This window comes from Aotus nancymaae, unplaced genomic scaffold (genome assembly GCF_030222135.1).
Source record: "Aotus nancymaae isolate 86718 unplaced genomic scaffold, 86718_ANA_hifiasm-v0.15.2.pri h1tg000030l, whole genome shotgun sequence".
Lineage (NCBI taxonomy): Eukaryota > Metazoa > Chordata > Mammalia > Primates > Aotidae > Aotus > Aotus nancymaae.
Genome location: NW_026988443.1, coordinates 19,546,425 through 19,834,782, shown reverse-complemented (window position 1 = coordinate 19,834,782; position 288,358 = coordinate 19,546,425). Strand labels below are relative to the sequence as shown.

General features: G+C 39.6%; 2 protein-coding genes across 3 annotated transcripts; both read left to right on the top strand.

The window, feature by feature from the left end:
• Window positions 1-69,214: 69,214 nt before the first annotated feature.
• LOC105728043 (uncharacterized) lies at window positions 69,215-181,592 on the top strand (the record flags this gene model as incomplete). Its single annotated transcript, XM_064382968.1, has 3 exons — window positions 69,215-69,314; window positions 133,882-134,006; window positions 181,428-181,592. Coding segments are annotated over 3 exons (306 nt in total), but the record flags the coding sequence as incomplete, so codon positions are not given.
• CDH11 (cadherin 11) lies at window positions 181,506-235,459 on the top strand. Of its 2 annotated transcripts, XM_064383152.1 has the most exons (12): window positions 181,506-181,826; window positions 187,035-187,329; window positions 193,124-193,243; window positions 194,220-194,387; window positions 198,044-198,231; window positions 204,623-204,876; window positions 211,988-212,124; window positions 212,965-213,098; window positions 213,333-213,450; window positions 229,812-230,063; window positions 230,365-230,366; window positions 231,901-232,573. In XM_064383152.1, exons 1-12 carry the CDS (start codon window positions 181,599-181,601, stop codon window positions 232,099-232,101), a joined length of 2,097 nt encoding a protein of 698 aa, XP_064239222.1. In that variant the 5' UTR covers window positions 181,506-181,598; the 3' UTR covers window positions 232,102-232,573. The 2 variants fall into 2 exon arrangements, with proteins under 2 accessions (XP_064239222.1, XP_012323736.2); XM_012468313.3 differs by lacking the exons at window positions 230,365-230,366; window positions 231,901-232,573 and adding an exon at window positions 232,583-235,459.
• Window positions 235,460-288,358: the final 52,899 nt, after the last annotated feature.

Here is a 288,358-nt window from a genome sequence, read left to right as displayed (position 1 = left end):
GGATAGACACAGAATGAAGCCAAACATCAGTCCATATCACTATTCACTCTCCTCTCTACAGGCCTTCCTGAGGCTCCCAAGTCTTCTCCAATCTGCCAGCTTCTATCAGCCTTAGTGATCATCTCATGATGCTGACTCCACACCATGTTGACTCCACCCAGACACACTGGACCTTGTTCTCTGCCATGACCCTCCAACATCGGCACCAGGATCTCTTAGAGAACTTGCTTGTAAAGATCAGATTGCTGGGCTTCTCTAGCAGAAGATTTGATTCAGTGGGTCTGGGGTAGGGCCTGGGAAGATAATATATCTCCAGACTTACAGGAAAATCCATGTTCTGGTTTCCACCATCTTCTTTAGGCTCGATAGTAGCATTCACTCTGTAGCCTCCAAGTTCTTACTACACTGTCCTTTATCCAGTTCCTCTATGAGCCATACTCTGTTCTGCTACCAGCCCTTTGCCAAATTGCAGTTCCCTCTCACCATGAAACATGTGACATACAACCCCTGTCCCATCATTTCCAACGCCCTATTTGTCCAGTTAAATCATGTGCCATTTCCACAGGGAAGCCCTTACTTTAAATCAGGGCTCTTAGATTTAACCTGGACTATATTCCTTTCCTTTATAGTGCTTATTTCAATAGGTTATTATACATTCATGAGTGTAATGTGTGAGTTACTGTTTCTCCTTCCCTAGACTCCAAGCGCCATGAAAGTGGGAGCTATATTTGTGTTTGTGCATTGATTTTCTTAGGTCCTAGAACATGACTTGGGACAGAGGGAGCTCATTTACTTTTGATGGAATAAGGTCACGTATATTTGATAAGGTTAGATTTCATGCTTAGCTATAAGTTTCCAGTCACAATTTTAAAAGGCAGCCAGACAGGCTGAGAAAGAAAAAGAAAGAAAAGAAAGGAAGGAAGAAAGGGAAAGGAAAGAAAGGAAAAGGAAAGGAAGAAGGAAGGAAGGAAGGAAGAAAGGATCAAATATGTGATTCAGTCTTCCTATTACCCATAAATTGCAAGAAAATTAATTTTTCAGAATTTTTACAACTATCTCTGAGTTTTAATGGGGTGAGAGTTGCATGTGTCTCAAACATGCTGGTCAGCGAAAAGTAACAAAACATGCATTGATGTCATCCCAACTGAAAACCCAGTAATCAGGTTCTTGACGAGGCTCTTGACCTTGTCTCAGCTCCCAGTAAAGGCCAGGAGCAGACTTCCAGAGCACAGTGTGGTGGGTATGGGTGGACAGAATGTGATCATCTGCAGGTACAGTACTGATGGTGTTCTGGCTTAATCCAGAGTTGACTTGGAGTCTTCAGAGGAATAGATGGACTCAATATACTCCAGGCCATATTCCAAGAATGTTGTCTCTCTCAGCCAAAACCTTCAAAAGATATTGGACATCACCACTGTGTTTAAGATTTTACTCTCTGGCGAGTCACTGAAGGGCATTTCAGGTGGGTTCCATTAAAGAGTGAAACTATGTGCTTTATAGCTAGCCTAGATGAGATAGTTGAACCTCAGACAAGCTGCCTAGGGCCTCCTGGCTTACCCGGGGTTTCATCTATTATAATATTAATACTCATATTCTAGCCTCTCTGCTCTCCTAGCGTAAATCTGTCAGGTTCCAAATTTGTTATAGAAAGCTTCGGAGGAGGCACAAAGACTAACGTAGTGGGGAGAAGGTGGGCTGAGCATGGATCACAGTAACCTGGGTTCAAATCCTGCCTCTGTAAACCCTGGAGTAAATTATATAAACGGACAAGCTGTATACTCTTGAGAAAATGATGTAAACCCTCTGACCACTCATTTCCTTAACTGGAAATGTTACACATGTTTTTTAAAAATTAGGAATGAGTAACACAACCTATATAATGTTCTCAGTTTACGAAGTATAATAAATGCTATTCTTTGTTGTCATTCATCACTCAAGGTTTTAATCAGCTTTTATTCTGAGAAAGCCAAAGCTTGACATACTACTACAAAAGGATGGAACAGGAATTTTTATTTGTGAAACAAAGTAGATTTGAGGCCAAGCTAAGCCTGGCTGCTGGCCTTTGCTCTTGTTCCCTTGTATGCCTTTGGAAAGACCCAGTGGATGCTTTTTAAAAATTAAAATAGGAAAAAAAAAGTGATTCCCCAGAGCCTGGAGGATGATGGGTCTAAAAGAGCCAGGCTGCCTATTGCTCACAGTCAGGTGGTGGCAGGGCAGGCACCCGAAGCTCACCTCAGAGACTTTTGTTCACAGCTGAGTCCTGCAACTGAGGATGTTCACAAACTCCGTGTAATTCAGGTATTAACCTGGCTTGCTAAGCTGCCAGATCCTCTCCCCAGTGGTTTCTGCAGAGTTTTAAGTTTGTCAGCTCATTTTTCACTTGCAGCATCTAACTCTGGAAATGGCAAATGGTCTTGGGCTGCCCCCAACTCTGATGAGCATTCAGAGCATTTTTTAACAGAATCTTCCATTTTTAATTTTGCTTGGAGCGCCATAGTGCAACAGCAGTTACTGGGCATGGGGAGACCTAGATTTGACCTGATTTTGCCCCTCTAAGGGCATTCATTCAAGAGAGGGAATGGCCTGTGCAAAGTGAAAGAGGCAACCACAGGGTCTGGGCTGTGTAGAAAGTGCTAGGAAACTCAGTGTAGCTGGAGGCTTTGTAGTATAAGAGGTGGTGATGGGGAATAAGGTCAGGTGAGGATGTGGAGAATGACATTAAAAGGCTCTTGTTGCTCCAGAATTTTTCTTACTCTTCCAAGACATGAGAAATCAGAATGTGTGAAATGGACATGGAGGTGCTGGAACAATTAGATGATATTTATGAAATCATTCTCACTCTGGCAGGCTTTGTGAAGGATGAAGAGAAGATATAGACGGGAGTGAACAAAACACCAGTTAGAAGTTGTTATAGTAGTCCAGATTGTAAAATTATATATATGTATATAAAATACATACATAATTTAAAAATATATTATTAAAAATATAAACATAAAATATAATGTGTATTTGTGTGTATATATACACAATATGCGTACGTATGTATATATGTGCATATGCATATACACATGCAAAAACCTGTGTGTGTGTGTGTATACAAGGCATACATGAAGTTTTAAACAGAGAAATCAGAGTGAGGATGGAGAGTAATCATTAAACTGAGAATGGAGTCCCATAGGAAGACAATCCTATGGAAAAATCAACTGATTGTGAGAAAAAAAAAAGAAGATCAGGTTTTAATTTTCTGACTTATATGTTTGGGAAGGTGAAGAAATGGTCATGAAGGAACTTTTAACAAATGCCTTTTCCTCCAGGATCTTGGTTTTACTGTTTGTAAGATTAGAATATTGGAAGACAGAACTTTACAGGGATAGAGGGAGAATGTGTGACCTCTTGCAACTGCAGTTATTGCCAAGGTGTCCTTGTAGACACCAAGCAGCAGCTATATTTTTAGCTGAAAACTGGTGATTTGAATCTGCAGCATGAAGCTCTACATAGAAATATTTTCAAACCCCGGTTAATCTCTCAGGGCATGTTGCATCTTTGAATGCTATAATGAAAATGATGCTAAATTAAATAGCTCCTAGCTTGGCTTCTCAGTGTGCTTGAGCTATTTAACAGAACTTAAACAAAGACCCCCATTTCCCAAAATGGAGAGTTCTCTGCAACATGGATCCATAAGCTAGTCCTATGTCCTTAGGCAATTTGCATAAATTAGGTCAGTCTTCATTTCCTTAGATCTAAAATGGGGTTACTAATACCGACCTATTCAGACCTTAGTGAGATACAACAGGAGAAAATAAATAAAATGACAACTATGGAGTTTGACACACAGAAGTATTTACTTGAAGTTATTCCTTTTCTTCTTATTAGAGGATGCAGTCTCAAGCGTTGGAGTATTTGATGATTTGAAGTCAAATACTAGAGTCTGTCTGGTGAATCTGAGTAATTCCTGCTCTAGGAACCTCAATTTTTTCATCTGTAAAATGGAGTTAGGGGTAGCATTATACATGGTTGAAAAGCATCTTTCTTCATTTACTAGTGTTCATTACATGGATCATGATACATTTTCATTGTTGTTGTTATTGTTTATTCTTTGAAATGGAGTCTCGCTCTGTCTCCCGGGCTGGAGTGCAGTGGCATGATCTTGGCTCACTGCAGCCTCCATCTCCCAGGTTCAAGCAGTTCTCCTGCCTCAGCCTCCCAAGTAGCTGGGACTACAGGTGCCTGCAACCATGCCCAGTTAATTTTTTATATTTCTAGAGGAGATGGGGTTTTGCCATGTTGCCTAGGCTTGTCTCAAACTCCTGACCTCAAGTGATCTGCCCACCTTGGCTTCCCAAAGTGCTGGGATTAAGGCATAAGCCACCACACCCAGGCGATTATGATAAGTTGCATCACTTTTTATAAAATGAGCTCCAATAAAAAGCAAGGCATGGTTATAAGAGGTTTTCTCAGATTACAACCACCAATCCAGGGAAGGAAGAACTAGAATGGTCTCTTCTTGACTAAGTTAATTGGTAATGAATACATGGGAGAGATGGCATCCTAAACTCTTGAGAGTTGAGAAAGAAGCTAAGTCTAAATATTTTCTTTTTTGAATAATTTATTGTATAACAAGATTATACCAATTCAATTAACAGCAAACAATATATTTGAAAATCGATTGAATTCTATGTTGCAGGCACAGTATGAGGTTTTAAAAGAAATAGAAGAAGACAAGAGAAGAAAACACAATCTCTCATCTGATGGTTTCCAGGGTAAGCAACCCCCAGGCAATTAAGAGTAGGGAGTTAAATCTGTCATTCGAGTCACAGTAAACGTACTGATGCCGATAAACAAGAAGCTGTTTCTCAGCTTTACTTCTTTTCCTTAGGTGGTCAAGACCTGCCTTTTGCAAGGAGTTAATTCTTCAGTTAGGAATGTACCCAACAATTTTGACTGTTTGAAAAATAATTAAATCACAGAGGTAAGAGAAGACTGTGCTTCCCAAGAGAGGCTCACACAGGGACACAGAAAGACCTTGAACATCTCTAAAACATGGGCCCCCATTGAGGAAGGCAGAATGCATTTTCTATTTCTAAACAAATTTTAATATTTTTCATCTGGAGTTATTTCTATACTGTGAGCAGAAAAAAAAAAACAACCTTTGCATGTAGTTGTGTGTTTATGAGTGAGTTTTATCTCTAAACAGATTTGTAACTAAAAACAGAAATATCTTTTTATGGGAGACAGCTGGCTGAGAGATTAAAGATACACGGGGAGAGAGAGGGGCTCAAATTAACAAACATTTCCTAGACCTAGAATGTTTGTATTAGGAATCTTCTAACTTGTGACCTAAAAAACATCTAATCCCCACTAGTTTTTCAGCATAGGTTTCAGCCTACTTGGCATTTAGAAAAGAAAACAACAATAATAAACAAAGTTGGAAACTAGCACGAGCTATTACTCTTCAAAATCTCAGGGAATCATAAATAACTATAAACACTATGTGAGCAAAAAATGTCCTATATACGTAGTTTTGTTTGTGGGATTCAGAAAAAAATAATTAGTGAAATTAGGCGAATTCTGGGTTCACTTTCTCCCTGTAGAGTACAATAAGATGTGTGTCTGAAATTTGGATTTGATTTCTGAGTTTCTAGCATCTGCCACGTGTTTGCATTGAGCATGTGCTATAGTTGAAATAAAACTATTCTTAGGTTTATTTTTCAAAGGACGATAGCAAGCATGACTTTACAAAACTTTTTACTGAGGTTGGGCATGACCCTTTGAATCTGGTAAACCAATCCCCAAATTGGATTTGGTACACCAATAATCAAAACATACTTAGGTGTTTTCTTTCTACGCCAGAAATGGCTTTTTAAATAAAAGGCCAGAACTCAGGCTGACTTCTTCTTGGGTTGTGGTCACTGTCATGTGAACTTTGATGGAAGAGGGTTTGAGGACAATCACTTTCACGTGGTGAGCTCCATGCTCCAACTAAAGTCATATGTGCTTTAAGCTGATTTAATTTCTGGAATCATCTGAACAAGACCAAGGTCTGGGGTTGGTTCTACTCAATGATTTTGGTGGTAAAACCAAAGTTGCAATGGTTAGGATTGGCTAATCCTGGAGAAATTAGGCAAGGTTCATTTCCTGCATTTTCCCTCTTATGCTAGCTGGGTATTTCCCAAAATTCCATCATTAAAATTAATTTACATTTTAAATTTTTTTGTAAGGGAGATGGATACATGTCTCATGAATGAAAAAATCATTATCAATCACCACAAGTAAAATGTCATACAACAAACATTTTAAATACAATATGTAATATAATGTAAAATACATTTTAAAATACATACAATGAACACAAAACAAAGCAAGAAATTACTGCTTCTGGAAGACTCTAAGCCTGATGCCTACTCTTTTGTGGCTGTTGTTTAAATGGAGGTTGGAAGGTTTTAGATAGGCGTTAAAGACAAATTGCCAATAAATTCATAAACTGGACTGGTTACTAAAAACATTACATGCTTACATCATCTATTATTTAACGTCATGTGCTCATACTACCATGAACACTCATCTTTAACACTGTCAGTGTTTTGTATTCCAGGCTTCGAGAAATCCTTCTTTAGTTGACAGCTGCTACTATTTACATTGATGCTGTATCACTTGATAAGGCCCATCCTTTTAAGAGCTTATCAGTCATCAGCACCTAGGAGTGGGTACAGCTTAGATTCTTTCTTTTTTAAAAATTATTTATTTATTTATTTATTTATTTATTTATTTATTTATTTATTTTTGAGATGGAGTTTTGCTCTTGTTGCTTAGGCTGAGTGTAATGGCGCAAACTCAGCTTACTGCAGCCTCAACCTCCTGGGTTCAAGCGATTCTTCTGCCTCAGCCTCCTGAGTAGCTGGGATTACAGGCACCTGCCACTATGCCTGGCTAATTTTTTGTATTTTTAGCAGGAAGGTGTTTCGTCATGTTGACCAGGCTGGTCTCAAACTCCTGGACTCAGGTGATCCACCTGTCTCAGTCTCCCAAAGTGCTGGGATTACAGGCATGAGCCACTGCGCCCGGCCAGCTTAGCCACTGCATCCGGTCAGTTTAGATTCTTTTTTTGCTCCCTTTTCTGCCCATCAACCTGCCTTGCCTCATCTTTCTCATTCTAGGACTCAGACATAGGGTGACACCTGTACTCTCTTATACCACCACACTTTTATACACATTGTTTCTACAGTCTATAAAATTATCCCCTCAAGAGAGTTCTTCCTCTCACAAACATGTCTTGGTCCATCTAGATAACAACCATTCACCCACCAAGACTCAAAGAATATTTAGAGGACCACTTAATGATAGGTATTTAATGTGCTACACTTTGAAGAATTTATTAATCAAAAATATTTACATAAAGGTATAAAGATATGGGTGCAAGAGTGATTATTTCAGCATTGTTTGAAAGGACAAAATTGGAAGTTGTGATAATACACTTACATGTGGGATTGGCTAAATAACCAAGTTCATCCATAATATATAATATTCTAGAGTGGTTAAAAGTAATGGTCTCATCTATATTCTTAGGTGGGAAGATAGCCATTGTGTCTATACAATTTACTGAGTTCCTCCTCTTTCTTTACTTGGACTGATTAACACATTTATTAAATCTTCATAAAATTGCTGAAGAGTAGCAGAGCAGTATCACCCCCTATTACACATGAGGAAATCAGGACATAGAGGAAAATGAAGTTATTTGACCAAAGTCATCCTGCTAGTGGCAGAGCCAAGATTGAAACCTAGGAATACTGGTGCCTTAGATCATGTTTTTAAATTTCAGACTGCATTGTACATCCTATGGATTGGTGCCCCCACCCAAATCTCACCTTGAATTGTAATAATCCTCACATATCATGGGAGGGACCCAGTGGGAGGTGATTGAATCGTGGGGGTGGGTTTTTTCTGTGCTGTTCTCGTGATAGTGAATAAGTCTCATGAGATCTCTTCCCCTGCACATACTGTCTCTTTCCTGCTGCCAAGTAAGATGTCCCTTTGCTCTTCTTTCATCTTCCACCATGATTGTGAGGCCTCCCCAGCCATGTGGAACTATGAGTCCATTAAACCTCTTTCCCTTAAAAATTTCCCAGTCTTGGGTATGTCTTCATTAACAGCATAAAACAGACAAATACAGTAGGTCTTGAGAAACATACATCAAATTGTTAACTCTGTTTATCTTGGAAGGAAGTAGCAAGTCCTATAAGGCATATATCTCTGTCCCTGTCAGGGCATATGGTGCTTGATTCCCTGATGACCTGCACTCATTACCTAATCGATTCCATTAAGCACTAATTAGGGACTGGAGGCATGCAAGGGGATGTTTCTATATATGATCTGGGTCCAATACCAGGTTGCTAGTGTTACTCTATGAGTCACAACGTCAGGCATAAAGACCTTTCGAAAGAACTCATCCCTGCAGGACTGGATCTTCACAGCCACATTCCTGCTGATCTCATTTTGGGTCACTGGCTCCCAGTCGTGATTCCTCATCATTTCCTGCCTTCTTGACCTTCTCAGCTGGGCAGTTCTTGTGCCTAACTCACCCCAGTTCTGTTTGATTTTTGCCTCTTCTAAGATTTAGAGTCCTTCCTAAGGCTTCCTGTGTGTCAAAGCTCAACTTACCCTCCCATTTGTGGTAGGGGGATTTTTATTTCCGTGAAAATGCTGAGCCTGAACGATCATCCACAAGTTAGGATGGGTAAGGCTGAAGGTGATTTTGTCCTATGGTTTTAATCTTTGGGTCACACCTGTCTTTTCAAGGTGAAGCACAGAAATATATTCTAAGGAGCTGTTGATAAAATCACTGAGGCAGGAGCTAGCTAATTTTTAAGTAAATTGTAATAACTATTGGCAATTATTCTGATAACCTCTCTTTGAAAACAAAAGCTCTGGGTGGCATGACAAGTATCTTGGAGTACCGTCCTACTGACAACAACATAATTATTATTATAGCTGTTATTATTCCACAGAAGTTTATTTGCAAATTGTAAATGGCAGGTAGTTTTAATCTGGTTTGCTGCCAGAAACCAGGTGTCCCTCCCTCTGTCTTGGTTAACAATGCCTATAAGCAGCAGCTGGAAATAAGTCTGCCTTGCTGGGACCACTTCTGTGATTCAAAGTGGTAAAAGATGACAGAACATCAGGGGAATGAACTATGTCAACATGATTATCATTGCTGCTGCTGCTATTATTACCACGAATAGAGGGTCTTATATGGAACAGACACTATTAGCTCATCACAATAAGACAAGACTTCTTTTCTTCCCAAGGAAACAACAAGGTTAACATTATGACACCATTTCAGAGGTTAGGACATTGAGGACCTGAGAGGTCATGTGATTTGGTAAAGGTCATCAGTAAGTGGTGGAACTATGATTTTTTTTTTTTTTTTTTTTTTTTTGAGACAGGGTCTTACTCTGTCACCCAGGCTGGAGTGGAGTGGCATGGTCACAGCTCACTGCAAACTCTGACTACTGAGCTCAAGTCAGCCCCCTCCTCAGCCTCCTGAGAAGCTATGACTACATGACATGCACCACCATACTTGGCTAAGAGTTTTATTTTGTGTAGAGATGGAGTTGCAGTATGTTGCCCAAGCTGGTGGAGCCGTGATTCTGTTGTGCACTTTCCTGACCAAACTCTATCCAATTCAGGCTTCCATGGAGTAACCACAAACTTGCTGTTGGTGTCATCCCACCTTTGAAAAGAATTCACTCAAATCTGAATTACTAAGGACATTTGGCCTTTGACAAATCCGAGTGCTAAGGAAAGGTCCCTCTAATTTCTAGTTTGGAGCCACCATGAAGCTGTGGGGACATATGAACTGGCATCTTCTCTTCTTTCCAACCACAACTATGCATTTTGGAAGCTCCAAAACCTACTCACTGTGCTGCCTCAGCACACAGCTGTGGAATGTCTTCCAGAGAAGACGTTTATTTTCACTGACCCATCCTCTCCCACGCTTTAGTTTTATTTTCTTTATGGGTTGAAGTGTGAACAATCATCATCCACATGAAATCTTCCAGCTGCTTCTGGAGCTCTTTGGAGACCAACGTCTGAAAGCCAACTCTTCAATCATTTCTCAGAGGAAAGAGCCCTGGGGACAAGCAGGGAGCTGAGAGGGAAGAGAGAGCAGGGAAAGTCCAGGCCAAAGGTGCCTCTCGAACCTCGTGGCTGAGGGGAGCAGGCTGTTGGGATGATCAGTGGACATGGAGAGTTCTTCCAGCTCTACTCCTATTTATTTCCCAACGAGTCCTCTCTGATTTTAGGACTTACCTCCTAAAAATTTCACTTGGTCTAAGGCAAAAGGCCCCAGGCTTCTTGTCAGGAGCTGCAACTTCTCATCTGATGAGGAGGTACTGAGATTTGCTGAATATATTCCAGCTATGTGGTTCTGTGTTAAACAGTTTTTTTAAAGCTTTTTTTTGTGGAAACAAACTTCATATGACACAAAATCCACCATTTTAATCATTTGAAAAATACAATTTGGTTGTTTCTAGACCACAATATGCAACCATCATCACTATCCATGTTAAGAATATTTCCAGCACATCATCTTACAGAATCCCATCAACACTACTAGGAGGTAAGAGTTCTTGTTTATATTTTACAGATGAAGAGATGGAGCATCAGAGAAAAGTGACAAAGTTTGCAAAGGTGTGGAGTGGTGCAACTGGCATTTCCATTCCAGTGTGCCTCACTTCAAAACTTATATTCCTGAGGCTGTTCGCCAAAGGCTACTCACAGCAAGCTTTCTTGATATGTGAAGAGGCTTAGGGCAACAAGAAGCTATGCTTTACTTCTCCAAAGAAACACAGAAAAGCAGATGGAGGAGAAACAGTTTGTGGCATCAGACTTTTAAACCTACCAAGGAAAAATGAGAGAGCTAGCAAGAGATTGCAATCTATAAATTAGGAAGTATTGTGGGGAGTGCGGGGTGGTAGCAAGTGGAGGTTTATGGCTTTGATGCAAATGGAGAAGTGGGTATAAAAAAAAAAAAAAAAAAAAAAAAAAAAAAACAGAAAACAGTGTGAGTTTCCACCAGAAAGCCTACATTTATGTCCATATGTGGATCAGTATTTTGCCAGTCCTATTTCAGGCATTTCTCTGCAGAAGTCTTCAGTCATTTCTCTGATGAATGAAGGTATACTATGCTCTTAGCCAAGTATCAGCAGGTGATCTAAGCAGCTTGTGTAATGTAGGGACAGGGTTAGTATAGATGGGGACTATTAGTGAGGAAGAATGGCTATGAGAGTGAGGAGAGTCCTTCCAGACAGGTGATCACACAGCATTAGGGGACATGAACTCAGGGGGATTTTTATTTCCGTGAAAATGCTGAGCCTGAACGATCATCCACAAGTTAGGATGGGTAAGGCTGAAGGTGATTTTGTCCTATGGTTTTAATCTTTGGGTCACACCTGTCTTTTCAAGGTGAAGCACAGAAATATATTCTAAGGAGCTGAATTGTGGGTCAGTTAAACTTCTTTCCCTTATAAATTACTCAGTCTTGGGTATGTCTTTATTAGCAGCATGAGAACAAATCAATGCATCAATGTTTTAGAAAGTGCTACTCATGGCCGGGTGTGGTGGCTCACATCTGTAATCCCAGCACTTTTGGAGGCCAAGGTGGGCAGATCACAAGGTCAGGAGTTTGAGACCAGCCTGGCCAATATGATGAAACCCCATCTCTACTAATAATACAAAAATTAGTCTGGCATGGTGGCGGGCACTTGTAATCCCAGCTACTCCTGAGGCTGAGGCAGGAAAATTGCTTGAACCTGGGAGGCGGAAGTTGCAGTGATCAAGATCATGCCATTGTACTCCAGCCTGGGCAACAGAGCAAGATTCCGTCTAAAAAAAAAAAAAATAGAAAGTGCTACTCATTTTCCTACTCAAACATGAACTCAGGGACATGAACGCAGGTGCCTTTGGTCAAAACTCAAAGATGGAGAGTTCTGATCTCTTTCATTAGAGATGGATTCAGACAGAATACTGGAAGGGAAGGGAGACTGGGAAGCCCCTGAGGCCACACCTACAGCTTTTATTCTTGGAGCAGCAAGCACCAGACTTTCCTAATTCTCATTCTCATTCTCTCTCTCTCTCTCTGGCAGTTTAAACTGCTGCTCATTTATTGCAGAGCCTTGTTCACATGGGTTCTCAGAGAAATTTTCATTTCTGTCTTCTCACCACGCTAGAGATGAAAACTAGATGTGGTTTTCCAGATAGAGTCTACATTTCCCTTTGAATCTGGAAGACTGGCTTCAAGGTCGAGTTGCTTCTTTCTTCTTACTGTTGGTCAGTGAGTTCCCTGGGATTCTCTTTCTCTCAGCTTATGTTGGTTTCAGTGTTTGCAGTTTGCAGTTGAGTCCCTTCACCTGATCCCTCAAGCCTCCACTGTCTGTTTCCTCAGTGACTCACTTCAATGACACATATCCCCTTTCAATGCCCCACTTTCTAAAACTGCTGCAGTCTCTTCATTAAAACAAAATATTTGAAAACATTTCCTTAAAGAATCAACAGAATACAAAATTGATTATCCCCCAAATTAATCTGTAGGTTTAATAAAATTCCTATTAAGATCTCAGCAAGGCTTTTTGTAGACATAGACAAGCTTATTCTAAAATCCATATGGAAAGGCAAAAGACATATAACAGGTAACGAAATTGTGAGGGGATAAAAAGGGTAAAGAAGTCACCCTGTCTAGTGTTAAGGCTTATTCTACGGCAGACGTAATCAAGGTAGCCTGGTATTGGCTGAGGGAAAGGCACAGGCCAGTGAAACAGAATGGAGAGCCCAGATATAAACCTGTGTAAATACAGCCAACTGATTTTTGACAGAAGCATGAAAGGGTAGCCCTTCCTAAAAATGGTCCAAATGTGGCATTTGGAGACCCACAGGCAAGACAACAGCAACATGAAGTAAACCTGGACTTTAAACTCACAACTTGTGCAGTCATCAGTTTAAAATAGATCACAAACTTAAATTAATGAATGTAAAACTATAAAACGTTTAGAAAAAAAGGAAAAACAAGATAAAATCATCAAAACACAGAGTTAGACAAAAAGGTTTTAGACTTGAAACTAAAAGCAAAAGCCATAAAGGGAAAATAGATAAATTTGACCTTGTCAAAATTTTAAAAATCTGCTCTGTGAAATACCCTAACAAGAGGAGGTAAAGGCAAGCTACACACTGGAAGAAAATACCGGCAAACCACGTATCTGGAAAAGGATTAGTATCTAGAATTTATAAAAATCTCTTGAAACTCAAGAGAACAAAAAAATTAATACAACAATTCGAAGATGGACAAAATACATTAAGAGCCATTTAACCAAAGATATCAGCAAATAATGGCAGATAAACATACGAAAGGATGTTCCTCATTAGCTGTTATAGAAACTCAAATTAAAACCACAATGAGATATCATTACGTACCTATTAGAGTGGATGTAATAAAAATAGAAGACACACCAAACCCTGAAAATGTAGAGGAGCAACTGAATCACTCCATAGTTGCTAGTGGGCATGTGAGATGGTGCCACCACTCTGGGTAACAGTTTGGTAGTTTCCTATAAAACTAGACATGCAACTTCTTTACAACTCAGGATTCACAGATGGCAATTATCCTAGTAAAATGAAAACTTCAGTTTATATAAAAACCTGTACATAAATGTTCATGTAGCTTTATTCATAGTAGGGAAAACCTATAAACAACCTAAATGCTTTTCAACAGGTGAATAATTCAACAAGCTGTGGTACATCTATACCATTAATTACTATGCAGCAGTAAAAACAGAGTGACTTACTGTGACACACTGAAACTTGGGTGGGCCTCAGGGGAATTATGCTGAATGGAAAAAAAAAGCCATCTCAAAATATTACATGCTGTATGATTCCATTTATACAACATTTTTGAAATAAAAAACATTATAGAGATGGAGATTAGTAATTGCCAGAACTTTGGGTTAGTGTAGGGGATTGGTGGGATAATATAAAGGATTAAAAGAATGGGACAAAGAAGGAGTCTGTGGCAAGGAAATAAAATCACCACAGACTACGTTCATTTTATTTCATGGAATACAATTCGTGTCACCACCACCACATTAAAATCTTGATTTTAATGTGGTGGTGGTTGTTACACAATTCCACGCATGTGATAAAATTGTATATAACTACACACACACACAGATAAGTTCATATATAACTAGTGAAACCTGAATAAGTGTTGTGATTTATATCAATGTCAATTTTCTGATGTTGATATTGTATCATGTTCGTTCAAGATGTCATCATTGGGGGAAAACTTGGAGAAGGATATTTAGGACCTCTTGGTACAACTTTTGGCAACTTTTTGTGAGTCTATGATTATTTCAAAAGAAAAAGACAAAAATAATAAAAATCCCTTGAGCATAGTACTCCTACAAAAGATCCCCATTATTTTATTCCATGAAATAAAGTCTACACTTGCCTCCCATGCTTCTCTCATTAATTAATTCTATTATTCCAATTAATTCTATTTCTTACAATCTCATTTCCCTTTTACCAATTCATTTCAATTTTTTTTTTTTTTTGAGGTATGTGACTCTTTGGTCCCTTCTAAAGGGATTTGATTATATAGTGAATATTCACTGCCTTCTGTCCTGAATAGCTCTCACTTGATGAAAGATGTTTGAGTAGGAAAATGAGTAGCACTTTCTATTTTTTTTTTTTTTAGACGGAATCTTGCTCTGTTGCCCAGGCTGGAGTACAATGGCATGATCTTGATCACTGCAACTTCCGCCTCCCAGGTTCAAGCAATTTTCCTGCCTCAGCCTCCGGAGTAGCTGGGATTACAAGTGCCCGACACCATGCCAGACTAATTTTTGTATTATTAGTAGAGATGGGGTTTCATCATGTTGGCCAGGCTGGTCTCAAACTCCTGACCTTGTGATCTGCCCACCTTGGCCTCCAAAAGTGCTGGGATTACAGATGTGAGCCACCACACCCGGCCATGAGTAGCACTTTCTAAAACATTGATGCATTGATTTGTTCTCATGCTGCCAATAAAGACATACCCAAGACTGAGTAATTTATAAGGGAAAGAAGTTTAATTGACCCACAATTCAGCATCGCTGGGGAGGCCTCCAGAAACTTGCAATCATGACAGAAGGGAGAGCAAATACATCCTTCTTCACATGGTGGCAGGCAGGAGAAGTGCAGAGTGAAGGTGGGGAAAAGTTCCATATAAAATGATCAGATCTCATGAGAACTCACTATCACAAGAACAGTATGAAGATAACTGCCCCATAATTCAATTACCTCCCATCGGGTTCCTCCCACAACACATGGGGATTATGAGAACTACAATTCAAGATGAGATTTGGGTGGACACAGTCAAATAGTATCAATTGATTTAAGCAACTTGCTTTCCTGCTAAACTTCTGAAAGCCTTTCATAAGGTGATTTATTCCAGGAATCTCTAAAATGGTCAGAGCTTAAAGCAACACCCAAAGTTTCCTTCTACTTTCTTTCATGGAGCTAATTCATGGGACTGGTGTTCTGTAAAGACCAGTTTTAGATATTTTGTTATGGACTATACAGTGACTATACCCCATGCATCCACACATGCTTACATATCATTCTGTTTTGGCATTCTCTCCTTCACCTCTGTGTTTCTTCATAATCCATGTTGTTGGTTCTATTAGTTGTGTGTGTGTCTGTGTCTGTGTCTGTGTTTATATATAAACTTCCATCCCATTTTCCAAACCGTAATCCTTATTGTTTCACAAGATTTAGACTTCAGAACTCACATTTTTTATTCTCCGAGTCACTTCTTGGTGTCCATTTTTATTTACCTCTTTGAGTCATTCCCCAAATCTGTCTCTTCAGCCAGATGACGCTTCTCTAATTTACAGTCACATATCCAATCAATACCTAGGCGTCTCTAATTGGTGTTGTGAAAGTTACTCCAAACCAACTGCTCCACAATTGAATTGAAACCTCCCCGGTCCTTCTTCCCAGTTTATTATTATTATTTCAGGAAAATTCATCTTCACAAATCCATTCATCTAACTGAGATATCTGGGGGTCATTCTAGATCCCCTACTTGCCCCCTCTCGAAATCATAGTATTAGAACTAGCATTTGTGGAGTACCAATACTTTCCATGTGAATTAAGTTTTATACACCTACTTTATTAGAGAAAATGAGGCTTAGATGTTTATACCAAAATAAATGGAGTGGACCTATGTTGTAAACCCATGCCTTTGTAACATTGAAGTCCAGAGTCTTTTCACTTAACCACTCTACCTCTTTCAGATTCAATCTTTCAAACACATCTAACATTCATTCTCTCCTTCTAATTTTCTCTGCAAATCCCCGTAACTTCTTTCCTAAACACTTGCAACAGTTTCCCTAGCTCACTTTCCACATCCAAACTTTCTCTTCTCCAAAAACCAACAGATTCTTATGATCTTCAGAAACACTTATTGTCTCCTGTTGAACATTAGATTAAGTTTCCAAATGTTAGCCTTGCACTAAAAATAATTTACAATATGTCCCACCCTTTATACCTGTATATGTAACACTGCACTATTTTCTTTTTCTAATCAAACCCTCCCCTTTATAACTTCTTATTTTTATCTGTTCCTTTGGTTTATACATCTATTTACTGGAACCAAAATTCCAGGACTGGAAGTCCTGGGTCTTAGTTGCAGACAAGTTTTTCTTGCTAAATATCTTTTAACAAATATTAAATAATACAAATAACTGTCAATAACACATGCAGTGAGGAAAGCAGGTGGAAAAGCGTGTAGTAACAAGAAAATATTGATGTGAATTCAAATGATTGCCCACAATCATATCTAGAAAGAGTTGTGAAAGGAATGGATGGAAAGACAGATGTGTTGATACAAGCCTACATGGAGGAATAGTTACCAGATTACAGTGTGTCTTACAAAATAAGATTTGAAAAACTTAGCTAACTTCCTACATGGCCTGGCCTGAGATACTAAACAGTTTCCTTTGGTGAGCTCCTACTCATGATAACGTGAAGACTCAAGTGATAGTCAAGCCCTAATTATTATACTCCTGCTTGTTCCTGACATCCTAAGAGTAACAGTTGCCTAGCTAGTCCACATAAAACAGGAAGATGTATTGAAGGATCATAAAACTAATGGCAGAATACATTGTTCTGCCTCATCAGTGATTTCCTATGGACTCTCATTTCCTCATCAGTAAATTAAATACATTGGATTAATTAATGTGGTATGATCACCCTTGTCTTGGTGTGCTGATTCTCTGAGCCTCCTGCTTATGAGCCAGTTCTGAATGAAGTCGTTTTGTTAGTGTGCCTGTCACTAGGCTGGTCTCAGAGAACTATGAATTATTTTCTGCACAAGCTGGATGTGACTACAGGATCTCCATAGATCATCTGCATCTGTCTGAGCTTCCCTTGGAAAATTCCCCTCTACGTCTTCATTTCTATTGCAGGTTTGATTCCCTGAGATGTAGTGAATGCTGCAGTTAACTTTATTATAGAGTACCCTTGGAATCAACACCTACAAAAGGATAGGCAAGGAAAAATTGGGTAGATGGCACGATGAAGCTACAAGGCAGTCTCAACAAAGGATTTGAGTGATGTAATGAGGACATCTGAAGCTGGGATGGCCTTTTAGAGTTGGAGTGAAGAAATAGGTCCTCACACTCCTGCATCAACCAGACATTGGATGGATGCTGCCTGAGTTGGGCAAGGCAACACTTTTCAGCCAAAGCACTTCACAAAGAGAACTGGTTGCTGAAAGTTATCTTCCAGCAGTATTTCCAGTAGCTGAATAAATAGGCTGTTTATCCATATGGGGGTCTGTGTAGCCCATTATAATGGTGGATTTGTGACTGAATATTGGGAATATCTGAGAGGGACATCAGAAGGCTTTGGGCTGGCAGAGGTGTCTTAAGGGGTGGTTAGACTCCTTGTGCTCTCTCACTGCATGGAGAATGATCTGGCACTAGTTATAGCTATTTGCAGATTCCTCAATATATTAACTGTCATTGACATTGGTAGAGTCATTTATTGCCTGGTGACTGTATCTCTTTCTCCCAATCCTTTGTTACCTAGCTAATTTAACTCTTCCATTCATCTTCCAGCCAGAAGACATCATTTTCACTCCTTTTTGAATTAGATATCTATTGTTCTTTTGGATGAGACTAGGTTTACTTGTATAAGATTGACTTGATGGGTAGACGGTTGGGTGAGACAAATGGGAAAAATGAATGCATTTTTGGATGAGTGGATGAGTGTGTCTGATGGGAAACAGTACCTTCTGGCCAGTTATCTTGAATTCCTTCCTCTTTCCCTTCTGTTCAATGTCAAAGAGAAAGAAGGAGGCTAAAACTGAATTTTTGGCTTGAAAGAGAGAAGAAAGTAAAATAAATTGCATCAGTGTCTAAAGAGAACATTCTTGCTGATCTCAAGTGCAACATGTTTATGTGCATCCTTATTCCCTGATGCAGTTATCTCCGTTTTTGATTTCTTAGTCCTTACTCTGGCTCTCCACTCATCCATCCTTATCCAAAAACGCAACAAACAACAACAACAACAACAAAAAACTCCCCCAGACTACTCCCTCTTCAATAAGATACATTGTTCTCTGAACTAATTTGATATTCACTGCCTGAATAATATATATTAGTATAAGAAAAATTTACTGGTCACATACTTATGTGCTGCACCAGGGATGATGTTAAAACTTCAAGATTAAAAGCAAATAAATGCCCAAAACTCATTTTCTCCATCAAGAATTTTTTTTTTAATTTTACATATTTTATAGCAGTACACTATGGTCATTATTATAGAAGTGCAAATCACTCAGGATAGATGGGTAAAGTAAGGATGCAGGAAGACCAGATAGAAAATGTTGCCTGATGTGAGATCCTGAACCAGGAGTAGAACAGAGAAGTCAGAGAGTTAACTGGAGAGTCAGAAAAATAGTGTCCTCCTTAGGGAAACACACACACACACACACACACACACACACACACACACATACACAGTTCCTCTTATGCATCTGTCATCAAAGCACGCTGGGTCAATAAATGAATGATGACAAAGTTTACACCATGTCATGTTCATAGTCATAATTCCACAAATTTAAGAAAAAGCTTTCTTCTTTTCATTTATTCATTTTTTTACTATTTTAATGCTTTATCTTGAGTCTTGATATTTTTCCTTATTTTCCAGTTTGCAGCAAACACGTTTATAGATTGATTTAAATAACGAAGCATTTTTCATAGTGATCTTTTCACATTTTAGAATACTCACTGGGTTGTTTTCCCCAAACATTTATATTAAGACTTTTGGGAGCAAATATGTAGTCAATTTTCAAACATTTCAAACAAATTTCAAAAGTCAGAAATCTAACATATATTAAATCTGAATTTTAGCAGTTTATCAATAAAATGAAACAAGCTAAAACCTGAGTTGTCAGTTTGTCATTTTTGGTTCAAGTAAGGAACAGCTGAGAAAATGCAGGCTTTCCTAAGCTCAGTGCTATAGTGTGAAGCACTTCATATATTGCCAACTTTTTAATGCATGTTGTTTTGAATTTTGAATTTTTAAAATAATTATGTCTCTTACTCACCACCCTCCTACACATGCATACTCTCATTAGGCTCAAGCTACAAAATAATGCATTTTTGCCCTAAACACACTGTATTTTTTCATTATTTTCAGTTTTGTTCATGGGTTCATTCAGTGACAAATGCTTTTTGTTGCTTAAATCCCTGACTTCCACCATGAGAATTAGCCACCCCCTCCTCTGTCTAGCATATATCATATTAATATGTGTCATTATTAATGTTTGGCACATGGAATGTGTTTAATAACATCTATTGAATTAAATAAATGCACAAACTACAGGAGAAAATAAAAGACCAGGAAAGAAATATTTTGGAAAATCTCAATGAATGGACACGTTGGATTTTTGCATTTTGTTACATATAAATCTTGACATGAAAGAAAAATATTGTAAATAAATAATCAACTCTAGTTAATAATGTGCATACTGAAGTAGTTGGGGAGGTGTACAGGTATCTGAGATTTGCTTTGAAATGTGTTACAAATGAATTGATGGATAGATAGAGGGATAGATAGATGTGTGACTTAAAAAATGGGTATAGTAAAATATTCATGGTAGAAAGGAGATGGAAGAGATGAGTGCTCACCGTAAAATTCTTTCAACTTGGCCATGGTTTTGAAAAATTTTATAATAAAATGTTTGAGAGAAAAAAGTAAGTTAGAAAGTAAAGAATACATGTACTGTGCACAAACAGAAATATTCAAATGTGCTTATAGCAGTATTAATCACAATAACCCCAAACTGCAAAGTTCAATGGTCATCAGTACAAGATGCTTACATGAATTGTACAATATTCACACAAAGGAATAGAATAAAATGTACTAGTTAGAGATACAGGAAACGATATGTATCATTTCACAAAAATATTGGGAAAATTAAGACAGACAAAAGGAAAAAAGAAAGAATGCATACTTTTGGCTGCATTTGCACAGGGCTCAAAAACAAAAAGCCAAACCATACTGTCAGAGTTGGAATACTGGTTACCTACAGAGTAGAGAAGAGTGTGTAATTTGGAGGAAAAAAGAGGAGGTATCTGAAATACCAGTAATATTCTTTCTTGATCTGGTGGTTATGTGGAAGTGTTCATGTGATAACTGGTTTGTACACTTATGAATTAAGCACATTTCTAAATGCATGTTACATTTCAATAAAATCTGTTTTAAAATGCGCATGCATGCACACGCACACACGGTATTATTACACAACCATAAATAAATTTAAAAGAAAAACAAGGAAATATCCACAGCATTAGAAATAACTTTGGCATTATACTGATAAGATGAACATGCAGAGACCTTACAACCCAGAAACTTCGCACTCCTGGAAAAACTTACCAGTGTTCCAGAAGGTATGTACACCTTACAGCAACACTGTTCATAATCGGGAAAAATGGGAAAGACTGACTGTTCATTAGCAGTACAAAGCATACTAGTGGGATAACAATAAAAGGATCACTGTCTGGAAGTGAAAATGAAACTACAACTATATTCATCAATGTGACTCTCTCTCAAACCACTCCTCCTATTACTTAATCTGGCTGCCATTACATTTCTTTTGAATTCTGCAATGACCTTTTTTTTGAATTTTTAAAAATGTTTTTAATAAATTTATTTTTACCTTCATTTCAGCAAAATCAAAAAAAAAAAAAAAAAAGTAAAGATGGACCACCGAACGTCTAAATGTAAGCAAAGGAGTCAGTATGATCCCCTTGACTCCGATATTCAGCATTAACTCATCTTTTTTCGTTTACTTACTTTTAAACACCTACTACAGTTCGTATAACAATGTTGTGAACTCTTTGTATGCATCCATACCCAAATACGTTTGAATCAATCTGAGATAGTAACACAACTCTGAAGCCAAGAGATTAATGACGGTTTACATCTGGTTTTGAGGTGTGGGCAGGGATGTTTTACGCCAACACCAACCCAAGATTTGTAGCAGGATCACAGGGAACTCTGGCCTAAAGCCATTACATCATTCATATACAATATTTTATTTATTTGGATTTCAAGAAAATAAATTAAAAATCTATTTGAGGGATGAGCGTGAAACTTTGGAAATCACATATATCTTTCTTTAGACTTTAACGTTTAGAGCAGACTCATAAATCTAGGGCTGGCACTTGTTGGTTAGATCTAAGTAGAATAATGACTGTTCAGCTGGATGGAGACCAGGAGGCCAGAGTCAGCTATTCCCTGGGGAAGAGGATGAAATTCACAGGCTCATTCACTCAACTTATGACCTTAAGCATGCTAGAAGCTCTCATTACCTCAGTTGCCTTATCTGTGAAATGGGACAATAATCTCCACCTGGAAATGCTGTTATGGCCTTCTAGCTAAAAATGGGTGACCGAACACCTGTATTTGTCTCTGATCCCTCCCAACTGTTCATTAAAATGACAAGAAATGACTGAAAGAGGAAAAAGTCTAAAAACTCAAAGAGAACAAGACAAAAATCAAATTAGAAACATGATGAAAACACAGATTTAGAAGACAGAAAACTGATGAAAGAGTGAAAACTGATTTCCTAAAATGGAGGTAGCTGGGAGATCCAGGAAAAGCAAGCCCCTTTGTGTCTGAGAACTTAAGACAGCCTCTGAAATTAAACACTCCAGTTGTCTCAAAAGGCAGAATGAGTTGCAGAATCAAACTCAAAGAAGTTTTTCATCTGACTTTATAAAGTTGCTCAGATCCTCAAGTCACCTCAACCATTTAGGGAGACCAGATAAACAACACTCGTCAACTTCAGTGAAAGACTGTAAGTTTGATACCTAGAGAAAGTGAACGAGAAACTCCAGCCTCAGGCCACCAGGCACAGATGAGGGTATAAATGAGACAGCATACCAAAAAGACGGAGCCTTACTTGGCTCCTATAATTCTGTTGATTAATCTTAGAATTCTTGGAGATGTGAATTGTTGTTTGTTTGTGACAGAGTCTCACTCTGTTGCCCAGGCTGGAGTGCAGTGGGTGCAATCTTGGCTCACTGCAACCTCTGCCTCCTAGGTTCAAGCGATTCTCCTGCCTCAGCCTTCCGAGTAGCTGGGACTACAGACTGCGCCACTACGCCTGGCTAATTTGTTGTATTTTTAGTAGAGATGCAGTTTCACCATGTTGCCCAGGCTGGTCAGGAACTCCTGACCTCAGGTGATCCACCCGCCTCAGCCTCCAAAGTGCTCAGATTATAGGCATGAGCCACTGTGCCCAGCAGAGTTTATTTTTTAACTAGAAAATTGACCAGCTCAAGAGAAATAGGAAAAGTAAATAAATAGATGAATAGATAAAGGAGTGAATAGATGGACAGATAGGATAGGATACGATGTGATATGTGATACAATGTGATGCGATATGATACAATATGATACGATACAATACAATGCAACACAATAAAATGGATTTTGACATTTGAAATCCTCTCAACAAAATAGCTGTATTTCTACCTTATTACCCATACAATGGCTTTCATAAATTAATCTCCCCCGCAGTACGCAAACTTTTAATCAGCCCTCTGCTTCTCATTTTAAGATGTGAATGACTCAGTGAATATCACCAATTTAGGGACATCACTAACAAGAGTTACAGAAACCAGATAAATAAACATACGTAGGGGAAAAAAGTGCATTCGAAGCAAACAGAAAAATGCTCTGAGTGAAGAATTCATTATTTATATCCTCAGGGAGATCAGAGCAGATAACGAATTCATGAAATAAGAACTAGATGCTACAGAAAAGGAATATACATAATTGAGAAAAATATCTCATATTAAAAATACCACATCAGAAGAAAAATTAGAAGGACAGGAAGAGTTGAGGATCCTTCAGAGGAAAGGGGAGAAGAGATACAAATAGAGGTTCTTTTCCACAGTTTAATATTTAATGTGTAGATGTTTCAAGAAGAATTAATAGCAGAAATGAAGTGGAAAAATTATTAAAGAAATTGTTAAGAAAATGTTTCATGACTAATTGACTTATTTCATACCTAAATCTATATTGAGTGCCCAGCATATTTAATGGGAAATGAATACAAGAGATGTCATCATGAGATTTCACAATATGAGGCTAAAGAAATAATCCCAAAAGCTTACAGAGAGGGGGGAAAAGGAGCACAGAAGGAATTTGAAATAATAACTCAACAGCAGCTGAATCTTTATGACAAGAAGAAATATTTTCACAAGTTTAAGGTAAAGTTATTTTCAACCTAATATCCTATATTCAGGCAAACCAGCAACCGAGTGTGAGAGAGTTTTAAGATAATATTCTCAGGCATGCAATCTTAAAATATTAGCTATACCATGCACTAGCTCATGAAGCTTCTGGAGAATATTTACTACCAACCTGAGAGAGTGAGTGAAGAAAGATGTAGACTTGAGATATAGGAGATGGCAGACACCTAACAGGAGGGAGGCAAAGGGAATATCCAGTCTAATGGTGAAGAGACATCTCAAATCACAGTTGTATAGAGAACTTTGAGAGCAACCAGTCCATATTGGAGCAGGATGGAGGGCTTCAGCGAGGCTGTCTTCCAGAAAAGAAAATGGAACTGATGGTCTAGACCATGTTGAGAAGAGATTTTGACATTTTGTCAGAGATTCAGGGGATATATCATTGATAAAGAGGCAAAAAATTAAATGACAATTCCCTCAAAATTTTAACAGGCAAGTATTATTTCCAGGGGGAATTTTTTCAAGAAAGTATATTAGCATATACTGTGATAGTTATTAACACTGTATATAGACAGTCAAAAGTAAACATAATAAACGCTGAATGTTGACTTACACAAGATATCATATTTTTAGGAATACAGAGAAAGAAGAAAAGGGAGAGGGCTTGGGAAAAGGGAAGAGAAAGAGGAGGGAAAGAGACAGAATGTTTGACAAGGGAGCAGTGAGTATAAAAGAACTGAGCCTCATCTTCATGCTAGGAAATCGATAGATGATATCTAAAAATGAAAAGAAAATAAGTATTAGCATACTATTTAGAAGCAGAAAGGTAAATACTCGATGAAAACAGTTAAGGGATTTGTGAACAGTTGTTTCTGGGAGGAAGATGCCAGGTTGGGGAAGGCTTGCTGAATTTTGTTACTCATCTTATAGAATTATGTGATTTTTTTGAAAAAACTATGCATATATTTTGCACAAAACTACTTACCATAGCATTGAGGTTTACTGGCATCATAGACGACTGCACATAGAAGGCAATGAGTCCTAGTGGTTAAGATGTAAGCTCTGAGTTGGATAATCTGTATTCATAGTCTGGCTGTACCTTTAATGAATGAGCTGTGTGACCATAAGCAACTCACTGATATTCTCATGGCTTTAATTCTTCCATTTGTAAAATGAAGCCAATTTCATAATGAAATGAAGAACCTATTTCATAGCTTTGTCCTAGGGATTGAAAAATTGGTAAATTTCAGCCTCTTAGAATAATTTCCAGCAAGTAGGAAGTGCTTAATAAGTATAGTATCTTTATCATGTGTAGTTGTTTAAAAAATGATGTGAACATGTAGAAATGCTTATTAATTACATTAATTAGCTACATTTAGTCTTTCTACAATGTCCATAAACATCAAAACAATATGTTGTACACAGTAAATGCATACAATTTTCATTGTTAATTTAAAAAGATAAATGAAAAGACGCTATTATAGAACCAAAATAAATAAATTAATAAAAGGATACTAAGATCTGCTTTGAGAAGTCCATTACACTTAAAAAATTGAAAACAATCTGGACATAGAGTAAAACATAAGAAATGATTTTCTCTGTTTGTGGTATTTTCTGTACTTTCCAAAGTTTATATAGTGAACATCTCATTTTTATGCTCAGAAATAAAGCCTTGGTTTTAAAATGCAAATGAGTTTTGGAAGATAAATTTGGCTGTCATAGGGAGAAATGATGTCAAGATTAAATGAGAAATGGTAACATCTGGCATACCCACACAAGATACAGGGTTTGTCCAAAGGTAACATTCTGAAAGCAAGGTGACTTAACTAGTTTTGTCCAATCTGGGCTCCGGTTGTGAGCTAGGGTCCTCAGAATACATATGCCTATCTACAGCAATATCTGGAAAGATTGCTTTATTCAGATCCATGCAGCAAAGTAAAATATTTAGTCAAAAATTACTTAATCCATTACTCAGAAGCACTGCTCTTAATATATACCAGTGTTTAACAGGTAGTAACAATTTTAAAATATTTGTTGATTGAGTAAATAAACACTATTGAGGTAAGAACTACATACAGTTTACTGTATTATTATCTCAACTGTAATTATGTAAAGCAACACATAAGAGATCCTGATTATATTCTTGATATAAACTTTTAACTCCCTATTCATCAGAGAACTATTCAACCCCATCAGCAAGCACTGTCAGAGACAATTGTATCCACTGAAGTTTCTTTTGAACTTACCTGTTTTTGCCTTGCTCAAGTTCTGCTGATTTGCTTCTGTTTGTTCTTCTCCACATTGATCTGCATTCAGCTGGTGAGTTCCTTATATCAGAGCCCTTGTCGCTCTATGCATAAAACTCCTTATTTTTGCTGATACCATCATTAATGTTCAATTTATGTCACTTAGCATTGAGAAGGAAACTCACTTTCCTCTGAAATGGATGCCAAATGTTTTCATTTATTCATTCATTTTGTCAACATATGGGTATTAAGAACATAAGGAGTCCCTGATGTTCCCTTACGAGCAAGACGTTGTTCTTGACCTCAGGGAGCTTGAAGTCTAGGAGATGCAATGGGCATTTCAACTCACATCCACAAACAATAGATCCATGCATGTGTTAAAGGATCTTGTCACTCAGATAAGGTGGGTGAGGGTGAACTTGCAAAGGCCCTGCATTTACAATAACTCAGGGGTTTCTGCTGAACTTTTTCTGATCCCATTACTCTGATGAAAATTTTGAGTTCCATGAACAGGTAAAATAAGTCTGTCTTGTTTGTTTATTTATTTATTTATTTTGAGATAGAGTCTCATTCTGTCACCTAGGCTGGAGTGCAATGGTGCGACCTCAGCTCACTGCAACATCTGCCTCCTGAGTTCAAGTAATTCCTCTGCCTCATCCTCCCACCTCATCCTCCTGCCTCATCCTCCCGAGTAGCTGGGATTACAGGAACTCACCATCATGCCCAGCTAATTTTTGTATTTTGTAGAAACAGGGTTTCACCATATTGGCCAGGCTGGTCTTGAACTCCTGACCTCAGGTGATCCTCCCGCCTCAGTCTCCCAAAGTGATGAGATTACGGGTGTGAGCCACTGCACCCAGCCTTGTTTAATGTTTTAACCATTGTTTAGCACTGTGTCTCATAGAGTAGGTATTCCATGAATATTGGTTGAGTAAATAAAATAAATGAATAGGCTGTAGAAGATATACATTGAATGTTTGTTCATTCATCTTAAAATGAATTTATTTCATCTTTTAAATGAAAGAGATCAAGGAGATGATCATCAAGCCCTGTTTCAGCTCAGATGCTTTAGTTATGTGTCAAGAGGATCTTTTCATAAGAATGTTTGTCTCTGTGGGATTTCCTTCAACTTGCCTTTAACTGCTTCAAAGAAAAGGCATCAAACAATATGTCACACAGGACTTTAGAATCAAATGCATAAAGACTGAAGGTGTGACAGAATGGACATGGGCTCTGGGGTCAGACAGACCTGAGTTCTGATTCTGATGCTGCCTGTTACTAACTGAGAAGCCTAGGGTAACTCAGACCCCGTCTCTGGGCTTCAAGTTGTATCATCTCCAAAACAATAGCAATGTGTGCATGCCATAAAGAGGTCACTGAGTGCATATTTGTTGAAGAATGAACTCAGCAAAGGACAAAATACAATAATCTATATCATGTGACATAAGTGTGCAGGTGTTCACTTCCTCCTTCCACACATTTGACAAATACAATGACGATTCCTCTTCTTTTGCAAGAAAGTATGCATCATGTCAAATTGTTAAAGAAATAAAACTACACAACTTTTCTTCTTTCCTGCAGAATTTAGATAGAAATGAACAAGTGAAATGAGACAAGCAATTTATTAATCCATTTTTACAATGGGCTCATATTACATTATCCTTAAGGTCCTTTAACAAACAAAAATTAATTTCTAGACCCATAAATTGTTGGCACATTGATAGACTCCTTAATTACAGGGTCTTTGGTTTAGAAAATAATGATTGATTATTTCAGGCTGTATTTCACTTAGTTATGGATGAGACCCTGAATATTTGCACAGAGAAATTATTTCAAAGTTATTATGATTAATAAGTGTTATAGACAGGATGTCTGAGTTATTACAGAATCTAAGACAACGAAAATAATTTTTTAGAGTATCTGAAAAGGTTGTTCTGAAGCAGATGACAGGAAATGAGAAAAATGAATTGTGCATCTATCTGTTGGCTTATTCTACAAATATTTATTTGATACTTTCTAAATGTAAGAAGCCGTGTTGGACACCAAAGATGCAAAGTAAGATGAGGTACGATTCCAGGAAAACCACAGTATAATGGAGGAAACCAAATCTTGCACAAATAAATTCAATGTGATGGTAGAGGTGTCACATTAGAATACATGGAAAGGTTTTTACCTGATGTAATATATATATTTATACATATTTATATATGTAGTATGTATGTTTATATGTATGCAAATATATGGGATATATGTGTGTGTGTGTGTGTGTGTGTGTGTGTGTGTGTGTGTGTGTATGAGATGGCATAGGCTGAAAGCTGGAGACAAGGCAGAAAGCGCTTCCTTGGTGGATAAAGCAGGGAAGCCCTGCCAGGTTGCTGCTATAGCAGGAGGATAGGTTGGCAGGTAAAAGGCAGCATTGTGCTGCCTTTCAGGGACTTGGTCTTGGAATGGATGGTACCAATGGGTAAATGACGAGGATAAGGCTAGGAAGGTGAACTGTTCACTTGGGGTTCGCAAACAAGTGAGGAAAATAATCATAGTCAAAACAAATTTATTGATATATACTAATTATACATTTGTATGGGGTGATATTTTGATACATGCGTGCAATGTGTAATGATCAAATCAGGATGTTTAGGTCATCTATAACCGTGAATGTTTATAATTTATTTGTGTTGGGAACATTTTAAATCTTCCAGTCTAGCTATTTTTAAATACATAACATAGCATTGTTAACTAGAATCACCATACGCTGCCACCAAACCCTAGAACTTAATTCGTTCATCTAACTGTATGTTTGTACCCATGAACCAACCTCTCTTCCTCCCCTGACCCCTTTTCAGCCTTTGGTAAGTATCATTCTACGGTTACATTTTTAAGGACACCATTTTGGTGAAATATGGCAACTTGAAGATGACTAGAACAATATGTCAAGTAAAGGTTTTAGAATAAAATATGTGGCTCCTTGAGGCTCTCTGGAAAATCATGAGGATAAATGGTGAGGGGAGGATAGTGCTGAGGTCCCCTGCCCTTCATCATTTATCCTTATCATTGAATATATTTGCTATATGCTGGATACAGTAAAGGTAAGATGACTCTTAGAATTCTAAGGATGCTGGGTGTGAGGCAGAGCAACATTACTGATGGAAGGATGCAACTTAGTGAAAGAAAGAAGTCTGATGGGCTGGATAGCTTCCTAAATCAATGTTATCACAGGAGCCAGAATTACTTTCATTCATTAGGGAAGTATTCCTTTTTTGTTTGTTTGTCTTTGTGTGTGTTTGAGATGGAGTCTCACTCTGTTGCCCAGGCTGAAGTGCAGTGGCACGATCTCGGCTCGTTGCAACATCTGCCTCCCAGGTTCAAGCCATTCCTCTGCTTCAGCCTCCTGAGTAGTTGGGATTACAGGCCCACACCACCAAGCCTGGCTAATTTTTGTATTTTTAGTAGAAACAGGGTTTCACCACATTGGCCAGGCTGGCCACGAACTCAAGTGATCCGCCTGTCTCGGCTTCCCAAAGTGTTGGGATTACAGGCGCGAGCCACCAAGCCCAGCCAGGGAAGTATTCTTAACTATATGTAATAAAGTGTTTGATATAGATAAGTCTTGCTTTTCAAAGTAGGAATCCAGGCTTTCTTGATCTTCTTGTTATAACTCTAAGCAAGGTATGGAGCTTTGCACTTTAGCCTTGCCAACAGAACGTAAGAGAAAGCATGGTTCACAGTCATTTCTGTGGTTGTTCCTGCTTTGGGATTCATTTCATGTTGTAAAAAGGGTGAGAGACTCCTGGTTGATTCACAGGGTAAGGAAATCAGGAGAAGGTTTAGCCAGAGGTATGAGAAAAATATATAAAAACTCAAGGCTTCTCTTACGTGAAGTTCCTAAACTTCATTTGTGTGTTCATTCATACAGTAATAAAAATTATAGGAGAATGAAATGTAACTCCAAGACGATCTTGTGTGACTTCATCTTCTTGCTATGGCAATTCTTGAGATGTGATTCTGTTTGTATTTTGGCTGCCTCTTGTTATGTTTCATCTGCATGGATGGAAAGTTGCATCTTCTTGGATGGAAAGTTTAAGGAGGCAGCAGTAATAATAGAGGTAAGATGTCATTGGATGACCAGCTAAGTGTGCACCAGGACAAATAAAAGGAAAAGAAGTTGAATGTAAGTTAAACTATTATACTATGTGCATAGACAGTGTGAATTAAGGATTATTCAAGAAATAATAGAAAAGCAAAAATTTAGAGAAGAGAATTTCACGATGTGGGCAGGCAGAAGTATTCCTCTTTTCACTTACAACTTTTTGGTGTAATATTTCTTAGTCAAAATACCTGGAGATACAGCATTATGCACTGGGGCCCCCAGAATTGTTTGGAACTTTGGCTCAGTCACATGCTATCTCTGTGACCTGATTCCAGGTCATATTAAATATTTCTGTTCTCAATTCCCTTATACATTCATTCATTCATGAAAGCAGGCTGACATGATTGTCATTTATTTGGCAGTGATCAAGCAAAAAGGGAATTCACATTTTACACGTGGGGAAGCTAAGGTACAAAGTGATGTTACTAGGTTTTATAGCAGAACCTAGACTTGATCCCAGGTTTCCTGATAGTTGCCACAAGGGTTTTCCATAGGATATGGCAAAGGAGGACTTTATTCTGCTTCAGAGGGGAATGGGACTATGAACTTGATTTGGGTTCTGTGGAATCATATCAGTATTTCTCCTCTGTCCTCAGATCTGTTTAAGGTTGTGGAGCTTCAAGGGTAACTTGAGCAAAAATATTTGAGTAATTTATCAACCCTCACTTTGCTTACACTGTTCAGTTCTGGCCTAAGGGAGTCAAACTAGGGGCCTCCCTCACCAATAAAGTCCATCAATCATTCAATCCACCCTGGTCCCCAACCCACAGAGAAGAGTTGGTATAGATAAAAGGACATTTGCTATTATCTAGGGAACAGCCAGCACATAAATATGGTCATTCGAGATGCATGTCTTTTAAGAAAGAAATTGTTTTGCAATAAAGAAAAGTAATGATTATCAGGGCAAGAACCATGAAATAGCAGATTGGAAATAAAATATGCTTTTATTAAGTCCCCATTTCTATGTGGCAGAAAGGGAAATAAATAACAGAATGCGGAGCTAGGAACTGAGAAAATATTGCCAAGGGTGGAATCTAATGACTTGACTATGAAACAAAGACTCAGCTTTGGAGAGAGTTAAATATGTTGGTGAAATCAGAACAAATTTTCAAGTTCTCCACTGAACCGACATGCAATGCTTCTTTATTTCCTAACTTTTAAGCTCAAGATGGACCCTTTAATATTTTTTATTCTAATCTACTTCAATTTTATTTTAAGAAGTTCTTAGCCATTGTTAGGCTCAAATAAATCCTCTGATTCATTAGGATTCGTTGAGATTTTATAAGATGGTGTTTAAAATAATGCTCCAATTAACATTCTTTGTACTCTATGTTTTATTCTCTGGTAATCTCTCTTTTGTCTCACCGCTGTATGCTTCCTTGAAGCGATCATAGTCGGTTTCATAGAATGCACACATACATATGTGCATGCACGCATGCACACACACACACTCTCTCACACACACACACACACAATTTTTCCTGGTAGGTTGTCTAGGCTGGATTCTGACCACTTTTATTTTGTAGGACACTGTAATGTCGTATTTATACTGATGTCATTAGTAAATTGTTTTTGTGCTAGGAAAAAAAAGTAGAAAAATGTTATTTTTGTTCTCTCTCATTCTGAGAAAAATCTAATTTTAGCATGCTGATAAATTTAGATATCAGGGTTTAAGTTGATTTGAAGTTTCAGGTAACAGTAAATTAAAATCTTATTGACAGATTCTTCATTAATTTTATTTGTTATCAATAAATGCAACTACATTTCTAGATATATTTAAATGTACCAAATAAATAAATATATATATAATGAATTCTCAGCAAGAAATATAGCACATTGTTGTGTAGAGCATATTATAATGACAAGTATATTTAGAGTATGTGTTTAATACATAACTCAAATTATCAAAATGTGGGTGTATAAATCATAGCAGAGTTTAGAAATGAACTTTTCAAATTTATATATGCAAATTTCTAGCAAGAATCTTTCTATTTTTCTTGTGAATGTGTGGGTTTGAATAATTATGTGATAGGCATCCACACATATTGTTTCTAAGCATGTCATAATTAATCTGTCCTAAATGTAGCACAAAGGTATTTTTTCTTTAAATCACTTTAACTGTTATAGTAAAAGTGCCACAGCTTCATACTTACCTCATAGATATTTCTAACTCTCATTTCCTCTTGATTCAATGAGTAGTTCAAATACTAAATTGGTTGGGCTATGATTTTTGCTTTTGTGTGATTCAGATGGAGAGCTGAAGAAACTGGAATTTATGCTGAAGAACAAAAGAGCCAAGAATTATCCTAAATGCCCATCAATGACAGATTGAATAAAGAAAATGTGGTCCATATATGCCATGGAATATTATGCAGCTATAAAAAAAAGAACAAGACCATATCTTTTGCCAGAACATGGATGGAACTGGAAGCCATTATCCTTAGCAAACTAATGCAGCAAGAGAAAAACAAATACTATGTTCTCACTTATAAGTGAGTGCTGAACTATGAGAACTCATGGATACAAAGAAATGAACAACAGACACTGGGGCCTACAAAGACTGTGGAGAGAGATAGGAGCAGAAAAAAAATTGTTGAGTAATAAGCTTAGTATCTGGATAAGGAAATAATCTGTACAATAAACCCCCATGGCATGAATTTACTTGTATAACAAACCTGCACATGAAACTCTGAACCTAAACTAGAAATTAAAAAAACAAGAGCCAGGAAAATCCAAGCTGTCTTTCTCTCTCTAGGTGCTATAGCTTTAAATATTTATCCTGAGGGTGTCAAAATAAGGATCATGAGCAGGGAAGGGGACTGACATTGAACATAAGTAGATGCTATCAACTCAGTCTAGTCACAGAAGGTTAAATTTGAAGTGCAAGGTTAAATTTGAAGGTTATATGTGAGTGCAACTGGCCCCACATCAGAAAGTATATCTGACCAGCCCAAGTGCCCTAACATGAAGAAGACAGCCTTAGATGTAGTGAGTTTCCTGCTACTGAAAGCATTTATGCAAAGATAAAAACCACTCAATGTCAAGCACAGTGGCTCATGCCCGTAATCTTGAGGTCAGGAGCTGAGACCAGCCTGGCCAACATTTGAAACCCTGGCTCTACCAAAAACACAAAAATTAGCCAGGAGTGGTGGCATGTGCCTGTAATCCCAGCTACTCAGGAGGCTGAAGCAGGAGAATCGCTTGAACCTGGGGAGTGGAAGTTGCAGTGAGCCAAGATTGCGCCACTGTACTCCAGCCTGGGTGACAGAGTGAGACTCCACCTGAAACAAACAAACACCCAAACACTTGATAGGAAGTAAGTTTCCTTTAGATGAGCATGAAAGTTTTCTTAAACTTTGTCATTTTATGGTTCTTCCCTAGGTCAAAGCTTTCTGGAGAAAACAATAACTCATGAATACTGAAATAAGCAGGTCTCATATTTTTGGTCCCATATGTTAATTTTATTATCTACAAAATTAATTTAGGGTCTTGCATCTCAAGATCTTAGAATCTTGAAGCCAGTGGTACTTCTTGACATTTTCTGGTAAAAAATCGTCAAGTTAAAGACCTACTGTTGAAGGACAGAGAGCAAAAACAATTCAGTTAAAGTAACACTGTATGTCAGGTTAGACCTTGTTATGGGTTGAATTGTATCCCCAGAAATTCACATGTTGAAGTCCTAACTCCCAGTATCTCAAAATGTGGCCTTATTTGGAAATAAGGTCATTGTACATATAACTGGTTAAGATTAAGTTATTAGGGTAGGCCCTAATCCACTATGACTGCTATTCTAAGATAAATGCAAATCAAAACTACAAGATACCATCTTACACCAATCAGAATGGCCATTGCTGGAGTCAAAAGTAACAGATGCTGGCGAGGTTTTGCAGAAAAGGGAACACTTATACACTATTGGTAAGAGTGTAAATTAGTTCAACCATTGTGGAAGATAGTGTGGCAATTCCTCAAACACTTGAAAAAAGTACCATTCAACCCCAATCCCATTACTGGGTACATATGCAAAGGGATATAAATCATCCTCTCATAAAAACACATGTACATGCATGTTCATTGTAGCACTATTCACAATAGCAAAGATATGGAATCAACCTACATGCCCATCAATGATAGGCTGGATAGAAAATGTGGTACATACACACCATGGAATACTATGTCACCATAAAAACAGAACAAGATCATGTCATTTGCAGGGACATGGGTAGAGCTGGAGGACATTATTCTTAGCAAACTAACACAGGAACAGAAAACCAAATACTGCATGTTCTCACTTATAAGTGAGAGCTAAATGATGATAACTCATCGACACATAGAGGAGAACAACACACACTGGGACCTATCCGAGGGTGGAGGGGGGAGGAGGGAGAGGATCAGGAAAAATAACTAATGGATACCAGGCTTAATACCTGGGTGATGAAATAATCTGTACAACAAACCCCCATGACACAAGTTTACCTATGTAACAAACCTGCACATAAGTACCTTTGAACCTAAAATAAAAGTTAAAAAAAAAAAATGGGACACGGAGACAGAAATACATGTAGGGAGAACACCATGAGAAGATGGAGCTGAGTTTCCATAAGCCAAGAAACTACCAGAAACTAGGAGAGAGAGCAGGAGCAGGTTCTTCTCTAAGGCCTTCACAGGGAAGATGGCCTGGCCAACATCTTGATCAGACTTCTTGGAAACTATGACACAATAAATTTACCTTGTTTTAAGCCCCATGGTTTATGGTAATTCAACACATGGTTTTTGGTAGTTTGTCTGCAAACTAATACATGCCTTTAATGCAGGAGTCCTGACCACTGGCCATTTCCACTTGTATCCCATTCAAGAAGAGACTAGGAAAGGTTTTTATATTTCATTGATAGTTCTCCATCATTCTAATATATAGAAATCAAATTTTGGGGACAGATAGCTACACAAGATTTGTTAACATCATTGTTAAAAGAAGAATTACTGTGTCATGTGCAGAGTACAAAAGCCCTTTTAATGAGACCCTTCTTAGAATATGTCCAGTTCACATCAAAGTCTGAAGACCGATCAAGAAAGAGCAGACTTTAGCTTTTTCTAAGAGTATTCCTTTTCCATATTTGAACATCTCTTTGAAAGTACTAGTGTAAAGTGTAACTCTTTCAAGGTATAAATAATGAAGCAAATCTTTACCTGTTTTCTGCTCCATATTACAGATATTGCCAGATTGTGGCATAGCACATCTGCCTAGAACAATCCCTGGTCTGTAGGGTGAATGAATCTGGTGGCATCTGATTCTTGGATCCCAGTGGACTTTTGTTTATTTAGGTTTTGTCTGATTTGCAAAACACTTTGACACTTTTGTTATTTAACGTCTTCCTCTTACCAATTCTAGAAAGTGGGGAAGGAGACTAGTAGTATTACTATGTTTAATAAAAATAGTCTCATTCACTTAAGATCAAGCGATTCAGTAAACTGCTTGAAATTACACACCAAGTTAATGACAGAGTAGGGACCAGGATATTGGTATTTGGTGCCAAATGCTTTTCATCCAGTAGATGTCTGTGCATGTTTTAATTCTCTTCTCTAATCCTTCAAGATGTCTGCTTTCTTTGATAGAAGACTCTTGAATATCTATTATGTTCGCTTTGGAAGGGTTAAATAATGTTGGCCCTACTGTCTGCTTGCTTAATCAAGTGTCTTTCATGGTGAATGAGATATGAGCTGAAAGGACATAAGAATATTTCAGCAGAAACTTTGTCATCATGTAGTCCCAAGATGCATGGACCCTCAGGCACAAGCATGACAATATTCCCAATAGAAACTTCTCTCTCAGCTTGAGTTCTAGCATAAAAATACATGCTACAGGCCACATTCAACAAACGATAGTCATGTAAACTGGATGACACTAATCCTTGGCCATCACAAACTATTGAATTTTGGGGGGTACTTTCTTAGCATAGCATAATGTAACCTACCTAATACAGGCTTCAAGGAAGTTACCTCCTCCATCCTGTCTCTGGAGGGAAGAAAAGGTTTTAATGTTATTTAAAAATCAATATAGTAAAAAATGGATATTTAATGTATTCTATTATGACTTTATGTAGGCATTTAATTTATGATATGCCCTAATATATTAATACAAATAGATTAAATGCTTGTGTGTGATAAAACTAAAATTTATTGAACATCTGTTTTGTTGGTAAGCACTTTATACTTCATTATCTCCAACTCTCACATCAACCTTGAGATGTGCTGTGGTGGGTTATACAAATGCTGATGAATTCTTCCCCATCCTGCACCATGCCTTGGCAACAGAAGATGGCAGGTCCTCCATATCATATAAGAGCAAGGAAATTCTTTTTTTTCCCTAAGTTTCCTTCTTTTAAAAATGTGAAAATTAAGTTTCCATGAAGAGAGATGTATTTAAGATTACTTATTTAAGACTCATGAGAGAGCCAGTATCAGAATGCAGGTACTCTCTATGTCAGTGTTAGTGTAATAGACAACTTCAGAAGAAATAATTTTCTAGGCAAGTAAGTGTTGGGTTGTGTTATTTCCTACTCATCTGTAACACCATTTATCTGATGTTTCCCTGGGTGTACAATGTTGAATTGCTTCCACTTTGCACAAAAGATATTTTGAGCCAGATTTAAAAATTATTATTATACTTTAAGTTCTGGGGTGCATGTGTGGATTGTGCAGGATTGTTACATAGGTATACACATGCCATGGTGGTTTGCTGCATCCATCGCCCCGTCATCTATGTTAGGTATTTCTCCTAATGTTATCCCTCCCCAATTCCCCCACCCCCTGCTATCCCTACCCTAATCCCCTCACCCCCCAACAGGCCCTGGGGTGTGATATTCTCCTCCCTGTGAGCCAGTTTTATAATTGGTATCATCAGTGGTTAAATTGCAGACTTATTTTATAATACGCAGACAAGAAGGGGTTCTATATCATAAAGAAAGTGTGGAATGGGGAAGTTAGAGTATTCGAGTGAATTCTCAGTCATAAGGGTTTCAAAGATGAATATCTACATGCAGAGTTATTAGGGCGAACACCAACTCTACCAGGCCAGAGATCAAAGGGAGAAGGTAAAATCTAGTGGAGTTCTTTCAGGGCCAAGAAGGGTCATCATAGTACATTTGATATTTAAGGTCTTTATCTGTGAATGTAGGCACAGAAGGAGCTGTTCTGGGTACTGACCTGGCCTGGCCATCCAGAGGTGGGAGATGTGTGACCTTCAGCTCTGCAGGGACGAAGAGAATGCTGGAGGCTGTGGATTTGTAGTGGCATCAATTAAGAGGTCACTGTAGAAAATGACCTCATGCTATGGAAATGCCCCAGATCAGGCTGCTCAATCAACCAAGAACTGAGCGTAAGACATAGCAACTGGAGAAAAGGCTGGAGAGAAGGAGGGGCATCTGTCCTCACATCGTACAGAGCGAAAAACAGTGCTTGTGAAAAATATAAGAGAATTGCAAAGACAGCCTGAGATGAACTAAATGCATTGGACAAATTTTAACTGTTAAAAAATAAAAACTGTTAAAATTTTTTGGCGTTTGTATAAAACTTACAATATTTGCATGAGAATGAAAAGACAGCAAAGAAAACTGTAACAACTAGGAGAGAAAAAAGAAGAGGTTTAGAAGGAAAATATAAACGTCTTAGGTTTAAAAAAGACATGGATATGCACTTGTGTACATTGGCATACATGTGACTAAGAGTGCTTGCAAGGGTGCAGTTGGCCAGAGGGCTGGGAAGGGATTTCACAGGCCTGTGCTCCCTTAATTATTACCACTTACCTCAGCACCCTGTCTTGCTAAAATCACAGTTCATTCTAAATAAGCCACTAGGGAAGATCTGCGATGTGATACGAAGAAAAAGCCATTTGCAAGAATCCTTTCTGCCCCCTGTGGTTCCACACGCTAATGAAGCTCACCCACATTCCCCAAGTAGAATCCTAATGACTGAGGCTTTTTGACTCTCTCTTTGAACATTTTAAAGCTTTTCTGAAGTGTTTGAAAACTTATTATATTTTATTTGACTTCCCTTTATTATACAGAAATAAGGAGTCCCTGATGGAATACTGGAATCAACATGTTTCAGGAATTGCACCCAGCAAGTGGAGGAGAACCTGTACAAAAAATGATGCTCCCTGGAAGTCAGTTAAGCATTTATGTGCACATTTATGTTCACACACCTGCAAACACATGCCTTCATACATTCATGTGTGTTTCACTCATAACATGGTTACACATTTCCAGTTAAGCCAAAACCGTCATACCGTAAAAATGAAGTCTCCCCATCTTTAAAATAAAGCATGCATGCAGCAAATTACACAGGGAAAAGAGAAAAAAAAAAACAAAAAAAAAGTCAAAAAGAAAGCAATTCAGAAGGGCAACAGAACAGAAAGTTGTAGTTAATTATGATTTATAAACTTATTAACTTGCTAAGCATTGTAACGAACCAAAGAACAAATTTAATTTTAAATAACATTAAAGTAGCAGAGTTGCCTAGATGAAAACATGAGCCAAGGAAATGTATGTAAAGACTGAGAAATCACATTTTTCAGGAAATAGCCCAAATGTCACCTTTTAATTCAGCTGTATTCCTTTAACATGAATGCAAGTAGAACTAATATAGAATAATAATAACTCAACGTTTCCTAGATAATTGTTATTTAGTGAAATGCTGTGTGTATTTTTTCCTCCTTTGACACAAGCCGTATATTATTTGCAAAAATAAATTACCATAGCAGTTCATAGTTTTGAACTCTAATGTTCTCTGTGCACCTACTCTGTGCAAATTACAGTCTAATAATTTATACATTATACATGTACAATTAGGCAGAAGAAGGCATCATATTCTCTAATTTGAAAGCAAAAGAAATAAAAATTATAGAAACGGTATTTTGGAAATCACATGAAATTGGATGACAAAACTAACATATTTAATTATATATTTAAGTTGAATTATATATTTGAACTTCCCTGGTTTTGCTCAATAGCATGTGAAACAAGAGAGATTGTAGTAGGAAATAAGTCAACATGTATTTCCTCAGGCACCTCCTGCTTCTTAGCGCTTTAGCACCCAAGTACTGGTTTTGTTCCTACACCAATCTCTTCAATTTTAACATGGACTGACAATCAGAGACAAAGGAGAACAATGGTGTGTCTCTCTATAGGTAAAAATTTTAAGGAACTAAAACATTCACAACCCCCACTCTTTCGTTAATGGTGAATAAGTTTCCACAGAGCATCTAGGTTTCAGGCTCATCTCATGTTTGTTTTCCTGTATTCCCCAGGCAGAGCTCATCTGTGCCTTTATCAAATCTTGCCCTTTTTCATATATAATAAAATTGAACATATACTGTAGACCTTTGAACAACACAAGGGTTGGGGTGCCAAGCCCCACACAGTTGAAAACCCATGTATAACTTTTGACTTCCCCAAAATGTAACTGCTAATAGCCTACTATTGACTGGAAGCCTTACCAATACCATAAACAGTCAATTAACAAATCTTTTGTATGTTATATGTATTATATATTGTATTCTTATAATAAAGGCAGCTAGAAGAAAAAAGTTATTAAGAAAATCATAAGAAAGATAAAATATATTTACTATTCATTAAGTGGAAGTGGATGATTATAAAGATCTTCACGCTCATTGTCTTCACATTGAGTAGGCTGAGGAGGAGGAAGAGGAGGATTAAGAGGAGATGATCTTGCTGTCTCAGAGGTGGTAGAGACAGAAGAAAATCCATGTCTAACTGGATTCTCACAGTTCAAACCCTATGTCGTTCAGGGTCAAATGAGCACTATATAAATTTCTACCACAGTGTAAAATGTTTTCCAGAGATTATCTAATCTCTCAAAACAATCAATTGAGACAGTAATAAGCCTATCTCACTGATGGAGGAATAGAGGATTAGAGAATTTACCACTATTCTTTATACAAACGAGGTGGCTCAGGCTTGTAATCTCAGCACTTTGGGAGGCCATGGTGGGTGGATCACCTGAGGTGGGAGTTTGAGACCAGCCTGGCCAACATGGTGAAAACTCATCTCTACTAAAAATACAAAGATTAGCTGGGAATGGTGCTGTGTAGCCTGTAATCCCAGCTACTTAGGAGGCTGAGGCAGGAGAATAGCTTGAACCCAGGAGGTGGAGATTACAGCTCACTGGCAGTCCAGCCTGGGCAACAGAGTGAAACTCTGTCTCAAAAGAAAAAAGGGAGAGAGAAAGAGAGAGAGAGAGAGAGAGAGAAAACCTTTTCTAAACTCATCAGGGCTAGTGGGTGGATCACGGATCTCAGGCTTTCTGACTCTGTTGGGTGTTGTTAAGTCTCATGCTTTTAGCACCTTGAAACCCATTTGGTGGGTGGTCAGATGGCTATTGTGTGGGTTGGTTGGTGTGTTGACTGTTGAGTTTGCATTACTTTTCCAATAGACTGGGAGCATCTTGAATGCAGGGAATACAATGTTTGTTTATTCTGGAAGCACTGATTACCTACTACATGCTAGCCATTGTTCTGAGTAATTGGACTATAACAAGCAACAAAATAGAAAAAAAATTACTGGGGTCTCTTGGAGCTTATTGTCTGGTAGAGGGAAAAAGACAAATACAAATTTACAAATAAGTGTATAATGTGCCTGGTGCTATAAAGTGCTGTCGGAAAAATAACCCAGGAAATGGAAAAGGGAGTCTTAATGGTTAGGAGGCAGGGTAGCTATTTCATAAATGGTGGGTCAAGGAAGGCATCAAAATAAAATGATACTAAACCCAGGCAAAGGAGCAGTGATTGCAAAAGCCATGAAGCCTGAGTACATGTGTCCCATGTTAAAGAAGCACCAACAACAGCAGAGTAGCTGGAGCCAGGTGGGAGTGGGCACAGTTATAGCAGGTGAGGTCAGAGAAGTAGCAGAACAAGGGGGTTTCCCATCAGATAGAGCCTGAAGGCTATTTTAAGAACTTTGGTTTATGAACACAATACCTGGTATGGTTCCCATTCAATAGATTTTTGATTTTATGTTTTTGAAAAGAGAGATTTGACTTTTGACTTCTAACAGGTCACTCTTTATTCTGTTGATGTTAATTATCATTAGGTAAATTATAGGGCTGGTGATGGATTCCTTAACTTCTGAAAAGCTGATTTAAAATTTCGTAAGTAAATTCATAATAGTATAAAATATTTTTCTAATGGCTTGATGAAATAATTCATTTTCAACCCATACCAATAAAGTCCTTAAAAAGTGGTGATCCTAGACAAATCCTATACTATAGGATCATCACCCTGAATTATACTCAGGACTACATTTTTTTAAATAGAGCTTTCTGTGGAACAATTTAAGCTGTTATATGAGAAATCAAGCTTTACCTAATTGGCATTGGTGCTAGGGTACTCAGGAAAAAGTGAATCTCAGAGAGAGAGAAAGCGGAGAGAAGACAGAGATGAAAAGAAGGAGAGGCATGTAGGTACAAAATCTAGCTGAGTCTACAGTTGGGATCTGAGAGAGCTTCTGGGAAGGTTTTCCTTGATTTTAAAGATACACAAAACAGAAATGTTCCCTTGGTTCAGCCTCCAAAGAGTGTTAGCTTTATCTTCCAGGCTGTCTTATTTGGATAAGCTACAAATTTAGAGTGGCAAAATGTGCAGCTGGTGAAACAGCCCATTGGGATGGTGTTGAGCCATTGAATTAACCTGTCTTGGACTCAAAATAGCAGTCTATTACAGTTTAAACCATTTTAGATGGGGTTTCCATTTGCTGCAACTGAGAGCTGGCTAGGTAATAAGAATTCATAAGACAGGTGATCCACCAAAAACTCAGTGAGCCCTATGAACCGTGCTAGGAATGGAGGGTACAAAGTTGACCAAATTCCTTAATTTGGCTGAGCTTTAATTTACTTATTTGTAAAATGGTACTACTAATACTCACTTTGTAATTCTGACATGGATATTGTTGTTATTACTAACTTCTAGGCTTTGAAAACAAGAAAATCAGCAAAGGGATGACTATTGTATATGTGGAAAAGTTCAATGATGCCTCTGTCAATAAAATAGTTCCAATATAAGACTTGCTCAAAGGAGGGTGAGCCCTCTCTCAAGAATATTAACACTCGGCCAGGTGCAGTGCCTCACATCTGTAATTTCAGCACTTTGGGGGACCAAGGCAGGTGGATCACCTGAAGTTGAGAGTTCCAGATCAGCCTGACAAACATGGAGAAACCCTGCCTCTACTAAAAATACAAAATTAGCCGGGAGTGGTGGTGCATGCCTGTAATCCCAGCTACTGGGGAGGGTGAGGAAGGAGAATGGCTTGAACCCAGGAAGCAGAGGTTGTGGTGAGCTGAGATCGCGCCATTGCACTCCAGTCTGGGTGACAAGAGCGAAACTCTGTCTCAAAAAACAAAAAACAAACAAACAAACAAAATTCAATGTGGATGTCTAAAATGTAGATGAATTTTAATTTTTTACCCTGATAGAGACTAGGCTAGACCATTGTGCTGTCGTGGAAAGAAAAGACTTTGGAATTTGGAATCCAGAGGGTTGTGTGATTTATTGCTGTGCAACTTGGGAAAAGAACATAATTCCTCTTAATTCACTGAGAAAATAGAAGGTATATCAGAAGTTCCACCTGCATCCATCACCAAATACAGCAAAGTCCCTGCATTCATATCCACAAGCTGTGCCTTTTCCTCTCTTAGGATGAATGAACTTACATAGCTTCAAAGGTCAACTTATGTAATGTGCCCTGGGCCCTCTCTCACCAAACCACGGACATCTCTTTTGCTTTTTTTTTTTTTGAGGCAGAGTGTTACTCTGTTGCTCAGGCTGGAGTGCAGTGGCACAATCTTGGCTCATTGGAACCTCCACCTCCTGAATTCAAGCAATTCTCTGCCTCAGCCTCCCAAGTAGTTGGGATTACAGATGCTTGCCACCACGCCCAGCTAATTTTTGTGTTTCTAATAGAGACGAGGTTTCACCATCTTGGCCAGGCTGGTCTTGAATTTCTGACCTTGTGATTCACCAGCCTTGGCCTCCCAAAGTGCTGGGATTACTTACAAACATGAGTCACTGCGCCCAGCCTCTCTTGCTAGCTTCTCTCTTCCCAGCATTATCAACTCTCCCCTACTTACTTATTATTCCCATTATTATTCAAAGACATTGTAGGTGGGTATGGTGGCTCACGCCTATAATCCCAGCTCCACAGTGAGACATGATGGTGTCACTGCACTTCAGCCTGGGTGACAGAGCAAGACCCTGTTTCAGAAAAAAAAAAAAAAAAAAAGCAATATTTTCTACCTTATCAAAAGCTCTCTCTTTATTCCATAACTTCTTTAAACAATTGCCCAACATCTCCGTTTCCTTTTCAACAGAACTTCTTGATGTCTTCACTTCTCCCCTTTCCATTCTCTCTTGTACCAATTCCAATTAGGCTTTCAATCTGATCTCTCCACTGATACTACTCTCCCAGTTACCTCTGTTACCAAATACAATGGTTGCTTATTAATTCTCATTGCAGATATTATTACATCCTCAGCAATTGCCATAAACTTCCTTAGTCTCTATATATTTGGCTTTGGGGACAACACTCAGTTTTCTTCCTACCTCACTGGTCATTGCTTTTCATTTTCCTTTTCTGGTTTCTCCTCATCCTCCCCAGGTCAAAATAGTGACATGCCCAGGACTGATGCTTGGACCTTCTATCAACTACGTTCAATCCTTAGGCTATCTCATTAAGCCCTCTGAATGTGGAACTCATATGTTTATCTGCTTATTTGACTAAACATCTCACAATTAATCCATCCCAAGCCGAACTCTGGATTTCTTCCCATCCCACCCCCATAGCAGTTTCTTCTACATACTTCCCTTAGTAAATGGCACTTCATCATCAGTTTCTCAGCGTACAATCTTGGAAATCGTGATTGAGTTTTCTTTTCTTTTCATACGTCATATCTAATTCATAAGCAAATCCTTTCAGATTCATCTGTGAACCATTAAATATCCAAATATCTCTCATTATTTTGCTGTTTTTTCTATCTAAGCTACTGATATTTCTCACCTGTTTCTGATTTGCCTACCCTGTTCCCAATCTCTTTCCCCCAGCACCCAGAATGGCCTTTGTAAAATAGACCATGCCACACCTTGACTCAGAATCGTCCAATAGTTTATACCTCTTTCAGTAAAAAAGCTAGAGTCCTGGAAATTGCCTTCAAGTCTCACATAATTGTCCCACCACCAACCACCACTTCTCTGACCTCTTCTCCCACTAACTTCCCCTTGCTCCCTTCAGTCAAGCCACATTTGCTTCTGTTATTCCTTGAAGCGTCCAAGCACCCAGGGCCTTTGCATCTGGTTCCTCTCTGCCTGAATGCTCGTCCACATTTACCTGCCTGGCCAGCTTCCCCACTTTCTTCAGGCCCTCTTCAAATATCCTCCTTTCAGAGAAGCCTTCTTTGACCAACATATACAAAATAACCCCTCCTCCATAGCACTGTATTCCCTTATCCTATCTAGTTTTCTCCAAAGGAGTTTAAACCAAGTAACATATTTATTTGTTTCTCTACATCCTCTCTCATTGTATTATAAGCAGCACAAGATAGTAGTTTGCTTGGTTTTATTCAGTGCCACATTTAGAACTGCATCTACCATGTCATCTCCATAAATATCTACTACATTCATAAATAAACAATGAATGTAATAATCATCTAATCATCTATAGTTATACAGACTATAACCACCAATGCCACATATGGTAGATTTCACATTCATTTCTATTTCCTTATCTTTTCCTACATAAACAGATACATTGTTTGATTTTCTGTTCATTTGTCCTACAGAGTGGAGACCTTATAATATATTCCATTTCATATTCTAATTGTTTAGCTGAACATGAAAGCCAAACGATCTTCACACATTATTTTGAACTATTCACAAATGAGTATTTTAACAGTGGGACAGCCTTTCTTCAAACAGATGAGTCAGACTTTCCTTACCCATTTGCCCATTTTTTCAATAGTCTCTTTCCATTTTTAACTCACTCTTTTCATTAACAGCATGATAAGCATGTGTGCCAAATAATGCCTTACTATGTCAAATAATATTTGGAAGATAGGGTAAAACAATGGGGCTGAGGGTGGCAGTGAGTTCTCTGAGTGGGAGTTTTAAAATTGTTTATATACCTTCTAGAAAAATTAAACCTACTCGTATTTCAACAGTGGTTTCTTAGCCAGCTTTTGCCTTTGATATGTATGCATTGCCTTGGTAAACTCTTTCTTGTATTATTCATGAACTTATTTTTATTAATTCTTCACTTTTAGCCATTTCTAGAAATACATGCTTTCATCCTATTTGGGATGCTCCAGAAATAGTGATTTTAAAAAAAGTTTTTCTTGAAGGAGTTTTATAACCTATATTTGACAGTCAGTGAGACTCGTGATTTTTAATGTGGAAAATGCATGAGGCGGGGTAAACAACCTAGCCTTTCCAGTCCATTCTTTTTCAGAAGAATATAACGATTGCTATCAATCTTTAGTGCTGTGGTTATTATCTACCTAATCAATTAACATGGACATCCATATCGGGTTTCACCACTGAAAAAATGGGTTGCATAATAGGTGATTTAGGCCTCACTTTGTCCTCAGGTGATTGTTAAGAGTCACCATGTTGTCCTGGGAAGAACATGAACTTTGAGTTAGTTGAGCATTAATTTAAACATTAGCTTTAACATAGTAAGTGTGATGGTTAATATTGAGTGTCAACTTGATTGGATTGAAGAACACAAAGTATTGTTCCTGGCATGTGTCTGTGAGGATGTTGCCAAAGGAGGTTAACATTTGAGTCAGTGGACTGGGAGAGGAGGATCCACCTTAAGTCTGGGTGGGCACCATCTGATCAGCTGCCAGCATAAAAGCAGGCATGGAAAGAGCAGACTGGCTGAGTCTTCTGGCTTCCATCCATCTCCCATGCTGGATGCTTCCTGCCCTCAAACATCATATTCCAAGTTCTTCAGCTTTTGGAATCTCGAGCTTAAACCAATGATTTGCCAGAGACTCTTGGGCCCTTGGCCACAAACTGAAGGCTGCACTATCAGCTTCCCTACTTTTGAGGTTTTGAGATTTGGACTGGCTTCTTGGCTCCTCAGCTTGCAGATAGCATATTGTGGGATTTCACCTTATGATCACGTGAGTCAATTCTCCTAATAAACTCCCCTTCATATATTCATCTATCCTGTTAGTTTTGTCCCTCTAGAGAACCCTGACCAATACACTGCATCAGCTTGAACTTACCTTGTTCATCCCTAAGAAAAATAGAAAGAAGAATAGTGAATTTTATAGGGTTGTGATCAAGAGTAAGGGACAACTGACTAAGAACAGTATATAATGTTTCTGGAAAATTACAGCTATAGTAGCTCTCTTTCTCTTCTTCAACCACCAAGGAGTCCTCTTTGCTAATTATTCCAGCTCACTTTTATTATTGTTTCAGAGAACTTTCCTGAAGGAAGATTATACAGATATACCTTTTTAATCTCGAGGGGCCATTTCATTCACCAATGAAATGTGGGCCAAGTGGTGTGTCACTTCTGAGCAGAAGAAGCCTGGTTCATCACACATCCTTGTACTCTTGGTCATGACAACCAGAGGACAGGAAGTCTATTCGAATGAGTCCCAGAGTGAAGATGTCAGAACACATTGCTATAGCTGTGCAGCAGGCATGCAACATGAGAGAGCAATCACACTCAATTTTTCCAGTCACTAGGATGTTTATTACCACTGCTTAATCCAGCCTAGCCTGACTGATATTCACCATCCGCTCCTCTCCCACCACCAACAAAACAGTTTCCAGTGTCTCCCAGAGAAAGAAAACATTAAAAAAAAATCTTACTTAGAATTAATTATGGGCAAGTATCTTTGTGGGTTGTTAAAATTATTTATGGATGTTATCTGCCCTTAAAGAGATCGTACTTATTATTTCAGCATATGTTGAAATATATTATCTCTGTTCCACTCATACAAAATATTCTCTGACCCAGAAATGTGAAGGAGATGTCACAAAATGTCCTTCTGCGAAAACGGGTGTGGAGAGGAGAGAATTTTCTCATTGTAACCACATCATATTCTACATATGTCCCAAAGTGATGGGCTTGCTGCAGCATCTGTTATTGCAGAAGGACAAAAAGCAATTCCACAAGCTATTTTAGTTTTCCTAATGGAAAAACTAGACGCTGCAGATGAAAGAGTTATTAGAAAAATAATCTTAGCTTTTCTATAAAAGCACCCAAAATGTGCTGCACGTCTTGGTCAGCCCGTCAGGACTGCGAAGCTGCACATTAACAGACAGGATTTCTAATCAAAATACATCTTATATTTAAAGCTCTTTCCCCCTAGAAAGTCTCCAAAGGAGAAGCAGAAGAGCCAGAAAAAGACACCTGTAGTTGAGTGAACGTGTTTCAGCTTCCTTTTCAATGCAGCCTGTTCCAAGGACAGGTAGAAGCCCTGAGACCAGACACCAGAGTTGGCCCAGGTTACTCCCCCAACCTGTGTTTTCTCTCCTCCCTTTCCTGGCCTTCTGCTTCCTTGGTACCTCTCTCCAATTCCGCTTTTGATGGTGTGCATCTCTGTCCCTGACTCTTGCCATTTCTCCTTTTTCTCAAAATTTTAATTAAAAAAATAATCGTGATAAAATACACATAACAGAACATTCACCACCTTAACCACTTTTAAGTGTATATATCAGTAGTATTTAGTATATTTATATTGTTGTGAAATATCTCCAGGAAATTTTCATCTGGCCAAACTGAAACTCTATACCCTTTAAACAATAAGTTCCCCCTTTCCCCCTCCTCCAGCCCCTGGCAACTACCATTCTTATTTGTCATTTCTATGAGTTTCATTATGGTTGATACTTCATATAAGTGAAATCATACAGTATTTGTCTTTTTAGTGACTGGCTTAATTCATTTTGCACAGCGTCCTCAAGGTTCATCCATGTTGTAGCACGTGTCACAATTTCCTTTCTTTTTAAGTCTGAATAACACGTCATTGTGCGTATACACCACGTTGTGTATATTCATTCATCTGCGGATAGACATTTGGGTTACTCCCGCCTTTTAACTGTTGTGAATCGTGCTGCTATGATCATGGTTGTACCATTTCCTCCCAATATTATGCTGACTTTGTGCAGAACTCAGCCCTAGATAAAATGAGTTTGCTCTTCCATCTTATTACATTTGGGCAGGGATCGAGTAGAAAATCTGGAACTGGAGGGAGGTGATTAGGTGTTCACTCAGCTGTAAAATTGAAGGGGCCCCAAAACACTCAGAAATCAAAGCAAGTAATATTTCAGTGTACCATTTTAAGTATCAAAACCTAATGTAAAAATTCATGATGAGCAAAATATCAAGATATTAAAATAATGGAACAGTGACGGTATTGTACAGAACCATAAAAAAGAATCAGCAATAGTCATATTGGCATTTTTATTTTTAAAATAGCTTTATTTTACTTATTTTTAAATATTGTATTAAAATATTATTTACCTTGTTTGCTGAGCTTTCTGGTGCCTCCTTAGATAGTGCGACACCTACACGTGCTTCACTCTGCTCTCCTCAGTCCCAGTCCTGCCAAATTAGAGTTTTGTGCTTATGTTAGCCATTGGCTTTATAAAATCAGACCAGACCAAGATATGCCTCTTTTATTATTATCCTTCTAAACCTAAGATGCAGAAAGACTTCCATAGCTTAAGTTGTCTCATCAATTCTGCACACGATTCTGCCAAATATATAATTCTTTGGAACATCTTTTTTTGTGAAAATAAGTTTTTCATGGCCAAATTAGTTTTGTAGGTAATCAGTAGAATGGAGTTAAACAGACATTACTTTAGCATGTCTAGAAACATATGCTGGATGTGCTAATGTATACTTATGAGCCAATGCATACTGTCAGTGTCTAAGATAGGTAGAATCTGAAGTATCTTCATATTTGAGCAAGAAAGTATCTTTTCAAGGGCAATATACCTTAAATGATTATGCCAGACTAGCATTCCATGCGAGACATCCAGAGAAACTCCTAGACAGTGTTGGAAAAGAGATCTCAATAAATGTTCTTGGAGAAGATGCACACAGCTTGTGAAGAGGTAAATTAATAATAGGCATGCTGACACAACCTTAAAAAATGGTGTCACAACAGAAAGTTGAAAATAGCTCACTTGCCACTCTGGGGGAAGAAAGTTTACGTTTCATGATTTAACATCCTCCTGTTGTTAGATAACACACAGCTTCATGTAGCGTAGAGTAGCAGAGATGTGAGTTACTGTTCACCAGTCTTTTAAAGCTTCTATACTTACATTGACAGAAAGATGCACTTTGCTAATTTCACTTTGACTTCCATAAAATCATCATTTAGAGTTGAAAGACAGGATCAAATCTGGCTTTACAAAGAGATGGGGAAATGAATTGAAATTGATTGATTTGAAGGTGTAGAAAAACTCTTCTGTATCAGCATATAATGGTGAAATTCATTACTCTGGGTGAGATGAGGCAGAGGAGCTTCTTTTTGTTAGTTATTGGCAGATCAGCAGTCTTAAAGACATCCCTTTGTAAAAAGTAGACAAAGTTTATTGGTTGCTTTCCATATGCAAGACCCTGTGGTAAGCACTTAATGTAGGTTATCATTTTTAATACTTACGACAGTCCCATGAGGAAGAAGATATAATTACTCCCATTTTGCTCAAAAGGAGATTAGTTCAGAGAGGTCAAGTCACTTACCAAACTCACATACCTAGTAAATGACGAAGCTTGGATCTAAAGCCAAGCAATCTGACTCCATAGTCCACGCATAACCACTAGAGGCTAGAAGCTTAAAACATTTGCCTTCTAATGTACCAGCAGACATTACGTTGGCATCCAACTGGCAGCAAGTTGGGTGGAAATGCAAAGCATTCTGGCTAGGACTAACTTACAGTATGCTAACTCAAGGGAATTAAGGAACAACCAAGAGAAGGGGTGACAGGACCATCAGATCCACATCAATAAAATAGCTTCACAGTTTTCATGCAAATATTACATCACGCTAGTAAAAGAGAAAACAAAGGAAAGTATTTCATGGCGAGTTGGAGTTGTCACTGTGGTATTACTCCCTACAAAACCAGAAAGTGTGGATCTATCTATACCACATGTGATCCTCAAACATCCGGAGAAAGAAGGAAACTTAGAGGTAAACGATTCAAGGATTCTCAAAACCCGACTGTGGCACTCTTCTCCAAATGCCTGTGTTCTCCTCCATATTTCTCAGCCCCTTAGAAGAGGCAGGGCCACAGGATGAATTCTGACCAATGGATTTGGCTGAGATTTAAGAGCCAGTGCACAGTCCTTCAGCTAACTCTTCTCTCTGCCTGTTGCAAGGACGTAAACATTTCAATGGCACAAAGATAGAGTATCTTGCATTGTTACTGCAAAGAAGACATTTTTTACTGGAGAGTCACCCAAGCAATGGATTTGTGAATAAATAAATTTTGTGTTAAGTTTCTGATATTTTGTGGTTAATTTGTGACCATAGCACTACATAGACTGTTCTGATAAATATGTGGTGACTATCAGAATCACTAGGGAGCATTTAAACATAATTCAGATTGTTACGTCAAAACTTCAGTCTACTAGATTAATATTTTAAGCAAGGAGAGGAAATCTCTATTCTTAAAAAGCTAGGATAGTTTAGTAATTAGCAATTATGAAAAACACTGTTAGATGTCAGCTAGTTCCACTTAGCCTTCTATCTGTTTTCTTTCCAAACTCTACTTTTATATATATAAAAATCAAAAGAAAGTCAATGGATGTGGAAGTTAAGCCTTGGGGATCCTAATATAGTATGATGAGGATTGTGAGTTTGATGATCAGCTATGCTATTTATTACCGCTGTAATAAATTATTACATTTGGGCAAATTATTTAACCCTTCTGAGTCCATTGTTATTTATCAGAAAATTAGAGCTATAAACAGTGTTTACTTCTAGGTGATGGGACTTAGGTATCAGATACAAAAATGTATACATTTGCAGAGATTTATGAAATTATATAGATAGAATACATGTATCTCACTGAATATGTTTAACTCAATAATGATTATAATAATAATTAATAATAAAATAGTACCTACTTTCCAGAGGTCTTGTAAGGGTTGAATTAGTAATGGAGAACATTTATAATGATGTCTGACACAAAGAAAATCTTTAGAAAATAATAGCTATTATTATATTTATATTATGTGCTAAGTATTTTTTTATTACATGTAATTATCAGAATATCTTCCAAGGTTAAACATAAGTAAATCCATTGCAGATTTGGGAAGCTAGGAAGAGAACTCAGATTATTTTAGATTGTGAGTTGTGTCTCCAAGATGTGTTTCTTTGTGTTTGGAGTGCATAAATTCTCTTTACTGAAAGTACTTCAAAGAACAAATTTCATAATCTGAGTTTCTTACAGAATCTTGTGGATTCATACCTCAGCTTGTCCATGATTCATAATTTTACAAAATGCTACATGCTGTAACACACAGTATATATTTTGTTATGCTTTTGCTATAATTGATCAAGCAAAAAATGAGTATTATATTTTCTAATGACAACTTTGTGCCTGCAAAGAAAAACCTTGCCAAAATGTTAATATATCTATATGGTCACCTGCATCACAATGCACAATACTTAATTCTAATTTCAAGCTTTAATTGCTATAGGCCATAGTAATAAAGAATTTTGGTTTTCTAAAATAGACACTTTCAGTAGGTTTTCTCTGTAAGAAATGCAACATAGTGTAATGATATATGACACACAAAGCACAACTGAATAAAGAATACCAAGCATTACAAATGTGTTTAGAGAGAGACAGATTAAGTTGCTACAAATTTTAATTCACTGGAACCCAAGAAGAGGCACATAATAATAATAGACCTTAAGAATAGGGCAAAAGCTTTTGTCATCAAAAAAAATGTAGGCTGGGCGCAGTGGCTCACGCCTGTAATCCCAGCACTTTGGGAAGCTGAGGCAGGTGGATCACCAGGTCAAGAGATCGAGACAATCCTGGACAACATGGTGAAACCCCGTCTCTACTAAAAATACAAAAATTAGCCGGGCATGGTGGCACTCGCCTGTGGTCCCAGCTACTCGGGAGGCTGAGGCAGAAGAATCACTTGAACCCAGGAGGCGGAGGTTGCAGTGAGCCAAGATTGCGCCACTGCACTCCAGCCTGGCAACAGAACAAGACTCTGTCTCAAAAAAAAAAAAAAAATGTATGAAGTGTCCATATAGATTCCTTCACCAAAAGGGCCCCAGGAAATAGTCAAGTGTTTATTGAGCTTCTATTTTGTGTCTTGTTTTATGACTGAAATTCTGGAAATGCAAACAATGAGAAAAGCAAGATTTTTTTTCTAGTAAATTCATACTTCGTGTTGGCTATGTTGTCTATAACTGGGGTTTTAATAAATTGCTGGTCTCCTGACTCCAGAACTCAGAGCAACAACAATAACAAGAAGAAGCTCTGAGATTAAAAACCATGAAATAAAATAAGTGATAAATACATAAAATCATCTAAAAGAGATAAATGACTTCTTGGCAACAGCAAGATTTAGCTAGAGCAATGTTGCTTGCATTAATGTATTTGAGGATAAGTGTGGCTATCAAAAGAGAGAGGCAGGTGATGAGAGAAACAGATTTACAAGTGTCCTAGCAAGGTATAGGGGGAACAGAGGTGAGATGTGCTCATATGGCCCTCTATCCTGTGACAGGCCTTGACCTATTGCAGGAATAATACAGTGGCCATCAGGCTTAGAGCCTTGACCACCTGAATCACTGCTGCACTCTCCTTCTTTGTGAGATTTCCCCAAATGTGCCATTATAACTGCTCTTTTCATGCAATTCCCAAAACACACACACACACACACACCCCTCATTGTTACCAACCTTATGAACTTGTTTAGTTTCTTACAAGTAGTCCATATCACTTGCTTCCTATAAGAAGATAGTAAACACATGTGGAGCTTCTACAATTTCCATATAGCTTATAATTTCCTTTTGTTTAATTATCTTAACAACCCCCCAAATTAGACATCAGTATCTCATAATCATATGCAACCCAAATGTCCTCTTTTCTTTCAGTTGGTAAGCTTCAGGAAAAGTACTTCGTTTCACCTACGGTAACTCAGATTCATAACTCAACCCTTTTTTTTTTTAAGATTCTACCCACCAAAATCAATCCAGTGTCACAAAAGGATTATCAAACATGGTGAAATTACTGAAAGTGCATGCCAGAAAAATAGAGATCTTATATGGCATCATATGTATAGATATAATTAGACATTCTCCTTTTCCATAATTGTTTCCTGGCTTTAAGGCCAGTGACACCACCTAGAGTTGTGCACTGTAACCGCCTAATACAATTTAGCTCTACCTTGACTCTGACATCCAATTTTCCATCTTCTGGCTCAGTAAAGTATTCGGTCAAAGCAAAACATTCTCCTGGAGCTATGGGTTTCTTGGGAAGGAAATCAATCTGGCAGCCATCTTTGTCCACTGAAGTTTTTTCTTGATGGTCACCATCCATTCTGCATAGTATTTATTCTTCAAAACACTCTCAGGGTTCCTCTTAGGAGGAATTCTGTCGAGTGATTGCCCTCATTGCCTGGTAAGTAGGTGGAGCAGAAAGCTCCTGTTTTGTCCAGACTGTCTCCACTTAACAATGAGACAACTCAAACATTAGGAAAATATAATCAATGCTCGAATCAATCATCATTTCTAGGACTCAGACAGTGAATTATTGGTCTTGCAAAGATGAAGATTAGATATTGGAATTCACTGTAATAGTCTTGGGGAATTTTCAGTTGGCATTTCCCTAGATACTGCAACCCATGTGCATTTCTGTCCACCTGCACAGGGAAGAAAAGCAGGCACAGAAAAACAAAAAATTCAATAGTACAAGATAGCACATGATTCAGAATCTAACTTTGTGGTGCAGAGGATAGCTTCTGTAGAAGCTTGAGAGGAAACCTCAGGAAAAAGAGAATTGAGCAAGACTTCATAGTGGTGGTCTGGAAGAAAGAAAGACGGAGAACATGTTACATAAAAAAAGCACCTTATATATATAAAAAAAAACTATGCTTTCCATACATTTTTATTTTCTACTAAGGCTGGCATGATTATCTAAATCATCTCATCCAACTTGGATTTTGAAATCCCTTGGGGGAAAAGAGACTATCTGTATCAAAATTGCTTAGAATCATTTGCTTTCAGATACATGTTTAATTTCATTATTCTTGATGTCCTGATGATATCCCAAAATCACCTCACCATTTTTGATTTTTTGATTTTCCAGTTCCTTTTTATGTTCTTCAACTTACCATACCTAAGTCCCTCTTGATTTCTCCTTTTGAGAAGATGTGTATGAGCCACACATATAAATTGATCTGTTTTCATGCAATTGTGAAGTAGTAGCTCTTCCTATGAAGGATGAAATGACCTCAGGATGAATGGGTTCATCAGAGAAAGAATCAAACTAATGAATCTATCATCAATAATTGCAACCTATATATTCAGTAATCTATAGCTTGTTACATAAAAAGTTAGAATATTTCAGTAACCTAGCCTCATATTTTCCCAAAACAAATCTGGCTTAAGCCTAAGATTATCTATTATATGTTGTGGTCTCCTCTCTTCCCCTCCCCTCCCCTCCCCTCCCCTCTCCTCCTCTCCCCTCCCCTCTCCTCCTCTCTCCTCCCCTCCCCTCCCCCTCCCCTCCCCTCTCCTCTCCTCCCCTCCCCTCCTCCCTTCCCCTCCCCTCCCCTCCTCCCTTCCCCTCCCCTCCCCTCCTCCTCTCCTCTCCTCTCCTTTCCTCCCTTCCCCTCCTCCCTTCCCCTCCCCTCCCCTCTTCCTCTCCTCTCCTCTCCTCTCCTCTCCTCTCCTCCCTTCTTCAATCCTTTCCTGTCCTCTCCTGTCCTCTCCTCTTCTCCTGGAACTCTAAAACAGAAAGAGAACTGATTTTGTGGTCAGACACACATGGATCTGAGTGTTACTATCTGGCTAACCATGAATAGATGATTTCACTTCCCAGAGCCTCAGTTCTCAGAAACTGCAAAAAGAGATTGATAATATCAATGGCTCAGGATTGCTGTGCAGGTTAAATGATTGGTATATGCAAAATGCAAAATATCTAGTAGAGGGATTATATACCTAGTATAGAGTAGCTGCCCTGCAAACATTATCTATCATATAGCCATTAATAGTAATTGTAGTAGCAGTGGCAGTGGTAGTCATAATAGTTTTAACGTTAGTAGAAATAAACTTTTTTCCAATGCATATGTCACTTTAACTAGACTTGTTACAGTTTCCACTAAAATGTATATACAAAAGAGATCATGGTGGTCCTGTAATACCCTCTCTTACCCAAAGCAGAAGTATCTTGTGAAATATGACACTACCTGTTAATTGGACATATAGCCTGAGTTCCCATTCTGGAAGGGAACCAAAGCTCCCTATTCCCAGGAGCACAAGATCTATCAGCATAGACTTTTCTTGCAGAAATCTTTCCTTGGAGTGAAGCACATTCTCCCTCCCTGAAACTCCCATCTGTTAGTCTGTTTTGTACCTCCTGGGCCAAGCAAAATAAATCTAATCGCTCTTCTTCATGACAGCTGTCTAGATATTTGAACAAAGGTTATTCTCTTCTGCAGACTGTCCATCCTCAAATCATTTCATCATGTGGCTCACATTCCAGGACCTTCAATGTCTTGAATGTCGATGTGACACCAGGACTGAAAACTCTCACACAGACCATGACAGGGCACAGAGAGCGTAAAGCCACCTATGATCTGCATTGTATGTTTATCAATGCAGCTAACTAAATTTCCAATTTATTTGTGTTGAAAGTTATCAAGTATATGAATCAATAAAGTATCTAGATCTATGATGTATATTTGTGTTTGTACACATAAGTTGTACATGTGTTTGTGTAGATATTTCTCTATCCCTCTTTCTTCTGCAAGAAATGATCCTTGTCAATAGTTTCATTTATTTATTTTTATTTATTTATTTTTAGATGAAGTCTCTCTCTGTCATCCAGGCTGGAGAGCAATGGTGTGATCTCAGCTCACTGCAACCTCCCCCTCCAGGGTTCAAGTGATTCTTCTGCCTCAGCCACCTGAGTAGCTGAGATTACAGGCACCCAACATCATGCCCAGCTAGTTTTTGTATTTTTGTGGAGACAGGGGTTTCACCATGTTGGCCAGGCTGGTCTTGAACTGACCTCAGGCGATCCACCTGCCTTGGCCTCTCAAAGTGCTGGAATTACAGGCATGAGCCCCCGCGCCAGGCCAGTAGTTCTATCCAACATGTATGTTATGAGAATTAAGTAAATCTACATGTAAACTGCTTAGAAAGATGCCTATCCCATGTAGGCACTAAATAAATGCTAGAAATTATTCTTATTTTATTCTTACATGCACTGACAGTCTATTTGCCAAGGGATGTGATAATGTATTAGGGTTCTCTAGAAGGACAGGACTAACAGGATGAAGTATATATGAAAAGGAATTTATTAAGGAGTATTGACTCACACGATCACAAGTTGAAGTCCTACGAAAGGCTGTCTGCAACTGAAGAGCGAGGAAGTCCCAAAACCTCAAAAGTAGGGAAGCTGATGGTACAGCCTTTAGTTTGTGGACAAAGGAAATCACTGGTGTTAAGTCCAAGAGTCTAAAAGCTGAAGAACTTGTAGTCTGATGTTTAAGGGCAAGAAGCATCCAGCAAGGGAGAAAGATGGAGGCCAGAAGACTTAGCCAGTCTAGTCTTTCCTCATTCTTCTCCCGCTGTTATTCTGGCTGCACTGGCAGCTGATTAGATGGTACCCACCCAGATTGAGGGTGGGTCTGCCTTTCCCAGTCCATTGACTCAAATGTGAATCTCCTTTGGCAACACCCTCACAGACACACCCAGGATCAAGATTTTGCATCTTTCAGTTCAGTCAATTTGATGCTCAATAATAACTATCACAGATAGTTTCTGGGGATTTAATGATGCATAAAATATGGCCTCCACCCTTAAAGAAATAGGATCCTTTGAGAAAAAAAAATGAAAATGGTGGGTCAAGTACGCTATCAGAATTAGGCACAGAGTGCACAGAACACAGACCAAGAATATTAATTCCATATTGGTGATGAGGGGAGGGAGAAACAAGGAGTGCTAGGAAAATATGTCTGTAGGACAGGACACATGAGAATGGAGTTTTTGAAGAATAAACTGGAAATAGAAAATGAAGGAGGAAGCTTGTTTTAAGCAGGGAGAAGAGTATATGCAAAAATGGTGATGCTCCAGCATGTGGACATTTGGACACAGGTGGTTTGATAGATTTTCATACAGTTGGCTTCAGAAAATACATAAATTATAAGACATTAAACATCTATTTTATAGGAAGTCATCATTTCATCAGACTGGATGCTTGTCAGTTTACATTTGGAAAATGCCAGAGCACACTGGAATGAGAAAGCTCCGTGTGGACATCTGAGCTCCATAATATCTAAGATGTGTGAATGTGGCCATACAGCTTCTCAGCTAGCATAGGAATTTCTCCACCTGCAAAGTGGGTGTGATGATACTCACCATCACATGTGGGGAGGCACCTCCCTTCTAGTAAATGTTCAGCATGCTGCTACTCCTACTGCTGGTGATGTTTTCTATTTATGACATATTTAAAGCAGACATTGGCCAAATACAATATTCAAGTGTTCTAGAAGCAAAATGTTAATGAAAGAAAAATTAAAGGTGTTTATCAAGAAAAATCAGTTACTGGGTGCTGAGCATGAGGATGAGGAATAAGGTTAGGGGTTAAGGAATGAAGAGAACTGATTGCTATTTTCAGCTGCCTTTCTGCTTTGAAACTCTACCTTCTTTTAAGTGATGTTTTGGCTAAATTTCTCTTTTCTACCAGAATCTTTTGTAAATATGCAAACTTGTAGCTTAAAAAATAGTCTCACTTTATTTTATACATCTGCTACATCCACAACAGTTTTATCTGATGATTGATTATTTTGTAGCACATCTTCCAATGTTTGCTTCTGTGACTCAGCTGACTTAAAGAAATTAGACTGTCTGGGTGCGTTTTCCCCCTTTCATTGATGTAAGCAAAGCTAGAGGAGCCAAGCCATTCAAACTGTAAATACACATGGTAAATTTTACTTCTTTTGCTAAACACTTCTTAGTCAATCAAGAATTGCTTATACTAGAGACTCAATGGTGGCTGTGTATCCCATAGTAGAGAACTAGTAATGCAATTTGGGCCACTTAATGATTTTTTCTTTTGCTCTATTTTTCCTTTACATTCTAATATAAAATCTCTTTTGAGGAGCTGGCGTGACATATGTGATTTTTTTTTTCTTCTGTTGCCTCTGTCTTCCTTACCTCTTCCAGTGTTCCTCCTTTCAACATGCCTTTTGGCAGTAAAAGTTAGCAGACATTTATTGAATACCTACTGTATACCATTTGCTTGAGATACATCAATGAAGTGTTGATAATGATTGACCTCTAAAGGTCTTTTGCAGGGCTAGGGTGAGACCGACAGCATAGGGAACGATACTCTGAGGCAAGACAAAATTACAGACATGATTCTCTGTGGGAAGGGACAGGGGCAGGAGATATTTTTCTGACATGTATGATCCCTTAGCTCAGTTTTGAAAGATGAAGGATAACAATGGGTAGCAGGGAGAACATGGGGAGGAGGAGAAAAGAATTCGTTGAGTATTTACTGTCTTCTGGGCACTGTGAATTATCGTCTTCCTGACTCACAACAATTATTTGAGGCAGGTACCGATACAGTGACTATTTTGCAGATGTGGAAAATAGAAGCTCACAGAGGAAAATGAGTTGCTCACAGCAAGTAAGGGATATAAGCAGGACTCAGCCTTACAAAGCTAAATTTCTAAGCCCATGGTCTCTGCCATGAAATTCTGCTCCCTTCTCTGATAGGACCAGAAAAGGAGAAGTTGGAGAAGGGTGATGGTAAACATTTTAGATGGAAAGGAGAGCAGGTGATAATCCTGGGATTCGTGAACAGCAATCAGTCACTGACACATGGCCTTGAGTGGCAACATTAGGGGACGGAGCTGACCTCTGCCCTGAGCTCTGGGTAACCTGAGTGACTCTGTTTGTCTGCTGGTCATTATCACTGCCCTACATCCTGCTTCACCTGTGTCTCAGGATGAGACTCCAACGGACACAGAATCAATATAAATGTAACCTTTGGACATAGTTTTGAAAACCTGTCCCTGCTGTGGTCTTAATCAGTAACCACGGGCTTTTAGAGGGAAATTGGCACATAAAAGTGTTTCGGACAAACTCCTCACTTTGGACAAGAAGAAATGGCTCAGAGAAAAATAAAGAAAAGCCCAAAGTCTGAGTCCAGATCCCAAGTTTCCTGACTAAAACATGAGTGCCTTCTCTTTCTAACTAACTAAATATCAGGCGACACTGCCTCCCTGACCCTGGGACATATCTACGAGTGTAGGGAAGCAGAGCACCCGAGGGTCCCAAATGGTTTGAAAAAGCTTCAGATTTGGAAAGCTTACGCTCCTTACCCTCCCATACTCATACATCTAGTCAACCTCCAGATTTCTCCGAGTCAGTAACAAGCACTTGTATCTGCCAAATTGCTTGAGCAAGTCACATGAGGATTATCCTTGACATCTTTCTTTCTCTTAACTGCCACAACATAAAGTCCTGATTTTATTTCAAACCACACGCAGGACTTGCCCCTTCTTCATTGTCACCGCTTCTCCCCATCTGTGGACCCTCTCTCCTGGTAAAGTGCAACCGTTTCCAGGAATCCATTCCAGCTGCCAATCAACTTCGACCGTAGTGCTTTTGGTCAACCAATGCGATCTGATGATTCCTGCTTAAAACAACAACAACAACAATAACAACGAGACAATAACAGTAACAAACAACAACAACACAATCTCACTCAGTAACAGCCCATTGCATTTGGGATATAATTTGGGTTTTTCTGATGTGTGTGTTCTATGAAGGTCTGGATTGTCTGCCTCTGAATCCTTTCCCAAAACTGATTAAACACTAGCTCTAGCCTGGCGCGGTGGCTCACGCCTGTAATCCCAGCACTTTGGGAGGCCAAGGCGGGTGGATCACGAGGTCAAGAGATTGAGACCATCCTGGACAACACAGTGAAACCCCATCTCTATTAAAAAATACAAAAATTAACTGGGCATGGCAACCTGTGCCTGTGGTCCCAGCTACTCGGGAGGCTGAGGTAGGAGAATTGCTTGAACCTGGCAGAGAGAGGTTACAGTGAGCCGAGACTCTGCCACTGCACTCCAGCCTGGCACTTGGCAACAGAGTGAGACTCTGTCTCAAAAACAAAAAAACAAAAAACAAAAACACTAGCTCTACAGATTCTGTTTCAGATTCTTAAGCTCTCCAGAGCCAGTCTTGCCTCAGAGCCCTTACACAGCCCTATTCCTCGTATGTGAAGTGTTCTATCACTTAACTTATCCTAACACCTCTGCGTATTTCTCTTAACCATCTCCTCTACGTATATTAGGATCCCAGTTATATTCCCTTATAAACTCTGGGTAATAAAATGACATGTATTTATTGGCAAACTGTTTGACTTTAAATATGATGTTCAATTCTCTGAGCTCTTCCATCCTAACCTATAAAATGGGCATAATAGTGCTCTGTGGAATAGTAGTAAGAATTTCAGTGAAAGCCCTTAGTAGGCATTCAATGAATAACTATTAAAAATATATTATTCTTTAGTTCTATCCACAACCCAGGATAATATTCTGTACAATGGGGAAGCAATCACGGATTAAGACCCGGAGCTAAAATGACTATTGACCAGAACACAATGGCTTTTCTGGAGTACCATTTCCAAGAAGAAAGCTCTTTAGCCCCCTGTGTGTAGAATACACTGGGTGTGACTTACCTTGTGCTGTAGAGAAACTGCCACAGTTCTTAGCTATGAAAGAGGCGAGTGAATAAGGAGAGGGAAACATATGCAACAACTAGGTAAAGCACTGAAATACGAACAGCCTATGCTAGGCAAATCGACTATCATAAGCTGGGGACGTTGAAGAAGGAAAAATTTTAAAAAATGGCTTCTCCATTGAGTAGAAATGGTTTCTGCCTTCTCCTTCCCAGTGCTGACAGTTAATGGACACGAAAACTGGAACACAGAGCTGGAGCTTTCATGAATCCTGTTGTCCAAATTGTAGACTATTTGCAAAGTAAGCCAGTACGAATCTTGAAAACATTTCCAGTGGTTCTCCTGGAGCGCAAACACATTTAAGTGCATCTATCCACAAGTTTATAAAAGAATGTAAATGTCCACACATAAGAACATTGAAATAGCCTTCTATGAGGGGTTTTAATAAGCAAGTCTCTTAGTTCATACAGCAAACAAACTGGAATCAGAAATCAGAAGCAGAATTGTCATTATGTATACCTGAATACTTCATTTTAGGAAATTCATATATTCTAGAAAAATTGTCCATATACCATCATTTTGTAAACTGAATTGTATTTTTTAGAGCATTAAAGGAACGAGTTATTTTAACTAGCTTCCTAGTGAAATCTTTCGTAAACCGAAGAATTATTTTTGTAATGCGAATGACTGGCATCACTAAGTTCACTTTGTAAACAGGGACACTTGCAACATGTTTAGATTCAAGCAGATGATCCATCTGCTTTTGGTTTCTGGAGTCGTGTATTCATTTAGCATTATTAATGCATTTATTCTTCATGTACTCAATCTGTAAATATTTACTGAGTGCCCACCATATGCCTGGCACTGTGTTAGATGCTCGAGATCCAGGAAGGAATGAGAGACATCATGTACTTTGCTCTCCTGAGACTTGTATCCTACTGGGGTGAGGCAACCAAAAAATAAGTAAATAAAAATATACAATACAATTTCAAGTATATGTGTTACTAACAAGAATAATACAGTTTACATGGATAGACAGTGATGATCTGAAGGGGATTGAAGTGTTCATGAGACACCCAGGAATAGCCTCATTAAATAGGGAAAGGGAAGAAGCAAGCTGTAGGAATGAGCACGGAGGGGGTTCCAGACAATAGGAACAGCAAGTACAAAGGTCTTGAATCTGAAAACTTGTCTGAACAGCAAGAAAGTGAGTGAAGTTTGAGGGATCAGGGGCAACACTTACCTACATTTTATGATTTATTATAAAGGATATTACTAAAGATACAGATGAAGAGATGGATAAGGAGAGGTTATGGGTAATGGCACAGAGCTTCTATGCCCCTTCTGGGTGTCCCACCCTCCAGGGACCTCCACAAGTTCAGCTATCTGGAAGCTCCCCAGATTCTGTCCTCTTGGACCTTTTATTAAGACTTCATTAGATACACATGATTGACAACTGTATAGAAATGTGATTGGACAGAAAGGATATGATCTGAACCCAGTAAGGCCTGTCTAGATTCTTCTTGGCCTTTCTATGCAGTATTCCTTTATCCAGGGTGTGGGTCAGGACCCCCTCTGGTATGAGGGTCTTATGACCCATAGTCAGATTAGAGTCCAGGCTTGGGCAGGCAAAAGGAGACAGGAGAAGGTGAGAGGAAGAGATTGTGTTTTCTGAGGCCTGCTTCTTAGGTCTAAAAAAACCCCAACATTATAACAAGGGCTATGCAAGTTATGGGCCAGGAACTGCAGCTAAAACCCTATATATACTATATATAGGTTTTATGTAGTATATATAGGAGCATATATAGTTTATATAGGTTTTTAGCCATAGTTCATGGGATACACATGATGGACAACCATATAGAAATGTGATTGGACAGAAAGGATATTACCTAAACCTGGTAAAGCCTGTCCAAATTCTTCTTGTCCTTTCTATGCAGTATTCCTCTTTCCAGGGTGTGGGTCAGGCCCCCCTCTGGTATAAAGGTCTTATGACCCATAGTCAGATTAGAGTCCAGCCTTGGGCAGGTGAAAGGACACAGGAGAAGGTGAGAGGGAGAGATTGTATTTTCTGAGACCTGCTTCTTAGGTCTAAAAAACCCCAACACTATAACGAGTGCTATGTGAGTTATGGGCCAGGAACTGTGGCTAAAAGCCTATATACTATATAGGTTTCTATATGTTATATAGGTCACTATATATATAAAATAATATATAATTATTTTATATATCTTATAGATTCATCTCTATATATGTGATATATTTATGTATTATATAGGTCTCTGTCTATATATAGAGGGTGCGTGTGTATGTGTGTATGTGTGTAGTCACAATGACTATGGGATATAACCTAGGAGACCTGAAGATTCAAGATGACCTAGAATGAATGATGATGAAAATCTGTTTCTGCTTGTGTGAGACTGCATTAGTGGCTCAACACTCCACCCTTTCCTCTATCCCCACTCTTTGTCAGGCAACTACAGTTTCTTCACCTATAAAAGCAGATCTTATTTCTCCACCCCTTAACTTTCTATCTGACCACGCTGCTTTGGCCAACAGATAAATGTAGAAGAGATATCTTCCAGTCCTGAGCCTAGGCCTCAAGGGGTCATGCATATTTCTGCTTCAATTCTTGTGCAGTTTTCATCACCATGAGGATATGTCCAAGAGAGTCCCAGGAGGAGGATGAGAAATGCAGAAAACCAAGCTGAGTCGCCCCAGCCCAGCCTAGTTTAGACCGAGCAACCCAGCTAACTCACAGATCTATGAGAGTAAATGAGTGCTCTTCTAAGCCAGAAGTACCAGAATCATTTGCAACATAGTATTATTGTGATGATATTTGATCAATATTTTGGTTTCATTCACTCAAATATATTAATTCATTAAATGCATATTGTATGTCTCTGATGTCCTGTTAGGCACCATGCTAGATATTAGAGAGGCATACATAAATCAAACAGAAAAGCATCACCCCCACCCTTGGGGAACTTTAAGTGAGGGAGAAAGACATGTGTTCTTGATAGAGTTGAAAAGGGTATGTTTGAGAGACAGGGACTGCCTGGAGTCAGGCCTTAGCCTGAGATGATTGGCTGATTGCTCCTAGTGTTAGAAAGGGGAATTACATCTCTGAAATGTTCTGACTTTTTAAAATCAATACACAGTAATTGTACATATTTATAGGGTACAGTGTGATGTCTCAGTACATGTAATGAAGAGTAGGACTTAAAATGTCCAGGATTTAAGCTCTGGAACAACCTTCTTCTTAGCTCATCTCGGGTAAGCTCTCATTTGCAGTTGGGAAACTGAGGCTCAGAGAAAGGAAATGACTTTCTCAGGGTGAGTCAATGAATTTGTGGCGCATAAAGGACATGTACCCAGAGCCTCAGCCCCCAAGGGTGGCACATCTTATTCTACATGACCCCAAACAAGTCTTATTTAGACAATTTACAGTGTTAGAAATTTTGAACTGACATAATATTCTTGGCCAGTTATAACCAGTTCCATTTAAGATAAGATTAATCTCTGTAATTATTATAAATCACAATTGTAACATGACTCTTTTCTTGCCCAGGTCATTTAAAATGTGATAATAATCAGACCTCATAATTAATAATAGTAATTGTTAACTTTCACTTATTGAGCCTACGATCCAAGCTTAGTGTTTTTTGCTGTAGTGCTTTTTGCTGGGCATGTTGAATCCCCACAACAATCTAGGCACAGATAGTAATACCCATTTTATAGATATGGAAAGCACATCTCAAGGAGATAAAGTCTTTAGTCAAAGTCATGGTGCTAATGAATGGCAGAGTCAGGAATCAGACACAGATCAAAGGCCTGTGGTCCTCCCATGTTGCTCTACAGATCCAGCTGTGCGAGTATTCTCCTGATGTGTCTGATTCAGAAATGGAATTCCCATTCCATCTTTCTCAGCTTCCTCGCTCCACCTGGAGAACGGGTGGCTGGGGCCCACTGCAATGTCATGAAACTCCACTGCAATGTGATGAAATTCACACCCTATTTGGATCTTGTATCACTCTTTACACCATTTACCAAAGGATGCCTCTAGAGCAGGAAGCTTTGAGAAGACGTGGGGAGCCTGGAACTTCTAAGTCCAAACAAGGAACTGACTCAGCAGGGTCTGGCTATCTTAGAGTCTGAGGAAAGGCGCATCAAAGGAATGACAACCTGGTACCTTTGATGAGGGAACCGACAGGAAATTAACAGCCTCATGCAGCAAGGACAAAGAAAAGGAAAAGCCCAATTGGGCCTCACATCTGTCTGGATGGGAACCCACAGGAAGCAGAAGGGGCTGTTTAATCCTGGCTCCAGAGCAACCCTTGAAGAAGAACAAGGTGAAGGAAAGGTGAGGTAAGTTAAGATAACACCCAAACTTTTGGCTGGCTGGCTGAACTGAATCTTTCAATATAAACTGTCAGTGGGTTCTTCTTTCCTTTTCTTTTCTTTTTTTAAATCTAAACTGTAATCACACAATACTTTCACCCAAGTGCTTGATAAGGATTTCTAAGACAGATCCTAACATAGTCATAAAAAAAAAATCCCCTCTGAAACGTGCACTTTGTACTGTGTCTATGAGTAGGTGTGTTTAAAATGTCACGAACTGGAATGCCTAACTCTGGTTCCCAGGAATTAATCACTTAGAAGAATGAAAGGGGAGAATTAACTTTCTTTAAAACTTATAAGGTTCTCCAAAGCAGCAGCCAAAATAGAACTTGATGAATAGAAATATGGTTATCTTTCCATAAGAACTAGAAATCTTTTTTTTTTTAAACATATTTTTTTCTCTGAAAGTGTTTTGCCAAGTTTCCCCTTGTGGATTAGCTGCAGGTCGCAGATATTCTGGGAATAAAGGTATGAAAGGATTTTTTTTTTCCTTTCTTGGTTACAATTCAATGATTTTAGTAAATCTGTAGATTTGTGGACCATCCCAACTATGTACTTTTCGAGCATTTCGATCGTCCAACAGAATTCCCTGGTGCCCTGTTTGCAGTCAATTCTTGTTTACATCCTTAGCCCCAGACAACCACTGATCCTCTTTCCGTTTCTATAAATTTGCCTTTTCTGGACATATCGTTTAAATGAAAATCACACAATATGTTGTTTTGCATTTGGCTTTTAGCTTATGTTTTTGAAGTTCATTCATGACGTCACAAGCATCAGCATTTCTTCCATTTTTCTTGCTAAACAATATTCTATGGTATGGATACACCCTGTATTGTTTACTCACCAGTTGATGGGTATTTGAATTGTTTCCAGATTTTGACTATTACGAATAACGCTGCTATGAACATTCTGGTATGTGTTTTTGTGTGGACATATGTTTACTGTTCTCTTGAGTAGAATCCCAGGCATAGACTTGCTGGATTGCTGCTATACACCAGGTTCCATCTGATTCAGGTGCGCAGTGTCAGTGGAAACTTATCAAGCAATTTTTTAACTTACTTGTTAAAATCGGCTGATGCACCCATCACTACAGGGATGGTCTATAAAAACAACTGCTGTGATTTCATAAATGCTGAAAGGAGAGGCGAGGTCAAAGTCCAGCTAATGTCAGCTGACACGTGGCCAGGCTCATCTTTGGCCATGCCTCCAAAAGAGAATTTATGAAACTTGCTTCGTGGATCAAGAGATGTCCTAATAATCACAGATCCTGGGCATTTTTGTGTAATATATGTACAATCAGATTGACCGTGTCTTCACACTCCCTCTAGGACCACGTGGAAGGGTTGAGAAAATCCAGACAATAGTTTGTAGCCAAACAAGACCAAAACTCGAATATCTCTGAGGGAAAGTCGGACCCCCTTTCCCTCCTCTCTTGTGTAAGTAACTTCATTTGTCAGCAGGAATGGCGCCATCAGAGCACCCCATTACTATAGAGTGGGGGCTTTCGGCGGTGGCTTGGGAAGTACCCAAAGTTTTAGAGATTAGAGCAAAGGCCAACAAGGCACAGAGAAAGCAGTGTAGAGCTCTGAAAAGGTTCAGGGCCAGGTACCCACAGGAGGAGGTAGAAGGGGCAGGCACTGCGATCTGCTCACTGACGCTCTACAGGAAAGCCTTCGGCGTCAATGGCCTCGCGCGTCCCTTGGGCAGAGCGTGTGTTACGAGGGTGGGGGGTTATTGGGGGCCCAAGGGGCTATCACCTTGGACAGCCATGGTAGGGGGAAGGCTGAGGAGTGAGTGAACTGGGCAGCGAAACTTACAGCTCTTTCCCCGCAGAAGAAGAATGAGCAGTTTAAAGGACACGTCCACACAGAGGGTGATAGAGGCATCCTCTCCGCGCAGGACGCGGACTAGGGGCAGGCACGCAGTGCCACCCGGATCCTGGTGTCGCCAAGAAGAACGTGGGCGGGCGGGCTGAGAAGGGTAGGTCCCGGGGCAGCCTCGCCAGCCTCCGCCCCCGCGGGCGTCTCCCGGAGCCGCGTGGACACTCGGGAGGCTGCGGGCGCTCGGGGACCCGCTGGCTGGTGGCCAGGAGCTGGAGAGCGGGGTTCGGCCGCCCCTGCTTTCTCCACGCACTGGGGTTCCTTCCCCACGCGCTAACGGTCCCAAGCTTTCTCTTCCGTTTTCGGCCTCTTTTTTCCGTTAACTGCTGGGTCCGTCTCCTCCCCTCTGACCCTTTCTGACTGCTTGGCTGTGGCGCTCAGCTTTCTCTCTGCAGCCTCCTTCCTCTTTCTCGCGGGTCCATCTCTCTTCCTTTCCCAGCCTCATCTCCGTCCCCACAGGCGGTTCCTTCGCCCACTGGCGTCTCCACCTTCCTCTGCCTCCTCTTTTGCCTCCACTTCCCACCCTGAAAACTTGTTCAAGCCAGGGGTCCCCACGCACGCATGGTTGTTCCCCGCTGGGTGTGCGGGTCCCCACGCCGTTCGTTCCCGGTACCACGAGCGCCCCGCCCAGTCCCTGGCGTGATTCCTAAGCCACGGCCCAGCCATCCTGTTTTCCCGGCTACTCAGGGAAGGAGGGCAGGAAGCAGGTCCGGGGCTCCCTCCCGATAGCGAGTCCTCGGTGAGGGGAACAGGGCAGGAAGGAGAGAGGACTCGAGCGCTGCGCCCCATTAGGCCCTCACTCCCGCAGAAGCGCACATTCCACTGGGTCCTGGCGGGTCTGCAGCGAGGGGGTGGCAACAAGTGACACTACCGGCTGGGACCACTGATATCTTGGCAGGGGCCAAGGCACCCTCCCAAGGGGTGGTGCGAGGCCGACCCCGGCGAAGCGCTCCCCGCGCACCCCTCTCCGAGGCGTTGCGTGGGGGGCACTGGAGGAGAGGAGAGCTGAAAGAGAACGGAGACTGGGCTCTTCCCAAGTCGGAGTCTCCCTCCCCGCCCGACTTCACCACCAGAGCCACCAGAAGAGTTTGCAAGGGGTGGGAGATTGAGGGGGGTGGGGGCTGGGCAGGAGCCGCCAACGTAGAGGGATTTTTGGAAAGTGGGGTGGTGGAGTGAGAAAGAATAGAACACACTCCCGAATTCCCGATTGCTCCCCTCACTTGGGCGATACCTTCCCCTAACCACCATCCCGGCCCGCCAGGCAAGGGCCCAGCCTGGCCAGCTGGAGCGGATTTGGGGGAAGGAGGAAAATGGGGGCTCCCAACCTCTCTCCAGCCTCCCTCCGCCGCCCTCCCTGATTGGCTGTGCGTCCCTGGAGCCCAACTTCAGTCGCTCCAGACTCCATCTGAGCCCCGAGGGAGTCAGAGCGCCGCGCCTCGGGGCGGGAGGGGCGGCCACGAATCCAAGGGTTGGCATCGCTGGGCCCCTGGGGGGAGGGGCGCGGACCAGGTCTGCCCCCGCAGTCTTTGCGAGGCCCATCTCGCTGCGTCTCGCAGCCTCGGCTCCTCTCAGCCCCCGCCCTTTCCTCCCCTCCCAGCGGCGGCCTCCCTCCTCCCGCCCCCCCCCCACCCGCCCGCCACCTCCCCCCGGTTTCTCATTCCTGCCACTAGCGCGCTCGGCGGCTCATTCCGCGGCCGCCGCCAGCCGAGGGGAACGTCGCGGGCCGAGGAGCAGATGCCGCGGGGGCCGCTAGCAGCCGCCGCTGACTTGTGAATGGGACCGGGACTGGGGCCGGGGCTGACACCGCAGCGCTCGCCCTGCGCCAGGGACAGGCGGCCCGGAGGTTGCGTCCACCCGCAAGGGCCCCAGGTGAGGCGCGCCGCCAGTCCCTTCCTCTCGCCTGGCTGGGGCTTCTTGGAGTAGGGGGCAGGATTTTCTCAGGAAAAGAATGTCTTGGCGGGGGTGGGGTGTGGTGGTGGTATCTGAGTCGAGAAGTCTTCACTAATGCAAAGCAAAAGGGAGGGAGAGATTTGTTTAAAAATCAGAAAGGGAGAAGGGGGCCAGCTGTGGGCGCGGGCAGCGCAGGGGACGGAGGCTCCAGATGTGCGCTCCTCGACTCTTCCCGGCTCCGGCCTCCTCTGGGGTCTGCGCCGAAGCCGCGGCAGACGGGAGTTTGCACCTGGCGGGGGCAAGAGGCTGCAGAGCAGAGCTCCGGATACGCCGACTGCCCCCGGTCCTGTCTCTGGGGAAAGTCGCCCTCTGCGCGGTGCCCGCCCGCCCTGCGCCGCTTCCCAAAAGCCGCGACAAGCCCGCGCTCTGCGGGGTTCTTACTCCATCCTCCCGGATCCCCGCCGAAAGCTCCCCGGGGCTCAGTCCCTCCAGTCGAGACTGCCGGGGAAGCCCAGGGAAACGGAAGGACCCCAGCTCCGGGAGGCGATTGCCCGCACTTTAATAGCGTGGGTTTGGGGCCGCCGACTGCTGTTCCGGGGCAGCCGGCTGCGGTGCGCTCCAGCCCTCCAGCCCGAGTCCCCTCCAGAGCTCCGGCGGCAGTCTGCGAGCTCCCACCAGCGCAGGGGTAGGTCTTCGAGCGGCCCAGACTCGGGCTCGCCTCTGCCTAGGGACTGGCGAAAGCTGCCAGGGTCAACGTTAACTTTGCGAACCAAACCTTCCCGAAACCTGCGCCGCCTCTCGGAGCGCGCCAAGCCTCTCCAGCTCCCGGCACGCACGGCCTCCCTCCCCGCGCTCTACCCCGGAACGCGAGCCGGGAGGTGGGGAGCGCGGAGGGGCCGGCCGGATGGGGAGGGCGGCGAGGAGAGCTCCCCTTTCCCCACACCCCAACCCGGAGGAACTGTAGGAGGGCCCGCCCCGCGCCGTGAAGGCAGAATCCCCAGAGAAAGTGGGGTCAGGGGAGGCCTGCGGATCCTGCTTCCATGTCCCTTTTTTGCCAAGGCCCTGCATTCGCCTGGGGCTCCACGCGCCTGCCTCTCCCGGGTGAAGGGTTTTCTAGGTGCTAGAAGAAGCCCTGTTGCTTTTGCTGATAATGCAGTAGGAATTTCATGGGCCATCACACTGCTGTTAAGAAATTGCATCTTTTAATTATTTAATACCAGCCCTGCATGACGACGGGTCATCCCTAAGGGGTGGGAGTGGGGGATTGTTCTTGAAACCCTGCTGCATGAGGGTATATATTTCACTAAAGTCTTCCCCTTCGTCTCCCCCTAAAGAAATCTTGCTACGATCGCTCTGAAATCTTTTCTTGTTTTCTTCTTCTAATCATGGCTATCGGTTTAATATGAGGCAGTAAGTTTTCGTTTTAATCACAGGGAAGCTACCATAATTAATCTGGCTAGAGGACGGATCAATTTCCTTATCACTTGGGCTTGCAGCAGACATCGATGGTTTTGCGGGGTGTCTGGATTTCCTGGGGATGGGGATGCAGATGTGTTCTCAGGAGCGAGGATCCTTTAGCATCGCATCAGCACATTTGCCAGTCTGGGCTCTGAGCGCTAGAGCCTAATACGTTGGGAATGGAGAAGAGAAGAGACTGACCTTCTTTTCGTTAATCCTGGAATTTTTTTTCCTACAAATACGTAGGTGCAGACACCAGAACACAGAAATATTAACTGCCTAACCCTAGCTGCAGGGAGCCTGGTCTTCTTCCAATAGGACAAAGGAATAAAAGTTACAAAACAAAGGGACAGAGTAGTGGCCAATACTAGAGGCACTCTGAGGCTCCTCCAGCCACTGAAGTTCTTTAAATGTAATCTCTGATTCCAAGTTTTAGAGTTGGCCAGTGGGCTCTGGAATTCAAATCTCTATTCAAAACTGAAATCCAGCCTAGTACAAAAGAAATGTGAGTGCTTTTCAATAGAGACCTGGGAAAGGCATCTGAGAGGCCAATAAACTTTGCTGGAGTAAGAATTATCTTTACATCTTACTTTTGAGACACTGCAAATTAAGACATTAAAATGTCTTGCAGGCATGCATTGTTATTAATAATAATTATTACTATCATTTTAGTTGTTACTTCCGAGTCTGCATAAACTGGGCATTTTATGACATTGTTTGAAGAAAACCACCCTTCTCACCCCTGGGAAAGGAGGAATGAAGACCTGCCTGGAAGGACTGAGACTGGATAATCTGGCGAGGCCCAGACATGTAGATTTATTCAAATGGATGCTTATTGCTTACTAGGAAATTAAGCTTTTAAAATAGTTCTCACTGAAGCAGTGGACCATCTTGATAACTCTTCAGAACTTCCATTACGTTCAGCATTCTTATCAGAACACCAGACAGTAAAACTACTAGAAACCTAAATTCTATTTTCAATTAAGATGCAATCTTTTGTTAATTTGAAAATTTAAAAAAAAAAAATTAGTTACGGCTCAATTTTTTTATGCCCCAGAACTCACGTTCCCTCTGTAGAGTGGTGGCTGTGGCTGTGCATGTTTGATTGTTTATTTGTGGGAGGAGGGGGCAGAGGACAGACTTGGAGAGCGACGCCATGATTTTGGGGAATACGGATCAATTTCATGCTCTTTTAATGCACTTGTCTTCATAATTCATGGTTTTTCTTCCACTTTGAATAGAATTACATGGCTGCTTTGTAAAGATTCTGGTTTGGGGACCCTCATATGGGAAACGCCATGACATTGACCTCATGGTGGTCTGATTTACAATGCCAGTGCTGCACTCCCAGGAGCATAGCGTGTCTTGGAATCTTGCCTGTGAATGCCTGTGACTTATGAAGTGGTAACTTACAAAGTTGGTAAACTTTGATCTGTTATATTTAAATCCGTTTTTCAGAACCATCTAAACAAGATCTGCAAATCTGATTTTAGTCTTTCTTCATTCTCAATACGTTTATTAGGTAGATGTTTGAGAAAAGTAACAAATTCGTTGGAGTTTATTTTCAATATTGATGTTTTCACTTTGATCACAGGCATACTTGATTATTCAATAATAAAACAGTAGACTATATAGTTTGAATGTAGGTAGCAAACATTTTTCTTGAATTGTCAAATTTGAAGAATGACTATGAACTTCCAAGTTTTTTCTTCCTAGAAAATTTGAGCACTGTAGAAATTCACTAGCCAATGATTTAAGGGATTGAAATGTGTTTGGGATAACTTTCTCCCTTATGGAATTGACTGCTGTTTCATAAAAAGTTACCTTATTTGTCAAGAATCCCTATTCTGCTTTTACCAAGAATATGACTTGTCAGCCTTTTCAATTTAAAGTTATTACCTCTGAAAAATACAAAAATCTTTGGTCTATATAAATTTATGATTTAATTGATTAGGGGAAAAACGTCAACAGGTCCGTTAAAGAAAAAGAAAGCTGGAGAAAATTGGACACATCCTGATGCACCAGTAGGAGTTAAGAATGAGGTGTTCCATCGGGATTCCTGTGATAGCCATCCGCAGCCTCCCCTATGAGCAGGAAGAACTAAAGAAAACACACGAGGACCACAATTAGACATCTTTCTGCTATAATTTTATCCTGACATTGAGAGCCTTGTACAACTCTGGAAATGGAGTCCTTCGCGGAAGATTGCACTTTTGGCCACTAGAGGGCAATGGCACCCTTCTCCAGCTTTCTGCATGGAGCCCATCTGCTTTTGAGGGCATCGTGAAAAGGCGTTTTGTTACTTACCAGCCTTGTCTGGCCCTCTCAGGAGAGACCGAATTCAATCTAGCTGTGGTTCAAGCTACTGCTCGAGCAGTTTGTCAGGATTAGCATCTTTTTAGTGGCCGGATCCTGTTACCTTGAGCCTCTTCTTCCCACCTTGGAATTTACTAGAAAGTTGGGAAATCTTGTAACTTGACATTGAGCAGCAGCCGGGGTGGGGGCTGGGCTGCAGGATAAACAAGGTCAGCTCTCACTGAGACAGTGATCTGGGAGGATTTTCTAGATTTTTTTTCGGCAAAAAAGAGCATCATTCCTGACTCCAAGTGGAAGGGAATGGGTAAAGAAGAAAAATATGAGTGAGACTACTGTGATATCATTGCCCGTTCTTTCATGAGGTTTTGAAGATGTCTGCAAGACATTTCTAATTTGCAAAAAGAGAATAGCAGTTTGATCTTCGGTAAACACTTTGGGGCCTAGAGTTTTAATATAACAGTAATGTTTTACTATTTCCTTCAAACCATTCTTGATATTGCTGTGAAAGATCTAACTTTAGCAAAGAGTAAAATTTAATTCAAGATTGTTCCTCATGCACTGGAGTATAATCATTTGATGTTTTTTTCTCAGTGATATGAAAATTATGGCTTATGATTAAATTGCATATTTCAGGCTACACAAATTTATATTTGCTCCTGTTTGATAGTGTCATAAAAGTTCAGAAGGAGAATGCAAAAAGAAACTAATGCTATATTATAATTAAGAGGAAAACTCTATTAAAAAATAAGTACTGTTTTAAGTGGATACTTATTTGTATTTTTGTCTTAACTGAGTACAGTTGCCTCCCTGGTGATTCAGCAACGGAGTTCTTTGCAGCTCTGAGCTGTGTTGGAATGTGTAGACAGTTGATGAAGAAGGAATCGATGCAAATGGATTATGGGAGGGAGTATTAAGTAACTCAATGGAAAGTAAGACGAAGTGTTTTGTAAACTGATGTTCACTTATCACTGGACAGTTTATTTAACTTAAAAAGGGGCAATTTTAAATTCTAAGCACTTGTGACTAATGCACATTGTTAGAACTGGAGGCAAAATTTCATTGTTATTTGGTTTAATTAGTCATGAGACAGTTGCAGAGTTCAGGGATTCTTACTGAGATAAAGCATTGCTCAAACAGTCTGTATAGTTGAGCTTTCTGCTCAAGCAGAAAATCTGGTACATCGGGATATTAGGTGAGACAGGAATGTGAGAGAGAAGAGAGGGAAATGAGGAAGAAACTCAAGAGTGAGAGAGACTGATGATGCTATTTCTCATGGAGGCCAGTTACTGGTCTTTCTCTCTCCCTCTCTATTCCCACCCGCATTTAAGCCACTTGAAAAGCTGAATCTAGGAAGTTGATATAAACAGCTTTAAAGACTACAGTAAACAGTAGCCAAGATCTTATTCTATGTTTTCTGGCACCAAGTGCCCCTCAAACAATATTTGTGAATGAGCAGGGGTTTATTCTCAAAATTTCCTGGTTGATGCAGGTGAAAAAAAGCCTTCACTTTCTAAACTCCACACCACTTCTCTGCCAGAAATCCTCCTGACATGGTCCTCTGCACTGGAATTATTTTCACAAATTAAAGTTAGCTCTCCACCTTCAGCCTTCTTGAAGAAAATGGCCTGGAGCCCGGCTTTGTTCTCACTACAACGATCACCTCACATGGCAACCAGCATGGTAGGGGAGGATCCGCCCTGGTCTTAGTTTAAGACATGTAGAGATCTCATTTCAGCCTTCATTAGGCTCCATCAGTGAGAGCAAACAGTGAGAATTTGCGGTAGAGTCCTTGCTATCAATGCATCTTTATCCTTCTCCATAAGAGCACGGGTGGAGGAAGTAAGGATAGGCATAGCAGGTCAAATTGCTGCATACCCACCCTGCCTCAGGTCTCTGGCAATGTTTAACCCATAAACCAATTCTGGAAAGTTCATTTTTCATCATCCTAGAAGCTTGGACCAGTTATTCAAACTTGGAAGCAACAGTGTCCAGTAGCAGGGACAGGATGAGGGTGAAGAGAATGAGGCCAAGTCATGTATGTACATGGCTAGATTCTGTCTTGATTGAAAATTTTGATTTTTGCTCATCATAGATATTTTTTTCCCACTAATCTTCATTATGTATTTATTTTTTTAGAGACAGGGTCTCACTCTGGAGTGCAGTGCTGTGATCACAGCTCATGGCTGGTCTCAAAGTCCTGGCCTCAAGCAATCTTCCTGCCTTGGCCTCCCAAAGTGCTGGAATTACAGGTGTGAGCCATTGTACTCGGCCAACTAATCTTGATTTTTAAAATACTACATTAAAGTATTACTTATCTTGGTTACTGAGTTTTTAGATGTAGCCCTATATTTTGTGAGTGAGGATTCTTGGCTCCATTACTTGCAAAGTATGTGACCAAGAAGAAACTATATAACCTCCCAAGACTCAGATGTCTTCTTGGTAATGGATGTAGACCCCATAATAATATTTATATCCTAGGATTCTTGTAAAGATAAAATAAGAATTTAGTGCAAGCCCTAGCTCATGATGAGCCTTCAATATGTCCTGGGGTTGTTGCCCTCTCTGAAATAGACTTGGGATTCAGTTTTATGGACTAATGAGAACAGGTAGCAGTTCTTTCTTATAATTATGAGCCAGAAATCTTGCATTGAACATTCGTTTTAGATTGAGTCCTCTTCCAATTAGCTATGAATTGTTTATTAGTACCTACCTTTTTTGAATGATTTCGTAAATTTAAGTGATCCAACCTTCTTCCACTTAAAATATTCAAGAGGCAGTTTGGGATTTGAGATTTTAGAGATGATTACTGCTTTTGAACACTGCCTGCCTCCTTCCTACCTTTGCTTTTTTCCCCTCTGTTCATTTTGCATCGGGTTGCTGTGGTAAGTTACCCTGCAGTAATATCTTACCAGGAAAGTTTGCTAAGCATGCCACGTTGAGATATTCATCACAGGTTTGCTTTCGTTTAAAAGGGGCTCATTACTATTCCAGACTAGCTCAAAAGATAATTAGTCTCTTGATAAATCATCTCTATTTCAATACTATTTCTGTTTGTTTTTCAGGTAAATGTAGTTTGGGATTTTAAGGGGTTTGAGCAGTGACAATTTTAACTCATAAATAGACTGTGGCTGAAGAAGTCCTGGTCTTGCCTTGTGGCTTCTGTCTTTTGCAGGCCCAGGCAAAAGCACAGTGATTTGGCATCACGCTAAAAATAATGGAGTCCTCACCCTCGTTCGGTCCTGAATGGTTTTCCAACTGTTTCTCACCCAGTATTGCAGCCAGGCTGGGCTTTCTAAGGCTCTGGGACCTCCAGGTCATCCTGCCGTTTCCCATCTGCAGCTCGCCAGTGTCATCTGTTCTCGCCCCAGGCTGGCATTCCCTCCTGCCTGCACCTTGCAATGAAAGGGGATATCTGCCTGTATTTGCCCAGGAAAAGGAGGGAGAGAGAGACAACTTTCAGAGACTTTACTGTCTGCCGGGTGCTCTCCCAGGTACCTCATTTAGTCTATACAACCACCCCGAGAGGAAGGTACCCTCATCTCCATTTTACAATTAGGGAAATGACTATCAGAGGGAAATTAAGATGCCTGTCTAAGATTATGAGTCTGAGGAGAAGGAAAGTTGGCTTCCCAAACCTGCTCTGACTCCAAATGTTCATTTTCCACTACGTTTGGTGTGTCTCAAGCCTGGGCCTCCTTTACTCTCTTGACAAGGACACAGTCTGGGCCTCCTTCACTCTCTGGACAAGAACTGACTGCTGGACTCTGAGCTCCTACAAGATCTCAAAGTTTATCCATAATGGGAGCGCCTGAGATCCCCTGATCCAACTCCCTTCTCAGCAGGTTTTTTGTTTTCCCATAATCCTACAGCTTCTTAAATGTCCTGATGACAGCCTGCTAACTACCTCTCAGGGAACCCAGGAGGTGAACAGATGATTCATTGACTCTAGTCATTAAAAGCACTCCATTTTAATGAAGAAGGAGCCTAAATAACCTTTTTGGTAACTTTCTTCCAATAGTTACATTTTGATCCCCCTTCACTTTTTCCTTTTCCTGAAAGCTCTGTAAATATTTGGAAACTGGTATTGGTTAATAGTTAAAACCCTGCATTTATTGAACACTTGGTTAGTTTCAGGCACTGTACTAAGAACATTCTGTAGAATATGAGATTTACTCACAATGCCACATGAGCTAGTTAAGAGTGTCATCAGCATATTACAGTGGGTGGGGGATCATGTATTCCAGCATTCCACTGCTGGTAATCGACAAACCTGGGATTGTAACCCAAGCATCAGATGCTGAAGCTTAGTCAACATATCAGGCTGCTCCCACCATTCCGAGTGTCAGCTAATCTGATGAGATACAGTTTCCAGACCTCTCACCATCCTCATCACTCCCCTCTGCTTCCACTCCATGTTGTCATTGCCCACTTTACCACGTGGCACCTTACATCATGTTCCCTATTGCAGACAGTCTAACCACTTCGAACCTCTGGATCCACTACTTTCTCCAAGGAGGGCTGAACTCCAGGAATAGAGTAGAATTGTCAGGAATCAGATGTGTGAAGTCATTGACTGAATCATCAGCTATTCCAGTCAACCTTCATTTAGGGATGAGGGTTCGGGAGCCCAGAGGGGAATTGGGACTTACCCAAGGTCCCACGGTAATTTCGGGCCAAATGGAAAGAACTGGGCTCTTGTGGCTCTTAACCCAATCTCTTTTCATTAATTTTCATTATCTACAAACAAAAGTCTTTTTTTTTTTTTTTTTTTTTTTGAGATGGAGTGTTGCTCTGTTGCCCAGGCTGGAGTGCAATGGTATGGTCTTGGCTCACTGCAACCTCCAGCTACTGGGTTCAAGTGATTCCCCTGCCTCAGTTTCCTGAGTAGTATGTGCCACGACACCTGGCTAATTTAAAATTTTTGGCAGAGATGGGGTTTCACTATGTTGGTCAGATTTGTCTTGGACTACTGACCTCGTGATTTACCTAACTTAGCCTCCCAAAATGCTGGGATTACAGGTGTGAGCCACCATACCTGGCCAAAAGTCATTTTTTAATTGATTTTTAAAAAATAGTTGTATCTGTGTTCTGATTTCTTTGTAAACATATCATTAGTTCGTTTGTTTATGTAAAGCTTCACCCTCTAATGTCCCTGGGCATTTAAGTCATGAGCCCTAAATACAAGGCTTTATGTGACTCTCTTATTTGGAAGTTCATGGTCAGTCTGGGGTTAGTTCATATGCTGTTTGAAAATACTTTGCAATATGCAACACTTGGCCCTGGCCTTCAGCTCTGTCCTACTTTATAGTCACCTCCTGTTGCTAACTCCATTCCAAGGTTCTGTAAAGAACAGAGTAAGAATGATGTCCTTACCTTGCCACTGCCAAGCCTGTACAGGACACTTTGGCAGGGTTTGGTTTGAAATTCATTACAAACCCATTTCTTCGTCATTAAAATAATGAAAGGTCCTGAGTTAGGCACACAGAAGTGGTCAAATCACAAGGGCTTCCCTTCAGAGAGCTGACAATATTAACAGTACAGAAAATACTAGGCCTGGTGATTAAAACTCAAGGCTTCACAGAGTAAGGGCCCAAAGGAAGCATTAAACTGGGCCACAGGAAGGATAAGTCACATCCAGTTTGGTGATCAAGGGTGGTATGAGGAAGAAATAACAGAATTCTACTCCTACATGGTAGGGAGAGACCACAGAGGCCACCTGGACCAACAAACCCTGCCATCAGGTCCTTGAATCATTACTGCTACGTCCTGGTGGTGGTTGTAGCATTGCTAGTGATATGGACCTCATTACCCACTTACGCAAACCGCTGAGACACTGAGAACCCTCAGTGTTGGAAGCGCTTCCTTCAGCCGAGCCAAACCGTCTCCCCAAAGGTTATGTTCTTTGATATAGCCTATGATGCTATGCAGAATAGATGTAATTCTTCCTCCACATTGCAATTACCATTTTTTAAGTTGTCTTCCAGAAAGCCTTCTCCCCAGTCTTAAAATCTCCACATTGAACTCCCCATTCTCTCTCTGTCTCTCTCTCTCTCTTTTTTTTTTTTCTGTCTCTAGCCTTCCTCAGAGGAAAGGACTGAAGTCAGAAATCTAGGCAGCTGGACTCTAGATTATCAACTCCCTTCTACACACTTCTTTTATTGCAGCCTGAGGCTACATTACATTAGCTTTTATTGCCAGCCACATCACCCAGAGGACTTATGCTCCACAGTTTATTTGTTTATTTGTTTTTCCTTACGTGCTGCTGTTAAACCGCATTTCCCCACCTATCCCTGTGCACATAAGACATGATAAGTCACCTTCAGTGGTGTTAGCACAGGCTCTGGAGTCAGGCTGCCCTGCTTCCAAGCATGGCCCTGCTACTAACCAGCTGTACAAATCTCTTTATCTGCTTCTCAATTTCCTCATCACACTGGGGTTAATATCAGTATCTTCCTTCTAGGGTAGCTCTGATAATAAATGATATTCATCTATAAAATTGTTTAAAACAGCACGTGGAATGGGGTTGCTGTTATTATTACTGCTGTTACTTTTCATACTGCTGGGTTTGGTCCATTGATCCAGTCTACTGAAACATTTTAACATTTAAATCTTTAGTCTGTTATTCAGTATATCTGTCATCTCTCCTAATCTCACGCTATGGGGTGGTTTCCCCGGTCACCAACCTTGCTTTGTAAACAGGGAACAAAGCAATGTCAATGAAAATACCCTGATGGGAGCAGGGACAGAGTCTTGTTAAATAGTATGAGATACTTACGCTTCTATTTGAGTGATTCAAAACCATGGAAGACAACATTCCATGTGTTACTTATTCTATTGAGCACATCCTTGTCATTTTGTTTGCTTGTTCTATTATCTGGGTACTTGGGCACAGAACCATCTTCCTGTGTTTAGGAAGTAACCCCAAGAAGCATCTTTATAGGAGGAAGAGAGTTCCTTCTACTCCAGAAGCCTAAATGGCTAGAGAGTTGATTCATCAACTTTCCTAGAAGCTAGAATGCCAGCTCAGCAATGCCTCCCCGGTGTTTTAAATTTGATTCAGTATCTTACACACCTACCCCCCTCCACACACACACACACACACACACACACACACACATCATTGTCCATGGATAATTCATTCTGGTCACTGTAGCAGTGGCTGTATAGCACCTGATTTCCAGGGGCCACAGAGGTGGTAAAATAACACGTTGCCACCCATGTCCAGTGGGAACAACTGTGGTGCCTTCACTCTTCTTGTTCTATGGCAGAGTCTGGCCTGTGGTTCTAACTGCCCAGGCTTCCTAGGTACCTGGGGTTTTTCTGAGCCTCTTTCCTCAGTTTTCCTGCAAAGACTGTGCTGCCTAAAGTCTATTTCTGTTGCTTTCAACTAAGAAACACAAAAGTTTTCATTTCCCCACATATCCTTGCAGAACTATTATGAGGACAATGTCTGTTGCATTATTGAATGCGATATCTGGCTTTTGATTTCCTCTCAAAGGCTGAATGGAATGCTGAAAGTCAGACAGGTTGAAAGGCTGGAGCAGAAGGAGCTTTTAGTGAACATTGAATAGGCTGGGTGCAGTGACTCATGCCTATAATTTAAACATTTTGGGAGGTCGAGACAGGTAGATTGCTTGAGCCCAGGAGTTTGAGACCAGCTTGGGCAACACGGTGAAACCTCATCTCTACACAAAATACAAAATTTAGCTGAGCACAGCAGCATGTGCCTGTAGTCCCAGCTACTCGGGAGGTTGAGGTGGGAGGATTGTTTGAGCCAGAGGTGTCAAGGCTGCAGTGAGCTGGGATTGCAGCACTGCACTCCAACTTTGGGGGACAGGTCCAGATCCTGTCTTAAAACAAACAAATATTGAATAGTCCAAGTTTCATTGTGCAAATATTGGGCAGGTGTCAGGACCTGGGTAGAAGTCCAGTAATGTAGCTCAGTGGATGAGGTGGTATTTCCAAGGGCAGCTATGGAAGGCAGCATAAGAGCTTGGCATGTGGATGGCAAATGGTCTCTTGCAAGGGACACATCCAGTTCTGTGGGAAACTTTTCCATGGAGCCAATGCAAAAATCTCAAAAGCTAGAATATGTAGGAACTCTTGGCATTGATGGGTTCATGCCATCAATGGGTTCATGCCAAGAAGACCCCCCCATAAGAAGGGAAAAGTGGCCTCAAGTCACATCTTAGCTTCTGGAGGGGACAGTCTACACACCTTCTTAACTGTATAGCCTCCGTGTTGGCCCAAGTATTGGGTAAACAGTGAAAGTTGTCAGTGCAAATAGTTGGGTGAGTTTGAGCAGCAAGGCCATGCAGGTAAAAATGTTCTCTGGAGTTAGTCTCATAGCATCCCAGAACAACTCTTCTGACACACCTTTGAAAGGAATCTGCTTTCCTCTTTCAGGGAGTGAAGTCTGCAGGGGAAGCCCAAGGTCTCAGAGCATCTGAGACATGGTAGCCTGTCTAATGGGTCAGAGAGTAGAACCTTGTAAAGGCTTTGATTTTGTAGCTGAGAAAACTTCTTGCCCAAACTTAACCCAGTTATAACTGAACAGAACTCTTGGAGCCATTCATTTATCTCTCCCTCCCTCCCTCTCTCTCTTTCTCTTTCTTTCCTTCCTTCCTTCCTTCCTCTCTCTCTCTTTCTTTCCTTCTTTCTTTCTTTCTCTTTCTTTCTTTCTTTCTTTCTTTCTTTCTTTCTTTCTTTCTTTCTTTCTTTCTTTCTTTCTTTCTTTCTTTCCTTCTTTCTTTCTTTCTTTCGATGGCATCTGGCTTTCTCCCAGACTGGAGTGTGATGGCACCATCTAGGGACACTACAACTTCCACTTCCCAAATTCAAGCCATTCTCTTACCTCAGCCTCCCAAGTAGCTGGGATTACAGGTATGTGCCACCACATCTGGCTAATTTTTGTATTTCTAGTAGAGACAGGGTTTCACCATGTTGGCTGGCTGGTCTCGAACTCCTGACCTCAAGTGATCTGCCTGCCTTGGACTCCCAAAGTGCTGGGATTATAGATGTGAGCCACCATGCCCAGCTAACTTCAATTTCTATGTGGTAATCCCTGTCTGGTCATCATGAACACAAACCTAGATCACTAACGAAAGATGACTAATGAAACATTGGTGAGGCTCTCTAGGCGGCTTAGTAAAATATCAGTAGTAATCAACTTTCCATTGTTCACTTTTTAAAACCACATATTTAAAGTTTTTTTTTTTTTAATATTTATTTGACAGCAGCAGCAAAACTACATTTAAATCGAAAGCCAAATTAGAAATGAGGATGAAGTGCTTCATTTATGCAAACAATTCTAAATCTCAATACTTTGCCAAAATATTTCAGTAGTAAAGGGAGATCTATCTTGAACAGCTTCACTTCACTCTCTTCTTCAAACACTGCTATAGTATAATATATAATTTTTATTTTTATTATTATTTGGGGGAGCTTAAAAAGCATTTTATAAATGGACTGTCACTATTAGTATTATTATCTTAGAGTAAAAATTGCGATTTAGCAGTTAGAGCTGGGGACAATTCCAAGTAACGCACTGGTGATTCTTGTGTTTTATTCATCACCATTCTTGCTGCAAGCATTGCAGGGAATCTTCAGCTTCAGCAGATCTCAGCAGTGCATTTGGGAGCATTATTCAGGAGACTAATGCAGTCTGAATTAATGCAGGTTGCATCTTTGAAGTGAGGAATGGATCACATCCTGAGGCATCATTTTAGCTGTTCCCTCCCTATCACCCCCACTCCTCCTGTGCCCTGTATCGCAAGCCAGAGAATCAACGGTTTTCACTTACGGAGAGACATGACTACTGTCCTTTCCTTATTGGGTGCATAACTTCTGTCTCATTTCTCATGATTGGAGAAAGATCACCTGTCAGCAAGTTTGTGGCCAATTGCTGACAAATCTTCCCTAATAGGCTGCCCTGTGATTCCCTCCCTCCAGGCAGATCAGCCTTTGCAATGCTGGCATTGCTGATAAATAGCTGCATGGCCTTGAGAAAGCCAATTAACCTCAGTTTCCTCATCTGTAAAGTGGCCTTTTGGGTCCTTTCCAGCTTGAAAATGGCCTGGCTCTCAAATCTTCCTCCACAAATCACTTGGCATGGCACTTTCTAACCATCGTTTCTCAGCATTCTGGAGGAGGCATCATGGAGACAAGCACACCTGGATGTGAAGGCACCGGTTTGCTTTGCCCAAGCAGAGTTTATAAGCAGAGGGTGATAGTGAGACACCATTGTGAAACCCTTTGTGGGATACTTTCAATACCAAATTTAGAGCTTTGGACTTTATTCCCTAGGTCCCAAGGAAGTTTTACTGGATTTGAAGCATGCTTTATTAAATGATTTCCGGATCACATTGAAAGGAACTGATAGAGAAATTTTAAACAGAGAAACTCACAGGGAAAGTACTCCTGTGAGTACCCTCTGGCACTCTCTTCCCTGGTAGAGAGGATGAAGCCAGCCCTAGGGTGGAAGAATTGTTGTGATAGCTGTTGTGGACTGAGCATTCTGTGCACACATGTGTTCAACATGTCCCATGAATTTTCTCAGTCCATCTTCAGGACAATCTCAGTGAGGTAGAAGCTATAATTATCCATTTATAAAATATGCAAATCAAGGCCCAGGATAATTAGGCAACTTTTCCCAGTGTTAGGCAGCTAATAAGTGGATGAGCAGTGCTTTGTGTCAAGAGATCCTATGTTCTTCATTGCTCTGTTATAGGGAGACAGACTTAAGATACTTTCAAGGGTAGCTCCATGAGACTTCCTGCTGACCACTGTGAAGTGCTTACTGAGGGCCCAGGACTGGGCCTCCCATGGGTTATCTCATTTCATCTTTCCAATTCCATAAATGGGAGCCTGAGACCACATGGACAGCTGCAAATGATTTAAATTCAGGACCTGAAAGATCCAGAAACCTTTTCCCATGACTTTTCTCAGGCATACAAGATTGATGGATTCTTGGCACTCTCCCCACCAAGAATTATTTAAGGATGACACTGAGTGCTATGTTTTCTGTGATGTGCTCATAAAACTTAAATATTTAAAAAGATGTGTTAGGCAGAAAGAAGTTGTGTTTCCAAGATCCATGTTCTCTCCTGAGAGTTTGGCTTCTGTCCAGCCCTGGCACAAATGAAGGGAAGATGCCACCAAGAGTGTCATGACAGAACATTTATCTTGCACCCAGGATTTACAGTTTGTTTCGAAGGGTTGTTGAAAGAAGATGTACACATTCAGTGTTTGTCCATAGATAGATACTATACACTGTCTGTTATGCAGCCTTAAGAGCTTGTATGTTGCATGTCAAAAAGGGACATAAAGCTTCTGCAATGCATATTAATAAGAAGCAAGATTTCTAAGAGATAAAGAATAATGTGCACTGAATTTTAGGATGACATTAAGAGACATGAAGTGTGGACTCAAGTTTCCTCTTTTATAGAATAAAAGGATTAGAATGGAACATTTCCTCCCTACAGTAGAGACCGGGAAAAACAGTTGAGCTCTGTTTTAAAAAGTCCATGAAGTTTTGGTCACACTGACTTGGTCCAGAGAATACATGTATTATTCTCCTAACACAGCTCCTGGGGTGCAAAATTTTATCTGGACAATGAAAATCAAATTGATGGTAGGCTCATGGAAACTCAGAACATAGTTCTCAGATCTGGCAAAGAGCTCCCTAAACCTGACCTCCAACTCGTTTAAATGAACAGTTGTGAAAACAAAGCAAGTAAGAAAAGCATTGTGGGTAGAACTGTGAATTGATGAAATTCATGGAAATGGCATCACTCTTCAAGAATTGCCTGTCTTTGCTTAATATTGAAAGACATTGATACTATTTCTGGTATTGTTCAACCTGTTTTTACATTTGCATGGGAAACAATTCGATCAACATTTCTTTCTGAAGATGGTCTGCTTGTGAGAGAGTGACATTGATTGTATCAGCTTGGCCCACTGAGCATGCTTTCACCTTGCAGGGCTGATTTGGATGCAAAGCAGGGAGATCTTGAAAACATCAACTTTACCTGCATTATTGCACCTCCTTTCAAAGCTCAGTTGGGTTTACTATAAGGCAACACTGAAAATGCTATTCATGCACATGCTTTCAAATATGAGAAATTGTGCTAATCCAACTTTCATTTTCATATCAAATTGAACAAGAAATGAGTTTTTCAGGAACAATCATGTCTGTTGCAGCGGTGTCAGGTTAGATAGTCAGAGAGGGATGTGGCTGCTGCCCTGGGAGGTGTGTTGTATTGTGGGAATGTGTTGATGGAGGTCATCCAGTAGGCTAGATCCAAGTGCACCCCCTGGGAAACTCATAGGGATTATAGCTAGCAGCTGGCTTGCCCCAGCTGGGAATATTCCCCAGTCTCCTTCTATATTTAGTTCAGTCTCTTCCTAATTCTCAGTGCCTTTCTGGGCCCCTTACAAAAACAAGAACGCTAAAGCCTTTTCAAAAAAACAAATACATAAACAACCACTACCACCACCAAACCCAACCTTTATATAAATAGTTCGATCTTTATGAAATGTATGTTTTATATTAAAAACAAATATTGTAACTTGATGCTAGCACTGCAAATGTGGGCAGAGAGATTCAAAGCCATTTGGAGAAGAACTGGGAGGATCTCAGATATTTATTATACTGGCGATGCAGGAGCTGATTTTAAAGCTTTTAAGTTATCTGTAAAGCCAGAATTCTTTTGGCTTTACATTTAATAAGTTAACTTATGAATGTATTTTCCCCGAACACTTAATTCTTATGAGATCGAGACTATTACCAAGACAACAGAATTTGCAGTCAGCTTACATATTTCCTTGTCTTTTTGGGTCTTTCTTTTGAACGAACAAATGGGGTACAGAGTGATTTAAATCTTATATCCTTCACAACAGCAATGTAAATGGGGATTATTCGTTGATGATCTTGGTATACATTTCACATTCGTTGTCTCATTCCATTCCCAGGATAACCATAAAAGACTGATCTGAATAGAGAGCAGAAAGCGCAGTACCACAGAGGTTTAGACCCAAACAGACTCCACTGCCCCCAGTCTTTTGTCGTGGCCCTGTGTATATTACAGGCTTCTGGGTTTTTTTTATTTTGCTTTAATTTTCTTATCTCTACCTTGGGGTGACAGTGGCCTCCACAAAAAGCCAAGTGCATAGTGGGACTTAATAAGTGCTATCTATCACCTTGTGAGTTAGAAGTATAGCAGTATTTCTGGTCTGTATAGAGAAACAGATTCAATGAGTTTATGCATCTTACTCTGGGTTATAAGGCTAGTTAAGTGACAATGTGGAATTTGTCTTCAAGTTCAGTGTTTCCAAACCTGTTTGTTCCTTTCCATTCCCTTTACTTAAGTTGACTAAGCTATTGCTGCTCTTCTGAACCTGACTTTCACCTGGGTATAAGGAAGAGAATCTTTCCTCTGCTTATAAAGGTTTCATGCTTCACTTTTAAAGGAAATTGGCATAAATAATACTTTCTTTCCCAGCATGAATCACATTTGCATACCTCTGAAAGTAAGAACTCAATTTTCTCCACCAAATCCTTTGTTTTTGAGCTTTTATATGTTTATAATTATAATTTCATGATAACCCTTTAACCCAGTGCTGTCCAATAAAAATATAATACAAACCACAAATATGATTCACATATTTAATTTAAAATATTCTAGCAGTCAAATTAAAAAAGTAAAAGGGAAATAAATAGGTGATACTTATTTTAATAATTTATTTTATTTAAGCAAGTATATAAAAAATATAATGCAATACAACAGATTATAACATAATATAAGTTACTGGTTTATAATCAATGTAATATTATTAATGTGACCTTTCATTTTATATATATATTTATTTATTTATTTTAGAGATGGGGTTTCACCATGGCCGGGATGGTCTCGATCTCCTGACCTCATGATCTGCCTGCCTTGGCCTCCTAAAGTGCTGGGATTACAGGCGTGAGCCACTGCGCCCAGCCTATTTTTTATACTGTCTCTAAATGTGGAGTGTTTTATACTAACTCATCTCAGTTGAGACTAGACACATTTTAAATGTTCAGTAGCTGTATGTAGCTAGTGAATACCTTACAGATAGTGCAGGCCTCAACTTCTGAAGGATAAATTTTTATAGATTTTTAAAAAACTACTATTGGTGAAGGAGATACTGTTGGGCATATTGTCATGTTATCTAATTCATCTTCAAAATAACCCTATACTACCATCCCTATTTTTCAGACAAAAAAAAAGTTACAATCAGATTATGCAACATGCTTATCATCGTATAAGCTAGTAAAATGCAGAGCTTAAAATCAGATTTTGCGTATTTCATCTCCCCGTGCAGGCCTCTTTCCACAATACCGTAACACCTTAATAATGATGGTGATTATTGCAATGATGATGAAACAATAATACCATTAACATACCAATTCTGTTACCACCTGGCATCCGTGAATTTATAACACTTTCTCTTACATTGTCTCATGCTTATTCTCATTTCATACACAATTCTTTAAAACATGTATTTATATTCTAAATAAGCATCTAGCAGGTTGCAAGATCCAAAGCTAACCAAGAAAATGTGATAACTCAATAAACCAAGCTGCTTTCAAGGCCCAGGTTATCCAGGAAATCATATTCCTGTGAACTTTGGAGAGAGTTTCAGTGGAATGCAAAATATATGAGCACCGAGGAGGTGTGCCGTGGTGCTTGGGCCACGTGGTAGGCACCTGTGTGAACATGCAGGTGCAGGCGCTGGGTGGAGGGTGACCAGAGGAGGACACAGGGAGATGGGATGGCTCCAGGTTGCAGCTATTGTGGGTGAATTGATAGACAGCAGTAGAGAGCCAAAATAACTTGACAGATAATGCTCAGTTTTTATAATGCCTCCATACTTTCAAACCACAGCTGCTGAAGCCATCTTCTTGCATTTTTTTGCTCCATTGCTTCTGTCCTGAGTCTCCACCCCAAAGCTGGGTTTAACAGAAGGATCCATACTAAGGGGATGGCCAAGAATAGGGTATTTCTTACCTGCAACCAGGGATAATCATGGCTGGAAGTCTCAGAACATAGCTTTTGTACCTAAGATCACTAAAAACAGGACAGAATGAGCTTTCTGCCAATCAGGAAGCTGCAAAGAACTGAGACTGCCTTCCTTGAGTTACCAGCCCATCTCTGAGGCCATTTGCTATGTCCTGTGAATATTCTGAAGAACAAAACTTGGGTCCTGTGTTCATCCTTGTGATTGACAGTGCACTTGAGACAGGAAAAAAATGAGGTTTACTGCATAGGTGCTCAAAATTGTTGGATGACATGAATAGATGAGTGGATGAATGAATTAACATTTGGCTTCCCTAGATCTTCCTTGTGTTTTAATTATTCCATGTCTTCTGTTGTATTGTCTACACTCCTTGGGAGATCATGGCACCCTATAATATAAGACTTGTTATGGTACAGCTGTCTATGTGCTGTTCCTAGGAGCAATGGATTCCATAAGGCTTAGGTTGGCATTCCATTTCACAAGTCACCATACCCAGTTTTATTGGATGGGTGAATGAAAGGATTAGTAGGTGACTGAAATTACAAATAAATGCATGACTAAGAATATAAGGCACATCTTTAATTTCAGGTTCTCTGCTCAATATGTCAAATATAATATATCAGAGATCTAAAAGTGACCTTGAAGGCCATCTTATTCTTACCTTTTTAAAACAGATTTAGATGCTGGTATTTAGAATAATTTAAATGATAAACACCCCCCACCACCACCACCACGAAATCACATGACATAGTAGTGACAGAGATTAGAAAAGGACTTCAGCAATTTTAATTCCTTGAGGTTCACTGTTCATTACACAGTTTCTTATCTTCAGTCGCTATGATATTCCAGAGCCAATAGGAGACATTACAGGGCATATTAAAAATAAAGACAGAGGCGGGGCATAGTGGCCCATGCCAATGAGCCAGGCAACTTGGGAGGCTGAGATTGGAGGACTGCTCGAGCCCAGGAGTTTGAGATCAGCCTGGGCAACATAGTGAGACCCTGTCTCTAAAAACAAACAAGCAAACAAATAAAGAAACAAATACCTTGAAGACACAGCTACAATCTGCAATTCTTTAGCATCTCATAGACAAATGAGGGTAATTTGATAAATTCCCAACAGCACATGCATTAGATACCCAGAGAAGGAGAGTCACTCTGGCCAGCTGCTCCCATATTTCTTTGCTGCTGGAGTAGTATTTGAATATATCATGTAACTAGACTAGGTTTATCTTGCAGTAGTGTCTGAAGATGTTAACTCTAGCATGTTGTTCTGTCATCCCTTAGTATCCAAGGAACTTAAGAATTAACAGGGAGAGGGATGTGATAGCAACTGGTGACAGCTTATTTACTACTGAATGTCTCATTACTCCTGTTATTTCCCTGAAGATACCCAGTTGGCCAGTTGGTTCTTCCAGCTGCTGCCCTACCCAATTTCATGGCCTTCTCTTCATAGTTGATCTATTTTGAGAATTCATTTTCTCCATTGGGTTGAATAAGCTGAGTATCTGGCAGAAAGGAAGAATCAATAAAGGTTGCCATCCTTGTGTTAATCCAATAATCCAAGCAATCCTAGGCTGGGTTTGAGTGGTTCATCTGCTCTTTTTGATGGTTTCTGGTTAGATTGTCATTCTAGCAAAACTTTGTTATTGGGCAAAATCACAGGGAAAACCAATTTACAGACTCAATTTCTGAATTTCCTGTTATTTTTCAAAATATTTTAACTTAATTTTTCTGATCAAAAGTCCCCAGTAGTGGACTGGAAGTAGAGAATATGAAAGAATTTCCATGTGGGGTGGGGAAGATGCTACTTTTCTGTTCTTTGTTATAGGACTGATTACATAGGTATGTTTCCTAAGAATTCATAGAGCTGCGATTTTCTTTGTGTATGTTATACTTAACATTTTTAGAAAACTAAAAAAGTGACTACTACTGATAAAAATAATAATTTCATGCCTATAACAGTGCTGATTTTGCCCCCAGAGGACATTTGGCAAGATCTAGAGACATTTCTTTTGCCACAGCTTGGGAGGGAATGTTGCTGGCATCAAGTGGATGGGGCCAGGGATGCCACTATACCTCCTGCAGTGCACAGGACAGCCCTCTGCAATAAACAGTGATCTGACCCAAAGTGCAGGAGTGCTGAGGCTGACAAGCCCTACCCTAGAGAATGAGGGTCAGTCTGAAAGAGTCATTATTGAACAGTCATGACAATTACCATTTATGGAGACTTCTGAAGTAGATAGGCCATGTCTTCATTTTGCATTTGAGGAAACTGAGGCTAACAGAAGCTGATTTGTCTAGCATGACCCAGTTGGGAATCCAGGTCCCCAGAAGTCCAAACCTTGCTCTTTACAACACATATATTATTTTGCTTATTATGATTTCTCCAGCACAAAGAATTTTATAAACTTACAAATATATTTTTCTCAATAGCTGAAATGAGTTTTTGTGTGTGTCTATGTCTGTGTGTGTGCGTGTGTGTGTGTGTGTAAAACAACCAGTTAAAAGGTAATAACGAGAAGAGGTTTTAAAAGATGTTATCCACATGGTCTTCTGCAATGATGTCCTTATCAAAACATAATAAAAGACTACTGTGAACTATTTTTGCCAAGAACTTGTCAAAAAAAAAAAATCAAACTGAAAGCATAGTATTCTAGTTATTGAATGAATTGAAATTTGACCTTTGGATACAGGTAAGAAGACAACTGTCATTCAAGGGAGTTAAAATGTGTGTCTGGTTGTAGTCAGGAGACTGGATAGCCTCTTCTAGTCCTTGAGTAAAAAATTTTCCGAAGTTTCCATTTGTAAATATTAATATATACATAGGGTCTAGGTCAAAGTTCAACCAAGGGAACAGAACCAACAGGATACACACACACACACACACACGCACACACACACTAATATACATAAATATTTGTATATACCAAATTGCATATATTTGATATATATATACATGTAATACATACACCAAATCTATATATTTGGTATATATACATGTGTGTATAGAGATATATGTTATATATATGTATATATAATATGTATTATATATGTGTGTATATATGTGTGTGTGTGTATATATACACACACACACCATATACATACCTATATATCTATAGATATATACACCAAAAGGTTTGTGGCAAGGGATTGGCTTAAGCAATTGTAGCATATAGTAATCTGTCTGGGCTGTTATAACAAAATACCTTAGGCTGGTTAGTTTCTAAAGAACAGAAATGTAATTGCTTACAGTTCTGGAGGCTTGTAAGTCCAAGATCAAGGCACTAGCAGATACTGTATCTGGTGAGGATTCATTCCTCATAGATGCCACCATGTCAATGCATTCTCACACAGTGGAAGAGGCAGGGGAGTGCTTTTGATTCACTTTTATAAGGGCTCTAATCTCTTGGCCTAATCTCCTTTAAAAAGCCCTACCTTTTATTACCATCACATTACAGATTATGTTTCAACATATGAAGTTGAGAGAGCTACATTAAGACCTTAGCACAGAGGTTGGCTGGAAAAATTCAAAATCCATAGGGCAGTAGGCAGGAAGGTCAGACTAGACCTCTGAGATGAGAGCTGACCTTGCAGTCCGTAGGTGGGATTTTATCTTTATCAGGGAAGTCTCAGTTATGATCTTAATGCCTTTCAACTGGTTGAATCAGGCCCATCCAGATATTCTAGGATAATTTTCCACACTTAAAGTAAACTGATTACAGACTTGAATTACATTTCCTGAGTGCCTTCATAGTAACACTTAGATTGCTTGGATTATTATTTAATCCTATAACTGTGGACAATAACCTAGCCAAATTAACACATAAAACTGATTATTATGCCTAGTAAACTCTATCTTTTTCCTAATCTAGAAGTTACTTTAGACAGTGGAGTAGGGTTATCAAAAGACACCAGTGTTAAGTAACATAAAGCACATTGTTTCTCTCAACAGTGAGAGGATAGGTGGCCATACCCACCTATCCAGCTGTTCTCCAAGATTAGAGGTATCTTTGTATGCAACCAATACTTGTAATTCTGTCTTGAAACTCACAGTGACGTCATACAGAGAAGCAATGTTGCGGACTGGAAAGAGGGAGGAGGGAGGCAGACCTGGAACCAAACCCTGGCTCTGCTATTTAGAAGCTATATGAATACACCTAAGACCTACCTCCATTAGAGGTAGTAACACGCAACTTCACAGGTTCTGGTAAGATTTACCTGAAACAGGTTTGTGCAGTGTATGGCAATATAGATACATTCCTGTAAAGAGATACGCATGTCTTAATTTCTTTGTGCTGCTATAATAAAACACCACATACTGGGTGGTATATAACCAAGGGAATGTTTTTTCTCACAATTCTGCAGTCTGGGAAGTCTCTGGATCAAGGTGTCACATGTTTGGTGTATAGCAAGGGTCGGTTCCTCACAGACGATGCCTTTTAGGTGTCTTCAGATGACAGAAGAGATGGAAGGGGTGAAAAGAGGTGTATTTCCTCCTTTAAGTCCTTTGGTAAAGGGATTCATCCTTTCTTTATAGTCCTCTGTTTGTAGTCAGTATCATTGTGTCTCCTTCTGGGAGGAGGCTATGAAACCGTGTTTAAGAAACACAGAGAGGAATATAAAGGAGAGGCTGGGACTAAGACAGGCTGTTATAAATTCCATGAAAAAGTCACTGGCTGAGATTGCAGTTATTGAACTGGACTGCTATGCTTGGGTTCCCATTTGAATTAGGCAACCCTAGAGATGTGTCTATATATACACCTGCATATTTATATGTAAATACATATATACTGTGTGTGTGTGTTTGTGTGGTTTCCTGTTTATTTTTGGGTTATTGTTTAAGGTACTGATTTCTTTATTAGACTCTTTGGGAGAAATTCTACTGGCATCAATGTTTTGTTTCACCTAGAAAGAATGCAATTTTATTTTCTGGTGGTTTTATAACTATTGTTGTTTCTCCAGTCGCTTTGGCTTGCTAGGAAAGAACACTATGTGTCATAGATTGTGGTGTGCTTTAGAGTGAAGTACTTTGCTCCAGCTTACAACCTTCTACTTTTACTTTCCCTTCATCTTACTTTCTTTAAAACTTCCCTTTGTTTAAATCTTAGTGCATTGCTGGTATTTATGAAGGCCATTTCAACTTCTCTTAAGAACAGGAAAGGCCTTAAATAAATGGGCCGGGAAATAGGCCTTAGTATTTGAGCTCTTCAGATGGCCAATCATTGGGAGTTCAATCACCTTTCTTCTGGAGGCTTGCTCAGAGCTTTAGTTACACCCCATCAAAGAGTAATTTCTTATTAAGGCAGAGATGGTCCTAATATTTATCCACGGAGCATATATTCAAATGATAGACTTCTTGCTAGTTAATTTTGCTTTCATATTTTGACATTCAGTGAGGCCTTTCTATTTATTGTTTTTAATGTGTGCATTATAGCACATATAAGAACATACTGAAATATCCGTGTAATCATATCCTTCTCCAGACTGTTAGCATTTTGACGGTAGGACTATAATGATTTTATCTCTGTATACCCCATCTCTACCACTGTGAATATCACATAGTAGACTATTTTGTTGGGTGAACGGATGCTTGCTAAAATGGCTGCTGTGTACGTGTGTGTATATTTGTACATATATACACACTGCTATTATTTGAAGGATCATGTCTCCTTCAAAATACATGTTGAAACATAATCCTTAAAAAGTATTAAGAGGTGTGGCTTTTGGGAAGTGGGTCAGAGCTGCTGATTGCTCTAGACCCACCCTACTCTTCAGAGTTTATTAGGCTCAGAGGCACTGAGAGCCTTGAGTTCTGGGCACTTCTGTCACCCATCTCCTTTTATAACCACAGGCAAGAAATTTTCCTTTTTAGCCTCAGTGTTTGCATGCCTAGTAGTGGGTCACTGTGCTCCTTGGAGTCTTTGGGTCTCAGAAACAGTGAACAGGTACAGCATCCAGGGTGGATTTGTGGCCTTTAATACCCCCCACCCCGAACTCTTTAAAAGAAAAGAAAGGAAACTGAACACTTCGGGAGGCCGAGGCAGACAGATCAATTGAGGCCAGGAGTTCGAGAGCAGTCTGGCCAACATGGTGAAACCCCATGTCTACTAAAAATAGAAAAAAAATAGCTGGACGTGGTGGCACATGCCTGTAAACTCAGCTACTCAGGAGGCTGAGGCAGGAGAATCACTTGAACTCGGGAGGTAGAGGTTGCAGTGAGCTGAGATCGTGCCACTGCACTCTAGCCTAGATGAGAGAGTGAGACTCCATCTCAACAAAAAAAAAAAAGAAAAGTTTTGTATTTTTGTAGTTACTCTAAGTTGAATGAATTTGTTAAATAGTACAACACATCACCACCTAAGTGACTTGACTTCAGGGTTCTTTTTATTTATTTATTTTTCTTTTAAAGAAAGATCAAGACACTTTTTTATTTTCTGGGAAAAGTCCCTCAAGATGAGGAGGAACCTCAGTGTCCCAGTGAAGAGTCATGGGTGAGACAAGGAACCTGTGATTTGCGCTGAGTTGCAAGAGACACAGGAGACATCCAGGCACTAGGTGAATGGACACCTGATACATGGTCTGGGCTTGGCCACTTGGCTGTGGCCATGTTCCTCAGCTCCTTTGTGTCTCTGGTGTCCCCATAAATAAGCAGAAGATAGTAATAGCCACCCCATGTTTATTAAGCTCGGTGTGCAAGTGGTACTAAGAAATGGGTTATATAGTGCCAACAACAGCCAAGAATAGAGGTTTCTATCAGTTTAGCCCAAAGCACTTCTGTCTCCCTGGGCTGGATGCAATTGAGGTCATCTTTCTGGCTTCTGCTCTGGGCTGCGAGGTGGCATCACCGGAAAGCTGTGGAAGGAACATTGGCCTGGAAGTCCAGCATTTTTAATTCTCATCTAAATTCTGTCACTTTTAGTTAAAACTTGGGCAACTAGTTTTTCCAATTGGGATATCTGTTTATGTACTTTTTAAATAATGGAGCTAAATTTGGTGACCTCTAAGAGACTTTTTAGTTTTGAGGGGCTCCAGTGTAGCAATCACTGTGCTGTGGGATGGAGACAAGTAAGTGATGAGGACAGACCCTGCCATCTATGACTATGACATTCTATGGGAAGAGGCACAACATCTATGACAGGACAATCTCAGATTGTGGTATTTGTCCAAAGGGAAATGAACAGAGTCGTGTAATAAAATAAGAAGTGAAATGAGTTAATGTAGACCTAGGAGACTTCTCTGGGGAGGTGGCATTATTTATATCCCTGGGACAAAGAGGGAACTTGATAAATAATTTTCAAGATACATTAGGCAATTGAGTGAATGTTTATTGAGCACATACTCTGTTCCTGACTTTAAATAGGAAACTGAGGCTAGGATATGTAAGAAATCTTTAAGAAAGGCCTATTCTAGAGAGGGAAGAGGCACACAGAAATAAATATCCTTCTTCTGTTATAACAATGGTAGTCAAGGGATATGGGGCTTTCAGGGACATTGATGTGTCGAGATATGATCAAAAGCATTCACAGAAAATGAGTGTTCAAATGGAAAATGAACCACCAATATTATTATTATTATTATTATTATTATTATTTGAGACAGAGTTTCACTCGTTACCCAGGCTGGAGTGCAATGGCGCGATCTCAGCTCACCACAACCTCCGCCTCCTGGGTTCAGGCAATTCTCCTGCCTCAGCCTCCTGAGTAGCTGGGATTACAGGCACGCGCCACCATGCCCAGTTAATTTTTTGTGTTAGTAGAGACGGGGTTTCACCATGTTGACCAGGATGGTCTCGATCTCTTGACCTCGTGATCCGCCCGCCTCGGCCTCCCAAAGTGCTGGGATTACAGGCGTGAGCCACCGCACCCGGCTTCTGCTGAAATTTTACAGTAATCATTTCACTTTTTTGGAATTAATGCTAAAGAAATAGCTGAAAATATTTAAAAATTAAAAGCACGAAAATATCATGGTAAAAAAGAGAAACTTAAATATCTAACAAGAGGAGATTTCTTAAATAAATTATGATATATTTTATGGTGGTCTATAATTCAGTCACTGGAAGTATTACAAAGAAATTATAGCTGCATGGACGTATGCTTAGGATAAGATGCTAAGAGGTACAAGGTAGGCCTTTGAATTATGTATTCAGTCTGACTTCAACTTACTACACACATACCTATCACGCACTTACGCATACATCAGTGCATATAGAGAAATTATGGCAAAATGCCAGCAGCAGTTGCATAGGGCTGGAATGTAAGCTTAAATTTTTAATTTTATGCATTTTCAATTTTTAATTACTGTATATTAGTACTCGAGTAGGAAACACACTTAAATACCTCCAAACCTGGAGTGTTTGGAAAAGAATGGAATAGTGGTTTTCTCTAGTTTCAGTCTGTTTCTGGTGAATTAGTCATCACACCTTTGGAACACAAGAAGAAGCTTGGATTTAAAAATAAACTTTTCATTTTGTTTTTAATCTGAAGCCTTTAGAAAATTGTAATTCATTTCTACTGTCCACATTTTTCCCTACAAATTTAAGTGAAGCAAGAATAGAAAGCATATGTGAGTTTAAAAAAAAACTTATTTTACTGTGTATTTCTGTTGGCACCCCAGGAATGGCTGGGGGAAGGAAGAACTGTTGGAAGAGAAAAGGACCTCAGTGTAGTCATTTCATAACTGAGGATTCTAAGGCTTAGAGATGGGGAGTTGTTTGCCCATAGTCACATGGCTGGTTTATAGGGACATTAGGGATCATCAAGATGCAGATGGGGAGAATAAGGCTTAAAAAGGGGTTGGCCCAAGATTTGTTATTTTCTTGCTGTTGGTGGTGGTGACAGTGGTATCTGTGGTAATGGTGATTAGAGGCAGAATGAATAATCCAGCACATAATCAACTGGGTGACACAGTATATTAGTTGTAAGATGACATTTTTCTGTATACATTATTTTCAAAGCAGGAACGCAGTATCAGAAAGGAAGTTATAAACCCAAAGCTAGATCAGGTGAAACTTAAGGTCTAGATTTCAGCTTTGCTATAAGCGAAAACTTAGAACATGTCAGTTTTCAGAATAGAAATGTTTATCTCCATATCTGAATTTTAAAATGCATTGTGCATATGTTCTGTGATTTAAAAGTAACAGCCTTTTCCATTTTTCTCATTTTATTGCAAATTGCAATCACACCATGTCATCAAAAATTTATTTAGTGACAACTTATGGGGAGCCAAAAAGTTTCCTGTAATTTGCATATATTTTCCACATTTGGAATGTTAGTGATTAAATTTTTTGTATGTTCACTTAAATAATATATTATTATTGAAAATAAATATAATAATAAATGCAAAATGTTGGCTCTAACGGCATATGCTAAACATTTTCACAGTGCAACACAGCATATGCTTAGTTCTTCATTAAGAGATTTTAAAATAACTCATATTTAGCAAGAATACATTATCTTTTATTCAGAATTAATTATATGCTGTTTTGTGTACCATAATTTAAAGTGCTACCCACTTCTAATATGTAACACGCAAAAGAAACTATGGTTACAATTCATTAGAATTGGCTTCTTTCCTTTGCAATTTAGTGGCATAATGAATGCATAGAACTGGAATACTATTTGTTACTTGAATCAAAAGTTACATAAAGTGCTGATAACTAACAGTTACACATCTTTTATTTTTTTTTAAGCACAGCAAGCCTTAGTAGAATGATATAGGTCATGAGAGTAAGTCATACATAATTAGTTTTTTTACTATTCTTTGATTGTTTTAAGAGCAAGTTTTCACAAGGGTGATTTGAATTGGAGGGTTAAAGAATATTTTAAAAATCCTTTTGTATTATTCAAATATAGAATGTTATTAAATTTTTTGGTATGGCTGGTTAAATGCCTAAAACTTGATCTTCTATTTCTTTCCTTTCTTTCTTTATTATTATTATTATTATTATTATTATTATTATTATCATTTTGCTATGAGAAATATAATGCTCAGAGAAATTTAAATCCTTGCCTAGGGTAATATAGTTCGTGACTAGGAGCCCAGAGTTGAAGGATTCTTAGTTTAGGTGAGGCTGCTGTTTGAGTTGCATGAAAGTTACTCATATTGTCATTTTCTACCTTAATTATTACTAACAGTTTCAATAAGGGCAATACATTTGAACAGCTTGTTACTCCAACTAAACAATAAGATGACAAGAAGTTGACCCTAGCTAAACAAGAAGGAAAAAAAAATGACAAAAACAATCAAAGTGCATCAAAAGTGAAAACAAAATTGCTAAATGCAGCTTCCATTTTTTTGAACACATATGTTGATATCTTGACTTTTTCCCTAAAAGTGACAGAATCTTGAATAATAATACTATTCATTCTGACCTGGGTGGAATGAGATGGGCACTCTAAAACTTTGCTGATGAAAGTATAAATCAGCAGTAGAGGGCATTTGGCAAAGTTTATCTTGAACCTAAACATACGTCAGACCCTTTGTGTTACTCGGTTAATTTCTGCTATCCAGCCTTAGGAAACACTCTGAAACACACAAAGATAGAAGCTCATAAAAATATATTCATCCAACTGATTTCTACAGCACATAAATTTTACCTTAACAGAGCTGTTAAAAATTGCTCATCACATTTTTATTTATAGGAAGCAAAAGTGAGAACATGCTAAATCAATACCCCTTAGAGGAACTCAGATTAGTAACAGTTCATTCCTACAACTTAAAAGTTTAAAGTATTTTTAATAATGAATATATTTTTAATAATGTAGAAAATTACTCGTGGTATAGTATTTATCACAAGGTGCATGATGAAAATTGTATGTAAATCACTATCTTTATTTTAAAAACCATAAACATGGTTAAAATTATTAGAAGGTAGTGAACATTTTAGCCTGACAACTAAAATTAGTTATCATTGGGTGACAGGATTATCCATTCATTATTCAGTTGTCTTATTTCCTTTGGACTGCTATTAAAAAATACCTTAGAGTGGGTAATGTATAAACAATGGAAATGTGTTACTCGCAGTTCTGGAGGATAGGAACTTCAAGATCAAGGTGCCAGCTGATTCGGTGACTGGTGAGGGCCCACTTCTGATAGATGGCACCTTCTGTGTCAAGAGGCAACGGAGCTCCCTTACGCCTCTGTTGTAAGGACACTGATGCCATTCATGAGCTTGGAGGCCTCCTGACTTAACTACTTCCCTAAATTTACTTTGTACATTTTCAAAATATTCTTCCGTGATTATTAATTACTGTTAAAAATAAGGAAAAAAGACAGTAGTAAAGGTCATAGTGAGGAGTCCTGCTACACAGGCATGTTGTATTAAATGTGCTTGTGTCACAGGATGACCACATGTGGCCCACTTTTTTATAGATTCAACTACAGTTTGATGAGAGCCCTTACCTGGTCAGGAGGACCCAAGTTAATGGCATTAATAAAATTCATTAACGTTTCATTTTCTCAATCATAGTAATTGTCGATCAGCCCTGAGAACATCATTCAGAGCAGGTTGTGTTGCAAACAATTCACCTAATACAATTGATTTACATAAGTCTTCTTCTCCACATGTAGCCAACAGTAGGGTTTTTAATTTCCATTATTTTTGTCAACTCTGATAAAAAGATTACGAGCAAGGAATTTGCTCACTGCAGCCACATGTGATGAATGATTTGCATTAGAATCCACCTAGTACTTACTGCTTGATACCTTCTCATGGTCAGACTCTCAGTTCTAGTCCAGGATGTAAACATGTTTCCTACAAATTAACTCAATTACACAGTCCCCTAAATTGCAGCAAACATTTCTTATACAGAGCCACTTGCATATTCTCCATGGTAGCTGACATTTCACAATTCCTAAGGGAAAGGATGAAGAATTAGACTAAATTCCCTGGATTCAGAAAGAAAGGGAAAGTGATTAAGATGTTGAAATTGCTCAAGCTCTGCTGCTGTCATTGTTGAAGGAAGCAATACCTGTGTCAGGTGCAAAATGTAATAGTTCTGATTACCTACTACCTATCATCTGGGACATTTCCAATTCACACTTAACTCCGAAGTCTGCTCTACATCGAAAGATCCCAGGGCTTGCTGGTCTAGGACTTTCTTTCATCTCAAATGATACCACTTTTTTTCTCATTTAAAATTCACTCTGAAGGTCCTAAAGTCGAATATTTGACTTAGATGTTTTCATGAAAGCAATTTTAAAATACACTTTCTTTTACTGTCTGTTCTGGAATATCTAAGAGTCTATAATTTTGTATAATATCCAATTTCTAGACCATACCCTGGCCTTCAGAGGGAGGGCTTTGGGACCTATTGTCTTTCATGCTCTGAGACTTGTGTTCATTTTACAAGAGTGTTTATAAGAGGTAGTCTGCAGACCATATGCTACAACATTACCTGAGAAACTCATTTCAAAGGAAGCTTCTAGAGCCCTAACCCCGGACTTCTGTAGTTCGGGATGAACTCTGAGAAGCCACATTTTTTTTTTTTTTTTTTTTTTTTTTGAGACGGAGTTTCGCTCTCGTTACCCAGGCTGGAGTGCAATGGCGCGATCTCGGCTCACTGCAACCTCCGCCTCCTGGGTTCAGGCAATTCTCCTGCCTCAGCCTCCTGAGTAGCTGGGATTACAGGCACGCACCACCGTGCCCAGCTAATTTTTTTTGTATTTTTAGTAGAGACGGGGTTTCACCTTGTTGACCAGGATGGTCTCGATCTCTTGACCTCGTGATCCACCCGCCTCGGCCTCCCAAAGTGCTGGGATTACAGGCGTGAGCCACCGCGCCCGGCCGAAGCCACATTTTAAACAGCTTCCAGGTGACTGTGAGGTTACCTAAAGCTTGAGAAGTGCCAGATTAGCTCTCTTCTGTTTTCAGAGAGCATTCACCCACGCTATTTTATTCTGTACATCATAACAGGTTTCTTTACAGGAAGGCGCCTTCATACAAAGGGTGAATAAACGTTCTAACATCACGGAGCCAACAGAGGCGTATCTATATGTAGCTCTTCCCAATGCCCTTCCTGGGCCAGCAGTTTCGGTATCATCTGAGGATATGTTAAAAATGCATTTTCTTGGGCTAACCCTCACACTTTCTGAATCAGGAACACTTGGGGCGGCTTTAAAGAGACATGCAGGGGAGTTTGATGATCTATAAAGTTTGAGAACCACTGGTATACCTAGTGTATAGTTTACAGCCTCCTGGTACTAGCTGCATGGCACTATTTATTTAAGTTATCACATTACCAATTTCTGTAAAGGGCGACAGTTCTTAGCTTCAGATCACAATTTCTATTAGAGAATATCAAGGACTGAAGCTCCAGAAGAGATTTTAGAATCAATGCATTGGCAAATGATGACTTTGAACAGGGAATGGTCCTACCAGGAAGGTAATAGTCTGGACTCCGAAAAGCAGCATCAAAATGGCACCACAAGACCCACTGGGTTTTAAATTAAATAACAGATTTCTAAGTTACGGCTAGTTGAGTTGAATCTTGGTTTTGACATTTACCAGCTGTGTAGCTTTTTGAAAAGCTAAAGAAAATCTAGGAGGATTACTTTTCACACCTGAAAAAGAGTATAATGATAGTACCTTCCTTTCACATGGCGATTTTGAGCATTACATGAGGCCATGAATGAAAGTGCTTTACTGAGGATCTGGTAATAAGAAAATGTCCAAAGAATGTTATAAGGCACATAACCATGGATATGCATTGCAGTTCCTTTGCTCTTAGTTCCCTCATCTTAAATTTTGAGTAATTACAGTGTCTAAAATTAGGGAGTTTCGGTAAAAGACAGAACTAAGTGGATCCCTGCAATAGAATCTACAGTCTTCCTTTGAAAAATGAAATAATTCAGACCAATCAATCGGTATTTCCAGCCTGTAGGACTAATCTTGGCACATGTTAAGTACTTGGTGAATAGATGTGTGAGTAATTAATCAATAGCTGTGTTTTACAAAAGGGGTGCTTTTCAGAGTTCAGTTATATGCATTCTTTGGCTAATATGCCCAATAATTCCACGAGGTAGGTATAATTACTGATTTCATTTTACAGAAGAAGAACCTCAAGCTGGTGGAGATGGAATGAGTTGATTAAGGTGGAATGGGGCAGCAACACAGGTTATCTGACTCAGGGATCCTGTGCTTAATTAGTCTGCTATCCTGCTTTAACCACTATGCAGCTTTGTCTGGTAATCTCTAGCAATAAGCAGCAGGGGCTAGAAAGGTTAGAAATAATTTTCTAAGGCTGGGCATGGTGCCTTATGCCTGTAAGCCCAGTACTTTGGGAGGCTGAGGTGGGTGGATCACCTGAGGTCAGGAGTTCGAGACCAGCGTGGCTAACTGATGAAACCCTGTCTCTATTAAAAATACAAAAAATTAGCCTGGCATGGTGGTGGGTGCCTGTAATCCCAGCTACTCAAGAGGCTGAGGCAGGAGAATCACTTGAACCTGGGAGGTAGACAGAGGTTGCAGTGAGCCAAGATTGCGCCACTGCACTCCAGCCTGGGTAACAAGAGTGAAACTCCATCTCAAAAAAATAAAAAAAAGAAATAATTTTTTAAGCACCTGTGGATAAGACAGAAAAAAAATTATGCATTATGTTGAATCAGCAATACATTTTTGTTAATTCAGTAGCTAGAAGCTAATTAACTCCTAGCCAAAATGGGAAGAGAAGGCTTTTTATTTTGTGGTTAATATTATTTTAAACTATGTTCTTGTAAGATATACTACCAAAAAATAAAAAAAGTAAAACAATTGTGTAGCTGAATACATTATTGCAAGATAAATGCATTTAAACTACCACCTCTGTGAGGATCTAAAACCTTGTCAGACACTCAGGACGGCTCCCTAAGGCCATCACTCTGCACAAAGGTGACTACTATCCTCATTTGTATTATTCCCTTGATTCCCTCCTTGTTGTTAATGTATGTGTGCATTCCCAAACACAATAACTTAATTATGACAGTTTTAATTTTTTTTTAATCTTTAGATACACTTTTTTCTTTTCTTGAGACAGAATCTTCCTCTGTCATCCAGGATGAAGTGCAGTGGTGCAATTTTGGCTCATTGCAACCTCCACCTCCTCAAGCAGTCCTCCCACCTCAGCCTCCCAAGCAGCTAGGACTACAGGCCTGCACCCCCATGTGCAATTAATGTTTGCTCAGGCAGGTCTCCAACTCCTGGTCTCAAGTGATCCTCCCACCTCGGCCTCCCAAAGTCCTGGGATTAGAGACATAAGCCATCACATCTGGCCTTAGATAGACCTTTTAAGTTTATTTTCATCTGTAAATCATCCTATCATCCTATGCCATTGAAGAAATGAAATAACTTATTTCATAATGCAAGGTTTCTCAACTTCAGCACTACTGGCATTTGGAGCAGGACAGTTCCTGACTGTGGGGGACTGTCGTGTACATTGTAGGATGTTTAGGAGCATCCCTGGTATCTACTTGTCAGATGCTTGTAGCACCTCCTCTTCAGTCGTGACAAGGGAAATCCTCTCCAGAACTTACCAAATGTCTTCTGTAAAATAAAATTGCTCTGACTGAAGAGTTCTGCTCTGTTTTCCCTCTGTCCTGTTAATTTTCTGAAAATTGGATCTTGGAGGAGTCTTCATCTGATTCAGATTCAATTTTTAAATTTATTGCTAAGACTACTTCCTAGGTGGCATGGGAACTTCCCTCTGGAGGCACGTAATGTTGGTAATTTCTCTTGTGATGTCAGCTACCCCTGATGTCTGATGCTCACATCCCTTATAAGGGGATTGCAAAATGCTGATATTCCAATTCTGTCATCCCTTGGTCATTGATTTGTCAGAATATTTGTATCAAGAAATGTCTTGCCTCAGCAATGATTTGTTTGCCAGGATGGCTTGATTGGGAAAAGTCCCATGCAAGTTAGCCCATTTTTTTTCTAGGATATCTTTTACTTAGTAGCTAGTCTTCCCCATTTTTGCTATTTGGACACACTCTTCTCAGCTTTGAAGAAGCAACTTATCAAATGAGACAGGATCAGTGTGGCCCTCCTGGCCCATCTCTGCATGGAGTCAATCACTCCTATGCTGTCCAGGCTCAATGCCACTTACTGTGTCAGACATAAGAATGTGCTCTCATGTAAATGCATGAAGCAAGGCTGTCTCACTCCTCGGCATCCCCACTGCCTAGATTGGAACCAGGCAGCCTGATACCTGGGGAAGAGTGCAGGCTTTTCAGGAAGACAAACCTGGATCAAAACTCCTAGGTTCTAAATCTGAAAAGGAGCTGCTGGCTAATTCAAGTGAGGCACTCAAACTTTCTGGGCTTCAGTGTCTTCATTGTCAAAATAGGAAAAAGTCATTTCTCAGAGTTACTTTTAAGGATCAAGTCATTTGGAAACAGTGTTTATGGGATTCCTACTCAATATACACTTATGGCATTATTTCCTATTGTAAGAGTAGCTTCTATTTAAACACTCAACACGTGCCAAGGCCTACTACATGAAACCCTTGCGTGCCTTCTCATGTGAGCCCCCTGCAGTGTCATAGGCAAGTGATGCTTTTGAAACAGGTAATGGTCCTACCAGGAAGGTAATGATTTGGGCTGTTAAAAGCAACATCAAAATAGATAAAGAAAATGAGGCTTACAGAAGCTAAATATCTTTTCCTAAATTTCCAAACCGATGTGGGTTGACTCTGCATTTAAACTCGGACCTTCCTGATGGCAAAATTCAATGTATATCCTGCCTTTAATTGGGTGTTACAGCTTGAATAAATGAATGAATGACTAAATGAATAGATAAAAGAAGATGATACTAGGAGTTTATTAGCAAATAATCCTTTCCTCCCAGACTGTCCCTTTTCCCAGAAGTCAGTCGAATCTGGAGCTTACATTTCACACGTGAGTTGAGGCTACAGAGACCAGCCAGAGAGAACCGTGACTTCAGTGTAGACTTCTGAAGGAAGAGGAATACCAGGTGTCCAGTCTGGCTTCTGCTACTGGTTGGCAGTGTGGGTTGAATAAGCCTCACTTATGCTCAGACACTGCTTGGCACTCATTTCTAACCAGCTGCTTATCTTTCTATGATGAGGGGCTCACTGGGCCACCCAGTCCTGTGGTCAGCACGGTACCCTGGCAAAAGCTGGATCCCAGCCTTTTTCTCTGTCCTCTGCTATTACCTGTTAAAGTGTGGGCTTTCTATTCGACACCTGGGCAGACCAAGCTCAGCTGAGCCCTGACGTGACTGGATGTCAGGGTGCTACTGGCAGGAATTTAAACTGGTTCAGCCCAGGGAGCCAGACTTTCCTGGAAAAGAATGTAGGTGGGCAAGCAGCTTTTGGTTTACTCCAAGGGTTGGAAATCTCCTATCCATGGCCTCTAGGAAGGAACTCATTCAGGTGGGAAGATGAGGGCCTGTTAGGTAGCCTCTGGAAAGGGAAGCGGCAGTGCTGGAGAAGCAGTGCCCCTGTGCAGGGTCTGGAGGAGTCAGTCCTCAGCACCCTCTCTCCTCTTTGCTTCCCCTCCCCCAAGGACATGTGATGTGACTTCACTTAACATTTCCTTGAAACCATTCTGTGTTCACACTACAAATCACATCTAGGTTTGTAACAAAAATTGATTTCAGGACACTTTAAGATACAATATAGCTATTTGAAATAGATAAATTTTATTTTAGAATGTATTCAGAATGAAAGTTTTTGAGTGAAGTGATCACTTTATGGTTTGGAAGATAAAACAAAAACACAAACAAGAAACTCGGGTTCTCATTGGGGTGTTCAAGCCTTTGATCATGGCAGATAACATTATACTTTGATAGACGACCAAAGTAGACCCCCATTTTGATAGGGCCGTATTACATGGTAGATGCTCTTCACCTTCCCTGTGTGGGTCCTTATTTGATTGCCATTGCACTGAATGGCTCATCTGTGGAATATGTTTATATACCAATATTTCATACCAATGTTCAGAACATGTAATTTGATTGATCAATTTAGGTATTTAAGAGAAATACTGAAGTACAGAATATAGACATGTAGTATTATCCATTATTAAATAAATTTAACATATATAAATTATTAATTAGCGAATTTTGGTATATAAAAGCAAAGGATTTGAGAGATAGCTTTTACTAATACAATGCAATAAAATACAACACAATTTGGCAAGGATTTATTGAATGATGATTATATTCCGGGCACTGCCATTGCATAATATGCTAGAGATACAAAGACGAATAAAGAAAGAAACCGTTCTTAACAAAGATCATGGAGCATCAAGAATCTAAGCATGTGAAGAAACAACCATAAAGGGAAAAAATAGCCGAGAAAAGAATGGACAAATTAAACTACCAACTCAAAAATATCATGAGCAAAATGATGACTAAAGAACAAATCTGCGAAAAACTCAAAACAAATGAAAGGGTATTTTAATATTTGAATACTGAGTTCTTGCAAATGGATAAGAAATACCATTGCTCTCATGGAAAAGAGGGGAAGCAGCTAACTATACAATTAACCAACATTGTATGTGTGACTATACATACATACGCATACACGTGCTCACATGAATAATTCAATTGTTACTAATCAAAGAAAGATGTTCAAGCAATGCATTTATCCCTTTAAAAAATCTGTTATTGTTATTGTGATGGATTGAAGAATTATAATGGGCATTTAAAAAATAATACTGGTGCTTTCGTTAATTAAAACATCTCTTCTGGAAAATAATCTGAAATATATACATAGAGGTTTAAAAATCTTACCTCTTTTGACCCAGCGATTTCAGTTCCAAGCATCCATTCTAAAGGAATAAGCAAGAATGAAGACAGAGATTAATGCACAATTAATGTTTTTGCATTTATACTTATAATAGGAAAAATTTGAAACTACTGAGTAGCCCAGTAGTAGAGGCTGAAAGGTTATATAGTTTATTGTATATTGGACAAGCAATTATGCAACTGTTAAAAGCAGAGCTCCCAGAGACTTCTCAGTAGGAGTGTATGAAAATGCTCAGGGTTTATATTAACAGAAGAAGAAAAATCTCAATTGCATGTAAAAATAAAAATAAAAAAACTGTAAGGAAATGTTTATTTTCTCATTTGCACATTTTATTTTCTAAAATTTTGACACTAAGTCTGCATTATCTGATAATTAGAAAACATACCAAGAAGCAAAACTTGAACATTATATGGATAATCATAATGCAATGTGAGGTGAGAACTGTGCAAATAAAAGAGATATTTCCAGGAGATTGATCCGTTAATTCCACTTGATGAAACAGGCAAGAAAACTAGATAAAAGAGATGAATTTTTAAGGACCAAGGCATCATTTGCCTGGTTAGACAGGAAAGCAAGTTGTTTTCAGGAGTTTCAAGAGCGTAGGTTATGCAAATGACAGAAGCATAAACTTGTTCAAGGAGTGAAATTGATCTGGTGTGACTGGGGCACACACTCTGCAGGCAATGCAGAGAGATCAATTGAATCAAGAAAGGTAGATAGGAACAAGGCTGTGGGAGGCTTTTCATTCTCAGGCCATGCTAAAGAGTTTAAGCATTAAAACCTAATCCTAGAGAATGGGCGACTCACACCAGAATGCTGATTGGAACACACACACACACACCCGCACATGCATATACAATAGTGTAAGGTAAATTATTACAAGAACCAAAGTAAAAGCATACATTTAAATGCATGTATAAATACTTTTTAGAAAACATCTTGAGAAAAAACATTAATTTTTTCCATAATAAATACAAAGAAAATCATGATAGAAAAAAAAATAACACATTAAAAATAATATTTCCTCTCAACTCTTTTTTATTCTTCAAGGCTTTCTGCCCTTAAATAGATCTGTCATAGAGGTTTTCTTGGCCAGCCACCGTGTAGCAAGTGTTCCATCCCATCTGTCTACTAGTAGTCACTACTTAGATTGCAAACTCTGTGCAGAGAGGAGCTCCATTGTATATGTCATTGTGTCCCTCACACCTGGTTTGTAGAACAGGTTCATTAATAGTTTCTTCCTGAATGGGTTTTGCAATGCCTTGCCTATGAAAGGCTTTGTCAAAATTCATGAGGTGGACTTTGCTAATGATTCAGGCTACTCTTAGTCCAGGAATCAGCATAGTCATATTAGGCTGGGGTAATTTCACTTTTCACATCCAAGTTGATGTTTATTTTTAAATTATTGTTAAACTTGAAGACATAAACAGCTAGATTATACATTGCTTACAGTCAGGCAGTCAGACGGGGTTCTGGTTGAGTTTCTACCAGATTCCCCAAATGGTCCTAGTAGCACATAGTTCCCTCAGTTTTCCCCACTGTGAAATGAGGATCTGGAGTCAGTCTGAGTTCTGATTCCAGGAGCCTGCCACAGGAACCTCTATTGCTTACCTACTTTGTGATTTCTAGTGCATAGTTCAGCAGAAAACAGCAGCTGATAAATGCTTGATGACCTATTGATTAAAAAAAATGTCTATTAAACTAGAATTCCTTATATTTTGAGATGGATTACATCATCCTATAAAGTTTCTGGAAAGTCCTGGAAAAAAAATCAGCTTCTTGCAGTGTGATGGGGATTTTATTCAAGACATTTTTTAATGGGGCAGGCCATGGTTTTCTTTAGGGGTCTCTATACTGCTATGAGGAGAATGATATAATATGAAGTAGTGCCTTTGCTGATGCTAATTCTATAGCTGTCCTGTCACTAAGGGGATATTACATATGCCTGATGCCACCAGAAGTGGCATGTATCACATGTCTCAAGCAAAAGGCAGAAAGTTTGAGCTCGGTAAACACAGGCACATTTATTCACTAGCAGGGATTTGTAAACTGTTTTTCTACACATGGAAATTGCAGCGTGAGGGCAAAAAACTGTAAAGTCTTATAGCCAGACACCATCACAGATTGAGCTCTTGAAATTTCACTCTCAGTGTCAGGGAGATTTCTTTGACTTTTCTATATTGTCAAAATATATAAAACAAATTTCCTGCAGAATTAACAGAGGATGCCATTATTTGCTTTCAGTGGTAATGCACCCTGGCATAGTCGGGGAGGGTAAGAATTGCTAGACCAAGTGATTGCAGTTCATAAATCAGAGGATCAACCTAATTGCCACCCTCTGCTTCAGAAATACGTAGCTGTCTCTGTGTTTCCACATCTGTGAACGAAGTCAATGCCGGTGATAAGACACAGAGAGCCTACAAATGCATTTCTGGCTAACATTAATTGAAGAGAAAATATTTGAGAAGAGTCTTCTTTATCTTTCATATGAAGAAGTAAGATGCTGCAAAGTCTTAGAGACGAACAGAATAGCGAAATATACGATGTTAAATCTGTTCTGCATGTTCCACCAAATATTTGTGAAACTTGATACTGCTGAGTTCTGTAGCTGCCTAATGACGTAATATTTAATTTAAAAGGATTTCTTTTGTTAAGCATATTAAGTTAATTGGAAAACCTGTACGGTTCCTTGTAAGGTACGTAGTTCACCTTTCCACTGTCTTGACTACAGGGAACATGTTAAGATACTGTGTGGGTGACATGTGATGCAGCCACCTTTCCATCATCTTGACTACAAGGAACATGTTAAGATACTGTGTGGGTGAGATGTGATGCAGCCACCTTTCCACTGTCTTGACTACAGGGAACATGTTAAGATACTGTGTGGGTGACATGTGATGCAGCCACCTTTCCACTGTCTTGACTACAGGGAACATGTTAAGATACTGTGTGGGTGAGATGTGATGTAGCCACCTTTCCACCGTCTTGACTACAAGGAACATGTTAAGATACTGTGTGGGTGAGATGTGATGCAGCCACCTTTCCACCGTCTTGACTACAAGGAACATGTTAAGATACTGTGTGGGTGACATGTGATGCAGCATTTGTTAACTTCTCCTTTCTCTTGTCTCAGTTGCCATTGCATTTGAGTACACATTTATAGTTAGGATAGGCAATACACTCATTTCTATGGTTATTACTTATTCTCTTTACATTAAAATTTCACTCTTCTGCCACATGTGCCTCACAGTAAGATTTTTTTTTTCTGCAGCTGTGAAAGGAAGAAGGTACACACAGGTGATGAGCTTCTACGTTATGCCAGGCTCTTTGCACTGTTATCTCATTTTATCCACATGTAATCATCAATAAAGATGCTTATACGCATTATTTTCTCCAATAAGAAAACTTAGAGAGATCATAGAGAGATCCAGTGATTTTCAGGTGCTCGTATTAACTAATGGCAGAGACAGAAGTTAAACATGCAGGCATCTTTACTATTTTATGACCTTTAAAAGCCAATTGGATTTTTCTTTTTCTCTCTTGGAAATAACAAGATACAGTGGAAAGTGTATGGGATGTGCAGTCAGGCCAGTCTGGGTATCTTTCATACTCCTGCTACTCCCTCGATGGGTTTTAGGAAGTTCCCTAAACCCTCTTGAGTCTCAGCTGCCCCTGAGAAGAATGAGGTTGACCAAAGATCCCCGCTTCAGTGTCTCAGATTAGAAATACCATGTGCTAAGAAAATGTGGCACATATACACCATGGAATACTAGACAGCCATAAAAAAGTAGGAGTTCATGTCCTTTGCAGGGACATGGATGAAACTGGAAACCATCATTCTCAGCAACTAGCACAGGAACAGAAAACCAAACACCACATGTTCTCACTCCTAAGTGGGAGTTGAACGATGAGAACACATGGATACAGGGAGGGGAACATCACACACCAGGGCCTGTCAGGGAGTGGGGGAATAGGAGAGGGATAGCATTTGGAGAAATACCTAATGTAGATGATGGGTTGATGGGTGCAGCAAACCACCATGACACATGTATACCTATGTAACAAAACTACATGTTCTACACATGTATACCAGAACTTAAAGTATTTAAAAACAAAAGAAAGAAAGAAAGAAAGAAATGCCATGTGTTTCTAGGATGGGCTGAATCAAAGGGAGCCACTCTTGTTTCCACCTTGTTCTCCACCCAGTCTCCACTTCTTCAGGCCATGAGCCATCTATGAGGTTATTGATGGTTTCTGCTGGTGGAGGAGCAGCTCAGTGAGCCTGAGGGAGGGAGGGTTTTTGTTTTGTTTTGTTTTCTTATTTGGTTTGTCAGCATCACCCTGTAGAAGAAAAGAACAAGCAAAGAAGCAAAGGCAGTTAGGCCTTTCAAGCTGAGATGCAGGAATTGGAAGAGGGGTTTGTAGGAGATAAATCAAAGAAAATCGACTAGAATAGATAACAAATGAGATTTGAGTTTAACAAGTGCCGGAGTGGTGAGGCAGGATTTGTGCTCCTCTTGCTGAAACACAATTACTGCACCTCGAGGGGGCTGGCTTGTTGGCAAACTTTCAAAGCACAGGTGCATTCATTTCATTCTGCTGGGACCGCAGCTCACAGCCCCTCCCAGAGGCAGAGCTCTGGGTAGTCAGTGAATGCTGCCTCCTTCTTACTACACATGCTCACATCTTTATCAAAAAGAATAGGTACTGTGTATTAGACTCTGCCCATAAATCAGGTGTCAGGTATATCAGGCATTTGATTCCATTCAACATCTTAATATTGATGACAGCCCTAAGAAGAAAACACAATCATTTATATGTTATGGATGAGACAACTTGGTCAGAGAGGTTCAAAATCTTACCTGGGGTCACACAGCTATTTGGGAGAGGGTTGAGGTATCCAACACAACGTTGTCTACACTGGCTGTGCAATAGCCCATTGTCTAGGGGTGGCATCCTGGGAGCATCAGGATTTGCCTGCTTCATCAGAGGAGATAAATCTTCAGGGTTGTATTGCTTGTTTGCTATAGAGTCTCCTGAAATACGCTTTGGCTGTCCTGTGAATGCCAGCAATTCAAAGATTCTTGCCAAAGAATCATCATAAATCCTGCTTAGACAGAGAAATCCCTAACGGAAGAAGGGTTCTTTGCAGTGTCCCACAGCTTGAGCATTAATGTGGAGAAGAGGACAATTTGCAACAATGCTTGAGTGAGAGCCAAGAGGCCTATTTACATGGACAGGGACACAGATGGTCCCGTAAGTAGGATTTGATGAAGAGAGCCCCCTCATCCCACAAGGAGACAGGGAAACGGGATTTAGGGCAGTGTTGTCTGAAAGGCCACTGCCACATGCAGAGTCCTCTAATCCTCTGCCTGAGTGGCTCTGTTTCTTTCAGAGACGAGAAAGCTTGCCTGACATTCTGTCCCCCAGCATGGTGACAATTAAAGGCACGACCAAGAGCCATTCCTTTCAGGCCTACTTTCCCTCCATTTTTCTCTACCCGAGTCTAGCTGGCAGACCAGGCTGGCAGTGCACACCTCAAATGGTGGAATGATGAGCAGACTACCAGCCACGCAAGCCTCTCCTTCCATGGATTCAGCCTGCTTCTGCTTGCCGGGGTGTACTACATGTAGGATACAGTGCCATGTTCTAGAGAGTATAAGATTTGAGAAAGGAGGGGGAACTCTCTCTCTGTGTGTGTGTGTGTGCCTGTGTGTTTGGTAATGCTTCCTTCCCTTCAAAAGAATATTTCCAAGTACATACGCTTTAATAGACAATATTAACCATTTATTCAGCACGAGGATGTAAGATGGTTTAATATTTCTTTTATAATGTTTGCGTTGTTCTGTATAATAATTAAGAAGAAGTTAAAGAAGAAAATACTATTTTGAATATGGGTCTTTATTACTCCTCAAACTCTTTCTTCTTCTTGCCGTTAAGTTGTTCTCATTTCTTCTTCTTCTTTCTCCCCTCTTCTCTATCTCTGTCTGTCAGTCTGTCTGTCTCTGTGCACATACACATATTCTGGGGAAGACGTGGACTTGGAAATAGGGAAAATTACACACAAGGGTACATGTGTAGGAACTTGTTATCAGTGTTCCTCTTGGGTGTTTTCCTGGGACTTTGGAAGAAGGCATGCCATTGTTCACATAGAGTATACACATATTTGAATTATCTTACAGCAACAATCCTATAAGGCAGGCAGTATTAGGATCACATTCTATGTAGAAAAACTAAGATTGGGAGAAGTTAAGCCACTTGCCAGGGGGATTGCACACTACCAAGTGATGGAGCCTGCATGCGAACCCTGAGTTTTTAAATCAAAAACTCCAAACTCTTGCTCTTCCCTGCAGTTTTTCTGAGGGGCAGTGGCAGTTAACTTGGGTATACCGAGCTGGCACTGTTTTATTAGTCTTAGCAGCAACTTGTCCCCTTTGGAGCCTGGGTGTTTTGCATAGCCCTGTCCTCTGTGGCATCCCTAGCCCTGCTTCCATAGCCAGGCAAAGGAACAAGGGAATGAACGTTAAATGAACTCCCCAAAGGGCAGTCACCAGGAGTCAATAGGTATTTGCTTTATTCTATTTGTTTAATTTAGAACAAAACAAAACAAAAAGCGTTCCCCGTCTCTGGGTCCAAGGACGTAGCCTCAGCTTTAACAACAGTGGTTCCCATGAATAATGAAAGAGTTTCCAAATTGTCTGAAAACAACCATGACATCAAAAAGACAACCAAATGAAACTCAGGTGTTTGCTTCCCCTCCGCATCCTCCAAGCATCTTCTTTCTCCAAGGCCTTGCTTCTCCCAGTGCTGCCTGTGAACCAGCGGTGGCCTCGCCATCACCTGGGCACTTGTTAGGCAGAACCTGGACCTCATCCCTGTTCCTAGACCTGCTGGAGCAGAGTCTGCATTTTAATAATGTCCCCAAGTGACTTGTACATTACAGTGGCAGAAGCATACTCTGAAGAAAGAGGAAGACTTACCTCCCACCCAGGGCCAGCTCTAGGATGGGATAAGTGAGTCACTGGCCGAGAGGGTGTCAAGAAAAGCAGTAATCAACAAAAGTAATATTTTAAAAATGAAGGTCAAGTGCCATGTCTCACGCCTGTAACATCCCAGCACTTTGGGAGGCCAAGGCGGGTGGATCACTTGAGGCCAGGAGTTTGAAACCAGCCTGGCTAACATGGCAAAACCCCATCTCTACTATATATATATATATATATATATATAGAATAGCTGGGTGTGTTGGCTTATGCCTATAATCCCAGATACTTGGGAGGCTGAGGCACAAGAATCACTTGAGGAGGTAATAGTTGTAGTGAGCCAAGATCATGCCATTGTACTCCAGCCTGGATGACAGAGGGAGACACTGTCTCAAATAAATAAGTAAATAAACTAATTAATTAATTAAATAAAATGTAACTGGACAATTTCAATCTTCTCCCTTCTGGATTTTTGGGGGAAAGGAGGGCAGGGAAAGTTGATGGGGTCTAGGTTTCTTGTTTTCTCTAAATATTCTGAATTTTCAGCAAGTGAAATTACATTGAGTTGTTTCCACTTTGGTCCACATACTTATATATGATTGGATTTTCAATAACTGGTTATACACACACACAAAAATGTAGTGTTATAACCTAAGCATTTATTCTGCAAGGTCAGTTCACCTGGCCAACACAGATCACACTAATGATGATGATAATGATCAAGGTAGGTAGCCCTTATTAAGAGCTTGCTATGTGCTAAGCAAATTGCGTGAATTAACTCATTTAATTTCTACATGAAACCCTACCTGGGAGGCACACTCTAATCTCCATCTTAGCAGTGAAGTGATGGAAGTATGCAGAGGGTGGGTAACTGGTTTAAGATTATCCAGCTAATAACTAGAACAGGTAGGATCAGGCAACTTTCCCAGAGCCTCCTCTCTTTGCTACTTTACAATATACAATATAATAGTGTAAAATAAGTTTACATTGTACTTGAAGTTCTAAAGCAATCAAATGCATCCTTTTTTTTCAATATATGTGTATTCCATTGCCAAGTGTCTTTCTATTCTGAAAAATCTATCCCTTTAAATATTTTAAGTTAAAAATGCTTCCTAAAACAATAAGAGTAATAGATGATGGCAGTTGCTTTTAAAAAATGTCCATACAATTTTGGCCGCCAATTTTAAAATTTGGACAAGGAGATGCTGTTAGTTCAAGGAAGACAAATAGTACATGGTCCTCCCTTTTGGATTGGGACCCTGCCGTGGGCTGGGGGTACTGTGAGCCTGGTGGGCACGATGTGATCTTGCCCCTGCCCGACTTGGCTTCTTCTCTGCCTGTTTTGCAGCAGCCTCTGCACTTGCCTCTCTTGCTTGTGTCTGTGTGGATCTCATTAGCAGGGGGTGTGTGTCTCACTACAGTGGCTCATTCACAGGGCTGTTGGCAGTGCCAGGGATCAGGAGCCGCCTCTCCGGCTGTCCAGAACAAAGCTGGGCCGAGCCCTCTCACAGTCCTGTGGCCCTTGGTGTCCCCACACGAGATGTCCCGAGATTGAAGAGAGAAGGTGCCTCTGGGCGATGGCATCACCAAGGCTGGAATCTGCCTCTCAAGGAAGTCCCTCCGCGGCCAGCTGCTGCACCGTGACCTTCGTGATGGTGGAGTGAGTAGGCACTGGAATTAATAAGCCTGGCCTCTCCATCTGCCAGCCTGAATGCAGGTGCCAGTTACTACTGCCCAGCACAGATGAGGGACGGGAACGGTGGTGCATAGATCCCGGCAAAGGGGATCGGCTTTTGTGGACACAAGCTTGAGGTTGGCAGTGCCGTTTTATTTATGCCCTGTCCCTGCTGCAACAGCTGCCGCCTCTGTATGCCTTCACGCTTTCTGTACTTTCGGCTCGGGTTGTGATCTTCCTTTGATGCGGGGTTTGTTTTTATTCCAGCCTGGTTGCTGCTGCCAGAGTCATGGCTCAACGGCTTGGCCTGAACTGTTGATCCGAATGTCAGGAGTTTCTAAAAGTTTGTTCTGGTCTATCTTTGAGAGAAATAGCATGGACTGGATCCCATCACCAGATTGTGGTGTCTAGGGACACGCGCTTGGGGCACTATTTCCATCTTCTGTCTTTGTCTGATCTCCTCCTCATTAAATCTTCCTGGGTCTGTGGAGCTGACTACCAATTGGTGCCTGACCTAGTTACAGAGAGTCACTACGTAACCCCTTACTCATCATCATAAACGGATCATAACGGTTTGTTCATTGTGATTCTAAGTGGACTCTGCTATTTTAGAGTCATTTCTCCCTTTTTGGAGTTTGTGCATACGGGCGCATGTGCATCTGTTTATGCATGCATGTGTGTATGTACGTGTGTGTGTGTGTGTGTTGTGCAGCTGCCTAAATGAAGCTGGCATTTTCTGTTGCTATGTGGGGACTCTGCTTTTGGAAAACACTTCTGTGGTGTTGTATGGAATCGTTAATGGGCTTGCTGGTTTCCTTGCCTTGACCTCCTTTTATTTTCCACCGGGAGCACTTTCTCTCAAGCACAGGTTCTCACATTTTCTGCTCAGGGTGTCAGCCCTGTGGCCGCTCTTCTGCCAAAGGGCACCAGGGAGTTCCTCAAAGGACCTTTTGAACCGTTTATTCAATGAATGAAGAGTTCAGTCGGACAGTGACGAGGACGGCACATACCTCTGATTGGTCCCTGCCTCAGAATTGCTGGAGCATGACTCATGCATTTGGCTTTTGCCTCTGCTGATCTCACAAGCCATGTGGGAGGCTGGTTTTTTCCAGCGATCTCCCAGAGTCTGTGACTTTTTCATCACCATTTTCCCTTGCATTTCGAAAAATACCCTCCCTGAACAAACTGTGCTTATCAAGTAATAACAAATTCTTTTTCCTATTTTTGATTGTTCATTTGTATCTATTTTCCAATCAGAGCTTCTAATTAGTATGAGTTAATCAGAGTTAACATTTGTTTATTTACTGAGCACCTCTGTGTGTCTGACCCACACCAGGTGCTGGCAATAGGAAAGTGAACAAAATTCAGTCTTAGCAGGGATTTCCAATGCATCATAATATTGCTGTTAATTTACTTTAATTTGGGTAAAATTTATTGCTCACCCATGGTGTGTTTGGGGTTGTGCAAGTGCCTTATGTATACCCCTCCTTTAATCTTCAGGGGCAACCCTATGAGTTTGGCATTAGAGATACCATATTTTAGGTGTGGAGACTGAAACGTATACAGTTGAGTTGAGTCACTCACTCAAAGTCACACATATGATTACAGGGTAGAGGCGGGATTTGAACCCTGGATTCTTGGACTCCAAAACTTCCCTCATGGAGATTAGAGTCACTGGCTCCGTGCATTCCTTCCTCCACTCTCCTACTGGATAGGTATTTGCTTTTGTGGGCATGAGGAGTGCTCTATGTTCTCTCTACGTTCCGTGGCTTCTGGTTTAGTGCCTGAAAATCCTGAGTACACATGAATTTGTTGCCCTATGAAATAAGGGATCATCTAGCTTTCTAAGATACTAAACTTACTTACCTCTTGATTGCTTAAATGGGGAAAGTGAGGCTCTGAATGCAAAGGAATTTGCCCACAGTCACGCAGTGGCATCGTCTGGACTTAAACTCAGCAATTCTGATCTACAGGCTGGTGGGGTTATTGGCTAATTTATTCTGAGTATGGGAGCCAATCTCGAGTTCTTCTGGGAAATTCTGTCCAGGGTTGAGGTCAGAGCAGCCAAAATTAGACACAATGCAAGCTCATGAGAGACGAGGGTCTAATCTTGTTCATCGCTATGTCCCTGGTCCCCAGGACAGTCCTATGGTGTAGTTGGTAGTCAACTGGTATGTGCTGAAGGAATCAACTGGATGAAATGAAAGGGGCTTCCACGGAAAACCTTCTCAGGTTCATGCTACAGGTTTAGTAGTTGCTTGCCTTTCTTCTTGGGTTGTCTTAACCCCAGAGAGTATTTTAGACTCAAATTGATGGTATCAATATTTAATTTGACACTTCGATGATTCAGTCATTTGGTATTGTAAAACTATTTGCCTGTTTCTATTTTGGAATAAATTGGCTTATTCTTTGGGCATCTCTGGGCAGAGTAGTTTTTCCTGGCTATATAAGAAAGAGGATGTTTAGGTATTGCTATCGGTACCCCAACTCACTTTGGATGTGGCCGGCTCAGGTATCTATGCGCGAAAAAGGTACTCGATGTGACATGAAGTGATGACAAGATTAAAAGGTGTTTCCAGAACAGACAATACATTAACCATTCTATTAGAAATGAAGAAGAAGAGAGGAAATAATTCACCCATAATTCATTAACTCTGACTCATAAACTGTCCTTATTTTCTTCTTCCTCCTACTATTCAAATTAGTCAGAAATATTTTTACATTATTGTAATCGGAATCGAGATTTGACATCATAGTGAGCCATGTTGAAATAGTCCCAAAGTATTTTCCCATGTTTCTTTGTAAGTCACAGCATTGCGACTTTGGGGAAAGCCTGCGATTCCATGTACGATGTGTATCGTGTTTTACTTAAACATTCTCCTATTACAACAAGGTGATTGTAACTTTATGGGAACATAAAAAAGCGTTTCTTGTTGGCAATCTGGGTGAAATTTAATGAGACTGTTCAAAGAATTGCAATACCTACAAGGTCCTTTGCTTCAAGTGAGTTACTCCCTTTGGAGTCAGCCTAATGCCCTGCTTTCCTAATAATATAAGAATACTTAAAACATGCATAGGGAAACATAGAATTGGTACCAGAATTCTTTTTGTTCTCATTCTATTTTTTATAATTTGAATAATTAAGATGACATCGAAAGCAAGGATCTTTCTTAACTGCTCGGAGCATTTTTCTTATTTCTGAATTTTCTTATTTCTGAAAATGGGTGGCATTTATCTGAAATACAAAACAACAACGTCCATAAAAAATGTTGAAAAAATTAAAACGAATGGCTTAGAAATGCTAACCTGGTCTTTAGTGTTTCTTCAGGAAAAAAAACAAACACTAGCAAAGCAGTAAACTGTTCGAGTAAATCCATCTGCTCACTTTCAGGTCAAACCTGTTAGGATTAGTTCTTTAATGAGGTTACAGGGTTTTGGGCTATGTGTCTGCAGAAATGATCTGGTAATGAGCTGACTTAGAAAAGAAGGTTGAGGGAGTTTTCATTAAGTCGGTTTGCATCATAATTTGGCAAGGTCACTGGAGAGAGTCTTCTTTAGGCCACTAAAAATAGACAGTCTCATAGATCCAATCATGCCGTCATCTCTCCTTTTTTTTTTTTTTTCCTCTGTAGTCATGTCTTATTTTGGTAGCTCTCTTCATTCTTGTCACCCACCTGTCTCCTTTGGAACCTTGCAATTACTTTGCATAAGACACTGCATCCTTGTGTGCTGAGGAAGAGAGGAAAGGCAGGACATTTAAAGCCCCTCACTCACCTGATTACTTAATCTCCCAATTTCCCTTCCTCCCTCCTTCCCTCTTTCCCTTCCTCCTTCCCTTCTTCTCTCATTTCCTTCCTTTCCTCCTTTTCCTTCTTTCTCCCTTTCTCCCTGTCTTTATGCCCCTCTCTCCCTCCTTCTCTCTTCCCCTCTTCCTTCCTCCTTCCCTCTCTCCCTTTCACCCTTCCTCCTTTTCTCCCTCCCTCCCTCCCTCCTTCCTCCCTCCCTCCCTTTTCTCCTCTCTCCCTTACTCCCTTTCTTCCCTCCTTCTTCTCTTCTCCTTTCTTCTTCCCTCCCTCCTCTTTCTCTGTCTCACCTTTACATAGGTCCCAATTCTATGTGTCAGTGTGCATACAAATACTTGATATACAATTATTTAAAAAGTAATAATAATGAATGAATGAATGGTCAGAGCTACAAAGAAGACAAAATTCTTGAGAGAATGGTGGGGCTAGAAAGACTTCTGCTTCCCTTGAAAGCATACTTCGCTACTATTTTAATATCTCCTTCTTTCACACTCTTGTACCCACCCCCACTGCCAAATATGTGCTCTACTTACTTTGTGTATGTGTTCTATCTATGACTTATCATCTGTCTGTGGTGGCATGCATCTGCCCGTATCTAAACATATACATCTGTTCAGAGTGAGGTTCTGTAAAAATTCAGAGGACTCATTTAACTCCTCGATTCATAGTTTTTGTTTTCTTCTCCTGTCGATTTCTTGAATGTCATGCAGATTTTGGTAAAGAAAATCTTACCCTAACCTCTACAGCATATAACATGGCTAAAGTAGAGCTTCTGTGGATTAAACAGAAGAAAAGAGAAAGTTGTAGGAATCCCTAAAATCCTCCCTCCAACTCTCCCCATCCCAACTCAGCCCCTGCAGCAACCTTTGGGATACCCAGGAATACGAGTCTTTGCCAAGAACGGTTAGTAAAATCATTACATTAGATCACTGCCAAGTTTTCATTTGGCTCTTACATCCCATGATTTGTGATGTCTCTCAAACTTTAAGTCTGGGTCTCTGTGTTTATGGTTTGCAGCAAATGCAGATGGTTCTGAAGTAGGTACCACAGGAGCTATAAACACGATGCAGAAGAGGTTTTCTGCTTTTCATAACCTCGCAGGGACTGGAGAAGCAGGCAAAAAATAGTTGGGAAAATGATTTCTTAAAAACAACAAAATGTTCCAAGACATAAGAACAAAATGACTGATAAAGGTTGTTGTAAGTCATAGGTGTTGCCTCTCATTTCATCAAATAGTTACTGAGCATCAGCTGCCTGCTGGGCATTGTGTTAGTTTAAAGGAATCCTAAGAAGACATGATCTCCTCTCTGTTTTATTAACCTTTAAAAATTTTCTTTGTGTAAGTTATCTAATTCTTTGCTGCTCATTTTTCTGTTTACTTTTTAACTCTACCAGAGGCTGAATACTCTATTAAAAAGAGCAATCTTAGCTTTTTGGTACCCAGGGATTTGACTGATGCCTGGCACATAGTAGATGCTCAAGAAACATTTGCTCACAGAATTACACTGTGGCATCATCTCCACCACCAATCACAGTGGTTGGCGGAGATGAAGCCACAGTCACAGTGTAAGCTTGTGTGTGTGTGTGTGTGTGTGTGTGTGTGTGTGTGTGTGTGTGTGTAGTTGGGAAGGTGGACTGTCAGGAGGTGATATTTGGCCAAGACCTTGAAAGACAAGGATAAGTCTGTGAAAAGGGAAGAGGAAGAGACATTTTGTTCAGAGGCAAACGTAGGAATGAAGGAAGCAGAGTGAAACAATATGGTAAGTTGAGGCAAATAATGATTCCTAGAAGGAGCTTCCCCAGGTGAAGCCAAAGACCAGCTGAGGCTCACTAATGAAGAGCTTTTCCTGAGGTCAGAGTGTGGTGGTGGTTAGGAGAGGACGCTCTGGAGTCGGACTGCCTGGATGTGAATCCCTACAAACAAGGCAGGTGACATCAATCACTCACCCTCTCCATCTTGGATTTCTCCACTTTCAAATAGGGGTTACTTATGTGGCACTCAACTTTAGCACAGTACCTGGAACAAAGCAGGCTTGGTTATTGATAAAAGTAGAGGAGGCCAATCCAAGGACACCTTGAAGGTTTTGCAACCAGGAGTGGCATGAGCAGGCCCCTGGTAGAGTGCGCCTGTGGCAGCCATGTGAAGGATGTGCTGGCTTTCAAGTCCTCCTGGCAGAAAGAGGCTGTTGAGTCTATTCCTCTCTCTCCTTCCCTCACCTGCGTGGGCCGGTGCTGCTGTTCTAAGCTGCTCAATAATTTTCTTTCCACTATGTTTAAGAATATTGCTTTGGGCCGGGTGCGGTGGCTCACATCTGTAATCCCAGCACTTTGGGAGGCTGAGGTGGGTGGATCACGAGGTCAAGAGATCGAGACCATCCTGGCCAAAATGGTGAAACCCAATCTCTACTAAAAATATAAAAATTAGCTGGACATGGTGGCACACACCTGTAGACCCCACTACTGGGGATGCTGGGGCAGGAGAATCACTTGAACTCAGGAGGCAGAGGTTGCAGTGAGCCAAGATCATACCACTGTACTCCAGCCTGGCAACAGATTAAGACTCCATCAAAAAAAAAATGTTGCTTTATGCCTTGCACAGGGTTGTCTCTGTGAGAACCAATGAGATAAATAGCATGCTGGGATCATTACCCGGAGTGGCTGCAATCCAGCTGAGGACCACTTTTATCTTCATGGGTCCTGTGGTCCTGTGCCAGGTCATGTATCCCTGCCCCTTTTGTGGTTTAGCCCTTGCAACTAATATGACTTCTTAGCCCAAGCTTTGCATGTGACTTTCATTCAAATTATTTCATGCTGTTCTTTCTCCTTTTCACATTTTTAGCGTACAAAATAGTCTTATATATGTTTGTACTATATACACCTTTGTAGGTGGCCTGCAATTCTCTTTGGAATAAGACAGGGCATTGGTAATATGCATGGCATGAGTCATAGGGAGGGGTATGAGGTGGCGAATGGGTTGGGTGAGTCTTCAACCTAGTTTCTTCATGAAGACCTACTTTCCTGGAGGGCTTTAGACTCTGCTCCCTCCTCCACCACCATGTCGGAGCTGGCATTTGTCTCTCCCTGTCATTCCGAACTTCTCTGTCCTTGGAAGAGAACTGTGATTATTTTTTGTAGTTCTCTCACATAGCTGACCTGACATGCGATATTAATGAAGATGTGGTACAGAGACCCTGGGATGCTGGAGGCAGGGTCTGGGGCGATTAGATGTTGTAGGCTCTGCTCCTCTCCCACGTCCCCCTTGGGCCCCTGTCTCCCTGTCCATAAAATAATTGTGGTGCCGTGGATCCATATTTCCCACTCCTCAGTCATTCAGCTTTTGTCTTCTCTAATATCTGAGTACCACTCATATTGTCATTTACTTAATATTTTCTTTTGACTCCTTCTACTTTCTGCTATTTTAAAAATATTTTTGGAGAAAATTATATTGCTCTCATGTCTGGCAAGCCAGTATCTCTTGTCATAAATATGAGGCAGCCCCCCAAAAAGCAGATATAATTAAAAGGAAACAACATAATTGAATCCTCTCTGAGCCTGAGGCTGTCTTGTCTTTGTTAAAAAAAAAAATTTGTTCAGGAATCACTGCAAACAGAGACTTTCTCTTTGCTGACATCAGGACTGAAAAAGAATTGAAAAGGTACTTCTGTATTTCCCCCATTCATTGTCATTGAAAGCTAGTAATCTAGTAATTCGTTGGGCCCCTGTTGTGTTAGGTATTGCACTAATTTCTTTATGTTGAGTCTTTGTAACAGAATCCTGATATTTTGATGATGATATTGACTTATGTTTAGTGAACAGTAAATTTGTGTCAGAAACAATAGCGTTATGTACACATACAATCACCTCTGTGCTGACCACCCATGTGTGAGGGGTTATAGTGCTCTGACGAGTCCTAGAGGCCCAAACAGGAAGCAGCTTGCAGCTGCATCTCATACCAGAGTCTTTCTAATTCCACAGCTTGGGCTCTTGCCTTGCTGGGGGGCATGCCCACTTGGTTTGGCTCCTAGATGGGGTCCCCTGGGCCTTCTCTGATGACCATTTTGACTCTGAAAACCTGGCTGTGCCTACACATCACCATGAGAGCCAAAGGTGACCCATCCCTGGTCCCCAGGGTCTTCTGCATAGGCAATGTCCTCTTGAAGATGGCCACATCATGGTATTGGATTTGGTCCATGAAATCACCAACTCGTGTTGAATACTAGAGAAATATCAGCTCTTAGCTCTGTGTTTTCCAGAGCGTGGTAGGAACACTGATGGAGGGAGGTGGGATGCTTTTAGCCAGGGGAACTGATTGTTCCCATTACAATGCTCTGTAATTTCAAAGTAGGAAAGACTCTTACTCCCTATCAAATCCATCCTGGTACCCAATGCCAACATTTATTTATTTACTGGATAAGGAATGTGACTGAAATGTTTCCAAATATGAATGATCAACTTGTGAATAGTATATACACATGTGCGTGTGTGTGTGTGTGTGTGTGTGTGTACTAACATACATATAGATACTATGATATATCTCTATATATGGAACATTTGCAGATATAAAAGCCAAGGACGCATTTTAAAAACCTGTTTAGAAAGCCAGCCTCCTTGCCTCTTGGTCTTTTGGCTAAGATCAAGTGTAGAAAACCAGGCTCATTTTCTTGATGGAGGCCATAAGATAAAGAATTCACAAATGAATATTGTAGAAGAAGACCTCCCCAAGCCTCTGATCCACTGATTTGCAGACAAACAGAACCATTTTTCTGTCATTTCCATACTCGTGATCCAAGCACAGTCTGGTAAGATGACCGGGCTCCACATAGCTGTTGACAATTATTTTTTTCTCTTTATAGTTCCTAACTATGGAGTTAGTAAAAGTAAACATCCAATATTTAAAAAAAAATGAAAAGAAATAAAACAGTAAATGCATCCTTGGGGATGTGTGTTTGTGTGTGTGTGTGTGCAGGCACATTTACATCTAAAGCACACACACATATGACTTACAAACAAATCAAGGTGGAACAGCCTACGTAAAGCTTCCTATGAAAATAATACATTTTCGATATTGACAAATAATTTCTCCCATTCTTCAAGAATGTCAAAATTTGTGCATAGCAATGAAGAATGTCCTTCCACCAATAAAAAGCAGCAAATGCAAACTGAAACATTTAATGGCCTGATTCCCCTGCCGACCCTGAGTGAATCCAGTGCACTTAATGAGGTGTGATGAGGATGTAGAGCATCCGCTGGACTCTCTGTGGCTCACGTCAGCCCCTCTGTGGCCAAATTCAAATTTGTGCCGGAAGAAAATCAGTCTCCATTCACTGCAGGCCTTCCAAAGCACTTGCAAATAGGTGAGACCACTATGTCCGGAATTCAGTTTTTTATTTACTAAGTTGTTGGTTTGAGAGCTCTTTTGAAGCATTCAGTTTGTGCTTTTGTCTACCTGATTATAAAGTGGACAGGAAAACATACATGCTTCTTATCCCTGTGGAGTTAATAGACAAGAAGAGTTTGCACAGCTTGTATCTTCAGAGTAAGTGCCTAAGAAGAGGTAAATAACAAAATGGCATGTTTTTCTTAACCTAATTTTACATTGCAAAAGGATAGTACCACTTAATTTTGAGAAACCTTATTTTGTTTCTTTCTGAGTATAATGGCCCCAGAGGGAACTCTCTCCTATTATATCATAAATCAGGCATATTACTATGGACAATGCAGTTTACTTTTCTTACTATGAAAAGATAGCAGGCTGTGACTATTTCTGACACACAACAAAAACTGCAGTGTGTGTGTGTGTTTGTGTGTGTGTTTACACGCGCGGTACTTCTCTGACTTTGTGAATATGAAGATTTGCATACTCCAGAAACTTGCAAACAAGCAGATTTCTTGGTTATCTGCAAGTTGCCCAGATTTGATAAAATGTTAGACTGTCTCAGGCCTTGGGTGTGGTTAAAGGTCTTTGTAGTTCTTCCCTATGTTCATGGGTTCTCCTTCATAGTTGGTTTCTGCTTTTTCTGGATAGTTAGGTAGCCTGTAAAGTGATGTAGTCCTTAGTCATGTTTCTTTTGAAGCATTGGACTACTTTCCTAATTTAGTGCCCTATTTTATAGCCAAAGACTGCGGTAGAGTATAGTTGTTGGGTGAATTGCTATAGATTCAAACTGCCTGTGTCCAAGTCTTGGCTTCACTGGTGAGTGGTTTTGTGATTGAGGGCAACTTTACTCAGTCTTTTTCTCCTCCAATTTCCTAGTGTGAAATAAAGAAAAAGCACAGTACCTGACTTACAAGATTGTCATAAGACGAAATTGTATGTTGTAGGAAGGTACTTAGCCCAGGATCTGGTCCGTTGGAAATTCTCAATAAATTTTAGCAGTCATCATTGCCTGTTTGGATTAAGTTGTGTCTGTGGAACATTCAGCCCCTGGGGATAGAGAAATGCTGAGAGTTAGCATCATGTGTATACAATTGCATTCATGCCTTAAATCTCCAAAGATGATTAAATGCTTCATTTGGCATGTGAAGTATTTAGAAAATATTGATCACACTTTTTCAAACTTAATACTTGCACAAACACAGGCATTTAATGCCAGTCAGAAAATACCTGCTGGTTTCCCAGTCTTTTCTTGTTAATAGCCAATTATTTGCAAAAGGATAGCCTACTTTACTGATTTTAAATATTAAAATATTATAGAAAACAAACCAAACAGTGCCACGTTGCATTTATCAAAGCTGAATAATTTGTGCCAAGTGAGTACATTATTATAGTCCTTGAAAACAAATTACAAATTATACCTGTCATTTGACATCAAGTAGATAAAAGGCAATAGATATTTTCAATCTTTTAAATTAAAAAATGTATATATAAGTTTGTGGTCGTTCTTTGTTTAACTACTACCATTCGTTTATTTCTCCAACAGTCTAGCCCTGAGGAGGATTAGCAGCGTATCAACCTGGGCCAGATAAAACTGAGCATAATATGTGATTTCTGTACTCAAATAGCTCACAGTTTAGTTGGATACAAAGTTGGGAGGACCAAATAGCCATAAGTAACAAAGATCTCTAATTGCGGGAGAAATAAAAAAGCACTATGTGACACTAAAAAAATCCTGAGGCCCTCTGAGTTTATACTAGGTACTGAGGAGAATTTCCATCAAAGTCACATTAACAGTAAATGGAAGAAGAGATCAGATGCAGAGAAGCACAGAGGTGCACAGCCTGCCAGGCCTAGGAACAGCAGCACTTACTGAAGCAGGAGGTAAGATGGGCAGATGAGACTGGTGACAGATAGGAGATAGATGGATAAGCTGTGTTAATAAATAAGGAGTGTGAGCATCTCCTGATTTGATAGGAAACCATTTAGAATTTTGTCATTTTTTTAAAATGTAAAAAACGCCATTCTTCTAGTTGATGGCTTCTATCGAGAAGGGAATTTCTGTTTGATCATGTGCATTACTTTCAAATGTTTATATATTTATCCATACATGACAAGGAGACAGATAAGTAAAATAAAGTCAGCTACAGAAGAAGAGGTTAAGGTCATTCTGAAGCATATGTAATTGTGTGCATGCTGGTTGCTTTGCTCACCCTAGTAATTCTTTTGAAAACTTTACATACTGACCGTATGGACACCCTTAAAACTTTCTGGCAGCATGCTTATATTTATTTTTGTCTTCTCACCTCCATCTAAGAAAAGCAAGTTTAAAAAGTAAATTGCTAGCATTTTAGACAGAAATAAAATATATACTCCTGGGAAAAGTGTTTTCATTTTCCTTCTATTCTAGCTGTTCTCAAGTTGTTAATAATATAAATAGTCTCTCTCCCTACATGTAACTTTTATAGTGGCTGTGCTTAGATATTTCCCTTATTCCAACTTTTATTCCTCTTTATTCAGTAGCGAAATCATCATGGCAGAGTGGGAAGGGAAGAGTCTTTGGAGCAAGGGAAATCTAGATTGGAATTCCCACTCTGCTACTAATTAGCTTGGTTATCTTGGGCAAGTTCTTTCACTTCTCTAGGTTCTAATTTCCTCCTCTTTCAGGAGGTAGAAATAAAATTTCTAGTGTTATGGGGAAGAGTCATTTTTATAAAACGCATGTAGAAGCAGCACCACAATAGTACCAGTGGCATGTAGTAGGTGGTACACCCAGTACTGCTGCTGATACTATGTTAAAAGGAGAAAGTGAAGCTACATAATTTGGGCAAGATATACGGATAAAATGTAGTGAGTAGGGAGGTTTGCTCATATGCTAGATGACTGTTTGTTTATTCATTTCCCAAAGATATGACAAAGGCTGTGAATATTTATTTAGTTCTGCTCCCAATAGCCCTTCTAATAGGGAATTATTTGGGTACAACGAAAGACATTTGTAAATGCGGCTGATAAGACCGGCATTGGACAAGGACTGTTTTGTTGGACACAAGAATTCTATTGTCCCTGGCTTCAGTTGTCAAGTGCCCGGGGAACCCAGAATTTATGGTGGCAGCACAATGGGCCTTTCAGGGCCCAGGGAAAGAGCTGTGAGATCCTGCTCCCTGGCTTTTCAAGGCCTCTAGTCTTTTTATCAGGCCTGGACAATGCTGGATTCAGCGGCTGCCTGAGCCTCCTGACCGTCCATTGGCCGTCAGGTATTGTGCAGTAATTACCATGGTGACAATGGACTCTCTCTCTACGCTCGTCCATCGGCACTTTGGAAAATGGTGAAGGTTGTCACTTTGCATTAGGTGCCTCTGAAAGCATGGCTTACTTAGAAAAACTACCAAATAGAAATGAAGATAATAACAGTAAGAGTTTGATTTAAAAGGCCACTGTGTCAAATCTGTTTGGAGCTCAGAAACTCTTTATGGACGTTTTCTTGTAATTACAGATAGACATTGGGCATCACCCTCTGTACAGGCAGTAAGGAGCCAGGCTTGGAGGTTTTGCAGGAAGGGATGAGCAGAGGGCAGCTGGCATCCCTTAACCACACGGTGGGAGCAGAAGCTGAGTCCAGGAACCTTGAGGGATCTCTAAATTTCTTTGAGACGCAGTTTTGTCATCTGAAAAAAGAATAAGATACAAAATTCTTATACATTAATATTAATTACATTTTATAAGATTGTATGTTAATATTTATGCACATATCAATATTGGTTCTGTGTAAATGCTTACACATCTATCACAGCAGTTTTTGAATAGCAAATATTCAATAAACAGTAAAATGTTTAATCATGCAGAATCATAGAAGCACAATATATCTTTTCATAACCACAACTGTTGATTATTGAGTGCATGTGAAGTGTTGCATGTGTTATGATTATTCTCCACAATCATTCTCTAAAATAATTGTTATTATCCCCATTTTATAGTGAGGAAACTGTCTCAGAAAGTTCTTGCTTGCCCAAAGTCAAACTAGCTTAGAGGAGGAAAAGTTTAGTTTTAAGTCTTGTTCTCTCACATGCAATAGCTTCCTGCTTCTCCCATTTTTCAAAAAAAATTCATGATCTATAATCCTATCTTACAAAATATGCTTTACCATATGGTTTTGGAACTTTGGCAATAACAGGAAAGAAAAACACCCAATGGAGATTATTAATTGAGTTTAATCATCCCTTCAACAATGTCAGAAACATATGATGCTCAAAAAAGGAAGAGCCCCCATCTGCAGACACCAAGGGATGACTGCATATATGTGGCCCCTTCTCCTGTCTGCACAGAGCAATGTCAGCAAAGCAAACTGGTATTTCTAGACCACTGGAAAAGTGAAAAAGTGGATGCTCGTTGTTCAACTTCTTCGCCAAATGAAAGTTTTAAAAACCTAACATTTAGCTTGTTTATACAATAGTAATATGTAAACATTTAATTATAGTTTTCTTTAATCAATTATGTTCCAAAATATCTAAAATTTCCCATTGTGTGTGTGTGTGTGTGTTTTGTTTTTTGTTTTTTGTTTTTTATTTTTATAGAGGGACTCACTTTGTCACCCAGGCTGGGTGCAATCTTGGCTCACTGCAGTCTCAACCTCCCAGGCACAAACGATCCTTAAGTGTCAGCTCCTCAAGTAGCTGGGATTACAGGCATCTGCCACCATCCCCAGCTAATTTTTTATGTTTTGCCATATTTTCCAGGGTAGTCTTGAGCTCCTGAGCTCATGTGATCCTCCTGCCTCGGCCTCCCAAATTGCTGGGATACAGGCATGAGCCACCGCAACTGGTCCTCCCATTGTGTTTTTGCAAAAAGAAGAAATCATCTGTAGTCGCACCCCACAGGAATAGGCATGATTTGCCCTGGGGAGTGGGTCTCCCTGTGGGTTCTTAAACCTGGGGAAAAAGGAGTGGATTTAGTGATCCAACCCAGTTATGCTACTTCCTTGCTTTATGCACTTGGGCATTTGCCATTCAGCCTCAGTTTCTCCATCTATAAAATGGAGCTGTCACCATCTCCTCAGGCTGTGCTGCTCCTTTCAATGGCAACTCTTTCCATTGTAATGCAGAACCTAAAAGAGAGAAAGCGGCAAAAGGAAGGACATGGCTCTGCAGGTACCGAGCCTTCCACACAATCAAAGCTCAGCAAAAGGGAGCTGCCACCATCACAGGTGCATCCTCCTCTGACTTTCTTCCTTGATTTTGGTATGCTTGCCGAGTATATCCTTTATCCCACTTTATACACTCTGGCTTCACAGTGTTCTTTTTCCTGGTTTCTCAGTCTCTCTGAAATAGTATATGGCATGTAGTGTTCTGAGCCCCTAAGAGGCTTAGTGCTGTGGGCAGCCAAGCGCAATAATGGAGGGGCTGATAGGCAACAATGGCTCTGTACTTGAAGACAGCCCGTGATGGTATGCAGAGCCGGGGAGATGACAGAGAGAGGTGCCGAGAGTAAGTAGGAAGTGGGTGCAGCAAGGCTGGAGTGTAGTTTCCTGGCTCAGAAGGGGACACAGGATTCCAAGTCTGGGGGAGTCATGAGCTGTGGGGAAGATGAAGGAAAATGAACATTCCAGCCATGAAGACCAATGCAGAGAATGCAGAAACAGATGAGCTACCATAGCCCACACAGCCGTCTTACCTCCATCAACTATGCTAGAAGCATAAAGAACAACTTGGATTTCATACATTCGTTTTTTTTTTCTTTTGTAAGAGACATGATATAATTGTATACCAAAAATTTTCGCAGAATCCACAGTCCCTCTTTCTCAAATGCCTGCAGTGATTAGAATTCATACACTATTCTCCATCTATTTTTGCTTTTCTTCCAAAGCTTTTTTGATTGACTGCACAGGCTTTTGGTGAAAGGATTTCTACAGGAAACATTTTTGCAGGGAGGTAAAGAATGCAAGACAAAGTGGGGAGTTGAATCCGTTTTTTATAGATTTGAGAAGTAAACCTTTTTAAACACGCTGGGTACAGTAACAGCTGCATTATTATTATTATTACTATTTATTTATTTTTGAGATGGAGTCTTGCTCTTTTTGCCAGGCTGGAGGGCAGTGGCATGATCTCGGCTCACTGCAACCTCCATCTCCTGGATTCAAGCGATTCCCCTGCCTCAGCCTCCTGAGTAGCTGGGACTACAGGCACACGCCACCACACCCAGCTAACTTTTTTGTATTTTAGTAGAGACAGTGTTCCACTATGGCCAGGATGTTCTCGATCTCCTGACCTCACGATCCGCCCGCCTCGGCCTCCCAAAGTGCTGGGATTACAAGCGTGAGCCACTGTGCCCAGCAAGAGCTGCATTATAAACAGAAGACTAGAGAAGGAAAGCAGAAGGTACATGGACTATGAAGTCAGCACTGCTAGATTTCAGTCCTACCCTGGGCATTATTGGCTATACACTTTCAGCAAGAGTCTTACCTTTTTGTGTTGTAGAGTGAGATGGCGTTCATAATACTCAGGATGGTTTTATGTGTTTAAAGATAATTCATCGGTGAGACACATTGCAAATATCTTTTCCACCCTTGTTTATAACATTCCAGTTATCTTTCTATTGCTGAGTAACTTGCCATACTAACATTTAGTGGCTTATAACAACTATTTATTACTATCATCTATTATAGTTCTGAGGGTTGAGCAAATTCATTTAGGTATTCTTATTTATTCTTTCCTGCCGTGTAGTCAGATGGCCGGAGTTATACGAAGCTTTGAACGGATTAGGTGTCCAAGATGACATTTTTAGTCACCTGTCTGGCACCTCAGCTTGGAAGGCTGAAAGAGCTGGAGATGGATTGATACCTCTTTCTCCATCCATGCAGCTTCTCCACCTGGCTGACTGGAGCTTTCTCACAGCATGGTAATATCGAGTATTTGAACTTTTGACATGGCAGCCAACTTCTCCTAGAACAAGCTTTCAAAGAGCACAAGATAGGTTACAGGGTTCCTGCATTAGTTAGCTTGTGCTGCTGTAACAAAATATCGCAGATTTGGTGGTTTAAAGCACAGACCTTTATTTCCCAAAGTCCTGGAGACCAGTAGATTCAGTTCCTGGTGAGGGTCTTCTTCATGGTTTGCAGACGAGACTCCTCTCACTGTGTCTTCACATGGCAGAAACAAAGAGAGAGCTCTGCTTTCTTTGCCTTTTCTTGAGGGAGTCCAATCCCTCATGACTCTGCCCTCATGAACTCATCTAAACCTAATTACCTCCCAAAGGCCCCACCTCTGAATACCATCACATTGTGGGTTAGTGCTTTAACATGTGAATTTTGGAGAACAAAAACATTCAGTCCATAACATTCCACTCCTAATCCTGCAAAATCCATGTCCTTGCATTCAAAATACGTTCACTCTATACCAGCAGCCTCTAAAATCTTAACTTGTTTCAGCATAAACGCTGAGGTCTAAAATCCAAATTCTCATCTAAATAAGTATGGGTGAGACTCAGGGTACTGTTCATCCTGGGGCAACGTTTGTCTGCAGCTGTGAACCTGTGAAATCAGATAAATTATGTGCTTCCAAAATAGAGTGGTGGGGCAGGTGGAGGATAGGCATTCCCTTTCTGAAAGGGAGAAATTGGAGAAACGAAAGTAGTAATGGGTTCCAAGCAAGTTTACATAAAAAGGCAAATACCGCTGAATCTTAAGTCTCAAGAATAATTTTCTTTGGTTCCATGATCCAACTTTTGGACTCACCAGTGTGGAGGTTCCTCTCCTGTGGTTCATATAGTATCACTTCTGCTATTTCATTGTTATGCAGAGCCAGCTCATATTTCCATATAAGGAGACTGCGCAAGAGCATGCCTATCAGAGGATCTGGCTTATTGGGCATTTTTGGAGAGTGGCTGCAGCATGTAACGTGGTTGACAAGCAGGGTCCTTCCTCATCTGTATGCACTGTGTGAACTGCTGCAGGTAGCATTTCTTCCATGACTCCCTGTGCCTCCGGGAATAACTTCAGTGTTACTCTTTCCTGAGTAACATTTGGAGAAATAGCACACAAGAGGACAGCTTTATTGTTCATCATTCTACAGTCACCAAAACCAGGCTCTCTGAACAAATTTTAGTAGATCTAAGGTCCATCCACAGTCCTTCACTAAAAAGGGCTTTTGTTTGCCTGTTTGTTGTTTTGGAGAAGGCTTTGTGTAGAATATTAGATGGAAGAAAATTCAGACAAGAAAAGAGATTTGGAAAGAAATGAAGTCAATTCAAAGAAATAAGCTGTTTAAGCCCCTAACACAGGCTGAGTTGATCCTAGAAGGTAGAAGCCTAGAGATGAAGGACATTCAAGAACTCCTTTATGCTGTTGTGTTAGGGAAGCTATGCCAGCTGGCACCTTTCTTGGTTCAGTGCCTCAGTTTTTAAAGATGACAGCTGTTTAGACACTCCATATTCTTTTCTTTATTCACTCAACAAATATGCATTGAACAGATGCTCTGGGCTAGGAAATGTGTTAGACATTTTGGGAGATAGGAAGATGAATCAGACCAGAATCCAGGCAGAACACAGCCTCCACACAGAAAGTCCAGAATGTGGTGGTGTGGGTGGGGGAAATGCAATCTTGAAAAGAGTTGCAACCCTGTCAGCCCAATGCCCCCGTCTGCCGGCATGGGGACTGCATCTCCTATCACCAGCACCGCTACTGCTACTCTTCATCCTTGAGCCGATTGTTCGTGAGAATCTGTCGACACCAGAACAGTGCTCTCACTTTAAGAAGGAAGACATTGCTTTGGCATTGGAACATAGGGTCTATTAGAAATGGGCTCTAAGTCTTCATACCGTCCCCCATCAGTGTTCACATACATTGCAAGAGCAAATGTATGTGAATTATACAGCATGTTGTAAGAAGTTGTGTGTAGGATTGCTGTTACCATTGTTATCAAAGTACTAAATGCACATATGGTTAATCACACTATCCAGTGGTACTTATAAATACATGACAGGGTTTTCTCACTTTTCACATAATTTTAGTAATTTGTTTATCTCTCTCTTTGCACACCTGCATTGTTATCTTCTAAGAGAAAAGTCCGTTTTATGCAACTGTGTTTAATAGTGTATCACTTGGTCAATTCATGCCACCACTAGGTCACTAATGATCCTTTCACTTTTTGCAGAAATCACTGTGTTTTCGGCTCAGTGGCCCTGTGACATTCCTTCCAGTTGTCAGTTGTTGAGTGACCAATCAGATGGGTGGAGTGTGTTACAGAAATTGGCAGCAAGTATCCAATGGGTGAAGATGGTAAGATGGACTAACATTACTGAACAATTCACATGTTACTATGTATATCAAGATGGAAATTATGTCATTGGTCCGTCTCTCAAATGTGGCTTGATTTGGACCTTCACTAAAGGCAAAAGTAGAATCTGAGAGGGAGAGAAAGGCCTACCTTTTTTGGTATTGAGGAATGTGATTATTCAGTGTTGATGTCATCGGATTCTCTTTATTGAACACTATTATGTGCTAGTAATAGTAAGATCTGAAGGAGAAAGAAGGAACCAAAGGGACTATAATTCTTTGGCAAGGATTTGGCTGAACAGGTCAACTAAGATGATTGCCATGTTGCTTTTTCTTCCCCTTTCCTTTTGAAAATAAAGTCTTAAAATGAGAACAAGGTAGCTTATATCCCACAAGGAAATGAGATTGCTAGGAGGCTGAACCTTTTAGACTTCAAATGACAGGGCCCTCCATCATGAGCCAGGAGGCCTGATTCCAACCCCCAGACCCAACTCTGCTATTCACTGTCTATGCTATGAGATTAATGCTCCATTTACTGGGCCACCAGGGTGGCTGGACCTAGGATTTCTAACAGTTCTTATATTTTAGGATTCTATAATCCATTTACCTTCTCCATCTGCTGAGTGGTAACTGGAGCAATTTTCATAAGACACATCTAAATATCCAGATAGAAATTTGAGAATTAATTCTACCAGTGTGACTTTCCACTCTTGGGGAATCTAGACCTCCTTATCCAAGTGTCTATGGCTCATCTCCACGTGGATGTCCAGTGGATGCTTTAACTACATATGTCAAATCCAGGTATTTCCTGGGTCCCACATTTCTCTAATAGTATCAAAATTCACTCAGAATAGAAACATAGGCCAGCTACTTTAAGCCTCTCAACCTCTCATCTCCAATAGCAGTTAATTCCTCTTGATTCCTATTCATTCTATTCTCTGCCTATCTCTGAAATAGTTTTGTTTATCTCTATCCCTACTGCCACCATTCAAATGCAAGTCAAGCCTTCTTTCTCCAATATTACTGAAATTGTTACCTAATAGGTCTTTTTGCCTCCAAGGTTATTTCTCACTCATCAGCTTCAACGTGATCCACCATCTATACACATCCTGAACAATGTCCTTAAATCTATACATTATGTTTCTTTCCCATTTATTCCCTTTCAATGATAGAGATAAGCTTTTCTTAACAAGCTTCTAGGATCCTTTAATGAGAAGGGGTACTGTTTTGCTGTCCAGATTTATCTCTCAGCTGCTATTCCCTATCCACCCTGCCTGTATTATATATATCCACTCTAGGATCTCCTCATAGGGCACAGCCATTTTTTCCCCAAAGCTTCATAATCTCTCTCCACTCATAAGGTCTCTTAAGGAATTTTATATCTTAGCTTGGACTTCACTATCTCTAAGGAGCTTTTATAATAGCCTAAGATTACCTGGACAATATTTTAGCAGCCAGGGATTACACCATTTACTGTGATTTCTACATTGGACTGTAATTGTCTATTTAGTGGTCTGTCTTCCCAGTTAGACCTAGAGATTTTTGAGGACAGGACTTATTTGGGGCCACTGTGCTCCCAGTTGTAAGTACTGTATCTGGGCCAAAGTATGCACTTAGTAAGTACTTATTAAGCAAATGAATAGGGACCCTCAGTATATTTTTAATTAAATGTGAGGAAGGTGGACTAAGGTGACTACACAGAGAAAAGTGATAATAACAGCAGCTAACAGGATTTGCATGCTTATTATAAGTCAGGTATCTAAGGATGTTAAAGGTTATCACTCCCCTTAATCCTTGCAAAAGCCTTATGTCGTAGGTATTATTAATATCCAACATTTTATAAATAAGAAAACTCAATCTTGGAAAATGTGTTAGTCTGTTTTCACACTGCTATAGATAACTTCCCTGAAACTGGTAATGCATAAATGAAAGAGGTTTAATTGACTCACAGTTCTGCATGGTTGGGGAGGCCTCAGAAAACTTACAATCGTGGCGGAAGGAGAAGCAGGCATCTTCTTCACGAGGTGGCAGAAGAGAGAAGAGAAGCACGTGTGAAGGGAGGAGAGGCCCTTATAAAACTATCATATCTTTTGAGAACTCACTCAGTATCACAAGAACAGCAAAGGGGAAAATGCCTTCATGATCCAGTCCCCTTCCTCCCTACACACTTGGGGATTACACGTTCTTCCTTTGACATGTGGGGAATTATAGGTTCCTCCTTCGACACATGGAAATTACAACTTGAGATGAGATTTGGGTAGCAGCACAGAGTCAAAGCATATCAGAGAAGATAAGTAACTTGTCTATGGCCATGGTACTGTAACTTTTATCCTTGAAATCTGCATGTATGGGAAGTCTAACTTTAGCCAGTGCTTGTGTCTTTTACCACTCTCCCCGTCTGCCTTTCTCCTGAATGCATCTCCCGAATTATGGGCAAACACCATTATCTCCACATAAGGCCAGGGGCTTCTCCTGCACCTCACACAAGCTATTGTTAAGTAGACGGTACTCCCCTGTGACTGGGAACTATAAATTTCTGATAATTTCTCAGGTATTTTACACTATGTGTTAATGTGGGTCTGTTTTGGGAGAAAATTTCAACTTGGGGAGTCCCTAGCTCTTATGCGCTCATCAATATTTGTTGAGGGAATACGCCAATGAATGAAAACACTTATCCTAGAAGCGAAATTGCACTCCCCTACGAACGCTTCAGAACGATTTGGAAATTGTATGACTGACTCCTCTTGCATTTGCTTATTTTGCACTCATTTGCTCTGAAGCCTGGCTCAGCAGAGGAAGTGCGTCCCTCCTGTGGTTATGTCTGTGAATGATGATCACTTCATTTCTGCTGAGCCAAGTGGGGCTCTTCATTTCATCAGCCCTTTGAATTCTTCAGTAAGATGTGCAAGTGACATTTCCTATTTTTCTAGATAATAGGGACAATTAGAATGAGGTATCAATGAATCAGAGTCAAAAGTTAAATAGAAAGTACTTGAATTTAATTTCGTGTCTAGGAAATCTGGTAGATTTTTTTTTTTAACCTGGAAATTAAGAATAGTCTATTTTGAAGAGTTCTGTAAAGCTTTTATTGCAAGGAGAGGAAGGTAAATTACTTCAATGCTGGTGGCATGAAACCTTTAAAAAACAAAACAAAACAAAAACAGCAGAAATGCAGATGGAACAATCCTTTGACTTTTTTTTTTTTTTTTTTTTTTTTTTTTGAGACGGAGTTTCGCTCCTTACCCAGGCTGGAGTGCAATGGCGCGATCTCGGCTCACCGCAACCTCCGCCTCCTGGGTTCAGGCAATTCTCCTGCCTCAGCCTCCTGAGTAGCTGGGATTACAGGCACGCGCCACCATGCCTAGCTAATTTTTTGTATTAGTAGAGACGGGGTTTCACCATGTTGACCAGGATGGTCTCGATCTCTTGACCTCGTGATCCACCCGCCTCGGCCTCCCAAAGTGCTGGGATTACAGGCTTGAGCCACCGTGCCCGGCCAATCCTTTGACTTTTTTAGGATAAGCTTCTTTGATGGAAAAGAATTCTGTGCCTAGTGGAGGAAAGGAGGTGTTCTTGATTACACTGTAAGAATTTTGAAGAACAAAACTAACCAATCACTTTAGCTGAGACTCAGATTCTTAATTCCCAAGCAGTTCAAGATGCCAGGCTTTCTAGAACAGGCACCTACGAGCTGTCACAAAGGCAGGCAGAGATGAAAGGGCATTGTCTCTTTCTTCGAGTTTATGGTCAGGTAATTGCATATAGCAGTCAAAATCCAAGTGGGAAGGAAAGAGAGACTTTAAACAAATGTGGCACGGGCTCACAGGATCGGTGCTCTGGTTAACTTACAGTGAAATCCACTGGAGCTTGAGCTTCCATTTCTAGCACACCTGTCTTACTTAGGTACCTTCCCACAGCAGAGGAGGAATTATCAGGGCAACTTCAGAATAAGGCTTCTGAGCCCTGTAACCTCTCTCAGTTTTCAATAGGTCATGGGGGCCTAGAAATGAACATCTTGGAGAAGTGGAAGGGATTTGCCCTTTGCTCAAGAGAAGTGTACACACATTGGCATCCTGCTGAGTAATAACCAGCAGGAATTGCTGGTCACAGGTCACCCAATTATCTTTCATTTGCATAGGAGTCAATCCAAGAAAGCTGCTTTGCGGGCAGCTCACCTGTGCTGCAGAACCCACCAGGCTCTGCATTGTCCCTGACAGCTTGAAGTGTTGGCAGCCTGCTTCCTAACCCCCTGTGCTGCTGGGTCTGTCTGTGAATGCATATTTCCTATTTTAGGATGTAGGCCACTGTGGAGAAGGAGGCCAGGTATGTGTCTGTATCTGGTATCATCGGAATCATAAACAGACGCTCAGTTCACTTGTTGCCTACACATTGCAGCTCTTCAATGTGTACAGTGTGACTGTCATCACCACAATCAACTAATGATTACATGAAACTCTTATGTGGCAGGCAACCTGAACATCCAACTCCTGCGCAAAATCATTACTAAAGGAAAAACCTCAACCAAAGTTGTGCCTTTTTGATCTTGCTTTATTTAGCTGGTGTTGGGCAAAGAGGTCAATGACATTGATATTTTCTGAGCATGCTGTTGCACCAGGCACTGTGCTATGTGCTTTACATTTATTATCTTGTTCGACGTTACCAAGACTTTGGCTGCTATGTGCAGGGGTCATGATTCTTTCATAGATGAAGATACTGAGGTTTAGAGAGGTTAAAGAACTTGCTGAAGACCCCCCTCCATGAGCAATGGGTAGAGACAGGATCTCCCCTCCTAAACACAGCACTGTAGTGCCTCCTGTTGATCAAGGTCTCATCCAACTCTTTTGTACCTTGGCTTCCAGTCTTAACCAAGCTGGGATGGGAGGGAGTTGAAGGGCATTTATTATTACAGTTATTTTGGTATGGCCATGTCCTAAATCTCTACTTGAGTTTTTGTTTTTTTTTAAATAATAGATTCAGGGGGTACATGTACATGTTTGTTCTGTGTGTATACTGCATAATGGTGAAGTTTGGGCTTCTGGTATACCCATCACCAAACCACTGAATGTTGTACCCAATAGGTAATTTTTCAACCCTCCCCCAACTCATAAGCGAGGATATGCAGTGTTTGATTTTGTGTTTATGAGTTTTTTCACTTAGGATAATATCCTCCAGCTTCATCTACGTTGCTGCGAAAGATATGATTTCATTCTTTTTTTATGGCTGTGTAGTATTCTTTGTGGCTGTATAGTATGTGGCTGTGTAGTATTTCATAATATACTACACTGCCATAAAAAAGAATGTAGTGTGTGTATGTGTGTGTGTGTATATATATATTCTACATATATATGTGTGTATAGAGAGAATGTATATACACACATATATATGTATGCACATACAGACATATATACATATACACATATACCACATTTTCTTTATCCTGTAATTTTTTGATGAGCCCTGAGATTGATTCCATGACTTTGCTATTGTGAACAGTGTGGTAACAGACACATGAGTTCAGGTGCCTTTTTGATATAATGATTTCTTTTCCATTAGATATACTTAGTAGTGGGATTGCTGGGCTGAAAAGTAGCTTTATTTTCAGTTCTTTGAGAAATCTTTACACTGTTTTCCATGGAGGTTGTACTAATTTGCATTCATACTAACAGTGTATATGCATTCCCATTTCTTCACATTCTCATCTCCACATGAGTTTTAAAGGAGGCATAGCTGGTTCTGGCTAATGCAGCAGGATGTGGCTGAATGTATCCAGTGAGTGAGGGGCAACAATGACTAGAGGGGAAAAGACTCTGCCTGTGTTCACTCATCAACCATCTTGAGAACCTCCATGTGTTAGGCCTTGGACTAGGTACTGGGGATACAATAATAAATCAATGCATGAAGTAACTTAGTAAGGCAGTGTTGTATCAGTACAACTATGAAACCGTGCTGCTGCTTCCAAAGAACCCCTCTTCTTGTGATGGATCCAGGCTGGCAAACAAATAACCACTATACAGAGTTCCTTTTAGACAGCTCCATGGATCTGTGAGAACACAGAGGGCTGACTGCTGGAGGAAATCACAGGGAGCTTCAGTGAGGAGGTGACCTCTGGATTTAGACTTGATCATGAGTAAGAATTTATCAGGAGAAGACCAGGAAGGTTTTTCCAGGCAAAGGGAACAGTATAGAAGTTAAGTCAGTATGTGTCATTACTAGGTGGGATGTCCCATGAAATATTTGTTTTTATTTTTATGTGTCCTTAAATAGATATGTCTAAATAGTTAAGATGGTTAAAATAGATAAAGATGGTTAAAATTTAAAAGGTGAAAAAGAGTCTGGAGAGAATTAAGTCTTCTTCAATTTCTATACTCTAGGCCTTCAATTTCCTCCCCCGGAAGACACTATTGTCAGTTTTCTGTGTGACTTCCAGACAGTTTCTGGGCAGTTACAAACATACACATCCATATAGCCACTTCCTCCACATTCGTATACACAGATTACACCCATCTATAAACACTGTTTTACACCTTGATTTATTTTATTGTTTTGAGACAGAGTCTCACTTTGTCACCCAGGTTGGAGTGCAATGGTGCAGTCTTGGATCACTGCAACTTCTGTCTCCTAGGTTCAAGCGATTTTTGTGCCTCAGCCTCCAGAGTAAGTGGGACTACAGACGTGCACCACCCCAGCTGGCTAATGTTGTGCATTTTTAGTAGAGATGGGGTTTTGCTATTGGCCAGGCTGGTCTCAAGCTCCTGCCTGCCACAGCCTCCCAAAGTGCTGGAATTACAAGGCTGAGTCAATGTGCCCAGCCACCTTGATTTAAAAAAGAAAAAAAGTATTAAGTTTTCTCCCTTGTTTGTTTTGCTTGCACTCATTTGATTTAAAATTTTTTTTTTAAGTTTTAAAACTATTTGAACCTACAGAAAAGTTGCCAAAATAGCACAATAAATTCCTATGAATACTTCATCTGGAGACGCTGAATTTTAAAAAATCATTTTTTATGTTCTATGCAATGATTCCATGAATTCAATCCCTAATCAAGGTACAGCTTGGATGTCAGTTACCTGGAGACTGGAGTGCAGTTCATCTCCCCAGCACTGATTTAGTGAGATAACCCAATATGTTATCAAAATGGATAATATGTTCTTCTCATTGTCAGTTTCCCTGAGATGCCCATATGCAGCAAATCCACCCCCAGGATGGGGATCCATCCCCAGGATATAGATGGCTGGAGGTGCCCCTCTTTGGGCCACTTGATCTTCAGGAAAGGATTTTCTCTGCCTTCTCAAGTGCTCAGCGAGAGCTTCTTGGGCAGGTGAGCATGCTCTCTGCACTTGCCTTCCGGGCCCTGTGGTCCAGGGTGGTAACAGGCAATCCTGTTGAAATCTAATCACTTCATTTCCGACAACTAGCCATTTAGACAGCATTATCTCTTATGTTCAGCTTGTCAGAGTCAACATGGCCTCTCAAAGGCTGGTATCGGATACTCTTCTTTGAAAGATCAAAGCGTCTGAGCACTGCTCAGGTTACCTGTGTGTTTCCTCCCTGCATTTCGTGGCAAGGGGTAGTTTGTCCTCAAAGTGAAAGGGACTTTGAACAGCATGACAAGCAGGAAGAAGGCGGTTTTTTATGGTTTTGTAGTCATATGCTCTGGGCCTAAAAGGATTGTTTTCGGGTAATCATTCATTCATTCATTCATTCACTCACTCAAATAAATCCTGAAAGTCTCCTTGGTACTCTTTTATGCTCTGGGCCAAGACATGTGCATGCTCCTTGCAGACTGGGTCCCTAGGATCTACAGGGTGACAGATAACAGTTTCAGCCGAAGAAAGCAATTGAACCTGAGAGCAGTGGAGTGGAATCTCCAAGGAATTACTTCTTGGCCATCCATTAATTCATTCATACATTAAACACGTATTTACTGACCCCTGCCTGTATTCTGTGGTCTTACGTGATTCTTGAGCCACAGAATCACCATTTCCTTTCCTGGCTACTAACCCAAATTATCCCATGTCCAGTGGGAGATTCAGAGCTAAAGGGAATTTGAAAAAGCAAGGAAGTAAAAGGAACTAGCCATACTAAAATCTGCCACCAGTTAATTGTGTCTGCTGAGGATCTAGACAACTGTAGCCAGACACCTGGCAGATGCCACCATTTGGAAGATTTAGAACACTTGTGGCAGGGCTGGTGAGTTTACATTTTCTAGGGGCTCTAACTTTTACAATCTAAGCACCATTCCAAAAGGCTGTTAGGCTGCCATAGCAACAGTTCATACACACACACACACACACACACACACACACACACACACACACACGTAAAGTATATAAAAGTATATATATATATATACTTTTGAAGAAAATAGTTTTAAAAAATTTGGTCACATTCTTGCAAGGGCTCATGAGAAGATACCTCTCTAAATGAATGTCTAGCTAGTTTCCTGATGTATCATATGTCTGTCTATAACACACTATTTTGGACCTATTAACACTCTCAACCACTTTTCAGAATTTTCACTTGAAAGATGGACCTAGGAGGATGGTGATTCATTGCCCCTGAACCATTTACATCATTCTTTAGGCAAGGAAAGTAAAAGTGTTTGTGTAGTTTCATCTTGCCAGCAGTTTCAGCAGCAGCACACATCCCTGCCATGCCAGCCCCCCCACAGTGAGGGATGGACTGGTGCCCACACAAGCCCCCACCAGGGTGGTTAGAGCTCAGGCTCATGGGAGCATGTCCAGCTCCATTCTCTCTTCCCCAATCCTTCTCCACTGAGCCGCAGCATCATTTCTCTAAATCCAAATTGTATCAAGTTGCTTCAGTCTAAAACCCAAACTTCAGAAGCTTACAGTCCCTCTCAGGATAAATTGCTAAGTCCTTTGCCTGGCTTCTGAGACTGACTTGATCCAGGCTCCATTCCCGGAAGCGTCCCTTTCCCTCCTCCCATTTAATGCTGTCCATATTGTACTGCTGATAGTCCCTGAATGCATCGTGAGGTTTCACTCCTCGATTCCCTTGTACACATATTTCTTCTCCGCCCCCATTTGTCCGAGTGCACAGAGAAGCATCTTCTCCTCCAGCAGGGGCTCCTAGACCCTGTGAGATAGTTTGTCATTTCTTCCTTCTGTATAGAAAGTACCTTGATTCCTCAGTGTCTGTCACTTCCACGGGTCCTGGGTACATGTATCTTCATGAGACTCTTTTTCCATAAATAAATTTAAAAATTACATTTTATGACAATTTTGGTTTAAAGATGAATACAGTGTTCTACCCTAAAAGGTACTTTTTCCTTCTGATTTTAAAAGAAATTAAGACATTGCTGTGCATCCTCTAAAAGTATTGTGGGCACTGTGCCTACTGTTCTAATGGGGAAATCACATTGATGTTCCTGGGTTACCACGTTGCCAATTAGTTATCTTCAAGTTTGTAAGATCCTTGAGAATAGAGTTTGGCTGTGTGATGGCATGCCATCTATTGCAGTGTGTGGAGTGCATACTCATGTGTGGTGAACAGGCTTTCACAGGAATGAGAGCATGGTCTCCATCCACCTGCCTTCCACTGCAGAGAGCTTTGGCACACAGTCCCTGTTAGGCTAATGTTCCTCATCCATTTTCAAAAGGGACAAGATCCTCCCCTTCCTCTTTCTGCACAGCCCTTTAAACTGCACAGAGCTCCCGTATGCATCATCCACTTTGATCCCTTGAGATGAACATTAGCTACCCCATTCCATAGCAGAATAAAATCAGGCCCAAAGAGGTTAAGCAGAGCCTAGAAAACAGAGTTGTCTCCTGCCCAGAGTCACGCGTAATACATGACAGAGCCAGGATTCTACTCCTTCCCTCCCCACAAGACCATTGCCAATGTTCCATCAAACCACAGGACAAGCAACCTAAATTAAGGCAGAGATCACTTCATTCCCTTTAACTTTTTGGAAGCATCAAGACCTGTAAGAAAAAGGAAATCGCAACATGTGTAGAAATTGCTTCTGCACTGAACACTGCCATGCACCACCCAGGTTCCCAGTTCACTGAAGGTCTGATGGTATCAGATACTGGGAAGGCTCTTGGCAGATGACCTCACTTGCAGCTTTCACCTCAGCCAAAGTCATGCTCTTTCCCAGGGCAGCTCACATTGGAGGGCTGATCAGAAAAAGTCTGGTCGTATCAGCTTTCTTGGATTATTTTGAAGGAAATAGCACAGATCACCATGAAAGGTGGTCTGAGGCTGTTGCTGGGCTGCATCACACATCCCTTTATGTCTGCTTCTGCTTCCCCTCTCTTTTCTTCTCCAGGTGTTATTCCAAAGGACCCCAAGTAAACATCCCCACACTAAACTCCATATCAGAGTCAGCATCCCAGATAATTCAACCTGCAACGAACTCTATTAAATATTTTGCAGCAAGCCTTGCTGTGTCTGTGCATGAATACACAAGATTCATTTGTTCCTCCATTGTTTTCACTGAATGCTTATTTGTGGGATGCTAAGCACTGTGCTAGGTACCAAGATACTGTGGTGAACAAGACAGAAAAGGACCTCTGGAATCAAGGAACTTAAATTGCTTCTACTCTGAAGGCAGATATTAATCCTGTTTCTGCACTAAAATTATGCAACTTTCAGAACATTCTGGTCACCCCAGCATTTAGATGGAGTAGCAAGAGAAGCCTCTCATCACCTGAGCCCTGCTGATTGCTTTGCAGAGTAAACACTGCTTCTAGGAAATCAGTAGCAGTGTCCAAAGGGCCTTTTCCACCCTATTAGAGGAGGACCCAGAGTCAAGTTGGGGCTACAACAAACTTGGAAAAGACAGGAGAACAGGGGCTGGAATGTCTGTGCAAAATAGATTTGGAGAAGGAGAATTCAGGTGCAGATGAGAAAGCCGGTGGGAATCACTGTAAGGATCAGAAGTTGAATGAAAAATATCAGATGGAGGAGAGACAGGTCCATATTTAATTTGTAGCAGGATGGAATAATACCCAATAGAGGAATGAAGTGGGGGTTTTCTTGCAATTGTCCACAGTCCTTATTTTAAACAATTTATTGGCATCCTGTTTTAACTGGAATAAAATCCAGACCTAAATTCCACTGCCAATTCTCTCCTTCATGCAGTCACCCCTACGTCTCTCTTTGCCCATCAGCTCAGCTGCACTGGACAATTGCTGCCCCTTGAGCAGACCCAGCTTCTTCTAACCCCAGGGGCTTTGCATTTCCTGTTCTCTCAGTCTTGGAAGTCTCCTCACACATAACTTTTTCTCATCCTTTAGGATTCAGCTTAAATGCCCCCTCTTGAGAGGTCTTTCCTGACTTCACAACCTCTAAAGCCATATCCTCTGCCCACGCTGCAGTCACTTGACATTTCCTCATTCTGTCTAATCCTTCACAGCAGTGATCACAATTAGCAAGTATCATGTCTATTTCATTTCATGGTTAATTTTTATATAGTCTGTTTTCCCCCATGAGATTCTAAGCCCCCTGAAGCTTAGAGACTTGTTCAGCTATGTCCACCACTATGTCCTGAATGTCAAGGGCAGTGCCATCCATACTAGAGCACTCTGTAAATATTTCTTGAATGAATGACTAAACCAGCATAACTACACCGATAACCAATTATTTAGTGTTTCCCTTATAAGTTGACAGAAATACGATGGTTGATATGTTCAGGGCAGAAGCCTGGAGCCTGGGCTCCTCCACACTGCTGGGATGAGCAGAATCTTCAGACATCTCTCTCTCCGAGTTCCTCCTGGACCATCACTCAGATTTGAGGGGCATCAGTTCCTGGAGCACTCCACTCTGGGGACGCCAACAGCTGCATAATGGTTTCCCTGCCCATGCATTAACACAGGCCTTTTGGACCTGCTCTGACTTGCCTGACCCATCTCCCAGCAGGAAAGACCATGCATCTGTAATACCCTGGAAAATTGGGGCTGACATGTAGCTTGGTACCCAAAGTGGTTTCACTCAAGTAAACGCAGAGAATAAAAGCCATGCACTTAAAATGCTTGAGTAGGTATCAATCAGAAGAACGTCCCAATAATCCATGTTTATGAAGCCTGTTAGTATGAATTTTTGAAATAGCACTTACTCCACTTTATTCTTGACAAATGGTGTTTGTAGCCATTGAGATATTTTATTTCAATTATGTGCGGGTGTTGTAGGGAAAAGGTTTCTGACAATATCAAGGCATAAACCATTTTTTATGGTGCTTTTATCACTGTTCCTGTTGCTAAACTCGACTGGACAGTTCATTAAGATGAAAAATTAACAGCACATACTATGGGGAGAATTATCATGTTTCATGATTATTCTTCACAGCTTGTGGGGGCATCAGAATTCAGAGTAGCAGACAGATGACAAATGTGCTGGTCTTTGGAAGAGGTGGCGATTGGCCTACCAGTCAGTACCCATGTGTGTACCTACTTGTGTGTTCGGCCCTGAGCTGAGGTGCTGGAGGAGAAAGAAAATACTGAAAACATCGTTATTGCTTTCCAAGAACATACCATCTATTTGGGAAGACCAGGCCAGGGAGATGTCAGGTGTCAATCCAGGAACTCCAAAGTGTTAGACAATTGTCCAGCACTTTGGCGCTGAGTGTAAGTTTAGGAGAAAATTAATTGTGGACTTTAGAGAAGAGTTCTTAGACCTTGAAGAATAGCAGGATGTTGATTAGTAAAATATGTTCTAAAAATAGTAGCTGCTGATGGCTGTGAGGTTGCTTTTGGGGAGAGATGAAAATGTTCTGAAATTAGATAGTGGTGATACATGTGCAACTTTACAACACACCAACAAACACTGTACACTTTAAAAGGCTCATTACACTTTCTACGCATGCAACAAAATATCATATGTGGCCAATAAATATGTAACATATTATATGTCAATAAAAAGCATGGTCTTTATGATACATGAATTATATATTAGTAAGCCGTTATTTTCAAGTACTTTACAAACTCAACACTGCTAAATTACAGTAACTTTTATTACAGGCAGAGAAAACTGTAATTCATTAGAATACACACATCGATGAGGCAGACTAACATTGATTGAGGACTTGCTTCATGTGATAAGGAAGGAGGCACTTGCCCATTCTACAGAGGAGAAAACCAGTCAAGTAAGTTCATGCCTTGCCTGTGAAGCCACAGAGCTGGGAAATAATTCAGCTGGACTTTTTATCACATCCAGATGCTTCCCACCCTATTCTGCTGGTACCCAGAAAAAGACAGATCCTGAGATGTTCTAGGAACACGAATGGCAACAATGATAAAGTGATATGTCTCTGCAGAGTACTTGAAAGTTTGGAGAATGTCCTCACTTCTTTTCTCTCACCTGTTCTTAGAGCATCTTTGTGAGAGAGGATCAGAGACAGGTGTGCCATAGGAGACAAGGAATGGAGTGAAAGGAGACCAAGTCTGCTTTTGAGGCTGCATAAAGAATGCTGTATTTGTTTCCCAGGTGTCCAAGGCGTTTTCTCTGTGCCTTCATCTCTATTTTGGGCTCTTTCTCTACCTGGACTTTGATATGCATCCTATTTCCCCAAGGCAAGAGGAATTTCCGAGTGAAATGATAGAGACGCAGGATCCACGGATGTTTAGAAGCAAGGCTTAGAATTAGATGTCCTGATTGTTCAATATAGAAGTAAGTGCTGTTTCTTTTCTCCTTTGTGGAAGGAGTGGATACACATTTCTATTGTTAAGTCACACGTTTAGATTAAAGCCACTTAAATCATTATCTCCCCTGCAGAGATAATGAGAGAGCTTTTGATGTCATTCTCAGCTTACTAGTGTAAATAATGGGTCAAATTCTCATCCTGTTGGACAGGATGGAAATCCAACTCAGGATTTGTAAATACTGCTGCATTTAATTTATTTTCACAAGACATTTTCTTCCCTAGCAGACAGTGAGATAGCAGCGTCCTGGGAAACAGCCTATGGAGGAGTCACGATGCATTAACCTAAGCAGTGAGATGAAAACAAAAGCTCTGTTTGTGATCCCTCTGCCAGAGCCCCAATCTCTGCAGTCCCCACTATGTGGCTGCATTCAGGAAGCCTAGATAAAATTAGATCTTCTTAGAGTGAAAAGGAACTGGGACTTGGGAAACGGAAGTCTTTCTCCAGCAGTGGATGTCTTCTTTCCTCATTTCTTTGGAGTTTTGTTAACGTTAAAGGAATTAAATGAACAATGCTTTTTTTATTAAAAAAAAAAGAAGAAGAAGAAGAATGAACGCTTCCTGAAATACATCCCTGCCAGTTTTGGAGCGTGTTTGCTTTCTCCCCTCATTAGAGGGCTTGGATGCAGCCTGACTCAGGAGTGGGGATACCTGGCTCCTCATCTTTTTTCTATCTCTTGCTGGGCAAGTGACTGCTCTGTATTTTCAAGTAGTTGGTGACTTCCAGATCCCTCCCCAGCCCCAGGCTCCTCTTGGGTTTCTTCTGTCAGGTCTCTGGGCACTCCTGTCTCCTCGGGGAAGTGGAACAGCCTGAGTCCCTGCTGCTGGGATGTGGATGGTCTCAAGAGCCAAGCAAACAGTTCAGAAGCAGGTGTCTTTGATGGGGGATGCTCTAGCAGTGTTGCTACGGGAAAGCAGAGAGTGGTTATTATAATCATCCAATAATCAGTGTCTACACCAGAAGGATTTTGTGTTGATTGAGGAATGTTTTACTTCTGGTGTACTTAAACCAATGACTATTACATAGGAAGGCCCCCTAAACAGGAGTGAAGGTGATGGGGATGGCAAGATGCAAGTCTACACATTTCCAAATATCCAGGTGTTTCCAAACTTGAGGCTATGTAGACAGAGGTTCACAGTGACTGATGGAGTCTGGGTCACAGTTAGAATTTTACAATATGCTGAAGGGCCGTCTTCCTGACACTCTGCCCTCTGCAATGGGGGAGTGGGAATGGTGGGAATTTTGTCTTGATTTTTCAATGCAAAAACAGAGGTGAAAGACTGAATGATTTTCTTGATGCCACGCAGCTGGTAAGTAGCACCAGAAGAAGGAAATTGAACTAAAACTTCAAATCCAAGATGAGCTTCTTAGATCTCTCAGGGGGCTCTTCCTCTGCCTGAGCTATTGGGTTTTCTCTCTCATGTGATGTTACGCAGAGCAGGCTGTAGTGATGTGGTGTGGTGTGCCCCCTTGAACGTCTCCACTCTCTCTTACTGAATGACAGAAACCCCAGGCTAGAGTATATATTTAGTTTCAGCGTTTCCTTTTTCATCCAAAATTCTTGCATGAAACGTCTCCGTCTACCCTGCCAGCTTTTTTCTGCCGTTTGTCTTCTCATCTCAAAATTTCTTCTTTTCTGAGTTATTTCAGGCAGAGAGTCAAGTGGTAGATGTTTACAAACAGACTTGGACCTAAGCATCCAAATGATTTCTTGCCTTCAAAGTGTATGTCCCACTGCGAGCTGGACTCTAATTACCTAAGATACCACTTTGGTTAATAATATCTCTGGAATTCTTTTGGGAGGTATGCATTTTGAATCATTTTAGAAATGGCAAAAGGTCTGTGTTTGGAGAACATGTGAAGCTTCCAAAATGACATCCTGTAGACAGGATGGCTGCAGAATGGGAGAAGAACATACCACTTTACATGGGTTGTGGTGAGCAGTGATTTATGACCCTAATGGGGTAGTTGGGTCTGCATTTCTTTTGTGACTTCCAAGCTGTCTCCATGAAGATATTTCAATGCCTGGGTTCTTCCCAAAGTCAATCTCTTTTATTGCAAACCACAGTCTCTATGGAAGAGGAACATGGCAGGCACCTTGCTATTAATACAAGCAGGTACAGTGCCAGATTCATTGCCTCTAGAGTCCTGAGCAGAACAAAACCAAGCCTTTGAATCAGCTACAAGTCATATTTCTTACCTGGTGCAAGCCATAAGAAAAGTCAAGAGGCACTGGGGGAAAGTAGGAAATAAAAACAAAGGTAGTTAAAGAGGCTACACTAATCATGCAGTCCACCTTAAAGTCAAATTGTTAAAATGAAACCTCTAAGAACATCACAGTAGTCGTATGACCTTGAGTGAGCTATTTAACCTCTTGGAGCTTCAATTTCATCACCTATATTATGGGAATAACCTAAGTAAAAACTCACAGGGCTCTGTGCAAATTAACAAAAGAAGGTATGTAGAGTGCTTAGCAAAGTGTTCAGCATGAAATAAGCCCCTGCTAATTATAAGCCACTATCCTCATCAGCTGCTATTAGTGAGCTGTGACCACCTGGACAAGAAGACTTGAGCAGACAGAAAGCCAAATTGGGGCTGATTTTGGACCTGTCCTCTCTCACGTGGAAACTATATTTTTCCTGATAGAACAGATTTTCTTTCTTGAGGCAGGATTTTCCAGCCTCAGCCCAACTCTCAGATAGCAGCCTTCATCCTCACTCAAATCTCTGAATACTAAAGACTAGGTATGATTTATGCTTTCATTCTCCATCAATAAAACGAGGATAATAATAATCCTTACCTTTGTTGGCTGATGTGTAAAATGAGCTAATGTTCATGAAAGCCCTTTGTAAATTATAAAGTGCTATAAAGTATGAATTATTATTGTGATTGCTCTACTCCAGGTATTCCATAAACAATGTGGAAAATTAAGAACCCACACTCCTGGCATTCAAAAAGCATTTAAGCCTTTTTAAGTATATCGCTATAAACTTTCAGCAGATGGATTTGATAATGCAGTCTTCAATTTGATTTAAATATTAGCAAGTGCCCATTAAGAGTGACTTTCTAGCAGGGGCACTGCTGTGGGTGCCAGCAGGCAGCTGGGCACAGTGGTTGGCTGTGACAGGCTGTACTGCTACCAGTCTTGAATATCAGCTGTTCATGCGCTTTGCAACTTATTTTGAGCTGAATTACCAAAGGTATTCTGAACCTCACTTTGCTCATTTGTAAAATAAAGGTAGTAATACCTACCTGACCGAGTTGCTATGAAGAGTAAATAAGATAATGATTACCAAGCCCTGGGCACACTCCCTAATGCAAGAGACTAGAAAGCCACCTCAGTGTAGCATCCTGGATGCCCTGATTGACAGGTGTTCCCTCTTTTGCCTTGAGCCTCTCACTGAAACAAGTCAGGGTTCCTCCTCTCACTGGGTTCCCAGCAGCCTTGCAAGACCACTGCCAGTGCAGCTCCCCAGCCCTGCCTTGCAGCACCTCATGAGCCCTGCTGGCCTTCAGGCCTCTTGGGTCTGTTCCAACATAACTGGGTCTTTGCAGATTTCAAAGCCTCCTCTTGATAACTCGAGGGTCGAGGGGAGCATGAGGAAATGAAGAGATGGAATGGAGCAGAAGGCCATTTGTGAAAGCCAGTGTGAACGCCTGAATTCCTGGCTATGTCCCTCAGATGCTGAGTGGCCTATCTGGACCCCAGGGACCCTATATTACCAGCCAATCCCATTTGGGCAGTCCAAATACAGCCACGCTCACCCTGCTATTGTGACTAACAAGAGTAATGTAAAAGTGACTCCAGTGACATTATGTTTTAGGGTCTGTTCTGTGGCTCTAATTATATGCTAATAGTATTTATTGAGCATTTACTTCGTGCTATACAAAGTGTTTGGCACTTCACAAGAATTTTCTGATTTAATCCTTCCAACAACCTAAGGAGAAATATATTGTACTATTACCCACAATTCTGAAATAAGACCACAGGATTAGGAAGTGCAGAGGTCAGCGGTGAACCTGGTGCTCATGGCTCCAGCATTACCCATCAGGGTACAAATGGCCTGTGGCCAGGTTGATAGGGGTCACTGGCATCCTGGTAATGGGCTGTTCTTCATTCTAGCTTAGTTTGCTCTATCTGTATTAGTTTTCACGGGTTGCCATGAAACAAAGTTATACAAATCGATGGCTTAAACAGCAGACATTTATTGTCTCACATTTCTGGAGGCTACAAGTTCAAAATCGAGGTGTTGGCAGAGTTGGTCCTTTTTGAGTGTTCTGAGGGACAATCTGTTTCATGCCTTCCTCCTAGTTTCTGGTAACTCAGGCATTCCTTGGCCTCCTCCTTGTGTCTGCATTTCCTTTTTTTGTAAAGACATCAGCAACATCAAATTCGGGCCCATCCTAATGACTGCATCTTAACTTGGCCATCTGCACAGACACTAATTCCAAATAATGTCAGATGTGCTGAAACTAGGGGTTAGGGCTTCAACATCTTTTTGGGAGACACAATTCAACCCGTAATACTATTCCATAATGCTGCCCATAAACACATCTGTAGGATTTACCCCTTTCCTTGAATGTATCCAAGTGTGTCTTTCTCACATTAAGTATTCATTGAATATTGCCTAAATGCTTCATACCATGCTGCCCCCTGGAGATAAGAAAATGAGCAAAACACCTATGATCCCCATCTTCATGGACTAATGATGCACTCTTGGAGAATTTCAAGTCCATAGACCCTCACGGTACTGGTGCCAAACTTTTTTTAATTTTTTTAATTTAATTACAAGAATTAATTTATTTATTGAGATGGAGTCTCACTCTTGTCTGCCAGGCTGGAGTGCAGTGGCGTGACCTCGGCTTACTGCAGACTCTGCCTCCTTGGTTCAAGCGATTCTCCTGCCTCAGCTTCCCGAGTAGCTGGGAGTACAGGTGTGTGCCACCACAGCCAGCTAATTTTTGTATTTGTAGTAGAGACAGGGTTTCACCATGTTGACCAGGATGGTCTCGATCTCCTGACCTCATGATTCACCCACCTTGGCCTCCCAAAGTGCTGGAATTAGAGGCATTTGCCACTGTGCCCAGCCATTGGTGCTAAATTTTTATCATTAATTTCAAATGGTTCTATCTACCGGGGGAAATGAATTTAGCTTCATCATTCTGAATAAATCTAAAGAATAACCAGGAGATGAGTATTAATATTTGATTAACTTTATTTGCATGTGCACAGCTTCATTTGCAAACTGTCTTGTGATTTCTCAAAATGTGTGTGTGTGTGTGTGTGTGTGTTTCCTTGTTCACTGGTGAGGTGTCATCACAGGCCTTCTAGACCAAGCCCTTCAAGCAGGATATGTTAACCAGGGTGTATCACTTACTAGATGGAAGAATGATTAGCCTGCGCTCCGTTTAATTAAGCTTCACTTAATGGGCAAATGTTTCCTTTAACAGGCTTGCTGTCACCTCATCAGTTATTTAAGGCAGTTCATTTCACAGCAGGGGGCAAAAGGAGAGAAAGGAAAATTTTCTCATTTGCTCAAACTTGATTGGTCTGAGGAAAAGCATCACTGTCTAGGAGATGCCTAATTGCTGCTGTGATCCTGTGCTTATTCTCTATTTTGTCCTGGGCTTCTTATTGAAATGCTAATCAGGATTAGGTCTCACCTCTTGATGAATGATTTTGTAAAAACTTGGTATGTCTCATCTCATCTAGGACTGTCTGTATGCAAGTATAATGCCACTGCAACTGAATGGGGAGATAACTAATGCTCTTAATTTCACAAAGAGGGCTGTGATTTGGTACATACAGTACAAATCAGGGGAAATCAGAATGAGATTAATTTCCTTTTTTGCAAAGGCACTATCTCTGTTATATCAGGAGTCATTTTGCTTTGACTGTTTTTGCTGCAGATTTAGAGAATTCTTGGCACATGTATTTGGGTTTATTTCTCATAGCTGGGGTCAAATTTAGGTTATACTATTTTGCCTGATGCCAGAACTCGGGCTCTCTGTCTCTCTCTCTCTCTCTCTCTTTTTTATCCTTATCCTGTCACCTAGGCTCTGTGCAACCTTTGCCTCCTGGGCTCAAGTGAGCCTCACCCCAGTCTCCTGTAGCTGGGACTACAGGCATGCAGCCCCATGCCTGGCTATGTTTTCTTTTTTTTGTAGAAACAGAGTTTCTCCATGTTACCCAGGCTGATCTGGAACTCCTGTGCTCAATCAATCTGCCTGTCTTGGTCTCCCAAAGTGCTGGGATTGCAGGCGTGAACCACTCCACTCAATTCTTTTGTTTGTCAGTTTAGGAATTATCTGTACCTCACAAGACTGTAAAGATTCAGTATCATTCATGCTTCTAACTTGTCTAACATTGCAGGTTTGCGGTGTAATATTTGCCTTTGCCTTTATTTCATTGCTCCTCCCCACACCCATTGATTCACTCTCAATGATGGGACAGAGTTATTTTTTCTTCTCCCACAGCAATCACACATCCTTGTAAATCTGAGTCTTAGACACTCTGCTCCTTCCATGTCCTAAGGGCTTGACACATCCAGATGGAAACTGAATAATTAAAGCAGACATTCATTTATTTTGACCAAGGGACAGACACTGAAATTATGGACATTTGGCTATTTTTTCATGGTTAATTGACTCGCTACTGACTTTCCATGTTTGCATGCTTCAGCACAGTCATGAATCTCAGCATTTTCTTCATTTGCAGTGGCCAAAGAATAAAAGTTATTATAATTATGGTTGTCATTTCTTTAGTATCCATGTGTGTATGTGATCCACCTCCTGCCTACATTTTCTGCATCATCCCTTTCCTCTTTCCTGAGCAAGCCCTATGTGTTCACAGTCCCAAAGTCTTGGGATTACCTGAATATGGGATCTTATTTCATGTCTTAAATATTTGTTCCCGCTCTTCCCTCTGCCTGGATTGCTGTTCCTCGCCCTGAACATTCGACTTATGTATGTACAACAAGACTAAATTCATACCTACTGGCTTATCCACTAAGTCTTCCCTGACCAACTGCCTCATACCCTGGTTTATGTGATTCTGCTGAATTCTCTCAGCCCCCTACATCCCCCATCAAAGAACTTTTCACAATTTATTTACGTCCAGCTATTTTCTGGGCTACCTCCCACCAAGCCAACACCACTCTTAGGCTATCAGTGACCTGAGGACCATAACAGCATTTGTTTGCTACTGCCTTTGTGTAATACAACACCAGCTTCCTGGCCATGCTCAAGGTGTGTTTGGTGAATGCATTTCTATTATTTTTTTGTACATGTGAACAATTATATATGAGTGTTGCATTCTGAAAAGACCTTGAAAGTTACCCATTAATCCAGTGTGGTACATGCTCCTAATATAAATTATCCTGACTCCAGGACTTGGGTATTAGTTGTTTTCTGAGAACTGGTATCAACTCAGAGGATGAAAGAGAACATTACTCCTAATTCCTCAATCAATTAGCACCATAGATAATCTTTTCATCCTTAGGCCTTTTACATTGTAAGTCACCTGCCAATATTGAAGGGCCTGTTCTGCCTTTTCCTGGGGGAATGAAAGATCCTTCCTTGGGTTTTACTGATCTCAGTTACATTGATGTTAAAAGTTCTCAAACTAGCCAGGCATAGTGGCTCAGGCCTCTAATTCCAGCACTTTGGGAAGCTGAATTGGGTGGATCTTCTGAGCTCATGAATTTGAGACCAGCCTGTGTAACATGGAGAAACTACCAAAAATACAAAAATTAGTCAAGCTCAGTGGCATGCTCCTGTAGTCCCAGCTACTCAGGAAGCTGAGGCAGGAGAATCACTTGAGCCTGGGAGGCAGAGGTTTGCAGAGAGCCAAGATGGCCCCACTCCACTCCAGGCTTGAAGACAGAGGGAGATCCTGTCTAAAAATAAATAAATACATAAATTCTCAAACTCTCCACAGTTCCCCAAGTCTGATCTCTTCTGCCCAACAACGTGGCTTTTGTGAGGACTAAGCATGAGCACTCTGAGTTCACAGGAAGATAGTTAAAAAGAAAATGATTGTAGTATTTCAAACAAAAATAACATGGTACTTGAACATTGACTTACCTCGTCCAGTTCATTATTTTAGCAGATGCATTTCATGTAGAGTTGCCAGACAAAACATAGGACTTTGAGTTAAATTTGAATTTCAGGTAAACAGCAAATAATTGCTTTAATATAAGTATGCCTTCCAAATGGCATGGAATATACTTATACTAAAAGCTATTGCTGTTTATTTGAGTCTAAATTTAACTGGAGGTCTTATAATTCAGTTTGCTAAATCTGGCTTCCCTAGTTCCCACACAAGTTAATTACTTATCTATTATGATATAGGATGCTTGATTTCATATGATATGATACAGTCTGTAACATTATTCAAGTTGCCTGAATCCCAAACCAGTATCCATTCCTCAGGTCTTATGATTAGGATAAACGATTTTCCACTTTAGCACAAAGTGCCTTTTGAAAATTTGTGATGACTATTTCTAGAAATCTGCCCCATCTTAGCGTGGCCAGAGTTGGTTTAACATGAAATGTGACTCAAGAGAAATGAGCCATATTGAGATCATTTTATCAAGGGTACTCGTGACATAGGCAATTTGAAATGCCGCAAGCTTGACCTCAATGCCAGGTGAGTTTTCATTGAGGCCAGGTTCTCTCTAAAAAATGCTTTAGGTTTTTGTTGTGTAGGACATTGGAAAGGTAATAAAAGAAAATCTATTTCAAATAACCAGAGTTACACAATAGAGTAAGAACAAGCAGTTTACTCTAACGCTACTCATTTTGCCAGCATAAACAACGTCCAGTGTTCTCCCGTGAAAAACTTTCAGTTCTCCATGCTCGCTAAGGAACTGATTCAACATTCTTTAGCAAGTTATAAATGAAAGAATTGCCACTATTCTTCTGTAATCGGAATTTTTCCTCCTCATCATGCTTTTCTCGTTACAGAGTGACCTCACTGGGGGGAAGAAATCACATCTTTGTATCAAGATCTTTATTATTCCTGGCAGAAAAAAAAATATTTTCCCTCTCTCATCTGTTTGCTCAAAGTTCAATCTCAAGCCGTTTTTAATTTGTAATGATTTGAAAGAGACTTTTCTTCTTTAAATGTGTTTGACAGAATGTCTATGTAGTAGTTTCTTTTTTAATGGCCCTGGGAAGATTTCTTCTGGCTTTTGGTTTGGATACTGCTGGTGTTTCACCTTGAGTTTTCTCTAGGTGACATCTCCATCCTCTCCTCGTGTCTAAAAGCCAATACTCTACTTACTTTATGGTAATAGCACTTTTTATTAGGATCCTGTGTAAAGCTTAAATCTTTTCTTCTCAGAAGGAAGATATTTTAAAGTGTTTTTAAAAATGTTTATTTTCTTGTGGTTAGAATATTTAACATGAGATCTACCTTCTTGATACAGTTTAAGTGTACCATACAGTATTGTTTCCTATAGGTACAATGTTGTACAGCAGATCTCTAGAACATATGCATCCTGTTTAACTGCAAGTATTTCTGCTGGTTCACAAATAAGGAACTCCCTATTTCCCCCTGCCCCTAGGCCCTGGCAACCACCCTTCCACCCTTTTGCTTTTATGGATTTGACTGCTTTAGATATCTCATATAAATGGAATCATGCAGTACTCATCTGTCTGTGACTGACTCATTTCACTCTGTATAATGTCCTCCAGGTTCATCCATGTTGTGGGATATTCTGCAGGAAGATGTTAATGGTTACCCAAGCATGGGGGTTGGGCATCTGTGGAAGGGAGTTGTGGAAGCTTATGAAATATTGACAAAGAAAGGAATTATGTATCAGTAGTGGGCTCAGTTTATTCTGTGCAGTGTAAAGTAGGATTTAGCCGTATCTTATAAACACACAGCCATAGGATGGCTAGGATATCGCAGCTGCAGTGTAAGGGAAGAGAGGGAAGATGAGGCATAGGCATGTGTGCGTGATTCTCTTGTGTGTGTTGGAGGGGAGGGGACATGCATGGATATAACAACTCTAAGGTTCTAGATCTGTTAAGGTACCAGGGTCCTTGATCTGAGCTGGTCCAAAGAATATCCATCTGGGGATGATGCACAGGTGCCGCCAGGGATATATAGAAACAGGCAGTAGGCAGCAACATTTACTCTCTCCTCCAACCAAACAGGACTCAAGCAAGAAGTAAAAATACCAGAGGCAGGGGCAGACACCAGGAAGAAAAACCTGCCGTGCCTTAGGTGAAACTCCAAAGCCCCAAGCAATCAAAGTGGGCATCTCAGCAGAGCAGCGGTCATGGTGTGGCCCAGACAGTGGGTTTCCCAGGAAACAAGGAATAAACTTGTGATATGGAAAGCATCCCCACAGAGGAGGGATGAGGCTGTTCTTTCCATTTCTTCCTTTCAAAAATCTACCCACATTCTTCATGATCTAGGACTTTTCTTCCTTCTTTGTGAAGTACCCTTGCAATCCTGAATATATCCTGATCTTTCTTAATTTGCATAAGTATTATTTATTTTAGTTAGCTGACTTGCTGTAGAGCTCTTATTTTCTTTATGTGTGTATTTGTTAAAACAACTATCCTTCAAATGCAAGTCCCTCCCTGTGAGTGCTGTGTGAGCTAGATTAGGTTCTTGAGGTTTAAAACCTAAAGGCATACAAAAATATCTATGCATGGAAGAGATGGAGGATGAAAATTTAAATCTTGGGGTTGCGGAGAGTCCAAGCCAATGTCATGATTGGATTCAGAAGCGGGAGCAGCCTCTGAATCAGAAGATCGAGCTATTTTTCTGTGGTTTCATGGGTAACCACCCTTGAGATACAAGGGTGAGCCTTTCTGTCATGAACATCTTACCATGGAGGCACTAAGTCCTTGTTGGCCGAGTTCATGGTTTATATTAACTGCTGTATTGTTCCCTCTTCATCTACTCCCTAGTTGATCAGGGCAGCTGTGGTTCCTTTACAAAGTAATGCTGGAGAGCACTTACTTTCTGCCCAACCAATGGTGCATGAGTTGCACATTTAGGCTGCTGGTAAATCTCTTTGGAAGAAGATGCAATTGGTCAATGGTATGTAAGATCCCTGAGAGCAAAGGCCAACGCCATCTCCAGCTGCATATGCTTCTCCTAGGGAGATGTCATGCGGGCCTGGGGAGACATCTAGCTGGGCTTTGTCACAATGCTGCTTTATGTGTTTTCATAAAAAACAAGGTTAGCTCCACTTCTTTAACATTTGCTGTCCAGAATAGAATTGCCCCTTCTTTATGGTGTGAGTACTGAATTGGCGAGTGGTGTGAGCAGTGGCCAAGTAATGGCTGCTCTTTCTATCAGGGAATGACTCTGGACCTGGACTCAATGCTCTTGAGTGAAACACTGATAGAAGCGTGGCACTTCCTCTACCACCACATAACTCCTCTTTCCATGGGTGCCTTACCAATCCCTTTGACTGTGCTTAGCTCATGAGATCTTACAGAGCTATCTCCTGTTGAGCTGGCTCCATTTGTTAGAAGATATTTATCATCTGGCTGCCTTCCTACAGTTCCCTGCAGGGCTTGCATTTTATTATTCATTAGCACCTTCTTTGGAGACTTAGGCAGGGAAGGATGCAGAACAAAATTTTGTTCTAATGTGGAAAATGTCATGGGAGAGAGGTTTGAAAATCATGATTCGTTCATTTGGGAACTACTTGGTGGAGGTGGGCAGGCTGGAGAACATCTGGGAAAGATGGGAGATGTTCCCCTAAGGGAGTGTTAAAGGAACCCCTGGTGTTTGAGGTGGAGATTGGGAGACCCTTAGGAAGATACCTACTCTCTAAAAATTCCAGGAACTTTGGAGTTTCTTGAGGGCAAAAAAACATGTTTTACTAAATTCTTAGCACTTAATTATTGAAGAAATTCTTGTCTCCAAAAATATTTCTTGAGTGGTTGCTATGTGGAAAAAAGAGCTAGCTTAATTCTGAGCATCTCCAGAAAGCAAAATTTGGGAGAATTATAGAGAAGTAGATCTTGGTTCAATGTCAAATGGTAGAAGGGCAAGAGCTTCCAAATGGGCCATGTATAGCTTCAAATTCCATTTTGGGCATTAGCTAGGCATGTGAACTAAATACAAACGAAAGTGCTCCAAACCCTTATTTTCTTATCTGGGCAGTGGAAACAATACCGACCTCATCAAGATGCTGCAGAAAAATTGTTTCTGAAAATATATGGAAAGCATGTCACACAGTGTCTTTCACATAGTAGACGCTCAATGAAAAAAATGAATTATTAGGTAACTCAGTAACAGGGATGCCCACTCATGTGCTAGGCTGTTGCAAGCAGAGGTTTGATGGAGAATGAGTGATTTGGGCAGAAGAACCCATATCATCCACCCTGGAGCTTTATTCACCCCATGATTGCTCCATTTTCACCCCCAATCATGGATAATTGAGAGGCCCAGGAGTTTCTGCAGAGGGACATCTGGCCTGTATCCCCATTCATTCTGTGGTCCTGACACATAGCAGCTTTCCCTGCAGGGATCAGGTATCCTTCCTCTCCCCACTACACCTAGCCTCCTCTCCCCTCATACCCTAGCCAAGGAGCTACAGCTGAGGTCAGCATACTCACAAGTCAACACTACAGAATCCCTTTGAGTTCTGGGACAAACAAAAAGGATGCCTGTGTACCTGAAATGAACCTGCTGCAGTATCTGGCAGATTTTATATTCATATTAGAGTAAAGGAGTGAAATCACATCTCCTTTCTATAATAATAACATAATTTACATTTATGGGCAACCCACACTACTAAAGGTTAAAAGCTAAAACTTTAAAAATTACTTCGCTGGGCACCGTGGCTCACGCCTGTGATTTCAGCACTTTGGTAGTCCAAGGCGGGTGGATCACAAGGTTGGGAGTGTGAGACCAGCCTGGCCAGTATGGTGAAACCCTATCTCTACTAATAAATACAAAAAGTAGCAGGGCATGGTAGCAGGCATCTGCATTCCCAGCTACTTGGGAGGCTGAGGCAGGAGAATCACTTGAACCCGGGAGGCAGAGGTTGCAGTGAGCCAATATTGTGCCACTGCACTCCAGCCTGGGCAACAGAGCGAGACTTTGTCTCAGGAAAAAAAAAAAAAAAAAAATCACCCAAATAAATGTAAGTTGCCACTGCTGTCAGCATTTCATCATTCTTCTCCCCACCTGTGTAACTCTCATGATGCTTTTACAAAGGGCTTCCAGATCCATCATCTCATTTGACCTTCAAATTAACAGGAATGAGGGAGGTCAGGCATCATTTGTTGTTTTTCTAATAAAAGGAAACAGAGACTCAGAGAAGGGAAGTGAGTTGTCAGTTGTCAGTGGCCTCACAGCCTGCAGAGCAGGGGCCTCCTCCCTGTACCACAAGATTATGAGCATTGAAGCAGGAATTCACTAACCTGCAACTGGACTGAGACAGGGAGTCTGTTAGTTATCAAGATATCAGGCATGGTTTATTTTTTTCTTCTTTTGTAATGCAGTGGAGCTGCTTTTCAAAGAAAAATTTTGTTGAATTCAGCTACCTATTCTGTTTGCTGTGGAGTGTGGGGCCTGTTGATTCAGCTTTTTCCGGCATTGTAGGCCCTGATTCCTTGGTTTTCTAATGTATTCCAAAGATCATGTCTGGAGAGCCACTCATGTTACCCAGCCTTTCATTTCACAGACAGGAGAACTAGATTGTTGGACATTACACAGTGAGTTAGTGGCAGGTCTTTGAATGCCCAGTGCTGTGTTCTTTGTACACCTTCATTCACTGAAGAGATGTTTTATGCTTCAGATGAGGGTTTTTAGTACCTGAGACCAACATTAACCAATAGAGCTTTTTGCCATGATTGAAATGGCCCTTGAGAATTTGAAACGGGATTAGTACTTTGAATAATTACATTTTTAATTTAATTTAAAATTTAAAAGCCACATGTGCCTACTTGCTATCATGTTGGATAATGTAGCTCTAAACAGTGGTTCTTTACTTTGGATGTACAATGGGATCACGTAGAGAACTTCAAAAATACTGATTCCTGCCTTTAAATTGGTTTAGAGTAAGGCCTGGGCAATTAAATTTTTAAGGTTTCTTGGTTAATTCTAATGTGCAGTCGAGTTTGAGAGATACTAGTCCAAATTTTGAAACTCCCTGAGGGCAGGAACCATGTCAGCTTTGCATTCCGTTGACTCCTGTGACAAGGAATTCAGTGAGGAGTTAGCTGTTGTCCAGAATTTCAGAGAACTTAATATATCCTGAGGAAGAGGAAGACATAACCAGGGGCAAAGAACCATGGAAGTGCCCTTATCAAATTTCACAAAAGGACAGTGTGGTCTAAAGGAAAGGAGAAGGGAAAGAGCAGAGTGGTCTTCTTGCTGTAATGATTCTGTCAGAGGCGTTCCAACCAGAGTCACTCCATCTTGAATGGGCTAATTGTAATGCAGTCCAATGCTAAAAGACATTCCCACCAGTTTACAAATGGCATAACAACTGTCCCAAAGCTACCATATATGGTCTAAAAGGGAGTGGAACCCTCAGTTGCAAGAACTCCCCACCCCTTTCCTAGAAAACCCTTGTTTAGCATAAGATGAAGAAATGACATATGTATACTCAGTCAATCAGCCCATGCCACTGCTCTGCCTAAGGAGTAGCCACTCTTTATTTCTTTACTTTCTTGGTAAACTTGCTTTCACTTTACTCTGTGGACTTGCTCTTAAACTTCTTTCTACAAGAAGCCAAGAACCCTGTGACCTCCCAGGCTGAACCTCAATTTTGGGATTGACCCTGTGACATCTTTTCTGGCCACCAATGAAGGGGCAACGTAGACCTCCCATCTGGATGCCAAATTAAGACTCATGGGTACCATACGGACCTGAATGATGGGTGGCTGAGTCTCCCTTAATCCAAATTAAACTCGCTATTTCCCTTTGATTTGGGCACTTCTGTCCTTTTCCATCTTATTTATTTTGGACAGACAGATGAGTGGCTGTGAGGCCTTTGGCTTGTTAGCCTGATGCAGTCTTCTGTTTTCTGGGTGTCCTCGACAGACAGAGGCACGCCTGGCTGGTCACATCCTTTATAACCCATGTTATTGCCCCTTCTCTCAGATCTTTTTTCTTTAATTATTAACAACTGGCCATTTTACTTTCTTTCTCTTAATGCCCAAATCCGTGCTTATTCTAATTTTTTGGTCACATTTGTAATCTTTGCTTTGACTCTTTGGGCAATCGTTTAAGGAAGGACCTTTGGCTATATGAGGTCCTCTGTTGTGTTGATCTTGAGACACCAGAGTCATGTGGTTCTGTGGCTCCAGTTGTGTTAGGTCTTATGTTTTGGGGGTTCACTGCTGGCTGCATCTTGATGCTCTGGGGTTTTCAGCATTTGTTGTGGGGACCCTCGCTGGCCAATACTTGGGGACTCTGGTTTTTTTTTCCAGCATTTAGTGCTGTTGGCCACACCCTAACACCACCCAGGATGTTCAAAGGAGTTTGGAATTGGAATTCCCTATAGGATTGTGGGTTAGAGGTTCACCCAAGGGGAACCTTGGCCTTACCTTTTCTTGTTATGCCCTAAAGTTATCATTTTCTGTAACACCATTTTCTTTCCTTATTGTCACTTTAACACTTTGCTATAGGAGGTGGGAATTTGCAGGGGAAGATAACTGGGCTTTCACTAGACTTAGAAAAACTTCTGTTTAGTGGAGATCCTTGTGAGACATGAGGACAACGGTGAGTCCTGAAGGACCCACTGCTAGGGTGTCTTTTAAGCAATTGGAGCAAATGCAAATTAGTAAAATTTAGCCACATGAACAAGTCTCAATTTTGTCAAAGAGATATCTTTTATAAAATAGAGAATCATGTTACTCTTTTGTGGCTAGAGTTCCAAAGTAAAAGCTATTGGACTATCTAAGTGTCAGTTCCCTATGTTAAAACACGTTTGTACGTTTGTTTGTTTGTTTTTAAATTGATTTTCTTTCAGTAAGATTACAGGAAATATTGACTATTCATTCTAAAATATTTTTTCCTTTTAAGACTTCTCATATTTGTCCTTTTAAGGTTTCTCAGATTTATATGTATCTCTTTTCCTGTGAAAAGGTGTATCCTTTGCAAGCTCAAAAATGTCTGCTCTAAACTCCTTCTGGGGAAAGCAGTATGGTGCTTTCCTCATACTATAGCTTAGTAAGTAAAGCTTTGCTCTTTCATGTTGGAGGCCTGGGTTCGATTTCTGCCTCAGAGAATGAGTTTTTTCTAATTTGACGTTTGTGGGACTTGGGCAATTTATTTAAACATTTCCCCTCCATGGACAGTTTCTGACTCCTGACTTGAATTTTTTTTTTTTTTTTTTTTGTCTCTGAGCTACTTTCATGGTGATTCTAGAGCTTGTAAAAAACCACTTGTCATCTATTTGGAGACAACCTCATGGGCCCATGGTTAAGCCATAACCTTAGTTAAAGCTTATTGGTTTTACTTGTGAAAATAATTTTGCAGAAAAACAAAAAACAAAACAAAACAAAAACAATAAATAGCTTAAAAGCCAGAGGAGCTGGCTATTTGTCCTGCCTAGAGTCTGGTGTTAAGAGATTTAAAAAGATTTTTTTTTAAAGAGCTCTACTGTTGAGAGTTAGCTTAATTAAACATGGATATCTGATATATATATATATACACACATATATATCAGATATATATATACACATATATGTCATTTACGTTTGTTTTTCTCTTCTTGAATTTTGTTTTTCTGAAATTAAAAAAGCTTTTTTACTTCTCAGATGACTGAATTGTTTTTCTCTGTTTTGTCTTCTTAACACTCTTGAGACCCATATGAGAGGGTGTGAGATGATTTCTAACATTCTGGAAGTCCTTGGGAAAACAGAGGAGGTGCCCCAGACCCCCATTTTGGGGAAAACCTCTGTTTTCCTTATGGAACCCCAGGAATTGAAAATGGATAGATCCTCCCAAAATCTAAGGCCCTATTCTGTTTTGCATTGAGTTATCCGGTGTTTTTTAGTTTTGCAGGTATCAGAAATTACTTTGCATTATGAGAGAGCTTTGGTGTGTAATAACTAGGTAGGGAATATACTTTTAGAGATGGCTAATGGTAGTTATGGGGGATGCACTCTGCTCTTGGATCAGAGAAGCATGCTCTTGGTCACCTAGAAAGTATAAAGATGTCCCCACCTCCCACTGAGGGGTAAGACTTCTGGGGGAACAGGCTGATTCCCTTTTTGGGGATCCAGGATTTGGTTAAAAAAAATGAGATTATTGATTTTTGGTGTTTTGCCTTCCAGCTGTGCCTGCTTATTTGGTCCTAGAAACTGAATGCTCTCCTGTCCATGCTTCTGAAAGGGCTCCACCCTGAAGCCAGTTATTCAATTAAGAAAAACCTAAAAACTGGCAAATGAAAAATTTTACAACTACTAGATCTTCTCCTCTCTGTCTATTTATATGTGTTGTATGTGTGTGCTATTTATATAAAAGAGCTCTAATTGACTTAAAGAAAAATAAGCACTTAAATACTTTATCAAAAAAATGAAAACTTTAACACCATTCAGTTCACATGACTTTAGTAATCTTTGGGAAATAAAGATAGTTTTAAAGATTATTGTCTGGGCACAGTGGCTCACGCCTGTAATCTCAGCACTTTCGGAGGCCAAGGCAGGAACATCATTTGAGGTTGGGAGTTCGAGACCAGCCAGATCAACATGGAGAAACCCCATCTCTACTGAAAATACAAAATTAGCCAGGCGTGGTGGCACATGCCTGTAATCCCAACTACTCAGGAGGCTGAGGCAGGAGAATCACTTGAACCCGGGAAGCAGAGGTTGTGGTGAGCCAAGATCGTGCAATTGCACTCCAGCCTGGGCAACAAGAGCAAAATTCTGTCAAAAAAAAAAAAAAGGTAACTTTAAAGATTATTGGGGCTGGACATGGTGGGTCATGCCTGTAATTCCAGCACTTTGAAAGGCCAAGGTGGGCAGATCACTTGAGGTCAGGAGTTCAAGACCAGCCTGGTCAAAATGGCAAAATCCCATCTTTATTAAAAATATAAAAATTATCTGGGTGTGGTCCTGTAATCCCAGCTACTTGAGAGGCTGAGGCAGGAGAATTGCTTAAACTCAGTAGGTGGAGGTTGCAGTGAGCTGAGATCATGCCACTGCATTTCAGCCTGGGCAATATAGTGAGACTCCATCTAAAAAAAAAAAGAAAGAAAGAAAAGATTTCTGGTACAATAAAAATTTCTTCAAAATTTATACATTTGGTCTAAATTAGGCAAGTCAGATACTATGTTTACTAAACTACATAAACTGCTCCATTGTCTTTGGTAATTGTTCGACTTACCTGCTGTGGAGCAATCAGATTCTACATAAGGCCTAAGGACAGACATATGTTATCAGCCCTGTCCCTGGCTTTGCTGGAAAGAGTCAGACCTTATTTGCGCTTCTATCTGGTGTTCTAGGCTCTGCACCTGGCACATAATTAACATCACTTATCAGGTTTTTAACCAAAAATAAAAGTTGCTAATAGTTAACATTGTAACATATATAACTGAAACTACTGTAGGAAGAGTTCTACATTCAAGGTGTGTAAAGAAAGTAGAGTGTGTTTTTGGTAAAAGATTATAAGGAGGCATGGGAAACTGGATTTTATGCCTAGTTTAAAGAGTTGAAAAATTGTTTTAAGTGAGATAGGCTAAAGCTGAAATTTTGAGCAATTTGTGGAAGGTTCATGAAAAATTAAACTTGTATTGTTTAAAAACTGACCTTGTAAAGAATTCTGTATGCAAGTTGACTAAAATTAAAAGGGTATTATTCAATATTTCCAAAAATTAAATATTATAATAAAAGCACACTGATAGAAAATCTGTCATGTGTCAGACACATGTGTCAGAATAATGGGGCGTTTTCGAACATTAATATGCTCCTTAACAGAAAATAATAAAGAGTTATAAAAGGTTTATGAAAATTTTAACTTATGGTCAAATAAATTAAACTTGAATAAATTTGTTTACAATGTTTTATTTAAAGTTAGACTTGATGCACTAATGCAAAAGTGAAATTTGGCTTTCTCTTTTGAACAAAATTTTCATGTAATATTAAAAGATAATGAAAGACTTTTGTTTGTCTTTTGAATAAACAATGGGAAAAGAAAGGAGAGAAAGGAGACAGATTGTTTGGAAAATTAAGTATCCCCTTTATCAATGAGTAAGGTTATTACATTTTTGAAATTTTCAGTTATTATTTTGGATAAGTAAATGATTTATGATGACCTGAAATTCTGTCTTACAATATCAAATGTTTTACACCTTAGATATTTGACAAACTTTCCAAAATCAAATTATAAATTATTTTCTGCTCTTATTAATCCTTTTAAATACTAAGTCCCCTAAAGTCCAAAAATGACATATTTTGGTTATTTGTTATATTAAAATCATACAGGAAACATTGTATAATATAAAATGGTGTTTGGCTTTCTTTGGATTTTATTTGTATAACTGTGTTATTCGTATATGTTTCCAGATTATATGAAACCCCTATAATTCTTACATGAATTAGTGTATGTTATCAGTAATGCTCATAACTGTTATGTTAAATTGTTGTGTACCACAGAGGTAACTGCATTTTCTTGTCAATAGCATCTTTGACTGTGGCTACGGTAAGACTTTTTGTCCTCCACAGACAATGGTGTGATGCTTTGGTTCTCCTGAAAACATGGTTTATAGTCACTTATAGGACTCTGATGAGTACTTTTAAATGCAGGTCTTTAATAAGTTGGGAAAGTGTACCAGTAAAACAGAGACAAAAAATACTTCCAAGACATTGTTGGAAAACTGTGTTCATAAATATCGAGCAAAATAGGAATTAATTGCATAGACCAAAGTAATAAAAGACTGAAGTAATTCTTTCATGACTTTTTCCTTAAAACATTGCTGATCCTTTCTGTTTTTTATTTCAGAGCTGATAAAACTTTTTTCTTAGTTATTTATGGTTTCCAGCAATTGAGAAAAGTGTATTACTATGAGCAAAATTTGGAGCACATTTATTTATCTCTCCCCTATTTTTCCAGAATTTGAAAACTATGTGAGTATTCTTACCTTATAGCAATATAGTCATTTGCATAAGTGCAGCGAGAGTCTGTTTTCTTTTGTAACCAGGCAGGCAAAATTGAAAAACACTCTTATTTTTCCAAGACTTTGGCTAGAATGCTGTGCTTTTAGATTCAAACAGACTGCTTTAAGGAATCAAAGCTGACTTATAGAGCCAATGAAAGCCACTTGGGTAAACTGGCCTCATACCTTGCCTATGGAGTCCCTGTATGGGGTTCCTAACCTGTGGAAAATAAAGAATGTCACTTTCTGACAGGCCCAGAAGCCCCAAGTTATCTTGGGTTCTTCAGTGGAGAGGGTTTCAAGTACTTGCAGCCACAAATAAATCCATGACTGAGCTTAAGGCTTTAAAAAGTCTCATCTAAGATTCCTTGTTGAACAAAGTTCCATCAAAGCCAATTTTAAAAATGCGACTATATGGCAAATAATTATTTTTGCTGTACTTTATACAGATAATTAAGCCAAGTATAGTAAGAATAAAACTTATTTTGCAAACAAATCAGTTCTACCATGATTTGTTTTTAATATAAGTGGGAACCAGAGAGAAAAATTGTTTCAAAAAGTATAATATACCTGTTACTAGATTCTGGTCTGGTCTATTGTTTTCGAGTATTTTCTGCAATTTAGTCTGACTCTGTTTATTCCTGTGAAGCAATTAGTGATCTCTGGCTGCTGATTAGAAGAAATAAGAGGAATAGGTAATATAAAGATCTAGTTGAGCATTCTAATTCTGGGCACATATTGGAATCAGCTGACTACTCCATATTAACTTAGTATGAACAACTGTCCAGTTCATGGAAAGCCTTCTTATTTAGTTTACTTGGGATAATTTTATTTTGTGTTACTGTTGTGGAAAATATTTCTGTCATCCTCTTTGTGTAGGAATACAAGATACACTTACTCAACATTTTCTCAAATTGAACACTTACTAATCTTTCATATTTCCATTTTTCTCAAGATTCAGTTATGAATGGCCCTCACTGTATTGACACTGTCTGACTGAGCTACGATCTACCCGGAATAAAAGAGACCCTAATAGTTAGACAGGAATGTCATTGCTTCTATTCAGCCTGAAGAAGTTATGAAAGATGGATCTTCATCCCTCTACAACCCTCAGAATTAAGCATTCTCTTGCAAAAAGGAGGGAGGAAATATGTCAGAGGCATTTGAGCAGGAGCCTCTCCATCTTAAATAGGCGATAGGTAAAATGAAAATAGATATGCTAGGCTGCTTTGCCAGAAGGTTAGGCATTCTTCACCACAAGATGAGACAGGAGGTCAACAGGACTGATATCACAAGATAGAGGTCACAAAGACCCTCCTGATAAGGGGAGATGCAGTAAAGAAGCTAGCCAAAGCCCAACAAAACCAAGATGGCAATGAAATCGACCTCTGATTATCCTCATTGCTCATTATTTGCTAATTAGAATGCATTTCTGAGTTAGAAGACACCCCCACTAGCACCATGACAGTTTACAGATGCCATGGCAACATCTGGAAGCTACTCTATATGGTCTACAAAGGGGAATAGCCTTCAGTTCTGGGAACTCCTTAGCCCTTTCCTAGAAAACCATGAATAGCATCCCCTTTGTTTACCATGTAATCAAGAAATAACCATTTGTATACTTAGTATACTTGTATGCTGCTGCTCTGCCTATGGAGTAGCTACTGTTTGATTCATTTACTTCTTAATAAGCTCGCTTTCACTTTACTTTCTGGGATTGCTCTTGAATTCCTTCCTGTATGAAGCCAAGAACCTATGTGGCCTCCCAGGCTGAATCCCATTTTTGGGTTTCCCCTGTGAACATTCTGGTAATAATTTATAAATAAAGCATTATTTTTTCCAGAAATGCATTTGTAGCAATAGGTATTTCTGTCAGGCAAGTCAAAATTCATGTCTGTAATTCACAATAGGATTACCTGGAATTATGGAAAATCTAATTAAGTGAGCCATATTATCTGAGACCCACAAAAGATGCTTAATGTTGCCTTTGAAAGTCCTGCCTGTCTAAGAGGTGTTCCGCATATGCTTCAGAAAATGCTCTGCGTTTGTACTAAGCACTTGACTAGTTTGCTGTATCCCATTACTTTTCTTTTATCCTTAACTTGAAAAACTCTCATTACTTTTGATAAATGACACTAATACACCTGAAAAGAAAGAAATAGGCTTCAAAGATTGGATTATTTGAAACGAACAATGAGATCATTATGAGGCTATTGTTGATGTCTGCTTTCTTAAAATAAAGGGAGGTGGAAACACTCTGTGGTATATATAGATATTAAAAAAAGCCATTTAAAAATGTGGCAGAGTTTAGTCTAATCTTAGTGTGATGGAGTGGTTTGGTGAGGTACATTAGAAAGGAGTCCTTCAGAACAACCCACCCACATGCTGGTGAAAGTCAAATTTCTGATAATTGGAAGCAGTTTGACTTTCTGCATTCCTCCTTGCTGTTCAGTGGCATCCATCCACACAATCTGATTAAGCTGCATGGATGCATGGGGACCCTGGTGGATTATGAGCACAGGACAGATATCTCAGAATTCTAAAGGCTCTTGGCAGTGGTGATTAAGGCACTCTCTTCCCTGGCTTTGGCAATTATTTTGAAAGACCACATCAAGCCGTTTTCTGTTATTAAGGCCACTTTGGGACAATTCTTCCTCTCATTTTTTATACTTTACAAACCAGACTGTGGAGAGTGGTTCTCTGCAGGACGTTAGATTCCAGGGAGAATATGCAGATTGTTATTCTTAGTTCAGTTATCCACTGAAAATCTTTAAAGAGCTCTCTCAGGTCATTACTTATGAATGTTTTTTTTTTTCCTCCCCCTTATAGAACCTGGACTGGTTGTTTCCACAGAAATAGTTTAAAAGGGAAGACTGTTTTTAAACCAGGTTTTTGGGAGAGAGGGCAAGGTGGGTGCTGTAAAAGTTAGCTTTTCCCTCTTGATGCCTCCCCTGTCCTCTCTGCTTTTTTCTCTAGGTTTTCAATGTTTTTTTTCACTTTTTATTTTATTTTGAATAAGTTAGTTATCATCTCTGTATCTCAGTTTTCCCATTGGTCTATAGAAGTAAAAGAGTGTCATTCAACTCTGAGATTCTAGAATTTAATAATGCAGTGAAATTGCCAAACTTGAAAAGACATGATATAATTGATAATACCTACTCTTGCAATAACAGAGGAACCTAATTCAACTCTGAACTTTTCCCCTCCACATCTTCCCACTGGCTTCTGAAAGCCTTAAATGTTTACAACCAAATGCTCTTTATTCCCCAAACAGCCCCTTCTCCTGTTGAGGCCAGGAACAGCACCACTGTCTTTTCACTGTCCCCTCACTGCTGCCTCATTCCCTAACCTCAATCTTTTCAGTTCCTAAAGCTGTCTACATCTGCATGGTTTCAAGAATGGCCCCTTTTCCTCAACCCAAGCCTTATTTTTTTCTGGTTCAGAACCGTATTACCTCTCACCTGAACTATTGCAATGCTTCCAGAAAGTCTTCCTTGACTGCACGCCCTACTCTCTCAAGAAATTTTAAGTATCCTCCTGTGCTGCCCAGATGGTAGTCACTAGCCCCATGTGGCCAGTAAGTTCTTGCAATGTGGCTGGTCCCAACAGAGATGTACTTTAAATATAAAATATAATTAGGTTTTGAAGGCTTAGGACAAAAAAATGTAAAATATCTTGAGAATGTATATATTGATTCCATGTTAAAATGATACAATTTGGGGCATACTGGGTTAAATAAAATACATTGTAAAAATTAACTTCACAGATTTTTTGAACTTATTAAAAATATGGTTTCTAGAAAATTTAAAATGACGCGTGACTCACATTATGTTTCTGTTGTTCAACAGAAAGTAGACACTGGTCTACTTTCTCTCCTTGCCTCACGTATACCTGTCATTGCATTTAGCAACCTCTGTCATAACACTGGTTTCTTGTTTCCCCTTAATAGACAGTGGACTCCTAGAGCCCCTTCATAAGGCTTATTCTTTATTGGATTAGTTCATGGTATCCAGGGGTTACAATATGTATTTACGGATTCTTGATGAATAAACAAAACTCTTAACTCATCTTCTTAGTCACCTTCTGAGGACCAGACCATGTTCTGTGTTACAGCAGTGAGCAGCAGGGGTCCCTGCATTCATAGACTTTACATTTTGTCAATGATTACCATATAACAGGTACTGTACAAAGTACACACATCGTCTCTTTTGCTCTTGGCACTCCCCCTTAGAGACTGGTGCTAGGGTTTTTCTATTTTCTTTTTTTTTTTTTGAGAAGGAATCTTGCTCTGTCGCCTAGGCTGAAGTGCAGTGGCATGATCTCGGTTCACTGCAACCTTCGCCTTCCGGGTTCAAGCAATTCTCCTGCCTCAGCCTCCCAAGTAGCTGGGATTACAGGCACACACCACCATGCCTGGCTAATTTTTGTATTTTTTTTTAGTAGAGATGGGGTTTCACCATGTTGGCCAGATTGGTCTCGAACTCCTGACCTTGTGATCCACCCACCTCAGCCTCCCAAAATACTGGGATTACAGGCATGAGCCACCATGCTTGGACAGGTTTTTCCCATTTTCAACAGGGTAGTGAGGAAACTGCAGAGGCTGACTTCCACCTCTAGTGTATTGAGTTGTAGCTGTTGAATTCTGACCTTCCAACTCCTTCTGACTCCTGAACTCATCCTTTAAACTGATTTCTAAGAACTGCCACTCCTCACCTCCATTTTTCCTGAACACCTCTGACAGTTCAGCTCCTATCAACCTCCTGACCAGAAATCCTGAATGGATTCCCATTGTCTATCCAATAAAGTCCTGATTCTTTTTCTTTCTTTCTTTCTTTCTTTCTCTTTCTTTCTTTCTTTCTTTCTTTCTGTCTGTCTGTCTGTCTGTCTTTCTTTCTTTCTTTCTTTCTTTCTTTTTTTGAGACAGAGTCTTGCGCTCTTGTCAGGCTGAGTGCAGTGGTATGATCTCGGCTCACTGCAACTTCCATCTCCTGGGTTCAAGCAATTCTCCTGCCTCAGCCTCCTGAGTAGCTGGGACTACAAGTGTGTGCCACCACGCCTGGCTAATTTTTTGTATTTTAGTAGAGGCAGGGTTTCACCATGGCCAGGATGGTCTCGATCTCCTGACCTTGTGATCTGCCCACCTAGGCCTCCCGAAGTGCTAGGATTACTGGCATGAGCCACCGCACCTGGCCCAAAGCCCTGATTCTTAATACTGGGATTTAAGGACCTGTCACAGTAGCTGGGCCTCTGCATTGCCTAGCCCGAGAAGGCACGATTCCCATGATATTCTAGGTCACTAGGGCCTCAAGTTGTATACAGAGCAGCCCTGCCAACTGCGACCTAGACCTTCAAAATGAGATGAAAACTTCCATCTAGGCAGGGTCACTTATTCTCAGCATAGCACAGATTCGCGAACCCCTGCAGATATGCATGGGAGACCTTTTATAGGCTACTTCCCAGCCTCCTATTTTATAGAAGGAGAAACTTCACTCACAGGGAAAAGAATTTTTCTAAGTTTGCACAGTGGTTCAATGGCAGAACCTAGGCTAGATCACTGTAATCTTGACTTTTGGTCTAGAGATTCTTTTTCTTGTCTCAGTCTTCTTGGAAATTCAGAGAAGGCATTGTCTGTATCTGAACAAGTGATCCGCACAGCTACGTTATTTTAGTCTTGACTAGAAGAATCACCAAACTTTTTTTCCTATTGATTATAATAGTTTACTAGGTTTGCTCTTTTGATAATGAAAGAAATCACACAAGTGAGTTTACATACAGGAAGCTTGGTGTCATTCAAGGGCATTGCAAGTGATCTCACAGAAATTCAGGAACAAATCAGTAGGGTGGGCTCCATGAAGACAGCTGCTGAGGGAGTCCTTAATTGCCAACCTCTTCAGATGCCATGTGTTCTGCTATTTACATGACTCAGAGACAGATGTCACGTTTGTTTCTCTTTAGTTTGTAACTTGCTCTAAGCCTTGATTTCATTGAAACATTGGTCATCGGATGTCACTTGGTAGCCACTTGGTAGCTATGGCATTTCTCAAGTGCCTTGTAACCTTCCTGTTTTAGTTCCCTCACTAACTGCAAAAGGTTCGTATTTTCTTTCATTAACGTTCCCAAAGGTATCTGATTCACCCACAATATTGTTTTGAACGAGGCTGAAATAATCAATGGTTGGTTTATGATGTAGCTGTCATTGAACTGGGTGTGATTTAATGAGCCAGGGCCCAAAGTGGGAATGGAAGCTCCAGGCACTGGAAGTTGTGGATATGGGAGTTTACTTGCAAGAGGTTTTAGTAGGCAACTATAGAAACACAGGACTGATACTTTACAAATTTGTCTGCAGAAGTGTAGTCATTGATTCCTTTGTGCTCTTGTACATGGTCCTATCTGTACTGAACACATCATATCATCATCCATCTACTTAGACAGCAGTGTCACTATCGTTTGAGAACAGTCTACAGATTGGTGGTACATTGACGCCTGTGCATCTTCAGAGTTCAACCTAGGCCTAGAACTGTTGAAAAGTTATTACCAAGTGAAGACATAGACAAATAAAAAAAGCTTGATGCATATTCACTGCCTGGAGACAAAGAGAGGTTTACGTATAGGCCTTTGCTATCACAAATGACATTACGTTATGTTAAGCATCTGTTTATCATCACCACTTTGCTCTGACCTTCCCTCAGGTATCTTAGCTTATCCAAAAGAAAAATTGAAAATAAAATCTATCTCTCTTTCCACACATTCATATCTTTATTCATAGTCAGAAATGACACTGAAGTCAGTGTTATCCTGCATGTGTTGCTATATTTTATTCATCTTAATGATCAACATTTAAAAATACTACAATAAGAAAAAGGCTGTTTTACGGATTGAGTAGAGTACCAATAATAAGTTATTCATTGCACACGTTGTATTTAACATGTTGTCATTTGAAGATGATTTAGTTACTTAAAGAGATACATAATTACTAAATGAATATACAAGTGTTATGTCTGGGGCCTTACACTGGATTCCTATAATACTTTGTGGCCATGAGACCCTAAGAATATAAAGCCTGATTGTATTTACTGAAAAAATAAGTGGAAGTCACATGTAACAAAGATTATTTTAAATAGCAAATAAAATTTTTGGAGCTGAGATGATCCTTGGAGTTAGTCATGCAATATTCTTATATTGAACATTGGGAACCTGGAGTTTGAGACACCGGTAGCCAGATAAAATAGTCCAAAGTCAAACCTGGCTTCTGCAGTCCTGTAAACTTGCATTGGAATTACAATATTGTCAATGATTCAGGGTGTACTTAGGTGAGTTACATAAGGACACTGAGCCTCACTTTCCTCCTAGATAAAGTCTGAGTGATATTTATATGCAGTTATGGTGAAAATGCAATAAAATAATGTGTACCAAGTCCTGAGCGTACTGTCCAGCATTCGAAAACTCAAGCACCTGACCAAGGATAGTACCTACTTTTATGACAATTTAATGTAAATCATGAGTGATGGAACATGGATTTGAACCCAGCTTTGCCGGACACATAGGTAGTGAATGCTCTTTCCACTTTCAAAGTTGAACTTCTATCATTCTCTATTTCTTTAGAATCAGAGACTCAGACCTCCACTGAAGCAGTTTTAAAATTTCCACTCACCTTTGCAGAGCACTGGGGTCTTTGATAAGGGACCTTATTTGCTGCCTACTTTAACATTTGAATTTGGTATTAGAAATTGGAGCAGCATATGCAATAACCTTTTTGCAGTCTCTACTGTGTATTTTGCACCTGAGAAGAAGTGATTACCCCAAGCTTATGCCTTGCTGCAAGTATAGAAATCAGGGGAGAAGAATTATTGAGAAGTGTGACTCAATAATTCTTGTAATACTTCTTCTCCCCTATTCTCTATGATTTCCACAGACGTGGCATAATTCCTGTGATTTGATTTGAAATGAGAGACCAGCTCAGTGCTGAGTGATGAAATCTGAACAGGGAATAAAATATGGTTGAATTAATTTGCATAATAGAATTGGATTGGTTACAAAGCTGTGTTTGTTGAAAGGGATGCCAGAGCCCCTGAGCTCACCAACAAGGGGACTTTGCAGATACAGAATGGGGGTTTGAGCTCTGGTGTGGGCCTTCATAATAGTCTTGATATAATAATCACCTGTGTCTAACTGTAAATTAGCTACCTGAAAATGAAAAAAACAGGTCAGCCCGTCTGATCCTTCCAGCTCTGTGGGGAGGGAACAGCTGAAAAACCAAATTTGCTTGATGTCTGCTAAGCGCTTTCGTCTTTCATTCTCCACCCAATAACAATTTCCAGCAGGAGTCCAAATATACTTAAACACTTGTATATGTCATTTTCTTTTACGGAGACAAAAGCAGGCGCAGCAAGAGAGTTTTGTGCTCAAGGCGCGGTAGCTTATGACAGGCTATCTGCTCTCAAGATAGAGGGGTGAGCCTTCCCCTTTAGAGCTGGTGGCTTTGCACATCTCTTTTCCTGTCATGTTATTACTGCTGTGACTTTCAACAACATTTATTTTTCCCTCCAAGCAATATGCTCCCATCGTAAAATAAAGTTCTCCTATGTGTTTTAGTAGAACCCCAATGCTCAGGCATCCTGGCATACTGCTAAAAAATGTTTTAATGGAAGGATTCTTCAAGAACTGCCTTGGGTGTCTTTATTAAAACCAATTAGAACTTTGATATATTTCCCTAATTATTACCAACATCAAGGTCTTCTCAGGAGGGCAGCGTCCTATTAATGTTCATGGGAGATTCCTACTAAGTCCCTACCACTGAATACATCAATCAGTTCGCTAAATTCTAGAAGCATTTTATAAAACAAAACGAAACAAAAAAACTAAAACCACTCTGAATACACCTTTTCTAACCTACACATTTAGAAATTCAGAAATAAGTATTTAAAATAAAAAAGCAAAGATCAAATTTTGTGTAATATGTTGTTTAAGGACATGGTTATACTATGTTATTGATGGTTATTGATGGACTGTTGTAATTACCACTTGTTCATTTTCGCTTTGGCCATTGATATAGAATGCTTTCTCTTTCTTTCTGGTTTGGATTTTTCTTTCTTTTTTTTTTTTTTTTAACAGTCTACTTCTCAATGCTACCAAAATTTAAATACTCATGTTAAGGCTATTGTGTCTATTTGTATAAGTGTGCCTAAATTTGGCTTGCAGCCTTCTCTTAGGTAAAATTGTAGAGAGTAGGAATGAAAGTCCTCCAACCAAACATTCAGGGTTCAATCCCAGCTCCTTCACTTGCTGACTCTGTAACCTTGGACAAATTACTTAATTTTGATGTGCCTCAGAATACCTACCAGTAAAATGGGAATAGCAATAATGCTACTTTTTAGGGTTTTCGTTAAGATGTGATGACTAACTCATGGAAAACACATCCAAGAATGTTAGGTAGATAACGCCTGACAAATATTACCTATTATTAGTATTTTCATTCTAATCCTGTTATTAGTATACACTGAGTTCCAATAGTAATTTACTTCCCACATTTAGCTGGCTTCTAAGTTATTGCTTTTCATCACAATGTCCATATAATTTTCTTATGAAATTCAAACCCAAATAAATGACAAGAGTTAGGACTGTTCACTGGTTAAGAACATGGACTCTAGGGCCTGATGCCATGGGTTCAAATCTCAGGTCTGCTATTTACCATAAGTGTCCATGGGTTCAAATCTCAGGTCTGCTATTTACCATAAGTGTAAGTCTGAGTAAATTGTTTAATGTATCTGGGACTCAGTTTTCTCATCCTTTAAGAGAAGAACATACATGGCACCTATTCATAAGATTGTTATAAAAATTAATAGGTGAGTTACTATTTGTAAAGCTTTTAGAGCAGTAGTTAAGAAAAATAACTTGCTAGATAAATTTTCATTCTGGAAGTGAATATTTTTAAAAAAGATTATGTCTTAAAATTCATCTTATACATACCTAAGATTAACCATTACATAACTTTCTGTATTACATATAGTCATATAAGCATTTAAAATAGTGGGCCATTGCTCTTAAAAGCGAGTTGATTCAGTATCTTTTCCAAAAGAAGAAAAGAGATAATTTCATCTTTTTAACAGATTGAATGTTGGTCAATCAAACATATTGATCATGTGGAAACCCTTAAATTCATTACTATTAAGCTAGATAATTTTTATAAAAGGAAAAAGTTGTCATCTTGTTTCAGCACTTCTAGTGTTAGAAATAATTGTGCTTTACAGCAAAATGGCAGCCAGAAGAAAGAGGTGCAGAAATATCAACTTTAATTAAACCCTTTCTTTCAAATACACTTCACGGCTTATATGCAAGAATAATTTATCACTGTGTGAATGAGCGTTTAATACTTGGCATGGTGCAAGATGGGCAGGGATCTTGCCTCACCATATGCTGTTTCCTTTTTCTTTCTTCTGGAGTTTCCACAGAGACAATGTCAAGTTTGGAGTTGAAATGTGAGATTCAAATCATATATTCAAATTTTATGGATGGCCTGCTTTGCGCTCAAGTGCCAGACATGTAAATGTGAGTAAGATATAATCCCATTCATTCAGAAGCTTCCAGTCTAGTAAAGAGACAGTGTATGAATCAGAAGAAATGCCCCCTCAGTAGCTCATTGAAACTCTTAACTGTGAACATGAAGCTGGGAGCCACTTGTAGAAAACTTTACACAGGCTTCATTTTACGGAATGAGAGGCTGGATGTGGTGGCTCACGCCTGTAATCCCAAATCTTTGGGAGGCCGAAGTGGCGGATCACTTCAGGTCAGGAGTTTGAGACCAGCCTAACCAACGTGGAGAAACCCCGTCTCTACTAAAAAGGCAAAATTAGCGGACATGGTCGTGCATGCCTGTAATCCCAGCTACTCAGGAGGCTGAGGCAGGAGAATCGCTTGAACCCAGGAGGCAGAGGTTGTGCTAAGCCAAGATCATGCCACTGCACTCCAGGCTGGGCAACAAGAGTGAAACTCTGTCTCAGAAAAAAAAAAAGAAAAAGAGTGAGACAGAACCTGTAAGAGCAGAATCAATGAGTTCCCATGGCAAGTTAGTGCTCCATTCGCCACCAAATCTCAAGTTTCCTGACTTCTGCCCAGAAATCTTCCTGTTGCTTCATATTGCCTCATTTTAGCATCTAACCCCTCCTGGAGCCTTCTCTGTGCTCTTACCACACAGTCAGTTTGGCTTTCTAGAAACAGCATGTGATGTATTTTATTAAAGTGCCTGAGTCTGAGGATGAAACTGCTAAATGATGACACTGCCTTTTTCACTTTTCTCTCTCTCCCATGTAGCCTTTCACATATCTCGAAGTGTCTGTCTACAATCAATATTAAAGGTTTCAATTTCCCTATTCCTTGAATAAAGACTAACATAATATCATCCCAAAGTGTTATTGAGTACAGTGACAGTCACCAGAAATTAACTGTGCATCTGTGGCCTCCCCAGATACCACTTTGCCATGTTACAAAGGAATCAGAAAGGCTTGGGTTGGCAAAGTCAAAGGCCATCAGAAGGGAATGGATTTGTATCTACAAATTATAATTTCACCAATTCTCTTATTTTCTAGGTCAGATGGCTATGGTATCCCAAGTAACTCATTTTTTTCTCAATTCCCATCTTGGAGAAAGCACCTCATCACTCTCTTTAAGGCATCTCCATGTGCAAGGCATGGGTACCCTTACAGTTCCACATGGTTAAGGAAGCCTCATAATTATGGTGGAAGGCAAGGAGGAGCAAGTCACATCTTACATGGATGGCAGCAGGCAAAAAGAGAGAGCTTGTGCAGGGAAACTGCCCCTTATAAAACTGTCAGATCTCCTGAGACTTATTCCCTATCACGAAAACAGCATGGGAAAGACCTGCAATCAAAGACCTGCAACCATGATTCAGTTACCTCCCACCGGGTCCATCCCACAACACATGTTGAATTCAAGATGAGATTTGGGTGGGGACACAGCCAAACCCTATCAGACCTTGTCCCATTAATTCTTCTGCAAATATTTCAGTAACCATCAGTATTTTCTTGAGATCTTCCCCTATGTTGTGACACTCTAGGAAAAGAAGAAGGAACCTAGTGCATGCCCAGTTCCCAACTCTGTGTTCAGGCCTATATAGGTGCAAGAATTCTTGCCATCTTCATTGTTCACATGAAATCATGGACGTTCAGAGTGATTGATTGGCATGCCCAACATAACTCAGATTGTAGAATATGGAAATGATATTCTTATCCAGGTGTACCTGATCTCCAAGTCTATGTACCTTTCACTATGCCAAGATCCATGCTCTTTCCTTCTTGTTCCCTTCTTCCTTGAACCATTTCACCCAAACCAAGTAGCAAAAAAATTAGATGATGACAGTGATTCCTACAATGCTCAGTGAGTTTTACAGTTTCATTTAGACCTAGATGCTGAAACAGAATGTTATCCTTAATATCAATGTGTCATCCCCCTGCACAAGAACTTTCTGAGATTCCCTCACATTGATGGTGAAGTCGTCTGATTCTCTGCAATCTGGGTGGCACGCCAGAGAGAGAAGTTGATTCTCCAGAAAACAAGTGTATGGTTCTAAGAGAGGAGAACAAGCAAGGGGAATTCCTTAGAGAAGAATTAAGTTTTCAGCATGAGAAAGTCCAGTGAAGAATTCTAGAACCTGAGGCAGAAGTTAAGGACTGCTGATGAGAACCAGAGTGCTGGAAAGAGGATAGGAGTGACTATGGGTCAGAAACCTGTGAGGAGTGTGGAAAGGTGAAAGGCGTTACTGGCTTATCCTTACTGGTATTAAGTAGCTGAGTCATGACTGGGTGCCGGGAACATGACCATGGACTGGTTGGTAGGGCATACTGGCATACTGTTTTGCTTCATTTTCCTTCTTCTGGTTAGTGAAAGCTTGTAAAATATCCTTTCTGAGATTTCCAGGCTAAGCAAGGTAGGATCTTTGGCTTCGTGGATGGGTCTTTGCCAGACAAGAACAAATCTTCCTCCTTGAATTGACACTATACCCTTAACTGATTTACCAAAGAGAACTTGACGCATTATTTCTCTGGTAAATATTTCAGTAATCATCAGTGTTTTCTCAGGATCTTCCCCTACATCCCTTCTCTAGCAGGATCCATTGCCTGCCTGCCTTCTTCATTACTACCTCCAGGCATGCTGAATGTCTTGGAGCACACTGTGCTTTCGGATGTGCTGTTACTTTGCATGGAATCCTACAGCACTTTCCTTTCTTATTACAGCAACCTCACCAAAGGATTGAGTCCAGCCGTCCATCCTCTCCCTGAACTGAATCCCCCTGAGGACTATATGTTCCTCATCTGGGCTCCTTTAATTCCCTGATTCCCGTTAAAAAATCATATCTAAGCAATATTTTGGTCAATTATAATAATAGATAAATATGGAATGCTTACTATGTACCAGGCATTGTGCTAAGAGACTTATATGCATTACTCATTGAATCCCTGTGACAGCTTTGTAGTGGGTACATTCTTATCCCCACTTCATAAATGAGGAAGCTGAGCTCACATCAGTCAGTGAGCTTCCCCAAAGCCATAGCTCCCACCTGATAAAACTGATGCCAGTCCTTTGTAAGAAGGCTTACAGAGTGGAATGGAAATGAAGTGGGGATTTGGCCTGCAGCTAATCCAACCTCTCTCTGCTTGCAGAAGCTGACTGGGGACGTGGGCAGGCCTGACGTGATGAGCTCAGCCAGCAGAGACATTCCATTCCAAGAGAGGTCTGCGTGACTCATCCAGAAGGCCACCTCGGCAAGACCACCCCACGGTTGGTGGAAGGGGTGACAGCTGCATTCTCCTGTGCCTACCACGTAACCAAAAATGAAGGAGAACTACTGTTTACAAGCCGCCCTGGTGTGCCTGGGCATGCTGTGCCACAGCCAGGCCTTTGCCTCAGAGTGGCGGGGCCACCTGCGGCCCTCCTTCCATGGGCACCATGAGAAGGGCAAGGAGGGGCAGGTGCTACAGCGCTCCAAGCGTGGCTGGGTCTGGAACCAGTTCTTCGTGATAGAGGAGTACACTGGGCCTGACCCTGTGCTTGTGGGCAGGGTAAGGATGCTTTCCTTCAATCCCCAGCTCTCCATCCTACCACTGGAATAGTCATCTGTGTCCAGAAAGAAACAAAAGGCCCACAGGCATCTAGGAGAGAAAACACCAACGGCCTGAACAGCCAGTAAAACTCCCCAAACATTGTACATAATATGTCCTTCCAGATGTTTTTTAAAATTAATAGACTTACCCATGTTAAGAATACGTCTTAGGTTTTCCCATTTAGTTTTATGGAGTTACATCATAAAACTCCATTTTAAATTTATCATTATTATTTAGATATGGGGTCTCTCTCTGACGCCCAGACGGACATGCAGTAGTGTGATCATAGCTCTCAAACTCCTGGGCTCAAGGAATCCTTCTGCTTTAGCCTCCTGAGTATCTGGGATTACATGCTCATGCAATCTGGCTAATTTTCATTTTATTTTATTTTTTGTAGAGACAAGATCTTGCTACATTGCCCAGGTTGGTCTCAAACTCCTGACCTCAAGTGATCCTCCCTCATCAGCCTCCCAAAGTGTTGGGATTACAGGTCTGAGCCACCACACCAGGCTCAAATTCCACTTTAAATGGCTGCTTAATAGCCCATTAAATGGACATAGCCATAAATTATTTAACCTTTTTCCAACTGGAGGCATTTCCCTGACCACACCCTAACCCCAACTTGAATGCCCCTCCTTTAGACCCTTTATCATAGCTTTCCTTTTTGTATTCAATGTATCTACTTACGAATCTGTCTGCTTCATTAGACTTCAAGCTACTTTGTGTCAGGGACAGTGTCTTCCTTGTGTACTTAGGTCCTAGTGCTAGACCCATGCATGATTATGTATCAGAAGGTTGGTGTGATTTTATCCCTGTTTCCATAGGAATGGTAAAACCCAGTGAGATGGCTTCAGATTCCAGGCTCTGTGGTTTCTGTGTGTCCGTTCCAGAAAAGTGCAAGTGTAGAAAGAGAGTCCAAAATACAAATTCAAGAGATTTTGGAAAATTATCTACCCACTAGAATTTGTAGTAAAATATAGTTATCTTTCAGATGATAGTGACATTAAAACTACAAAAAGATAGGTGTGGCCAGCACAGTGGCTCACACCTGTAATCCCAGCACTTTTGGGAGGCTGAGGCAGATGGATCACTGGAAGTCAGGAGTTCAAAACCAGCCTGGCCAGCATGGTGAAACCTCATCTCTACCAAAAATACAAATATTAGCCAGGTATGGTGGCAGATGCCTGTAATCCTGACTACTCCAGAGGTTGAGGCAAGAGAATCACTGGAACCCAGGAGGTGGAGGTTGCAGTAAGCTGAGATGTACTACTGCACTCTAGCCTGGGAAACAGTGAGACTTATATAAATAAACAAACAAACAAACAAATAAATAAATATAATAAAGATGATTATCAATGTCATTTAACATTAACAATATTAATAATGTTATTTATTACTAAAGTCATTTTCTTATTTTTGTTAAAGTATTTTTTATTATTTCAGTTAAGTTATTATTATGAGATAAAGGCCTCCATCTCAAAAAAACAATTAAAAGAAAAAAATGGATGCTTAGATACATAAGAACTAAAACCCTACCATGTGCAGCTGCTGTGCTAGGCAAAATGTAAACTAGATTAAGATACCTGCTGACCTCAAAGAGGTCTAATGGAAAAGAGACAGTTACCTAAGCAATTAGAAAAAAAAGAAAATGAAGCGTTGAATAATGAGGAAATTCAATGTAAATGATTGTGAATTTACTTGGTAATATTTGGGAAGGATGTCAAAGGAAGGTTGCAAGGAGAACATGGTAATGACTGTAACCTAAAAGATGAACAAGAATTACCCAGTGAAAGGGCAAAGGGAAAGAGAGTAGGTATGAGGGGTTTCTGAACAGTACTGATTTCTACAAAGTTATCTTAATTGTTCTTTTACATGAGAACAGCACTTCATATTCACATAATTGACTTACTTGAAGGAACTTCATGTTAGAATCTCAATTCCAAACATTGTGTAAGTTTGGAAAAATTCTTCTTGAAGAGATGTACCAAGGAATTTCATTCATTTTTATCCCAAATGGAAAGATGTGGAAGTCGATGTGAGAAATGGAAACAGAAATAATTGGCACATGGAATTCCCTAAGTAGAGGGGATGGGCTGTGTGCCCAGAGAGGAAAAAGAGATCTCAGCCATGGCAGGGAATGTGGAGCTTGAATGATGTGAAGGGCTGTGCATGAATCATTCTCAGATATGAATAGAACCTTCTGCCTTGGGGACTTTCTCAATGGGAAGGAGTGCGTGTGTTCAGGATGGGGGTTGCAGAAGAAACAGGATCTGGAGAGTCATTTCAGCATTTCTGTGGAGCAAGCAATTGCCATGCCTCCTAGAAGAAAACATAGGGGTAAAAAAGAGGGAAAAGGAAAATTCTAGTATCATTCATGCTGTGTGACTTTCAAAAGCTAAGCATATGAGAATGAAGCTGATGTCGGGTTGGCTAGGGGAAAGATAAAGTGGTCGGTCCTGTGGATCTTTCTTTTGAAATGTGCTGAGACAGTTCCCTAGAAATAGGAGGGATGGAGTAGATGGTTTGTTTCCTAACAACCTTTGATTTGATGACATTCAAGGTTGAATGCTTAAGATACCCTGAAAAAGTGAAATTTGGCAAACCATGTACTTTAAAATTTCTTGTAGAAATACAGCCTGTATCCTGCTGTGCTATGCAGAGAAGGAAGCCATTTGTCTTTGGAGTTAAGAATTGGCTGTGTATGCCTCGGTAACTGGATCCCTTGATAGCACTGAAAATGGCTTCCGAAACTGTTTGTGTGTGTGTGTGTGTGTGTGTGTGTGTGTGTGTGTATGTGTGTAGTCTAGTAAGTATTCGTGTCAGTTGTATAAATCATCTTTGTTAGAGACAAAAAAGGGAAGTTATGTCCAACTTTCCAACCTGAAAACAAAGTAGGAAAATAATAGGAAATATTTTAAGTTTTTAGTTATTTGGCTGATCATGGAATAGATCTGTTTAATTTTCAAGAAACTTGCCAAATTCATATGTAACGTATGAAGGCCTCTAGAAAGATTCAGTGTCTGGATATGCCCATTAAAGTAAGCATTTCATTTATATTTTCTTGTTCTCAATCGCTCATCTTTGCCCTTAAGTTTGCCAGGTCTGCAGCAGGGTAAACAGAGGAACAAACATAAGCCTCCCCTGGAATTGGGGTGGGGGCAGGAACTTTGCCTTCATTAAGGAAACTTGAATGAAGATTGGGGCAATTCTGTTCATCCATCATAGGGCAACAAACAGCTTTGTATTTTACCCTCAAATGGACTTATTCATCAGAAATGTGTTAGCCATAATTTCATGACAACACATAGTTTGTTATGAATAACAAATTCTGCAGGAAAGTATGTTTATTTATCCCCTGAGAAACAGAGGGGACTAAAAACAAAATGGTTTTTGTAATTTGTACCTACAGGTAACCCCTTGAGCTGAAATAATTAAGGTTTCACTGAAGCACTGCAAATCAATTAGATGTCTTTGGGGAAGTTGAAACAATATAAAAAATTTTAAAGTCAATGTATTCAATCTTCCTTTATAAGCAAGGTCTCTAGGCCTCAGTCTCATAATCATAATCATGAGGTAAGTTCTCTAGGCCTTAGTCTCATAATAATAATTTAAATTGAAATAATAAAATACTTTAATTTTGACAAAAATATAAAAATGGCATTAGTAATAAATACTATTAATATTGTTAATATTAAATGGCATTGATAATCATTATATTTTTTATTTTATTGTTTGAAACAGAGTCTCACTGTCTCCCACGCTGGAGTGCAGTGGCAAGATCTTGGCTTGCTACAACCTCTACCTCCTGGGTTCAATGGAACTTCCTGCCTCAGCCTCCTAAGTAGCTGGGATTGCAGGCACACCCTACCACGCCTGGTTAGTTTTTGTATTTTTGGTACAGATGGATGGGGTTTCACCGTGTTGGTCAGACTAGTCTTGAACCCCTGACCTCAAGTGATCTGCCTGTCTCAGCCTCACAAAGTGCTGGGATTACATGCTTGAGCCAATGTTCCCGGCCTCTTTTTTTTTTTTTTTTTTTTTTGACAGAATTTCACTCTTATTGTCCAGGCTGGGGTGCAATGGCGCAATCTCAGCTCACCGCAACCTTGCCTCAAGGGTTCAAGTGATTCTCCTGCCTCAGCCTCCTGAGTAGCTGGGATTACAGGCACACACCACCATGCCCAGCTAATTTTCTTTTTTATTTTTAGTAGAGACGGGTTTCACAATCTTGGCCAGGTAGGTAGATCACCTGAGGTCAGGCGTTCGAGACCAGCCTGACCAGCATGGTGAAACCCTGTCTCTACTAAAAATACAAAAATTAGCTGGGCGTGGTAGCATGTGCCTGTAATCCCAGCTACTTGGGAGACTGATTTAGGAGAAATGGCTTAAACATGGGAGGTGGAGGCTGTAGTGAGCCAAGATCATGCCACTGCACTCCAGCCTGGGCGACAGAGTGAGACTCTGCCTCAACAAAACGCCCCAGAACAAAAAAAATTTAAAAAGATAATAGACTCCATACAGTGGATGAGGAAGATCTATAGTTATAAATGTTGAATAGTCATCTGAATTTATTGTTAGAGGAAAATGATGAGGTGAAGAGTGATGTGTATACTCTGGCACTTTATTGTAAAACAATAAACTAGAGCACATATGTATCTGTGTAGATTTTCTTTCATATGCATAGAATAAAATATCTCTTGTAGGGTTCACAAGAAACCGGTAACAGTGAGACTCTGAGCACAAAAGAAAACAAAGGAATGGGAAAGAACTGAGAGAAAGACTTACTTATTGCATAAATGTTTGCTTATATGTTTTTAAATAAACATACATTTATTTCAAACTATCGACAGATATGTTTAGGTATTTATATTTCGTATCTGTGCATATATATGGAGAGAGGTGAAGGGAGAGCATGAATCTTAGAATTAAAAAAATATATGTATATATACATATTTGCACTCTGGCTTCACTGTTCTGCAGTGTGGCCTTGGCCAAGGCTATGATCTTCTCTGAGGTTGCCTTTCTCCTGTTGTAATATGAGGATGAACATCTCCCTCTCATGACGTGTGTGTGTGCAACAGATTGTTGCAATCGCTTGTAAGCAAGTTTCTATGTCACCACTGCATTCCTCGCAGAATTGCAAATCTCAATTTCTCTTTTTTCCAGCTTCATTCAGATATTGACTCTGGTGATGGGAACATTAAATACATTCTCTCAGGTGAAGGAGCTGGAACCATTTTTGTGATTGATGACAAATCAGGGAACATTCATGCCACCAAGAAGTTGGATCGAGAAGAGAGAGCCCAGTACACATTGATGGCTCAGGCGGTGGATAGGGACACCAACCGGCCACTGGAGCCACCGTCAGAATTCATTGTCAAGGTCCAGGACATTAACGACAACCCTCCGGAGTTCCTGCACGAGACCTATCATGCTAACGTGCCTGAGAGGTCCAATGTGGGTGCGTACAGTGGGGGAGGCCTGCTCTGCTTCCAAGTCTGCTGTCTCTGTGGCAAATGGGCTGAAGTCCCTTCTCCCAAATCAGGAAGTAGAGCTGTTTCTGTATCTTCTATGGCAAAATAACAAAACGAACAAATATTCTTATGTTCCTCTGTAAAATGGGAATAACAATTTCTGGTCTTGCAGGAATAGAGATAATATACATCCAGTCACTAGGGCATACTGATGATGTCTAATAGGTAATGACAATGGTCATATTTGTTGCATGTAGGCACTGCGCTACTTAATAATGACTTACATGCACTATTTTATTTAGTTTTTGCAATGATTAATCTTTACCATGAGGTAATTCCAACTCACCATATTTCTCAGATAAGAAACCCACACCAGAAACAAGATAACTAATTTCTGTAGGGACATTTGAGCTATTAAATGGATCTAGAATGCACATTTAACCACAGCAGTATGTCACCGTGTATTCAGAAGTAGGTATAGCTTTTCAGCACGATTGAAGACACGTTAAATTGCTAAAGGATAATTTTCTGAAGGATTTCTTTAAAGAATTAGCCACTTTCTGGCAATAACTTTCTTTATATCATGCACATAATGAAACATTTATATAATGTTTCTTTTGAGAAACATTCCTCATATTAAGAAAGGTTTGTCATTCAGACAGAAAGTAGAACTGGTCTAATCAGGGAGTAAGTCTGCTTAAAAGAGATTTAGAGCTCAAATGAATTCGGGATCATTTTACAAATGAGAAAATCCAGCACCAATATAGGAATCGACTTACTTAAGAAAGGTAGATGTGACTCTAGAACCCCAGGATCCTTTCCCTGTGCATATAGAGCTTTTTATGCCAGAAAATGGTGTATTCCTTCTCCACCAGGAAAAGTCAAGTACTTATCAAAAGCCAGTCTGAACCATTTTCCACCTTCATCTCTTCTATTTTCCCTGCCCAGTCGTTCAGCCTCTTGATGTTTAGCATGTGTATTATAATGAGAAACAACAAATATCAAATAAATCCATATAAAGGAGACAGCAATGTCAGCAACTGAGTGGCAGGCAAAGGGATGGGGTGGAAAGCCAAGTCATCAAAAGATATAATCCAGGGAAATTTTTATTATTCTCACCTTTGCAGGCTCATTGATGTTTAGGGCTATACATTCAGGCTTTTTTTTTTTTTTTTTTGATGGAGACTTGCTCTGTTGCCAGCCTAGAGTGCAGTGGCAGGATCTCAGCTCACTACAATCTCCGCCTCCTGGGTTCAAGCGATTCTTCTGCCTCAGCCTTCCAAGTAGGTGGGACTACAGGTGCATGGCACCACGCCCAGCTAATTTTTGTCTTTTTAGTTGAGACGGAGTTTCACCATGTTGGCCAGGATGGTCTCGATCTCTTGACCTTGTGATCTGCCTCTGAAAGTGCTGGGATTACAGGCGTGAGTCAGCGCACCTGACCCATTTTTTTTTTTTTTAGTTTCAATTTTTATTTTAGATTCAGGGGGTACATGTGCAGGTTTATTTATTTATTTAAATATTTTATTTTATTTTGAGACAGAGTCACCCAGCCTCTGTCACCCAGGCTGGAGTACAGTGACACCATCTCGGCTCACTGCAACCCCCATCTCCCAGGTTTAAGCAATTCTCCTGCCTCGACCTACCAAGTAGTTGGGATTACAGGCACATGCCACCACGTGTGGCAACATTTTTTTGTGTTTTTCGTACACAGAGGGTTTCACCAGGTTGGCCAGGCTGGTCTTGAACTCTTAGCCTCAAGTGATCTGCCCGCCTCAGCCTCCGAAAGTTCTCGGATCACAGATGTGAGCCACCATGCCTGGCCCAAGCACAGGTTTATTGCATGAATATACTGTGTAACACTGAGGTTTGCGGTATGAATGATCCCATCACTCAGGTAGTGAGCAAAGTACCCAATAGATTTCAGCACTTGCCCTCTCGCCCCACTCTAGTAATCTCATGTTTATTATTCCCACTGGGTAGACATTCGGTCCATTTATACCCAATGCTTAGCCTCCAGTTATAAAAGAAAGCATGTGGAATTTGGTTTTCTGTTCCTATGTTAATTTGCTTGGGATAATGACCTCCAGCTGCATCTGTGTTGCTGCAAAGGCGTGATACTATTCACGCCACCATGCATAGTATTCTATGGTATATATGTACCACATATTGTTTATCCAATCCACTGTTGATGGGTATCTCAGTTGACTCCATGTCATAGCTATTGTGAATAGTGCTGCAACAAACATACAAGTGCAGGTGTTTTTCTTGCAGAACAATTTGTTTTCCTTTGGGTCTATAAAGAATAATGGGATTGCTGGGTTGAATTGTAACTCTGCTTTTGTTTGTTTGTTTGTTTGTTTGTTTTCCTGAGACAGAGCCTCACTCTGTCTCCTAGGCTGGAGTGCAGTGGCGTGATCTTGGCTCACGACAATCTGCCTCCTGGGTTCAAGTGATTCTCCTGTCTCAGCCTCTCATTTAGCTGGGGTTACAGGCACCTACTACCAGGCCTGGCTAATATTTTTGTATTTTTAGTACACACAGAGTTCTGCTATATTGGCCAGACTGATCTGTAACTCCTGATTTCAGGTGATCCACCCTCCTTGGCTTCCAAAGTGCTAGGATTCTAGGCTTGAGCCAGCGCACCCAGCCTTGAATTGTAACTCTGTTTTGTTTGAGACTTCTCAAAATTGTTTTTCACAGTGAACTAATGTACATTACAACCAACAGTCTATATGTGTTCCCTTTTCTCCACAGCCCCACCAGCATGTTATTTGTTGACTTTTTAATCACAGCTATTCTAATTAGTGTGAGATGGTATCTCATTATGGGTTTCACTTACATTTCTCTGATGTTTAGTGAAGACCAATTTTTTTTATGTTTGTTAGCCATTTGCATATCTTCTTTTGATAAGTGTCCATCAAGTCTTTTGCCCACTTTTTAATGACATTATTTGTTTTTTCACTTGTTGAATTGTTTAACTTCTTTATAGATTCTGGATGCTAGACCTTTGTTGGATGTGTAGTTTGTGAATATTTTCTCCCATTCTGTAGGTTGTCTCTTTACTCTTTTGATAGTTTCCTTTGTTGTGTAGAAGCTCTTCAGTGTAATTAGGTCCTACTTGTCAACTTCCATTTTTTTTGCAATTTCTTTTGAGAACCTAGTCATATATTATCTCCCAAGGCCAATGTCCAGAATGGTGTTTCCTAGGTTTTTCTTAAGATTTTTATAGTTTGAGGCCTTACATTTAAATCTTTAATTCATCTTGAATTAATTTTTCTATATGGGGAAACATAGGGGTCAAGTTTCATTCTTCTGCATAAGGTGAGCCAGCTACCCCAGCATTATTTATTGATTAAGGAATACTTTCTTTATTGCTTAATTTTGTCAACTTTGTTAATGATCAGATGGCTGTACATATGCGGCTTTGTTTCTGGGCTCTCTATTTTGTTCCATTAGTCTATGTGTTTGTTTTTGTACCAGCACCATGCTGTTTTGGTTACTGCAGTCTTGTAGTATAGTTTGAAGTTGGGTAAGGTGATGCCTCCAATTTTGTTATTTTTGCTTAGGATTCTTTTGACTATTCAGGCTCTTTTTTGTTCCGTATATGTTTTAGAACAATTTTTTTTTTCTAATTCTGTGAAAAATGATGTTGGCAGTTTGAAAGAAATAGCATTGAATCTGTAGATTGCTTTGAGCAGTGTAGCCATTTTAATGATATAGAATGGGAAAACATGCTATGCTCATAGGTTGAAAGAACCAATATCATTGAAAGGATCAATATTCTATTTGTTTGTGTCACCTATGATTTCTTTCAGCAGTGTTTTGAAATTCTCCTTGTAGAGATCGTTCACCTCCTTGGTTAGAAGTATTCCTAGACATATTATTGCTTTGTGGCTATTGTGAATGGCACTGTATTCTTGATTTGGCCCTCAGCTTGAATGTTATTGGTACATAGGAATGTTGTTGATTTTTGTACCTTGATTTTGTATTCTGAAGAAGTTGTTGATCAGTTGTAGGAGCCTTTTGGCAGAGCCTTTAGAGTTTCCTAGGTATAGAATCACATCATTATTGAAGATATGACATTTTCCTATTTGGATGCCTTTTATTTCTTTCTCTTGCCTGATTGCTCTGGTGAGGACTTCCAGTATTATGTTAAATAGGACTGGTGAGAGTAGGCATCCTTGTCTTATTCTTGCTTGAAAAAGAAATGCTTCCAGCTTTCGCCCATTCAGTGTGATGTGGGATGTGGTGTCATGGATGGCTTTTATTATTTTGAGCACTCATATGTTGTATTATGGTATATAACAGTATAGTCTTTATTGTCAGACAGTACTATGAAGTATGGCTGTACTCCTAACCAGCCATGCGAACCCAGGCAACCCATTTTACCTTTCTAAGTTTTTATTTTGCCATTTATAAAATGAGAATAATATAAACTATGTTGAGGGTTAAATAAGATAGATGTGAAATGCAAAAGCATTGTAAAGGACATAGCAGAGTTCTAGAAGGAAATTAAGCATTAAAAATTAATGATTTCCCTAGCCACACCATGAAGGTATTTTCTTTTATAAATCTGCCCTGCCTAGAATAGTGACTGACAAATGGGAAGCACTCCAAAGAGGATTTTTATTCTATGAAATAATGAATTATAGAAGAGTAACTAGAAAAAAGTGAGATGTACACCACACAAAAATCACTGACAACCTTATAAATTAAAGGTAGTGAGAGGCTGTGTAAACTGGCTGCCTTGCCTCCCACATAGAACCTTGCCCCTCTCCTCTGCTGAAAATGTTACAGAAAGAACTTGAGTTTTGCTGCGTGCTGGATCGGGGTCAGACTCTGGCAATTACCAACTTTGTGAAACAGATTACAAAGCTTCATATCTCTCATACTCAGTTTCTCACAAATACAGTGGATGTAAAAAATGCCCAACAGAGTAATGCTGGTAAAATACATGGAATGTGCCCCCAGAGCACGCTGGCACAGAGAAATGTTATAATTGCTGGTTTTCTTCTTCCAGCTGCTTTCTCCCCACCCTGAAGCCCAACATGTTATGCCCTAGATACTTGTTATTTGTGACCAGCCAGGACCAAAGGTTGTTTTTAGAAAAATCAGAACCCCGTCTTTCTTCAGTTTCCCGGTTTCCCTTCAATCTCACCCATGAAAGCTCCCCTTACCTCTCGCCAGATGTCTACTGGTGATTTCTATGGCTACCAGACCAGCTACAGGTGGGAAGATGCAATTTTCATGCCAGTAGGGAACAACATTCTGCTCAATATTTATGGCCATAAATTAATTAAATCGTAGTATTAGCAGCAATTTTATTACATGGAAAGTAACAATAAAATGATGTATTTATTGTTCTGCTACAGATGGAAGATTGCACTCTGTCCTTTCATGAAAAGCAATTTATTGTTAATTATCAGTTATTATACTCTTTGAGAAGATTTTAATGTAATTATTTGATATAATGAACAATTGAAGTGCATGGGTTTTAAGATATTTTTGCAATGATGTTTATAATATTATTTTAATTGCCAACCAATGCAGGATATACTATATATACAGAAAGTTCATTTTTAAACTGTGGGCATTTTTATAGAAAAGAAAGGAAGGGAGGAAGGTTGGTTGTTTTGTATCTCAACTCCAGGAAAATGAGAGCATGTTGAATAATTGTAGTGCCCTCTTCAGGGTTAATTTTAAAATAAAACTTTGTAAACAAGAACATAATTTGAAAAGCTGAGGGGATGTTGCTAATTAATTTATTTCACTTTTAAGGAACGTCAGTAATCCAGGTGACAGCTTCAGATGCAGATGACCCCACCTACGGAAATAGCGCCAAGTTAGTGTATAGTATCCTTGAAGGACAACCCTATTTTTCTGTGGAAGCACAGACAGGTACTGTGGAATGTCACTGTGATTTGTGACACATGGTGAATAAGAGGTCCCAGTCATGATAAAGTAAACCAATTTATTTCTCTGTTTTCTCAAATATAAAAAAGGAATAAAGAGGGGCTACCTTACAGGGTTAATGTGAGGATCAGACTCTTGGCCTGTGCCTGGCATATAGTTAGCACACCATGAAACATTTATTATTGTTTTTCCCATATTTCACGATGACCAAAAACAAATATCTTAAAATTAAACTTTAATGTTAGAAGGAGGAGAACGATAAGGACTAAGGCTTCCACAATGCTCTCTATATTTCTCACATAAATGTTGTCATATCTACAGAGAGAAAAAGCTTCCAAATGTCTCCTAAAGATTTAAGTGAGCATGCCAGTCATGAGTCAATATCCAGCAATCATGTAGAATTCAGTTATTATCATTGTTTTCACTGACAGGTGATAATGGACAGTATGTTCTTGTATAAGCATTTTACATATTTTAACCCATTGGTTCATTCTTTTAAAAATTAACATTTACATTTTAATGTATTGCAGGAAATATAAACCTCTTACTTTAAACTTAATATGCACCATTGAAACATTTCTATGAATTGTATGCAGTAAAAGATTTACAAAAGATTATGCTGGAAGTCAAAAAATATGAGTTTAGTCATGGTTATCCATGTAATTGCCACACAAATATTTCAGTCTTTAGGGTATTTATGTCTGAGAAGAATAAGGTTATTATTTGCATGTACAACAAAACATAAATACAAGTGCTGTATAGTAATTTTTATAATTTGCTTGAAAAGACATAATGATGCTTCAGTATGGCTGCCTTTGGTCATAATTATCATGTTGAAATGATTCTTGCTGAGGGCATGGGCTATTTTATTCAGCATCGCTTCCTCAGTGCTCAGAACTTTCTTGTTGTCATAATGTTGTTATAAACAAATACCTGTGATGTTTCCTGCTCACCTGTCCAGGTATCATCAGAACAGCCCTACCCAACATGGACAGGGAGGCTAAGGAGGAGTACCACGTGGTGATACAGGCCAAGGACATGGGTGGACACATGGGCGGACTCTCAGGGACAACCAAAGTGACGATCACACTGACCGATGTCAATGACAACCCACCAAAGTTTCCGCAGAGTAAGTAGGTGGGCTTGGCTTTCACTTTTCCATGGTGTCACAGCCAGCTTTCCGCCTCTTCTAACCCATTCGTGCTTTACTCAGGTATCAAAAGGAAAATCTAGAAAACTAGAGGCAACGCATGTCATTCTTACAAAAACAAAACAGAAAAACAAGACAACAAAAACAAGAATAATGTCTGTGGAATAGAGGTAGTAGGAGAAAAGAAAGACGTGAAACATTCTACAACCCTGGAAACAAAGTATTGTTTTTGCTAAGTATTTTGCTAGGTACTAGTGATGCAGTCTAGTAATTAATTAACCTTTTTCTGTCTCAGTGTCCTCATTTCTAACCTGGATATAACAGTACCTGAATCAGTTATCAATTGCTATGTAACAAATTCCTGGAAAACTTGGTGTTTTAAAACAGTAATAATAATAATTTGTTTTTTTGTTTGTTTGTTTTTGTTTTTTTGTTTTTTTTTTTTGAGACGGAGTTTCGCTCTTGCTACCCAGGCTGGAGTGCAATGGCGCCATCTGGGCTCACCGCAACCTCCGCCTCCTGGGTTCAGGCAATTCTCCTACCTCAGCCTCCTGAGTGGCTGGGATTACAGGCATGCGCCACCATGCCCAGCTAATTTTTTGTGTATTTTAGTAAAGACGGGGTTTCACCACGTTGACCAGGATGGTCTCGATCTCTTGACCTCGTGATCCACCCGCCTCGGCCTCCCAAAGTGCTGGGATTACAGGCGTGAGCCACCGCGCCCGGCCAATAATTTGTTTTTATCATGAGTCTGCAATTTGGGCAAGGCTTGGAGGAGACAGCATGCCTCTGTTCCCCACAGCATTGGCTGGGACAGCTCCACTGAGGTTGGAGGATCCACTTCCAAAAGAGCTTACTTGTATGGCTGGCAAGCTTGTGTTGGTTGCTGCTTCCTTTCTGCGTGGGCTGGTTTCTAAAGTGTGATCCCCAAGGACATCAGGCAGAAACTGTGTGGCCTTTTGTTAACTAGCTTCAGAAGTCATATCACATTGTTTCCACTGGAGTCATAAGGCTGCACAGATCTAAGTGGAGTTCATGTAGACCCCACCTTTCAATGGAAGACCTGTCAAAGTCATGTTGAAGGAAAAGCATGTGAAATGGGGGATATTGTTTTGGCCATGTTTTGGAAAATGCAATGTTCCATAGTACTTAATTCATAGGATTACTGTTTGTACTAAAGGAGCTAGTGTAGAATCTTATAATGACAACTTGGTATACGTTGTCAACAAATTCTAGCCATTGTTACCTGGAGGATTATGGCTGTTCTACAAAATTTATAAAATTGCTGAGGGAATTAAATTTTAAAAATGATTTTGAAAGGTTGTTATTAATAATGGTAATTACAGCAACTATCAGCATTTAATGATAGTCACTACTATTGTAGATCTCTGCAAGAACCTATATTTTACAGATAAAACTTGCTTCTGTGAAAAGTGCATAAGATGCCCTAGAGATGTGGCGAGTCAGAGTTTGAACACAAATCTGTCCACGTACGTATAGATGTGTATGAAAGGACAGTATGACTGTGGTGCTGCCGGTGCTGTTGGTGCATGGCGGCAGTGGGTCATCATGAAAGTATCTTTTTCAATTAGAGCCTATGAGCTTACTATCAGAGAGACGGAACTTTTTGCAAATGAGATAACAATAAAGGCAACTAAATGTGGCCCCAGAAAGGCACTGTGGTTACTCAAAGGAATTAAAAGAAAAGAATCGACCCAAGACTGCTTTGCCTGGCCAGGCACAAGTTCAGCATCCTCAATAAGCCTGAGGCTCATATAACATTCTAAAACTGCATGCTCCATTATCCACACTGTACGATTGTCTGGTGTGCTGGAAAAGAAAGGTCAAGCAGAATTATTAGCAGGCAGCCTTTACTGCCCTTGGTCATAGACAATCGTACAGTAAAGTTGCATTGCTACTGTACTGGCTGTCTTGGTTTCACAGCCATGAACTTGAATGAGATTTAGAGAAAATCCACACAAGACAGTTTTTTTTCCAAACCTTCAGAGTAATTGGTAATTGTCTACAAAGGACTCCCACTTCTTACTCATCCTTTAATATAGAGGGTATGGTGAGATTAAAAAATATGAGTCCAAAAGAAAGTTGCAAAGCAAAGTACTATTGATAAATATAGACAAAGTATTGGAACTGATGAAATCTCTGTAAGGGGAAATTAAAATACAATGAGCTTAAGTAACTTGCCCAAGACCACTTTGCTTACACAGAGCATTAGATGTGAAAAGCAAATAAGATAGTGTTGAATCTTAACTCCTTACTGAAAACCTTCCAGTGATTTCCCCAAGTTAAAACAAAACCTGAAGTCTTTTCCATCTCCCACAATGATCTATTTTACACAATTTGGCCTCCACTTCCCTACATGCCCTTATCTTTCACCGGAAGGCTGTAGTCACTCCCCTCTTCTTATTCCTCTGTAGGTATTCAGGATCTTCTCATCTTGGGGTTTTGTCATTTCCTAATCACCTGGCCTGTAGTTTTTATACTGCAGATACTCACATAATTGTCTTGCTCTGTCTTTTTAGATTTCTTTTTCTAAAGAATGTCTTCTCCTACCACACTACTGAAAACCAGTCTCTCTTTCTGCTTCTCACCCACAGATATTTAACACAAGCACGTGCATTCAATCACTCTCATACACATACACAAATTCACACAAATAGCTCACACATTCATACACACACTCACACTCTTAAACAACATATTCATACTCACACAATTACAGCCACTCACACATTTACACCTTCACCCTCACATGCAATCATGCACTTACACACACAACCACATACTCATTCTCTCAGAATCTTAACCCTTTTACTCTATTTTATTTTCCTTTTTCATTGCAATGACATCAGAATGTGTTTACATTTGTTTTTAAATTTTCTTTCTGGTCTGCTGCATTGAGAGGAATCTCTGACTGTTTTGTTTAGTAGTAAACAAAACAACTAAATAAAACAGTGTCCTGGCACTAGGACAGTACCCCCATGTACAGTATTAGGTTTCCAGTAAACATTAAATAAATATATAGAAGGGTCACACTGCAGGAAAGCTTTCTGGAGAAGGTAACACCGGACCAAGTTGTAAAGGAGGTGAAAAAAGGGAAGCGTCCAATGTAGAGTTAGATAGGGAATGATGTTAAAGCTAAAGTTTGCATTTTTAAAGTAAATATGGAGCTGTTGAAGGACAGCTTTTAAACAGAGAATTTTTTTTTCTGGGCACTTGGCAATACCATAAGTGAGCCTTGGAATTAGTTCATGGACCATCCTGAAGACATGAAAAGAAGCCTCAGCTGTTTTAATACATAAAGACATGTTTCCTGTTCTCCATTACCTGATGGGAAATATAACAGAGCATTGTTTTCCTCCCTTACACGTGGCAGGTGACCCCAGCATTTCACCTGGACCCGGATATTGTTTTATCGTCCTTTGTAGAACACATCCTTTTGACAAGCAGGCCATGTGGGATCTTCCTCCCCACATCCATTCACTTCTTTCATGTTTTCAATCAATGGAAAGTTCCATTTCAGATCCTTTGAGAAATGTATTGGGATTCAATGAAATCTATAGTCTTACAGCTGCCAAATAAAAGGGAAAATAAAAACAGATGTCTTCTTCTTCTAGGCGTATACCAGATGTCTGTGTCAGAAGCAAATGTCCCCGGGGAGGAGGTGGGAAGAGTGAAAGCTAAAGACCCAGACATTGGAGAGAATGGCTTAGTCACATACAGTATTGTTGATGGAGATGGCATGGAATTGTTTGAAATCACAACGGACTATGAAACACAGGAGGGCGTGATAAAGCTGAAAAAGGTGAGTTAGGGTAAGGAATCAGACGTGGTGTGGCCAGCTCTGCCAAAGCAACACTGCAAGAAACAGGGACGCAATGGTTAAAAAAATCAGAATTTGTGAAACTGGGGGATAACTCAACTGTGTAGTTGAGCCCTGAGCTCTGGAAGATCACAGAATTGTATTCCTTTCTGTTACTGCAGAGAAACTGACAAAAGGGGTTGGTGATACCTGCCGGAGATTTCTAGTTAGTTCTTAAATATTTTCCCATGGAGGGAAGGACAATGCGATAAATCTAGATTTTGAAGAAGCCCTGAGCATGCATGGAATTCCTCTCCCCGACCCCCTGCCACCCTTTAGCCCTGCCAAGCTGAATCTGTTAAGTAGGCTGTTCAGAACTTTTCCTGTTTCAGCATCCAAGGTTCGCTGCATTGCTGGACCCTCTGTGAAACTTAAGCCAGTTCTCTGCTCGTTTTTATCTCAAGTGAACCTGAAGAAGCAACAATGATGGACCTCCCCCCATAGTCTGTCATTAAAAACGTCTCTGGGATTAATTCATTACAAAGAGAAGTCTAGTGTTTCTTCTTTTTTATGTTTACTCGATACTAACTACTGGCCAGACATAGCACCAGCCTCTTACAAACATCATTTTATTTACTTTTCACACACACAAAATAATCATACAAAGTAGGTGGCATTGTCCCAGTGGGCAAAGAGATCTCCACTTAATTTTGAGGAGATTCGAGCTCAGACAGATGAAATCGTTTGGCCCAGTCACTGTCACACAGCTCAGGTATGCAGACCTAGAATTCAGACCTGGGTTATTCTAGAACATCTTCCCTCTCAAGACATTTTGAAAACAGCTGGGCTAGAAAGCGTTTGTAAAAAGAACCAGATAAGATTCACTTCCAAGTGAAGAAATAGTTCCGGTACCTTCTAACATGGTTTCCCCCCGTGATTTACCACTTAAGAAATCAACACCTCTCCATCATTAGAGTGTATGGAGCATTAAATCGAAATTGGAGGATGGGATTACCTTGGTTTTAATCAAGCATTCATTTTCAACTTGGTTTTGTAGCATGAATATTAAACTTGGTGTGATGGAAAAGATTGGACTGTAACACTGATAGAAAATTAATTTGAAAAATCAATAAAGAGGCCAGTAGCTAAAGAAGCACCGAGGACCAGTGGGGGAAGGCTGGTCCTGAAAGGAATCTTTCAGGTGGTGAGCAAGGAGTGACCTATGCTAAGAAGCTGACCTTTCACAGCATTTTAAACAGCATGTTGGGGTTGGGGAAAATATTATGGGGCACAAAGCAAGGAGAAAGTAGGGGGTGACTCTGTTATAAGAAAAATAAAGAAAATGAAGGATATGCAAGTTGGGGTGAAATTTGTATACTTGGAACAGTCTACATTAGTGGATGAATGGTAGGACTAAGGAAGCCTAATTATCAACCACAGGGAGCTAAGGTAGTCACTAATTCGGGTTTCTCCTCTGGAAAAGTACCTGTGCGAATCGTGTGTTGCCTAGAGCTGTCAACTTACTTCGTTAATTAATATTACTATCTCTTCTGCTTGACACTGACATATGAACGTTGACATCAGCGATTCCTGCCTCCTGTCCTTTGCTGTTCCCGTAATTGGGTAGTTGGTTATGCTAAGGTTGTCACCTGTTTTCAGTGTATTCCGGGCATAAACACACACTTTATCTCTGAAATCTTGAAACATTTAAGTCACCCCAATGGAACTTACACATCACAAATGAGCTCTCTGCATGTGATTAATTTGCACATTTCCCCCCAATTCAGTGTGTTTATTCTAGGCAAAAGAATAATCTTCTATAAAGCACTGACGTTTAGGTTTTAAACAGTGCAAGATGTTATTTCATTTGTAAAAGAACATTTGCTTAAACTTGCAGCACAAAGTTCCAAATGTCCACCAAGGGAAAAGAAAAGAAAAATTAGAGATGGATTTAGCAGAGTAAAAATATAACTCCTTGTGAAAGTCATTATACGCAATTTAATACCATAAAAGTCTACAGAGACATTATAGCAATATTTTTGCATTTTAAAGCATTTTTTAACTTAGTATTTTTGTTTATTTCTAACTCATTCACCTATTTTTCCTCCAAGAGTTACTGAGTTCTTATTATTTGTCAGGCAGGCTCTTTGCCAGAGACTGGAAATCTAAAGTTGAAGAGATTGAGTCCTGACCACAGGGAGTTCACAATTTAACAGGACAGTGAAGTGAAACAATAATTAAAACCAAGAGGGTTTTCTCAGCCTTGGCAGTGTTGATGTCTTTGTTGCAGGAGGCTGTTCTGTGTTTGTAGGATATTTGGTAGCATTCTAGGCTTCCCCTCACTAGAGATCAGTAAGTACATGCTCTACCCACCCCCAACAGTCCTGATAATAGTAATAAAAATAATTACTCTAGACATTGTTGTATCCCTGGAGTAACTGGGAGCAAAATCACTCCACAGTTGAAAATGGACTATAATAGTACAATAAGACCTATGAACATGGGTCATGAATGACTTCTTAGGGGGCAGTTCTCTAGCTGAGTCTTGATAGATGAGGAGGAATTTGCTGGATAGTCAAGGACAGAAAAGGCAGAAAAAAAAAATAGTTTATGAAGGGCCAGTATCAATGGAAACAGGACACATTTAAGAAACTTCAATCCTGAGTCTTAAGGTAGATACAGTAAAATCAATGGACAAACATGTTAAAATTCAAGGGCAATATTACAAAGAATTGAAGAAGGTAGAAGAGGCAGTGAGATGGTAATAAAGGAGAAGAATTCAAGAAATAATTACTAGATAGAGTCATTCATTTATTGAATATTTTAGAAAACGAATACTTCTTGAGTTCTGACTCTGTGTCTTAGTTTAATGGTGGACAGAGGAGAGAGAAACTACCCTTGCTGTATTTAGACAATCTCTATGTGGTTAGCTGAGGAAGAGCCAGGTTTTAGAATGAGAATACTTGGGCACAGGGAAGGGAACAACACTCATTGGGCTAGGTGTGGTGAGGGGTGGAGAGGAGGGGAGTGGAGGGATAGTGGTGGTGGGGGGCAGGGGAGGGCAGGAAGTATGGGAAGGGATAACACCTGGAGAAATGCCTGTTGTAGGCAACAGAGGTCGGGGGGATGGAGACAGCAAACCACCATGGCATGTATGTACCTATGCAACAATCCTGCAGGATGCAGAATGTGCACATGTACCCCAGAGCCCAAAGTACAATAAAATAAATAAGTAAATAAATAAATAAAAATTAAATTAAATTAAAATAAAGTGAGGTTTTAGGGGGCTTGGTGGGCTTTGAGAGGAAAATCTAATCTGTTCACGCAGCACCTTTGACTAAATGGGAATCCTATCTATCTCAGAGAAATCTCAGCACAGTGTCTGAGCTATTTATTTTCAACCAAATAAACTCCTTGTAAAGCAGTGTGAGAGCAGAATTATAAGGCATTTTTAATATTCCCTATTTTAATAAAACTCTTTTTATGTCTAATTTTTCTTTATATTCTTTGTCCGCATGCATATAGATGTGGATACATCACATTTAACACGGTTGCAATCAGAGGGTGATCTGATTTGTTAACTTAATGTCATATCATAAACATTTTACATGCTGTTATATAATATATGTAATCATTTTTAATGGCTACGTAACATCCCATCCTATTGACAAATCATTATTTCCTTAATAAAATCTCACAGTTGGATTTGGTGTTTTGTGTGTACGTTTCCACAGTTTAGATATAACCTTCTACTGTATCTAACACGTATCATGCATTTTGAATATTGTTTGTTTTGGTTTTCTGTTGAATTAATCCCTCAGGGAAGATTTTCAGAGGTGGGATTAGTAAACTACGGGGTATTAAGATTTTTATGGCTTATGCAATGTGTTGCCTCATTTAGCTTTATTTCAACTACTCATAACATGGACATAAATGTTCACATGGGAAACTACCTCACATCTATTTTTGGAGGGAGGAAGGGAAGGAATTGTAGGCAAATGTCTAAATGTTATGCATCTATCAGCCCTACTCCAGTCAAAATGATGGATGCATATTATCACTTGATACAGTCATTCTTGCATACTGTGGGACAAAGACCAGCAAAGAGCAGTAAGACTCTGTAGACTGCTTAGGGATGCTCTTCTCTATCTCACTCCATCCCTGCCTCGCTGGGGAGGGAAATGAGGAGCTGCCAGTGGGCCACTAGGAGACCACACAAATCTACCTGGGGCTATTGAGGAGGACTTCACAAGGCAATGAGGCTTGAACTGACTACCAGACTTGGCATCTTGCCAAACTGGGAAAGGCCATCCCACACAAACCTTTGCAAAGACCTGGAGAGCCTAACCTGGGATGTGAAATGTATCAGCCAGACTGCAGCATGAGTATAGCATCCTCAACACCAACAGGGCTTTCCGTGGGAAAATGGCTCCAGGTCCTTAGGCATATGCCTAAACCAAGTACAAAAGATTCTGCTGTACCAACATCAACAGAATATCTGTTATTAGAAATTTTCTACTTTTCTGATTATAAATTACCCAGTCTCGGAACTATCATATTCCAGTGTTTGATGCTATCTAATAATTGAAGGGATTTTTGAAAAGTTGCAGCAATCTTGTATGTTCAGCCTATAAATATCATTCCTTTTTCACTGTTCTGTAACCTAGCCAAGAACAGCTGGGCCCCAGGTTGATGGAAAGGCTGGGAACAGATTTAGATTTAGGAAAGGTAGTGTTTCCTGACTCTGGGAAGATGGAGGTGGGAAGATGATGGAAAAAGTGTCAAGGATATCCAATATGTTTAACCCTGTTGAAACTGCTATCAGCCTTAGTTTAGAGTACTGCAAAATTAGGTCAGGAATAAGCCCCGTGATTACATGCCCATTCAGAATAAGTGTTTACCGGGCAAATGACAACAGCATGGCAGGCAGATGCTCACCTTAAAGGATGAAACTTGGGCAGGGCGCGGTGGCTCAAGCCTGTAATCCCAGCACTTTGGGAGGCCGAGGAGGGTGGATCACAAGGTCATGAGATCGAGACCATCTTGGTCAACATGGTGAAACCCCGTCTCTACTAAAAATACAAAAAATTAGCTGGGCATGGTGGCGCGTGCCTGTAATCCCAGCTACTCAGGAGGCCGAGGCAGGAGAATTGCCTGAACCCAGGAGGCGGAGGTTGCGGTGAGCTGAGATCGCGCCATTGCACTCCAGCCTGGGTAACAAGAGCGAAACTCCGTCTCAAAAAAAAAAAAAAAAAAAAAAAAAAAAAGGTGAAACTCTTTCCAAACATTTGGTAGTTCAGCAACATCCAGAGTGCTAATGAGAAAGTTGTTTTCTAGGCATCAGGGTTTGTTTCTCTGCTACAATGTTACTTTTCACCCTTTGCTGACTGATTCATTGTAACTCCTCTCATTCAGAATTAGGGAGTGTTTACCATCAATTTTTCTATAACTACAGCAATTCAAATGCTACTACTCATTTTTTTCTTTCATATCCGTGTAAAATTTTACTGCTTACATTTGTTTTTCTTTAAATAGACCATCTTTAATATATATGCATTCTTTTTTTTTAAAAAAAGGAAGCATTTCCCTCATTATCTTGTCACTTGCCAAAAATAGAAGGTAACTTAAAAATAAATGCAATCAAACCAAAACGATGCCATTGCATTCTAGCTAGAGTTGTAATAATCTCTCACAAAAGAGATTATGAAGCAGAGCAGATATGTTAAAGTGGAGGTGTTCTACTTGGTGTGTTAAGGATTTAAAGACTTGGAAAAGAAATAATTATCTCAATAGGTAAGTTAATGTCATTTGACAACCTCACCTATCAAAATTACCTATAAACCACCCTAAGTCATCTTCTGGGCCACTGCTGCTAAGAGTCCCAGACAGTGGGAAACACAATGTCGTCAGAAAGTTTAAACATGAAGCTTTCCATCTGATCAAGCTGCATGGTTGGGTTTGGGAGAGGTGGCAATCAACAAACAAGACATGCTTTTTGGCTGAAATTCAGTGGGTATTTTTGTTACCAAGATACTTACTTTTCACAATGAGCTACCAAATGTACTTTTGTAGCGTTTTAATTCCCTTCCTTAGATAATTCTTAGTGACTGATTTGGGCAACATTAGTGTTGCTATATAGAATAAAGTTCATTTTAGATGACATGATCTTTCTGTATCTGTCATGCTCTTAGAATGACCCACTAAGCACATTCTAAGTTTCAGCAGTTGATTTGTCTGATTTTCTGCCCAAATGGCTCAGGTAATTTGATATTGAATAGATTTTGATTTTCTCTCTTTGAGGAACTATTCACTCTGCCCTATAAAACAATCAGGTCTTTCTCTTCCATTATTGTTTCAAGGAATTGATTGTCAATATTCTCTTCATTCTTGCCAGCCTGTAGATTTTGAAACCAAAAGAGCCTATAGCTTGAAGGTAGAGGCAGCCAATATGCACATCGACCAGAAGTTTATCAGCAATGGGCCTTTCAAGGACACTGTGACCGTCAAGATTGCAGTGGAAGATGCTGACGAGCCCCCTATGTTCTTGGCCCCAAGTTACATCCACGAAGTCCAAGAAAATGCAGCTGCTGGCACCGTGGTTGGGAGAGTGCATGCCAAAGACCCTGATGCTGCCAACAGCCAGATAAGGTACAGAAGGATTTATTTTAAGGGAATTTTAGAGTCAAGAGGTTCTGGGAAAGCCCTGTAGGAACCACGTTCTTCAGTTTCGAAAAGAGTCCATGTTTATCAGGTTCAACAGAATGTAAACAAGATTAAGATTTAGAAGACATGAGCTTCACTTGACCTCAGTTCCTGACTTTTTGGATAGGATTGTTCAGGCTACATGACTTTTCTCTGGAGCAGATTTTCTCAGGCATACTAGGCGATATAGCTCTGAGCTGGGCCTGTCTGCCTCAGGGGACTGTGGTGAAGTATAAATAATGATTATGAAATAATTAGAGTAATTGCAATTTGTTGACTACCTTCCCATCCTCCAGTTACTCTATGAAGAGGTTAGATATGTGATCTAATGTATCCCCTCAATGTAATTGATGCATGAATTGTTATCCCTTAAAATGAGAGGAAATTAGAGGCACTTCAAGACAAAATGACTTGCCTGGAATGACACAGCCACTGAGCAGCAGGCAAGGAAAACCAGCTCTGCCTAACTGCTGCTGAGTACTTTGTGAAAGTAACAAAGTGTCCAAATAAATTCCAGGTGCTGTTCTTATTATGAATACATTTGTGTGTGTGTGTGTGTGACAAAAAAAAAAAAAGTGATCCAGAACTGTGGCCAGCACAGTGGCTCACACCTGTAATCCCAGCACTTTGGGAAGGCCAAGGTGGGTAGATCACCTGAGGTCAGGAGTTCAAGCCCAGCCTTGACAACATAGTGAAATCCTGTCTCTACTAAAAATACGAAAATTAACTGGGAATGGTGGCTCATATCTGTAATTCCAGCTCCTTGGGAATCTGGGGCAAGAGAATTGCTTGAACCTGGGAAATCGAGGTTGCAGTGAGAGTTGAGATCAAGCTACTGCATTATGGCCTGGGCAACAGAGTGACACCCTATCTCAAAAAACCAAAAAAAAAAAAAGAAAAAGGAAAAAGGAAAAGTGATCCAGAACTCCACTTCTCCACTCATGAGAAGGTGATGAGAAGGAGACTGAGAAGGGATTGAATCACAGATTCAACACACTTTTTTTTTTTTGAGATGGAGTCTCGCACTGTCTGTCACCCAGGTTGTAATACAGTGGCATGATCTCGGCTCACTGCAGTCTCCGCTTCCTAGGTTCAAGCAATTCTCCCGAGGAGCTGGGACTACAGGGGCATGCCACCACACCCAGCTAATCTTTTTTAATAGAGATGGTTTTTGCCATGTTGTCCACACTGGTCTCAAGTTCCTGGCCTCAAGTGATCCACCTGCCTCTGCTTTCCAAAGTGCTGGGGTTATAGACATTAGCCATTGCACCTGGCCTGAGCGTCTTTTTATGTGCTTATTAACCATTTGTATATCTTCTTGGGAGAAATATCTATTCAAGTATTTTGCCCATTTCATAATTGTATTATTTATCTCTTTGTTGTTGAGCTGTAAGAGTTCTTTATGTGTTCTGAATGGTAGGGCCTTATCAGATATATGATTTGCAAATATTTTTTTTCTCATTCCATGAGATATCTTTTCAGTTTTTTAACAGTGTCCTTTGAGGTGTAAAAGGTTTTGATTTTGATGAGTTCCAATGGATCTATTTTTTTAATGTCTATAATGAAGTAATTGTCTAAGGTCACGATGATTTACACGTTAAGCTTTATGATTTTAGCTTTCACATTTAAGTTTTTTTAATCAATTTTGAGTATACTTTTATATATGTTCTCAGGAAGGGGTCCAACTTAATTATTTTGCATATGCATATCCAATTATTCCAGCACTATTTGTTGACAAGACTATTCTTTCTTAATTGAATGGTCTTGGCATTAATGTTAGAAATTGATGATGGTCATAGAATCCAGGTTTGTTTCTGTACTCTTGATTACATTCCACTGATTATGTGTCTGTCTGTTCGGCAGTACCACATAGTCTTCATCACCATAGCTTTGTAATATGTTTTGAAATCAGGAACTGTGAGTTCTTCATCTTTTTCCCCACCACCTATTTTTGTAGATAATGTCATATGGGAGGACAGTCACACCATTTGTTTGCATATTACCTATGTCTCCTTTCCTGCTACAAGGGCAGAGTTGAGTAGTTGAGACAGAGATTCTAATTTCTGCACGAGCTAAAACATTTGCTGGCTAGCCCTTTGCAGAACATGTTTGCTGGCCCCTGTTCTAGCTCATCACTGCACCTACCACTAAACAGAGTACATGGCCCAAAGCCAATATCTAACAAATATTTATTGAACAAATAAGTAAAATAACTCCTTGGCTTAGAACGTCAAGCTCACAGTTTCTGAGTATAAAACAGGAAGCGTGATAGAAGTGATGACATCTTATTCACACATTTATTTGGCAGATCTTCATTGAGCACACACTGGGGGTTCCCAGTATACTTAAGGAGGCAGACATTTATTAAAAAGTAAATGGATCTAAGTATGAAAAGTAATTACATGGACTATGGAGTTTGTCCATTTCTATCAAAGAAAACAGTGGCAGGGAAGAAAAAATTCCCAACTATAAGTGTTGTTGTGTTGCTTTTGCATCTTTGAACATTGATTCTTCTGAGGAAAAGAGAGATAATTAACATTTACTGAATGTCTTCTCAGCCTCATAGAACAGGTTTTACAAAGTTATTTCAGTCAGTTCTCACTGACATCCTTTGTGGCTATGACTGCTCTTGAATTGAATAGGTGGGAAGACTGAGGCTCGGAGCAATGATGGAACTATTTTAAAGTCACATGGACAGTCAGTGTTGAACACTGGATTTTAACCCAGATCTGTCTTGAGTTCATTCTGAGATTTTTACTTTAACCCAGCAGCCTCTAATGGAAAGATTTCCCTAGAAGGTTTGATTAATGTATTCTCTCTGTGCAGAAAGATACATTACATAATGACTATGGACTCTTCTAACACCTTTAGACTACTCAAAAACGTTCATGGTATGAATTTTAAATGAGTTATCTTTGACCTAGAATATCGAGGTGCATTAGGAACTTTTTAGAAGAGCAGTGACTTGACGTAGAAACACTCACTCATTTCCTCTGCACCTCATTGTCTCCAAGGATTCACATCTGCAATTGATTATTTGGGTCATGTTTACTTCATGCCTACATGTGACTCTTCTGCACATGTAGGCAATTTCAATGTCTATAATTATCCAAGGATGCTCAATATCACACTTGAACCAACCCCCCACTCCCACCTACTTGGGTCTTTGTTCTTTAGAAATGCCAGACAAATTATAAGAGAATAGTCAAAGCTTTTTGTTTGTTTGTTTTTGAGACAGGGTTTCAGCCTGTCAATCAGCGTGGAGTGCAGTGGCATCATCATGGCTTACTGCAGACTTGAGCTCCCTGGGCTCAGGTGATCCTCCCACATCAGCCTCCCAAGTAACTGGGACTACAGGTGCATGCCACCATGTCTGCCTAATTTTGTTTTTGTTTTTGTAGAGAAGGGGTCTTACTATGTTGCTGGTGCTGGTCTCAAACTCCTGGGTTTAAGTCATCCTCCTGGCTCAGCCCCCCAATATGCCGGGATTTCAGGCATGAACCACTGCACCTAGTCTATTCAAAGCTTTTTTTCTGATGGGTCTTTTATTCTCACTACCTAATTTCCTGGTTGCTTCTCTTCACCTTTGAGGAAATTTGTGTCCTTGGACATATAATAGAGGCCTTGAAATATCACCCTAACTCAGCTTCTTGGAAATTCTGCAGATTTTTTTTTCTTAGACTGTAGCATTAGACACATTTTTGTTTATGATTTTCTAAAATATTCTCTCCCTTTAGTTTTCTTGGCACTAATCTTTTATGCCTCTGATAACACTGTACCTTGTACCTGATGTCTTCACTAGCCTTTAATCCCTGTCCAGGCACTGACTTAGTCCTTTCTCTCTCTGTGTCCAACCACCTATTGGGCTTTCACCTATGCCGTGATTGACCTGAGTTGCTGCTTCAGATTTCCTGCTCCTAGGCTGATCTTTCTCCCCGATTCTAATTCTGCATTTACAATATTGTCCATTGTGCATTTTCACCCATTTGCTTTTTCTTTCACTGGTTCACTTATTTATCCAAGACATATTTTTGATCTTATAATTATTGTGGCATACTTTAAAACAGAAACAGCTGTTTCCACCCTGACTTCCCAAAGCCTACAATCGAGTTGAGTCTTTGCTCTCTGAGCATTTTGACATATCCCTAATTAAATGCCAACCTTTCTCTCCTGGTAATTGATTTTTTTCTTTTTCTTTTTTATTATTTTTAATTTTTTAAGTAATTTTAACTTTCATTTTTGATTCAGAGGGTACATGTGTAGGCTTATTCCATGGTCACATTGTATAGTGCTGAGGTTGAAGGTATGATTGATCCTGTCTCATTATAGGGCATATATCCAAAGGAAAATCAATTTTATAAAAATTTATTTTACAATATTTATCCAAAAGAAAATACAAAGACACAAGCACTCAAATGTTCATCACAGCACTATTCACAATAGCAAAGACTTTATTTTTCAATGTCCTCAAATCTCCCTCTCTCAGACACTCAGGTGAGAAACGACCTTCTCTCAGCCTTCCCTAGATGTCCAAATATCCACTAAATCCTACCGGGGCTTTTGTCATCATCTAGGATCCCATTTCCTCTGTCACCCCTGTACTTCTCTCTCATCACCTCGTGTATTTAAAATGATGTCAAATCCTTAAGTTTCCTCTGCTCCTTCTTCTACTCTATCTTGCCCATCATATGGTATTGATCTCCTTGAGAGCTTGCTTCCATTTATTTGTTCCTCTGCTTAAAGCCTTCCATGATTTCTCTCTGGCTATGGGATGAAGGTCACACTCTTACATTCGAGAGCCTCCACAATCTGTTCTCAGTGTGTAACAGCAGCATCAACAACAAAAATAATAGCAGTTACTGTTGGTTGCAATGCTTGCTATGTGTGAGTCACTACATCATGTATCTTAAACATTTATTATTTTATTGAATTCTCACAGATAACAAAAAGTTAGGTACTATTAATATTCCAGGTCAGACAGGTTCCTGCCATCCCAGCTACCCAGGAGGCTGAGGCAGGAGGATGACGTAAGCAGGAGTTCAAGACCAGCTGGGGTAACATAGTGAGATTCTATTAGAAAAGAAAAAATATATATATGTGTGTGTGTGTGTGTGTGCGCGCGCGCGTGTGTGTGTGCATTTTAAAAGATAGATATGTTAAGGTTCAAAGAACTTAAGTGGCTTTTCCAATATCATCCAGCTTATATGTAGCAGATCATGAAGTTGTACCTAGCACTTCTAAAACCCCAAAACTCATGCCCTTCATTTCTATAGAATAACGATTGAATTTTTAATTATCTTTCTTTCTATGTGTATATTGTCATGTCAACTAGTGAGCTCCCTCATGGAAGGAGAAAAGTATTTGATTATTTTTTTGATTCCTTTCCACTTAGCGTTATCTGCTGAAGGCTTAGTTGCTGAGCCTCTCCTGACATTGATGAGATGTGTGAATATCTTTGGTTTGGTTACTGTGCAAGGGAACTCATCTCATTCCATTCTTATGGGGACCTGTGAACTTAAGTGACATAATGAATGAGCTCACGTTTGTATACTGTGAGGAACCACTTGGTGTGGGTCCCTCTTTCCTGAGAGGAATATGATAATGGAATTAGAAGATCTGGGTTCCAATATTGTCTCTTCCAGAAACTAGACATAGGCCATTTGTAAATTTCATCTTTTGTAAATCTAGGTGATTAAACCTTCTGATATTCCTGGTCTGTGCTATCTCTAATAGCCTTTGGTTTTTGACCATCACTGAATGCCTTCTGACATACTCAATTTGTAAATTTTTGAAAATCATAACTTAGACTCTAAAAGCAGAAAACCACCCACTTATGAAGCTCGGCATATTACCTGAATTAACATAACCAATTTTCATTCTTTTCTATTTTGAAGTTAGTATAAGGGAGTGGAAAGGGAAAGGTCTTTGGAGCTCAACAGACCCATTAAAACAAGATTGTATCCTGGGCAAGTTATTTTACAACTCAGTAAAACCATTCTTGCCCCATCTCCCACCTCACTTTGCCATAAATACAGCCCAATAATATTATGTGATTTTTTTGTTATTTATTAGTAAAAAGTTAATTTAGTGGATGGGAGCAGCTAAAATCTTCAAGCTATGCTGTTATGCACAGCCAGGAGTTGTTAAAATATGGGAAAAAATGCCCTACAAATAGATGGCCAAGCTTACTTTGTACATTGCATGTTGGAATTCAGATGCAAGCAAACTGAGTACCCCTAAAACCAAATAAACTAAACAGATTTACTGAAACATACTTCATTTTTTCGTTTTTGAGACAGAGTCTCGCTCTGTCACCCAGGCTGGAGTGCAGTGGCATCATCTCACACAGTGCAGCCTCCACTTCCCGTGTTCAAGTGATTCTAATGCCTCAACCTCTTGAGTAACTGGGATTATAGGGTGTGCCACCACCCCCAGCTAATTTTTGTATTTTTTAGCAGAGATGGGATTTTGCCATATTGGCCAGGCTGGTCTTGAACTCCTGGCCTCAAATGATCCACCCACCTCAGCCTCCCAAAGTGCTGAGATTACAGGAGTGAGCCACTACACCAGGCTGCAGTTTTCTTTAAATAAAAACAAACGGATTTTTAGGTCTATACAGGATCTTGATAAGTTTTAGTACACTTGAAAGTATTTAGTATTTCATATGCAAAAATCTGGCAAAGGTTTGATACATATGTGACTTTCTGAGTAGTTTGGGAGCAAGGCAAACTCACTTCCCAGATGCAGTTTCATAAATATTCAGAGGATGGGTGATTGTAGTAAATATGGAGAAATATGCACCATGTTATTATATTTCTCAATCAAATATGCTAAACAACTCTTTCATTCATTGTACTGAATAAGGAATTCCAGTGTGGCAAAATTATTTCTATAAAAGATTCATGTATGAAGTTTCAGAAGTAAATTTGATTAGAAAGAAAATCTAGCTTAAGCAATTCATTGAGAAGCTTGCTTTAAATATAGCAAGGAGAAAATATTCAAATATTAAGCTGCTCCGAATGCCTTGGTCTAATTGCTTCATTTGCATTCTGCTTAGGTATTCCATCGATCGTCACACTGACCTCGACAGATTTTTCACTATTAATCCAGAGGACGGTTTTATTAAAACTACAAAACCTCTGGATAGAGAGGAAACAGCCTGGCTCAACATCACTGTCTTTGCAGCAGAAATCCGTAAGTTTTCTCCTCAGGGTTTTGATTTTACTTTACCAAGTATTATTACTTCACACTTTATATTCTGGAAAATAAAATAGCTGAGATAGCCTAACTTTTTTGGTCTTAAACAGATTTTTCAGTCTTTAACATGCATTTTTGGTTATCTCTCTAGGAAGACACATAGGCAAAGGGAGATGTTTTTGTTTTCTCTGACAGAACTGGGTATAGACTTGGCAAGAGAGTTCATAGCTCTCAGGAGTTTGAAACTCATAACCATCACTGAAAGATTTCCCACTCCATCCAGTCACTAGACGTTGCTGAACCCAGAAAAGCAAAGTCCTTAGGCCCAAGGTTTGTGGGTTCTTGTTTATGTATAGACAACAACTCAAACCTAATCATGCATCAAGTTGACCCGTCATTAAGTTTGATTTCTGGACCGTGCCCCAGATTCCCTGATTCAGTAGGTCTGGGATAGAGTTCGAGAATTTTTGTTTCCAGCAAGTCCCCAGGTGGTTTTAATGCTTCTTTGTATACTCCTACATTTAAGAAGCGCTTTAATAGATTACTCTCTGGGGAACAGGGTCCATAATAAGCCTTTAGAATAAAGCTCAGCATCGTAATCAGTAGACGTGGAAAAGTGGTTTAGTTCTTACTGATCTAACATTGACATTTATTCTAGGATACGCCTTTCCCACTGTACTTAGCACCCTTCAGCTCTTACACAGATTATGTGACAAGAACATCTTTCCCTGCACTGCCCAAATGGGTGGCTGGAGCTTACTCTTACCCAAGAGTATGCTGGGACCAATGTGTATTTCTCCCTGACTTTTCTTGACTGTCTGCATTCTCTTTTCCCAGACAATCGGCATCAGGAAGCCAAAGTCCCCGTGGCCATTAGGGTACTTGATGTCAACGACAATGCTCCCAAGTTTGCTGCCCCTTATGAAGGTTTCATCTGTGAGAGTGATCAGACCAAGCCACTTTCCAACCAGGTAATGCTGCTTTCCCTAACCCTGGCTAGGAGCAACACACTTGAAAATAGAATGTGTCTTTTAAAGTGTCACCTAGAGATACCAACCACTGCCCAAAAAGGTTTCAGAGCCATGGTTTTGCTCTGAAGCTATGTTCTCTAATTAAAATCAGGGTTTCTAGCCAGCCAGGAATTTTTGAATAAATGATGTGCCAATGTCAGCATGATTTATTTATGGGCCACCTTTCTCTTTCAGCCAATTGTTACAATTAGTGCAGATGACAAGGATGACACGGCCAATGGACCAAGATTTATCTTCAGCCTACCCCCTGAAATCATTCACAATCCAAATTTCACAGTCAGAGACAACCGAGGTTCGTACTAAGGTTCCTATGTGTTCAGGGAAGTAGAACTGGAAAACAAATGGCGTTTACATTGCATAGCACAAGTATTTTCACTAATCTTTATAATGTCTTCCCGTTGAAGAACACACCAGAAATGATAATGCCACCTCTGTTCTGAAACATGGGTTCATGTGATGCATGTGAATAAGTGAGTCTAATTTTATTTCACTTTTTTTGGCTTTGATATTCATGAAGCAGTCGGAAAACTAAGTGGGGAAGCTTACAGGGTCAATATGCAAACAACTCCATTTATCTTTTTTTTCAGGAGGTTGATAAACCCTTGGGGGAAGATGGCTTTATGAATATTGATATCAAGTAAAGCATTAAAAGAGATTAGTTCAACTTTGTAAGGCAATTTAATCTTTCAGCTGGCCTTCCCTTCCAAGCATAGTTTTAATGCAATGTGGCTGGGTACAGAGCTTGTTATCTAAAAGTAGTTGCAGAATGGTTGCCTGAAGGGCATGAAACAAAGCATTGTTTGTCCATTATAAAAATGGCAAAATTTAATACGATTCCTGCTTCTCCTTTCATCAGTTAAGGAGGTTCCAAACTTGCAGATTATTAGAAATAGATGTTTTCGTTTACGTAATCCCAGACCTGATGCAGTCCCTAGATAAAGTTGGTGGCAGAGCCAGCAACAATGAATATGTATGTATAGTTTTTACTCTCAGCCACACTGTTTTGCTCTGTGCATTACCTGGTAGTGAAATTGCCTATTTAAGTTTGCGACGGTGCAGGCCTGTGAAAACGGAAACAAATGCCATCATTTAACATGGGAGCAAAAGGAGGAATAACGATTGCTGTATTCCTGCATCCATGCTAGGCATCTACTAGGCCACAGGTTGATTGCTTGCCCAGTGATCGAGAACAGGCTTAGAGGTTCCTAAACTTTCTAGTAAATATTATTACTTTCCCCATTACTGTTATCACTATCATCAGTACCATAAATACCAGTTGCTGTGTTCCATCACCCATGCCAAGATCCTTTCTACACTCTGTCCACTTAGTTTTTTTTAACAACATCCTAGGCAGGCATTATTATCACCCATGTTCCACAGATGAGCAAAATGAGGCACAGAATCATTGAATCATTGAATAACTTGTTTCAAATCAATCAACCAAATAGAAATTATGGCTGGGTTTAAACCTAGGCTCTCAGAGGCCGGATGCTATAGCCTTAACCACTGAATCCTTCTGCATTGATGGTTAAAGCAGACAGGTGCTCCCCATCCTGCTTGGGCTTTAAGAGTACATGATTTGATTTATTTTATTATTTCTTGAACTCATGTGAGTATTTAATTATGGGCCTTATAAATCAAGCACACACCAAATTAGATGATGGGGCAAAATGCACTAGGTGTTATGACAGCCTTTTCTCTCCCAATGCCTTGCTTTCTACAATGAACTTGCTCTTAAGAACTGAAGTGTGAAGGAAGTTATATGTAAAAAAAATGTGGTTTAAAAGAAGCCTATGAAACAACCCCTGATTCACTTTGTAAATGATTTCCATCATTTTAAAACAGAAACGTTACTTGACGCTTTTTGATTCTGTATTTACACTAGGATTTTTCTTTCACATTTTGGCTTTAGTCAATGTGCACTTGTAAGTCTCTGAAAGAGATAGTTCTGCAGAGCACTAAGGTAAATGGATAGTTCTCAACCAGAAACACACCCAGACATGTAATATAGGAATTCATTTCATAATGATAGTTTTTCTCCAAAACAGGGAAACTCAGGCACATAGTGAACATTTAAAAATGTGTACTGAACTGCATTGAACAGGGTGGCACAAACAGTGTTTGCATAACGCTTTCTAAGATATGTATACATCTATACTTGAATTTATGAAAATCCCTATGTTTACTCTTGGAATTTTCTGCATTCTCAAATTTGTTTCCAGTTTCACCTTGAATTCACAGACAGCTATGTTTTTTCAGCTTAGGCTTATATCAGTTTTCTGACAAAGAAATGCTTGTAGCAATATATTGCATAATGGATTTCGTCTTAACACTAGTGAAGAGATTGATTGAGTTGTCCAGAAAACTCAGATGTTCTCATGTGCCTCTTAGCCACCATCTTTTGTCTAGCTTCTCAAATATTTGGGGTCAATCATTTACCTGTGTTGATGCAATTCTCAACTTACATTGGAGATCTAATTCCTGGGGCTGTATTCCTAGCAATATTCCTGTTTATCATGGGACACCTACAAAAAGGATCTTTACTAAACTTCCCCTGCTGTGATAACTGCCTCCATCACCTGCCTGTACATTTTCTTTTTATATATGCAATCATATTTAGTTGCTCTTAACCTCTGAAAACATTATACTAAGACATACTGTTCTCCAGGGAGTTATAAGTATTTTACTTTGTCACACTACTTCGTGGATACCATCTATATTTTCAAGGAGATTATATAACCCTAGATAAGTGCATCTGCTGAACAAAAAATCTCCCCTGTCCTCTCTTATAAGAGACTGATACCACTGTTGAGCTACCATTTTTGCAGAAAATCGCTACTTTTTAAGAAAAATTACTTTATTAACTATGGCAAACAGTTAATGAAAACTCCCATGTTTAAAGCTATTACAGAACCTTAAAGCAAATAGAGTCCTATAATTATCATTTAATAGAGTTTCTTTCTACTAGCTCCTAAAAGTAATTACATATTGAAGTAATCCAAAAGGAGTAATCACATTCCACATCCTATTAATAGCCTACTGAGTTACCAAATTTCTCAGCTGAGACTGCTTTCCATAGAAAACATGAGATAATGGTCTATATCATGCTGAGTAAAAGCATCAAGTTTCTTTCTCCTTGAGTGTTTACTTCCATTATGCCATGTAAATAATCAGTATTGTGTTTGCCTAAACTCCGGCATAAGCGTTCAGCATTTTTAGGAATATAAGAGGAAAAGCCATCTTAATACACACAAGCCTTTTATTTCATTTTATCTTATTCCACTCCACAGCCTGAGCTTCAAAGCCAACTCAGCAGGCAGCAGGAAAGTAGAACACTGGATGATTCTTCAACATTTAAGTCCATCTTGGGCTATTAATATCAGGAATAGGGCTGTTTGGGTAGGTGAAGAGCTGGTCCGCTCAGGTTTTGAGATGCATTTACTTTGAAAGCATCAGGCATGTGGCATCTCTTAAATCACAAGAAATATGTAATGGATGAGAAAAGTGGAAAGAAAAAAAAAAAGACTGAGATAATATCTCTCCTCTACGTAGCTCTTAACTGGTTTATAAAGCCTTCTCATGCCATTGATTCACCCAGTTCTTCAAGCAGCCACATAGGGCAGGCATGTGTTATATTTTGTCCAATTTTCAGATAAGGGAAGAATATGAGACATCAAAAGGATCAGTGATTTGCTCAAGGTCACACAGCAATGAGTGCAAACACTAAATCTGAATATTTGGAGGACCCTGTCTGTTGCACGTGGCACACTGTAAAATGAATATAAAGCTTGTGTCTCTTCTAAGTTAGTCATTTTAAAAAGTCTTTGTTTATCCCATTGTCAGATAATAACAATCCTCAGAAGAAGCACAATCTGAAATTTAATTTATGGATTAATCTAGGATTCCAGGGAATGCGTGAACAGAGGAGGAAGAAGAACTTCAATTTTCACTTTACGCACAGCCATAATAATTCTAGTAAAATACATTTGCAAAGAAGTTTATAATTTGCTTCTATTACGTAATTAATACCTATTTCTTGTAGGAAAATTGGAAAATACAAACCAGCAAAAATAATATTAAAACAGTAAAATAACTTGATAATAGATTACCCAGAAATAATCACTGCTATTTGTGTATCCTTTCTTTGCATACATTTCTTTTTTTAAGAAAGAAAAAGAACAGCAATTGTAAAATGCATGTCCACTTGTTTTCTCACTTTTCTCCCCACTTGTTGGCCATTTCCTAAATATTATTTATGAAATATTCAGTCATGCCCAAATGCTTTGTAACACTGTCTTTGTTGTCTTCTACATTTTTTATGATTAGATTTTTTTGACCTTCTATTCTCCCCATTCTGTCTATTTACTCTGGTATCATATTTTTCTTAAATAGCTTTATAGTTTTATAGATTTTTATTGAGCTATCCTCAAGCTCAGTGATTCTTTCCTCAGCTGTGTCCAGTCTACTAATGAACCCATTGAAGGCATTCTCTATTTCTGTTGGTGTTTTGATCTCCAGCATTTACTTTGGTTCTTTCTTAGAATTTCCATCTCTCTGCTTACATTGACCATCTTTTCCTGAATGTTGTCCACTTTATGAATTAAAGACTTTAGCATATTAATCACAGTTTTAAATTTCCAGCTGGATAATTCCAACATCCCTGACATACGTGTGCCTGGTTTTTATATTTTTTCTATCTCTTCAAATTGTAGGGTTTTTTGTTTTGCCTTTTAGTATGCCTTGTAATTCTTTTCTTTATTACCAGAAATGGTGTTCTGGGTAGCAGGAATCGCTATAAATAAGCCTTTAACAATGTGGTAGTAAGTTAAAGAAGGGCTAGCATTCCACAGTCCTATGACTGGGTCTCAGAGTTTATTAAGCTTGTGCCTCTGAACTGTGAACTTCACAAGTGCTCCTCGGTTTTGTTTTTTGTCTCCCTCCTTTGCTGGGACAGGATACCTGGGGTGGCCTATGGTTGGATGTTTATTTTCCCCAGGTCAGCTGGTCTCTGATAAAATCCCAGAAAATTAGGCTTCCTTTAAAAGTTTTTTCTAAGATCAGACCTTGTTAAAAACAGAATGCTCTGGTGTATTTCAAAATGGTTCCTTTTTGCCTCCTTCTCCTGAGAGCAGGAGGTAATTTTTCTCTGTTATTCACTGTAAGAACCATGTAGAGTTCCTGGAGGTAAAAATCACAAAAGTGTGCACGTACATATGTGTGGCAAGGAGTCAGGGGAGAGGTCCTATGACTGGGTTCCCCTAGAGTTTTTAACTTTTCCACACTGGGCCTCCATTAATTTGTCAATTACAATTCAAGTGTTTCTAGCCCAGCACTGGTTCCTGTGGAAGTTTTTGCTTGTGGGTTCCTGCTTCAGTAAGTTCGAGTCTCTATATCTACCTGTATGTTTCCAATTCTGGGACAGCTATTTGCCCTGTAAACTCACTTCTCTTAGGAATCTAGGAAAAGTTGTTAAATTTCTAGTTTGTTTGGTTTTTTATTTGGATGGGGAGGTGACTTCCAAGCTTCTCATGTCTCAGACTGTACTAAATCTGGTCTAATTTTATTTTCTTAGTCACTATATAAAGAATTAATTATAGCTATTTTAATTTATTTATTACTGGGCATTATTACAAAGTGATAGAACTTAGCTGATTTTCCTGGGTTTTCTAGAGTGATAACTACATAAAAATTAATGACAATTTGTTTCACCTTTTAAAATATTTGTTTTTCATCTAATTGCATAGATTTATACTTCTCAGGTATGTGTTGCATCATAGCGATGGTAATGGCCATTCTTGATTTACTTATTACTTTAATAGGAAAGTTAGTTTTCGAGTTTCATCAGTACACATAATGTTGATTGTTAGATTAAAATTACAATTTGTGTTTTTTTTTTTTTTGTTTTTTTTTTTTTTTTTTTTTGAGACGGAGTTTCGCTCTTGATACCCAGGCTGGAGTGCAATGGCGCGATCTCGGCTCACCGCAACCTCCGCCTCCTGGGTTCAGGCAATTCTCCTGCCTCAGCCTCCTGAGTAGCTGGGATTACAGGCACGCGCCACCGTGCCCAGCTAATTTTTTTGTATTAGTAGAGACGGGGTTTCACCATGTCGACCAGGATGGTCTCGATCTCTTGACCTCGTGATCCACCCGCCTCGGCCTCCCAAAGTGCTGGGATTACAGGCTTGAGCCACCGCGCCCGGCCTACAATTTGTGTTTTGAGGTGTGTGTGTGTGAAAGCGAGAGAGAGAGGAAAAAAAGATAGAACTTTTTTTACACTGTTGTTACTAAAAAATAAATGTTTAATGTTTATCACAATTTTTTGATTCTAACAAGAAGATAGTATAGTTTTGTCTGCTGACTTAATAACCTGGCAATTATAATTACAACATTCTCATATTAACTTCACAATTTTAATTTTCAAACCTCTTATTCTGAACAATGATCATTTGATAAGGTACAGAGGAAAAAGCAAGGCCTAGAGATGAAAGGCTTGGCTTTGCTCTTCATATCTGAAGGGGGAACAATTTTAATATTAATATCTGAATATTTGACATATAATTAATCCTAATAATACTTTATAAAACAGTTGTCAATTATTATACTATATGAATTGAGCTGCCAGTTTGAGAGATAAAGGCACTGACATACTAAAAACTAGTACTGAAATGGGAATATATCCCAGGATCTCAGAACCCCAGGGCTACATGCTTTATAATGGGCCATCTAAACTAGAATTGAAGGTTTATCAGATCATGGGGTTACATGGCTATGAGAAAGTTCTGCTGTCGGCTCAAGCAGCAAAGGAAAATTTTAGGAATTTGCAATGAGTTTTTATTGTAATAACAATAAAAATACTTGGGATTTTCCAGTAAATCAATTTTAAGAGCATGAAGTCCTTCCCTACTTGATTTGGCCTTCTCCATCTTTGATGCTCCTTCTGTAGTTAGTGCCAGTTTGGCTTTAATCAAATTCTAGGTATTTCTTAGGTTCCCTATGACAGCCTCTTCTTTCCATCCTTCTAAAATCATAAAAAGCTGAGGTGTTCTCATGTACTAAGTGCCAGAAAGTGTCCTAAAAGAAGACTTTCACAGTGAATAAGACATAGCCTTTTTGATGTCAGGGAGTCCCCAAAAGCACATCCGACAAAGTTAGTTATATTGTGAAAGCACAACTAATTTTGATAGTGACCATGAATGGAGTTACCCACAGAGAAACTGTAACTACATGGTGACCTCCAAACAGGTCTGTCTGACTCTGGCCTTGACCCCACTTCACTCAGTCCTCAAAAATAAAACTGACGATGTGTCTCTCTTTCTAAAATTCTTCCCTGCCTCTCTATTTCCTATATATTTAACTGAAACTCCATAGCTTATGAGCAAGACATCCCATGATTTACTCCTTGTACACTTTGCCTGTACCATCTCCTTTCTCTTGCTACCTTAAATCTTGAGATTCAGAAATTTAAAACCATGTCAAGATTTTTCAAATATGCCATGCTCTCACATGTCCAGGTGCAAGGAATTTACTCCCCCATCTACACTTCCTCCTTTTATCTCACTGTACATGAAGTCATCTCTTAAGTGAAGTCTGGCCCAGCATCTCAGATCATTTCGGCTGCGTCTTCCTAGTACTTCAGGAATACTGCCCTGACCTTAATTTTTCTCGTCAGTATAAATTCTAACCATATAAAACATTTCCCCATCTCCCACTAGCATGTGAACTCTGTGAAGGCAATATCCAAACATGTAAGAAAAGTAGGTTGACTAAAGGCATAAATTAAAAGTAAAGGAGTAGATGAGAAAACACTTCATGACATATAATCTTCCTCAGAAATTTTAGGAATTAGTTATTATTATGGAAAGAATGAATCTGTCATGAAATAAGCTTCAGGATGAAAAAGACAACACATCATTTGATGCCAGAATATTCTAAAGAAGTCAGTGCCCTGTCACCCAGCCCTTCCATTCTTTCATCCATTCATTCATTTACTTGTCCACAAAATTATCTTGGAGACCATGTTAGGGGCCAAGATGAGATGACCTTCTAATATATTCATTTGACAAGTATAATATCCAAGATGGGCCATGTGGCAGATCAATGAGCACTGATACATTCAGAGTTGAGTTTGCACTGCTTAAAAAATTTAAAAAAATAAAAAATGTTTGCATGTAAAGCAGTGTTGGTTTAGTAAGGATAGCCAAGATAGATTCACTGAGATTGAACTAATTGGCAAATAAATGCTTTTCTTTATCACCACCCCCCCTCCACCAAACTAAGGACATTTTTTATGAGCAGCACAAAATAGCATCCAAATATGCTTCTGATTTTTCACTTTCATGATTTAAAGATAGCCAAACAGATTTTTGTAGAATGTGTTTTTCTCCCTTAATTGCTCCAATATGGAAGGTGCTCTGTTGGCAGATCAAAATGGCAGATGTCTTTTAATGCCCTGCCATTTTCACTTGTGTAAATAATCAGGTTTCTTTTCTGCCTAAAATTCATTGCTGCAGTTTGCCTCACACAGAACAGAGTTTATCTGGGAACCTGCACTCTCCCCAGCCCAACAACAGCAACAAAATATATAGATCTTCTTGGTAGATCAGACATCATTCTTTCAAGGTTGCTTGTGGTCACTGACTTAACTAGTTAGCTTAAAGACCCTAAATGTCAATATCCCCCTGAATCTCTTGGTAGTTTTCTTTGTCTTAAACTAAGAAATACATGGGCAGTATGTTCTTTTTTCTCTATTTACCCTACCAACAAGGAGACAATTATTATCAAGCATAACTGGAAGCAGAGTTGATTATGAGAAATGTGATAAAATGTAACAAAGAAAAGTCTCTTAATGCTAACAAACTGCATGCTTCGATATCTCATACACACATGCTTGAATTTCACATGTGAGCAGATGATTATTCCTACCCTGTTACTCTTTATTGTACTTCTTATTTTGCAGATTACTCAGTCTGAAAGACAATCATTGGAAGAACAGTAGTGTGTAGCTCCCTGATTCAGATGGAAGACATAATAGCCATCAGAGTCTTGGTCAATTACGTTCATTAGTATGTTAAGGCTCATCATTTATAGAATTTGCATCATTGTAGCATTTCCTTTATTCCAACATATTGGGAAAGTAATAGGTTTCTTCTTGTCTCTTTCACATTAATTTGTTTGTGAAGGGTGTGTTTTGGTGTGTGTACGTGTGTGTCTGGAAATGCCACGTGAAAAGCTGTTGAATGAGTACCTGATTTTTTGTGAGTCTTGTTGCCATGAAATTCTTAGGTTTCTAAGAACTGTTCTTTTATCTAGAAACTGAGTCTAGAAACAGGTTTTTTTTTTTTTTTTTTAGTCCAACTATAGGCTGCGATGGAGTTCAACTAATTGAACAATAGGTTGTGGATATTAAAAAAGCAACTAGTTTAATTGGAATGCAATAATGTCAGTGTTCCAGGGTCAATTGTGTGCTTATAAAATTCAATGAAACCTAGAGGACTTTGAATTCTAGTTCTATTATTTTCCATAAGCTTGTGAGAATTGCTTCCCTCTTTCTCCGTTTTGTTTCCTATGAGTCATTATACTCTGCACAGTTTTAGAAATTATTTGGGATGAGATATGTAAAAGTGACAAAGAATGGGGTTTGCCCATATTAGCAGTTCAATCAATGTTGCTTAGTTAAATCTGCTTCAATTTAACTAATAATAATAACAGAATAATAAGATAGCAAAATGAAGATATTTAGCAAAAGCAAAATCCACAATATAAATATAAGCAACATTAGTGAGGAGTTGAAGAAGATGGAAACTAGAAATGGACTATGAGATAATGAATCAGTAAAATCTGACTGTGTGGAAAAGCCAGACTGATATGAGATGCATTGGAAAGAATAGCATCCAGTCATATGTTCTGCCAACACACACAACACTGCTAAAGGCCTAAATGCACAAAGATGAGTGAAAAGCTCAATAAGACAAGGCCTCTGCCTTCAAGAAGGTTACTGTCTGGTGAAGAGGGCAGACGTTCAATCACCATGGGCTGTGAAATGTGCAAAATATGCAGTGATAACAGGTAGGTAGAGAGCTTATAGGGTATTCAGAAAGGCAAGAAAATAGAGGTGTCACACGGGCTACTAAGTTCATCTAAGTTCATTGTTGAACATTAGCAACACCAGGAGTATATTGCCAGAAACTTCTTTAAATGTTCTACAAAATTTCTATTATTTCAGTCTCTTGGATTGAAGATGGCAAACATTGACATCAAAACATGAAATTAATTTTTCAAAATTCAAAAATGTAAATGAGTATAAAAGAAATGTAAATAATTAAATGCTCAAATGATGTCTTTTGTAATTGCATGCCATCTATACTTCTGAAAGTATTAAAGCTTAAAACTCTGCTAAGACTTTTTAGAGACACACTATGTATACATTTTATGTATGTGCTTATACATGTGTATATATATAGATATGTGTGTGTGCACACACACATGGGCACAGGAATATTTTTTCCATTATCTTGACAGAGCTATTGCCACATTTCTAAGGAAAGTGATGTGGGCTAGAGCAAAGTATTCTGCTAGTGACTGAATACCTGCCCTCAAGTGCGTGGGAGCTTTTCATGTGGTAGATAGATCTACTTCCTCTTGAAGTTTGAGCAGAAATGTAGAGCAGGCAGATTTGGGTCAGCAGTGAACAAAATACCTCCCTGGGAGCAAGTCTTGGCCTACATTCTCAGCTTCCCACCAGTCTCCAGAGAGGATCCCTAGACTGAAGCGCCCTGTGGCCTTTTTTCGTAGGATAGAATGTCTCTGATCAGGTCAAACTGTGAGAATTCTTTGACTTCAGAGAAGAGATGGACAGAGGAAAAGGACTGGCAAGGAAGAGCATCTGCAGAGCCTTAGGGAAACTGCTGGGTGACTGATGCTGTTCCCTCAGATAAGTCTCTCTCCTCACACCACAGTGAGGGCAGAGGGTCCTGGCCCTTTGCTTTGGTGCTTCCTGTTTTCAGGTTTTCGACGTGTAGGAGCTAGGCCCAAATATTGCCCACTTTGATCTGCTCCAAATTTTTTCCTTTTTTTTCCCTATAACTGCAGGGTTGTCACCCAGTGCAGCCTGTCTATCAAGGACTTTTTTTCTCTTTCCATTCTAATGTTCCTGTTGAATGCCAGTCTTATGTATTTCTCCACTGGGTTACATCACCATCATAACCCCTATATTGCTATTTCCCAGTTGGTACTATGGAGATCATCATTACCAGGAACTTTTATATTTTATTTGTATAATTAAAATGTGTACAGGTAAAAGCAGCATGCAATTAGGAGTCCAGGTTAAACTAAAACTTAGAAGCCTGAATTTGCTTTTCCATGAATAGAAACACTACAACTTGTGCATTATATATTCTAGTAATTAATGGCCCCCTTTGCAAGTTTTGTCCTAAGTGGGAGAAAACATAAAACTGGTTACATATCTGGGGCCAGGGATGAGAACACTGGTATCAAGATGAAAAACCAAGATGCCTGAAAAACATTTTCTTTTCATGGGAAATAACTTGCCCAGGACTGAAGAATATGAAATATTTTCTTACCTTTGAATGAAGAGTCCTTCTGCATAGGCAATTACATTCAAAGCTACAATGACATTTCCAAGAATTCACTTTCCGCTCTTTGCCAATAAGTTCCTCTTCCTCATTAGTCTACTGCTCAAAGAGAAGAACTTCCCAGAAAAGAATTAATATTTACTGAGCATCTTCAATAGACTGGCAACTGTGCTAAGTAGCTTTATGAATGGAATCAAATTTAACCTAAAGGTATTAGTTTCACAGATGAGAATATGGAAAACCAAGACACCTCGTTAATATGTTCAAAGTCAGGCAATTAATATGTACAAGATTCAAGATTCAAACCCAGGTCTGTTTGACCCCAAAGATTGAGTTTTTTACTTCTTAGAATCTTTATATAAGAAAAAGATCTGAGAAATCTCTATGGAAATTTTTAAATTGATGGAATATTTGTCTTTTTCTGTTTCATCTTATTAACCTGGAGCCAATCTGATACTTTTATGGAAATACGTCCTCACTGAACGTCTTTTTATCTTAGGTTATCCATAAACCTCAGTAATGCATATGTCCGATGGAAGGGGACACACTACAGATGGATAGGGAGTTTAAAGCTAGTATGTAGTCAAACATAGGATTAAAAATTGTTTTTTTTTAAGAGATTTTGTTATTGTTAGTTTGTTTCTATTTCTATTTGTGTGTCCCTATCTGTTTTTCATGAAGTTCCTGACCATAGTGGCTATTTTGTTTCTTCTTTTTAGAGACACGGTCTCATTGTGTCAGCCATGGTGTAGTGCAGTGGTGCAATCATAGCTCACTGTAGTCTTCGACTCCTGGGCTCAGATACTGACTCTGGTGTCAGTATCCTAAGTAGATAGGACTATAGATGCTGGTCACCCTGCCTAGATAATTGTTTAACTTCTTATTTTTTGTAGAGGCAAGGTCTTGCTATGTTGCCCAGGCTGGTCTAAAACTCCTAGCTTCAAGAGATTCTCCCACCTCAGCCTCCCAAAGTGTCAGGATTACAGGTGTGAACTACTATACCAACCCATAGTGGATTTTTTTTTCTTTTTGATTCAGAGTCTCATTCTGTCTCCCAAGTTGGAGTGCAGTGGCACGATCTTAGCTCACTGCAACCTCCACTTCCCAGGTTCAAGAGATTCTCTTGCTTCAACCTCCTGAGTAACTGGAGTTATAGGCATGCCCCGCCATACCCAGCTATTTTTTGTATTTTTTAGTATAGAAAGGTTTTTGCTATGTTGGCCAGGCTAGTCTCAAACTCATGGCCTCAAGTGATCTGCCTGCCTTGTTCTCCCAAGTGCTGGGATTACAGGCCTAAGCCACCACACCAGGCCATAGTGACTATTTTTAATCAGTGATCAGAGTGGGTCACAAGAAAGACAGGCCATGATACTGAAATGCCACTCAGAAATGCCACTTCTAAGAGAAGGCTGACACTCCCATTGGTCGTGGAGCAACCTGGATCTAAAGGGGGACTATTTTATTGACTCAAGCGACATAGACCACCTAAGTGCCAAACCAGGCTGCTAGACACGTCTCCTACCCACTCTGTTCACCTTTGCCAGCTCACCAGCCCTGGAGGTTCTCAATAATGGGTGTTCAGTTTTCTGGTAGAAGGATTCCCTGAGCCTTCTGGGAGCACAGCACAGAGGATAAACACTGGTTTCTATCATGTCATTTAGTTCCAAAACAACCCCATGAGACACGCTTGCTATCAAAGATTCTCCTAATTTTAAAGATGAACAAATGAGACTCTAGATGGGAAAAATTACCCAATCAAAAGCAGATAATTAGTATTTGCCCACAAACCCTTAGCTCATTTATTTCCCACTTCTTCAACTGATCTTAAAATCCATATGTAAAGCATGTTTTAATAGCAGAGATTTAAAAAGTTCTTATGATTCTACTGATCTAACACTCAGAGACTGTAAATAAATGGTTTGGTCAGCCGGGCACTTCGATGAGCTTTTATGTAGTGGTTTCTGTGTGTCTGAGAGGACTCAGCTGTTCAGAATATGAAACATCTTGAATTCACATGCCAATGTCATGCCCAGATCCATGTTTGCCATTGGTGTTTGAGCTTCAAGTATCTTCCTCTATAAGCCAAGCTGCTGTGATGTGGAAGTACAGGTCTGCATGGATGGCACACTGAAGCATAGATTTTAAATTGTGACTTCCACAAGTGTATAAAAACAAAAATACTCTGTTCTCATACTCTCCAGCCACGGCACCATGGGTAACAGAGTAGGACCCAGTATATAAACCAAGCAAGTCATCTGCTGGGCATGTCACCCATATCAGACCCTTATCTTTAACCTAGCAATTCAGTTAAATTTTTAACATTCATTTTTATTCATTTCAGATTATTAAAATGGAGTAGATAGTGTAACTTTCAATTTGTGAGAGTCTATATACAAGAAGAGAAAATATAGTTAGAATTAATTTATTATAGATATGTAATTGTTGTTGTGATTGGTAAGTATGGAACAATGGTATGTACAGCCTAGAGCATGAAAGAACCTCAAATGACTGCATTTTCACTTGCCATTTTATTTGACTAGCTTACTTTTGTTTTTTTATTCTATTTCATAGTATGTACAATTTTTTGTATAGTTTTCCCCAATAATAAGAGGAATGTATGCCAATCATACAAAATTCAGAAAATACAGAGTTGAGGGCTTGTTCCATGTTGTTTTGGGTGAAATGTTGGCAGTGAAGGGCAGAGAATTGGTCATTTTAAGGTCTACTAGAGCCAGAGAGTACCAAACCTCACCATCTGCAATACTCAGAATTTCTGCTCATCCCTAAATAAGACTGAATCTATCATATGTGTGTGTGTGTGTGTGTGTGTGTGTTTATGTAAAATCAACAGAAAATAAATCGTAATAGGCCTTCCATATTCATGGGTTCCACATTTGTGAATTTAGCCAACCAAACATTGAATATATTTAGGGGGAAAAAAAAACAGAAAACAACAAAAAATTTCAATACAGCAATAAAAAATAATACAAAATTTGAAACTATACTATATAATAACTACATAGCACTTGTATTGTATTGGGTATTATAAGTAATCTAGAGATCATTTAACACATATGGGAGAATATGTGTAGGTTATATGCAAATACTATGCCATTGTATATAGGGAATTTGAGCATTCCTGGATTTTGGTATTCAAGGGAGGATCCTAGAACTAATCCCCTGCAGATACCAAGGGAAAATTATACATTTTCTTTAACCTAAAATATATTAAATAATTTTGAAAGTCTGAGATTTTTTTTCCCTACTACAGGAGCTAATTCAGGATCCTGTCAATTTAAAGTCTACCAGCTATTGGGCTGTGATGCTAGTCATAACATTCATATTGCTATAAACTCTGATTCTTAATCCACAAACAGAGGCAGACCATACCAGGAGTTCACTGTGTGTGTGTATGCATGTATGTGTAATTTGATGGAACATATTAAAAATTTCTACTGTTTTATAATAGCAATGATTTCCTACTAAAAAGTACATCTTAGAAATAGTTGCAGCTAATAGAGAAAACATGATGAGGAAGCATTTTGGGGACAGAGGCTACACAAGATTGGGAAATACAGAAAAGCCAACATCTGGAATTTTGGTTAAATCCTTCCCAGAATACAGTTTTGCAATTTATTCAACAAATATTTATTGAATGTCTGCTCTGTTTCTGGCCCTGGAGAGACTGAGATGAATCAGATAAAAATCCCCTATTCTCAAGAAGTGCACAGTCTCACAGAGGTCAAAGTGGTTATGTCAACAAATCATGACAGAAGAGTAGGCTATGTATTTCTAGGAGAATAGACAGTGTGATGGGTCACACAGGAGATGATGGGAGAGGTCTTGGATGGCCTCCCTGAAGAGATGAATTTTGAATTCTATTTTGAGGCCTGAGAAGTTCAACTGTTATGATAAAAGGAAAAGCTATTTTGAGCAAGAGAGCAATGGATAAAAAGACCAGATAAAGGGAAGAACATGGCATTATTGGGGGCCAAAACTGAATTCTTCATGTCAGGCTGAACTGGTCCATATGGAAAAACGTAGGATGTGAGCCTGGAAGGCAAGGCGAAGTCCAAGTTAGGGAAATAAAATCTGGTAGTCCACCATGCAGGCAGAGGTGCACTGCGGTATGTGAGCAACAAACTTCAGAACATTCCAAGCAGGAGGAGTGAGTGACATGTTTAATTGGGTAGCTGATGGTGTTGGGGTCTTAAAGGAACCATGAATCTCCTGCAAGGGTTATAAAAATAGTTGCTCTCTTTAAATCATGTCTAATTCCATGACTAATGAGTGAATTCATAGTTTGCGTAAAATTTGAAGGTGGACTTGGGATTTCTTTTTCAAAAATATACAAACAGAAATTGGCTGAATGCTTGTCATAAGGTAGGAAGTTTGCACATGAGAAAGAAGCTTTGTTCTTTTTTTTCCGTCTTACTCACTTGAATATTTAATGATTAACATTTCCTGTGCTAACATAGAGTAGATTGCTGAAGCTCATGCTTTCTTGTGGCATTTGAAGAAGGGACAATACCCAATAAGGGAATTTCTTTCAATAGCAAGCCTGCCACACCATTTTCTGTGGGAAAACATAGGATGTGAACCTAGAAGGCAAGGTGAAGTCTGGTTTAGGGAAATAATATCTAATTGTCCACCATGCAGTCAGAGGTGCGCAGTCATGAGAGCAACAAACTTCAAATCATTCTAAGCAGGAGGAGTGACATGTTTAACTGAGTGGCGGAAGGTGGTGGGGGAATTCCTTCACTGGCAAGCCTGCTACATCATTTTCTCCTTGGCTTTTCCCCTTTCTTCAGTGGCAATCCCCTACCAAATCCCAAAGAGCCTAATTCTGAGATTTGTTCCAAAATGCAGATAGTTTGTTTTGTGATCCTATCATGCCAACTGACGGTGGCTTCTGCAGATACTTAGATGAAAAAATAAGTAAGAACGATTCTGGTGGTTCACCTTTATGAAAAGAGAGTGCCCTCAGATCTGCAGAGCAGAGAGCCACTGTGATTCCAATTGTCTTGAACGGGCGCCCTGCCTGTCTCCCCTCTTTCTGCAGATAACACAGCAGGCGTGTACGCCCGGCGTGGAGGCTTCAGTCGGCAGAAGCAGGACTTGTACCTCCTGCCCATAGTCATCAGCGATGGTGGCATCCCGCCCATGAGTAGCACCAACACCCTCACCATCAAAGTCTGCGGGTGCGACGTGAACGGGGCGCTGCTCTCCTGCAATGCAGAGGCCTACATCCTGAACGCCGGCCTGAGCACGGGCGCGCTGATCGCCATCCTCGCCTGCATCGTCATTCTCCTGGGTAAGGGCGCTTCCTGGTCCCCTGCAGGAAGAGCCTGGTAACCGGATGCCCCTCCTTGAAACATGCTTCTCAAGTACAGGCTGGTAACCAGGACCCTGCTATGAGTGTCGACACAGTTTAAGACAAGAAGTGGGGTAGTGGGCTGGGGTGGGGTTCCGGGGGCATGGTGGGGGACGTCTGCTTCATGCATTTGGTGGAGTACCGGGGGGAGCAGACAACTGAACCAGCAGGTTCCAGCAGAGAACAGGGAAGGAAGGTCACGATGAACATTTTGCCTGGCGGTCACAGGGCTGTATTGCAGGAGTCAGCAGGGGGCTTCAGGGACATGGGAGAAGGTTTAGCATTAAGAGGAATTTGGACAGAAACCTGCTGTATTAGCAATGGTTTTGTCTCACAAGGAAAAAGAAGGCTTACGGACATTAGGCACACAAGGAGGAAAAAAAGACAGCATAGGAAGGACTTGGGAACTGGAAGAAGGAAGAAGCAGGACTCTAACCCCTCCACTAATGATCATACATAACATCTGTGCTAACACTTTAGCTCATGGGGACCCCTTGGAAGCTTTTCCTGCACCTGCCTCCTGGGTTCGGCACCCCTCTTCTGCACTTGTGTCTCATCTGTGGCTTATTCTGTGTAAAAAAAAAATAGCCATTTGCTGGTGCTCATAACATCTGCCATTGCTGGCCCTCAGGAAGATCATTTTGTCCCAGAGTCTCAGAACTAGTGACTGACAAAATCAGGATTCAAACCCATGCATGCCTGACACCAAACCTAGACTTTTCCCATGGTGTTTGGTTCTACCTCGAATGAATTCATGGAGCTTTACTCCATAGGAAAGAGCCAGTGAGTTCAGTTTAGCAAATAGTTATTGGGTATTATCTGGGCAACAGGCCCTATGTTAGATCCTGAGGGCTAAAAAGAAATGTGATCTCTGTGCTCAGCAGGTTCACAGTATGTCAAGGAAAGTATGCATGAAGAGATAAACTCTTTACTCCATAGGAAAGAGCCAGTAAGTACAGTTTAGCAAACAGTTATTGGGTATTCTCTGGGCAACAGGCCCTGTGTTAGGTCCTGAGGGATAAAGAGGAGAACTCTATGAGATCTCTGTGCTCCACAGGTTCACAGAATGTCAAGGAAAGTATGCGTGAAGAGATAAACTGAGGCACATGGTGGGTGCTATAATAGGGACATGAACACAAGCTGGTTGGGGCACAGAGTAGAAAGCACCTGACATTGCCTGAGAAGGTCAGAGAAATCTTTCTGGGGGATGTGACACACGGGTTGGCTGCTGAAAGAGTTGCCCAGTTGAGGACAGAGGCTTGGATAGATGAATATTTCAAACAGAGGAAGTAAAATACAAACACCCCTAAAAAATTAATGGCAGAGGAGACGGATGTGTGAACCATGTGATAAATGTTATAATGATTAGGGGGAAAGGGCCAGGCTGGTGCATGAAGAAGGTTCCAGTAGTTCTGTCTGGTGTCAGGATGGGAGGCCAGGAAATGTATCCATGATGAAAGGAAAAATGAGTCCACCAAGCAGAGAAAGTGAAAAGGAGTGGTCTGTGTGAGTGGAAGTGCCCACGAGAATAAGGCACAGAGCTTTGGGATCCATATGAAGTCCAGGGGAAAAACAATGTCTCGTCCCTGCTTCTCAGAGCAATGGTGGAGCCAGAGGGGTACACATTTGGTGTGCCAAATTCAGTCATAAACATTTTCTTCAACCTTCCCAAGTGTGTGGGAGAGCCTTCTAATGGAACATGGTAGAAGCCTCTTGGGGAACAGAGGGAATCAATGAAGAATTAAACTGTGGCTGAACTTTCCTTACCCCTCCTAAGTTGCCCAAACTTAATGGAATCCCCTCTCCCAGGGAAGACATGAGATTGCTTTACCTGGGCTTCCAGCTGATGCTATTTTCCTATGCTGAAATAAACAGAAGGTTTTGTCTTCTGGGGCTTTATAAACTTCCTTTCCTCTATGTGGTGGTTACAAATAATCCAGCCACACTTATGAAAAGATTTCCCATTAAGTTAGCATAGGATCAATGTTCTTTCTTAGACATTCGCAGGAGCTAGCCATCACCCCCTATAAGAGGCAGGCTCTGAGGTCTCTGCATGTTCTCATTTTTAAACCTTGGAAAAACAGCTACCTTTTTTTGCAAAGAGAAATAGGCATTACCCACTTTTAAGAGACTACAGACCAATGTATTCAGAATCATCCTAGTTCTTAGGAAGATGACTTCTAAGTGGTATCTGGATTCATTTGTTAAAAGTTCAAAATAGTCCCAACCTCCCAACTTGTTGGGTGTAATGTTTTCACGGCAGCATTTGTAGAAGAAGAGCCAGATGGGGGTCAATTTTATCCATCATTGGGAATTGCAGGCCAAACTTTCATTTCCTATGCTGTTTCCAGTTCTGAGCATTTGTAGCCCATGGTTTATAGTAAGCAGAGTTCCTCTGGTAGAAGAATCCAGGAATACTGGACTTCACAAATGCTTACTTTCTTTTTCTGTCCCTGCAGTCATCGTAGTATTGTTCGTGACCCTGAGAAGGCAAAAGAAAGAACCACTCATTGTCTTTGAGGAAGAAGATGTCCGTGAGAACATCATTACTTATGATGATGAAGGGGGTGGGGAAGAAGACACAGAAGCCTTTGATATTGCCACCCTCCAGAATCCTGATGGTATCAATGGATTTATCCCTCGCAAAGACATCAAACCTGAGTATCAGTACATGCCTAGACCTGGGCTCCGGCCAGCGCCCAGCAGCGTGGATGTCGATGACTTCATCAACACAAGAATACAAGAGGCAGACAATGACCCCACGGCCCCTCCTTATGACTCCATTCAAATCTATGGTTATGAAGGCAGGGGCTCAGTGGCCGGGTCCCTGAGCTCCCTAGAGTCAGCCACCACAGATTCAGACTTGGACTATGATTATCTACAGAACTGGGGACCTCGTTTTAAGAAACTAGCAGACTTATATGGTTCCAAAGACACTTTTGATGACGATTCTTAACAATAACGATACAAATTTGGCCTTAAGAACTGTGTCTGGCGTTCTCAAGAATCTAGAAGATGTGTAAACAGGTATTTTTTTAAAACAAGGAAAGGCTCATTTAAAACAGGCAAAGTTTTACAGAGAGGACACATTTAATAAAACTGCGAGGACATCAAAGTGGTAAATACTGTGAAATACCTTTTCTCACAAAAAGGCAAATATTGAAGTTGTTTATCAACTTCACTAGGGGAAAAAAACACTTGGCATACAAAATATTTAAGTGAAGGAGAAGTCTAATGGTGAACTGACAATGAAGGGAAATTGTTTATGTGTTATGAACATCTAAGTCTTTCTTCTTTTTTAAGTTGTCAAAGAAGCTTCCACAAAATTAGAAAGGACAACAGTTCTGAGCTGTAATTTCGCCTTAAACTCTGGACACTCTATATGTAGTGCATTTTTAAACTTGAAATATATAATATTCAGCCAGCTTAAACCCATACAATGTATGTACAATACAATGTACAATTATGTCTCTTGAGCATCAATCTTGTTACTGCTGATTCTTGTAAATCTTTTTGCTTCTACTTTCATCTTAAACTAATACGTGCCAGATATAACTGTCTTGTTTCAGTGAGAGACGCCCTATTTCTATGTCATTTTTAATGTATCTATTTGTACAATTTTAAAGTTCTTATTTTAGTATACATACAAATATCAGTATTCTGACATGTAAGAAAATGTTACAGCATCACACTTATATTTTATGAACATTGTACTGTTGCTTTAATATGAGCTTCAATATAAGAAGCAACCTTTGAAATAAAAAAAGATTCTTTTTTAATTCTGGGTTTGATTCTTAACATTGAAAAAAAGGTTAAGTATTTCTAATGATCCATTTATATTTCTAATTTAATTGTGATCTTTTAATAACCCTATTTATGATCTGTTGTAGTCTGCCTGCTGCTTTTATTGTTTATTTAAAATCAAGTATGTTTTACAAATGTTTTTTGAGACAAGATTCTGTAACATCATGTAAAGCTTTTTTGTACATTCTTGGTGTTAACCTCCTGACTTCTCTTCGCACACATCTTCTGAAAAGAAAGATGTGAAAGAATTAGTTCAGTCTATGACTTTGCAATATGTCTTATATAATATGCATTTATCTTGTATATCAATAATTTGATGGCTATGAGAGATGAATCCATGAGGGAATGGAGCTATCAGAACTCTAATATTCCAGGTATACATTCTGTGCCCCACACTGAGCATTGGGGGCCTGGGGGACCAGAGTCAAAATATAAATTTTCCCAGACTCAAATGTTATTCTATTTTTCCTTTTGTTGAACTTACCAGGCTATTGTAAGACTCTGACAGTTGAAACTGGGTATTTTTCCTACTGTAATTTTAACTAATTGTAAAATGATGTGGCATTCTAAGTTTTAATAAGAGAAAGGGCGATTCATTTCAAAATTCATTCATTTGTTTAGAATATGCTTAGGGCCGTAAACTCAGAATGAAGGCAGGGACCATGTGGGATTCTGAGAGTCAATGCCTTTTGGGCTGGGAGTTTGTCTATAGTACCCTGCCTCCCAGCTAGTTTCTAGTTTCTTGGGGGATTGAAACTTGCGTGAAGGGCATTTCACCTGTTCAGTTGGGCCAAAGGTCAAAACGTAGCAATACTTGGGGAAAGACCACACAAAGTCACATTGTAAGTACTTTCCCTCTTTCCCCCTAAACACAGGGAACATGCTTTTTCTTGGATTGCAGACAATTTTTTTACAGTTTTCTTTTTCTGACTTTATTGTGAAAGTTTGTTTCAAGCATTTCTTGATACCATGTTATGTACTATTTTTATGATTTAGTCAGCATGCATACAAAGAAATGTTTTTTATGAAGTGCTCACTTCCATTTTACTTTGCATTTAAATCAAATTGGGCTGAACACTTCAATGGAATAAATTGTGTGGACAATGTCACTTTAGAATCTTTCATCTCAGTGAAGGATTACGCATCATCAATACTTCCATAATTGCAGGTTGTGTTCATTTTTTATATAGTTTTTGTAATCCAAAGAATATTTTGCTAGATTTGCACAGATCTCCAATTGAATTTACAATGAAGAAATAACTCAAAAGGAATATGAATAGCATTTAAATAAGTATACAGCTGTAAGTAACCCTGTCACCATGGATGATCCTTTTCTCTAGGAATGTGTTTGGATTAGAGATGACAACTACATTTTCGCATTTTTATGTTGAAGTCTTTTTTAAAAAGACAGTTTACCTTTCAGTAGTTAAGAATACTTGTTTTTCTTTTTCTTTTTATCTTTTATTTTTTCTTTAAGCCTCTATTGTTTGTAGAACACTCTTAGAAACTTGGAAATAAAATGTCTTTCCCAACTAGTGGAGTCCTTTTTCATTTGGAACACTTTGCCTTAAAAGCAGTCTTAATTTAAATAGTCCTTCCTTATTTCTTAAGTAATAACTGATTTATACCATCTATGCAGTGGAAACAAGGAACATGTCTCTGTTCTTGTCCTCAAGTAATGGGTATAGTTTGTATTCATCATTCATTCATTGATTCATTTATTGATTCATCTTACTTTGTAAACCCTGTTCTAGTTACTTGAGGATGCAGAATGAATCTAACTACCTTTCCTGACATCTTTCGCTCATTCAACCATGTACCAAAGTATCCACCTTGTCTTGTTATCACCTGTTTACCTGTTTGCCCTCTTAGACAATGCAAGAAGATATTTTCTCTCCTTCCAGGTTGAAGGAAGAACATGAAAGATGTAACAGAAAGGAGACAGTGAGATGTAGAGTATGAACGGAGAGTAGGCCAGCTGTGGCAATTCTGGACACACCTAGGGTTTAACTAAGTTATGTCTTTTAGGCCTGGGTTTCTGGGGGTGACAGGGAAGATGAAAGAATAGTTTACTCACACCTCTTGGAGAATTGGTTAAAAATACAGAGAGCATGTCTCTGTGTGTTAGGTGGAACCAGGTCAGGGTATTTGAAACTGCTCCTGGGTCATTGTGACATATCCTTTGCCTCTTTTTGAGAAACTTTATAAGACAATAGGAGTAAATGGGGGCTGTGCAGTTGGAGTCTCTGAGCAGAATAGGGGCAAAATTTATCTGGCAGGCAGGCAGGCAGGCAGTGTGGAGGACAGATTAGGAGCATATAAACCTAGAGGTGTCCCCCAGGAGGGCTTTTGCAAAGGTCAAAATGAGAGAATGAGGGCCTGAAATAATTCAGTAATTTGGGGATGGAGAAGAGGAAAGACTTCTCTGCTCCTGCACTGCCATCAGCCTGGTCTGGGCCAGGGTCATCTCTGACCCGGAAGACTGACACCACCTCTTGGCTGATCCTCTGCCTCCCAACCTCTTCTCCACAAAGAAGCCAGAGGGATACTTTTAACACACAACCCAGATCACACAACCTCGTAACTTAAACTTCTTCACTGGTTTCCCAAAGACTTAAAATGAATTCTGATGCCTTTACTTTATTGCTTTACATGAACAGGGCCCTGTGAACCTCTCCAGTGTCATTCCATTCCATCCTCCTTTAGTGAACCATGCTCCAGCCACGCTGGCCATCTTTTGGTTCCTCATACAAACAAAACACGTTCCCTTTTCCATGGAAAGCAGGTCACCCTTTCTTGATTTTTCTTTTTTGTATTGATTACAACTCTTTAAACTTATTCTGCTTTTTGGCTTTATGTATGTGTTTGGGTGGGTGAGTCTGACTGCCACACTAGAATGTAAGCTCCATGAGGGCAGGGAATCTTGCTTTCTTGTTTACCATTGTATACCCAGTTCTTTACACTGTGCCTGAAACATAACAGGTACACAATAAATATCTATTGAATGAAAGCAAATATACTGATGAGGCAGATTTATCAGGATTTGATGACTGATTAGAGATTGCCAGTGTGATTTTTAAGCATCCTTATCTGAAAAATTGTGTCAACCACGATCTTAGTACCTAGGATTGGTAAATTGAAAAGAAGTGGATTTGGGGAAAATAAGTTGAATTGAGTTTGGGTTGGGACTGTAAATGGGAGGTGTTTGTGTGACAGCTGGATGGATTTTCAAGTAAGCCATCGAAAGTATGGATTTTCAGTTTGCTCACTGCAGAAGTAGGGCCTGGGCATGGAGTATAAGAGTCATCAAATGGGAGCTGAAGCCTCAGGAGTGACAGCTTTTTTCCTAATTGGGTTTTCAATGTTCTCTCTCAAATTTAAAAGAGTATTTTAATGGTAAAATCCCTCTGGTGTTGAAGAGTAATGCTGATTTTAGTTTTATTAATAAGGGTAATTAGTAAGCATAAACCTTATCCGTGTATGTCAAATGCTTTAAAAAATAGGAAGGGAATATTAATTAATTCAATCATTCTTCTCTTTAATTAGTGAGCCTTTCTTGAGCTCATACTGTATGGGTGTCATGTACTAAACATGTGTAACACATCCTGCTCCTATGAGAAGACAAAGTATGTGCTACAATCTCTTCATTACACTGAAGGCAGTTATGGACCAGAGAGGTTAAGCATTTCTCCAAAGCTACACAGGAAATGATATCAAAGCTGGATGGGAGAAAATCCTGTTTCTACCACTTTGGGTCAGGAGATGTACCCTTTAAATTCAGGATAAGAAGCCAACAGCAAGGGCTATCCTTCACAATTGCTAACTTAGCTAAGCCATTGGCAGTGAGAACTTGGAAGGGGATGGAAGCTCCTCAGCCTCCAGGTGTTCAGGTTATTACTTTGAGCAGTCATTCACCACATAGTTTGATGAGAGAATTTAATCATATCTCTGAACGCTCAGGCTGTTACAAGTCTAAAATGGCACAAGGGTAAGAATTGTGAATTTTTCTGCTAGGGTTTACATCATTTTACACTATGAATTTTGGAAATCAAATTTAAAAGAAAGAAATGAGGCATTGTTCAGCTATTTGTTCCATAGAGAAGTTTGATATTTCTTCCTCTTCATGGGATTAATAATAGGGGACAGCAAGGGGGAGTCAATCTCTGGATCTACAGCTTGGGTATAAGAATTGAATTTTTATCTTGGAAATTAACTCATCCAGTCATTTTCCATGATCAGAGGCTACTGTCCCCCAAGTGTTTTCTTCATCCTGGTGACTTACATATGATTTCCTTGTTCTTTGCCTCTTTAAGAAACTAATAGTGAGAGCCTGGTCATCTTTCCCAAGTTCATAGAGACAATCCTGGCTTAACATTCAGCTTGCACAGAGCTCAGATATTCAGTTGAAAAGTAAAAGCAATATATGGCATATTGGGCATGACATTTAAATACTCCTGTTTATAAAGCCTAGGTCCGACTCTTACTAACTGTGTGACTTCAGATAGGTATCTTGACCTCTCTGAACTTCATTTTCCACAAATGTGCAATGGAAGCAATAAGTCCTACATTGCCAGTCCTGGTGACGAATCGATGAATTCACATTTCTACAGCCACTAACCATCCCTAAAACAGGAAAAACCCTAGAAAGTAGCAACTATATTGTTACTATCTGTATTATTTTCCCAGTTCCAGCCTTCAGAATAATATAAGGGAAGAATTTACCACTTCATGCCTTCTGTTTTATCTGACTCATGTCTTCAGAAATCAATCCAGTCTTTCATTTTCCTCTCTCCTGAGCCAACAATAGGATATAGATGTCTTCACACACTATAGTGTAGGCAGAGAACTGCTTGACAATTTACCTACCTCCAAATATTAAAAAAAAAAAAAACTAATTATCTGTCTAGTGAAATTTACTTATATTTGACTAAAGTATGCTGCATAATGTTAGCAAAGCAACAGGTAAAATAGCTTTTAATTTTTTAGAAGACAAGTTTACATAATTATCAATTATATATAATTGGATAGAAGATATTATGGAATAATTCTGAAATTGGGATGAGCTTGTCAAGACCTGCACAAACTTGGACTCTTCCAATATAAGAAACTTAAATATTTGATATATTTTTGCTCATTTGTTCAAGCAGTGGTGCGTCTTTTGTTTCAGAGACATCTCTTTTCTGAAAATATTGAGATTTAAAGGCATATAATTTTATTAGAATACTCCTTTTTACATAACAACTAGAATGAGCTTAGTTTAATCACTATTTTTAAATCAGTAAGAACTTAGGAAACTGGAAATTATTTTATGCTATGGTAATGCTCTCCCTCCCTCTCCCTGGCTCCCAACATTAAGTGGGATATGAAACAAATAGTGGGGTTTAGAAACATAATTTTCAAATGACTTACTCTTATGAATTAGTAAAGAGGTGGTTCATTTAATATTGCTTACCTAACAAACTAGTCCAGGGTCTCTAGAATTACAAATGGGCTTTTCCCAAAGACACCAATCTCTTCTCTTTTTTAACTTCAGTTTCCCAGCCAAAAACAGGTATGGAGTAAAATGTTAGGGGCAAGAAAACAGGGTTGGATGAGTAAAGGGAAATTCATGTCCTAGGCATTATAGCATTCTAAACTACTAGAAATCTCTAAGTGAGAATTCATCAGGGCACCTTCCATTCCTCCACCTCCCAATGTTTTGATAAGACCATGATAATGCATCCGATTTAGATTTGACATGATTAGATATCCTGCCTCGATAGTCACCCAGCACACCTTCAGATCAAATTGGTCCCCAATGCACTAAGCAAATCATACAAGGGGGTTAGGGGAGGGATAGCATTCGGAGAAATACCTAACCTAGATGACAGGGTGATGGATGCAGCAAACCATCATGGCACGTGTATACCTATATACCAAACCTGCAGTTTTGCACATGTACCCAGAACTTAAAGTATAGTAATAATAACAATAAAATGGCATCAGAAAGTCTGTATGAGTTGCTAGCACTGGAAAGGTCATCTATTTTGTGAGTCTCATTTTCTTTATCCATATGGTGGAGATATGTAATCTCTGATTGGAATGCAAGAAATGATTGACCTAGAATAGGAAAATAAAAGTAAATATATAACCAGCTGCACAAATGAGTGAGTTTATTGTTGCTGTGTTTGCTGTTACTTATACTTTTCCCACTGTAAACTGAATCTGCAAATGACTGAGAAGGCAGCCTCATATCCAAAATTGAAATTAAGGCACCCTTTGGCTTCTCCTTTGAAGACTTTGATCTAGTAGCCCCCGGGCAGGCTTTAAACAACCTCTAAAAGATAAACATTGTATCTGTGTTGTGTAAGGACTGTGACCCCAGGGATCTTCCCAGCCTAGCCTAGGGGATTTCACTGCATTGTTATCGCCAGCTTGGATGAGGAACCTTGACCCCTATAGCCTAGTGTTTTCCAAGTTTGAAATACAAATTTCTGCATCTCTGGTGGTTAGAAGACATCGTTTTAAGTGACATTGAATAAGAATACATTTTAAAGGGAGAAAGGTATTGTCTTTGAAATTACTAAGAGCATAATGTACACAGAGATATCCTCTGTTTGAAATTCACTTCCCTCTTAGCTGACTCTCTGATCATCCAATTTAGAGCAGCCCCCCAATCCCTGTCTGCCTTTTCCCTCGAATGTACCACTGCTCTAGTTAAATGTCACCTCCCGAGAAAGGCTTTTGTTGATCACCTTCAGTAACACCTTTTCTTCTTGAGATCCTTTCTAACCCTTTGTCTCATTTATTTTATTTCAATACATTATCTTTACCCGATGTTATAATTAAGATCTATGTATTTGCTTATTGTATGCATGCCCTTGCACATATTATAACAAAACATTCATGAGGACAGTGAGGCTTTCTGTTGTTGACTTCTGTATACTCAGAACCTAGAAGAGCACCTACAGGATATTAGGGGCCAATAAACAATTTTTGATCAAATGAATGAATAACAATGAGTGTTATCAACATCAGACTTTTAATTTATGGTTTTAATTGAGTGAGAATTTTCTTTCAGTTGTTTTTTTCAATCCTATTCATTAATAGGAAAGACATTGTGAACCAAATGAAGATGCAGTATTATTGCATTCTCTCCCAGAACAAACACAAACATTTCAGATTCAAGTGTGTGGTTGATCAGCAGCTGCTAACCAAGTAACAGGATTTTCCCTCTTGCTTTTCCAGCCTGCAAACAGCTGGAGCACAAAAAATCAACGCATCCTCTGTGCTCAAGGAGAAGCTCGAGATCAATGGAATATAGACCTTAGGTGAGTTGCATGAAGAACTGTTACAAACATTTTGTTTGGAGGTCCAATGTTTAAATGAAAGAAAGCTTCAAACTCCTACTCTAATAATCTCCAAGGATGTGGAGAGCATTGCCATGAAGTGAAGTTTTAGTTAATAAAATAAATATGATGGATTATTCAACCCAAATTAGTAGGTAGAAAGAAAACTAAAATAGTTCTAGTCATTCTGCTATACATTAAACAACTGCTCTTTTCTGTAATCGTTGTAACATGCACATGATTCCTACCCAAAAAGATCAAGTGGAAAATTTATTAATTTTCTACTTTATTCAAAAATTGGCCCCATTTAATATTAATAGTGATTTTTCTTTAATTGTTTGCTATTATGGATAAACTTAATGAACATAATCAAAATGCAACTGACCATGGGGAAATTATTTCTTTTGTGATTTTTTTTCTGGCAAGATGATTGAAGCCCTGAGGATCCAAATATGCCATAACCATGCCGTATTTTTGGTGTTGTTGTTTATTTACTTAATAGAAATAAGTAGGTACATGGCACTTTTCATGGGTATGGTCAATAAGCTTGGTGACTGCGTGTCCTGGCTTTCCCCCGAGACAGCCCCAGGTTTTGTTTGTAGTTTTGGAGGAATTTTTAATAATGCCCACTATTTTATTGTCTAATTTGACCCATATAGATTACAATGCATATGGTCATTCTACAAATGATTTTATCCCACACTGCATTGACAGTGTAATAGGTTTTCAGTGGCCCATAGAAACTTTCCCTACAAATGCAGAAAGGCAATTAGACTACTCTAGGAAGGAAGAAAAAGAGTGGGGGGGAAAAGAAAATCTTAATTCACCTTACCTATCTCACTAATCTGAGATAAATATTATAACATATTAAATTTCTACCCTTTTTGCACGTTTAAATTTTAAGACTAATTTTTAAAAATAACACTTTCTCCAAGATATATAAGTATCAAAAAAAATGCATAGTAGATTTACATTGTTTTGCAATTTAATGTTCTGTATATTTCACTTAACATAGGAGCACGTTCAATATAAAAACAGATTTTTTAACCCTTATTAGAATTGCTATTCCATATTACATTATGTGGATGAATCACTACTTATTTGATCACTAAATTATCAAATATTAAAGAAATATCTATTGTAAGGCAGACACTCATTAGAGCCCAAAGAAAACACTGGTAGCAAAATGGACTAAGTCCCTGTCTTCATATGAATTAAGTTCTAGTGTGAATGTTCAGGTGGTAATTAAGTACTGACACAGGTATATAACTCAAACCTGTAATTACAAAGGACATCAAAGCAAGCAGTTATAATTATAATGGGAAATAGATTGTTTCCTCATAATGTTATACATAATTTAAAAATTAACATACCTGTGCATAAAGCAACGTGTATAGCTCTGATTATTTCCTTCGGATGGATTCCAGCCAGGCAAGGTGGCTCGTGCCTGTAATCCCAGCAGTTTGGGAGGCTGAGGAGGGTGAATCACCCGAGGCCAGAAGTTTGAGACCAACCTGACCAACATAGTGAAACCTTGTCTGTACTAAAAATACAAAAATTAGCCCAGCGTGGTGGTGGGCTCCTGTAATCCCAGCTACTCAGGAGGCTGAGGCAGGATAATTGCTTGAACCCGGAAGGCGGAGGTTGCAGAGCCACTGCACTCCAGCCTGGGCGACAGAGCGAGACTGTCTAAAAAAAAAGAAAGAAAGAAAGAAAAAGATTCTGAACAGTGATGTTTAACATTTGCTGAAATGTTTTTCCCATTTGATATTACATTTATATGCTCTTAATAATATATACCAGAAAATTATGCCATTGAATCCTTTGTGGTAGTTTCCTTTTTTGATTTTTCCCATTGGTTTTATGTCAAAAACTTCAAATTATTTCTGTAAGTAGTGTGAGATGAGGGTCAGAATATATTCATACAGATATTCAACTGATACAACTCTTTATTGAAAACACTATTCTTCATATGTATATTTATGTATCCTTTTAAAAGTCATCCTTAGTAAGGATTGCATTAAAAACAATATCATTTTCTTAGTGAGTTACCACGGTACCTTTGCAAATATGTATGTGTGTGTATATATATACATATATATATACGTATATATATACACACACACACATATATACGTATATATATATACACACACATATATATACGTATATATATACACACACATATATATACGTATATATATATACGTATATATATACACACATATATATACGTATATATATACGTATATATATATATACACGTATATATATACGTGTGTGTATATATATGTGTGTGTGTATATATATACAGCTCAACCATGTAAGAATGGGTCTGTGTGTTGATTCCCTTTTCTGTGCCCTGGATTTATATGCCTATCCTGACACCAACACAATATTGCCTTAATTACTATAGCTTTATATAAAATTTTGAAGTCAGGTGGTACAAATTCTAATTGCTTGATTTTCAAATTTGCATTCTTGAGACAAACCCCACGTAGTCATTATATATATGTGTGTGTCATTATATATAATGTGTATACACACACACACACACACACACAGACTCATTCTTAAATGGTTGATATATATATGCATATTGGCAAAGATACCATGGTAACTCACTAAGAAAAGGATATTGTTTTTAATGCAATCCTTACTAAGGATGCCTTTTAAAAGGATACATAAAGATACATATGAAGAATAGTGTTTTCAATAAAGAGTTGTATCTGTGTGTGTGTGTGTGTGTGTATACACATTAGTCTTTGTAACGATGTGTTTCTGTACTTGATTAGCTAAAATTTCATTGAAGATATTTGCATTTATATTAATGAAGTGTATTGGGCTGTCCTTTTCATTTATTCTAATGCCTTGTGTGATTCAGGGTGATTCTGTTCTCTTAAGATTACTTGAAAAGTGGTCCCTCCTATTCTATTTTCTGGTAGAGCTCAAGTAGAATTTGTATTCTTTCCACTTAAATTGTCTGTGAGTATTCACCAAGGAAGCCATCTGGTTCTGGAGTTTGCTTTGTGGGATGGCTTTTTACTACAAATTCAGTTTATTTACTAGATATGAAGCTATTCAGGTTACCGGTTTCCTCTTGAGTAAGTTTCGATACTGTGTGTCCTTCAAGGAATTTGTCTATGTTATCCATGTTATTGAATTAATGGCATGAAACTGTTCACAATATCCCCTTATTTTCCATTTAGTGTTTAGAGGACATCCAAAGGACTTATGTCTTACATTTTGTTAGTATTTTGTGCTTTTTATGTATTTGTTTTCTTTGTCTGTTTGTCTAGAAATGTCTCTTTTGTTTTTATGTTTTTGAAAGAGCAGCTTTTGATTTCTTGTTTCCCACTTTGCACTTAATTTGGTGTTTGTTGTCTGGTTTCTTAAAGCCACAGCTAAGACTATTAATTGTAAACCTCTCTGTCTTACTGGTATAAATATTTAATGCTAAAACTTTCCTCCCAAGATCTGAGTCTGTTTTACCTGCATCTACAACTTTGATATGCTGCTTTGTCATTTTCTTTTAGTTCAAAATATTTCATAATTTTCCTTGAGATTTCTTCATTGACTCATTTCAAATATTTAAAGATTTTCTATATGCCTTTATGTTTTTTATTTTTGGTTTAATTCCACTATGATCAGGAAAAACACTCTGTGATTTCGATGTTTGTGATTTTTTTTTTGTGACTTGTATTATGGGACCGAAGTTTGACCTATCTTGGTAAATATTCTATGAGCGCTTGGGAGTATGTTTATTGATGAACTTTGTACAAATGTTAATTAGTTAAAATTGGTAGATAATATTCAGGTCTGCTATATTTTTATCAATTTTCTCTTTAATAATCTATGAATGACTGAGAGAGAACCATTGAAATGCTTAACTATAATTGTGGATTCTTCCATTTCTTCTTTCATTCCTATTTATTTTTGCTTCATGCCTTTTGAAACTCTTTTACGAGGTGAATATACTTAGGACAGTCATAGTATCTTATCTCTGATAATATTCTTTTCTCTGAAGTGTAATTTTTCTAATATTCGTTTAGCCAATTTTTTCTTGATATTTATATGAGACGATATTTTGCATGATATCCCATTCTTTTTCTTTTAAATTATGTATATCTTTTACTTGAAAATAGGTTATTTATAGATAGCATGATTACTATGTTTTTTAAAAAATGTTTTGTTTTTTCTTTTTGTCTTTTTCTTTTTCTTTCCTTCTCTCTTTTTCTTTCTTTTTTTTTTTTTTTTTGAGACAGCGTCTAACTCCATTGCCCGGCCTAGAGTGCAGTGGTACAATCGCGGTTCACTATAACCTTCACCTCCCGGGCTCAGGCAACCTCAGTCTCCTAAGTAGCTGGGGCTATAGGCATGCACCACCACACCCAAATATTTTTTGTATACTTGGTAAAGATGAGGTCTCATTATTTTGCCCAAGCTGATCTCTTGCTCCTAGGCTCAAGTGATCTATCCACTTTGACTTCCCACAGTGCTGAGATTACAGGCATAAGCCACCATGCCTGGCCAGTTACTGTGTTTTTTAAGCCAACCTGAAAATGTCGAGCTTTTAATCAGATCATGAAAACCAGTAATTCTCAATTTTTTTGTCTTAGAATTCCTTTACACACTCTAATGAGAACCCCAAAGAGATTTTGTATCTGTTTGTTATATGTATTTATTTGTATTTGCTTTTATCATTTACAGTTGAAAAAATGAAATATGTATTTATTAATTCCTTTTAAAGTAACAATAATAAGGCTATTAGGGTTAACAGATAGAACATTTTTCATTTGGAGATGATTAAAGAGCCTTAGTTTATTATCCCATTCAAATATTTCCTTCATGTCCCCAGTCAAGCCTGACACATTTAGATGAAGTAATTCCTTCCTTTCCGGGGTTGGCTGTCAGTGGACAGAGTCCTGCCTTGGCTCCACACCACCTCATCCCTCCTCTGACAGGTGCCTGATTCCTTGGGGTTCTGCCAACAAGCCAGACATGGGTTGGTTCAGTCAGATGGACATCACATCTCTCTGTCTTGTTTCGAAAGGAAGTCGAGCATTAAACGTTTCCCCTCTCACTGCTATTAGCTTTTCATTGGGTTTAGTCTTTTATAAAAGACATTGAAAAGCTATTTGACTTCAGGCTATGTCTGCTTTCTGCAGGGCAAATATCCTTGAGGCAAGAAATACAAAACACTCTGGCATCCATTTTGAAATGGAAGATAGTGGAACTGAAAATATAAAGCAAATCAGCTCCAGTTAGTATTGAATGATAATATTCTGCTGTATCATTCTGGTGGAGGGTGTCATAAAAAGGGGCAGTAAATAGGGCCCTTAAAAAATCTATCTACATACACACACATACATATATAGTTACAGTTATAGTTAAGGTATATGTAGTTGTATAGTGATGAATATTAAGGTGAGAAAAAGAGTGGAAAGCGATCATCAGTCTGGGGAGAAGGTGCTCGTGTTTTATACAGTCTGGCCAGGAGGGGCCTCTGTAAGAAGGTGATACTTAAGTAAAGTCCTGAAGACGTTAAGCAGCTAATCACACAGACATCTGGTGCAAGAACATTTCAAGCAATGGGAATACCAAAAGCAAAGGAGACTGAACTAGAAAGGCGAAATAAAGAAAAGGGAAAATGTTTGTGTAAAATATAGCAAGAAAAGGGATCATATCTTTAATGTCCAGATGGCTCGTATAAATCAATAAGGGACTAACAGACAAATGAATAAAGGTCATGAACAAACTACAGAAGAGTAAGTGCAACAGACTAGAAACAACCCAGAAAAATTATATCTCCACTAACCACGAATAATAAATAAATATATTCTAGACTAAGGTAGTGTTTCAACTGCTACATTTAAAAGAAACCACAATACAAACAAAACAGTTACAATTATAATATTAGTACTGGCAAGAATTCAGATAAACAAACATTAATGTTTTAATGGCTGAAGTGTAAATTGGTATTCTTTTTTGAAAAATCAATTTGGCAATGTGAATCTAAGCCCAATGGCCTCAAGAGCAGTCATTCTACCTCTGAGAATTTATCTACCTGTATTTGGACATAATTCAAATATGGAAATATATCCAAATATGTGGATATAATCCAAATATGGGAAAAGTACTTGCATATGTGTATTCACAAGAGCAGTCAGTAGTATCAGAAGCAAATTAAGTGTTCAGCAACATGTTATGACTTAAGTAAATGTGGCAAGTTTTATTCGTGAATTAATATGTAGCTATTAGCAGTGATGATTCATTGGCAACAGCATGGATGGAACTGGAGGACATTATGTAAAGTGAAACAAGCCAGGCACAGAAAGACAAATTTCGGCTAGGCATGGTGGCTCACACCTGTAATCCCAGCTCTTTGGGAGGCCGAGGTGGACAGATCACCTGAGGTCAGGAGTTCGAGACCAGCCTGGACAACATGGCAAAATCCTGTCTCTACTAAAAATACAAAAATTAGCCAGCTGTGATGGCAGGTGCCTATAATCCCAGCTACTCAGGAGGCTGAGGCAGGAGAATAGCTTGAACTCACGAGGTGGAGGTTGTAGCAAGCCAAGATCATGCCATTGCACTCTAGCTTGGATGACAAGAGTGAAACTTAGTCTCAAAGAAAAAAAAAATCACAGGCTTTCACTTAAATGTGGGAGGTGAAAAATTTTTAAATTGATCACATGGAGATAGAGTAGAAGGATAGTTACTAGAGTTTCAGAAAGGGGTGAGTAAAGTGAGGAGTGTCAAGAGGTACAGAAACAAAGTTAGAAAGGGCAAATAAGATCCAGAATTTGGTAGCACAGAGGGTGACAATAGTGATAATAATAACTAGTAGAGTGGAATTGGAATGTTCCTAACACAAATAAGTGATAAATGAAGGGATAGATACTCCATTTACCCTCATTTGATCATTACCCATTGTTTGCCTGTATCAAAACCTCCCATGTACCTCATAAATATATACTACTCTTAGGTACCCATAATAATAAAAATTAGGCAATGATTTTTAAACATTAAAAAATTTTTAAAAAGTGACTATTCAAAAATGATTTACTAACATGATGACAAAGAAAATGTTTGTGACATGTTTAAATGGAAGTGGGTGAAATCCTGTAGAGCAATAGGTGTATATCTTGATTACAGTTTAAGTTTATCAACTGCTTTCACATGTATACATATGTATATTCTCGAGTTTGGGTGTGTCTTTATTCTCCATTCCTGTGGAGGAAAGTTTGGCCTGCAGTAGTAGGGTTCTTCAGAGAAACGGAACCAACATGAGAGAAAGAGAGCGAGAGATGAGCTCACCAGATTGTGGCACCTAGAATGGAAGAATGGCCCTGTGAGTCCAAAGGCAGTCAGTGGGAAGAATTCTTTCTTCTGCAATTGAGCTTAGTCTTTTTCTATTAGAGACTTCAATGGATTGGATGAAGCCCACCCACAATATGGAGTAATCTGTTTTACTCAGAGTTAACTAATTTGGATGTTTTTCTTGTTTAAATGTTATTATTGAACATATTTGAAGTTTACCGTAGGATATTTTGATATATACATATATACAGTGAAATGATTCCTATAAATTTATCATCTTCCATAGTCACCATGTGTATGTGTGTGTGTATGTGGTAAGAGCACCTCAAAGCTATTCTTTCAGCAAATTTTCACTATATGATATAATGGTATGAACTATAATTCTCAGGCTTTACATTATATTGATAAACTTATTCATTGTACCTTACTGCAAATGTGTATCCTTCAACCTATTTATCCCCATTTCTTTCCATTTCCACCCCAATGATATGGTTTGGCTCTGTGGCTCTGTGTTGCCATCCAAAATCCCATCTTGAGTTGTACTTCTATATTTCCCATGTGTTGTGGGAGGGACCCAGTGGGAGATAATTGAATTGTGGGGACAGTTTCCCTCATACTGCTCTCATGGTAGTGAATAATTCTCACAAGTTCTGATGGTTCTCTAGGAGACTTTGGCAGAATCTTTAGGATAATCTAGGTCTAGAATCATATCATCAGTAAACAGAAAGTATGACTTCTCATTTTCTTATTTGGATACATTTTATTTCTTTTTCTTACCTGCTCTGGCTAGGATTTTCAGAACTATGTTGAATAAGAGTGGTGAAAATGGGCATCCTTGTCTTGTACCAGCTCTCAAGGCAAATGATTTGAGCTTCTGCCCATTCAGTGTGATGTTGGCTATGCGTTTGTCTCAGATGGCTGTTATTATTTTGATGTATGTTCCTTCAATGCCTAGCCTGTTGAGGTCTTTTATTATGAAGAGATGTTGGAATTTATTGAAAGCTTTTCTGCATCTATTGAGATGATTGTGTGATTTCTGTTTTTGATTCTCTGTACATTCATTGTTTTGCCCATGTTTAAACCACCTTGTATCCCAGGAATAATGCCTAGTTGATTAGGAGTTGCTATTACTACATCAGATAAAACAGACAGTATTCATTTATTTGATTTTTTTAGACAGGATCTTACTCTGTCACCCAGGCTTGAATGCAGGGTCATGCGGCACAGACATGACTCACTGCAGCCGCAACCTCCTGGGCTTAAGTGATTCTCTTGCTTCAGCCTCCTGTGTACTTGTCACCACAAGCACATACCACCATTCTGGAGCAATTTTTTTTTTTTTTTTTTTTTTTTTTTGCTGTTGTTGTTGTTTGTTTGTAGAGACAGGGTCTCACTTTGTTTTCCAGCCTGGTTTTGAGATTCTGGGCTCAAGCAGTCCCCCCATCTTGGCCTCTCAAAGTGCTGGGATTATAGGCATGAGCCACCACACTTGGTCAAAACAGATTTTAAAGTAATAAAAATTAAGTAGAACAATGAAGGACACTATATAATGATAAGGAGAACAATCTGGCAAGCAGGCTTAACTATCCTAAATAAATACACGCTCAGCATTCAAGCACCCAGATTCATAAAATAACTCTTCTTGGCCTATAAAAAGACTTAAACAACCACACAATAACAGTGGAGACCAACACTCCACTGATAGTATTAGACAGATTATACAGGCAAAAATCTAACAAAGAAACTCTGGACTTAAGAGGACTTAATAGACATCTACAGAACACTCCAACCAACACCATAAAATGTGTATTATTCTCATCTGTACATAGAATATATTCCAAGATCAACCACATGTTCAGTCATAAAGCAAGACTCAATAACTTTTAAAAATAAGAAATTGCATCAAGTACACTCTCATACCACAGAGCAATAAAAATAGAAATCGATCCCAAGAAAGCTCTCAAAACTACACAAATAAAAGGAAATTAAACAATTTACTTCTGAGTAACCTCTGGGTGTAAACTGAAGTTAAAGCAGATATAAAAAGCTCTTTTGAAACGAATGAAAATAGGGACACAACTTCCTAAAATCTCTGTGATTCAGCCAAAACAGTATTAAGAGCAAAGTTTATAGCCCTAAATATTTTCATCAGGAAGTTATCAGATCTCAAATTAACACTGTAATTCTGTACCTAAAGGAATTAGAAAAAAAGAACAAATTAACCCCAAAACTAGCATAAGGAAAGAAACAACTAAAATTAGAGAATGGCATAATGAAATTGAGATGCAAAAATCCATACAAAAGGTAAATGAAATAAAAAGTTGTATTTTTGAAAAAAAGACTTAAGATTGACACACTTCTAGTTAAATTAACAAAGAAAAATAAAGAGAAGGTCCAAGTAAGCACAATCACAAAAGACCAAGGTAATATTACAACTGATTGCACAGAAATGCAAAAGATCCTCAAGACTACTATGAACAACTCTATGCACACAAATTAGAAAATCTAGAGGAAATAGATAAATTCCTGGAAGCTCACAATCTCCCAAGATTAGATAAGGAAGAGATTGAAACCCTGAATAGACCAATATCAACTTCTGAAAATGAATTAGCAATAAATAACCTACCAACCATTGTGGAAGACAGTATGGCGATTCCTCAAGGGTCTAGAACCAGAGATATCATTTGACCCAGCAATCCCATTACTGGGTATATACCCAAAGGAATATAAATCATTCCATCATAAAGATACATTCATATGTGTGTTTATTGAAAAGGAATACAAATCATTCCATTATAAATATACATGCATATATATGTTTACTGTAGCACTATACATGATAGCAAAGACATGGAACCAGCCCAAATGCTCATCAGTGATAGACCAGTTAAAGAAAATGTGGTACATACACACCAGGGAATACTGTGCAGCCACAAAAAAGAATCAGATCAGGACCTTTGCAGGGACATGGATGAAGCTGGAAACCCATCATTTTCAGGAAACTGACACAGGAACAGAAAAACAAACACATGTTCTTACTCATAAATGGGAGTTGCACAATAAGAACACAATAAGAACAAGGAGAGGAACCACACACACCAGGGCCTGTCTGAGTGTGGGGGAGAGAGGAGGGAAAGCATTAGGACAAATAGCTAATAGATGTGGGGCTTAAAACCTATATGAAAGGAAGTGCAGCAAACCACCATGGCACACATATATCTATGTAACAAAGCTGCACGTTCTGCACATGCATCCTGGAACACAAAGTTAAAAATTAATTAATTAATTAAAATAAAAGAACCCACCAACCCAAACAAAGCCCTGGGCCAGATGGATTCATAGCTGAATTCTACCAGGCATACAAGGAATAACTGATACCAATTCTACTGAAAGTATTCCAGAAAATCAAGGAGGCCCTCACTCGTTCTATGAAGCCTGCATCGCCTCTATACCAAAATCAGGCAGAGACACAACAAAAAAAGAAAACTGCAAACCAATATCCCTCTCTACCATAGAAGCAAAACCTTCAACAAAATACTAGCAAATCAAATCTAGCAGCACATCACTATTTATTGAAGAGACTATCCTTTCCCTATTGTGTCTTTTTAGTGCAGTTCTTGAAAATTAGTTCATCTTATACGCATGTGTTTATTTTTGGACTTCCTATTCTGTTCCATTGGTCTATGTATCTATTTTTATGTCAGTACTATACTGGGTTTTTAAAAAGTTAATTCATGTCATTTTGACTTTTATCATTAAGATTTAATTTTGTCTATATTACATAAATAATATACATGATTTCAAAGTCAAAGCTGCCTAATAAGATTTATGCTAAGAAGTCTAGCTTCCATCTTTTTCTTTCACGTCATTTTCTTTTTCTCCCTGGGGTTAATCATTCTTATTAGTATTCCTGTACTGTTTTGATTACTACTATACTGTAATTTATGACATCTTTGTAATATAATTTGTCATCAGAAAGTGTAATGCCTCTAATTTTTCTTTTTCTCAAAATTGTTGTAGCTTTTGGAGGTTTTTTTGGTTCTTTACAAATCTTAGAATTTTTTATGTTTTGTAAACAGTGCCATTGAAGTTTTGATAGGGATTGCATTACATTTGTATATCACTTTGGATAGTATGGACATAATTCTTCCAATCCATGAAAATGGACGATTTTTCTGTTTATTTGTTTCATCTTCAATTCCTTTTATTGATGTTTTATAATTTTCAATGTACATATCTTTTACCTCCTTAAATTTATTCCTAAGTATTGCATTCATTTTGGTGCTATTATAAGTAGGATTGTTTATTGATTTCTTTATCAGAAAGATTGTTTTGTATGAAAAAATTAAATGTTAGGCTCATCTAAGACATACTTTCCCAGAAACATTTAGAATAATCTTGATCAAATATCTGGATTTCATGGCTTAGCCCAGTTGACACATAAAACCAACTATCACAATCTCCAATGGCTCCAGATTTACAGGATTCTTCAGTTTCATAATGATATGAAACAAAAAGAGCACCTCTTCCTTGGTGGTTCTAACAAAGCCTGAGAGAGGATTGGCCTGCCTTGATGTTCTTGGCAATCTCTAATCCCAGTGAGTAGAGATTGGCATATTAGTGTTTCACATGCCTAGGTCACACAGAGTGAGGTAGAAAGTGCAGCCCAAATTGTACCAGTTGAATGGATGTCTTAAAGAAAAGGCCTAGAGAAAAAAGAGGCTAAAACAGGAATGTTGAGCAAATAGAAGTTCTGACTATGTGTTTCTCCAGACATTATTCTAGCCACCTGCACAGAGCTTTCAACGCTGCACTAATATACTCTCCCTAATGTTATTTTTTATTTTCCAAGTACAGTTCTTTATTTGTTCAAAAGGATAAAAGAGGAGATAATTTCTGTCTTCCCTGATTGCACCATAACTTTAGAATTGTTTACAGATATGAATACACCTGCTTTCCGAAAGCACTGACAAATTCACATCTATCTTAGTGGTAAAGGATTTTAAAATCTTTTCTCAAGGTTCAGAGTCAAACATCAAGATGTTCGTAGACTAGAAAATAGACCTATCTGAATATATATACAGCTAACAACAATCCCTAAGACTTTCCTGTGGGATGGAGTTAGGCTATATTCAAGTGGTCCCAGATGGCTAGGGTGTGGGAGTAATAATAAGACAAAAAATCAGTGTAAAGGAAAACTACGGGATTTATGCCCTTGGAAAATAATAAGCTCCCCACAAATGGTGACATTAGGAAGATGCTATGGAATTACTGATCAGGGAAATTGCTTATACATAACACAGGGAGTAAGAATAGAATCTAAGGATTCATCATGTTTTTCTTTCAAGTTCTAAATACTCGTAGCAGACCCAGGAGTGTTAGGGTTGGGTGGAATAGTGAAGACCTAGGTGCTTCTATTTCTTAATTTAACAATAAATATGTCAATGGAGACCCATTTTAGAAAAACCCAGCTTATTTTTTCCTCTAAATGTTGGATTTTAATATCAAAATACTTAATACTTTGATATTTTTGCTTCTCTTGCAGAACATATTTGATTATTCAACTTGCGTTTTCAAGAGGTAGTGCTCATTTTTACAAATTGATAAGAAAGGAGGAAATTTAAAAGCTAATTTGAAATTGTTTTGCCATAAGGCCTTGAACTACAGCTGCTCAATGTCTTCGTCTTCTAACAATTTTTAGGCAGAAGAGACATAGTATTTTATTGACCTAAATGATAGTTTCTCATGAATGCAATTCTCATATATTCATTCAAAAGGTATGCCTTAAAGTCTTCACATTTAAATGCTGAAATCCTATTTCTATTTTAGAATGACAACTGGGAGGCAAACAAGTAATTGAAGTAAAAATGAAACAAAAAATCAGTTTATAACATGCATGAAGAATTGTTAAAAATTAATTTAGCATAAAGGGACCTCCCAGCTTAAAAATTTCTAGTTGTATAGGTCAAAATAACCAAGCATTAATAATTTCAATATGATAATGATAATAATCATAAATAATAACAATGAAAGAAACAAATGAAGAAAAAAATGAGAAAAAAATTACAATAAGATCAAACATTAAATATTAAAGTAAGTAATAAATATTTTAAAATGAGTAAAGCTATAAACAAATGGAATCAAAACTCGATCAAAATAGTTATATGCAAAACCACAATCCATACTTCATACCTTTTACACAAATTAACTCAAAAAGCATAATAAACATAAAGCCCAAACCTGAGACTATAAAATATCACAAAGAAAATATAGGTATTAATACTTGTCACCTTGGATTAAGCAGAGATTTTTTAGTCAGGTTTATAAAGGGAAAAACTCGATCAATTGTACTTTACCAAATGAAGAACTTCTTCTAAAAAGAAATTGTAAAGAAAATACTGCATCCATCAACCCCAAAATACATATTATCTTCATCTGTACACAGAACTTACTCCAAAACTGACCACGTCATCAGCCATAAAGCAAGTCTCAATAAATTAAATAAAGAAAAAATCAAAATCATACAAACTCATACTCTCAGACCACAATGGAATAAAAACAGAAATCAATGCCAAAGAGATCTCTGAAAACCACACAATTACATGGAAATTAAACAACTTGCTCCTGAATAACTTTTGAACAACAATGAAATCAAATTAAAGCCACAATGGAAATGACTGCACACTTGTTAGAATAGGTAACAAAATAATAAAGACAACAACAAAAATATTAAGTGTTGATAAGAACATAGGCAAAACCATTCAGGACATAGGCGTAGGCAAGGACTTTATGACCAAAACACCAAAAGCATTGGCAACAAAAGCCAAAATGGACAAATGGGACCTAATCAAACTCCACAGCTTTTGCACGGCAAAAGAAACAGTCAATAGAGTGAATCGGCAACCAACAGAATGGGAAAAAATTTTTGCAGCCTACCCGTCTGACAAAGGGCTGATATCCAGAATTTACAATGAACTAAAAAAGATTTACAAGAAAAAAACAAACAAGCCCATTCAAAAATGGGCGAAGGATATGAACAGATACTTTACAAAAGAAGACATACATGAGGCCAACAAACATAAGAAAAAATGCTCATCATCACTGGTCATTAGAGAAATGCAAATCAAAACTACATTGAGATACCATCTCACGCCAGTTAGAATGGAGATCATTAAAAAAGCTGGAGAAAACAGATGCTGGAGAGGATGTGGAGAAATAGGAACACTTTTACACTGTTGGTGGGAGTGTAAATTAGTTCAACCACTGTGGAAAACAGTGTGGCGATTCCTCAAGGACCTAGAAATAGAAATTCCATTTGACCCAGCAATCCCATTACTGGGCATATATCCAAAGGATTATAAATCGTTCTACTATAAGGACACATGCACACGAATGTTCATTGCAGCACAGTTTACAATAGCAAAGACCTGGAACCAGCCCAAATGCCCATCAATGATAGACTGGACAGGAAAAATGTGGCACATATACACCATGGAATATTATGCAGCCATTAAAAAGGAGGAGTTCACATCCTTCATAGGGACATGGATGAACCTGGAAAACATCATTCTCAGCAAACTGACACAAGAACACAAAATCAAACACCACATGTTCTCACTCATAGGCGGGTGTTGAACAAGGAGAACACATGGACACAGGGAGGGGAGCACTATACACGGGGGTCTGTTGGGGGGGAGGGGGGATAGTGGGGGGGGTGGGGAGTTGGGGAGGGATAGCATGGGGAGAAATGCCAGATATAGGTGAAGGGGAGGGAGGCAGCAAATCATACTGCCACGTGTGCACCTGTGCAACAACCTTGCATGTTATTCACATGTACCCCAAAACCTAAAATGCAATAAAAAAAAAAGAAAAAGAACATGGAATAACTGGAATTCTCATACATTCCTGATCGTGTGCAAAACATTATAACTGATTTGTAAAAACTTTTGACAGTTTCTCATGCAGTTTTACATACTCACTCTAGGCTGTTTAACCAAGTGAAATGAAATTCTATGTTCACACAAACCTCTGTATGCATATTATTATAGTGGCTTTATTGATAATCACTAAAAACTAGAAACACCTTAAAATGTTCATCAACTAGGGAACAGAAGTCGGGTTTGAAAGACTGCATACTCATGCTTCCATTTATATGACCCTTTTGCAAAGACAGAACTATTAATATAAGGACAGTAAACAAACCAGTGTTTGCCATGGGTTGACGGTGGGAGGAAAAAAGGATGTGAGGGAATTTTCTTCTATATCTTGACTATGGTAGTAGCCCTTTGACAATATTTGTCGAGACTAGCAGAACTATGCACTGAAAAAAAAAAAAAAAAAAAAGTGAATTTTACTGTGTATAACTTGTAGTTCAATAAAATAAATAAAAAACAGTACTCAGTCAAACAAGTTTTGGCTTTAATAAACAAGAGCATTGCTGTCCTGTGTCATCCTCTCAGTAGTCTTCCTGGTCTAGATCCGAAATCCCAGAAGGTGGGACTTGGCAACCTGGCATACCTATGTGTACTTAACATAGGACGGGCCTCATGCCAAAGACAGGCAGCTTCTCAAGCTGCCAGGATGTATTCCTCAACTCCCATTAATCCCATTAAGAACATGCCAATGACTTTAATTTGGATTCCTGATTGAACTATAAATTGTACTCCATCTGCCTTGTAGTCTAAGCAACAGATAGGCCAATACTTCCTGGAGAGGAATTTGCTTAAGTGCTCAAATTGGGGAAATTTGAGCTGAAGATATTGGTGCCAAAGCTCTGGTCATTAGAGAAATCTCCTTAGTCCGAGTGTGAGAGGTAACATTTTCTTGATGTGTCTGTTTGTCACTCCTAGGCCCATATGGCATTTGTGGTGATACAGAAAAGTGTGCTAACGTGACTGATTAAAGTATAAAATACTCCCATCTTTTCTTTGGGGAAAATGTTCCAAGACCCCTATTATATGCCTCAAACTGCAGATAGTATCAAATCCTATAAATGCTGTGTTTTTTCTCTACCCTGACATACCTATGATAAAGTTTAATTTCTTAATTAGGCACAGTAAGAGAACAATAATAACTAACAATAAAGTAGAGAAATTATAACAATACACTGCAATAAAAAGTTATGTGAATATGGTCTCTCTCTCAAATTATCTTATTGTACTTTCCTTATCGATATTTGGACCTCAGTTGACTTTGTGTAACTGAAATCATGGAACACCAAACCTCAGGTAGGAAGAGACCTCTGTATTTTTATCGTCTGTGCAGTTCCACTCCAGGCTGTCAGACTGCCCCAAGTGGTCTTACTCGAGGAGACTTTCTGATGTGTGCTTCTAAGGTATTTTCAAATTGTTGCCCCTGCTGTCACATCATAGTTGGTACTTTTCTTTAAGAAAACGCATTATTCCAGTAGGGCTGGATATGTTGTTCTGCAATCAGAGTATGGGGAATTTCAGAGCCTAATAGTACTAAACATTTCCAAAGCAGAGGAGATAGCCTAAGTCTGAAGTCTAGAAATCTGTGTGGTGAAACAAATTATCGAAGTGACTGTTTCTAACTACATAGACTCTGTGTTTGCCTACTCAGTTTCTTCACCTCTTCCACCCTTCAAAGAAGAGCCTTCTTAGCCATCCTGGTTCTTTGGAATTCCTAGGGTGCAAAATAAAGAGGAGAGTTGAAGGCTGAAAAGAAATGAGGCTGTTGGGTTGAAACGAGAAAATTTTCAAAGAGTTTTGAGGGAGGTGACGGAGCAGTTACACTGTGTAAAGAAAATGAGTGGAAGAGAACATAATATTTTATGCTGAATTGCTATGATGTACATGCAAAATATGCCCCCAAACCTATGGAAATAAAAAATTTAAAAATTATAATAGAAATATTAAAAAAATAAAAAAAGATATGTCGAAAAGAACCTGACTTAGTTTACATTTAATTTAGATTACTCACCTTTTGTAATTTTTAGTTGTTTTACTTGTTCTGCTCTGAATTTTACCAGATGGCTGAGCCTGGGTCATGACTATGGTAAACTTTTGCTTTAGACCTGGGTGTTACCTTGTCTTTCTCCTATTACTCCTGCATATGATTCCTCATCAAAATATTGGTTCTGTCTTAGAATTGTGTCTTGATTCCTCTTCATGACAACTGCAAATCATTTTCTTACGTGAAGAGATTGTTAAGACATCCTCTTCAACTCTCTGTCTACAGCTAATCTATCCTCGTTAATTCTTTTTCTATAACATAACAAGAAAAATCTTTCTAAAATGCAAATGTGTCTCTTGCTTTATACTCTCAGTAATTGTCCACTGCTCATGAGATAAGATCCAAACCTTATCAGGGTATTGGAGATCATCCATGGTTTCAACCCAACCTCTTTCAACCTCATTTCCAACGAGATGCCAAGAAACACATATCTATTAGAAGTACCTAGACTGGGATAGACTCCATTTGCTGCATTTCAATGTGTTTGAGTATAATCCCTTCATTTGGAATGTTCTTCCTAAGTGTCTACCTTGTTCTCAAATTTCTGTTCCTTCTTTAATGCTGACCTAGAGGCATATTCTCTTTTCTGGAATCTCCTCCTCTGTACTTTCTCAGCATCCTATATTTCTGACCACTTTGCCTCCCATCACATATAAATGGGAGAACCTTGAGATAAATTAATATTAGAAAAAGGCCAGGTGCAGTGGCTCATACCTCTAATCTCAGCACTTTAAGAGACCAATGTGGGCTAAATACCTGTGTGACGTGGTAAAACTCTGTCTCTAGTCTCAAAATAAAATAAAATAAAATAAAAACTAAAATAGCTGGGCATGACATGTGCCTGTGACTGGGGGGGTGGGGGTTGGAGGATCACCTGAGCCCCAGAGGTTGAGGCTTTAGTGAGGAAAGAAAGAAGAAAGAAAGGAAGGAAGGAAGGAAGAAAGAAAGAAAGAAAAAGAAAGAAGGAAGGAAGGAAGGAAAGAGAAACAAGAAAAAAGAAAGAAAGAAAGAGAGAGAGAGAAATACCCTAAGATGAATGTATTGATTACATGGAGTACATCAATCCCCTGATTCCAGAATGAGATTTTTAGCCCTAGTGAAAGGTCATTAAGTAGTTGTACTTGATTTTATTTTTACTTACTTCTGTATAAAAACAATGTCTTCCTTCCTACCCCAGTGAATTATGTGGCAACCTTATACTGCAACCAACACAAATTGTAGGCAGCTTTTAAAAAAAACTTTATAAATACATAATTCACATATCATACACTGTATCCATCTAAATTGTACAATTCAATATTTTAAAGTATATTAGGGTTTTGTGAGCATCAAAACCATCTAATTCTAGAATATTTTCGTCTCTCTTAAGAAGTACTATGCTATCAACAGTCATGGCCCATTGTCCCTGACCCTCCCCCTCCCCCTGGCAGCCACTAATCTACCTTCCGTCTCTATAAATTTTCCCAATCTAAACATTTCATATGAATGGACTCATACAAGATGTGGTCTTCGATCACTATTTCTTACCGTTTTACATTTTAGATAACTTATTCTAATATACTGTTACTTTCATATCTTTTAATATTTTGTTTAAAACTGGACATTTTAGGTGATACGGTGGAGCAGCTTTGGATATTGACCTCCCTGCGGGGTTACTGTTATTTGTTGTTTGCCTGGTCATTTGTTTCGTGGCTTGGCTGAATTAGTTCTATGAAATCTATTTCCCTGGTAATTTGTGGCCTCTGATGTTCTCAGATTGTGTTTTCCCAGATGGTGTTCACCTTTAGATTGGCTGCTCGGGCTCACTCTGGGTCATCAGAAGGAACTTATTTGTCAAAAGTTGTGCTTAACTCCCCTGCGTCAGTTTTATTTTAACCCATTACCATTGGGTGTGCATATGGCTCAGATGTGGCTATCACAGGTTAGAGTTTACACCATTTTGCCCATTTTCATTCAGGACCTAGCAGACGTGAGATTTCCTTTCTGATTTCTCCTGGAAGGATGCAGCCTTGGGCACATACAGTCTTCCAGACTGACAGGGAAGAATATGACTTTATGCGCAAGCCCGGCTTCCTAGGAGTTGCCTCTGCATCCAAATAGTCAGTGTTTGGTCAGTGGTTCTATTTAAGCCTCCTGGCATTGTGGCTTCTGCCTTGCGTTCCTGTGCCGTGACTTAGAGAATGCCTGGCCCCTCCTCGTCTCTGCCTGCTCCTGAGTGGATTTAGCCTACCACATGAACACAGCCTTCCTGACCCCCAGAACTAACCATGGTCCCAGGAGGACTCTCCGAATTTGCCTGCTTCCTGCTTCCTTGGTTCTCTCTGTTGAACTTCTGTGGGCTCTGTTATTTTGCTTGTGTCAGGGATCTTCAGCTTCCTCTCCAGATCTTTCTTGTCTCCCACAACACTCACAGGCATGGAGTTCTCCGTGCATTTTGCATATAAAATCGGTTTCCTGAGGGAGAGGTGCAGGCGCTCTTGTCCAAATGCCCTGCCTTGCCCAGTGGAGAGCAGCTCTTCACGACTAAGATGGAACTGGGCATGGGACCTGCTTTTTTTTTGTAGTAAGACATGGCGGTGGATCCTTCATAAATGACTTGGTGCTCTCCCATAGTAATGAATGAGTTATTGCTCTATTGGTTCACAGGAGAACTGGTTGTTTAAAAGGAGCTGGCACTCTTCTCTTCTTCCTTCCTTCCTTGCTATGTGACATGCTGGCTCCCCTTCTTCCCCTTTCACCATGATTTAAAGCTTCCTGAGGTTCTTGCGAGAAGCAGATGCTGGAGCCATGCTTCTTGTACAGAGTACAGATCCCTGTGCCAAATAAACCATTTTTCTTTCTTTATAAAGTATCCAGCCTCAGATATTCCTTGATAGCATGCAAAATAGACCAAGACTAATACAGGGTCCAGAACTCTTGGCCTATCCTACCTGAAATAGAGCTTCCCCTCTAGGAGTGAGGGCTGGTTGGGTAAAAAGAACTACACACACCTCTCAGCTGTTGACTGGAATAAAGTCTTTGTGGCACAGGCTTTGGGAAGGTAGGTTATGAACAACACAGGCAGCCTGCTCCTCCAGGTAAAGCCGTAACCCCAGACTGTGGGCTGCGGAATTTGAATCCTCAATTTCCTTGGTTGCTTCTGTGCAGAGTTGGCAGTGCTTCATATGCCATGGACTCTCACTTTTCTTATTAAAATTTTGTAAATTTTTTTGAATAATTTATTTATTTGAATATGTCTTGGGAGACTTTCCAGACACTTTAAATAATTGCTTTGTTTTGTCGTGTTTATTATTTTCACCAGTTAGATTGTTCTTTTGCTAGGAAAATGATCCACTGTGCTTCTTACTCTGTCATTTCTGAAGTCCTGGAATTATTTTCTTCCCACAACAAGTACATAATATTCTGAATCAGGGAATAAATTAATGCTTTCTTTTCCATCTGTGACCTCTATTTGCTTACCTTATCATTTTTATTACATTCATATAAACTTCTATCTCTTAAGCTTAGAGTTTTGGAACTCTGCTCCAAATTCACCCCTTCTCACACACAGTTTCCATTTATCTTCCTGAACTTTTTATGAAAATAAATACGGTTGAGAGCATTTATTAAGTTCTTTCAAGTCTTCGGCTTTATTTCTCCATAGCAGACTTTTATATGCTCAGCATAAAGTAGGGGCTTAATAAATGTTGGTTCCTTTCCTCCCTTTCTTTGTTTGTGTCACATAACATCCTATGCCTTTTATTTACATGCTAAGCAAAACATCTTTTCTCTCTTACTAGACTGTTCAATCTCTGAGAACAAGGATGTCCACTTTGTTCCTCTGAATTTCTCATGGTTCTGGCACTATACTTTTTATGTGGTAGGCACTCAACACATGTCTGTTGATTGCTTATGTGTATAAAGTAAAATTGACCCTCCTGAAGTTCTTTCAGAGGGAGGACAAGTAGAGAGAAAGAGACAAAAAAGAGCCCAGCATCAGATTATGTGAGCAGCATCCTGAACTGTGGAAGAGACTTCAGGGCAATCTCACTTAATAAGAGACTAAATCTTTTGCTGGCTGGTCAGGGGTAAAAGAGAGGTGTTGGCAGTGGAAGATCTAGAGAAGCAATCATTGTAAAAGGTGACCAAGAGAGGCCATCTGATATGGTTGGGCTGTGTCTCCACCCAAATCTTGTCTTGAATTGTAGTTTCCATAATTCCCATGTGTTGTGGGAGATACCCAGTGGGAGGTAATTGAATCATGGGGGCAGTTAGCCCCGTGCTGCTGTTCTCATGATAGTGATGAGTTCTCACAAGATCTGATGGCTTTATAAGGGGTTTTTAGCCCTTTTGCTCTGCATTCGGCTTGCTGCCATGATGTGAAGAAGGACATGGTGGCTTCCCCTTCTACCATGACTGTGAGTTTCCTGCGGTCGCCTTAGCCCTGTCAAACTGTAAGTCAATTAAACCTTTCCTTTATAAATTACTCAGTCTCAGGTATGTCTTTATTAGCATCATGATAATGGACTGATACACCATCTGCAGTGGAAAAAATACACTGGCATTGCTATATAAGGATTGTAGGAGTTTATGGACATCTTGCTGCAAAACTTTGCTGGGATAACAGGGGCTTGAAGTGCAAGGTACAGAGAGCTTTCAAAAAGAGCTGATATTGGTGCTTGTGCAACACTAAACCACGGGGCATGCCAGAAGAGAGAGGCAGACAGGATATAAGTGACAGCTGGAGTAAGAATAAAATTTTATTGAGCAAACTGGAATTTTCTTTTTAGCCCAATGCAGATCGAGAACACCAGACAAGTGACAGAAATATGCATGTTTATTATATGTTAAAATAGCCAGACTCTCTGTGCTCTGTGGGTGGGCTGGGTGGAAATGACCCTGAAGAGGGTGGGAGGAAGTGAGTGGACCTCTGTGACTGAGGCTGCATGTGTGGGCTGAGAGGCCTCAAACGTGAAATTTATTAGGGTACAAGTCCGATGATGAAGAAAAGCAAATGGAGAGATCTGAGCTGGGTTCCTTTGCATAATATATCCCCTTGGTGAGGAGGAAGATGCACTTTTAGATTACAAGGCACTGTCAAAAAATTACTTCAAATATTATACTTTAAAAGGAAACCTGTTTGTTCAAGAGTGTCTAGAATATTTAGTAAAGTGGAAACAAAGGGAGAAAAGCCACACAGAATCCTGCTGTGACACTGTCTCCTCTTCCTTCCCATTCTACTTCTTTTGGCTTGTAACCTATTTGACATGCAAGTTCTGCATGACCATGATCATGTTCTATGCATAATTTCACACCTTGCATTTTTCTTCTAACAATATATTGTATGTATTTTTTATGTTACCAGTTCTCCACAAGCACCATTTTAATGGCTACCTAACAGTCCATCAAATGGATATGTTATCATTTAATCATTTCTTTGATTATAAATTTAGTTTTTTTATCATATCAACAAAGTGAGAAGCTATTGTGTGATAAACATATTCTTGCAAATATAGTTATACATATTTATTTCCCCCTATGTCTTATGTTATTTCATTTGGATAGATTTCTGGGAGTGGAATTGCTGGCTCATAATAACCTGGTATGAACATTTTTAAGGCTCTGGATCCATTAATACCAAATTGCTTTGTAAGACATTCACATCAATTTACATTCCCATGTGGTACATGGGAGTTCTTAGAAAGATAAATACTAAGACAGGGAGAAAGAAAGTATGCCAGATTCTCTAGGTAAGAATTAATGGAATGAGCTGCAGGGTATCACCAAAGAGATGAAATGAAATAAAATTGCGTCAGTGTTGTACAAACAGAGACTATTCTTTGCATACACCTGAATAATAAATATCTGTTTAGTCTCAGGTTATCACCATTGTTCAAGATCTGACTTCCATAATGCCACCATCATGATGTTTTCTCACATCTCTCCAGTCAAAATGTGCCATTCTTTTTCTCTTGCATCTTTCTTCAGAACCCTTTCTCTCACTCATCTTTTTAAAGTCAGTTCTGTTCATAGAGCCTTCTCAGGTCCAGGCTCAGTACAGGTGCTTACACAGTGATGGTTGGATGATATTTGCATGTCCCAAGGCCATGAGGCTATGGAAAGAAAGAAATTAAGAGGAAAGATTAGCTGGGAGGATCATGGAAGGAGAGGGTGGAGTTAATGGATCAGTTTACTGTGGAAGCTTTGCTTTCTCTTTGGTCATGATAAAGACACAATTGACCTGGAGATTTTCTGAAGCCATTAATGAGAAGAGAGTAAAGAGAACTGTTGTGGCCAAATGTGGATGAGGCTGAAGTTGTCCCACATGTGGGGAAATGAGATTGAGCAACTGATTTTTGAGAAGTGAGCTGGTGTCTGTGTACGTGATAGTGTCTACTGGGGGTTCTAGCCAGACCACTCTCCTGCAGGTGGTGCTGGGGTTGCGGGAGAGTGTTTCTGAAAGGGAATGAGCACTCCAGCTTCTGGTCATCCTGAGAAGACATCACCTTGGTCAGGAAAGAACTGGGGTGAGGAACCTGGCTCATTTCTGTAGAGGCAAGTTAGTGTGGCCTGTGTCTCCAGGAGGAGAAACATAGGTAGTATTCTCTTCTACAGTAATTAGATTTTTGGCACAATCTTCCTAAACATTGAGAGGCATATCTCAGTGAGCCTTTGTAGACTTCAGAAAAGGGCACATTCCAGGAAAGGAAGAAAGGAAGGCAGAGGAGACCAGTGGTATGCATGGGGTCATCATCCTGACATGGCTGATTCCTTAAGAGTCACTGCTGGAGAGTGAGCAGAGGTCTTTCAAATGAGGAGGTATGGGAAAGGGTATGGGATCTCCTCCTGCCCACACCTGACACACCATCTTGGGGACCACTCAGGAAGAGCTGGTGATTCCATTAGACATGGTAAACTTCTAAACATAAAGGATGGAAGGAGCAGTTGTCACTGTAACTTGTGTTTCATAGCAATGCAATAAGGATAAATGAATTGCTTTATTCAGATTTTTCTCTTCCTGCTGCTACAGGATTCTTATATATGTAGATTTAGTACTTTCTCATATTTACCTTATAGATTCAATCTATATTCATATATATAATCATGTAAAGAGATTATTCATATATAATTTATATAAACATAAGTATTAAATCTTAGGTCAGGAAAGGCAGAAATGGCTGATACAGTTTGGCTGTGTCTCCACCCAAATCTCATCTTGAATTGTTGCTCCCATAATTCCCATGTGTTGTGGGAGGGACCTGGTGGGAGATAATTGAATCATGGGGGTGGTTTTCCCCTGTTCTGTTCTCATGGTGGTGACACGATGGTTTTATAAGGGGAAACCCCTTTCACTTGGCTCTCATTCTTTCCTTGCCTGCTGCCACATAAGACATGGCTTTGCTCCTCCATGCCTTCCACCATGATTGTGAGGACTCCCAGCCATGTAGAACTGTGGGTTCAGTAAGTCCTTTTTCTCTATAAATTACCCAGTGTCAGGTGTGTCTTTTTTAGAAGCAGGACAATAGACTAATGCACTGGCAATCTATAAAAAAAGTTTAAAGAAAATAAAAAGTTTAAAGAAATAGAAATTAATGTCTCATCTCTTGCAAGAAAATTTTAAAAAGTAAAACATAAATTATATAAAATAAATTAAGATGCTAAGGATGTAGAAATGCTAGTGATCTGAACACATCTACAGAGTAAATGGAAAGCATTTTATTAAAAGGTTTATACATACCCTTTGGATGTGGCTGATACGATTATAGGCGATTGAATCATGTTATTTAATGTTGACTTGATATATTCACTGCTAATTAAACATGTTTAAAATTAAAGCAAATTATTTTGAAGTGGAGGGACAAAGGCAAACTTGAAGAACAAAGACTTTTCAAAACATCAGAAAGACTGACATGATTTAAGTGTGTGTTGGGGAGAGAGTGTGATCCATTTAGAGGGCAAAAATGCACCTTGTGGGGATGAGAAGGAGAACACTTGAAGAAAAAAATAACTCCAATAATATGAGGTTCACAAAAATTAATAACACCTTTATTACAGCTCATGTTGTTAGGAGAATAAATATAAATACATAACATAAAAATAAACCTTTTAAATGAAAACATTATCACGATGCAATTAAATGCTATGAAAGTTCACAAAATGTATAACATGCATTTGAGAAGTTGCTATAATTAATTACGTACATAATTTAGGTAAACTTACTACCAGATGGACTGTTCCCTCTATCAGGAGAGTATTTTCTATCTCTGCATGAACAAATGCCACCGATTTCTGTTTTGTTCCAAATCATAGACTCCCTCCCTGATCAGCAGTACTTTATATTTCTATGTTGCTTGGCACATAATTACATTTTTTTTTTAAATTTAGAGTCAGCATCTCCTCTGGAGGCTCTACTTTAGTGTTTTTGCATTTAGTGAGAGTTTGATAAACACAGGCCAAATGAAAGCAGGAAAAAACCTTGTCATTTCAAAGAGTTCCTCATGAATTTTAGCTTCAGTAATGTATTAGTTGTAAAAGTTTCATCTGCAAATTTATACTGAAGTAGAATTACCTTGATTCCCTTCAGTTTCAATATTTGATAGCCCTGTGAATCAAACTGAAAATGAATAGGCCCACTGGTGAGCTTTGATTGACACAGCCCATCTATTCTGGGCAAAGTTCTGTGCTCAGCATGGAGATGGCTGAATCAATAGAACACTAAAGCCTCAAGCCCATCTTGGAGATGTTTGAATGCCCAGATGGAAATGTTGACCTTTTCTTGCTGGAAACTCAGTCCTCCATTTAATGAAGTTGCAGCTGCAAAGAAAAGTGCATGGTCAGCTGGACTCCGAAAATAATTTTGTACGGATTGAGTGTTGATAGTTCCTGATATCAAATCCCTTACCCTGATGCTGTTATTCCAGGCCATCATTAGAGGGCATGACCTTGAATGGCCTGGTCTCTAGCTCCTATTTCAAGCAGTGGCAAGAGAAATAAGATTTCAGGAAGACCGGCTAAGAGACACATCATCCTTTCATTCTCCAAGGGATTCAAAGCTATATCAAACAAGACATAGAAAAGCTCTAACCGAGAGGTTGCAAAAGAGATTTAAAAACAACAACCTTCTGGCTTCCCTCCACTCTCCAGGAAACTTGTTCCTAGAACCCACTGATGTTAGAAATGGATGTGGAGGGCATTGCTTTCCCTGGGATAAGCGTGAGGTCCCAGGATTGTTTTCATGAAAGCTTTGACATTTAGGGGAACACCAGATTTTCTTGATATTTCTAGTCATGAAGAACATGGTGCCTTGAAAAACAGACATTTCACTTTGGATTCCTAACTGTTGTAGTGCCAGGGCTGGTGGCAGTTTCTCCATCTCATGAAATGTGGAGTTTGTCACTCAGTGGGAATAAGCCCCTCTATTTCCTTTGAGTTGTTTCTGGGCACAGAGAGAGGCCTTTTTCCCTGATATCAGAAGACTAAAGTAGAGCTTAAGGTCAGAAATTGCAAGGAAATGGGATCTAGTTTGATATAAAGACTGTTATTTCTGTTTGTTTGTTTTTAAATGGTTAGGTCAGAGGCATCCAGTAATGAAATGAACCATTTTTAGAGGGAAAGGCATGCACCCTCAGAGGCATTTCAGGCCTAAGTGTTCAGAAAGAATTGCTAGAACTTTATCAAGATATTAGAGATGCTGGTGAGCAGGGAATGGTGAAGGTAGTGGCCTGAGAGTCCCTTAAAGCCCACTTCAATCCCCAGAGGCTAAAACTTAATTTCATCACCTGTAAAATGAGGATTTAGACACATCCGTCCCTCACAGAGCATCTATGAGGATCAAATGAGGTCCGATATGTGCAGTGCCCAGCACAGTTCCACTCCTACCGTAGGACCTCAAGTAAAGTTAGTGTTCTTCCTCTCAACAATTCAGCTCTAAAGAAGCATTGCTGTGCCTGCAGTTCTGATTAAAATTTAAATATGTACTGTGCTCCAAGATGTCTACCAGAAATGTCTTAGGAAAGAGAAGTTTTAATAAATACAGATGCTTACAATGGTTATATGCTGACATTTAAAAGCAATAATATTTGAACTGAGCAAGGAAAAAGGCTGGCACCCTGACGTGACTGCCCTGCATAATCACCTCGGCCCCTTTCTTGTTCACAAGGCAAGATTATGCACCCGAGCTCAGCATGGCACTGCTTGCTTTGTTTGCAGGTGAAATCTAAATCCAATGCCAGCCATTGATTTCTTATTGCTTTGTTTGTTTAATGTCACTGTCAGAAACTAGAAATAAAAATCTCAGTGTTTTCTCTATAACTCTCAAACCTAGACCTCTGGTAGGCAGGAAATTCAGTCCTAAGGGGACAGTATCAAAATTAAGTCCTGAGCAGAGACACAAGGTAATCACCCTTTGCTTTGATCCCAAAGGGATGGCTGCATTATGAAATTTCAATATGTCCAAAAAAGGCATATGCTTAACATATCTTTTGTCCACAAATTAATGCATACATTTTATCTAACCCTAAATAAATCGTCAAAAGGAAATACCCTGCAACAAATTAAAATTTTTCTAAAACATGTTTAAATATATGCAAGTCAAGTAATATTTTAAAGAATTAGAGGATGCTAGCTCTTTTGGATATAAAAAGATATGATACAGTAGCAAAAATTAACACAGTGTGGTACTTACATGAAATTAGATGGCTGGGTCAATGAGAGAGGGAAAACCCATATGTGCACTTACCCATATGACTTCAAACTATCATTGTGTAATTGAATGGAAGGGGCCATTTTATAAATGGCGTTTGTAAAATTAGCTAATCTTTGAGGGAATGAAAATTACAATAAATCCTTTGCATTTGTCTACCAGTGTAAATCCCTGATGGATAAGGGGCTTATAATAAAATAATCTAAGCATAAAAAGCTAGAATAGAATGAACACTTTATGAGATCTTTGGAAGAAAAAAGTGCTTGTAAGTTTCAAAGTGATAAAAAAAAAAAAAAACTTACGGAAAAAATCCCAGAGTTTTTCTCTCATAAAATAAAAATTTTCTCTATGGTAAAATAAAACAAAACAAAATTTAAAAGTTGGATTCAGAATAAAATGACTAAAAATCATCAGTAAAGGTGATGATATTTGATACTGGTAGAAGTTGTACATATTTATAACAAAAATTATGTCAGATTTTAATAGATACATTAGTCAAAAAAAATCCTGAGTAAGAAAGAACAAAAAGTAATAAGAAATGAGGAAAGAAATGGAATGTTTTCATCCCCTATAATAACCAAAACCAAAGAGATGGATTAATTGGATGTATTAAATTTGTGGTGAATTGGTGAACTGCTATGTATTGGGGATGATGGAAATCAGTAGAAACACTTCAGAAAGTAATATATAAAGCATCAAGAGCCATAAAAATTTCCAAGTCTTTTTAAGCACTAACCAAAGAATTAATATTAAGGAAATTATTTAATGGATTAAAATTGTAACATCTCCAGTTGTCCTTCAGAGCATTGTCTGAAACTTGCAAAGCAGAATAAGCAGGGAAATGCAAGAACATTTACAATAGTGTCCAGTTTAGAAGAAGGCTCAGCTAAAACCATTGAATGTATATGTATGGGGCAGGTTTCAAGAGGAAGCCTTTCTAACACTGACGCTCTGAGACGTTTGCCACAGATTTTGGAGGGAGCCTTTGGAATATAAATGACATAACCTAATTATTTTCAGCCCTGGCTACACATCAGTAGCAACAAGAAAGTTTCTTTCCTTTGTTTACCTTTTTTTTTTTTAATACTGGTGCCTGGGTTCCACTTATAACGAATTAAATTAGAATTTCTTGGGAATGGCTCCCAGAATTCTAAAAGTCCCCTAGGTGATTTTAATGTGCAGCCAAGATTGAGATTCTATATCAAGTAAGCATGTTAATATCGGTAGGTCTCTTTCTATAAAATCCCAGGAATATAGATAGGGCTCCACCACCCCTTCCCTCTTTCTCTTATAAACTAGAGACAAAACCAGACTACCCTCGGCCTCAGTAAAATTGAATAAGATAAAATATTTACTTTTGTATTTGTTTATTTACACAGTTGTGTGTTTATATTCTTAAAATTAATACTGTATGGCTTATCACATTTTGTCATCATAAATCTTTCTGAATACAAAATGAACTTATGCTCATATTGAAGTTTAAAAGAACATGAATGCAAAACTAAAAATCACCTGAAATTTCTCAGCTTGAAGAAACATCTGTAAATCTTTTGGTGGTTTGCTTTCCCTCCCATCTCTTTTTGTGTGTGAGTTTGTATGCACTTTTTCCACAATTAATATTTTGCTATGTATAAAGTTTTCATAGTATGTTTACTTCATCAGATCTTTTATTTTTATCTTTCCCTATATTAACAAGAAATTCTAATAAATCATTTAAATTCCTTTTTATTGGTTGCTAGATTTTTTTATTTTAAATTATTTAATTGTGCGATGTGAAATAATGAAATTGCCTGCCTTGTATATGGTTACATATAAATAAAAATAATAGTGTTTAATCATACTTACCCTCAGGGAGACTATGAGGTTCAGGTATGATTAAACATTATTATTCATCTATATTTATTAATATAGAGAGATATTAATAATGTATTACTCAGCAGAAAAGTGGAATATAAAACATGTATAATCTATTTCATTCACAGAAAATACGCATAATATATTCATATAACTGCATAGGAAAATTCCAAAAAGATATACAACAGAAATATACTGCATTCTGAATGATGTTGAATTACAGGTAATTTTTTAAAAATGCTTTTCAATATGTTTTAGAATTTGAAATAAATATGTCTTATTTATATAACATAAATAAAAGCATGACTAATAAAATAAAAAGAAAGAACATTTTATTGAGAAAAGGAGGTAAATGGAAACAACCATTTATTTACCTGCTACTAAATTCCAGAGATCTATTAATAAATGCAGATGGATCTCCATTGTCATTGTAAAGTCTGAATAATGTTACATTTTAGGAACATACCATTATTAACCTAAAGTTTCTTTTTCAACATTTTCAGTATTTGAAAAGATTTTGAGATAATAACAACTGCACATCTCTATGTATTTATCCAAGGATTGATGGATGAATGGATGGATGAATTGACTGATTGATTTTTTTGAGATAGGGTCTCACTCAGTTACTCAGTCTGGAGTGCTGTGGGATGATCTCAACTCATGGCAGTCTTGACCTCCCAGGCTCAAGTGATTCTTCCTTATCAGACTCCCGAGTAGCTGGGACCACAGGGGCATACCACCATACATAGCTACTTTGTTTTTTTTTTTGATGTGGGGTTTTGCCATGTTGCCCAGCCTGGTCTCAAACTCCTGAGCTCAAGTGATCTGCCTACTTTGGCCTCCCAAAATGCTGGGATTACAGGTATGTGCCACAACAGATGGCGTATTCCTATTCATTTAATATAAATATTATTATTTAATATAAATCCCTAGGGGCTGTATAGGCACTCTGTACATTTTTAAATTTTTCAACCATGTCATTAACATACTTGAGTAGAATAATTTTTGCTCCTATATGGTACACGAGAGCACCTGTTTTCCTCACACTCTTACCAGCACAGGGTATTATGTTTCTTCTGCATGCATGCATTCTTTCATTCATTCACTTATTCATTCATTCATTTATTCATTCCTATTTGCCAACTGAGAATCAGATAATATCTTATTTTGATTTTCATGCATTTGATTACTAGGGAGGCTGAGAATAATATCATAACTTGCTAGCCAATGTATTTTTTATTTTGTGCTCAGAGTGTCTGTGCATCATCCAGCCATACCACATTACTCCTCAAAAGCTTAATTCTGCATTTCTATCTGTTTTGCTACTAGAATCTCAGACGTTCTGTTCATTACAATAAGAACTGAAGCCTCTCAGTGGCACCTTTAGAAATAATCAGAAATTGTCTAAATATATTGTAAGGCAATAAGGGAGCCTGAGGCAGCCAAATGTCTGATCCTTGTCTCTGCGTTTTTTTGCCTGAGAATCCTGCGGCTGGTGAGCCAAATTCCCCTGGGAAGAGAGAGCTTGTCTGGTGTATTTCCTGTTGAGCAGCTGTGTGGGTGTTGGCTCAGCTCCCCCAGAGCTCTCCTGGGATTAGGATTTCTCCTTTCTTAGCTGGTTCCTACTGCTAGGGGAGGAGAGGCTGGGAAGGGAGGACTGGACTTTCTCCTGCTTCAGCCAACAAGGTGAGTCAGATAGGAATAAGGCTGGAGTTTCACAACTCATCAAGGGTAAGTGGGAGAAAGCATCATCAAGGTCTATCTTTTAAATCAGACAGGGTAAGACGCCATCCTTATGGAGAGAAAGCTGGGCTACTGGTTTCAAAACCTCTATTCATTTCATTATACGATGGGGGGCTTTCCATCTGCCATTCCACCTTTGCAACTCACAGGCAAGGAGGGCATATTACTGAGGCCACTCACAGATCCTGAAACAGTGTGGAGCTCAGCTGTTTGTTCTTCCCATGATTCGGATTCTTTCTGGCTTCTAGCTGTACTGTTTCCCTGAACCCTAATCGGTTAGGGACCCCCATGAGTAATTCACTGGTGTCTTCTGCTTACGTATGAGATGACACCTGTCTCCTCACACTGTCACCCCATGAGGTTGGGAGCCAGGGGTTATTTTCAAGCCAGAATCAGCAGGTTAACAGAATGATGTGGTGGCTGTGTCCTGCATGGCTTTCCTCGCTTCTTCTATGGGATTCATCAGAAGTGAGCCTTCCCTTTCTCCTCAAAGGGGCTTGATGGTAAAGTACAAATGATCAGTTTGCTCCCCCTTAGTCTTTATACTCCCTGTTGTGTGTTCTTAAGAGGTTTTCTTACCTCTCTGTGTCTCTGGATAGGGAAGCTCAGAACACACAAATGGTAGATAACTAAGCGAACTTCACAAGCTGGTCAATAACTAATTTCTCTTCTCCCCTTCCCAAACCCTGGACCAAACAGCCAAAATAAAAAAAAAACAACCATTCAAAATCAAAATCAAAACACACTCAGTTGTTTGGTTTCAACTTTCTGCTGCTGTTTTTTTTTTTTTTTTTTTTTTTTTTTTTGCTGAGGGCCTGTTTTCTTTGAGCAAAATGACTCCCTAAAATCAGACTTTGCTTTTTCATATCTCATGTGGCACATATAAAAGAGTATGCTTTTTCTGGGGGCGGGGCAGTCACAGTAAGTATCCTGATCACTCCTCTGCTATAAAAATTATCCCCTTGGCCGGGCGCGGTGGCTCAAGCCTGTAATCCCAGCACTTTGGGAGGCCGAGGCGGGTGGATCACGAGGTCAAGAGATCAAGACCATCCTGGTCAACATGGTGAAACCCCGTCTCTACTAAAAATACATAAAATTAGCTGGGCACGGTGGTGCGTGCCTGTAATCCCAGCTACTCAGGAGGCTGAGGCAGGAGAATTGCCTGAACCCAGGAGGCGGAGGTTGCGGTGAGCCGAGATCGCGCCATTGCGCTCCAGCCTGGGTAATGAGCGAAACTCCGTCTCAAAAAAAAAAAAAAAAAATTTTTCCCCTTGTATTGAAAATTGCCTGTCCCATTGCCTATATCTTCCAATACACTGGGAACTCCTCAGAGAAGATACTACCTTATTTTGATCATTGAAACGCCAACACCTCACACAGTGCCTAACCTGTAAATAAGTAATGTAAATTTAATGGTGAATGAATGAATGGATAGTGAATGAATGGTGAATGAATAAATGAAGATATATTGCTTATAGTTCCAGTCCTCTGACAATAACATTAAGGGTAAACATTTTCTCTCTCTCTCTGGCAAATCAGAAATCTCAAACAAACAAGGTGTAGAAGCTACATGTGAGGTCTAGAAGCTACATGTGAGGTCTAGAAGCTCACATATAGCAGTGGTCTTTAGGATATCCCATGACCAGTACCTTTCTTTTTAGAGATATCTGAGAATAAAGGGAGAAGCAGCTGAAGTCACACAATGCAATAGAGTAATAGGATAGATACTATATTTAAATATTTATATCAATAGACATGTAACCTATTAACATAAACATATGTACTTTCAAAGATTCTTACGTGTGTAAGTGTGCATATGCCAGTTTTTAAAAAAACTGGTTCCCATGAATTTTAAAGAATACTCATTGAGGGCTATCCTTCCTCCACTTCTTACTGTCACCCTCCATACTTTGGTAACGTTTGAGAATCACTGATTTTAGAAACTAGGATAGATGTCAGGGAGGCCAATCAGAGGCCCTTATGATCATCCAAGATCAAAGTGCCAAAGTGGGCTAAGGAAGTGTAGAGAGACATTCTGGGAATGAGTGTTCCTCATTCTTGCTTCTCTCTTGGAGATGATTATCGATTATGATTATAGATTACAGCACTTACCTGGATTGAGGTATAGTCTTTTTGAATGAGCCCAGAGAGACCTTCCTTGGTGAGGATACGTATCCTGGAGAGTATTGTTTCCAGCTATTGAAAATATAAGACTGCAATGTATCAAATATCTGTAATTTTAGGTGCTCCTGCATTGATTGGATGACCCACACACACCCCTACACAGAAGTGAGAAGAACCGAAGGCTGGTGATGAAAAACTGTCCTTCTTCTGTTAAATGGAATCACGCATTTCAGAACAAATCCCCAAGTGCCTTCTGCCCTAGCTATCTGTGGTTCTTTCTCTTGTCTCCAGTGTCCCCTTTAACACGATCTTTCTTGTCTCTTGTTTGTCTTACAGTACTACAAAATGAACTTTCGCTCTCATCCTGGCCTTAGCCGGCCAGCTCACTGCCCCCAGAGGGAGAGTCTGTGCCTTGTGTTTTTTTCAGTGGATTTCCCTCATGCTTCTGACCTTGACCTCATTCTTCTAAAGCGAGGCTTTCTGGCAGCCTTGGCTAGGCTCTTATCTCTTCCATCCCTGCAATGGTGTCAGAATATCCTAGGGAATCATAAATCAACCGCCCCGACCTGACATCAGCTCTTTAGAAGCTCTTCGGGTGCCTTGAGTGCATCTGGAGGACTGGGCAGACCGCGCTGGGCAGCTTTTATCCACAGACCCTTCCCAGAGCAGTGAGCTGATTGATGGCAAAATGGAGAATTAAACATTTATGCATGGAAGACCAGAAAGACGCAAGAAGAAAGGCATTTAAGTGCACGTGCTTGCAGGACGAACGTTATCCTTACCAGCACTGTGGTTACTCTGAACACCCATTAGTCTCATCACTATAGACCTTCAAGGAAAATCACCTCCAGGTGACATCTATCTCAGGGTCCATGAATCTTTTTAGGTATTTGAGCTGCTTCTCCCTCCAAATTTCAAAGGACCTGTGCTACTTTCTCTTCCTTCAAGATTTGTTGAGTCGGCCAGGCGTGGTGGCTCACGCCTGTAATCTGAGCACTTTGGGAGGTCAAGGTGGGTGGATCATGAGGTCGGGAGTTTGAGACTACCCTGGCCACCATAGTGAAACCCTGTCTCTACTAAAAATACAAAAAAATTAGCTGGGCGTGGTGGCGGGAGCCTGTAATTCCAGTTACTCGGGAGGCTGAAGCAGGAGAATCGCTTGATCCCTGGAGGTGGAGGTTGCAGTGAACCGAGATGGCACCCATTGCACCCCAGCCCAGGCAACAGTGTGAGACGCCATTAAAAAAAATTGTTGTGTAATATCTACTGATGCCTTCTCCCCTTCTTTGACTCTGTAATGAATTGTTTCTCCCTGAAAATGTAGAGAATCTACCAGGTCACTTTAGAGAAAACTCTGAGAGGCAGGGAGGGAGGAGGATGCCCACTGCTTACTGGATGTGTCATGAACAAGAGGGATCACACCATTCTAGACAAAGTTGGAACTGGGACAGGCAAAATTAATCTCAATAGAAGCAAGAATTTTTAAACAACGTTGCTGTTGCCAAACAAGTAAAATGAACAGTCTTGGGAGACAATAGGTTCCCCTGTATCTGCATGTTTCATAGAAAACTGTCTCAGTAACAATGGCATGGAGGAGTTCCTATTTTTAATAATGTACCAGGTGATGTTTAAAGGCCCTTCAAGATCTAAGATTCTAGGAATTTCTTCTGCCTCCATGACACTCTCCAGTTTTCTCTTCATAACATTTCAGGATCAGTACTCAAAGGATTTGTTAGTTAGCTTTCCATATCTTACAAAAACAGTGGGTGATGGCTGGGTGAAGTGGCTCACACCTGTAATTCCAGTGTTGGGAAGACCAAGGTGGGAAGATTGCTTGAGTCCAGGAGTTCAAGACCAGCTTAGGCAACATAGCAAGATCCCATCTTTACCAAAAATAAAATAAAAATAAAAATTAGCCAGGCCTGGTGGCACATGCCTTGGTCTGAGCTACTTGGGAGGCTGAGACAGGAGCATTGCTTGAGCCCAGAAATTGGAGGTTACAGAAAGTTACAATTGTTCCATGGAATACCATCCTAGGTGACAGAGTGAAAACCTGACTCTAAAACCAAACACAATGGCAGAGGATTCCTTCATGGAATTTCATTAGGGAATAGCATTTTTCTGTAATATAGCACTGTTTGGTTTCCTTTCCTCAAATGAAGTCCAAAGTAGAACCTATGGGCTTGAATGCCTAATTCCTCAGATGTCTAAATTGATTTCGAAATGTTACCTGAAAAGTTAAGTAGCTGAATTATACTAAGCGAGGAGATCCATTGCATATATTTTTAATAATGACTAGTAACTTCCTAAGTGTAACAATAACTTTTATGATGACATGGCAGCATTCTCAGCCTGTTGGTAAAGAGTGGGGCATCTTTGAATCCTTCTGTGCCTCCACTCCTGCCTCTGTTTCTCTTTATCTTTTTCTATTTCTCTTGCTTTCTCTCTTTCTATTAAACTGGGTCATCCTCCTAAATGTATGACACAAGTGCAGATGCCTGGATACCTTATGTAGCCCAGGATGATATGGGAAGAACCAACCAGAGAACAGACAAGTGATTGGAAAAGCGTTTGGGACTTAGAGCCACAAGAGTCAGCACAAGGTGTGAGCACAGGCTTTGAGGTCTGTTGCAAATAAATTTTAATTCTGCTTTTACTTCTATATCTCTGAATCTGTTACCTCATTAATAGAGGTAATTATAAAATTTAAAAATAATACCAATAGATACTAGTAGATCCTACAACAATACCTGTGGATAACTGAGACAGGCTAGGTAAATATTAATACATGATGTTACTGAGATAACGTCATGTATTAATATTTACCTAGCCTGTCTCAGTTATCCACAGGTATTGGATAATTGGTTCATTTGGGCTGCCATAACAAAATACCACAGAGTGAGTTCTTTATAAAAATAATTATTTCTCACAGTTCTTTTCTGCTTGTTTGTTTGTTTGATACAGAGTGTTGCTTTGTCACCCAGGCTGGAGTGCAGTGGCGCGATCACTGCTCACTACAACCTCCACCTCCCAGGTTCAAGGGATTTTCCTGCCTCAGTCTCCTGAGTAGCTGAGATTGCAGGCGTGCACCACCATGTCCAGCTAATTTTTGTATTTTTAACAGAGACAGGCTTTCACCATGTTGGTCAGGCTTGTCTCAGGTGATTGCCCACCTTGGCCTCCCAAAGTGCTGGAATTACAGTTATAAGGCACCATGCCTGACCTATTTCTTACAGGCTGGGAAACCGATTAAGGTACTGACAAATTTGGTGTCCATCGAGGGCCATCTTGTGGTTCACAGAAGGCACCTTTCTGCTGCTTTCTCACACTGCAGAAGGAGAAAACAAGCTTCTACAGAAAACAAGCTCCTAATACCTCCCTTATAAGGGCACTAATCCTATTCACGGGGGCTCCACCCTTAGCGTGTTCCTCTTGTGGCTCTAAATTCCAAATGCTTCTCCAATAATGACCTCCATGGGTCTCACCCATCACATTGGGGCTTAGGTTTCAAAATATAAATTTTGAGGACAGCATAAATACTCAGTCTACAGCACTCTCTTAAAAAGAAAAACTGCAGATTTTTTTTTTTTTTTTTTTAGCTAAAGGGCCCATTAGTGTCATACATTTTATAGAATGGTGAGCCATTACAAAAGAAGTGAGCTTATAGAACCACCATGTAGGAAATTGAAAGATGCTCACATTTTCAGAAAGAGTGGTTTTCTGGAGCTCAGCAATTCTCTGGGTGGGCATCATGATAAATTGGTGATATAGGCAGACCTAGAATTATGAGGTTGGGAAGGATTTCTTGTTGGTAGAATTTGACTTTTACATAAAAGAAGAGCTTAGCTGTCTTTGGAGAAAAATGCATCTTTACAAGCTTGAAGCCAAGTAAGTGGCCCAGTAGGTTAAGGGACCTGGGCAGGCAGGTGAAGTAAAACATATTGGTCCTGGATACACATCAGGCCCTCTGATGGGGTCTTAGACATGTCTTCTTTGTGTCTTCACAATTCTGAGAAGTAGGTGCTATTTTTAATGAAGATTTCTCTATTTTCAGGAGGCATCACGGTTAATTTTATTTTAGTTTTTAAAAGTATTATTATTTTTTGAGAATGGTTCTTGCTTTGTCACCCGGGCTGGAGTGCAGTGGTACAATCATAGCTCACTGAAGCCTTTAACTCCTGTGCTCAAACTATCCTTCCATCTCAGCCCCCAAACATGCTGGGATTACAGACATGAGCCACTGAGCCTGGGTCACATCATATTTTAGAGCAAACGATTTTCTCAAAATGACTAGTGGTTTTGTGACATATGCTTTCCTTTTATCCACCCTAAAAATACTTCCATTGAATTCCCCTGTCTTGATGTACTGCAGTTTAGTTCATTCTAACCTGAACTTTGTAGTGTGTGGCCTTATCTCCTTTTATCCTTTGCTTTTTAAGATAAACTTTGTCATTCTTCTCAGATATGTGCACACACCCATGCACACACACACTCCTTATAGAACTAATCACATTGCGTCATAACTGTCAGTTTGTCTTTCTACCCCTTGAGGGTATGAACAAGGTCTAATCATCTCTGTACACTCAGCTGTTAGCATAGTTGTTACATAGGGGACATATTCAAATTGTGGAATGAATGAATAAATAACTGAGTTTATAAATAAATTCTATAACAACTTCTCTTTTTGGATCTTCTCGGCAATGATGATCATCTCTGGTGTCAGGCATAGACAATACTGGGTGTGGAATAACAGGATTACGAACTCTACCATTCCATACCAGGGTGAGATGGATCTTTTTTATCTTTCTTAGAATATTTTTACAAGGAAGCAATTTCAGATTAATAGGATGCTTTTCTGCCAGCTATGTACATCCTTTAAAAAATAATAATTTATAAAATTTTCATCCCAGTGTTAGCCAAGCATCTTAAAACACAATCCCATATGAAGGCATCTCTTGATGATAATGAGGGTAGGTGAAGTGGGAAAATAGTGTTTCTGTAACTCAGGCTGTCTCCAGGATAAAGTATTATCACCCTTCTCGGAAACCACATCAACAGCATTACCATGGAGTCCCCGTGAGACATCTACCCTACTCACGCACATGCATTATGAAGGGTCTATGCCATTCCGCTGTCAGATGAGCTGGTGGTTAGCCAGTCCAGTCTTAGTGAAAATAACTCTGTGGTGTGTGATCTCATATACAAATAGCTATTTATATTGGGCTTTCCTCTACCTCAGCCCATCAAACCACACTCCTTAGAGATTCTCATTGGGTTTTAATGTATTATCAAAGCAGAAAATATCACGTGGCAAAGGAATTTTCTACCTTTGGCTGCCATCTGTCATAATATATGTCTTTCCCTTGTTATATGTATCAAGCTACTCAGATACACATGACTACATTATATTGACATTTGTTTTTCTTGAAGAGTTTGAAGACAAATGATACATTTGGAAGATACCTTTTTTTTTTTTTAAAGTGTATGAATTCAAAGATAGAGATGAGTATAGCGGTAATGACCAGGGGTTTTGTTTCTTCTCTTCTCTTACTGAAATTTCCAATTTAAAAGACCGCAATTGACATTCCTGTTTCAGAATTACACAGGTAGTTCTTATAGGGCTAATTCAGAGGGGTGATGAGCTTTGCAATCCTGATCAGTCCTGGTATTCAATCTTATCTTTCTTTCCAACTCTAACAGTGCCTAGTGTACATGTTCAAGGAATAATAAATGGTGTTATCACTATTGCCAGGTCACTTCGAAGCTGTGTCTCAGCCATCTCACACTCCACCTGACTTACATGTTCACCCCACTTGGGATGACTATAGGCACGTGGGTCCAGTTGTCTGCTGGAGTTGAGCTCTTTGAACTCATGTTTCATATTGAAATATAAAACGTGCTTTACATGCTTCCACTCTTGCTTGCCTCTCTAATCTCAACGATGTCTCCCTTTTCCTAGTGTCTGTGCACCATCGCAGAGAACCATCTACAGGCAGGGTGATCATAGGGAATTGACTTAATTTCTCTGAGCTTCATTACCTGTATGATGGTAATGATCGTGGTACCCACCCAAAGGCTGTTGGAAGACTAGTTGGATGCATTAATACAAAGTTCTTATTAGCATTTTATTAATAAGTTGTTCTTTAGTGAAGATAAAATGATTGGGCAAAGAAGAAAGACCAAGTAGGAGGGAGGGAATTACAATATAGATGTTGAGAGTGCAGATGGAGCAGTGACAGAAATGAACACATCTAATGTGCAGTGGCAGCTTACTATAAGGTGCAGAACTAAACATTTTACCTGAATTGATGTCTCTAATATATGAGAGAACCGTGAAATGTAGGTAGTCCCATTTTGAAAATGAGGAGACTATATTTTAGAGACATAAAAGCAAAACAGTAAGTGTATTTGATTGGTAGAGCTAGAATTTGTCCAAGATTTGTGTGAGACAGAAATATTGGTCGATATTTGAACCAGAAAAAATAATAGTTTGCACCATGTTTGTAGGTTACCAAATGCTGTCATACATTTTGTCTAGTTTGCTTTCAAATAATACAGTAAAATCACAAAGAGCCATCTTCAGTTTGAAATAAGTAGAAATATTATTATTTAAGGAGACAATGAACTTAAAACCAGGTAAAATGGTTCATTCAGGTAATGGAGTACCATGCGGCCATTAAAAAAAAACGATGACATAAAGCCTATTTTGAAATTGAAAAATGTGCTCTGCATCTAGTTGATTGACATAAGCAGGTTAGAGAGACATATACGTGGTATGATCAAATATCTATGAATGAGCATGCATTGCTTCCATAATCAGAAAAAAAGTTACGCAATTTGAATTTTGAAAATAGAAATAAACTCATTCTCCTTTTTAGGCAAAACAAAACCAAAAGCTCTGATTGGATTAGCAACTATCTTTTTTTGAAATTTGGATTTAAGTCCGTAATGTCTTTTTTTGAGGGGAAGGGGCAGAGGGGATTAGCAGCTATGTATGATTGCCTCTCCTACTAACCTGTAAGCTCCATGAAGCCAGTGGTCATGTCTTTCTCTTTGTCCCCAGCACCTAGCACACAGGCTAGCCCAGAGGACATTCTCAAAAGAAAAAGTTTTCTTTATGTGTTTGTGTTAACACTGGATGTGTATATATATATAATGTAATGTGTATTGGAAGGCTTGTCATTCAGACTCGTCTGTCCTCTGTTTTCTTAGCTGTAAAGCACCAGAAAAGTGTTTTTTTTTATTCTTTCATCTGCAGTCCATGGAAAACTTTAGCTCATCTCATAATGTTTTACTTTTGAAGGTTCTACTTAAAATGAATAAATGATAGAAATTAACCACAGTCCTTAGTTCCCTTCTCCCTCCCACTGCGAAGAAGAAGCTTTGCTGCTACTGTGACAATGCAGATGACAGAGCTGAATGTCCCATCATTCTGGGAGTAAGGGGACCACATTCTCCCTATGCTTCCAGCTTGTGATGAGAGGTTCCCTGGAGCCCCCAGCATCAGATTTCAGAGCCAACATCTCTCTTGCTCAACTGAACCACACCCTTGCTATTTTCTAAGCCTGTTCTCCTTACTCATTAAGTTGATGCATCTTCCCTGTGCTTCCAAAGTTAGTGCAATGAACTTTGTTTTCACTATTCTTGTGCAGCTTTATTCTCTTATTAACAAACCAGAAAAGTCCTTTCCAAGATATGTGCAAAGACAGAAGCAAAACATAGGTAGGGCTTTTTACCCAGTGCAGCTAAAGTCAGTGGAACTGAGGGGAGAATATCAATCTTAGTCTAGAATGAAGCAAGAGATTTTATCTTACTAACAAATTATTAGTAGGACCACACAGACACAGACACACGCACACACATGCACACACACACACAATCCAATGAGAGGAAGAATGTGACACCCTTGTAAATACGGTGTGGATTATGCCAAGAGAAATAAGTTAATAGAAAGGCTGGGCAAAATGTAGAGCAAGCATCAGAGGAGGTCTTTTATTCGATGGTATCAGGAACAGGCCTGATAATTCCACGGATTCAGAATAAACAAGAAAAGTTAAGGGCAGGCCGAGCTGTTTCTAGCAAATGTATTGCAGAAGACACATCCTTTTCTCCCACATTTTTTTTAGGTATATGAAGCTTCATAATGCAGAGAAGCTTAAATATTGGTGTTCAACTCTCATATGTTATTTCATTCTTCACCAGATTACAGGGGAAAAAAACAATAAGTAGTCTAGAGGGAGGTGCAGAAAAATTCTGGATCAGCATGCTTCAGAGACATTTTCAAATCTCTTTTATCTTTGCAATTCGCTCTAACAGACACATAATTTTTGCTCTTGAATTCCAAGTTTTATGGGGATGGTAAATACACTAGTATTCTGCATTTTTCTTTGACTTACTTGGTGTTCAACTTTGCTAAACTTGCAGATGCCAGTTTGGGGACATTCAGTGGGAATACAAACAGCCACTAGGATTTTTATTGATCAAAAGAAATGTGTTTGGACAATCCTCAATAGATTTAAAAATGAGAGAACCTCAGTGTTAGAATTTTACTCTAGGAGCATTTCCTTCTCTTTAATTGCCAGCTTGCTCCTTCATTACACCAATGCTCTCCTTCAGTGTTTAAATACCACAGCTGTTTTTCCTCCCTGTTTGTCTCTTGTAAGCCATTAACTTGCCATTTCAATCTTCTAAAACAATGCTTATGATTGACAAAACTTTATGAGATAGTGCCAAATTAGAAGAAAATTTGTGTCATGAACAAGGAAGAGCTAAGTGATATACAGAGAGAAATTTGTCATTGTGGCTAACAGTGTAATTGGCTGATTAAATATGTTATAAACAGGTTGGGTTCTCTACCCTACCCTTCTCTCTTCTTTTAATTCCTACAAGACTTAAAATTGTACAATTTCAGGTTGTTCAGCTTTGAAAGGATTTTCATTTATTTGGTTCATTTTAAAGTAAATGCTATGAATACAGGAAGTACTATATGATAAAAATCTTTCTAAAGATAAAGTAGCAGAAAACCTTTAATTTTCTGTTGTTGTTTTCTTCACTAATGACCAGTGGCTCTCTTGTTCTTTTCTTTTCTTTTTCTTTTTCTTTTTCTTTCTTTCTTTCTTTCTTTTTTTTCTTGAGATGCAATTTTGCTCTTGTTGCCCAGGCTTGAGTGCAATGGTGCCATCTTGGTTCACCGAATCCTCCACCTCCTGGGTTCAAGCGATTCTCTTGCCAGGATTACAGGCATGAGCCACCACGCCCAGCTAATTTTGTATTTTTAGTAGAGATGGGGTTTCTCCATGTTGGTCAGGCTGGTCTCGAGCTCCCAACCTCAGGTGATCCGCCCAGTTCAGTCTCCCAAAGTGCTGGGATTACAGGCATGAGTCATGGTGCCCAGCCCAGTGGCTCTCTTAATCAGCATTCCTTTCACTTTGGGTAATAAGATATTAAAATAGCCAAGGAAGACAGAGGTCTAAGTAAACTGGACTTTTTTTTTACTTCCTTTAATGCTTATTTCTTTTTAATGAGGGCATAACTTACATATAATAAATACACACATTTAACATTTTAATGTGGAGTTGGGTGACTTCTGACAAGTGTATACTGCTGTAATTGTCATTCAAATTGAAAGAAATCAGACTTTTTACAAGTAAACTTTGAAGCACATTTTTATAGGTTTTCAGATCCTGTTCCCCCAAAAATGATAGAGAAAACTTCCTTATGAAGCATGCTCCTTTAATTTTTCGTAAAGAACTCATGATTCTAAGTCCAAAATAAACTTTGTCCGAAGACCTTATTTTTGAAGCAGCAGCTGGGTAAATGAATGAAGGAAATTCAATGGGGTATAATAAGTAGGGTAACAAATCAGCCAGTTTTTCCCGGACTGAAATTTGTCATATGAGAGGTGCTGTTTTTAGTCTTTCTCTAACTACCTCTTGAGCCCCGGATCATAACTCCGTGTTCAGAAATAGAACACTGATATCAGATAGAGCTGGCAAATCGTCTATATACTTATTTATTCGTTTATTTATTTATTTTCACAGTGTCTACAGCAGCTCAGCTGCTAAATGCCTGTATAATGGCTAATTAAAATAGCTTTTAGACATTATATTTTTCAATTAAGATGTGATTCACTAAACCAATCAATTATAGGCTATGATAAAATTTCAAAGGTGACTTCAAATGCAATAGCATGGAATTAAGAAATCATAATTTGCTTGAAAGGGCCATCTTCAATTTGAAGTCAACCAATAAACTGTGTAAAATTCTCCAAAAACTGTGGCAATTTTGTGCACTCCCTCCCCATGTCTAACTAATATATTAAAGTAAATTAAGAGGCCAATTTAGAAACATGCCTCTGAAGTTGCCCCCACACAATTACATCAGGAACAAAAAGTCAGAATCATATTTTTCCTAACAACCAGCCAATGATTTATTCTACCCTTGAGATAAATGCAAAAATGGGAACAGCTAACATCCCTTTGTAGAGAGGAAGCCCATGTCATTATGAATGTTTGTTCTTCTTTCAGCTTTGCTGCTACACCCTGGTGTGAGTCCAGATGTGGACAGGTACATTATTCTGGTGCACTCTTCTCCTGACAGAAGCTCATGGTGAGAACATTTTCATTAGGGGCAGGAGCTGTAGTTGTCACTGAAAATGAACAAGCTTAGTATTGACTGTGGGAAACAAAGGTCAGAGAGGATCCTGCCTTTCCTGTTAGTGTTCCTTTCCCTATGTAACTAGTCATTTCTGGTCCTGATGAGTCATTTCTTTGGGTGAGAGATTCCTGCTTTAAATGTTATAATACATCGACCCAATGTTCATCTCAAGAAATGTGCTTCGAAGGCCATTCCAATTTTGCTGCCATAAATGTATTATTTAAAGAAAATGCTGTGGCATACAATATGTTAGTAAAAATGCAGAAGGGCAAACAGAGGGCAAAGACGAGAATGGGATGGACAATAACCTTCATCACTCATTATTGCAACAGAACTTCCCAGTGTGTCCAGAGAGGTCAAAAGTGGTGGAGGATCCAGAGATAACAGAGGAGAAGGCATTTTTGGTTGTTGGCTGTGCCCCCAGGGTGACTCTTCAGTGGAGGCCCTGGGAGGCACGAGTAGCTTTACAAGACTGATCACCCATTCCTCCTTAAAGTGTCAGCACTGGCAGCATTAGCCTCTAACTACACCACCCCTTTCCCAGTTCTCTGCCTAGAAATGCATACCCAAGGGCCTTGGTCTATATTCTACACCCAGGTCCATTTTGTCAGCACAGTAGAATGTGTCTGCTTATTGCTTCCAGACTCTTCTTAGATCCTCAATAAATTAAAAATAAATGCAGTCTACTGGGGCAAAGGCATGGAATGCTATGGCATCCCAACCCTAAGCAGAAATCTAGCCCCAAGGAGCATAATCCCACTTGAGAACACGGGCTTCCATATTCCCAGTCCTGCACTCTGGAAAAATCTTACCCTCTCTGTGCTATGGTAACCTCATTTGTAAAAACATAGACTCTGCTTCGTGATGTTTGGAGAAATTAACCCTATAATGATGCAATATGCTTGGTATAGGGTTGGCACAAAGTGAGGACTCAGCATATGTTAGTTTCCTCTTCTTCACCTCTTCTTCCAATGTTTCTTCCAGCTACTTTTTTCTTGTCTACATTTTTATTGTTTTGCAGCCCCAGAGAATTTGCTTGTGCCATCAAAGCGGTATTGGAGAAGGAGATTGGTTTCTTTTCCCTAAATCTTAAGTGTCCTGGTATAGGAGGGATGCATCTCTGCACCTCTGTCTAGGATCCAGTATCTGATGCTGCTGGCTTCCTATTGGCCTCCCCTTGCAAGGGGGGGAAGCCACCCCTTGTCCACTGAAGCCACCTAGCCACCTATAATGGAACACCTACCATGACACTGTGACATTCTGAAACTCTTTCTTAAATGCAGTCATTTGTTTGCCCATTTCTTAATTTAATTTTCATGTGTTTAATAGGTACTTACTGGAGTCTTCCTCTGTGTCCTCACCAGGGCACAGATACAGTCTCCTGCTCTCCAAGTCAGCATGGCCTTAGTCAGCTTAGTCAGAGGAACAGAGGTTTTCTCTCACTTCTCATATTCCCTTTAACACTTGCAAACTTCCTTCTCTACAAGACTTAGTTTCTCTTTTAGGTATGACACTCTTTATGGTTGCTGCTGACCTTGATGCAGACTAATTTTAGCAAGACAGATGTTTTTCCTGAGGATATAGGAATTAAGCATAATATGTTTCTGCAAACATAAATGTAGCATCTTATGAAATCTTCCAGCTCTGCCTATGAAAAGCTGTGTGATCTTGGCAAGTTACTTGGCTTCTCTGAGGGGCATTTCTTCCCACCCCACCCCAAACTTAAATCAGACCTAATATCACTCCCCTTCTTCAGGATTCTGTGAAGTAATCTCAAAGGAAGCTTTTGGCCATAGAAGCTCAAAGTGAGAATATCATCAAGGTTATCGTTCTCCCTTCATTGATTTTTAAAGTTGATTGTTCTCAATTCAGTGTATCAGAGCATCCAATGTCACAGGTATAGGACAGAGCTGAGTTTGTTTCTAGCTTTGCCATTAACCAGCTGTGCGACAATGAGCAATCCGAGGAAGACTCAATTTTCTTTTCTACAAAATAGGTATAAAAACAATGCCTTCCATTGAGGAATTGTGAGCTAATGGCTCTAAAACACTCTTCAGTGTCTCCTGACAATAAAAACAATACATGAAAAGATTTTTGTCATCATCAATTGCATCTTTGCAATTGTTGTGAAAAAGGCAAGTCTTTCAATAACCTTGGTTAGTGACAGCTAAATGGAGTGAAGAAGTCCCCTTTTCACCAAAGAAAAGAGTACTGGAGAACTGTACAGTAAAGAATAGTTTTCATGGCTGGGCGTGGTGGCTCATGCCTATAATCCCAGCACTTTGGGAAGCTGAGGTGGGAGGATCACAAGGTCAGGAGTTCAAGACCAGCCTGGCCAACATGGTGAAACCCCGTCTCTACTAAAAACACAAAAAATTAGCCAGGTGTGATGGCATGCACCTGTGATACCAGCTACTCAGGAGGCTGAGGCAGAAGAATTGCTTTAACCCAGGAGGTAGAGGTTGCAGTGAGCCAAGATCACACCACTGTTCTCCAGCCTGGGTGACAGAGTGAGGGGGGTTGGGGGGGTGGGGGGAAAGAAGAGTAGTTTTCACAAGAAGACTGGAATAATTTGCAATGCAATTTTTTTTTATGTGTCTCCTCACTTCTCATCCTCTGTTCTTTACTTAAACTTCCCAATGCCCAGTGATATGGGTTGGCTCTGTGTACCCACCCAAATCTCATCTCAAACTGTAATCCCCACTTTGGGGGAGGGGATTGGTAGGAGGTAATTGAATCATGGGGCA

Bases quoted from the DNA above. Each gene is read 5' to 3' on its own strand.
- CDH11 (XM_012468313.3), top strand. From the start codon at position 181,599: ATGAAGGAGAACTACTGTTTACAAGCCGCCCTGGTGTGCCTGGGCATG. The intron at 198,232-204,622 runs GTGAGTTAGGGT...CATTCTTGCCAG, and splicing joins GCGTGATAAAGCTGAAAAAG to CCTGTAGATTTTGAAACCAA. The intron at 230,064-232,582 runs GTAAGGGCGCTT...CTGTCCCTGCAG, and splicing joins CTGCATCGTCATTCTCCTGG to TCATCGTAGTATTGTTCGTG.